The sequence below is a fragment of the Aphidius gifuensis genome, linkage group LG6, assembly GCF_014905175.1.
Source record: "Aphidius gifuensis isolate YNYX2018 linkage group LG6, ASM1490517v1, whole genome shotgun sequence".
Lineage (NCBI taxonomy): Eukaryota > Metazoa > Arthropoda > Insecta > Hymenoptera > Braconidae > Aphidius > Aphidius gifuensis.
Window position 1 is genome coordinate 7,100,708 of NC_057793.1, and position 227,465 is coordinate 7,328,172.

At 23.0% G+C, this 227,465-nt stretch overlaps 32 protein-coding genes across 49 annotated transcripts; 20 read left to right on the top strand and 12 right to left on the bottom strand.

The window, feature by feature from the left end:
* The first annotated feature begins 7,590 nt into the window (after positions 1-7,590).
* On the top strand, positions 7,591-8,833 carry LOC122859204 (co-chaperone protein daf-41). Its single transcript, XM_044162626.1, has 3 exons — positions 7,591-7,608; positions 7,750-8,143; positions 8,232-8,833. Coding segments are annotated over exons 1-3 (546 nt in total). The 5' UTR covers positions 7,591-7,606; the 3' UTR covers positions 8,382-8,833.
* Positions 8,834-8,974: 141 nt separating this feature from the next.
* On the bottom strand, positions 8,975-10,440 carry LOC122859208 (INO80 complex subunit C). 2 transcript variants are annotated; one of them, XM_044162631.1, is made up of 4 exons: positions 9,651-9,754; positions 9,407-9,593; positions 9,267-9,334; positions 8,975-9,147 (listed from the first exon to the last, which is right to left on the bottom strand). In XM_044162631.1, exons 2-4 carry the CDS (start codon positions 9,582-9,584, stop codon positions 9,016-9,018), a joined length of 378 nt encoding a protein of 125 aa, XP_044018566.1. In that variant the 5' UTR covers positions 9,585-9,593; positions 9,651-9,754; the 3' UTR covers positions 8,975-9,015. The 2 variants fall into 2 exon arrangements, with proteins under 2 accessions (XP_044018566.1, XP_044018565.1); XM_044162630.1 differs by lacking the exon at positions 9,651-9,754 and adding an exon at positions 10,376-10,440 and having other exon boundaries at positions 8,976-9,147.
* A 121-nt stretch (positions 10,441-10,561) lies between these two features.
* On the bottom strand, positions 10,562-16,354 carry LOC122859164 (tyrosine kinase receptor Cad96Ca). Of its 2 annotated transcripts, none has more exons than XM_044162564.1 (7): positions 15,414-16,354; positions 12,936-13,186; positions 12,732-12,844; positions 12,236-12,656; positions 11,992-12,171; positions 11,580-11,930; positions 10,562-11,481 (listed from the first exon to the last, which is right to left on the bottom strand). In XM_044162564.1, the coding sequence occupies exons 1-7, from the start codon at positions 15,466-15,468 to the stop codon at positions 10,939-10,941; spliced, it is 1,914 nt and encodes a 637-aa protein (XP_044018499.1). In that variant the 5' UTR covers positions 15,469-16,354; the 3' UTR covers positions 10,562-10,938. The 2 variants fall into 2 exon arrangements, with proteins under 2 accessions (XP_044018499.1, XP_044018500.1); XM_044162565.1 differs by lacking the exon at positions 15,414-16,354 and adding an exon at positions 13,290-13,320 and having other exon boundaries at positions 10,564-11,481.
* A 586-nt stretch (positions 16,355-16,940) lies between these two features.
* Positions 16,941-17,600, top strand: LOC122859211 (probable DNA-directed RNA polymerases I and III subunit RPAC2). The gene is made up of 3 exons (XM_044162634.1): positions 16,941-16,995; positions 17,178-17,278; positions 17,358-17,600. Exons 1-3 carry the CDS (start codon positions 16,978-16,980, stop codon positions 17,578-17,580), a joined length of 342 nt encoding a protein of 113 aa, XP_044018569.1. The 5' UTR covers positions 16,941-16,977; the 3' UTR covers positions 17,581-17,600.
* A 578-nt stretch (positions 17,601-18,178) lies between these two features.
* On the bottom strand, positions 18,179-19,604 carry LOC122859194 (40S ribosomal protein S2). The gene is made up of 3 exons (XM_044162612.1): positions 19,490-19,604; positions 18,832-19,189; positions 18,179-18,722 (listed from the first exon to the last, which is right to left on the bottom strand). Exons 2-3 carry the CDS (start codon positions 19,186-19,188, stop codon positions 18,225-18,227), a joined length of 855 nt encoding a protein of 284 aa, XP_044018547.1. The 5' UTR covers position 19,189; positions 19,490-19,604; the 3' UTR covers positions 18,179-18,224.
* A 23,545-nt stretch (positions 19,605-43,149) lies between these two features.
* LOC122859178 (elongation factor 1-alpha) lies at positions 43,150-45,788 on the top strand. The gene is made up of 5 exons (XM_044162591.1): positions 43,150-43,270; positions 43,804-44,631; positions 44,724-44,929; positions 45,002-45,289; positions 45,374-45,788. Exons 2-5 carry the CDS (start codon positions 43,809-43,811, stop codon positions 45,440-45,442), a joined length of 1,386 nt encoding a protein of 461 aa, XP_044018526.1. The 5' UTR covers positions 43,150-43,270; positions 43,804-43,808; the 3' UTR covers positions 45,443-45,788.
* Positions 45,535-64,425, bottom strand: LOC122859185 (transcription factor cwo). 3 transcript variants are annotated; one of them, XM_044162602.1, is made up of 5 exons: positions 64,282-64,425; positions 52,289-52,424; positions 48,025-48,208; positions 47,362-47,598; positions 45,535-47,300 (listed from the first exon to the last, which is right to left on the bottom strand). In XM_044162602.1, exons 2-5 carry the CDS (start codon positions 52,385-52,387, stop codon positions 46,711-46,713), a joined length of 1,110 nt encoding a protein of 369 aa, XP_044018537.1. In that variant the 5' UTR covers positions 52,388-52,424; positions 64,282-64,425; the 3' UTR covers positions 45,535-46,710. The 3 variants fall into 3 exon arrangements, with proteins under 3 accessions (XP_044018537.1, XP_044018534.1, XP_044018536.1); XM_044162599.1 differs by lacking the exon at positions 64,282-64,425 and adding an exon at positions 59,262-60,009; XM_044162601.1 differs by lacking the exons at positions 52,289-52,424; positions 64,282-64,425 and adding an exon at positions 48,625-49,195.
* A 366-nt stretch (positions 64,426-64,791) lies between these two features.
* Positions 64,792-69,094, bottom strand: LOC122859154 (calcium homeostasis endoplasmic reticulum protein). Its single transcript, XM_044162551.1, has 7 exons — positions 68,921-69,094; positions 68,429-68,599; positions 67,770-68,361; positions 67,614-67,685; positions 67,136-67,532; positions 66,116-66,549; positions 64,792-66,052 (listed from the first exon to the last, which is right to left on the bottom strand). Exons 1-7 carry the CDS (start codon positions 68,937-68,939, stop codon positions 65,338-65,340), a joined length of 2,400 nt encoding a protein of 799 aa, XP_044018486.1. The 5' UTR covers positions 68,940-69,094; the 3' UTR covers positions 64,792-65,337.
* Positions 69,095-77,399: 8,305 nt separating this feature from the next.
* On the top strand, positions 77,400-82,664 carry LOC122859193 (eukaryotic translation initiation factor 3 subunit G-like). 2 transcript variants are annotated; one of them, XM_044162611.1, is made up of 3 exons: positions 77,400-77,505; positions 77,918-78,829; positions 82,554-82,664. In XM_044162611.1, exon 2 carries the CDS (start codon positions 77,921-77,923, stop codon positions 78,785-78,787), a length of 867 nt encoding a protein of 288 aa, XP_044018546.1. In that variant the 5' UTR covers positions 77,400-77,505; positions 77,918-77,920; the 3' UTR covers positions 78,788-78,829; positions 82,554-82,664. The 2 variants fall into 2 exon arrangements, with proteins under 2 accessions (XP_044018546.1, XP_044018545.1); XM_044162610.1 differs by lacking the exon at positions 82,554-82,664 and having other exon boundaries at positions 77,918-79,428.
* On the bottom strand, positions 79,406-90,167 carry LOC122859156 (neprilysin-2-like). 2 transcript variants are annotated; one of them, XM_044162554.1, is made up of 7 exons: positions 89,757-90,167; positions 82,571-82,722; positions 81,769-81,867; positions 80,267-81,688; positions 80,077-80,163; positions 79,828-79,991; positions 79,406-79,761 (listed from the first exon to the last, which is right to left on the bottom strand). In XM_044162554.1, the coding sequence occupies exons 1-7, from the start codon at positions 89,786-89,788 to the stop codon at positions 79,423-79,425; spliced, it is 2,295 nt and encodes a 764-aa protein (XP_044018489.1). In that variant the 5' UTR covers positions 89,789-90,167; the 3' UTR covers positions 79,406-79,422. The 2 variants fall into 2 exon arrangements, with proteins under 2 accessions (XP_044018489.1, XP_044018488.1); XM_044162553.1 differs by having other exon boundaries at positions 81,769-81,900; positions 89,757-90,082.
* Positions 90,168-98,334: 8,167 nt separating this feature from the next.
* LOC122859200 (nucleolar protein dao-5) lies at positions 98,335-101,477 on the top strand. Its single transcript, XM_044162623.1, has 5 exons — positions 98,335-98,520; positions 100,604-100,787; positions 100,864-101,015; positions 101,080-101,199; positions 101,265-101,477. The coding sequence occupies exons 1-5, from the start codon at positions 98,501-98,503 to the stop codon at positions 101,416-101,418; spliced, it is 630 nt and encodes a 209-aa protein (XP_044018558.1). The 5' UTR covers positions 98,335-98,500; the 3' UTR covers positions 101,419-101,477.
* An 8,648-nt stretch (positions 101,478-110,125) lies between these two features.
* Positions 110,126-117,494, top strand: LOC122859150 (flocculation protein FLO11-like). Of its 2 annotated transcripts, XM_044162545.1 has the most exons (9): positions 110,126-110,492; positions 113,765-113,886; positions 114,002-114,317; positions 114,395-114,581; positions 114,666-114,988; positions 115,061-115,373; positions 115,466-116,045; positions 116,253-116,635; positions 116,823-117,494. In XM_044162545.1, the coding sequence occupies exons 1-9, from the start codon at positions 110,470-110,472 to the stop codon at positions 117,192-117,194; spliced, it is 2,619 nt and encodes an 872-aa protein (XP_044018480.1). In that variant the 5' UTR covers positions 110,126-110,469; the 3' UTR covers positions 117,195-117,494. The 2 variants fall into 2 exon arrangements, with proteins under 2 accessions (XP_044018480.1, XP_044018479.1); XM_044162544.1 differs by having other exon boundaries at positions 115,466-116,635.
* Positions 117,495-120,846: 3,352 nt separating this feature from the next.
* On the top strand, positions 120,847-125,465 carry LOC122859151 (autophagy-related protein 9A). 2 transcript variants are annotated; one of them, XM_044162548.1, is made up of 5 exons: positions 120,847-121,079; positions 122,159-122,484; positions 122,555-123,018; positions 123,083-124,662; positions 124,731-125,465. In XM_044162548.1, exons 2-5 carry the CDS (start codon positions 122,159-122,161, stop codon positions 124,881-124,883), a joined length of 2,523 nt encoding a protein of 840 aa, XP_044018483.1. In that variant the 5' UTR covers positions 120,847-121,079; the 3' UTR covers positions 124,884-125,465. The 2 variants fall into 2 exon arrangements, with proteins under 2 accessions (XP_044018483.1, XP_044018482.1); XM_044162547.1 differs by lacking the exon at positions 120,847-121,079 and adding an exon at positions 121,576-121,803.
* Positions 125,466-125,553: 88 nt separating this feature from the next.
* Positions 125,554-126,353, top strand: LOC122859207. Its single transcript, XM_044162629.1, has 3 exons — positions 125,554-125,759; positions 125,927-126,043; positions 126,147-126,353. The coding sequence occupies exons 1-3, from the start codon at positions 125,667-125,669 to the stop codon at positions 126,333-126,335; spliced, it is 399 nt and encodes a 132-aa protein (XP_044018564.1). The 5' UTR covers positions 125,554-125,666; the 3' UTR covers positions 126,336-126,353.
* Positions 126,354-127,370: 1,017 nt separating this feature from the next.
* Positions 127,371-140,297, bottom strand: LOC122859168 (sodium-independent sulfate anion transporter-like). Of its 3 annotated transcripts, none has more exons than XM_044162571.1 (11): positions 139,795-140,297; positions 135,928-136,106; positions 131,742-131,937; positions 130,845-131,047; positions 130,593-130,740; positions 130,322-130,495; positions 130,069-130,230; positions 129,480-129,620; positions 128,374-128,519; positions 127,823-127,984; positions 127,371-127,554 (listed from the first exon to the last, which is right to left on the bottom strand). In XM_044162571.1, the coding sequence occupies exons 1-11, from the start codon at positions 139,859-139,861 to the stop codon at positions 127,414-127,416; spliced, it is 1,719 nt and encodes a 572-aa protein (XP_044018506.1). In that variant the 5' UTR covers positions 139,862-140,297; the 3' UTR covers positions 127,371-127,413. The 3 variants fall into 3 exon arrangements, with proteins under 3 accessions (XP_044018506.1, XP_044018505.1, XP_044018507.1); XM_044162570.1 differs by having other exon boundaries at positions 130,827-131,047; XM_044162572.1 differs by lacking the exon at positions 130,593-130,740 and having other exon boundaries at positions 130,922-131,047.
* On the top strand, positions 137,703-159,407 carry LOC122859179 (trissin receptor-like). Its single transcript, XM_044162593.1, has 3 exons — positions 137,703-138,947; positions 146,072-146,265; positions 158,162-159,407. The coding sequence occupies exons 1-3, from the start codon at positions 138,862-138,864 to the stop codon at positions 159,262-159,264; spliced, it is 1,383 nt and encodes a 460-aa protein (XP_044018528.1). The 5' UTR covers positions 137,703-138,861; the 3' UTR covers positions 159,265-159,407.
* Positions 159,408-165,163: 5,756 nt separating this feature from the next.
* LOC122859173 (hydroxypyruvate reductase) lies at positions 165,164-168,539 on the top strand. The gene is made up of 6 exons (XM_044162585.1): positions 165,164-165,285; positions 165,815-165,958; positions 166,482-166,633; positions 166,857-167,209; positions 167,292-167,510; positions 167,576-168,539. The coding sequence occupies exons 2-6, from the start codon at positions 165,824-165,826 to the stop codon at positions 168,250-168,252; spliced, it is 1,536 nt and encodes a 511-aa protein (XP_044018520.1). The 5' UTR covers positions 165,164-165,285; positions 165,815-165,823; the 3' UTR covers positions 168,253-168,539.
* LOC122859209 (transcription elongation factor SPT4-A) lies at positions 168,264-169,593 on the bottom strand. Of its 2 annotated transcripts, XM_044162633.1 has the most exons (5): positions 169,495-169,593; positions 169,312-169,384; positions 169,130-169,236; positions 169,005-169,060; positions 168,702-168,923 (listed from the first exon to the last, which is right to left on the bottom strand). In XM_044162633.1, the coding sequence occupies exons 2-5, from the start codon at positions 169,372-169,374 to the stop codon at positions 168,805-168,807; spliced, it is 345 nt and encodes a 114-aa protein (XP_044018568.1). In that variant the 5' UTR covers positions 169,375-169,384; positions 169,495-169,593; the 3' UTR covers positions 168,702-168,804. The 2 variants fall into 2 exon arrangements, with proteins under 2 accessions (XP_044018567.1, XP_044018568.1); XM_044162632.1 differs by having other exon boundaries at positions 168,264-168,923; positions 169,312-169,502.
* LOC122859198 (protein rogdi) lies at positions 169,543-171,820 on the top strand. Of its 2 annotated transcripts, none has more exons than XM_044162619.1 (6): positions 169,543-169,775; positions 170,109-170,180; positions 170,243-170,377; positions 170,453-170,731; positions 170,824-171,033; positions 171,099-171,820. In XM_044162619.1, the coding sequence occupies exons 1-6, from the start codon at positions 169,740-169,742 to the stop codon at positions 171,141-171,143; spliced, it is 777 nt and encodes a 258-aa protein (XP_044018554.1). In that variant the 5' UTR covers positions 169,543-169,739; the 3' UTR covers positions 171,144-171,820. The 2 variants fall into 2 exon arrangements, with proteins under 2 accessions (XP_044018554.1, XP_044018555.1); XM_044162620.1 differs by having other exon boundaries at positions 169,749-169,941.
* Positions 171,821-172,869: 1,049 nt separating this feature from the next.
* On the bottom strand, positions 172,870-179,893 carry LOC122859214. The gene is given in 14 exon segments (XM_044162638.1): positions 172,870-173,769; positions 173,842-174,260; positions 174,669-174,890; positions 174,981-175,361; positions 175,429-175,496; positions 175,580-175,706; positions 175,932-176,116; positions 176,191-176,340; positions 176,408-177,137; positions 177,210-177,400; positions 177,403-177,495; positions 177,646-177,699; positions 178,725-178,834; positions 179,770-179,893. Coding segments are annotated over 13 exon segments (2,991 nt in total). The 5' UTR covers positions 178,825-178,834; positions 179,770-179,893; the 3' UTR covers positions 172,870-173,498.
* A 2,463-nt stretch (positions 179,894-182,356) lies between these two features.
* LOC122859153 (zinc finger protein 37-like) lies at positions 182,357-186,901 on the top strand. The gene is made up of 3 exons (XM_044162550.1): positions 182,357-182,826; positions 183,793-183,936; positions 184,018-186,901. The coding sequence occupies exons 1-3, from the start codon at positions 182,689-182,691 to the stop codon at positions 186,136-186,138; spliced, it is 2,403 nt and encodes an 800-aa protein (XP_044018485.1). The 5' UTR covers positions 182,357-182,688; the 3' UTR covers positions 186,139-186,901.
* A 1,009-nt stretch (positions 186,902-187,910) lies between these two features.
* LOC122859736 (zinc finger protein 492-like) lies at positions 187,911-189,426 on the top strand. Its single transcript, XM_044163418.1, has 5 exons — positions 187,911-188,052; positions 188,245-188,418; positions 188,476-188,656; positions 188,735-188,802; positions 189,407-189,426. The coding sequence occupies exons 1-5, from the start codon at positions 187,911-187,913 to the stop codon at positions 189,424-189,426; spliced, it is 585 nt and encodes a 194-aa protein (XP_044019353.1).
* Positions 189,427-189,536: 110 nt separating this feature from the next.
* Positions 189,537-190,874, top strand: LOC122859190 (sulfotransferase 1E1-like). The gene is made up of 4 exons (XM_044162607.1): positions 189,537-189,946; positions 190,022-190,217; positions 190,279-190,405; positions 190,469-190,874. The coding sequence occupies exons 1-4, from the start codon at positions 189,642-189,644 to the stop codon at positions 190,864-190,866; spliced, it is 1,026 nt and encodes a 341-aa protein (XP_044018542.1). The 5' UTR covers positions 189,537-189,641; the 3' UTR covers positions 190,867-190,874.
* On the bottom strand, positions 190,817-192,311 carry LOC122859189 (GTPase Era, mitochondrial). The gene is made up of 3 exons (XM_044162606.1): positions 191,944-192,311; positions 191,442-191,876; positions 190,817-191,373 (listed from the first exon to the last, which is right to left on the bottom strand). The coding sequence occupies exons 1-3, from the start codon at positions 192,202-192,204 to the stop codon at positions 191,005-191,007; spliced, it is 1,065 nt and encodes a 354-aa protein (XP_044018541.1). The 5' UTR covers positions 192,205-192,311; the 3' UTR covers positions 190,817-191,004.
* A 167-nt stretch (positions 192,312-192,478) lies between these two features.
* On the top strand, positions 192,479-196,157 carry LOC122859737. The gene is made up of 10 exons (XM_044163419.1): positions 192,479-192,582; positions 192,647-192,795; positions 192,878-193,057; positions 193,129-193,439; positions 194,370-194,425; positions 194,486-194,717; positions 194,902-195,047; positions 195,116-195,190; positions 195,394-195,513; positions 196,137-196,157. The coding sequence occupies exons 1-10, from the start codon at positions 192,487-192,489 to the stop codon at positions 196,155-196,157; spliced, it is 1,386 nt and encodes a 461-aa protein (XP_044019354.1). The 5' UTR covers positions 192,479-192,486.
* Positions 196,158-196,817: 660 nt separating this feature from the next.
* Positions 196,818-201,512, top strand: LOC122859166 (ubiquitin-like modifier-activating enzyme 1). The gene is made up of 2 exons (XM_044162568.1): positions 196,818-197,601; positions 197,711-201,512. Exon 2 carries the CDS (start codon positions 198,897-198,899, stop codon positions 200,724-200,726), a length of 1,830 nt encoding a protein of 609 aa, XP_044018503.1. The 5' UTR covers positions 196,818-197,601; positions 197,711-198,896; the 3' UTR covers positions 200,727-201,512.
* Positions 201,513-202,466: 954 nt separating this feature from the next.
* On the top strand, positions 202,467-205,895 carry LOC122859148 (DNA ligase 1-like). 3 transcript variants are annotated; one of them, XM_044162542.1, is made up of 5 exons: positions 202,467-202,563; positions 202,646-202,699; positions 202,859-202,942; positions 203,014-203,227; positions 203,295-205,895. In XM_044162542.1, exons 1-5 carry the CDS (start codon positions 202,544-202,546, stop codon positions 205,860-205,862), a joined length of 2,940 nt encoding a protein of 979 aa, XP_044018477.1. In that variant the 5' UTR covers positions 202,467-202,543; the 3' UTR covers positions 205,863-205,895. The 3 variants fall into 3 exon arrangements, with proteins under 3 accessions (XP_044018477.1, XP_044018478.1, XP_044018476.1); XM_044162543.1 differs by having other exon boundaries at positions 202,862-202,942; XM_044162541.1 differs by lacking the exon at positions 202,467-202,563 and having other exon boundaries at positions 202,646-202,942.
* Positions 205,896-206,656: 761 nt separating this feature from the next.
* Positions 206,657-209,269, top strand: LOC122859738 (DNA ligase 1). Its single transcript, XM_044163421.1, has 3 exons — positions 206,657-206,862; positions 206,933-207,143; positions 207,211-209,269. Exons 1-3 carry the CDS (start codon positions 206,657-206,659, stop codon positions 209,242-209,244), a joined length of 2,451 nt encoding a protein of 816 aa, XP_044019356.1. The 3' UTR covers positions 209,245-209,269.
* Positions 209,270-209,542: 273 nt separating this feature from the next.
* LOC122859172 (protein spinster) lies at positions 209,543-214,489 on the top strand. Of its 4 annotated transcripts, none has more exons than XM_044162584.1 (6): positions 209,543-210,181; positions 210,446-210,642; positions 210,740-211,519; positions 211,609-211,707; positions 211,788-211,977; positions 212,276-212,871. In XM_044162584.1, exons 1-6 carry the CDS (start codon positions 209,962-209,964, stop codon positions 212,323-212,325), a joined length of 1,536 nt encoding a protein of 511 aa, XP_044018519.1. In that variant the 5' UTR covers positions 209,543-209,961; the 3' UTR covers positions 212,326-212,871. The 4 variants fall into 4 exon arrangements, with proteins under 4 accessions (XP_044018519.1, XP_044018516.1, XP_044018518.1 ...); XM_044162583.1 differs by having other exon boundaries at positions 209,544-210,181; positions 212,817-212,871; XM_044162582.1 differs by lacking the exon at positions 212,276-212,871 and adding an exon at positions 213,651-214,489 and having other exon boundaries at positions 209,545-210,181.
* LOC122859155 (ankyrin repeat and zinc finger domain-containing protein 1-like) lies at positions 214,387-217,206 on the bottom strand. The gene is made up of 4 exons (XM_044162552.1): positions 216,953-217,206; positions 216,568-216,774; positions 214,632-216,490; positions 214,387-214,560 (listed from the first exon to the last, which is right to left on the bottom strand). The coding sequence occupies exons 1-4, from the start codon at positions 217,050-217,052 to the stop codon at positions 214,387-214,389; spliced, it is 2,340 nt and encodes a 779-aa protein (XP_044018487.1). The 5' UTR covers positions 217,053-217,206.
* Positions 217,207-217,884: 678 nt separating this feature from the next.
* On the top strand, positions 217,885-221,454 carry LOC122859152 (nuclear cap-binding protein subunit 1). Its single transcript, XM_044162549.1, has 2 exons — positions 217,885-218,116; positions 218,223-221,454. The coding sequence occupies exons 1-2, from the start codon at positions 218,077-218,079 to the stop codon at positions 220,619-220,621; spliced, it is 2,439 nt and encodes an 812-aa protein (XP_044018484.1). The 5' UTR covers positions 217,885-218,076; the 3' UTR covers positions 220,622-221,454.
* Positions 221,455-221,877: 423 nt separating this feature from the next.
* Positions 221,878-223,299, bottom strand: LOC122859739. Its single transcript, XM_044163422.1, has 6 exons — positions 223,234-223,299; positions 222,986-223,113; positions 222,804-222,917; positions 222,461-222,726; positions 222,237-222,378; positions 221,878-222,172 (listed from the first exon to the last, which is right to left on the bottom strand). The coding sequence occupies exons 1-6, from the start codon at positions 223,297-223,299 to the stop codon at positions 221,878-221,880; spliced, it is 1,011 nt and encodes a 336-aa protein (XP_044019357.1).
* Positions 223,300-227,465: the final 4,166 nt, after the last annotated feature.

A 227,465-nucleotide genomic window follows, 5' to 3' on the forward strand; every position in this document is an offset into this window, starting at 1 on the left:
TAACAGCACATGGTTATTGTGGAATAATGCGAGTTGTCAATGAATCTTGTCCAAACCTCGTAAAACTTCGGTTGAGATTTAAGTATGATGAACCTACATTTAATGCATTTTCACGTTTATCTAAATTAAAAATATTAAAAATTATATTTCAGCATGTTAATGAATATATATCTGATAGATTAATTAATTCATTGAAAAGCCTTGCTGGTACATTAACCGAACTGACTCTTTCAAATTGGAACGAAGAAGATTTATATGAAAGCTTGAGAATTCCAAATTCATTTATTGAGGTACGTTAAACTTTATATTTATCAGAAAAAAAAAAAAAAAAAAATGAAAAATATTCTTTTTATTTTTGAGATAATGTATACTAATAAATAATTTTTTTTTTTTGCAGATTATTCCTGAATTAAAAGCTCTGAAATCAATTGAAACTGCTGGTATACTAATTGAGACTGACTTATACATGCAGCTGAAAAATTTGGGAATAATAGTCATCAGTCACGATCGTCGGTGGCTTAACAATAATATTTACAACTTTTTTCTGTATAAAAAAGTTACTACGCTAAATTTACGGAGTTACCAAGTTACAGATGATTGTTTATATACTATAGCCAATTGTTTTAATCAATTAAAATTTCTTACGATATCTTGTAAACGGATAACCGATGCTGGTATGGTAACTATTTCAAAGATGAGTAATTTAACGCATCTTCATCTTCGCGGCCCTAGTCAAGTCACTGATTCTTCAATCAAATTACTCAAAAATTTAACATTTTTACATTTACCATACAGCAATAAAATTACTGATGTTTCAATTGCGAAGGTTTTTGAAAATTCACCAGAGATGAAAATGTTTTACTTTTTAGGATCAGCTATAAATTCAGAATTGTTAAAAAAACCAGCAGAAATAGCAACTAAGCAAAAAAAAATATTAAGAGTAGCTCTTTTACATTCACCTGGTATAAAACAATATGAATCGCAATACTTACATCTAGTTCTATTGAATTCATCAAAAAAAGTAGTGTATTGGACGATAAACTTTAAGGATAAATGAAAATTAATTTTAAAATTATAAAAAAAAAAATAAGGTAAAGTTATTATTGAGATATTATTATTGTATTAAAAGTGTAATTTATAATTTAAAATTTAGACCAAGTAATTTAGTAATTATTTATTTAAAAGAAAAAAAAAGATTTCAACTATTTTTTATTAAATTAACTAGAAGCAATAATTATAAATTAAAATCTGAGAAATTTTTTATAATAACAATTAATGTATCAATTTAAAAATTATAAAAATATAAAAATAAAAAAAGCAAAATTTTTATAAATGAATAAAAATTGTCAATTGAATAAATAATCAACCCTGTTTATTATTATTTTATTTTTTTTTAATTCACCGTTCAACCTGTCTGGTATCAAATGACGTACGAGCGTGTCTAGATGATGATGATGATGATGGTGTTGATGCCAACGAGGGTATAATAAAAAAAAAAAAAAACCAGATACGATGAACCAGATTTAAACAACCGTAACTGTCGTATGTCCTTTGAATTTATAAACTTTTTATTATCTGTCCACCCGATAATCAGATTAAAAAAAATTGAATTAATATTGCTCATTCAAATATTACTTTGATATATATATTTTAATTTTAATTATAAACAGTAATTATTTTATCAATAAATACCAATCGATTAATCAAAAAAAAAAATATGTAAAATTATAATTGACAATAATTAAAAATTAACTCAACATTTAAATGATAATTATAAAAATATAAAAATATATATTAATTACACAACCAATATACATTTAATTTAACGGTTAAAATTAAAAATAATAAAATGATTTTTCATTCAAAAGAATAAATTAATTAAGCATAAATTATTATTTTTATTTTTTTCAATTTAATATTTTAAACAATAACAACAGTATTAATACCGTTAATTTTACAATATCATCATCACTTGTGTTATTTGTTTTTCCAAGAATAATAAATAATATATTATTACCTATATGCTTTTTTTTTTTTTAAATTTCAATTTTACACTGCTCTTGTTACTCCAAATGATGAAAATTAAAAAGAAAAAAAAGTCTACCTACATGCAAAAAAATGGATTTAGTCCAGTGAAATAATAAGATGCATGAAAAAAAATTTAAATTAAAAAGAAAAAAAAATTGATACAAGTTGTATATATCTGACGTAAGACTTTCGCCCCCTCGGGGATTAAAACAAGGTGTTCCTTTGAATAATAAAACCGACACGCAACAAAACCCAAAAACAAAAAAAAAAAATTAAAAAAAAAAAAAAGTTAAATTACATTTCAATGGATATTATTTATTATTCACATCGATATTTTATATATCGAATAATAATGAATGTGTATCAGTGTTTTTTTACTATTAAAGAAAGTGAAAATATTTACAATTTCCTATTAATGTATTCTTTCTTTTGAATAGAACAAGCTGCGATTGAAAATAATTATATGCACGTGGGCGTTTTTGATGTGTATCTTGTTATTTATTCAAAATTGTTATATGTATTTGTGTCCAGTTGTGTATTAACGGACACACAACACAAACATTGGTTTATATAAAAATCATATAATAAGATGCATTTCTATGACATAAGACTTTCACCCACCCAGGTGATTATGATGACAGACATAAAATTAAAATAAAATTGAAAAATAAAAAGTAATATAATCAAGTAGTCAAGAGGTTTTTTTTTTTTTTTTTTCTCGTGTATGTATTATAATATATATGTCTATTTGAGATATATATCTTTTTGATAAATTATAGTAATGTCTAAAACTGCCCATCAGTCTTGAACTCTTATTTAATAAATAAATATATATATATATTTAAAATTATATAATCAAATAAAATACGTTTGAACTTTTGCAAGGGAATCTGCCGTTGGGCATTACACCACGGATATTGAATATAATCGTGAGAATATTATTTATAACAAAATCAATAGTAAAAATAATAATTTAACAATTTACTATTACACCAATATTTTTTTAAGTTAAAAAAATTAAATTTAAAAAGGCGGAAGTACCTGTTGATAATGCAGGACAAATGTGTCTTCATGGATTTAAATTTTTTTATTTTTTTTCTAATTTAAAAGTTTAAAAAATCATATGGCCAATAGACATACGCCTATTTACTGTTAATCATGCTTATAATATACCTTTATATTTTCAACACATGGGACATACGCCTTTTTTACTATTAATAAATTTTAAGTCAATGAAAAAAATTTTCAGAGGGATATACAAGTCATTTGCCAAAAAATTTTTGGAGCAACGTTTATTTACCTTTTAAAAAAACAAAATAAATAAAAAAAAAAAATTTCAAAAATGACAATTACGCTTCTTTACATTTAATACAATAATATAAATTATAAAAAATATTAATAAATAATTTATTATTTAAATAAACAAATTAAAATGTAAAAAAATATTTTTTAGTTTTTTTTTTTTTAATTTTTTTTTATGATAAAAACAAGTGTCATGTTATTAACAATAAAATAAATTATTAAAATATATTTTTTTTTCTTTAAATTCATTTTAGATATGTGTTGCATAAAAAAAAAAAAAAAAAAATTACGAAAATGGTACTTGTGCTTGCTAGCGTTAACTGATACCAATTTTATTAATTTTAAATGAAATAAAAAGTATCATAGATGAAAATAAAAAAAAATAAAAAAATACATAGTATAGTAGTACCTTACATTTGTTCATTATGTAAATTGATATTTAAATAATAAAAAAAATCAAGTGTATATATAACGCGAGCATCAGGTGGATATAAAAGAGGTGGTAAATAACGGTTCTTACGAAAAACCACAAGTGCTACTTTTCTTTCTCGGTTGTTGTTGTTGCTGTTGTTGTTGTTTTATTTATTTTATATATTTATTTATTCATTTTTCTATGAGTTGTGGTTAAACATAAATAAGTATAAAGATAGTAGTATTTATTTAACTTATGTATTTATTTATTGTAATACTTGGCATTCACCTCTCACGTAAGCTTCGAGGGATGCACGAAATATCATGGAAATTATATTTTCTGTTAGACATACTAATTCATCTGTTAATACATATTCAATATATTTATTAGTATAATATGTTGCACACTTTTATCTTTAATTATTCATTACTAGATAAAAAATATATTATATAAATTATCAATTTTATTTACTCAAAGTAACATCGTTTATTTATTTTTCATTTTGTTTTTTTTATTTAAATAAAAATTAAAAACAATTTTCATCTTTCCGTAAGTTAAAAAATTTATAAAATAATTATATTTACCCACGTACTTAACTTCCCACGTAAATTGTCAAAAAAGGGAACGTTTGTCTATTATGTACAGCCTTGTAACAAATCATCATTTACAATTGTTTATCAACAATATTACACCGCAGCTAATTAACATCAAAAAAATTCCAAAATAAATATAAATAATTTTACAATTATGTCTTAATTATATTTATCATTTTTATATATTTTTAATTTTAAAAAATAACAAACTAATCTTTCAAAAAAAATTTCTCATTTACAATGTTTAATATTTTTTTTTTGCGTGTCTAATTTAGACAATAAAAATTTAAATAAAAAAAATTCAATATTGTATTATCAATTTGCGTGCCAAGATAATATCAATTTAAAAAAAAACATCAAATTATTTGCAACATGACCTCAAAAAAAGAAAATCTCTATCAAAAAAAATTATGAAATTATAATAGATTAATAGAAAATTAATTATTATCCGGTAATTAAAATTTAAAAAAAAAAAATTTGATATAAAAATAAAGATATGGAAAAAATATTTGTTGATAATCTGATGATATTTTTTTTTTTTATTGTAATTCATAGATATCTTTTAGTGATATCATTGAGGCTATATTTGATAAGTTATCTTACAGGTTTATTTTGTCTCAAAGTTACCTATGAATATATATTTTTTTTCAACTAGATATGTACACAAAAAAATACAACGTATATTAAAATATACGTACCAATATGTACACAACCGGCTCGAAAAAAATTTATCCATAATTATTATTATTAATATATATAAAAATGATGAAAAATAAAAAACAAAGCAATGTCATCTGTTGATACAGACCTTTTTATAATAATTATTATTATTTTTAAATAAATATTCAATAGTAAGTAAAACCGTGACATTCTGACTCATGGCTGCTGCACAATTATCATTGTATTCATCATCGTCACGCCTATTTTTTTTTTTTTCTTTATGATACACAATCTATTTAAATATCTATACACATGAACCTTCCAATTTCACTCGGGTATACCACATTTTTATCCATTTAATTTCAAAATTTTCATCAGAAAAAAAACGTGGGTATTTAAATTTAAAAAAGAAAATTAGAGGAAAAATAGAAACGAGGATTTTACTGTTGTAAATTATTATAATTCTACAAAATATTAATATACTTGAAATAAAAAAAATTCAATTGATGCACAAAATACAATAAAAACATAAAACTTTCATGAAAAAAAAAAAATGAAAAAAATGGTAAATAAATAGAGAAATTTTTATATAAAAAAATGATAATAATGATGAGTACTTACAGCAAATTTGTCCTTGTAGAAAAGTGAACTAGTCGACATGACGTTAAATGAACCACTCATTAACACAAATTATAAAAATTAATTAAAAACGACCCGGTATCATTGCAAGTTTAAAAATATTATTATTAAATTTTTTTGTAGTCACTAAATGTCTTGATATTTAAACACTGATTATTCGTTGATAATTATAAAATGAGGTAAAAAAAAAAAAAATTAAACACTTCCACATGTGTCATCCAACAGTCTCTTATCTATTTTTTTTTTTTTTTAATATTCCATCACTTAATTTCCAAATTAAACAAAAAAAAATAAAAAAAAAAAACAAAAATTCTTTTTCTAATTTATAAATTAAAAATAACAATGTTAAGAATAATAATAATATATTTTTTTAATTTATAAAATGTTTATTTCGTGTAAATTTGTTACGGTTAAATTTTATTATCACCTGAATTCAACCTGTTGGAGAAAGAGACTGGTGTAGCTGTCTGCATGTCCAGTTAGTTCGTAGCGGCCACAAAACAGAAACATGGTAATGGTAAAACCCCACCATTAACACATTCATTTCAAAAATAAATAATAATAATAAATATATATATATAAAAAAATTGAAAATAAATTTTTAAAAAACAGTCTCCTTCAACAAGCAACCAAAGCCATCACACCATGTCAAACCGACTCGCTTTTGCTGTTCATCTCATTTACTCGTGTTGATCGGTAGTAACTCTCTCATCAGTATTATGTACTTAACGTTTTGATGTCTCGATTGACCTACAATTTACAATTCAATATGTATCGTTAAGCAAATATTGTCACGGTTAATTTTTTATATTTTATTTTTAATTAATTATTTACTTTATGAGTTTCCTAATTTTGCAACAACATTTTCAGCTTTTTCAACAGAGTTTCTAACTGTCCCTCAGAGTTCCTAATTTTTCTAATCATTGATTAGGAAATTTCATCAAATTAATTACTCAATTATGTATTAAAATTAATTAACATCAAAAAAATTTTAAATAATTTTCCAGGCTGTGTTATTTTAAAACCACGTACAAATAAAATAATATTCTAAAAAAATAAAAATTTTAAATGACTAAATCCAGTTTTTAAATTAAAATTTTGTTGTAAAAAAAATTTATTGTACCCAGTTTATCCTGGTGAACTAATCCTCTAGTGGAAAATTATATTATTTTTCAAAAATTAATAAAATTAATTTATACAGTAGTTAATATATTGATTTAAAAAATAAAATTTTGTTTTATGACAGTTTAAATATTTCCCGCGGAAAAAGTCGATTGTCGATTCATCAAAATATTTACAATCGATATATTTATATCGAATTAAAATGTTTCAGATATATTTATAATATTATATATGTTTGATCTTATTTATTAATTAGAATTAATTAATTATAATAATTATTATTTTTTATTTATTAATATTGTTGTTAAAAAAACGTGTTGAGCTACCGAATTATACAACGCCATGTTGAATTTTTGTATATTGATTACAGAATTTTCTAGAAAACCGGCGTCTATTTAACTTTTTATTAATAATTTATTTATAACAATTAATCATTCACAATATTATAAAATTTATTTATTTAGCTTTTTTATTATTTTTTTTTATAATTATCAACTATTTTTGCTCCTAAAAAAATTAACAAAAAAAAAAAAAAAGGCGGAGAATGATGAGACATTTTGTAACGCGAGATGCTCCAATAATGCTTTAAAATAATTTTAATTTTTTTTATAAAATCAATAATTAAATACTCATTGAATAATAGCTAATATAAAAAAAAAAAAAATTTATTCTACTAATTTTTCAATGATTAAAAATGAATTTTTTTTCTTGATTTATTTTCACTACTTCCTGTTAAATGACTAGCATTTTTTTAACATTATTCATTTGTCTAATTTTTTAACCTCAAATCACTTTAATAATTTGACCGCGTGCCTTTTTTCTCACTAAATAACGTAGTTATTATTAAAAAATGTATGTAAAAAAAAAATAAAATGAGTACATGCTAACCAATCTGACAAAATGAAAAAATAATAATTTTAAATGTTTGTTATTGACAAAATATAAAATGAAGATGATTAATTAATATTTGTTAATTTTTTTGTTAATTATTAGGGTTATTCCACCACCAGTAATATGGGCTCAACGTCCAAATTTATTGTACGTTACAGTCTGTCTTGAAGATTGTAAAAATCCAACAATTGACATTCAACCAGACAAATTACATTTCAAAGGTGTTGGTGGTACAGAATCAAAAGAACATGAAGTAACAATTAATTTTTATAAAGATATTGATGTTGAAAAAACAACTAAAAATACTAAAGGAAGAACATTTGAATTTGTACTTATGAAAAAAGAAGAAGGACCATACTGGCCAAGACTTACAAAAGAAAATACAAAATATCATTGGTTAAAAATTGATTTTAGCAAATGGAAGGATGAAGATGACAGTGAAGATGAAGATGCAGCACCAGGAGGACCAGGTGAACCAAAAGGCGACATGAGCCAGGTAAATTAAATTATATTTTAATTATTATCATCATAAATATTATGTTTTTTAAAATAATTTTTATTAACTCATTAATTATTTATTCAAGATGATGCAGCAAATGCTCGGTGGTATGGGAGGTATGGGAGGTATGGGAGGAATGGGAGGACAAAAACCAAACTTTGATGATTTTGATGGTTTGGACGATGATGCTGATAATGCTGACAGTGATGATGAAGATATTCCTCAGCTTGAGTGAAATTAATAATTAGTTCAAGTTAATTAAAATCATTTTAAAAAGTTCAGTTCCCAGCAACGAGAAAAATAAAAAAAAAAACAAGAGCCCATTTAAACACAAAACAACAACAACAACAACAACAAATATATTTCCAACATTTTTTCAATTAGTTGTGTAAATGATTTGTGTGATTATTAAATTCTAGGTCTTGATGATTTGTTTTTACAAAAAAAAATTATAACTCAACGTACAAAAGCAACAAAAGAACAAAAAACATTATGTAATTTTTTTTTTTTTTTTTTTTTACTTAAACAATCTAATAGGCCTATGTTTAATAAAAATAATAATTAGCGTATAAATGTGACTTGTGTGAAAGTGGCTTCTAATCCATATACCAATAACAAATTTTAAAAAAAAGTTATTTTCTTTTTTTTGTATTTTGTTTTTTCCTTAATTTCCACTCTCATTGCTAGCCTTAGTTCATATCTGAATGATTTATAATAAATTATGATTATTGTGTTTTTATAATATTGATAAAACTGAATAATATAAAATATTAAGAAACAAAAAAAATAATATTTGAGTTTTAATTTTAATATATTTATTATTTAATTTACAATTTAATAGTTAATTTATTATTTTTAGTCTTTTTTTTTTATCCAACAATACTTGATGCACCACGAAGTGCAAGATAACCAGCAGTTATGTCCATTGGTAGACTTCTTACTGTTGAAAATTCTTCAGCAATTGCATAGTATAATTTCGATTGTGGATCTGTATAACGTGCCTATCAAAACAATCAACAAAATTAATTAATTAATCGAAAATTTGTGCTACAACATGTAAGCTGGTTAATTTATTAAAATATAAAATTTGAAGAATTATTATTTAATGATAATTACTTACTGGTAGACCAGATATATCTGAATATTTTTTAGCTGGTTTAAAACTTGGTGGAGCATTTATTGAACTGTCTGAAATATTTAAAAATAAATTTATTTAAATTTGTTGAATTGAAATTATGAGAAATGATAATTTAATCTTACAGTGAACATGATCAGATGGCCAAGGTAATGATTTTTCATGTGTCAAAACTTGCTTCAATGATTTCCAGGTACGTTTTTTACCAGATGATGTTATTGGTCTAAATTTTTCTTGAAATTGTATATTTTTAAATGTTGGTGGTGCTTTTTTTGGAGCTTCAATTTGTTCATCTGCTACCATTTTATTTATCTGAAATAATAATTATTATTAATTTTAATATTGAATTTAAAATTTTAAATAATATACCAATTAAAATTAATATTCTTTCTTGATCACACTGGAGAATGTAACTCAGTGTGTTAATGAATGTTGAATTTTTATGTTTTATCAAAAATTTTGTCCATTTATTTATAATTAAAAGTGCAATTATATCATGAGAATGTTTTGAATTAATTAAATAAAATTTTGCATTATTTTTTATATATTTCATTATCAAATTGGCAATGTCATTGTGATAATAAACATGTGATTTTTCACTGGGATTTATCAAGCTCATCATTGCATGTTGACAAAGTAAATGAGTTTGTTTTTTTCTACATGATGGAATAAATTCATCACTGATAAACAAATCAATACAAATATTATCAGTAAAAAATTCAATATTTTTAGCATTAAATTTGAGATACATGTCATTTAGTTTATTTTCTTTTTGAAGACTTTCAATTATGCTTGATGATTTTTTAATTTTATTTACTGGCTGTTTACTTCTACAACAAGTCAATAAATTATTTTCTTTTTTTATTATTTCACCATAATTAAGGCTAAATTGATTGATAATTTTATCATCCATTGATGAATTACTTGTAAAATATTTAATAAACTTTTTCATAATAAACTCGTTATTGCTTTTTGATAAATTAAACATTATAATTGGTAAATCTAAAATTATTAAAAATAAAAATATAAACAAGGTCATAAAAAATGACAAATCATAAATAAAAATCATTAAACATTATTAAAAAATTATTTACCTGTTGTTTAATTAAAATTTGAGTTATTATTTACATTGAATTAATTAAAAAAAACACACCAAACGTCAAAATTGTTGTTTATTTTTTTTTGTCTCGACACTAGCGCAGCAATGGAATCCACAAGAACTACATAAAATAAATAAATAAATAAAAAAAACTGAAAAAAACTATTAGACAAAAATGAAATCAAAAACAATATTTATTTATATAATTAAATACAAGTGACAATAAATGTTGATAAATTAATAAATACAATAAACATGTATCTAAAAAAAAAATCATAAAAAATAAAAAATTGCATGACTTTGCACAAAAAGAGTATTACAGTAATAATAATAATAGTAATAACAATAATAATATTATTATATTAATTTAATAATAATAAAAAAAGCTTAAAAATAATATATCGGCAGGTAACATTTTATAATACACAAAAACATCATCAGTTTCTCATAGAAAAAAAAAACAAAACAAAAATTACTATCAACAATCACACAGTTTATAAAAAAAAAAAATTAAATTATAAATAAAAAAATTAATATTAATAATAACAACAAAAAATATTACAATTTTTCACCACTTAAATTAAGAACATTGTAGTATGAATGATCAGGAAATCTATCAAGTTCAATATAATCAGTTTCATCAAGTAGTAAACCTTCTGTGAGACCAACAAGTTCACCAAATAATGGACGACAATTTGGATCTTTATCCCAACAATAATACATAATATTATATAATTCTCTTTTACAATGTTCTGGTCTATCTAAACGATATCCTTCTTTAATTTTTTTCATAACTTCAGCAGCAGCCATACCAGGATATGGTGTTGATCCAAGTGTTACTATTTCCCATATTAATACACCAAAACTCCATATATCTGATTTAACTGAAAATATATTATCATATAAACTTTCTGGTGCCATCCATCTTATTGGTAAACGTCCCTCTGATTTTCTTTCATATATTGCATTTGCAGCAATATCACGTGCAAAACCAAAATCAGCAACTTTACAACCACGATCATTGTCAATTAATATATTTCTTGCTGCTAAATCACGATGGATTATTCCTTTTGATGCTAAATATTCCATTCCTTTTGATATCTATAAATTAATATTAATATATTTTTAAATAAGCAATTTATAATGAGTTGAAAAACAACAAAAACATTAGTGTTAAATTGAATGATTTATCAACTTGCCTGATAAACAAAACCAGTTAAATCTCTTGATGTTAAACCAGGACCACCACGATTTCTTTCTTCTCTTGATTCACGCAAAAAACTTTGTAGTTTACCACCACTGACATACTCCAAAATAACAAACATTGGCTCACGTTCAGTACAACAACCAATTAATCTAACAACATTTGGATGTGGCTCTAATGTTTTCATGACTTTTAATTCTTGTGCTAAATCAATACGTTCACGTTCAGTTGCATTTTCTTTTAGCGTTTTAACAGCAACAATTGATGTACCTTTTTTATCATCAATATCAATTGCTTCACTTTTCCATACTTGTCCAAAACAACCTTCACCAAGTATTCCAAGTACCTATTTAATCATTTTCATTAATTAATTACATTTAATCAAATTAAAAATATAATTTACTTACTTTTAATCTGTGACGTGGAAATTCCCATTTATCATCAATTTTTTGACGTATTTCTGATAATTGATTTTCTCTTTTCCAGTCTTTGTATTTATTATTTTTGGCTTTTGGATTTTGCCAACTTTTTAATATTAATGATGGATCATCTGATATATATGATACTCTAACATTAGCTTGTTTTTTCTATAACATAAATATTTTTTATTAATAATTATTACTTGAATATATTTTTTGTATATTTAATTACCGTGCTTTTTTTTGTCTTTTGTGATATACAAAATTTATTTTTCAACATCCACCAAGCTGTACCAAGTATCAATATCAAAGCAAACACAGCAAATATTGGTACCAAAGTTATGACAATTTCTTGTGATGGTGGTGATTGATTTGACGATACACTTGCTCCATTATTTATTTCATTATTTTCAATGTTATTTATTGTTATTTTTGTTGGTGGTATTGTTGATGCTGTTGATGCAACATCATCAATATTAATATCTTTATTTAATTTTTTTTCTGGACGTAGTATTGTTGGTTTATCAATATTATCATTTGATATACTGCTTGGTGGTATTTGAGGTGGTCTTGGATAATTTGATATCGCTGGTAATGAAAGTATTGGAGGTCTTATTCTTCCACCTGATCCATGTTGACTTGGAAACGGTGATCTTTATTTGAAATAAAAATATATATATAAATTATTTTTGTTGTTTTTCTTCTTTTTTTTTTTTTGATATTTTTACCTGGTGTGTCCTCCACTTGGTGATGATTTATTTTCAATGTTAACATATACTTCTGTTTTGGCTGTCAATTGACCATCTGATACAGTAACCCATAAAAATAAATTTTCTCCTCCCTAAAAAGACAAAACAATTAGCTCTTATTATCCCAGTAAAACAACAACAACAATCAAATAAATAAATATAAAAATTGTACGAGTTATTTACCCTTCCTTTTAATGTTTCATTAAGAAATATTGTTCCAGTTTTATTATCAATTGTAAATGGTAATGGTGGTTGTGGACTATCATCACCATTGTATTTATGACCAAGTGGTTCAAGTCCATATATTAAATCATCTTGTTCAGCATCATGTGCACGTACTCTTGTTACAATACTTCCAACTGGTTCAGTATCAGGCAAAACCCAATTACGATCAAGTGTAACAACTGGTGGTGTGTTGTCACTGTACTGACCATCTAGAAAAAAAACCAAAACAAAATGATAATTAATTGTCAAATGATAAACATAGTGTTTATTTTATTCTAAGAATATTTTTTTTATATTGGCAATTGATGATACTGGTGTTATTAGTCATATCAATGGGGCTGTGGTTATTTTTCATGTCCAAGAATCGTGGTGAAAGTGGGACGATGAAAGTGCGACCAATACAAACTCAGGTATGGCCATCATTGCCTAGACGTCTCGACCCAACTTTTTCATTTATTTTTCACAATTATTATTATTTCAAATAATAATAATTAAACAATAAAAAAAAAAAAAAAAACATAAATCAAATTAAATTTACATCAAGTTTTCAAGGCGTACAACATTTTTTTTTTCTTTTTATTTTTAAATTTATATTTCATTTAAAAATAATTGTTTAATGTAAGTATAGCTAAAAGAAAAAAATACTTAAAAAATTTTCAATATATATTTCTCTTGTGGTAAATTGTATATTTAAAAAAAAAAAATTGGAAACTTGCATGACGTCAATTGAAAAAAGGCGGATGATTTTAAACTCAAAGAAGAGGAAGGAATGAATTTAATAAAAAAATGTATTTATTTTTTAAATAATGTATATTCATGTGCTCAAGGTCGACGGGAAGGTATATTTTCAAGACGATATACTGTAGATTGATAAAAAAAATATATAATAATAAATGAAAAAGAAACTGTGAGTCTGTGAAGGAAATATATACACGCCAAGGCAAACCAAATCAGAAAAAAACTTTCACTTTGACTCCCTTCTTTTCTCTCTCTCTCTCCCTTCACTTTGAATATATATTTTTTATTCATTTTAAATCCTTTATTTTTAATTTTTTTTATTTATTTATTTTATTATTATTTTTTTTTTGCCTCCTTCACTTTCTGTTGCTTGTTATTTAAAAGAACTTGATATCTCAATTTTTTTTTTTTTTCTGATTTTTTTCTGAGCAATATCAAATATTTTCTATAAGAAATTTTATCTTGGTTGATATTTTTTTTATTAAATATATAAAACAAGTGGATTTAAAATTCTTTATTTTATTTATTACCGTTTTTAAATGTTTTGTTTATTATTCCATACTGGTGTATCACATTGAATAAAATAAATGAAAAATTTATAAACAATTTCCACGAAAATGTCTTTGACGAGTAGCAAAAAGAAGATGGAATAAAAAAATAAAAAAATAAATAAGAAATAAGCGTGAGATCGACGTGAATTTATGTTGTGACTTCTTGTTGGGTGTCTGGTGACCCGATTATATCTTTTAGTACATCCATAAGTTTTATACTCTGTGTTTGTTTGTTATTCTGATATGTATGTCTCTTTACAATCGCGATTTAAGTTTACCTTGCTTGCGGCTGATGAGTGGCATGTTGCGTTAAAACGTTTAATTTTTTATTGTTATTATTTATTGACATTATATCCGGATGCATTCTTCATTCTTCTTCATTGAAAAAAAAAAAATACCAGATTCCATGGATCAATATATATATCAAATGAACGAGCGAAAAAAAAGAGCTCCTTTCAAACTTTGAAACCTTCGTATCTTAATTACTTTTTTGTACGTTATTTAAACAACGAAAGAAAGAAATAATTGAATTAAAAAAGACAACATAAGTACCTGTTGATAATGCAAAACAAATGTGTCTTCATGGATTTAAATTTTTTTATTTTTTTTCTAATTTAAAAGTTTAAAAAATCATATGGCCAATGGACATACGCCTATTTACTGTTAATCATGCTTATAATACACCTTTATATTTTCAACACATGGGACATACGCCTTTTTTACTATTAATAAATTTTAAGTCAATGAAAAAAATTTTCAGAGGGATATACAAGTCATTTGCCAAAAAATTTTTGGAGCAACGTTTATTTACCTTTTAAAAAAACAAAATAAATAAAAAAAAAAAATTTCAAAAATGACAATTACGCTTCTTTACATTTAATACAATAATATAAATTATAAAAAATATTAATAAATAATTTAATATTTAAATAAACAAATTAAAATGTAAAAAAATATTTTTTAGTTTTTTTTTTTTAATTTTTTTTATGATAAAAACAAGTGTCATGTTATTAATAATAAAATAAATTATTAAAATATATTTTTTTTTCTTTAAATTCATTTTAGATATATGTTGCATAAAAAAAAAAAATTACGAAAATGGTACTTGTGCTTGTTTAGATAAATAATTGTGAAAAAAAATACTTACACACACCGAGGACTAGAAGTGTCGCTGCTGCGACGACAATCCATCCTACGTACATTGCACTACATTTGCCAATCGGCACGTGGAATTTTTTTTTTTTTTTAAATAATTTTTTATTATATTTTAAATAATAATAATAAATCACTATACACCCACATATGCACTTAATATTATTTTATAGACACCACAAACAATTTAAGAAAAAGAAAAAATAGAAATTTTTATTTTTTTTATTTATAAAAAATAGAAAATTTATAAATTAATTTTTCATGTATTTAAATCAAGTCTGATTAATGTTATTCATTTTAAAAAATATTATTATATTTTATATTATTCATTAACACAGTCCGTTGAATCAAGTGAAAGCTCAAAGTGTACCGAATGCCAAAGACCTGAACGTCTTTCTTTTTGTACAGTATTTTTTTATGTTTTAATTTTTCAATTTAAAATATAAAATTTATTAATTAAACAATTAATAAATATTCTAAATTTAATAAAATTTAAATAAACTTGTATTTTATCCATGACAATTATTTAAATAAATTACATAATTAAAAAATTATCAAAATATTGATTTAATCATTAAATAATATTTTTAAAAAATTATAAATATTTATAATTTTAAATTCATTGATAAATTTTAATATTATCATTTTGTTAATTAATTTTTTTTTAAAACAATAAAGCTTGCATTGAAATCACTCATACGAAACAATTCAGTTATAAATTTTTTTATTTTAAAAATAATTTTAAGCTCCACTTGTTTTTTAGAACATTTTTTTCAAAAATTATTTATCATTGTTTGTTTTTGATATTATTTAAACAATTTTTTAATTTTTATTTTACACTATTTGTTTATTATTATAAATGTTATTTTTATTGTTTTTTTTTTTTAGTTTGAAAAACTTTAGTGAAACGAACTAGGCAACGGTCTTGGAACGACTGGTGCAGACCTGCTAAAACAACCATGGCGGCCGTGTCTGACCAGTCGACATTCACTTTCGGTTAACCCGTTATGTTTTATGTTATATTTTTTTTATTAATAATTTTTATAAAGTATTTTGTTATTTTTAAAATCAAAATATATATTCCCTAACAATATTTGTCTTTTATTTTTATTTACAATTTAAAGTGGATAAATTAACAAAATTATTGACTTTTGATTTTTTTATTTAAAAGATTTTTAATATTTCAAAAAAAAATTTACAAATATCAAAATTTACTATTATAAATTATAGTTTTTTATTCAATTTATATATTTAAACTAAAATCAATTTTATTCATTCGACCGAATACGTAGTTTTTATTTTTTTTGAATTTATAATTTGAATTTGGCGGTCAATGCAGCCATTTTTATGGTTGATAATAACGAGATCTACTTTGTCGTTATTAATTTTCCACGTGAGAGATTATATATTCTAACCACAAGGCTGCACAAGGCACAAAAAATAAATAAATAAATAACAATTGTTGACTGTTGTTTTTATTTGTTGATTGAATCCACGAAGCACCAAATAATTGTTTAATTTTTAGCGAGTTTAATTGTTGATAAATATTATTATTTAAAATGGGACGTCTTGCCGAGGTAAATATTGTGTTTTAATAATTAAAAAAAACATTGTTTTGTTGTTAAAATTAATATTTATGTTGGAGCTAATTTATTTGTTGTTAAAAATATTTAAATACTATTTAACATTTGCTATAAATAATTTTGTTAAAACACAAAATACTTGTTGTTTGTTTAATAAATTAATAAAATAATTTTAGATTGCAGGTGATGAATCATCAAATGACAAATCAAGAACATTTGTATTCCAAGAAGAAGGTCATACACTAGGAAATGCACTACGTTCAGTCATTGCACAATAGTAAATTAATTGTCTTAATAAAATTAATTATCAATTTAACATAAAATGATATTAATAATATTCATTTTGCTTTTTTCAGTCCACATGTTAATTTTTGTGGTTACACAGTTCCACATCCAGCTGAAGCTAAAATGCATTTTAGAATACAAATGAGTAAAGGACGTGCAATTGATGCATTAAGAAATGGTCTTGAAGATCTTGAAAAACTTTGTGATCATACAACTGAAAAATTTACACAAGCATGGCAAGAATTTGAAAAAAATCCAGTTATTGATGTAATTAAAAAACCAGAAATACCATAAATTTAATTGGCTAAAAATCATGAAGCATTTATTATTTGTAATTAAATATATGTATTTTACTAATTAAAAAAAAAATTAAAATTTAATTACTGTTTTCTTGTTATAATTAATTCTTTTTCATGCTGCTCCTCACAGGGTTCATGAAGAGTAGTGATATCCAACTATATTTAATTAAAAAAAAAAATAAATTTTAATTTCTAAAACCTGCTGTTACTCTCCCTGTCTCTGGTACCTATCGTAAAATGTTTATTATCTATCAACAATATGAATTTATTATTTCAATGATATTCTAATAGTTTCTTCTTTTTATTTTTTACCAAGTTAAAAGTTTCTAATTAAAAAAATGTGTTGAAAATAGAACAAAAAAAGAAACAACAAATGAGAAAAAAGACCACAACTCAAATGACTCTGGATGACAGTTGTGTTGATAATAAAAAAAAACATTAAACAAGGCAAATACTCGTCATTAAAATCTGTAAATTGAAATACTTCAAGTTTAATAAATATGCATGGTATTTGTATTATTAAATCAACTACTAAGTAAGGATATCAATTGGAACAACAAAAAGGTTTAAATAATAAAAATATTGTTTATGAGGAATCAATGAAGTTTATGATTTATTAATATAAATTCATTGATACATTTAGATAGCTTCAGTGGTTCTTTGTCCACCAGCAACTGGACGATGATTTTTTGATAACCAATCAGCATGTTCTTGATATGGTGTTTCAGACAATGGCATATCTTTCCATAAATCTGGTGTCAAGTATGCATAAGTTTTGGCAATAGCAGCATATGTTGCTTTGGCAAAATTACCAAGTGTACATGTTGAACCACGTGCTGATGTATAACAATCCTCAATACCAGCCATTTGTAAAAGTTTTTTAGGTACTGGTGCTGAGACAATACCAGTTCCTCTTGGTGCTGGAATAAGACGTACTTGGACTGAACCACATTTGCCAGTAACCTTGCATGGTACTGTATGTGGTTTACCAATTTTGTTACCCCAGTAACCACGACGTACTGGAACAACTGATAATTTTGCCAAAATAATGGCACCACGAATGGCTGTTGCAACTTCTTTGGAGCATTTAACACCAAGACCAATGTGACCATTGCTATCACCAATTGCAACGAATGCCTAGACAAAAATAATAAATAATATTGATTAATTATATCATCAACAACAACAACAACAGCTTGTTATTGTTTACTTTTATTTGTGATAAACAAATGACTATGATAATTACCTTGAAACGGGTACGTTGACCAGCACGGGTTTGTTTCTGGACGGGCATAATTTTAAGAACTTCATCCTTTAAAGCTGGTCCAATAAATTGATCGATGATTTCAAACTCTTTGATTGGAAGAGAGAACAGATAAATGTCCTCGAGTGTACGGATTTTACCATCACGAACAAGACGTCCAAGTTTGGTAACTGGAATCCATTCTTTTTGATCTTCCTTGCCACGACCACGACCGCGACCACGTCCACGGCCACGACCACCGCGTCCACCACGTCCTCCACGATCACCACCTGCACCCCCACGGGAACCAAAACCTCCACGGAAACCTCCGGTAGTAGCGGCTGGAGCTGCGTCCGCCATTCTGTTTATTACATGAAAAATTAAAATACAAAATTAATTATTTGTTTTAATTAATATTTAAAGTTGATGCAATTGTTATTTATTTTTGGACTAATTATTTATTTTAATGCAAGATTCAAGGAGTCGGTTTTATAACCTCACTTTTAAATGCACGTGGCAATTTTTTTGATAATAATTAATATTTTATAATAAATAATGTAAATTTGAGTTAATTAATTTTAAAATAAATAATTTGATTTAATTTTAATAAGAAATGTTAAAGTTATTTATTTTATTTTTTATTGAAAATATAAAAACTTACGCTTGTTATTTTATTGACTGAAGTGGTTACAAACAGTCACAAAATTAGAATGAGAAAGAATTTTGGAAGAAATGGTAGAGCTTCTATTTTTTTTTTACCCCCCCCCTGCCTCTCCTTCCTCTAAAGAGAATTTACAGATGTAGACATCTTTTTCTTTACGGATGCCGTACGCAAGATGTCAGTATGTGTAAATTTTAATTTTAAATTTGAATTTTGCGAAATTATTATTTTTTTATTTTGATGCGGTGAATACTTGTTTAAAAATTTAATAAGATTTGATTATTTACTTTCTATATTTGCTTAATAAACTATTTAATTATTACAAATGAAATATCCTAAATTGACAAAAAAATTCGAGTATCTATTTTATTTTTGAATGTATTTATATTAAAAAAAATATCATTTTTAATTTGTAAATAGTGAGTTGATGAGTTGTGATGGTGTTGATGTATCAATGTGAAATAAAATAATACCGCAACTTTAGATGCGGTGAATACATAAAAATAAAATTATTAATTAAGTTTGTTTTATAAACTAATTTCAATTATTATTATTGTTTTGAACATTTTTGATTCTACCTTCTTTGTCTTGTATTAGAAAAAAATAACCCTTGCCCAAACATTCACTTGGATAATTGTAAAATCACTTTCAAAATAAAATTTCACACGATGATAAGTAAGAATTAATAAAATGACTAAATTAAAAATATTTTTAAAAATATTTTCATTGTCTATGATACATCCAACACCATGAAAATAAAAAAATAAATAATTCCACGTGTAAATTGATAAAAATAAAAATCACAACATTATTTTTAAAATTGCTGAATTCAATTTATAAAAAATAAACTAATTAAAATAATTAATTTTTAATTCACTACTGTGTTTGAAAAATAAAAAAAAAAATACTTGATGTTTTGATAGTTATTATTTTTTTTTTCCTGTCAATTATTTGGTGACATGAATGACAACGCACGTGCTCGTAACTTGGCAACTGTATGACATAACAAAAAAAAAATTCTATTAATCGTATTTTTGAAAATGAATAATAAATATTAAACAAAATATATTTTTCAACACTTGTAACAACACACAAAAAAATAATGATCTAAATTTCATTCATGACACAAATAATTATCAAATAAAAAATAGTCAGTCTCTGTTCAATAACTTTTATTTTCGATAAATTATAAATTACATACAGTAAAGAACAATTAACCATGTTAAAAAGTGTCGGTTCATTTTTTTTTTTTACAAATTTATTTGGTTCAAGTTCTTATGAAATAATTAATCATAAAATTAGCTCATCAATAATGCGAATAATTATTGTTATAATTGTACAAATTATTAGTATCTCTCTTTCTGCAATAGTTGTTTCTTCCAATTTTCAATATTCCATCAGTATAAAGTTTCAAATGTTTCTCATCAGCAGATCAATTCTAAGCTACTTGTCAATTATCACTGATATAATTATAACAATTTTTTGGAGATATAGATTATCATCAGCATTGAATTATATTTTAATGTATGACTTGTCAACGAAATTTAATGAAAAAAAGTTTTTAAAATCATCATTACAGTGGTGTAGATTTTTTATAATTGTTTCATTAATTTGGTGGTGTATTATTGGATATGTTAATTCATTGACAATTAAAAATCATCCAGTAATGTCAGTGTTTAGTCATACATTGTTGTATGGTGGTTCATCAATGCAAATATTAAAATTTTCTGTGTTAATATTTTTACTGTATCGACGGTTTGATCATTTGTGCAGTATTATTATTCGAAAAGGTATAAAAACAATTAATTTAAAAGTTTAATAAATTACATTAAATGTTAATAATTTACTTTTAATAAAATTAATTGGTAAATAAAGCTTGAATTAATTCATATTTGATTTTTCAAATTAAAAAGAAAATATAAAAAAAATTTTTAAAATTCATAAATAAATTGTTCAATGTATAAATTAATAATTAAATTTAATTTCTTTTAATTTTTTAAATGTTATAATGACCCCTGTATACAGCATGGTAATTATTAAATTTATTATCAATTTTTTTACCTTTTTTTTTTTCCAAATGAATAATTTTAAAAAAAATTTTAAATTAATTTTAAAAGCTTCCAACTGAAAATGAATTTAAAAAAAAATTTAAACTAATTAGTTGAATTAATTAGATGATTAATTTCTTCTTTTAATTTTAATAATATTTTTATTTATTTATATTTGCTTTACATTGATTTTTAAATTATAAAATAAAAAATAAAAAATTGATAATTTTAAAAATTTTAATTTCTAGATAAATCATTTGAAAAAAATATCAAAGTAATTAGTAAATCTGTAAATTCCATAAGTTTGGAAAATGTTTGGAGAATGCATTATAATTTATCAATGGCTGTTGAAAAAATAAATGACATTTGGAGTTATCAATTATTAATATGGATATTTTCATTATCATTAAATACAGCATCAAGATTTTATGTTATTTTTAATCCACAGGAAAAAAATAAATTCGTATTAATACGTGATGGAATGTGTGCTATTGGATTTTTAATGAATCTTACGATTTTAATTGCCTCGTGTCATTTATTGAGTCAACGTGTATGTTTATTATAAATTTAATAATTTTAAAAAAATACTCAAATCACTCGAAATAATTTAATTACATTTATTTTATTTTTACAAAAGGCAAATCAAATTGCTGAATTAATATTTTCAACAGATTCAATCGTTGATAAGAAATATATTATAAACAAGGTATTTTTATTTATTAATGCATTGTATTTATGGAATTTCATATTTTTTATTATTATTTAATTTTAGAACATTGGGACACAGTCATATTTTTTAGCTAAAAAAATACGATTAACTGCTGCTGGTGGTTTTGTTTACATGGAGCTTCCACTTTTATTTTCTGTAAGTAAAAGCTTATTTTTTTTTCTCATTTTAAATTTATATTTATTGATAAAAATAAAATTGATTGTAGATTATAGGGGCGATATCAACATACCTAGTTATTCTCTTTAAGGATTGATAGAATCAAGTCAAACTAGAAAAAATAAATAAATAAAATATGTTATGATTAAAAAGAATATATTATTTTTGTATAAAATCAGCTGGAATTTTTGTAAATTAATTAGCTTTGGAAAAAAAAAAAGAAAATTTATTTAAATTGATTTAATATAAAAATCCTTTATCCAATACATCCTATCAATATGTCTAAAATACATTGTAAAGATAGCGTGGCAAGAGAATAAATTTTTTGCGTGAAACTATTATTTATAAAATTGTTTTGAGCAATGAAATTTAAATAATAAATAAAAAAGTAAGTTTATCATATATATTTATTTATTTGTCTTTCTACTCCGGACAATGTATGTCTCAAAAAGCAAAATACATTGTACGAAAATTCTCTTTAAGACATACATTATATATATATATTTTTTTTTAATTCTGTATATGTAGATTTTTTTAAAAAATCATTAAATTGTCAATAATAAAAAATTTGATAAATAAAATACTTATTATCTTTTTTTTTTAATTTTAAAATTAGTTGTCAGTATCAATAATATTTTCCGAATCATACACCTTTTTTTTTTCTTTTGATGAATCGAATAAAATCAGATGTAAATATTCCGATGCATATTGTTTTATATCAGGTATATATAAAACGCCTAGCTCTAATTTTATTTTTCGATTCGTTGCTATTTCTGCAGCTTTTTTGATAAATTCAGAAGTTACAGCTAATTCCTTCAGGTAAAACCAATCCATCTCTGGTGAATTTTCAATAATTTTAATGAATGTATCCTCAGCAGTAATTTTATTGCGGTGATGTAACCTTATAATTTCCAAATTTTTTAGCAATTTAATTGACGAGTCAGTGATGTGATTAAGATCGCGAAGACAAAGACATTTTAAATTATCCATCTTTGAAACAGCTACTATACCAGCATCGGTTACTCGTTCACACCTTGTCTTTAACAGTCTTAGTTTCTTCAGACAATTGGCTATAGTATATAAACAATCATCTGTAACTTGGTAAAAAAAAAAATCAATCTGTGTAACATTTTTACACTGATCTAAGTTGGAAATACTCTCGTTAAAGGTCTGAATATCGTGACTAATGATTAATATTCCAAGATATTCTAGATCCATGTTTAATTCAGGATCAATTTGTACACCAGCAGTTTCAATTGATTTCAAAGCTTTTAGTTTAGAAATCACCTACAAAAAACGAAGTTATTTATGAGTATATGTCAAGAATAAAAAGAATATTTTACATTTTATTTTTTTTGTAATAGGTATATATAAAGTATAACTTACACGAGTGAATGTTTTTGGAAGTCTACATTTGTTCAACAAAAAATTTTCGTTCCAATTTGACAAAGTCAGTTCAGTTAATGTACCAGCAAGGCTTCTCAATGACTTAATTAAAGTAACAGGTATATATCCGTTATTATGAATATTTTGAAATATAATTTTTAATACTTTCAGTTTAGATAGACGTGAAAATGCATTAACTAATAATTTATGTTCAATGGACTGGAATCTCAACCGAAGTTTTACAAGCTTTGGACATGATTTATTAATAATTGACACTATATTACAGTTACCATTGGCTGTCAAATCTAATTCTGTTAAATAACGACCATATTTATCAAGCTGCGATCTCAAAAAACTTAATTGTTCATCGATTGTTGTATATTTGTATGAGTAAGTTGGATACTCATTATTTTCCCAATGAGGTAGTTCAAGTTTTTTTACATTCAGCCAAGAATAATCAAGGGCTTTTTTCCAGTTCTTGCAAACCAAAGCAATTTTTGGTCTTTCAAATGCTGGCAGATGCATGAATATTTCAGCCAGGCAATCATCATTAAAAAAGTCAATCGTCGTATTGTTGGCGTCATCATCATAATGCTGATAGTATTTCTAAAAAAAATAATCAATTTTTATAATTCAATATTTAATCTACAAGCATGGTGACTACACTTATTTTGTATACAAACCTTATTATCCTTTTCGTGGAAAGCACGTGTTGATATTAGACTTGTAACCTTAGAATTTTTCACACACGTTTTTTTCCACTTGCGTAATTTTTTACATTTCCGTAATCTCTTGTAATGACTCATTATATTTGCTTTAATTAAAATAAGGTACTTACTATATGACTAAGTTACGGTTTATTTTTTTTTTATTGTAAATATTATTTATCTTGACAAGTATCAAGATTTCTAAGCTGTTTTTACCAAACATATGTATCAACGATCACGTTTTAGATTAATATTTTCTATTAGAATAAAAATTATATATTCGTCGTGAGATGTCAGTATCTGTAAATTTTAATTTTAGATTCGATTTATTTTAAATTTCTTAAATTTTTAAATTTTGCGAAATTATATATTTTTTTTTTTTTATTGATGCGGTGAATACTTAATTAAAAACTTAACAAGATTTTTTAACCATTTATTAAATTATACATAAAAATAAAATTATTAATTAAATTTGTTTTATAAATTAATCTCAATTATTATCATTGTTTTTAGCATTTTTAATTTTACCTTCTTTGTCGTTTAACTTATTGCATGTAATGCTTCATATGGTGGTCAGACCATCTGAGAAATTAATTTTTTTTACAGGAATATCCGAATTTAGTGCCGTGGCCTCCGCGATGAGGGACATGATTTTAATAATAATTTTAATAATTCCCCTCTATTTTGTCCCCTTTCTTCTTCCGACTTGCATAAAATTGAAAGCGAAACAGAAACTTTATTCAAAAATTTGTCATTGCGCTTTCAATTCAAGCAAGTCAAAAAAAGAAAGGGAAAAAAACAAGACAAGATCAGATTTCGTATTATTGATAAAGTACGCTTACAGACAACATAAAGAATAAATCACTAGATGCACCATTAATCAGTGTTAGTGATAACTCAACTGACAAAAGTACTTTTTTGCTTATTTATTTATTTATTTATTTATTAATATAATGCCCTTAACATTACATTAATTACAAAAAGAATTAAATTCTTATTCTTAACTACAAAAAGAATTAAATTCTTGAAACCATGAAACTATAGTCTGGTCAAAATTAGATTACTAAAAAACTTAAATTATAGTAAATGTAGCTCAACAATTTCTTCATATATGATGATAGGATGATAAATGTTCTAGAATAATATTTTTACAATTTATTAAACATGGCCTGTGATAAGTAAATACTACCCTGGTAGAAATAATTCTCCGACTTTTCTCCACCTTTTTACAAAAATGACCCATGGTTGAAGAAATGGTGGAGAAATTTCTCCAACCTGTAATTTACTCCAACTTTTTTCCGCCATTTCTCCAACCTACACATTACTCTAACTTTTTTTACCGTATCTCCGACTTTGGATTGGATATCGAAAAAAAATATTGTTCTCTTATAATAAACTTTTATTGCAGACATAATAGAAAAATAAAAAAATAGTTTAAAATTCAAAATATTGATGCATTTTTTTATCATTTATTGATTGCTTTGCATGTAGAATTAATTATCCAGAAATTAAATAAATAATAAAATTAGAAATTAATATTGCAAGTAAAAAGATAGTTTGATTTTTTTTTTTGTTCTTACAAATGTATATAATTTTAATTTTAATAAAAATACATATTTATTGTTGAATTTTTTACAAAATAAAATAACGCAAGTGGATATACAAAAAAATTTTTTTTTTAAGATTGTCAACACAATATAAAAAAAAAAAACTATTCAATAAATTATTATCAATATTTTATTATATGCGCAGAGACATTAAATTTTACGTTGAGATAGGTTTTTCCTGATCGGTGAGTCACGTTGTATTTATGTTCTTATCAGAAATTTAAAAATAAAAAATAAAATAAAATTAAAAAATTATGTTTACTTGAGTAAGTAAAATATAAAACAGGATTTTATGTTTTTAAATTTTTTAGTTTATAGAAATTGAACCAATCAGTTTAAAAACCACCTCTCCTTACTTTTGTTCAGTCAAACTTCCATTGTCATATGCCACGTTAATTTTAGTGGTCAGTCATTGAGAAATATTTTAATAAACCATTATGTTATCGTAACTTTATTTGACTAATGTAGTAAAATTGTTAGTTGAAAAATTATATTTAAAAAAAGTATTATCATTGGTGCGATTTAAAAAAGTAATATGGAGAATTTAATTAAATTATCATCAAGTAGTCAAAAACAATGGAAATTAAAAAAAACATTTTGGTGTGCTCATTTTTTCTTTGTTGTTATAATTATCATCTCAGCAAAAATATGTAAGTATTAGATATATTTTTTAAAATGATTTTCTTAAAATTATTGTACTAAATATTTTATGATATATTTTTTTGTTCAGGTGAATCAACATCCAACCAATTATCAAGTAGTTGTGGGAATGACTCTGATTGTGGAAAAAATGCCTATTGCAATTTTCGTGTATGCTCATGTAAACAGGTAATAAAAATACGATTAATAATTAATTCGTTACTAAAAAATATATACCATGACAATGACTGTTCTTTTTATATTTTTTCTTAATAATTAATAATTATATAGGGATTTATGATTGACGATGAATTTCAATGTCAACCAGATTATTTTGATTATTTTTTGTTGTTCACCAATTGGAATGAATCATACACAACATCGTATGTTAATTTAACAACACATAAAAATATATCAAAGAATAAAATTCAAAGTTCATTGACTTTATTGAACACATCAAATTATAAAGATAAATATACAACGATTATAGCCCACACGTCTGATTGTCGTAGTAATTTTATTTATATTTTACGAGAATCGTCTGATACTGATGGTGATTATATCTTATCTATTTTTTTTTTTTTTTAAATAAATGTAAAATAATTAAACATGAATATTTTTTTAGATTTTACAAAAGTTGTTGATTTAATACACTATGACAATAATAAATATGAAAAAATTAACAGAACTTTTCATACGTTTGATAATGCAACATCAATTGCTTATGATTGGATGAATAATAATTTATACTGGGCAGAAAAAATAGATGATTTATATTCAATCAAAAGACGTGGTCCTCATATAGAAAATACAGAGTCAATTAATATTCCTGATAGTGAAAAATTGTTTGTTGGAAAATTAAATATTTATTCAAAACGAGGGTAAATTGTTTTTTTATTATCAATAAAATTAATAGAAAATTTTTCTTTTTAATTTCTATAAATTAGTGCATTAATTGATATTTTTATAGAATGATTTTTTGGATTGGTACGAAGGATATTTGGTATGCTCATACAACTTCTAATAGCATGGCAAATTTATTTATTGAAACAAAAAGCAACAATGATTTAATTACCGATTTAACAATTGATACATCACTTGACAGATTGTGCTGGTTTTCTTATAATCAAATTGCAGCAATATCAAATATATGTATGTATTATTATTGTTATTATTATTATGAAATAAATATTCCAATTATATGTATATTAATTAATTTTATCAAGATTGTACTTCAATAATCAACTGGCTGCTATCAAATACGTTTAAAACTATAACAATTGCTAAAAATTTAAAAGATGCTCAAGGTCTTGCAGTTTTTAATAATGTATTTTATTGGATTGCAAGTAATCACTCAAATTTGTAAGTGGTTTTTTTATTTTAAATAATTATTGTTCTTTCATTTATCCACTTATCAATTTATAACTTTGTCTTTTTTTGTTTTTAGTAAGTCAATTTATTCGAAAATTGGACATAAAAATCCAGTTGAATTTAAAATGGAAATTCATGGTCAAGAATTGGCAATTGTTCTTTCACATTGTCCTGTTTATGATGTGAGTTTAATAATTAATAAATTATTTATCTATGAAAATTAAAAATACAAAAATTCTAATAATTATTTTTTTAATTTTAGCCAAATCAAAGTGATAATCATTTATTATATTTCACCGAGAGTGAATTATTTGAATTTTCCCAAAATAAGACAGATATATCAAAATTAAAAATTGAGGGTATAAAAAATGAAAATCATAATATTGCGTTTAGTAGTAATTGTGCAAATAAAAATATTTACATTCTTCAAAAATCTAAAAAAAATGGTAAACAATAATCTTCATATATATAATCATGCAAGTAATTTTTTTAAATAAATTAACAAAATAATTATCAACAGGTATTAAAAGAATACTCAATGTAATAACTTATGCCGGTCATACATTTAAATTAATTGATCAAATAACTGATACTTTTGATTATGCTGAATCAATAGCATACGATTGGATCACAGAAAATATATATTGGGTAGAGCTACGTAATCAAAGGTATGGAATTAAAGCTACAGGACCACATTATAGGTATTCGGAATATGTTGCTTTACCTGAGGAACAACCACCTATCAAACATATTTATATTCATCCAAGAATTAAGTAAGAATTTTATTTATACTGGCAATAAATAAATTTTCATGATATTTCTAGTATAATTTCAATTGTAATTTTTTTATTTTGCAGAATGATTTTTTGGAAAGCTTCTAATAAAATTTGGTATGTATCTATTGACGAAAAAACTGATGATGAGAGACGTATTTTTTATGAAGGACCAGAAACAAAAAATATGTCTGATATGGCTGTTGATTTGGCTCTCGATAGATTGTGTTGGTTTTCTCGTCAATCTGAAAAACTTGACGCTAATAATCATACTTTCAATTCGACAACTCTCTGTATGTATATTTACATATTAATATATATTTTTTTTGTTTGAAAATATAATTTATCATTGTCCAATAACTTGTGAGGATATTAATTTTAAATTTTTTTAGATTGTGTCAATATTGACGGTCCTCGAAACATCATTGTTATTGATGAAAATTTAAATGATGCTCGTAATCTTGTCGTTTATAATGATACATATTATTGGATAGCAAAAATTGACGAAAAATTGTAAGTAATTATAAATTTGGAAAAAAAAAACAACATTTTCTTTACACTAAAATGTGTCTTGTATTAATTTTTTTTATTTTAGAAAATCATTTTTTTTCAAGAATGGCAAAAATGAATCTATCAAAATTATGTCAAATTTAACACACTATGGTAAAGAATCAATTTTTTTTACCTCAAATTGTCCACTACCACAGGTACATTTATTTTTTTTTTTTTTCAAATAACAAATATATTCATAAAAAAATCTAACATTTAATTAAAAAAATTGAATTTTAGACATCAAATGCAGCCAAAAAAATATCGAAATTTTGTTTAAAAAATTTAGATTGTCGACATAACGAATATTGCGATTCATCAATATGTAAATGTCATTTGGTAAGACAATAAAAACTTAAATTTTATCCGTAAAAAAAAACTATTTAAAAAATGCCATAAAATTTTTATGTATTTACAGGACTTTGAGGCTGATGAACATGGCACCTGTAAATTAAAAAAACAATATCAATTATACGTAACACGAAATAAATTCTACATAATGCCATCTGATTTTTCAAATAATAAAAGTCCATTAGAAGTTCAAATAGAACATTCAAACGTTACAAATTTTATATCTCAAGATTCCGCCGAGTATATGAATGTGGCAGCTGCCAATGATTGTAAAAATAAAACTATTTATGTGCTTCGAGAATATGCACACAAGTCTGGTAATTATTTAATTAATTAATTTTCTTATATGTGCAATATAAAAAATAATTTAAATTGTTCCTTCAACCCCCAGATAAAGTGACTATTTAATAAAAATATTTTGCTTTCAGTTCCTAAAAAAATACTTGATGTAATGCGCTATGATGATGATAATAATAAATTTCAAATAATCAATCAAACTGTTGATGTATTTGACAATGCACTATTAATAGTATTCGATTGGCTAACAGAAAATTTATATTGGTCAGAGGAAACTGTTATCTCTGATGAATTACAGTATTCTATAAAAGTTGTGGGTCCAAAATATAGCCAACCAAAGCATATTCTTTCAATAAATGGTTTTTTGTCATTTGTCAATCTTCACATTCATCCAGTACACAGGTAAATTAAAAATTAATTAATTTATTTGTAATTTAATCATCTCATTTAAATATAAATAATTAATTTATTGAAAAATAAATAATTTATAAATTATTTTTATTTGAAACAAATTATTGATTATTAATTTGTTTATTTTTATTTTTTTTTAGGAAAATTTTTTGGTCTAGTTTTAATGGTCTTTGGTTATATTCAATTACTAAAAATACGACATCTGTATTTTATCAAGGACCAGAAACTCAAAATATTGTTGATTCAGCTATTGATATTCATCATGACAAATTGTGCTGGCTTTCAAGACAAATGATACCATCTGCTTTGTACACTATTTGTATGTATAAAGCTTTTTTTTTTTAATTTTAAAATTTTTTTTTAACAGAAAATGTAAAATTTTCGTTGTGTTTTTATTACCTAGATTGTGCACCTATCAAATTTTCTCGATCAATTCTTTCGGAAGATGTTGTAATTATTACTCAAAGCACGAAAGATATTGAATATATTGCTGTTATTAATGATTCATATTATTGGACTTCATTTGTCGACAAAAATTTGTGAGTTGTTTTATGAAATTATTTTTTATTCTTGTGCAACGTTTTATGTACAATGACTTTATTTTTAAAATTATAAAATTTTTATTTTAATAAACTATGGTATTTATATTTTTTTTTTGATGAATAATTGACACATTTTTTTCATTCTAGGGCATCTATAAATTTTAAAAATGGCAAACAGGAAAAAATTTTCATCAATGGATATGATAAAGGTTTTTTTTCAACAATTTATCCCTCACAATGTCCTACTTGAAAAGTTCAGGCATCAATTTGTTTTAAAATGTAATATTATATTTTTTAAAAAATTGACTTGTAAATTTTCTATCAAGAAAAATATTAATAATTATAGAAAAAAAATAAAAATTGAATTTGGAAAATTTACTTATTATCAGTATTTTGTTTATCGTTATCAATGAAAGACATTAATATTTTTTTTTTCTTGGTTTTTTTATTTTAAACCAGATATTATAAAAATATGACATTTATGTTGTTATCAGTGTCATGAAAATATAAATAAAATAAAAAAATTAATGTTTAATTGCGTTAGTTATACAAAAAAGCATTGGTTGTTTTTTAAGTTTTAATTTTATTTCATTCAATGGAATTTAAAAATAAATTTTCAAGGATATCTTTATACTTTTAAAAAAACATACGTGTAAATATATTTTTTTTAGATAATAAAAATAATCTTCGAGCAACTGCATATTACAATAAGGTACAATTAATTATTAAATAATTAATTTGAAAAACAAAATATTCTTATTTAATAAAAAAACATTGATTTTTATTTAATATAATTAATTAAATTTTTTAAGGTTTTGTATAAAAATTAATTTAATTAATATTAATTATTATATACGACGCAAACGTCGATGATTGTAAGGAAAATTTTTTTTCATACCTTTCTCTTGTTTTCTTTACAATTATCGATGTTTGCCGATATTAATTGAATGACTTCAGTACCGTGGCCTCCGCTTCCAAATAACGAATGACAAAAAAATAGAGAGGGGTTTTTAGAATTATTATTTATTAGTGAAATAATTTTAATAATCCCCTTATAATTTTTCCCCTTTCTCCTTTCGACTTGCGTGAAATTGAAAGCGAAACAGAAACTTTATGCAACAATTTGTCATTGCGCTTTCAATTCAGTATTCACGCAAGTCAAAAAAAGAAAGGGAAAAAAAATAAAGTATTAAAAAACAAAGTAAGGGTACTTCTAATTACCAACTTCCCAAGATGAAAGCCTTGTTTCCGTAAATCACCAGATTGAACTTGCCTATCTTGTTATAATAATGAGTATAGTCTATTGCGGTGCAGGATTTAACTCAAACAATGTGGTTGGATACGAGAGAGAGTAGGGTTACAATATGCAAAATCCTATTAGCAAATGTTCTGATTTGGGAAAGAATGTGTCCTGATAAGTCCTCATAATGTCCTTTCCATATAACATCTCCTGATTTGAGAAAAATGTCCTGATTTGGTGAGGCTTTTTTTTCTCAATTAATCTAATATATCTCCGGTGAAAATATTTCTCCGCGATTATTTCGAATTTCTCCTCGGTAACTCCGAATTTTCTTCGAAATCACTGACGAGGAATTAAAATTTTTTCGGCCGTTTCTCCAAAAGAGTCGGGTGAATTTCTCCTCGTCAAGAATATTCGGAGTAAATTTATATTTATTAATAATTTATAATATAATTAATTGTAGATTATAGGGGCGATATCAGCATACTTAGTTATTTTCTTCAAACATTAACATAATAAAATAAATTTCTAAATTTTGTTTTGATTATTTTTGTATAAAAACAATTGAAATGTTAATAAATTAATTGAATAAAAAATTTAATAAATACAATAGAACGAAAAAAAATATTATTGGTATTGCACTTTGCAGGTATAACAAAAAAATAATAATAAAAAATTGTAAAATTGTATAATAGAAAAAATTATAAAATAGTTTAAAAATATTTATGAATTTATTATCATTTATTCTTCAGTTAAATATTTTTTTTTGATTTTTTTAATTTTAAATCAGGTATTTCCCCGATAAAAAAATGACTCGTTGTTCATATTGTTATCAGTGTCATAAAAATAGAAATGAAATAAAAAAATAAATGTTGACTTGCGTTCGTTATACAAAAAAGCATTCGTTGTTTTTTCAAGTTTTTATTTTATTTCATCCAATAATATTTGGACACGCATTTTGTTCAGTAAAATTTGTGCCTTGTGACACGACAGTTTCAGTTATCAGTCTGGTATATTTCTATTGAAACTTATTCCAGAATACATTAAATTATTTGTGGTAATATTTTCAGTCGAGGTAAAACATTTTTTTATTTATTATCAGAAAATATATATTTTAAAATCATATTAAAAACCAGTAAACTTCTAAATATAATGCTGCGTCAGACACTTAATTTTATTTATTGATAAAATTATGTAATCGTAACTTTATTTGGCTATCGTAAATTTTAACAATTATTTAGATAGATAAATAAATATTAATAAAACTGTAAAATTTATATTTGATCATTAATATGAAAATTTTCATTTGTCCAATTCAAAAGATAAATTAACATGACGAATTTAATTGAATTGTCATCGAGTAGCCGAAAACAATGGAAATTAAGAAAATCATTTTGGTGTGCTCATTTTTTTCTTGCTGTTATAATTATCATCTCAGCAAAAATATGTAAGTATTTGATATATTTTTTAAAATGATTTTCTTAAAATTATTGTACTAAATATTTCATGGTATATATTTTTTTTATTCAGGTGAATCAACATCCAACCCTTTATCAAATAATTGTGTAAATGACTCTGATTGTGGAAGCAATACCTATTGCAACTCTCATGTATGCTCATGTAAACAGGTAAAAAAAATATGATTAATAATTAATTCGTTACACTCATTAATATATTTCATGACAATGACTGTTCTTTTTATATTTTTTCTTTATAATTAATAATTATATAGGGTTTTACGATTGACGATGAATTTCAATGTCAACCAGATTATTTTGATTATTTTTTGTTGTTTACAAATTGGAATGAATCATACACAACATCGTATGTTAATTTAACAACACATAAAAATATATCAAAAAATAAAATTCAAAGTCCATTGACCTTATTGAACACATCAAATTATAATGATAAATATACAACAATTATAGCCCACACGACTGATTGCCGTAGTAATTTTATTTATATTTTACGAGAATCGTCTGATATGGATGGTGATTATATCTTATCTATTTTTTTTTTTTTTTTTAAATAAATGTAAAATAATTAAACATGAATTTTTTTTAAGATTTTACAAAAGTTGTTGATTTAATACACTATGACAATAATAAATATGAAAAAATTACGAGAGTTTTTGATACGTTTGATAATGCAACATCAATTGCTTACGATTGGACGACTAATAATTTATACTGGGCAGAAAAAATAAACGATTTGTATTCAATCAAAAGACGTGGACCTCATATAGAAAATATAGAGTCAATTAATATTCCTGATAGTGAAAAATTGTTTGTTGGAAAATTAAATATTTATTCAAAACGAGGGTAAATTGTTTTTTTATTATCAATAAAATTAATAGAAAATTTTTCTTTTTCATTTCTATAAATTAGTGCGTTAATTGATATTTTTATAGAATTATTTTTTGGATTGGTACGAAGGATATTTGGTATGCTCATACAACTTCTAATAGCATGGCAAATTTATTTGTTGAAACAAAAAGCAACAATGATTTAATTATCGATTTAACAATTGATTCAGCTCTTGACAGATTATGCTGGATTTCCAACAATCAAATTACGAAAATATCAAATTTATGTACGTATAATTATAACTGTTATTATGGATTGAATTTATAATTTTATAATTGCTTTAAATTTTTAAGATTGCACAGAAATAAATAATTGGCAACCATCAAGTACATTGAAAATTATAACGATTGCTAAAAATTTAAATGATGCTCATGGTCTTGCAGTTTTTAATAATGTATTTTATTGGATTGCAAGTAATTCCTCAAATCAGTAAGTTGTTTTTTTATTGTATTTTTTTTTTTTCTTTTTATTCTTATTTGTACAAGTTTTAAAATTTTATTTAAAAATAAAATAACGAGAACTTTATTCTACTAAATAATTTTCATTTTAAATATTTACATATAGATTTTTATTTTTTTATTCATCTAATTTTTTTCTTTTTCAGTGAAAGTATTTATTTAAAAAACAGAAACAAAAATACAGTTTCAATAAAACTAAAAGTTCATGGTTACGAATTGGCAATTGTTCCTTCACATTGCCCAATTTCAGATGTGAGTCAACTCAATCAATTTAATAATTTTTTTATAAACAACAATTATAAAAAATAAAATTTGATAAATATTTTTAATTTCAGTCAAAATATAACAACGATAATTTATTACATCTCACTGATGGTGAATTATTTGAACTTGCACAAGATAAAACAGATATGTTGAAATTAAAAATTCAAGGTTTAACAAATAAAAATCACAATATAGAATTCAGTAGTAATTGTGCAAATAAAATAATTTATATTCTTCAAAAATCTAAAAAAAATGGTAAACAATACTCTTTATATAATCATGAAAATAATTTTTCTAAATAATAATTAACAAAATAATTATCTATACAGATGATAAAAGAATACTCAATGTAATAACTTATGCTGGACATACATTTAAATTAATTGATCAAATAACAGATACTTTTAATTATGCTGAATCAATAGCATACGATTGGATCACAGAAAATATATATTGGGTAGAGCTACGTAATCAAAGATATGCAATTAAAGTTACAGGACCACATTATATGTTTTCTAAATATGTTGTTTTCCCTGACGAACAACTTTCTGTCAAAAAAATTTATATTCATCCAAGATTTAAGTAAGAATTTAATTTATACTGGCAATTAATAAATTTTCATGATATTTCTTGTATAATTTCAATTGTAATTTTTTTATTTTGTAGAATGATTTTTTGGAAAGCTTCTAATAAAATTTGGTATGTATCTATTGACGAAAAAATTGATGATGAGAGACGTATTTTTTATGAAGGACCAGAAACAAAAAATATGTCTGATATGGCTGTTGATTTGGCTCTCGATAGATTGTGTTGGTTTTCTCGTCAATCTGAAAAACTTGACGCTAATAATCATACTTTCAATTCGACAACTCTCTGTATGTATATTTACATATTAATATATATTTTTTTTGTTTGAAAATATAATTTATCATTGTCCAATAACTTGTGAGGATATTAATTTTAAATTTTTTTTAGATTGTGTCACTATTGATGGCCCTCGAAACATCATTGTTATTGATGAAAATTTAAATGACGCTCGTAATCTTGTCGTTTATAATGATACATATTATTGGATAGCGAAAATTGACGAAAAATTGTAAGTAATTCAATTGAAAAAAAATAAAAGAAAAATAATATTCTCTGTATTTTGAAAACATTTAATGATTAAATATTTTTTTATTTTAGTAAAACAATTTTTTTCAAGAATGGCAATGAAGAAACTGTCAAATTAGAGTTAAAGAATAATATAAATTACGGTAAAGAATTAATATTTTTCTTTCCAAGCTGTCCATCATCACAGGTACATTTATATTTTCCAAATCATCAAGAATTTATATTTTTAATTTTTAAATTTTACTATTCCAGATATCAGATTTTTGTCTTAAAAATTCTGACTGCAGACGTAACGAGTATTGTGATTCATCAGTATGTAAATGTCCTCCGGTAAGAAAACCAAATTTCCACATAAAAAAAATCATAAAAATCATTCTAAAAAAATAATAAATAATATAGATAAATTTTTAAATACCAACAGAACTATGAAACAGATGAAAATAATAATTGTATATTAAAAAATGAATTTAATTTTTTTTTATACGTAACAACAAATAAATTTTATTCATTGCCATTGTTAAATTTTTCAACCAATCAAAACTCATCAGAAGTAACATTTAAAAATTCAATCAACTCAAATTTTATATCCCATGATGATGATAAATATTTCAACATTGCATTAACAAGTGATTGTACAAATGGAAATATTTATTTACTTCGTGAAAACGTATATAAATCAGGTAAAAAAAATTTTCAAAATGAATTTTTTTATTTTTTAAATTATAATTAACATTTACAAATTACAAATTACATTTTTTGTCTCTTGTGCTTAATTAATTTAAATAATAATTCTATTTATATTTTTTAGTACCAAAAAAAATACTCAGTGTAATGCATTTTAACGACAATAGTTTTGAAATAATTAATCAAACTGTCAATATATTTGACAATGCAACGTCAATAGCATTTGATTGGATGACAGAATGTTTATATTGGTCAGAAAAAATTCAACATTATAATGAAACTAATTATTTCATCAAAGTTATTGGACCAAATTATAAAAAGCCAAAATTTATTATAACATCTGATCAAATATCGTCAATTGTTAAAATTCATATTCATCCTAAAAGAAGGTAAAATAATCAATAATAAATTTATAAAATAATAATTTACATTTTTATTTAACTAATTTCCTTTTGTTTTTTCTATTAGTGAAATTTTTTGGACTGGTTTTGATGATATATGGTCTTCTTCTACCTCAATTAATAGTACTGCATATTTATTTTTAAAAAACAAAGAAACTAAAAATATACTTGATTCAATAATTGATTTTGATAATGATAGATTTTGCTGGCTTTCTTATAAAATTATTAAATATCCAGATGCTTTATATTCTGTTTGTAAGTGTTTTCTATTCATTATTTTTATAATATAAATTAATTATTTTTTGATTTATTAGATTGCGCTCCATTTAATGTTCCTCGACCAATTGATTTTGAGGATGTTGCAATTATTACTCAAATCAATAAAAGTATTCAAAATATTGCTGTATTTAATAACTCATATTATTGGACTATTCTTGATGATAAAAATTCGTGAGTAAAAATAATTTTTTTTTATTAATTATAAATTTTACATAAAATTTTTTGAAATTAGGAATTTTGTTTTTTGTTAATAATAATAATTATTAATTAATATATCAATATTATTAATCATGATATTTTATTATAATTAATAATATTGATATATTAATTATTATTTATTTATGACTCATTATGACTAATTAATTATTTTTTTTTTTTTATTTATAGAGTGTCAGTGAATTCTACAAATAATCAGCGTAAAAATATTTTTGTAAACAAAAATGATCAAGGTGTTTTATTAACAATTTATCCTCAACGTTGTCCTGCTTCAGATGCACGTTTATATGATAATGAATAAATAATTTTTTTTTTTTTACAACAATATTACATTTAAATAATTTAAGTAAATGCAGGGGTCTCTTTTCGATGCAGAGGGTTTCATTTCGATACAGAGAGATTCTTTTCGATTCAGAGATTTATAATTTGGTAACGCTATTGGCACCGAATACGGGGAATTTACGGAGATATTTTTACATATTATGGGAAAACTTATACGGTAAACATAGCCACAATTGTGTGTGCAAGACTGATTACATGTCCCCGTATTTCCCGTAAATTTCCCCGTATCGGTGCCAATAACGATTTCGTCTATATATGATTGCCTGTTTATTTCTCCACTTGCCTCTAAAAATTATACAGAAAATAAAAATAATAAAATTGCTATTATTTATGTAAAAAATTTATTGATGATTATATTTATAAAATTAATAAATAAATTGAACTAATAAATAATTTTGTTTTAATTTTATTTAAAAAAACTTTTCTACTAATTTAATTAAATATTTATTGCTTGAAAAAGAATAATATACATTTTTTTAAATAAATAAAAATAAAAAAAAAAATATTTATATGACCTTGATGAATTTCCTCGTGCCAATGTTTTTATAGTTTAAAAAAAAAAACATAAATAAATTTAAAAATTTTATCAAATGTAATAAAAAAAATAAATAAATAAATTTTCTTATCATACATTATTTTGCTACTTATAATATTTTTTTTCTACTTCACTTGAGTAAACGTTTCCAACGAAAAACTTTAAACAAGTATTAAAAATAAAATAAAAAATCAAAATGATAAAAAAAATTGGAATTTTAAAATTATTATTATTATTAATAATATTTTCAGTGAATTTTTCAAAAGTAAATCTTTCTGATAGTGCAGAAATTTCGTCAGCTGAAATGCCAGAAAATATTGAAGAAGAAATTATTACTGATAATAATAATGATGATGTTGATGATCCGGAAAAAGATGAGCAAGAAGAAGCTACTGAAAAAACATCAAGCAATATTGACAAAATTATCCATAAAGTTGGTGAAATTGCTTTGAAAGTTCTGAGTCATCCAGATATTAAAAAGTTAATTAAATCAGGAGTTGATATTGCAAGTCAATATATACCACCACCAATTGGTCCACTTCTAGCTCTGGTAACAGATGAATTTTTCGATTCTGTGCTGCCAACATTGAATCCAACAAACGACAAGCCACCATCAAATGGCATTGATGAAAATAAAAATAAAAACCTGGATGAAATGGAAACATACATGGACAAACAAGCAGATAAAATAATTTCAGAAATAACCCACGTTGTTGATGCTCACAACATGTTTAAAAAATTTCGTCTCGATAGAAAAAAAATTGACTCGTATTATAATTTATATTACAAAAATTATTTACATAAAAATATTCGTCCTTCAGAAAGTATCATGAATGAATTAACATCTGAAACAAGTGAATTTAGAAAAATATTATCTGAATTTACAAGAAATTTTATTACAACTCAGGATGACATGATAGCCGAGGCTTATATTGAAAAAAATATATTTGAAAATATTATTGATGAATATAAAATACGAGTAAGTTAATTATTTTTTTTTTAATTTAAATATCATTTATTAATAATTGTTTTTCTTTCAAGGTAAACAATAAAATTGATTGTGGTTTGAGAACAAGACAGTCATTAATTTATAAAATATTCATCAGCACAACAACAAGTGTTGCAAATGGATATGCTTTAGTTGTCGCTGCTTATATGAAAAATTATTCTGACAAAATTCATAAACAAGGCTGTAATTTTAATTTAAATTAACAAAGAAAATTATCAGCACAATTGATTTTTCTTAATTAAAAAAAGTAACTAGAGTTTTTTATTTTTGTTTATACAGATGATGAGAGAGTCATGGGTTTTGCTATTGATGCCATCAATGAGTATAAATATTTTTTGTATGAAATATCTAAACATGCTAAGACAGCAATGGAAAAAGGATCTACACAAATTCGACCTTGTGATCCTGGTTTAAATCATGTTCGAAGTAAATAATATAATGCTGTTTTTTTTGTATTTTTATTTATTTATTTATATATTTTAATTACAGATGAAACGTGGGAGAGATTTGATCGAATAATTCAAATGTACATTGGAACAACTTGCAATTATTCAGCGCGAAATTATTTAAAAATAAATTATCGAGGAAAAACTTATACTTTTAAAAAAGATAAATGTAAAAGTTTTTTTTTAGATAATGAAAATGATCTTCGAGCAACTGCATATTACAATGAGGTACAATAAATTATTAAATAATTAATTTTATTTAATAAAAAAAACATTGATTTTTAATTAAATGTTTAATTGTTTTGTAGAAGAATCATGAACGACTTGTTAATTATGTTGAAATAAAACATCCAAATAAAAAAATTAGTAGTACTATAAAAATTAAATATTTTGGAAATTCAAGTCGTGGAGATGAGCATTCAATGAAAATTGAGCAAACAGGAGTTGATTGTAATTCATGTAGTGATAATAATCATCAATGTTCACGTAGTGCACCTGTTGTCTGTCCAATTACACCAACTCAAAATAAATTTCAATACATCAGTTTACAAAGTGTTGAAGCTTCTGAAAATTGGTATAAATTATATTTAATTTATTTCATTATTGAAAATATATTTTTTTCAATTATCATATTTATTTTTAAATAAAAAAAAATATTTTTATTTTAGTTTTATTATTGGTGTTCGTTGGAGAATGATAAAAAAAATTCTTTATTTACAAATTAAAGAAGGAAAATATGAAAATAATAAAATTATTAAAGATAGTGTTAAATGGGTTCCAATTGTTCAAGATCGTTCAATGACGAGTACTGTAAAAATTGGAACAAAGACAATTTTTAGTTTGGAAGATGCTGTGTTACCCATTGGATATGGTCTCAAAGGTTTTAAAAAATTTTTATCTATAAATTATTTTATAACAATAATGACATCGGCTTTAATAATAGGAAAAAAATTATTTTATTTAGCTTTAACTTTTGTAAATAACGAAACAATTGGATTAAAAATTTGGGGAATTCCATTGATACCTGGAGACAACAACACTGAAGAAATTGAAATAACAAAATTATCAAATGATGGGTAAATTAAATTTCGAAAAAAATAAATCTAAAGTAGCATATTATTTATGGAATGAATTTAAATATTTTTTAATTATATTGTGTAGAGAAAAAATAGAGATGAATGAACCAGATCAATCAGAGTATTCACCAGAAAATTTTCTGATAAGTGAACCAGGTCAACAAATACAACTTCAACAAACTGATGAGATAAAAGATGCTGCTCAAACAACTGTACCATATTTAGATATTCAAGATGTTGAATCCAATCCATCACAACCACTTGCAGGTGTTGGAATTTATTACAAAGGAAATCATGGTTTTGGTGGTTTTATTGGTATTCGAATATTTGTTATTGATATGAGTGATAAATTAAATCTGGATAAACTTCAAGATGGTTTCAGCAAACTAGATTTAATATTCGATCAGTTAAAAAATAATAAAACTTTAATTGATTATATTAATTCGATTGAAGAAAAAATTTCAGATGTTACTGCGTTATCAGATGAATAAGAGCTGTTGAAAATAACAATGTTATTTATTTTTAATAAAAAAATTATGGTTTTTATTGAAGAGTAAATATTACAAGTTGAAAAAAAAAAATATATATATATTTTGTCAGTCAATATTATTGATATAATAATCGAAATATTACTATCAAAAATTTCGACAAAAAAAAAACCGTTTAAATTATAAAATTAATTAAACTCAAATATTGAAAATAAATTAAATGAAAAATAAATTTTCTGTGGTATTTATTTTACATTATTTAAATAAATAAATTGCAGAATAGTAAATATTGTGTAACCAGGGCGCAATGTGAGTGATTCTCGCCGGCACGAGAGAGAATCACTCACATGATGCCCGTGTAACACATACTATTTTTTGGCTGAGAGGGTGGGTAACACCCGTTTGTCGACAAGAATTTGTAGGGCGACAATCACATACTTTGCGCCACAAATTCGAGGTGACAAACGGGTAATGACCGCCCGCTTGGCCAAAAAGTATTTTGTAAATATAAATTAATACATATGTTATATATAAATATTAGAAAATGTTTTGTAAATAAGTTTCTTTATGGCAATGGAGAATAAAAGAAAATCGCGAAATCCAGGCAAAGATCTAAATATCCTCAAAGAGGAGAATCACTAACCAGTAACTTGTCTATCTTGTAATAATTAGTAGCCTATTGTAGTGAAGGATTTAACTCAAACAATGCACTTAAATATGAAAAAGAGAAGGGTTACAATATATGCAAAATCCTATCCCGAAATGTCTTGATTTTAGAAAAATGTTTTAATTTGGGTAAGGTTTTTTTTTTCTCAATTAATCTATAATATCTCTGGTGGAAATATTTCTCCGCGATTATTGCGAATTTTTCCCCGGTAGCTCAGCCATTTCTCCAAAAGGCTTGGGTGAAGAAATGTTCGGAAAAATTTTTCCTCGTCAAGAATATTTTTCTCCACCTTTCTCCACGTTAGTTTTTTTTAGAAAAAAAGTTCGGAGTAAATTTATATTTATTAATAAAAATATAATTAATTGCGGAGATTATAGGGATGATATCAACATTCAGTTGTATTCTCTTCAAAGATTGACAGAATAAAAACAAATTAGAAAAAAAATAAATTAATAAAATAGGTTTTGATAAATTGCGCAATCGCGAAATCCAGGCAAAGATCTTGCGCGGTAAATACACTCGAGGAGAACCATCACTACGTATATTTTCATTGCGATCTTGACGAGTGATCAAAGTATATTAAAAATACGTGACCTCAACAAGATAACAAGGGACAACGACCATTAGGCAAGTAACACAATAATTTAACCCTTATTTAATTTTTTAAATATTTTAATTACCAAGATGTATACGAAAAAATTCATATAGCAAATTAAAAAAATATTTAACGTCAAGAAAATACTTTCCTCCATTGAGGCAAGCTTGGATTGGCAAAAAAAAAAAATAATACTCAACCCATACGATATATTGATTACGCCGGTTTCGTTTTCTATCAGCCGGGCGTTAGAAATTTTTTTTTTATTTTTATTTCTATCCTCAATTGAGCTTTTATAAATACAATTTTTTTATTTTTACAATTGTTCATTATAAAATCAATAATAATTAATAAATAAAATTAAAAAAAAAACAAAATTATATTTTTAATTAAAAATAGCAATTAATTGTAAAATAAAAATTTACTCAGGTGGAAAAAAAAAAAGAAAAACTATTCATCTAAATTTATGAGAAAAAAAAAATCTAAAAATAAATAGCATATAGCTTAGATTAAAAATAAATCAATAAAATTTTTTTAACAATTAATATACATTTTTTTTTTTAAGGTAAAATGGGAAAAGAAAAAATTCATATAAACATTGTGGTAATTGGCCATGTTGATTCTGGCAAATCAACAACAACCGGTCATTTAATTTACAAATGTGGTGGTATTGATAAACGTACTATTGAAAAATTTGAAAAAGAAGCACAAGAAATGGGCAAAGGTTCATTTAAATATGCCTGGGTATTGGATAAATTAAAAGCTGAACGTGAACGTGGTATCACCATCGATATTGCTTTATGGAAATTTGAAACATCAAGATATTATGTTACAATAATTGATGCACCAGGACATCGTGATTTTATTAAAAATATGATAACTGGTACATCACAAGCTGATTGTGCTGTATTAATTGTTGCTGCTGGTACTGGTGAATTTGAAGCTGGTATATCAAAAAATGGACAAACACGTGAACATGCTCTACTTGCATTTACACTTGGTGTTAAACAATTAATTGTTGGTGTTAATAAAATGGATTCAACTGAGCCACCATATTCAGAGACACGTTTTGAAGAAATTAAAAAAGAAGTATCATCATATATTAAAAAAATTGGTTATAATCCAGCAGCTGTTGGTTTTGTACCAATATCTGGATGGAATGGTGATAATATGCTTGAAGTATCATCAAAAATGCCATGGTTTAAAGGATGGAAAGTTGAAAGAAAAGATGGTAATGCTGATGGTAAAACATTGATTGAAGCACTTGATGCTATTTTACCACCATCACGTCCAACTGATAAAGCATTACGTTTACCACTTCAAGATGTTTATAAAATTGGTGGTATTGGTACTGTTCCAGTTGGTAGAGTTGAAACTGGTATTTTAAAACCAGGTAATAATTTTATTTTTTCAACTTTTGATAAATCTTTTTTTATCCTTTAATATTATATTTAAATTTTTATTTATTTTTTATTTAAAAACAAGGAATGGTTGTAACATTTGCTCCAACATCATTGACAACTGAAGTTAAATCAGTTGAAATGCATCATGAAGCATTGACAGAAGCTGTACCAGGTGATAATGTTGGATTTAATGTTAAAAATATATCTGTTAAAGAATTACGTCGTGGATATGTTGCTGGTGATTCAAAAAATTCACCACCACGTGGAGCAGCTGATTTTACTGCTCAAGTAATAATTTTTATTTACAATAAATATATTGATTGTTTTTAATAATATTGTTTTTTAAATTTTCATTGATAGGTCATTGTTTTGAATCATCCAGGACAAATAAGTAATGGTTATTCACCAGTTCTTGATTGTCACACTGCTCATATTGCATGTAAATTTGCTGAAATAAAAGAAAAATGTGATCGTCGAACTGGTAAAACAACTGAGGAAAATCCAAAAAGTATTAAAAGTGGTGATGCTGCTATTGTTATACTTCAGCCAACAAAGCCAATGTGTGTTGAAGCATTTCAAGAATTTCCACCACTTGGTAGATTTGCTGTTCGTGATATGCGTCAGACTGTTGCTGTTGGTGTCATAAAGGTAAATTATAAAATTTTGATAATATTACGAATTAAATAAAGGCAAATTTATTGATCAATAATTGGTAATCACTTTTTGTTGCAGAGTGTCAATTTTAAGGATACACAAGGAAAGGTTACAAAAGCTGCTGAGAAAGCACAAAAGAAAAAGTAACCATCAAGCTTCCTCGGAAGCTCATTGCAATATTATATTAATTATTTAATATTAAATATAACATTGTCATTATTATTATTAACAAAAATAAGTAAAAAATCAAGGACAAAAACTGATTTTATAACACTTAATACATATACATTAAATATACCATGCTCATTAATGACCCCTTTAAATTATCCAATCGTACTTAATCCACGTATTTATCCAAATTTACAAATACTATTTACTTATGCATCTCATACACCGCACATATGCTAGGGCACAATAATATAAACATTAAAATTGAGTCAAAAAATACAAAAAAAAAAAAATGAAAAAATATTTCATTTCAAGCCAGGAAAAACAGATATTCAAGTAAAAATAAAAAAAGAAAAATTAAATTACATAAAGACTTTAATCTTGTAAAAAGATTTAAAAAAAAAAAAAATATACAAACATGAAAAAATTAGACTGAAAATGAATGAGGTCATAAACTTGTCATCACTGTGATTCCTTGGAACTAAATATTGACTATGTAACTTTAAAATTGTACCCCTCTGTGATTTTAAGAAAAAAAAAAAATAAAATCCATTCCTAGTTGCTTTTAATATTTGACATATATTATTAATAAATAAATATAAAAAAAAAACATACTCATGCACGTGTAAACAAAAAGAAAACACAATTGAATTATTTATTTAACCCAAATTTGAATTAATTAAATTAATTAATAGTAAATATATAATTTATTTTTATAATTTATTTTATATACAATTATTTATTTAATAATTAATTGTTAATGAAATAATGTAATGTAGGTCTCGATCAGTCTTAAATTGCTGAGGGCCTTTCTTTTTTTTTTATTATAATTAATTTATCTTCAATTTTAAATGATCGAAATTTTCGAAATTTCGAATTTCTATCATGTAAATTTTGCATATTTACAGGAAAAAAAAAAAGTAATTAGTAGAAAAAAATATTAGCTAGACAAATAGTGTCTATTTAAAAAATAATATTTAAATCACATACAGCAATACTGCTGTTTGAAAAATAAATAAATAAATAATAATTAATATTTTCATCGATTAAAATAATATTTAATACTAATTATAAAAATTTAAATTCAACAAATTAGATAATTTTAATATTTTAAAATATAATAATATTGATATTGATTAAAAAATATGTTTTTTAATATTTTAAAAATTGTAAATGCTTGCAATATGATTATCGATGTTATTTATTATTTATTTATTTATTTAAAATTAATAATAAATTTTGTAAAATTAAATATGATCATGACCGTTTGTATTGTGATGCTGCTGTGACCAAATATTTGAAGGTGTTTGATTAAAATTAACAGATATTGTAACAGGATGAAGTACAGTATCATTATTAGTATCAGATATGAAATCCAAATGTGGTCTTAATAATGATGATTCAATTGTTAATGGTATATAAAATGATCCAGCATCATGTAATGCAAATATTGGTATGCCATGTTGTTTTTCTGATACAGGTGATGGACTTGATTTAATTCTTTCAGCTGTAAATCTTTGTTTGATTGAACTTTTAAATTTATAATTTGTTGGTCTTGTTATATTATTGATTGATGATGATGATGATGATGATGATGATAATAATTTTGGACTATTTGATGGTAAACTATGATTACTATCATCACTGATAATTGTTGGTGGTTGTATTATTGTACGTGAACGTTCTGGATCATCAAATGAACTAACACCTGAACTTGAACCATGATCAGATTGTGTTGTTGGTTGACAAATATTTTGTATACTTGTATGATTATAATTTGTAACATTTGATATATTTGTTGTTGATAATTCTGGATGTGAAAAACCAAGTCGATCATCTAGAAAATAATTAATTAATCAATAAAAAATTATACAGATATTATGTAGCTTTAAACTTACTTGTTGCTAATATTTTTTCACAATGTTGTCGCAAATGATTCATCAATTGAAGACATAGAGAATCACGTGCATAAAAACCTTCAACGTCAACGAGAAACTGAGTTGTTTCACTTAGACATTCTTGAAAACCAAGACGATAATGTTCACTTGATATTGATGATGTTGTTGGTGGTGAATGTGGTACACTGTCAATACTGTCATCAGTATGTTGATGAACTTGTTGACTTTGTTTTGTATCTTGAAATAAAATTATTTAAATTAATAATTTAATAAAAATAAAAAGTCAATATTTTATTTAAAAAATTATTACAATTCAATCAATAAATGGACAATTATATATTCAATATATTTATTAAAAATAATTTTAATTTTAATTATATAAATTTCCTATTTTAAAAATAATTATTTTGATAACAAAGCGGTCATTCATTACCAAAAATAAAAATACAAACAAAAGATAAATTATTTTAGTAAATTGTTATGAATTTATATCAAATCGAAACGGAAATATAATAACTCAATTTTAAAATACCAAAAGTACTAAAAATACCGCAGGTTTATTGTCAAACAAATAATAAAAAATAAAAAATAATCTATATAAATTTTTTTATGATAAAAAACAATATGAAAAATAAATTTTTTTTTTTTTGTATAAAAAATTACCTTGATGAATTCCTTGAAGATGTTTCATATGCCGTATAGCCATTTCGATAATCTCAGTTTTTTCAACTCTCCCACGGCCTTTTTTTAAATATTCTGCTGGTATTAATCTACTGAGGTCAGCAAGACAATTATTCATACGATCTCGTCTTCGTTTTTCAATGATTCGATGAGACATTGGATCTTGCTAAAACCAGAAAATTTTTGTTTTAAGCACATTGTGTTGATTAAAATCAATTAAACATACAATAATAATTAAAAATATTGCATGTGACATGAAATTGTTGATAATTAGCATTATATAAAAGAGGAATATTTTTTTAAATATAATTTTCATAAAACAATGTCATTGTTTTATAATTTAAACAAAAAATAATTGAATGAAATATTAAAACTTGAAGAAATCTTGTTTTATTTATTGAAGATTTAACCCTGGCAATTTACGACAGCTTATTAAATAAGTAAATAAATAAATAAATAAATAAATAAATAAATAAATAAATAAATAAATAAATAAATAAATAAATAAATAAACAAATAAATACAAACGTAAATAAATTAATAGATAAATAAATTACAAAAGAAAAAAAAAAATTAAATCACCTCTTTATTTAAACAACGCGAACGTTTACGCGATGGTGGGGATTGTGGTGCCTCATCATGATAATACTGATGATGCATATTTAAAATATTTTCCATACTATGAGTGACCATGGCCAAAAAAAAAAATTATTAAACTATTTAAAAAAATCAATCGAACAATCACAATTTCGAATAGAAAAAAAAAAAGCAATCACAATAACTCAACAAGTAAACGACATATGTAATTAGTTAAAAAAAATATATGTAATATCAATATGAAATAACAAAATAATTAATTATTAGCTTGTATAATTTTTGCACGATGTTACACAGCTAAGAACGTTTAAACAACTGTGGGAGGTGCTCAACTTAGTTCGACTACTTATCATTTATTTGTGGGCCATTGCAAAGTCGCCCTCTTGATCATCACCACACTTATTATCAACACATACACATGTACATAAATAAAATACAGCATATAAATAAAATATATATTTATAAAAAAAAAAAACATTATAAAACTGTCATTCGTCTCACGCATTATTATATTACGAGTAACACGTGAGATATTTTTATATCGCGTGTAAAACTCGTGTGAACCATCAAGCTTAAAAATCACTAAAGCTATTTTATTATTTAACAAAATCATTTTATTTTTTTTTTATATAATAATATGCTGCTAAAATTACAGTTAACTATTTTTTATTTAATTTATTTATAGCCAAAAATAAATAGGAATTTTTAGGAATAGCCTGGTGATTTTAGACTGCCGCAATGTTGAATAAATTTAATTTAAAAATTACTGCGAGGTCAGTTGGATAAGAGAAAAAAAAAAAAACGAGATCTGTAAAGAGTCGGATAAAGTCAGAAAATATATACACATGACCTCTTGAATGTTATTATTTAAATATGAATTATTTATAAATATTTTATCTAGACTATTCTATGATATTGTTTGAAATTTTATAAATTTTATAAATAAAATTTGATAAATAATATATGTTGGATGTTTTTCGAATAAATTATCATCATATTTATTGAATAATAAATTAATTAAAAAATTTATATTTTAGGAAAAAATCTGTATGTAAAATGGGGTTATTTAGATATGTAAATAAAACTGGATAAAACCAGTGAAATTTGAACTCTGTGCTCGGCAAATAAATGTTGTTATTATGTGGTCCAGTTAATCTCTACGCGTGACTGATAATATGGTCCCCAGTGTATGTTATTTATTTATATTTTTTTTTTTTTCAAAATGATAACCGGGATTTACTGGATTCACAGCCATCGAGACAAATTATTTTTTTATTTTACTCTCGCGTCTCTCTCTCTCATGCAGTTCTTAATTTTTTTAAAGTATTTAATTTTATATTTCATTTTAAATAATAACAATTATTTAAATGTAAAAATAAAATTAATCAGGTTACTCGGGGATTATTATTTTATTTTCAAAAGATTTAGTTTTTTTTTTTTTTTATTATTTCGATTTTATTTTTTAATCCGTATCACGTGCAACGTTAAAGATTCAAATTTTTTCGATTAATTTTTTTTTTTTAAATGTGGAAAAAATTGTCACGCGATTGAGAATTATAAAAAAAAAAAAAAATATGTTAACAACTTTGTTTGAGATAAGTTAAATGTCGGATTAATAATGTTTACTTGATTTTTTTTTTTTTTTAAATTTACTAATGGAATTTTTTTTTTTTGTTGTAAATTTATTAAAGTTGATATGGATTTTTTAAAAAAAATAGATAGATGGAATAGGATGATTTATTGTATTTTTTTTTGGATCATGATGGGGACAATACAATAATGATGATAATGATTATTAAATTGTCACGTGCGAGGACATATAACCACATGAAGTTTCACGCGATTTCTTGAATGACGTGTACTGCAAGGCTGAATTTATAATTTTATTTTTTCAAAGTTTATTTATTAATACTGATTATTATTTATTTTATTTTTTTTTTTTGATTTGTTAATTTGTTATTCAAGGAAAAAAATAAGTAAACACGAGGTTTTTCGTTTCTCAATTCGATAAGAAAAAAATTCTTTTTTTTTTTTTTCTAAAATGTTAATACAAACGATGATTGAATTAAAAAAAAAATTATTTATATAAAGTAAATAAACATAAATGTGTGTTGAATTTATAACAAAGTTGTAAAAAAAAAATATTTATAATAATTAACAATAATAACAGTAATAATAAAAAATAAATTTTTTTTTTTTTTTTCAATAATTCAATAAATCCTTGATTAAAAAAAAAATAAATCATTAAATTATTGATAAATTAATTTGAGCTGATTGTCTATAGATCAGCTTAATTACCTATCAATTGTTAACATTGTTTTTCAAATTGAATAAACAATTATCAAGATTTAAAATATTGAATTTTGTGAATTTTTCCTTTTCAGTTTTTAAAAAAAATTTGGTTCAAGCATACATTTTCCTTGATTTATTTAATTTTTATTAAAAAATAAAAAAGAATTAACTTATAAAAATTTATATAAATATTTGTAATAAATTTAAAAAAAAATTATTATCACAAATACAATTGATTGAGGAAGAAATTCAACGTCCGATATAAATTTTTCTTCTTTTTTTTTTTTTGAGGCCACCACCAAGGGAGTTTAATCAGATAACAAATAAAAGACTATTTATTAAATGATCGTGGCTATCTTATCAATTGATTGAGCAAACTTTTATATACAATTTTTCATATATATCTTTTGAAATCGCAAAATCAACTACTGAAGAAGAAAAAAAAAAAATGATACAGTAAATAAAACACTCAATTTATATTGACAAACCAGAAAGTTCTTTGAATTTTATTATTGTAAATTATTATTCGTTAATATTTTTATAGATATTAAAAGTCATAAAAATAAATTCAATTTAGGTCAAGTAAGGATATACAAAATATTACGAAATTCACGACGATTTGGCAAAGTTTTTTAAAAAAAAAAAAAAAGTTGACCGGATGTCCGTGTCACGGTTATATTGCTACACAATTTTTTTTTTTATTTTCATTTCTCATTTATGTATTCAAATGACATTAAATAATATTTAAAATTCAACTCGTTTTATTTTTTTTTTTATATGTAATTTATATATCAGACAAAAAAATTGAAAAAAAAAAAAAATAGAATAACATTGTCTACAAGATACTGTGACGCAGTTTTTTTTTTTTTATTAAATTTTTTATCTTTCAGACATGGGTGCTTAAATGACGATGATAAAAAGTGTATATATCAATTTATCATTTTTTTTTTATCCAGATTATATAATTACAGCCTTTTAATTAAATTTATATTTTTTTTTTTTGCACTTGTGCACTTGGATTTAATTGTTTTTAATTTTTTAACTTTTAAATATGAAAAAAACATGTATTTTAATTTTAAAGTTGAATCAATTTTTTTATTTACAGTCTGATTAAAGATTAAATCAAAAAAAATCAACAAGTTTTTTATTATCTTGTTTTTTTCATTTTATTTTTTTTAGATCAAGTATTGTCAAATTCATCAGCCTACATGAGATCTAAATACCAGACACACCTCTATTTAAAAAAAAAAATATTTCTCAATTTTTAAAATAATAATTTTCATATAAATTTAATATTTAACTTTAGAATATAAATTAATTTGTTTATAAAATATATTAATAATATTTATATACTCACTCTTGAGACTTTTTTCTTGGCATAAACTTCATCATCTTCAGATGCAGTTGTAAAGTTGAGATTACTCTCAACGGTACAGTAACCAGTACCAAGTCCCATTCGATAAATATCATCTTTGCATGATCTTCCATCAAGACTGAAATAAAAATAAATATTCATATAAAAATATACACCATTGCATTAGCCAGTAAAATAAGAAAATTTAAATGTCAAAAAAATCCAATAAACATACGTCAATTTAAAACATAAAAACACATATTTTTATTATTTTTTTTTTATGATAAAAATAAGTATTTTACAGTTAACAATAAAATAAAACTATTAAGTTAATCTTTTAATTTTTTTAATTAAAAAATAGTCAAGAAAATTATTGTGAGACAAAAAAAAAAAAAGGGTGAAAGTGTCACGTCTCAGTGACGAAAGAGACACAGTCAGTAACCCCGACAAATTTAGTTATAGATTCAACTTATTAAAAATTAATAAATAAAGTTTAATATAGCACAAGAATAGAGTATATTTATTGACCCTATACGAGCTTATATGTCTCATAAAAATTTTAAATTTAAGACTAGTTTAGCTCGTGGCCTCGACTATCATTATCCCTTTTGTCTGAAAAAAAAAATCTAAATGAATATTAAAGTGCTCTAAATAAATTTTCTATTCAGAGCATCGAAATACCTGATATTTCTAAAAATAATATAGTACAAAAGATTATAAAAAATCGATCATCATAAACCCTCATAATTTTATTTTTAAAAAAAATTAAATTATGAACATAAAAATTTCAAAATAAATTGACAAAAATTTTAAAATAATTTAGAGATAAAATTAAACAAAGCTGATATATAAAGAGTAATTAAAAAAAAATTGCTTTACCAGAAATTAAAGCTATTAAAATTTTTTTATTTTTTTTCGCATAACGTCACAGTGTATGTACATTATCTTATATTTCTCTGGCGCCTAATGTATTAAAATTTTATTTAAATAATGATAAAAATAATAATATGAATTATTAACGTAATTTAATAGAAACTATTTTTATTTTATTATTCAAGTTGATGATAATTCTAGACAAGTGCCAGTTGTTCATGACAAGGGATGAATAATTGAGGGATGTTTTAAATATAATTATTTATTTATTTATGTAAACAGCAAGTGTATATATCTATGAATATTTAAATATAAAAAATACATAAAACAATTTAAAATTCATATAATCAATAGGATAAAATTACAGGAAAATTTTACAGATTATTTTAAGGACTTTTTTTTTCAAATAGAAATACACTGTTAATTTTAAAATTAAATTTTTGAATTTAAATTCTGCAAAGTAGTGTAAAAAGATAATATTGTTATCAATTTTTAAAAATAGTAAATGTACATAAATCATAGTGAATATTTATGTTATTTTAAATTCACACGTGTTTGACATTTTAACTGTTATAATATCACATTTTAATTTAAACTACGTTAATGTATTGATTTATCAAAAGGCCATAGTGTCAATTAATACATTTTTTATAAATAAATAAATTACAGAATAGCAATTATATTATTATTAAATTATTACATATTATATATTTCAAATTACAATATTCATTGTTATTTTGTTATTTATTTTTTTAATTTAAAATTATGCTGACAAAGTCACGTTGTTTGCCACGCTTTTTCGATATACTTTCATAATTTTTTTATCATTTATTTAAACATATATTTTTCAGATATATCATTATTCACTGTCGACTAAAAAGGAAATTTATTTATTTAATTTTTATCGTCCTTGATTTATTAAAATTCATATCGATTACGAAATTAAATAAAAAATTTTTAATTTATTTAAATTTTAATTTGAAAGTGTGTTAATAATTTATAATGAAAATTTTGTTTTAAAAAATATTGTTAGTAATTTACAGCACACTTGATGACAAGTCTTTTCTTTTGTCAAAAAAAACATTTATACAATTATATAATATTTATAAACAATTAAATGTATAAATGAATAATTGAAATTTAAAAATTCGTCGCACAAATAATGCGCTAAACAATATATATTATCAAAATAAAAATAAAATAAATTTTGAATAAATACACGTTAATGTACACGTGAATTGATCGTGTGGATTTTCATTTTTTTTTTTTTTTTGTTATTTAATTATCACTCATTACAGTGTGTGTGTGTGTGTCACAACACGTGGATAATAATTTTTTTTTTGTTATTTAATTTTTTTTCTTCCCAGTGAGTGGCACATCTCGTGTCATAAATAATATCAGTACGGTCTTGTACCATGACCTGCACAATCGTCATTTTCCTCTGTTGCAAAATGCATTTGTAATTAAAAAAAAAAAACAACATTTAATTAAAAGGAAAAAAAATATAAATATGTATTTAAATTTTTTTCTTTATTTTTTTTTTTAATTTTTCTATTTCGCGTGGTTATAATTTGAATATTATTATTGATCTTGCTTTGAAAGTGAATGGAGAGTATAAAAGGTGGGATTTATAAAAAATAGATGAAAAAAAAAAAAATAAATAAATAAATGGACAAGTGGATTGTTGTTTAAGTGGGCAGTGGAAGGTCGTTGAAGGACGCCTCTCTCATTGCTGATTATTTATTTTACGACTTGATAGTTTATTATTATTTTTTCAACATGAAAAATTGATATTTAAAATTGTTAATTTTCTTTATTTATATAAAACAATATTTCTATTATAAAATTGTAAAATTAATCATAGAAAAATAATAAATAATTTAAAAATGAAATAAATTCTTCTTTTTAAATTAAATATATATTTAAAGTGTTTTTTTTTTGCTATTGTTTTTATTTATCAATTACAAATTGTTTAATTTTAATTGAGTGTTTTTTTTGCAAGATTGATTAATGAAAATTGGAAAATTCTTTTTTTTTGGTTGAAAAATTAATATGAGATTAATTTTCGATATGCCCTTGCTAATTGATGACCTACTGACCCAAACAAATAAATTGCGTGCAACACGATCATTGCGTCATTATTAAAATATTTTTAAATTGAACGAAATTCGTAACATTTTCGATATTTGAATTTTTAATTTCATTAACTCAACAAGTTGATTAAAAAAACATGAAAATAATCAATAAAACAATTTAATTAAGTATTTTGAATTAATTAAAATTTTATCTTGATAATAAAAAATTATCAATAATATCATTTTGTCGCTTTAAATTTATTTAACAATATAAATTTTATATAATTTTTTTTTTAAAATACTAAATAATTTTTTATTATTATTTTTTTTTGTTTTTTAAAGAAACTGTTATAACTCATGTGGCTAAAAATAAATTGCAAAATAAATATAATATTCGGGTCGAATTCTAAACTCGTCGTTGATGTCAAAAAAAATAAATATAAATTGTAAAAAGTTTTATTGCAAAAATAACAAAAAACTACTTGTAAAAAAATACATTTATTAATTTAAATATTTTCACGATAATTATATTATTTAACAAATAAAAAATAAACAATAAAATTTTATTTAACTTTAAAAACTTGACTATTATTTATTTATTTATTTTTTCAAATTACATTTACGTGACAAATTTCAACTGATATATAATTATCTTTTCTTATCATTCATCAACTAAATACAACTGTTATTTTATTTTTATCCATCTTAAAAAATACCCAGACACAAAAAAAATTAAACAAACCCTGGTGGAAATATTACTCCGGCATTTCTCCGTTTTTGGCCCATTTCCGGAGAAATTACTCCGGCATGAGGTTGATGGCGGAGAAATTATTCCGGCATAAAAGTAGTGGCAGATTAATTTTTCCGACATTAATCTCATGCCGGAGTAATTTCTCCGGAAATGGGCCAAAAACGGAGTAATGCCGAAGAAAGCCGGAGTAATGGCGGAGAAATATTTCTACCAGGGAAATTATAAAAATACACACAAACAAAATGCTCAATATATTTCAATAAATATTAAATCAAATTAAATACAAGTAATACTATTTTTTCAATGACTAAACCAAGATATCATTAATCATAAATATCGAAAATTTTTATCACGTCATCTAAACATAAGCCTCTAAAAGTCGTCAACATATATTTTATGTTTATGAATTTTTAAAACAGAAAAAAAAAAAATATAAAAAAATATCTACAAAACTCGTTTTGTCTCATGCAATAATTTCCAATGTTATTTTTTCCTATCATCTGACTTGTAAGGATAATAAAAATAATCGATAAGTAATAAAACGAAAATATATATTTGCAAAAAAAAAAAAATAAATAAAATAACAACGGTATAGTATAAATGGAAAATAACGTTTGGGTCAGTGTCCTCAAATGTCCTCATGGATATTTTAAATATTTTCAATAAATATAAATATCAATTATGTACATTGATCACGTAACAACAATCGGCAATAATCGCTGTAAATACAATAGATAATATATAAATAAAAAAAAAAGTTATATATATTTTTATACTTGAACTAAAACCAGAGGCAACTTTACTAAAATTAATTATAAAAATAAAATAGCATTGTGTTATTCTGTAAATAGATATAAATCAATTTAAAAAAAAAAATATATAAATAAATAAATGAAATATAAATAAAGAATACCGAGTAATAATTAATAATTACAAGAATAGAATAAATAAAAATGAAAGAGATTGAGACAAGTGGTGTATTAACAAAAGTTATCAAAAGTTTATTTCCATTAGGTGTGTGTGATAACGATGGAAAGTTACATTTTAAAAAATTTATATCTCTAAAAAACGAGTAAAGTATATTTCGATGTAAAAGTGATATTATTTTGTTTAAATAATAAATAATAAATTCGTGTTGGAGTTAGAGAGAGAGAGAAGTGCAAAATACATAAAAAAAAAAATAAAATATATGTCAAATAGATTAATTTTATTTGTTTATTTATGTTTTTTTATTTGTTTTTTTATTTTTTACAATATGACACATAATTATGTGTGTATTTTTTTCTAAGCTATTTTAAATTGCATGTTTATTCAAGGACGTTTATACGTGTGCTGAAAGGACCAATGAGATGATAATTTACATAATGTCGATTGCTGTTGTTTAAATTACATTGATGTTTATTTGATGCGTTATATTAATAGAAAAATTGAACAAAAAAATGATAAATTCTTTGGCGATTATTATCTCATGACGTATTTGAAATATGTGACATTTTTTTTTTTTTTATTTTCTTTCTCTACTTGCGTCATCAATTTGGATGATTCTAGATTTAGCGCGTCAGTCGCGATTCTCCTTCAACTCGTGACTTTCTTTGCCGGGGCGTTGTCACCTGAGTGATATATTTTTTTTTTTTTTTTTTTTTCATATATTTATTCAATTAGATATGAAAAAAAATAAATGAAAATTATATACCGAGTATTTTATTAAGTATTATTTCTATGAATTTTATTTTGTAATATTTAAAATGTTTTTTTTTTTTTTTAAATTATTTAAACAATTAATTATTTATCTATTTTAATTTTTAGATAAATTTTTAAATACTAATATTAATTGAGAAAGAAAATTGTGATTAAAATTTTATCACTTTTATTTGTAGAAATTTAAATTGTAATATTTAAAAAAAAAAATTTCAAAAAATTAATAATTTTTTTTTTTTCATTAAATATTTAAAATATAATATTGTTAAATTATTTTTCATATTAGTTATTATTTAAAACAAATTAATTCACATGAAAATTGAGTAATTTCGAAAAAAAAAAAAAATTTAATTATTATTTTTTAATTTTTGTTTTGAGGAATTAAATATGAGGAAAAAAAAATTTTTTTTAACATTGAATTATTAATGACAAATTGTGATAATGTTGACAGCACTCGAGGTGATTATAGTCAACGAGGTCATAAATGTTTGTGCGATTTTATATTCAATTTTATTAACAGCATTTTTTTTTTTTCAGAAAAATATAGAATCATGATCCACTTTTTTTTCAACAAAATATTATTTATCATCTCTGATATTGTGTCTATATTTATGTACCCTTCTATGACCTCAAAATAATATTTAAACTTGTCACCCACAAAATTCGTTTTATCAAAAAAAAAAAAAAAAAAAAAAAGTAAATATAAATTTAATTTATACGTAAAACAATCATATCTACATCAACCTGACTAAATAAGTCAATAAATCTTTATCATTTTTCATGATTATCTTTCAAAATTTTATCTGCCAATGAACTATTAATACGTGCGTATGAAATAATATACCTTTTAGATTTTCAATAACTTTAAATAATATTATTTCATTTTAAATAAATCGTTTATCGTATTTTTTTTTTATTATTATTTAAATATAAAGTGACTCATACTTGGACAATTTTTTTCGTCGATTTAAAAATTATATTTTTTATTTTCGTTAAAAGCATATGAATTTTTATCATTAATTTTTCGCAGATATTTATCCTTCGATTTTGATATCTTATCGACAGGTGTCCCTGAATAATAATTATTAATTTTAACTTTTTATTTATCCCCAAGATTACATTGAGTATTATTAAAAATATAAACTTGCAAAAAAAAATTATACACAGTTTATAAATTTGTATTTTTTAAAAATATTTTGTTATAATTTATTTACAACGAATATACGTGTGTTTAATGATATTTTATATCGCATCACTTGGCATGTCGAAGGACGATTTTCGCCGAAAGCTAAGATGCCAAGTGAGTCCGGTGACCTCGAGGGAATTTTATCCCCGCTTTATTTAAACATGTTGAGAAGAAACAGGACCGTTGTCGACGTTGTTTAAAAAAAAAAAAAATTATTTTTTTTTTTAAATAATCATTTAATCTCGATGTCCTCGGTAAAACGGCGGATATTTTCTTTGATGCATGCATGTTATACACGCAAAATGATTTTAAAAAATTTTTTAAAATTCATCATCCAAATGACGATGTAAAAATATACAATAAAATTAATTTTAAAAAAATAAATACACTTACTTTTCGTACTTGACCTGCATTGAATGTGTCGAATTTTCATCCCAAAAATTTTCCATGATTTAAATGCACAAAATATCAAACATTCGCGTTGAATTTAAAAAATTTAAAAAAAACCTCTTTTACACTAAAATAATTAACTTAATAAATTGTTAAATATTTCACTTAATGTTTTTTTTTTTTTTTATCGTTTAATTACACTTGAATTATAATTATCTTTTTATTTTTTTTTACACACACACACTTGTTGAAAAAAAAAATAATTTAAAAAAAGAGAACAAAAGTCTAAAAAGTATGACGATAAGGACGTTGACTTGTTCTCTATTTAACGTTATTATTATGCAAAATAAAAAAATAAAATTTAAAAAAAAAAGTAATTAAATTATTGATAAATTATTTATAATGAAAAATAAATATTTAACACTTTCACAATAATTGTTTATAAATTTATTTCCCTCTTCTTGTTTATTTGGGCTCGAATGAAAAGAAACAAATTTATTTATATCGTATTTTTTTATATTTATTTATAACTTGTTGTTATTATTATTATTTTATTTATATATTTTTTTTGATATATTTATAATACACATGTATTTCACGTTGTTCAGCAGGTTGCAGTATTGTGAATGTGCTCAAATGTGTTCCCGTAGCGGTTCAATCCTCGCGATTGTGTACGCGACAATATTGAATGTCTCATTGTAGAAGGGGAATCAAGACACTGCAGGTGCGGATCATTGGAAATACACCCCCACACTTGACATTCATTCATCAATATTTCATTCAAATTACTATTATTCTTCCAATAAGATTAACAACTTTTTTAACAATAATTTGATTTTTTTAAAAATCAATAAAATTAGTTTTTTTTTGGTCAAAAAATTCAATGAAAAATATTTTTTTTTCAGTTGATTTATATAATTTATGATAAATTAATTAATCGACATTTAAAATTATTATATTTTCATAATAATAATACCTGAAATATTTAAAAATATTAAATATAAATAAATAATATATGAAAAATGAAAAAAAAAAAAAACAAAATTAATTATAATTTAAAAAATTAATTTTTTTTTTTTTTGTTATAATAAGCTCTACTTATCACTTATTATTCTAAATAGCATATGATTATTATTTCATGCACTTAAATTAATAATACTAATAATACTTGGTCATATTTTTATTTTAAATTTTTTATACCTGTTTATCTATGTCATTATTTTTATCAAATTTAAAAGAAAATTATTTTCTAAAATAACACGTTGATAATTTTCAGTATTTAAAAAAATTATAAAACAAAATTTTTTTTGTAAATATAATATTTAAGTAATGAAATTTAAAAATTGTATTGTTATTAATTTGATGAAATAATAATTATATTAATTAGACAACATTATAAGATTAATTTTTGAGATAAAATTTTAATCTTTTCAATAACAATTTGATGATACTTAAGTATATATTTAAAAAAAAAAATATATTTGTTTGATTTATTTTTCAATATTCAATATTTCAATTTGAAAAAAAAAATTAACAATTATGTTAATGAAAGAAAATTGAGTGTCTGAATTTTGTAAAGAAAATTTTAATTTTAACTAGTTCAAGTTGAGACGTTACTGGATGATTATTTAAAATAAAAATAAAAAAAAAATTAGGGTGGGTGGCATATTTAAACCACGCTATTTGACACGTGCGCATGACGTCATTTTTATACAGTCACGCGATCACCGTGTGCTTGATATCACGTGTTCTGTCACGCGCTTAGACTCTTTTACAAAAAAGAGCACAAACTTTAATTTCAAGTTTCCATATATACCTTTTACATTGAATATTTATTTATTTATTTTTAAAATATTATAAACATTAATACTAAATACTCAATGTAATTATAAATTAAAACAGATATTAATTAAATATATTTAAAAAATTATTACCAATATATTTTTCATGAAATTTAAAATAACAAATAAGACACATTATTTTTTTTTTCAATAAAGTCTCAATTGAACATTTGTAAAAATACATAAAACTTGTGTTAAATAAACACAGACATTGGAGCTTTAAATAAAATGCCTTTTTCCTTTTTTTTTTTTTGTCTGACATGGTAGTAAAAATAAAGTTTCAAAGAACTATATTCTATTTTAGTTTAAAATAAAATATTTTTTTTTTGATCTTTATTATAAATTAAAAATAAAACTAATTATTATCATATTTAAAAAGTTTTTTAAATTATATTAATAGATATTTATAAATTTATTTAAATATTTTTTTTTGAAAAATTAATTGCTCAAGCGTCGTTGACTTCCTCGAGGTATTTTTAGTCAGTTCATATTATTTTGTCATGCTATTTTTACGAATAAATTATTTAAATAAATATAGACAAAGAAAAAAAAAAAATTAATTTTCTTTATAAATGAGCATTGTAAAGAATGGATTTAATCGATGAACAAAATAATAATGAAAAAAAATATAAAAAAATGACTATTGTTTGTCGAACAATTAACCTTATTTTTTTAATTTTTTTATTATTGTTATTATATGGTATATATTATTTTTTTATTTTAATTTTTTGTGGCTCTCTTATCGACAATGCGTCATTCTTACAACACACTTGGTCAAATGTATATAAGTTGTCCTTGCTCGGACGTGATCCTCGTTATGGTTGTAATGAAATATATTTTTTTTTTTTTTTACTTGGCAATTTTAATACAAACTAGGATGGCATAGCCTTGGACAAATTGAAAACATTCACTTGTAATTATGTTACTTCACCTAACGTTTATTTTATATAATTTTTTTTCATTCGTAGAGAGAGTTTAGAATATAAACTCATTTTTTTTTTTTTTTAAATTGAACGAAAAAAAATTTTAAATATATTATTTTAATGAAAAAAAAATTATTTATATTTTTTTTTTTGATAATAATATTTAAAAGATTGTATTTGCTTTTTTTTTTTATAAATATCATGATTTATTTTTCATTAAAAAAAATTATAAACAAACAAAAAAGAAAATATTGATTTTTACGAGAAAATTTTTGTTTTAATTTTTTTTATAATTTACGTAATTTTTAATGAAAAAATTTATGTATATTTGAATAAAATAATAATCAATAAAACAAGTACTTTTTTTGAATGTTAATATAGTATTTTTTTTTTTATGTATTTCATATCAAAGTATTATTTGAAAAATTAAAATTCTATGTACGGTTAAAGACATTTGCTATTACATGACAAATACGAGGAAAAATAAATATAAAAATTATAAAACAGGTTAAATAAAAAAATACTTATGTGATTGCGATTAGTATAGTGGTCGTTTTATTTATTTGTACGCGTGTATAAAAAAAACACGTGTTTAAAAATGATAAAAAGCATGATAGAGCGCGTGACTTGACGGACGAGGCGTGCCCTTCTCCGTATCACGTGGAATGCAATGCGGCTATATAAACTATCACTCTGTCGACACAACTATAAAAATATTACGATAAAATTATTCACACCAAAAATTGATAAACCCTATTATTTTAATCATTTGTTTATTTATTACTAAAATCATCACGAATAAAGAAGGCAAATTCAATTTTTTTTTGTTTTTTTTTTTCATTTGGAATTTTGATATTTTTAAAAAGTGAAAAATTAAATTTTAAAAAACTTTCGGTATACTTTTTTTAATTATAAATCATCTATAATATATAGATATATTATTAATTAACAAATTTATGAATAAAATAACTGTCAGGAAAATTTTTACAAAATTAAAATCGAACAATTGTAAAATTAATTTTTTTTCACTATTAAAATTGATGAAATTAAAAAAATATATATAAATAATTTAAAATGAAAATTACTTGCTTAATTTAATGTTGAATTATTCAATTTTATAAATTAAATAATATTATTTTTTTGTTATACATTTTGTATATCAGTAAAATTATTAAAAAAATATTTTTTTATTAAAACGAATAAATGTGAGGAAATAAAAAAATTCTCAATAAATAATCTCAATAATGTGATAAAAAAAATTATCTAAATAAACAACCACATGTAATATTATTTGAATAATATAAAAATATTGAAAATTTTAAATAAATGAATCATCGATTTGAACACTGCGCAATGATATGTCAATAAAAATTTATCAACAATTTCAAATATCTACAAGTTTAAGTCGACCAACTGGTTTTATATCCATTTTTAATTATAAAGAAAAATAATAATAAACTAAAGTAAATAAATAGAGCTAAATAGTTGAAACAACTTAAAATTTCAAATCGAAATTTTTTATTTTTAAACTAGCATTAAATGACTCGTTTCGAAATGCAAATATTACAAGATTTTATTTTTTATTTATTTTTTTTTTTCTTAGTTCAATAATCAAGGCTGAAATAAATTTATCTAGATTTTTTTTTTGTCAAATGAACAATTGTTTAAACTGTACAAACAACTTGAAAAAAAAAACTGTAAATTTTTGTTGTTTTTAATAAATTTCTTTCGTTTAAAAAAAAAAACGATTAAAATGATAATTTTAAATAAAATAATTTTATTATTATTAAAATATTTATTAATAAAAATTTTATTAAACTTTTTCTTTTAATTTTACAATTTGCAGAGTTTAAACATTGTTATTGAGTATTTAAAACTGGTTTTATGCCAGTTCAAGTCAGTTTTATTATCATTTTACACTTAGGGGGTTCAAAAAAGCAAACACATGATTACCATTTGTCGTATCACGCGACGTATTAAACAACATTTTTAAGCTCTACTAAAGAGTCCAATGGTTCATTTAAATTTGTTATTTCCTTTATATTAAATATATAAATAAATAAGCTAATTTATTTACGAATAATTCATCTTTTTCATATCGTAGAATAATTAATTTAAACTAACACTTGGTTATTTTATTTCTCAACAAGTCTAGATACCTAAATTTAATTAACAAATTAATATTGTTGTTAATTAAATCTGTAAAATTTATTTAGCAGCGATTTTATTTATGCGAAATATATATATATATAAACTTACCAATGATGAAATTATGATGCATAAATTGTCGTTTAATTTTCAAGTTAATTTAAAAATTATTTTCGCAGATTTATGCTAATCTGCAGTTGATTCAAGGAGACTAGATAATTAGTAACTAGTCTTCTTGATTTGATGAAAATTATAATTAATTTGATGATTGTCTTTTTAAGGATGTCGATGATTAATAGAATTATAATAATATAATTATTTTTTGCTCCAAAGAACTCACTCGAATTAACTAAAAAAGAAAATATATGTAAATTAATTTTACATCGTATTGAATTTAATCGATAATTAAATTGTAACTCACTCTAGATATTGCAGAAAATATTTTTAGTATGATGAATTTTAAATAATATAACCAGAAAAAAATAAAATTAACTTGATGATTTTGTTTTTAGCTGAAATAAAAATTATTAATCGAAAGAATATCTTATTAATGTTAAAAAGAAAAAAAATCTTTAAATTATTTCAACAATTCCATCAGTTCCAGCTGAGAAAATAAATAAATTTGCTTTTTTTTTTTTTACGAACAATATTATTTCGATTTGTACAGTTTGTTCATAATTTTTTTTTAAATCTTTCAACACATTGTAAAAAGATTAACGTAACATTGACAATTGATTTATAAAAATGGAAAAAAAAAAAGAAAAAAAAAATATATATATATTTATGATGAAAATTGACTTATATTACACAATGTTCTGATTTCCTCAGAATAAATTAAAATAAAAAACAAAAAAAAAAATCTTAATAACTGATCAAAATATTTAAGTTTCATTTTTAAAGTAAAAAAAAAACCATTTGGCAATTTTATCTTAACAATTAAAAGAAAAAAAAAATGATAATTTTAATGTGAGATAAAAACTTTCATACATTCATCCACAACGAACATAGAAAAAAGAAAAAAAAACATTTGAAAAAATAGATTCACCATAATTACATTCATCGAGATTGACTTTTCATATAAAAAAAAAGAAACAAGGAATGCAAAATGACAATTAAAAAAAAAAAGAAAAAAAAAAACAATAATAATATTAATAAAATATAAATAATTTATTCTCGATCTCCTCGTTCTTCAGCTCTTTCTTCAGCTCTCGCTTTCATTCTCGTGATGAATGCTTGTCCCTTACTTTTACGAAAATTTTCATATGGATCATTAAGATTAATACCAACACCTTTGTACTGATCATTTCTATCTCTAATTTCACCACCAGATATTGGTGCTTCAATACCTTGTTCATTAGCACCAAGACCAGCACCAGCCCATCCCATTTTTTTTAATAATTGATGTCCTTTATTACTTTCATCTAAACTTGTATCAGATAAACCTTTACTATATGTTGAACCAAGAAAACTTGGTGGTGTTGGACTTCTATCTGTTCTATCATTACGTTTATCTGGACTTTTATCTTTATTACTATTTCTACGACGTTTATTACGATTATTATTAGTATTATTATTATTGCTATTACTATTACTATTACTATTATTATGTTGACTATTACTACGACTATTACGACGATGATTTGTTGATGCTATTGGTGATTTTGATTTACTACGTCCACGTGAACGTGAACGTGATCTACTACGTGATTTACTTTTATAACGTTTTTTAGGTGGACTAGGTGATTTTGATCTTGGTCGTAATATTGGTGATGGTGAACGTGTTTTTTCACGTATACCAGATAATATATCATCTTCTTTTCTTTTACGTGCACTATTTTTAGCTTTATAATACTCGTATAAACCCAATTTTTCCCATCCATCACTGTAATAATAATTAATTATCAATATTTATTTATAATTATATTCTATTATTATTATTATATACCTGTCTCTTGGTGAATCATGATTTGGTGCTGCATAAAATGCTTCAACAGCAGCAACTAAACGTTCACTTGGTGGTGCTGGTGGTGGTAATCTAATAGCATCAGGATCAAGTGATCTATATTCAGCATCTTCAAGTTTAATAAGTGGTACCATTAAACCAGCTGGTAATTCAAAATAAGGCATACTTGGCATCAAATCCTCAACAGATGGTTCATGTATTACAAGTGGAGGTGGTCCAAAACCAGGTGGTGGTTTTGAAAAATCAGGCAATGGTACTGTTGTAAATGGGGGTGGTTCAGTTTGTGTTACTCCCCCCCAACCAGGTGGAGGTTGACTAAAATTTAAATCACCTCCAATTGGTGGAGGTGGACCACTTAGTGGAGGTGGACCACTTAGTGGTGATGGCAATGACATATTTTGTTGATTTTGTTGTACCTAAAAATAAAGTTCTTTTTTATATTCTATTTTTTATTATTTTTTATCAATTTATTTATTTATTTTTTTTTCATTTTCTTTCAATAACCAACCTGTAAATTTTTTATGCAATGATTAAATTAAAATTATGAAAAACAACATGCAGCATTGTGATGCCATAAAATAAAAAAAAAATATAAATTATAATTTGCCTTAGAGTGTGTGTGTGTGGCTTAGTAAAGGTATGTTAGTTAATTTTTTTTATTTTTTTTTTTTTATTGTTTCATCAATTTTAAAACAAAACCATTGTTTATATGTATTTATTATGTTTTTTTATTGAATGAACAATTGTTAATAATGTGCTTTGAAAAAAAAAAAAAAAATGAAAAATATTGAAAAACCAAAAGAAAAAATAATATTTAATGAAAAGAAGAATTAAAAAATAAAATAATAATATGAAAAGCACAAAATATAATGTTTTTTTTTTTTACAAACAAAAATGAAAAAAAATAATTAATAATAATAATAATAGCAATGAATGATACGTTATTTATAACGTTAACTTTTTTTTATATGTTTTTGCTTTTTTTTTTTAGTAGTATCTCACCATTTGGGGTGGTGGTGGTGGTGTCTTCAACTGTTGTTCAATAGAAATTTTTTGTTGTTCAATAGTTGCAATTTGACGTGTTGCATGATCAACAAATGCCTGATGTTGTGCTTGATAATTATCATATGTTTTTTTAGTTGACAATGTTATTGGTGTTATTGCATTTGTAAATTGTGCAACTAAATTTGCCTGATAATCTGACCATGTTGCACTTGGATTTTTGAGTTTTTCAATAATATTTTGATCGTAAAAATAATTTTTTTCTTCCCATAAATTTAATAATTTTGTTAGCTTTTCAAGTACTCTACCAGATGCAGCAAGTGAAGCATTACAAAACATTGGTACAACAACTTTTTCCATTGTTTTACGTATATCTTCCATTGATCCTTTGCGTACACTTGAATTAACAAGATAAAAAAGTTATTTTAAATACTATTTAATATTGAATAATCTAATGTAAAATAATTATTAAACTTACCAAGTGGCCAAGACATCATTGAGCAAATAAACAATATGTAATTTATGACCAATATCAGTGGTCTGAATGACTCTGAAAACAAAAATTTCCAAATAAATAAATTAACATAAAATAAAGACAAATTAAATGATTAATTTAATAAAATAATTTTTTTACTTTTGAAGTAAATAATCAGCAATAACTTGGTTGCTAGCTTTACTTGTACTAAAATCAATAATCCATTTTTTTGCAGCATTTATACTGTCTTTGGTACAACTATCAATAGCTGGTTTTAAAACAACATCAAATTTTTCAAGATCAGTATTTGTTGTTTGTGCTGATGTTTTTAATGCTTCATCTTGAGCTAATTTAACAGCCTCTTCAACACGATGTTGTTGTTCTGACATTAATGCAGCATGTTGAGCAGCTAAATTTTGTTCAGATTGTGTAACTTGTTCTTGTAGTATTTTTTGTTGTGCTTCAAGACTTGATAATTCATTTTGTAGCCATGCTGTTGGTGGTGGTCCATTAACAACACCTGGTTGTGGTGGTGGTGGACCACTTCTAACACCACCAATGACATTTGGCACTGAATTAACAATCATTGATCCAGGCATACCAGCAATAGCTCCATTATTTTGAATATTTAAAGTATTAAGCTGTTGTATTGAACCTGGAACTGGTTGTTGTGGTGATGGTGGTGGTGGCTGTGAAACGTTTAAACGTGGATCTACATTTTGTGGTTGATTTATTCCTTTTTGTTTTAAAACTGTAAATTACATTTAAACAATTAATACATTTTGTTATTCATTTATTTTTTTATTTTATTAACTTACTTGCTTGTTCTGTAGTTACTTTATACTGATAATAATTAAAGTGTTCTCCACCAAACAAAAAACCAAATTTTGGATTATCTTGTTGTTTGGTTTTTGTCATTTGTTCAAAATCTGGACCATTTCTTGCGACAAATTGTGCAAGTTTGTCAATTATTTTGCGCAATTCAATGTCTAAAATATAAAAAATAAATTAACAATTGATTCTTACAGATAATAAAATATATAAAATTATAAATATTTGTCATTGTGTGATAATAAAACTTTAGCATTTTGACATAACCTAATTATTAAAAATTAATAAAAATAAAAATCCAACAAAATTATACTTTATCATACATTAAAAATAATAATGATAAATTCGATATTTATTATTTAATTTAAATAATTATAAAATTATAAATAATTATACGTAAACAATAATATTACTAATTTTTTTTTTAATAAAAATTTGGCAGTTTTATCGAGACCGGTTTTTTTTCCATTGTTTTTTACCTGCTGGTGCTTGATCCATTTTGTATTGTAAATAACTCAACAATTAGTTATTAAATTTAATATTTAATTAATGATTGTATTCAAAAATATGATGCTATGATAAATTAGCAATTATAATAAACATTTTTTACTTTTTGCAATTTAGAAAATCATAACGCTGTGATGGACACCATTTTTTTTTAACGCTCGTTTACAAATTTTTACTAGAGGAGAGAGACACACGATTGCACACGATTGTTTACATGTCGGTAAATTAGATTTTTTGTTAAATAAAAAAAATTATAATTTATAAATTAAAAGATAAATTTATAAACTATAATAAACTATAGGTAAATAATATAAGAATAATTATTATTACAAAATTAGTTGATTGTTTAAGTGCTTTATTCAATTAAAATTTAATTAATTTAAAAAATAAAATTAAAAAAAAAAAAACATGGCTGACTTTGAGTATCCTGTCATTGTGCAAATGTGTTGTCACTTTGTTCACACCGGTTCACACAATCACATGCAAATTGCAATCACTTGGGCAGCGTTCGATACAGTTCGATACAGTTCGATAGCTGGCCGAGGCCAAAAATCCGGCCAATTTTTTATCATGGTTTATTTTATATGTTCGTAGTGTCAGCACTGCTACATTATAATTTCAAATTGTTCAGCAATGTTAAATAAATAAGACCGTCTTATATTTACTCCAAATGAACTTGAAGTATAAGTAGAACATTTAAAAAAAAAATAATATCTATTATTCAAAAAATCATCAAGGAAAAAGGTCCAGAATCAAATATTAATACGTCATATGTTGTATAATCTAATTGGAAAAACCGGAATAAATAAATGATAAATCATGTCAGCTATGAAAAAAACAAACTCATTAATTTCTCTTATCAAATAAAATGTTCTATTCAATTTTTTTTTTTGCCTAAAATAGATAAAAACAAATTTTAGTTAATGATTTATTATATATGTATTCAAAGGTTTACTCAAGTAATTGTGTAAAAAAAAAATATACCTATATGATCCAAATCCGGTTTTAAATATTATTAAATTACAAATAAATTATTAATTATTTTCCGCGTGTCTTTTCCCAGCCACCCAAGAGGTAAGACATTGACTCGTTTTTTTTTTATTAGTGGTTTCTCCAGTAGACCTAATCCACTTTAATTAAACGCTTTTCGCACGGTATCTAGAATTATTTCGATTAACGGTTTTAAATGTTTCGATTGCGCTCGCATAGCAGCAAATACTGATCAGTCGACGCAAATTTAAAATAAAAAAACGAAAAAAAAAATATAAACAATGACGGCTTATTCACTATGCCACTATCACTCGCTGTGATAGGGCATTTCAAGTTTAATTTAATTTAATTCACTATGCCACTATCACTCGCTGTGATAGGACATTTCAAGTTTAATTTAATTTAATTCACTATGCCACTATCACTTGCTGTGATAGGACATTTCAAAATTAATTCCATTTAAGTCACTATGCCATTATCACTCACTGTGATAAGACATTTCTATAGGCTTGATTTCTGTATGCCATCAGTTTACTATGCAATCTTGAATAAGTGATCCTCTTGTATTCGAAATATAATTCTCAAGGAACAGCAGATGACGTAGTCTTGAAAATTCTGAAACAAATAAAATCTTCAAAATATTAAAATCATGTCAAACATAAAAAACTTGAAACAATTGAAATCCTGAAAAACAAAATCCTGAAATATTAGTAATACATTAATTGGAAAAGTGCGTAAAATATCAAATAAAAAAACCTTACATATTAACATACATCGGGATTGGAAAAGGGTGATAATTTATCTATTATAAATTATCACGATAGATAATAATAAATCCTAATCACCCCCGTCTACTCTGTTTGAGGAAGACAGGGTCAATTCATTTTGACTTTTATACTAACGACATTTAATTTGGCATAAAAATTAAATATAATTATTTTAAAAAATCAGTCAAAATAAATTTACACAACAAATCAAATAATATATAGTTTGGAACGACAAGAAGCTTCAAAAAAATATAGCATACATTTTTTTGTAACTTCAAGGATATTAAAGCACTTTTCTGGGATAGGTTAATAATTACAACTAGTCGGTCTCGATCTAGAGGAACTTACCTTATTACAGCAACCAGCAAAATTCTCAAAGGTAGTCCAGGTAGTCTCCAATAATCCAATTAAATTCTCTCAGCTAAGCCATGTAGAAATCGTCAAGATAGACCCGAATAATCCATTAAAATTCCTCTCAGCTAAGCCATGTAAAAATCGTCAAGGTGGATCCCAATAATCCAATAAAATTTGTCTCAGCAAAGCCATGTAGAAAACGTCAAGATAGTCTCCAACAATTCAATAAAATTTTCTCAGCAAAGCCATGTAGAAAATGTCAAGGTATATTCCAATAATCCAATGAAATTCGGTTAATTTTCTCAGCAAATAGCCAAGTAGAGGCGTCAATCCGCATACATAATAAACTAATTCATTTTGTTAAATCCCGGAAAAAAAAATATGTGCACAGTTTTCCCAACATTGCCCAGGATGCATCAGAAGGAGCACCTGCATAATTTACATGCACTATAATAAAATATATGATCACATGTATAATTTTGTGACGCGAATAGAGTACAGTTTTCCCGACATTACCCAGGATACATCACAAGGAGCACCTGCATAATTAACATGTACTTTTTATAATAAAAACATCGTGTCATCATATGTTTTTCAATAAATAAATTCTCCCCTATGAATACGAATTTTCTTATCATTTTAAAACTAGTCACGAAATAGAGTACAGTTTCCCCGAAATCACCCAGGATACTCACATGGAGCACCTGCATAATTAACATGTACTTTTAATTGTTTATCATATTTTCAAGTTCGAGACGCAAATAGAGTACAGTGTTCCCGAGATTACCCAGAATACTCACATAGAGCACCTGCATAACTAACATGTACTTTTAATCGTTATTATCATATGTTCAAGTTTTTTTTTCTAATAAATTTCCCACAAACACGCAATCTACATGCAATTTACATATTATGCAAATACTATTTTCAAATTTTTAAAATTAAACATTTTTTCTAAAAACCCGCACTAGCTATACCCAAAAATTCAAAGCCATTATTAAGTAAACCCATAAATATTATACATATAGTTTAGCTAACATCGAACATTTTTCAAAACTCTAAAACGAAAAAATAATAAAAAAACCCCCATGATATTTCACGAAAAAGATGCGAATAAGCAGTGAAGCAATGCCTTCTATACGCAGTTGCGGCGCAACCCTTGCTTGGCTTGGGCAGATTACTTAACGAAACAAATCATTGGATCTAAGATACGCTACGTATGTTTACGTTAGAGATCAACTTACCAGTTAATTAGAAATGAGCATGGATGACACCCACCGCCAACCAGAACCAATAAATGACTTAAGAAAAATTTAGCTGGGCTTGAGAGTATAATAACTTCGAAAAGTTATCGTCGTCAATCTGCCAGGATCTGACAGCCAGCTAAATTTTAATTAATCAAGCTAAGATTGGGGCAGAATTTCTCGATTAAACTCACCGTACCCTGGACCGGTAAGGACTTAAGAAAAATTTAGCCGAGAATCATAGAATAATAGAATTCTGTTTATTTGATTACTCATACCAGTCTGCGATTGGTATGTCAGGTAAATATTTTCAAATAAATCACTTAGCTAAGAGTAAGGGCAAGAAAAACCTTGAAATAAATGCCATTCATTCCTCATGACTAAAGTCTCACAACAAATTTTTTTTAATTTGCGACTGACACAATCAACTTGGTTTAATAAGTACACAATTGCTTCAGCAGTCTCGCGTTCCGACCAGAGGCCACAGATAATCATATTGACACAACGTAGCAGCTGCATGCTAATGAATATCGCATAGTTTTCTATGAATTCGAGAAATAGTTCAGCTGAGTTTGGGTGCAAGTTGACTTCAGAAGTCCAGTGATCTGTCTGAGTAACTGCCGCCATCCTGCCCGGTGAATACTTCAAGTATATCATTTATCACAAAATAGGGGTAGACTAAAGACTCAAGAAAAATTTAGCTGGGCTTGAGAGCTAACTGCAAGAGTTGTTGTCGTCAAACTACCAGGATCTGGTAGCCAGCTAAATTTTCGCGAAAAATATCAAAAAGACTAATTACAAATGTATCGATTTCAGTAAAACTATATATATATAAATTTATCTATTATTGAATTGAAAAATTCCCCGTACAAAAATCGATTGATTAATATTTTTTATTCTGTGACACAGAGTACCGTTTTCCCGATATTACCCAGGCTACTCACATGGAGCATCTGCATAATTAACATGTACTTTTAATTGTTTATCATATTTTCAAGTTCGAGACGCAAATAGAGTACAGTTTTCCCAATATTACCCAGGTTACTCACATAGAGCACCTGCATAATTAACAAATTTCTTTCATCGCTTATCATATGTTTAAGTTTTCTTGAAAAATAAATTCCCCCTACAAATACGTATTGGTTGATATACTTTCAATTTTGTGACGATATAGAGTACAGTGTTCCCGAGACTACCCAGGATACTCACATAGAGCACCTGCATAATTAACATGTACTTTTAATTGTTTATCATATTTTCAAGTTCGAGACGCAAATAGAGTACAGTTTTCCCAATATTACCCAGGTTACTCACATAGAGCACCTGCATAATTAACAAATTTCTTTCATCGCTTATCATATGTTCAAGTTTTTTTTTCAAATAAATTCCCCCTACAAACACGCATCGACGGATATTTCTGATTTTGTAACGCAAATACAGTGTATAGTACAGTGTTCCCGAGATTATTTGTATCATATGTTAACGTTTTCTTAAAAAATAAATTCTTCCTACAAATACGTATTGGTTGATATATTTTTCATTTTGTGATGCATATAGAGTACAGTGTTCCCGACATTACCCAGGATACCCACATGGAGCACCTGCATAATTAACCTGTACTATTTCAATTAAATTTATTTTAGTTTCATCAGAAAATCGTTTCCCCCAAAACGCACGTACTAGTTGATATTTTCAAAATATATGACGCAAATAAATTATAACGCTTTATGTAATTCAATTTGTATCCAAAAAAAAATATTTAACAGACTTCTTGGCATTAACCAGGATGCACCACGTGGAGGTCATGTCTGTCCTAGCATCCCATGATCCCCACGTACACTCTGAAATGATTTTATAAAACTAAAAACTCTATTTCGTCCCGTATGCAACCCCCAATCCAACCCCAAATAATTCAAGTCAAAAGATAATTTATACCTAAGAATCTAATGAACTACCATAAAATATTGTAAAATTAATTTATCAAATTGATTACTCGAGAAACAGAATTTAAAGATATATTTCATATATATATTATGAATTTATTTTATTTTTCAATTATCTGCGTATTACATATTAATATCTCAAATTTTTAAAGCAAGTAGTAATAACGTAATATTACTGGAAAGTCATATTTGATGAAAATTCAATATTTATATTAAGATAAAATTAATTACAAGATTCATAAAATAAATGCAAGCTCTAAGAGATGTTTTAATAAAACCATTATGCAATGAATTTTTTTACCCGATAAAATTTAATTTATATTCTTATTTAATTATATCTATTTAACTAGAAAAAAATCGCGCCCAAAATTATATTGTCAATTTAAATATAAAATGTAAAATAAAAATGTTTTATTGGAAAAGTGCTCTAAAGTCAAACGAAAAAAAACTTACATACTAATACATCGCAATACAAGAAAAAAGAGTGATAATTTATCTAGTATAAATAATCACGATAGATAATAATAAAATCCTAATCACCCCCGTCTACTCTGTTTGAGGAAGACAGGGTCGACCCATTTTGACTTTGTTTAAAAATTGAATTTCATTAATGAAGAAAAAAAAAATAGTCAAAATGAATCTAAACAAAAAAATAAATGATAGTATGGAACGACAAGAAGCTTTAAAAAATATAACAATTTTTTTAAAACTTCAAGGACATTTAAAGCACTTTTCCGGGATGGGTTAATAATTTCAACTAGTCGATCTCGATCTAGAGGAACTTACCTTATAACTGCAAACTGCAAAATCCTGTAGAAGTTGTCCAGGTAGATTCCAATAGTCCAATAAAATCCTTCCATCAAATAGCCATATTCTTTAGAAGTTGTCTATAGGTAGATTTCAATAATCCAACAAAATTCTTTCATCAAAGCCTGTATGTGGAAGTTGTCCAGGTTATCTTCAATATAATTTAAAAAAAAGAAACAAGCACTATTAAAACTTGCACAAATTTTTTTTTTTTCTATATTAAAAAACACTACATGTGCACGGAGAATGTTCACTTGTTAATTTAAAATAATTTTAATTAAACTTCTAAATGAATTTACCGGACGAAAAAATTAAATCAAAAAAAATTTTCCAAGGAAAAGCCACGGGCTGCACGTGTTTCGAAAATTTCTAACCAAATTTATTTTAAAGTACCAAAAAAACTTGAACGCACTCCGCAGAGAATGAAGACGGACTGAAATAATTTATCTAGGAAGACGAGAGGTCACTGCGATTTTCTATGACTCATCGTCTACATCTGTTAACTACGAGAGAAATTCGGAAAAACACGTGTTGAACAGCACGATGACGAAATAGAAGAAACATATGTTCGGAGAAAATTCTAACGGCTTTTTCAATGAAAATCTATATTTATTTAAAACTTTAAAATATTTTTTGAAAAACTAATTAAAAAAATCACGACAAAAAAAAAAAAATATTATTTTAAAATCTTAATGAAAAAAAAAAATATTATTTTAAAATCTTAATGAAAAAAAAAAATATTATTTTAAAATCTAAATGAAAAAAAAAAATAGAAATATTTTTATAATAATTATTTTAAAAATCACGACACGAGAAAAAATGTACTATTTAAAAATTACATGTAAGAAAAAAAAATTGGAAATAATTCTATAATAATTATTGTAAAAACCCCGACAAGAAAAAAAAAAAATTTAATTTAACCTCACTTGCACGTTTTTTTTTTACAATTAAAAACTACGAGATAGTCTGCACAAATAAATTTACCTGTATAATTTTTTTCATCCAACAATCGAGCAATTTATTTATTCGACGAAACACTTGCACTTTTTTTTTTTAACCGTAAAACACGAGGCTGCCCGTGCAATAATATCAAATACTTTGATTAAAAATTTTAAAATTATTTAACTTTATCGAAAGACTCACTTAAATTAATTTACTACGAAAAAACCACGAACAATAAGCAAGGTTATATTAAAATACCGAAAAAACTGAAGTGAACTCCGCAAAGAATGAAGACGAACTAAAAAAAATTTATCTAGAAAGACGAGAGGTCACTGCGATTTTCTATGACTCATCGTCTACGAGAGAAATTTGTGAAACATGTGTTGAACATCACGATGACGAAATAAAAGAAACATATGCTCGGGAAAAAATTCTAACGGCTTTTTCAATGAAAATCAATAATTATTTAAAGCTTTAAAATATTTTTTAAAAAACTAATTGAAAAATTCACGACAAAAAAAAAAATATGTTATTTTAAAATCTAAATGAAAAAAAAAAATGGAAATAATTTTGTAATAATTATTGTGAAAACCCCGACAAGAAAAAAAAAAAATTAATTTAACCTTACTTGCACGTTTTTTTTTACAATTAAAAACCACGAGATAGTCTGCACAAATAAATTTACCTGTATAATTTTTTTCTTCCAACAATCGAGCAAATTATTTATTCGACGAAATACTTGCACTTTTTTTTTTTTAATAGAAAAACACGAGGCTGCACGTGCAATAATTCTAAATACTTTGATTAAAACTTTATAAATTATTTAACTTTATCAAAAAACTCACTTAAAATAATTTACTACTATTAATTTTATTTTCTAATAATGCACGTGCAGCTACTTCAACGACTTCTAACCAAATTTTATAAATTATTTTCTAGCTCGTAATTTTGCTGTTGACTCCGCCGCAGCCAAAGACTAACTAAACTTGTCTAGGCCCAGAGATCGCTTCGTTCGATGACTGATGAGTCATCTCTTATCAACAAGCAACGTTTGTTAACTCAACATACTGCCCATATGGAAAAAGAAAAAAATCAATAAATGAAAAAAAAAAAAAAAACAACCTTAAAAAAAATTTTCTAATATATTTTTTCCTTATTTTATTTTTAAAACTAAAATTATTAAAATTATTAAATCATTAAGAACAATTTTTAATCATTAAAAAAAAATTATTTTCCTATTATTCTATCAAATATATACATCGTATATATATATATTTTTAAATTCAAACCACGAGCGGATGTTAGACTAGAAAAAAAAAACCCTAGTTTTGAGCGCCAATAAACTTTGCATTCCTAGGGAGCGTTCGATAGCTGGCCGAGGCCAAAAATTGGCCAGCTATCGAACTGTATCGAACGCTCCCTTGCACACACTTGCACACTTGTCTGCTTGTCTTGTCTGTGCAAAGCATTAAGCAGTGCTGAGCAGCGCAAGCCGCCAGCAGCCGCAAGGGTACGTACCAATTATTATTATTTTTTATTATTCCATATTTGTTGATTTTTGTTTTGACTTTTCAACTACTTTCAAGTGGATTTTTATATCAAAAAAGGATAGTAATTTCTTGCTAATTATTAACAACAATTATTTAATAACAAAAAAAATAAAATTGTTTAATTTTTATTATTAACTTGTCAAAGTCAATTACCACGTTTTTTTTTTTTTTTTTACAAACTGAATTATAGTATAATTATTTATAATTATTATTTTGTAATAATGTCAGTGTTGAAATTGTTAAATAATTTTTATCTATTTTTTTTTTATGGAAAAACATAAACAATAATAAATAAGGAAATATTAAAAACTTGATTAAAATAAAATGATTGACAACGTAACCTCAATTATTAATTTTTTTTTATAATTTCAGACAATGCCAGCGGCATACGAAGTTAAAAGCAGCTGGGCTGATGATGGTGATGAGGAAACCTTACCATCACCAACAGAGGTTTATGAAAATGGTTTTAAAATATTAACTGAATATAAATTTAATGATGATAATAAAAAAATTAAAGTTGTCCGTACATATAAAGTTGAAAAGCGAGTTGTATCAAAAACAATAGCTATGCGTAAAAATTGGCCAAAATTTGGTGATTCAGCCAAGGACAGACCAGGACCAAATCCAGCAACAACAATTATTGCTGAAGATGTTTACATGCAATTTATATCAAGCAAAGAAGAAGACAATAAAATTGAAGATGAAGGTGGCTTAGATAAATTGAAAAATATTGATAAAGCAATTGTTAAATGTCGTAATTGTAATGGCGATCATTGGACCTCAAAATGTCCATACAAAGATACAGTACTTGCTGGTGGTAAAGTGCCAGATGATAAAAAACCACCAAGTGGACCTGGTGGTGTATCAGCAACAACAACAACTGATAGTGATGGTAAAGTACAAGGTGGTAAATATGTACCACCAAGTTTACGTGATGGTGGTAGTAAACGTGGTGATTCAATGTCAATGCAACGACGTGATGATACAACAGCCATTCGTATATCAAATCTATCAGAGAGCACCATTGAAACTGACTTGGAAGAACTTGTTAAACCATTTGGCCATATCCAAAAACTTTACCTTGCCAAGGATCGTTCAACCGACAGATGCAAAGGCTTTGCATATGTACATTTCAAATCACGTTCTGATGCCAGCCGAGCAATTGCTCATCTTAATGGTTATGGATATGATCATTTAATTTTAAGTGTTGACTGGTCAAAGCCTCCGACACAACAAAGCTAAATAACTTCCAATGAATCCTTTGAAATAAAATTTGGTGAAAAGGTAATTTTAATTGTCTTGTGGATCCCATTTTTTAAATCAATTTTTTTTTTTTTTTTTTTTCATATCATTAAAATTATATTTAAATAAACAATTTTTTTTATAACATGTGCAAATGTAGATATTTATTAAGGTAAAATAATAAACATTTCGTACATAAATTATTAATTCCAGGATTATTTATTTTAATTATTTTTCTTTATTTTTTATAAGTACTTAAAAATGATAACTCTACATAACATCTTAAATAATTTTATTCATCAAATTCTTACAATTACGATTATTTATTATTATTATTATTATAAACAATTTAATATCTAAGATGATAAATGAGTCAGAAAAAAATGACAAAAATTTTTTGATATTAGTCAATCAACACATTTTCTTACAAATATATTTTTTAATGTCATTGTCGAATAATGACAAACTTTTTTTTTTTTTTTTATTGTATATACAAATATTTAAAAAAAAAAATATTCTTTTTCTCGTCAAATAAATTGCGCTTAACTTAATAATATTTTTTAAAAAAATCAATAATAAAATACAACAACAGGTATAATTTATTGTTTTTTTGAAAAAAAAAAATAAAAATAAAATTACCACACAGCACATTTTTTAACTGGATTCATTCTTGAACCAGATGGACATTGAAAATCTTCAGCAAATTCTTCCATATTTGATAAAGGTCCAAGAATTCTAAATTCACCAGGACTATGAAATCCAGTTGTTATACGAACTTTAAGTGCTTCTGGTCTGTATGTCGAGCACCATGTGTTAGCAGCACTTATCCAAAACATTTGTCTTGGTGTATAATCAAGACCAGGAAGTTTTTTTTCTGGACCATTTTTATCAGTCCAGCTACGATATGCCCAGTATGCTTCTTTAATACCACCATTATCAGCAATATTTTCACCCTGGGTATTGATTCCATTCAACTGACGAAAGAAAAAATAAATATTTAATTAAAAAAATAGCATTAATAACAACAATAATCAACCAACCTTGAGTCCAACTTCCGGAACAGTATAATTTCCATATTGATTAATAATACATGTAGCTTTATCAAGATATTTTTCTTTAGTTGTTGGTGCCCACCAATCAACAAGATTACCTTCTTTATCAAATTGTCTACCTTGATCATCAAAACCATGTGTAATTTCATGACCTATTAATTAACATAACAATAGTACATTAATGATTAATATTTATTTATTTAGAAATTGTTTTTTTTAAATTATTATCAATCAAACCTATGACAAATCCAATGGCACCATAATTCATATAACGTGGACGATCATTACTGAAAAATGCACCTTGAAGTATACCTGCTGGGAATTCTAAAAATAAAAATAAAAATGATAAATGATTAATAATTTGTTGGATAATAAAACGACAAAAATAAATTGATAATATGTAATTTAATATAAATTGATGTCTTACGTATGCTATTTTCAATTGATGAATAAAATGCATTAACAACTGCTGGTCTACCATGACTAATCCAGTCAGTTTTATTAACTGGTTTTCTTAATTTACTAAATGAATATTCAGTACCAAATAATGTTAAATTTAATACACTTTGTAAATAATTATCATCAGTTAATTCAATATCATTATAAAAATCTTCAAGTTTTTTATCATCAAGTAATTCATCTGGATATGCAATATGTGTTGACATTGATGCTGCTTTATCAAGTGCACTTTTACGTGTTTCATCATCCATCCAATCAACTTTTTCAAGTATTTTATTAAATTGTATACGTATATCATTGACCATTTCTTCAGCATTTTTTTTAGCTTCTTCTTTAAAATATTTACGTACATACATTGCACCAACACTTAATGATAAACCACCAGATACAATATCAACACATTCTTTCCATCTTGATTCACGTTCTGTTCTACCACTTACTGCTGTTGAATATGCTAATTGTCGTTTTCTAACATCTTCATTTAAATAACTAACAGATGCTGCTGCTGCTCTCCACATAACATAATTTGCTTGTACACGTTTTGGTATTGTATCAATTAATTTACCCAAATTATCAATATAACTTGGTACATTTACAATTGATAATTCATTTTCATCAATTGTTATACTTGATGGTAATAATTTACTAAAATATTCAAGCCAATTTATAAATGGATAATTATTATTTAAATCTTTAATTGTCATTGGATTATAAAGTAATGTTGCATTTCTACGTTGTTCATTTGGTAATGATATATTTGCTAATTTCATTTCAAATTCTAGAGATTCCCTAAGTTCTTGTTTAGCTAATTCTTTATCAGCACCAAGTATTTCAGCAATATCAATCATATAATTATAATATGCTTTTACAATTTTATCATCAAAACCTTTTGATAAATATTCACGTGATAAACCAAGTGATGCTTGATCCAAATCAATAACTCTTTTTGTACTATTTTTTAAATCAAAACCAATACTAAAATCCAAAAAATAATCAACAGAATATCCCATATCACGAAATTTATATATTGTATCACGCCAATCAAAATTATTTTCATTCCAGTTATCACCATCAAGAACTGGCCAACCACCAAGTTTTTCTAATATTTTTAATAATGGCTCAATACCTTGTTTTTCAATTTCACTTTTATTCATACATGATTTATATAAATTTTTAGCTAATTTAAATGGTTTTGGTTCATCTTTATAAGTTGGTTCTTCAATACTTATACGTAATTGTTCTTGTACTTTATCACTTATAACACTGAATGTATTAACACTTACTTTATCATCTGGAATAATTGTTGTTTTTATAAATTTACCACAAGCAAAACCATAAAAATCATCACAAGGTTCAATATTTTCATCCATATTACTCAGTACTTTTGAAGCTGTAAATTAATAACAAATAAAATTAATTAATTTCAGCTTTATATTTAAATTTTTTAAATAGGATTATTGATAATATTACCAGCATGAACACAGCCTGTTGTATAACATACATCTGAATCTGGTGCTTTGATAACAGTTGGTGTTGATTTTTTCATAAGTTGTCCATTAAGTGCTTCAGCTGTTGATGGTAATATCTCATTTTTTAATGGTACTACTCTCGTATTTTTATGAACACGTGTGCAAGTACAAAAAAAATGATAACCCATTGTATTAGATATGACAAATGACATGACAATGTATATTATACAAACAACCTCAATGATTTTGTAATATGTTAAATTTTTTATTTTCATTTAGATGATTTTTAAATTTTAATTGATTATTTATACATGAACGTCATTGGGGTTAATATATTATGAACAAGTGAAGGTGAATTTAATGAATATATTAATTTGTAATTAATTTATATAAATTAAGAATTGTTTTTTTTTATTTTTAAATATAATGAGGTCGTGATTGATTGATTATTTTTTTATTTGTAATGATTTTTAAAATTGATAAAAGAAAAAAAAACAAATACATATTGTGATCCTCAAATAGATCAAATAGATCAAATAGATCAATTTGAATATTAAGGTAAAAAAAAAAATTAAATTGTGGAGGCATTGATTGATTTTTTAATTTAAAATTCAAATCTTTAAATTTCATGGAATTATTTTATGACGTTTTATTATTATTTTATGCAGAAATTTTTATGTTCATTGACGTATTTGTTCTGTTTTTTTTTTTTTTTAAATTTAAAAGTTATTTTATTATATTAGCTTGTGAATATTTAAATAAATTATTTAATAAAATTTTTTTTAGTGTCTTGGTTTTTATACCTGATGCTGTTGAGGCATCATCACATGATTTTCCATTTGATAAGACAACTGCAATTCCAATTGCCAGGGCGATGCATAAAAGTCCACCAGAAACAGCTATAACTGTTAATCCACGTTCCAATGCTGATCTGCGTTTCCACCATGTCGGATTTCTTCAAGAAAAAAAAATATAATTTTTTATTTTCGACAATTAAATATATTCTAAAATAAATAAAATAAATAAAATGAAAAAATGTAAAATAAATGGTTTTTAACGTTTTTTTAAATATGAATTTTAAAAATTATTAAATTATTAAAATATTATCAAGATTTATTTATTTATAAGCTCATTTATTTATAAATTTATTTTCATGTTTTTAGCTATCTTATACGTCAAGTTTTATCATGAAAAAAAATTATATTTATATTTAGTTAAACTCTTGTTTTTCAAGTTTGTTAATTTTTTTTTAAATATTAATATAAACATTAAGCACAAAATAAAAATAATAACAATAATTTAATCTTGAAAATTATAGCTATAAATATTTCGTTACAAAATTTTATAACTAAAATTAATATTTGAAAATTATGAAAAATCCAATTTTTATTTTTTCATTTTTATTACAAAATTTTAATACTTTTTTTATTATTATTTTTAATATGTGACTTGGTTCTGGTGACCCAGACAGATATTTTTTTTCATTTTTATCTATTTTTTTTCTCAGATTATTCCATTAATTTTTTATCAACCTCCAATTTATTTGACAATAATTTTTTTAATATTTTTTTTTTCTTTATTATTGGTTTGTTAAGTATTTTTTTTTGCTGATAATATATTTTTTTTTTACGCCGAATGAATCTTAGTTATTTTAATGATTTTTTACTATTTTTTATTTTTTCAATCGTGTGAAATTATTATTGCGTACTTGTCGAGACTCGAGATTCATGCATGCGTTCAATTGCAGTTTTTCTAGTTGGAATGATATTACCTAACTTCCTTCAATCAATCGTGATACAAGTGTACTCAAAACATGTCATTTTGTGAAAGGATTTAGTGAAAACCATACACCCCACTGTTACATGAATGAAAAATAGAAAAAAAAAATTAAAATCAACGACAATTTATTTATAGAAAAATAATTATTTTTATATACACTGTATATAAAAATATTTTCTCATTTATTTATTCAATAGAATTAAATAATAAAATCAATCAAAATTACAACATAACAAGTGTGAGAATTGAACCAAAGTTAAATAATTTTTTTTTTACATATATTTCTTTGTTTAATTACGCATTTAATGCACATTTACATACAAATAAGAAAAGAATTCCAGACTATTTAACGTGGGATAAATTTGCAATATATTATGTTTTTATAATTATTTTTTTTTTTTTTTTTGCAATAATAAATATCCAAGTTTAATAAAATGTAGAACGTTGGGTTAATGACAATGAACCATGATAAATGTTCTATTTTTTCTCTGTTGATTATTATTTTTTTTTTTTCATTTACCATACTCGAATATAATCATATTTTCACTATTTTTTTTATCTATATTTATGAGAATTACATTGCTTGTCCTTGAAAGTGAAATCTAGATTTCTTTATCTCACGGTTGTATCTTGCTAGTAATTATACATAGATTTTTTTCTTTCAGTAAAAATAAATTACAAATGAAAAAATTAAATATTATCATGGTTTGCTGATTTTATTGATTACATTATTAAATATCCTGAACGATAGATATTTTACTATGAAAAAAATAAATTATGTATTTATCAAGTATAAATAGTATTGTTTCAATTTTTAAATTTTATTTTTTGAGTTTTCGATTATTTTTAAATTTGCCAAAAACCATCGATGTTGAAAAAAAATATTTCCGAGTTGAAATTTCATGAATTTATGCTTCTAGTATTTAAACTACGCGAGAATATAAGTGTTCTAAAATTTTTAAAATTTAATTTCAATTATTTTTATTTTTTTTTCGATTTTATAATTTGACATGACTTAAGTAATTACAGCTACACTCCGGCGTCTTCGGTGCGGCTTATGTTTGTCAAAAAAAATATTTCTAAACAAAAATTCATAATATAAATAAAATTGAGGATGTTTCGTTTTAAATATTCTCAAATTTTCATAATTTTCCAGCTTTGCATTCATTGTCAAATAAATAAATAAAAAACAATTTAAAAACTAAAAAAAAAAAAAATATCAACTCTCAACTCTATACATAGAATAAATATAAATAAAACAAATCAATCACGATATTTCATCGATTAAAAATTCAATTTCAATAATAAAATTGATTTTACAAAAAATAATAAAAAAACAAAATCAATATTCAATAAATAAAAAAGCTGCTTATCAATAAATACAGGATAATGTGACCGAGAAATTTTTCTTTAAAACATTTAATAACAATATCAATCCCTCCTCCCCCCCACCCCCTATTATTTATATACCCTCCTAAATAATAAATAATAATAATAATAATTTTATTTTTATAGTTTTTTTATTAAGTTTTGTATATATTATTTTATTGGATGAGTATATATGAATGCTGTTGTAATTTTTTTTTTAACGATCGGTGACTTGTGCCAGTTAAATGAGTAAATAGTTAAATGACTCTTCTGATGCATAAATATTATTGTATATTATTATGTGCGTGGTATGTACCTTGTTGCTTTGCTGATTCTACCGAGAAGGAGCGTTGTGATGCTGTGGTTATTATAATAATGGCGCAAGCCAACAACATGGGAGTATCGACCTCATGTAACCCCGCTATTTTAATAATATTAAAAAAAAAAAAAAAACAATTTATTTATATAAATCATTGTCTCAAATAATTCATTAAAAAAAAAATTTTTAATATTATTATAACAATCATTATTGCGTATTTAAATTGTCGAAAAATTTTTCTTAAATTTTTCATTTTTTTTTTTTATTGTTAATATTCGGTATTATATTATTTTTTTTTTGGATTTTTTTTTTGTTCGTGTCTCTGCAGACTGGTGTTAATTTTATAAAGAAGAATAAATGAAAAAAAATTAAAAATAATTGTCCAAAAAAAGGGCTTCAATGCGGGTAGATGATTAATTTTTATTTGAAAAAAAAAAAAAATTTTTTTTTGTCTTGATAACGAATGTGAAAGTAGAGATGAAATTATTATTATTTTATTCTTGTATTGAGAAGGGGTCAATGTCAAACTAGATATTTTTTTTTGAAAGTTGTATTGTTATTTTCTATATACGTCTTGATTATTTATTTGTATAAAAAAAAAAATTTTATTTTGTAATATTTAAATGATTAATGAATATTATCAGGATTCAATAATATTACGTGACTAAACATTTTAATAGTTAATTTATTTATTCAACTAGCATTATTATTTTTGACTTGAAATTAAATTTATTTATTTATAAAATTTTACATTGATGGATATTGAATTTTGTAAATTAATTTGATAAATTTTACATGATGGTTGAAATAATATTAATTAAATTAATAATTGTTAATTAGATTAAATTTAATTTCAAAGCAATCAGGAAATTATTTTGAAATAAAAAGTTGAATGAAAAATTGTTTGAAAATTTTAATCGTTGAACGGAAATTATGTGGTCAACTCATCAGTATAAATTGAATTATCATAGTCGAATAACTAATCAAATTGATAATTTCTCATAAACCTTGATATTAAAAAATTATTCTGTAAAAAAAATCTTTAAAATGAACATGCACTTGAAAAATTAGAGATAATTTTTAATTTTTCAATTACACACACGTGTGGGCGTTTAATTATCTATAAATATTTTATATAAATTTTATTATCAAGAAAAACGTTGAAACGTTTTATTTTACAAAATTAAATTCCATCAATTTTAAGAAATATTACGCTCATTTTCCGTCCAATTATCAAATTGTGTCGCATTATATAAAGTCACGAGGTTGAGAAATAAAAAAAATTCCATCTTAAAAATGTGGCTGTTATCAATCCAAGGTAAATAACAAAAAAAAAAAATATATAATTTAATTTTCCATAAATATTTCTTACAGAAAGTTAAAATAAATATTTTTTTAACTTATCAATTAGATTATCACGAAGAAAAATATTTCCCAAATATTTGATGATATTTTTTTTCACGATATTTATTCTTTTGATGGAAATTAGGACAATTGATTTCACCCGGAAGCTGACTGTCTCCATGTTCAATCATGCTAAAAGCGTGTCACGACCTCCACAAGAAAAACAATAATATTATTTATTTTTTCATCTTGACAAATTCTTCCATGGATTAAATTAAACTGGAGTGAAAAAAATTTAATTTAATTTTGTGAAATTATATAAATTTAAGATAAATAAAATTATTAAATTATTGCATCTATTGTTTATACAATAAAAATAAATAATTTTAAAATAATATATAATGTTTTTATTTTTATTTTCATAAATTATTTATTTATTATTTTAATATATGTAATTGGTTAAAATATTACTTAAACAATCATCATACCATTGTGTCTTTAAAAACTTTCACATTATTATTTTTCTCTTAATTAAATACCTATTTAAATAAATAATTAGGCCGAATAAATATATATTTTTTTTTTTATTTAAATTTTTCTACATAGTGCATTTTTGTCAAACAAATAAATATATTAAATATGTTTTTTCATAAAAATTGACATAATATCTACAGCACAAACTTATCAGTAATAATAAAAAAAAAAATATTCATAAAAATAAAAAAAAATTCTTTCGATAATATTTTAAAAAAATATCAACTTTTATTGGTTTTTTTTTTTGAGAAATTTAAATATTTTATTTTCATATCGAGAATTCTTGATATGTATAATTTAGTTTTGGGCTGATGTCATTGACCCTTAATACTATTTTATTCATCATCAAATAAAATGTATGAACACTGAATTTGTGTAGCAATTTATGTCCAACCTCATTGCACCGGAAAAAAATTTTTTTAAAAATTCATAAATAATAATAAAAGAATTAAAAAACAACAACAAAATAGCACTAATTGCGTTGAATAATTTAAATTTTTATAAAAAAATTAAACTGTTTATTTGTTTATCTATTTATTAATAAAAAAAATAATTAATTCAACAATTATTTACCTAAATCATCATCCAATATTAATAAATTTTCTAAAAAACTTTTAAGACCATTTCAATTATCGTTAGTTTATTTATTTAAAATATTGATTTAAAATATATTTATTTGTTTATTTATATACATATTTATATTTTTAAGCAAATATTATTCTGGATAAATTTTCTTGATAAATATAAACTGCCCTACTAGTCTCGTTTTGTCACAAATTTACGATCGATATCATATTATTTGAGATAAAACTTATCGAAAAACCAGCCACGATTTTTTATCACAAGTGCATCCATCAGTAGTATCTATTTTACCATTAACGGTATCATCAAAATATTCATCATAAAATTTCATTATCTATGTCTATTTAATTTTTTAACTATTAAAAAAATTTTTATTATTCAATTTTTCATAATAAAAATTTAACCGATATATTGATTTAAAAAAAAAAATAAATTCTCTGTTTAGAATTTGTAGTTAATAAATTAATATATATTTTTAATTATAATTAATTGTTTTTTTTTTTAATTTCGCAATAAGAATTTCGCTCTTTAAATATTAAATCAGTGTAAACAAGAGACAAAGAAATTTTTTTTTCAAGGGCACGTAGGTCGGGAGACAACTGTATTATTATGCGGGATTTTTTTTTTTTTTACTTAAGCCTTTTATTATGTTTACCCATGATGCTCAAAAAGAGAATGAAATTTATATATATATTTTTTTTTTTCTATCAATTCCAATGACAAAACAAAGTGCAATTTATTAAAATTAAAGTTTTACATTATTTATTCCAGTGAGTGTGGAATGAATTGTTCATAATGAAAAACTTTTTTTTTTTTTTTGTATTATGTTTATTGTTATTTATTAATTTTTTTTTTTTTCATTTATGATTGCGTTGAGAGCAAGGTATATATAACAAGAAAAAAAACATGACAGTATAAAAAGAAAGAAATCGAAAAAAAAAAAAAAAAAATGATTATTGTTGGGTATAACTTTCACTTTGATATTTAATTTCACTCCGAATGTGTCATGAAGGTGTTATTTGCATAAATATATTTATTAAATAAATAATATTTAAGCTGAAAAATAATTATTGCAAGTTCAAAGATCGTGATTGGAAGGGTCTTGTTTATAAAAACTTTCCTTGATGTTATTTTTTTTTTTCATTTAATCTAGTTAATTTAATCATTTCTCGTTGGAGGGACTAAATCATTTATCAGGAAATTAAGTTGTCTATTTTTCCGGCTTAATTTTATCTATGTATTTATTTTATTTCATTGGGGAAAAAAAAAATATATTATTATTTTTATTTATTCTAAAGCATCATTCAAGTCACGATCTTATTGATTAGCAATAACTTCATAAATGTGCATAGATGTACAATCTGAAAAATAAAATAAATACTCGTGTGTCTAATCAAGGTCATGGATTATAATATTTACCATTTGAATATTAGAAATTATTTATTACATTTTTTATATCCTGGAAATATATATTTTATTGCTTTTTTTGTAGTTGAAAAACAAAATTTTTATTTACGTTATTTTGTATTATCGAAAATTTTTGAGATAAGAAAATTTAAATGGAATTTTAAATAGACAATGTTGAGGATAAATTAGTGAATAAATTAATAAATAAAAAAATTTTCCTATGAACAAATAAGTACAGATAGAAAAAATAATATTTTTAGGAAAATCAAAAAATTTTTATTAACGAAATTTTGATTGTTTATTTACGAAATAATCAATCAATATTAAATTATCAAATATTATAGAAATTAACAAAATTTTCCTATGTTTTTATTGCAAAGATAAGAAAAATAATAAATAAATAAAAATTGTAAACAAAGTTGAATAAAATCTTTCGAAAAATTTGAAAATTTACATGAAAAATTTAAATTTGAAAGTATTTAAATAAATATCAGGTCCGAATAAATGAAAAAATTAATAAATAAAAATGTAAAAAAAAAGAAACAAATTAAATAATAATTTTGATTTGACAAAAATTTATTTTTTTTTCTATTTAAAAACATAAAAAAAAAATAGTACAAATTTTTTTTTTTTTTTTGTATTTTTAATAAACTTACGTGATAACTGTCTGTTTCATACTGTTAGTCATCCTGTTTAGTTTAATATAATTTTTTTTAAACTACCCCTTTACCGGCACATAACACAACACTTTTTTTTATAAACAAAAAAAAAAAAAAAAACCCAAAAAAAAAATGATAAAAACAATTAAATCTCAAAACAAAATTTAAATTGATAATGAAAAATTATTTATCAATCTTTTGTGATAATTTTATCAAGTATATATTGATGATAATTGAAATTTATTTGAATGAAAATAAATAGATAATTCGGCGGGCTAAGGATGAACTGGATTGGAGCGTAACTGCCGGACTGAACAAGCGCGCGCACTTCACCGCTGTATTTAAACGACCTCTCCCTCTCTTCGATTAAACAAAGTGTCTCACTTGCTCTCTCAATAATTTGCTACTACGTTTGTTTGTGTCCACTCACTGTTTATATCACTACTTGCCTTATTTTTTTTTAACTATTTTATTTTCAATAAGATTTTTTTTTTTTTTTTTCATTTTACAATAAAAAAAATAAATTTTATTAAAGTTATAAATGTTTTTATTGTTAAATATTTTGACATAAATAATATAGAGGTAATAAAATAGATAAATTAACGTTAAAACAATGTTGACCGATTAAAATATATCCTTGACCTTGTAAAGTTAAAAATTTATCGAGAAAAAAATTATATTATTTAAATTTTTTTAATACAATTTTGTCTTTTTTTTTTTTTTTTTTTGCAGATAGTGTTATTTATTTTGATTGATTTTATCTATTTTTTTTTAACATGTACTTAAAAGCGCATGTGAAAAAGATTTATTTGCATGATAGAAAATAATATTATCTTATTGCACGTGACACATAAAACATGTGTCTATTTTTTATTATAAATTTTTTTTAAATGATAGATAATGATTGAATAATTTGTGTCTTTTAATTCAATTATTTTATTTAATGAATCAATTAGTTTTTATCCTTAAAATCAAGGTTAACGAATTATTGTTATTTTTAGAACTTTTATTATATTTTTGTAATTATTAAAAATTGTTAAATCATTGTTATTTAATTCACTTGTCATTCTTATTTTTTAGATGAAATTACAGTTATCAAAATTTCCATTTAAAAAATATAATAAAATTATATCATTGTAGAATAAAAATTGAATAATATAAAAAGAAAAATTTCTATGTAAAATAAAAAAACCTGATGGGTTTGGATTTATGATTTCCAATGAGTCATGTAAATCATTTAAATAAATAAGATTTTTTGACAATCATTAAAAAAATATATTCATGAAAAATTATAAACAAATTTAATGAAAAACTTGAAAATTCAGAAAAAAAATTGACTTAAAGTATATGTTTTATTGGTCGATATAAAACCTCGAGTATTTAATTATTGTGAGAATATTTTGATACAACAAATTTATCAGCAAAAAAAATATTTAAAAGTGGAAAAAACCCTGATTATCCCTGACTTCCTCTTTGGTTTGAGGTTTCCTGTCGTTTTATCGATACGAATTTTCGAAATTTATATCCTCGGTCAAGAAAAAAATTCCGTAAGACAATCTCCAGAGAAACTAGATAACTTCTTCAATTATTATTTTATTTTATTTATTTGTAAATTATTTAGACACGAGTCTAGCATTATCTAACTTTTTTTAATTTTATTTTTAGTGATATAAAATAATTATTTGGATTAAAAATAATTATTCACGTGTACAAGAAATTCTCCTTCTCATCAAGTTATAAATACAAGGACTCGTCATTCACACGATACATTGAAAATAATAACCCTCATCAAGAATAATAATTAAAAAAAAAAATAATATTTATATATTATGTTATTTTAAAATGAATTTTTTTAATGCTTTATTATTTTTAATTCTATACAAATATAAGTATATAAAAATATATAAATAACTATTTCAAAATTCGCATTGATAAATTATGATTAATGTAAAATGTCAATTATTGTTTATGAATAGTAACAATTATCTTAATTAATATTGATTGATAGACCATGACAATAACTTAGTGTCAGTCAATAATCTCTCACGTGTTATCAATCATCAGTCTCATGTTAATTTATATTTATCATGAGGAAAATAAAATAGCATTATTATTCAACTTTAATATACTCAAATAATATATTAACAATTATTTAAACTGACTAAATAAATAATTATACGTCTATTGTACTATTTATCATTTCACCTTATTTTTATACTATATAATTTTACATTTTTACATTTTTATTTTTATACAAACATTTCCTTATTTATTCCAGCTTTACTTTTCCTTTGAAAAAAATATTTTTATTAACTATTTAATAATCAACTAAATTACTAGGTAAATACAAAAATTTAATGGAAATAGAAAAAAAACAAAAAGAAAATCTATTAATTTAATTAAAATTAAATTTTATAATAATTCATTTTTAATTGTTGAAAAAAACAAAAATACAACAAAATAAATAAAATAATCATAATATAAATAGAAAAATAATTTTTTCATTTCAATTATTAATATCATTAAAAAATAAAAGAAACAACAAGTTAATTAATGTGCTCTTAATAAATAAATTTTTTTTGTTTTTTAATTATTTTTTTTTTTTGATATTACACTTGCACCTGAAATAAAATCCAATGACCTAAATAAATAAATAATATACATAGTAGTCAATAACAGTTAAACAACAAGTTTAATATTATAAAAATATATGCTTATTTATTTAAAAAAAATAACTGATAATATATTATTTATACATATTTATTTTATTAAAAGTTGCATTATATATATAGTAATAATTGTTGTTTGAACCGTTATAATCTGACACCATGTAAAATGAATTGGCCAAGATGAATTCAAATATACATATCGGTGTCAGATATAAATTATATTTTATTCATTTAAATAACATCCACCTTTAATAATAAATAATTTACAATATTTTTTATTATAAACTATTTAAAATTAAGTATATATTCAATAACAAATATTTTATTGGAGTAATTTTTTTTTATTATATATAAATTTTTATACATGATTTTTACAAAATTTTATTTGCCTGGTTGAATATAAATTGATTCGTTAATTCAACATAAAAACACCCTTTGAATATACCGTTATTTTAATGTTCATGTAACCAAGAAAATTTGTAAAATTAATTCGCTGAATAAAGAAAAAAAAAATATTTTTTATAACATTTTTTTATCAACGGGAGGGTGTAAGATCTTTTGCACGATTAATTGTGGAATTTAATAAAAAAAAAAAATGATTTTTAAATTTATAAATATTTAAAAAAAAACAATAAAAAGACAAAATTATTAATTGACGAATTAAAGGTCATTTTATAAAATAATTATATTCAATTAATAATTGATAAAAACAGAATGTCGATTTTTTAGTTTGAATTTTTAAACAGATTAATGATAAAAAAAAGCAAATTTTGTTATTCAGATATTTTTTATTAAAAACCTGTTTAATATTACTGATATTTATATGAAAAAAAAAATGGCTTTTTTTCATAATTATATAATTTTTTTTTGTTCAATTTTTGTATACGACAATTAATCATAAATTTAATATTATTTTAATTTTATTAATTTTTTGATGTATTATTTCAAGTTTTATTTTTTTTTATTATTTTGATATTTTTTGTTTTGTAAATTTATAAATATAACGGATTTACCGTTTATTTCAAATGGGTTAATTTTATTCCAACTTTGTCGTTGTTTTTTTTATCATTTTATTTACAATAATTATTACAAGTTGAGACAAGTAAACTAGTTTGAATTTTTTCTATGATTTTCAAACGACTTTATTAGTTTTATTGATGAAAATAAATTGAACAATATTTAATAAAAATTATAATTATAATTTTTTAAAAATCTTTTCATTCAAATTTTTTTGAAAATAAACCGGTTCATACTGTTTCTCTATTTTTCATCATAGTCTTAGGTAAAATAGTAAAAAATTTATAAGAAAATATTTGTAATTTAGTTTCAGTAAAATTTAAAACAAAAATAATTATTTGATTAATTTTTTTAATTGAACAAAGATGTTTAAAGTTTAAATACAATAACATAAAATAATTGTCACATTTAAATTTGTATTTTAATATTTATTTTGTTTATATATTTTTTGTTTTCAAAGCCTTCTTTGACATAAAACATTTACCTTGAAATAAACACGCAACATGAATTTCAACAAAATTCAGTATATTGTAACTCTGTTGTCGAGGTCATTGAACAATAAATATAATGATTTAAAACATTGTTAATTTTCAAAGAAATGAATAATATATAAATAATTGATATAATGGGTTCAAATAAAATATTTGCAAAAACTAAAAAATAAAATAAAATTATTTATTTAAATTAAATTAATTAAACAATTTATGTTAATTTAAAATATGAAATACAGTTTTTTAAATAGATATTATTTTCAAATAAAAATTACATAAAGTCAGATTGATTCAGATTTTATACAAACTCGATGACTGGAAAACCGTTATGGGAGTGGCTGATCACATCGAGTAAGCTCAGCATGTTTATATGTATTATATGCGTATATAAAATAACAATCTATCAAATTAAATTTTAAGTCAATGTTTCTGTTAAAACGTTAACCCCTGTTATAAAAATATATCATCATTTTTTTTGTGCTCTTTATCACATTACAAGGGCTCAATTGGAATTCCAATTTCCAGTAAAATAAAAAAATAAAAATCAATATGAAAATAGAAAATAATAAACTAATTATAAACAAAAAATAAAATTAAAATAATATTAAATAAAGCAATAATTATTATTCTTTAAATACACCTAAATTTTTAATTATTTATAAATTTTTTTAAATGCAAAAAATATTAAAAATATTGATGAAAAAAAAAATATATTTATATTTAATTTTTTTTTAATTTTTTATTTATTGTTTCTTCATGGTTTTTTAAATATTATTAATTTCAATGTATATATTTATAATAATAATAGTTGATAATTCTTTAAACAGGAAATAAAATGAAGAAATTATTAATTCTAGGCATTATCTTGGAATACTTTTTGAAAACACTTGCATGTATTTACATTTTGCAATTTTTATTTTTTATTTAATTTAATGTTTATTCTTGTAAGAATGCATCTTTTTTTTTTTTTTCTCTGTTTAACATTGTCAAACGTGACATATCAATTGTTGTGTGGAATAACAATTATGATAGAATTCGATAGTTTTATCAGCAACACAATGCTTCAAGTATTTTTATTGTGAAAAATTTTTTTTTTTTTTTAAATTATACATGAATATTTGATATAAGTTTAAATGTTTTTCAAAATTTTAATATTTATTGTGACTTGTTAACACGCGTTATAAAAATATTTGAATGAGTATTAAATATTAATATATTTTATTTATGTTGAAATTAATTTTCTATCAGCTGTTGGATTGAAAGATTTTATTTTATTTTTTTTGGTGATTAAGGGAGTAGGGGGTGGATTTTAATTGGTTTTAATTTTTTTAACTGTTATTGAGTTGAGCTATTTATCCTCGTAATTTTTACTTTTAATAAATTGTCTATAGGATCTAAGCTAGTTTAGAAAAAAAAATGGGAATTTTTGAAACCGTTGAACAGAGGTAGGGGGTGGATTTTAGTCGTTTTTTTTTTTTTTTTGACCACGATGGAGTAGAGCTATCCTTGTTATTTTTTTTTTATTAAATTGTCTAAGATGTAAGCTAGTTTAGAAAAAAAAATGAAAATTTTTGAAATGGTCAAAGGGGGATAGGGGGTGGATTTTAAATGTTTTCATTTTTTTGACCACGATGGAGTTGAGCTATCCTCGTAATTTTTCTTTTATTTAATTGTCTAGGATCTAAGGTAGTTCAGAAAAAAAAAATGAGAATTGGTTAGAAAAAAGTCAGAATAAATTTTAGGTGGAGAAAGGTTGGAGAAATTTGTCCGCACATTTCTCCAACCATGGGTAATTACTAATTTTCGGAAGAATGTAGAAAAAAGTAGAGAAAAGGCGGAGAAAAATTTTCACCAGGGTTTTTATTATCATCAAATGTCATAGCTTTTCAATGATGAATACAATGACGAGCAGGACTCAAGTGCGCTGGCTTTTCCAGCTAGTGGCTTTGTGATGATATTTATTTTTTCAGCTTTTTTTGAATAATCTTTTACTACAGGTGTGAAATTTTCTGGTGAACGTTTTTTTTTCTCGTTAAATTTAATATTTTCAGTCTTATCAACTAGATTATCTGGAGACATTCAGTGATAAATCATCATCATCATGTTCATCAGCTATTGATGTATCGTCTGTTGAATATCTGGTAATTTGGAAATTCTGCTTAATTATAAATATTAAATCGTATCAACTGTCGGTAGTTCATTCACTGTTGATAAAATATATTTTTTTATTTTCAATTTCATTAAAAAATTTGCATATTTATGAATTTATTCATTACAAGAATTATTTATAAAAATTAAAACGGAAATATTATTCAAGATAGTTGCTCCTTTTTTTTTTTTTTCATTTTGGTTTTTAATTTTAAAATTTTATTGAATATACTAGAAAAACGACACAAATTATTGGCATAATAAAATCCTGAAAAATATTTTTTTTTTCAACAAAAAATAATTAAATAATCCGATAATAATCGTCACGATTTTTTTGAATTTTCGTAATTTGACTGATATTTTTTCACTCAAATGAAACGGAACAGAAAATTATTTGAAAATTCAACAGAAAGATTGGAGGATTATCATATGTATTTAATTATTTTAAATTTTCGAAAAATTAAAAATTTTTTGAATTATAAATTTAACATTTTTATAAAAAAAATACATCATTATAATTAATTGCTCAGGTAGAGCTGGATTATACATATTTCATAAAAAATAATGTTAATATAATTTAAAATCAAGAAATTAAAACCACATTCCAATCAAACTGAGCCCGTTTTTTTTATTTTCAATCCTAATATAATCGTCTCGTAATACAAACATTAATTTTGTGGACCAACATTAATTTTGATAAATTTCAACGATTAGTTTCTTACAACTTTAGTTTCAATATTTCTAAACACATTTATATATCTACATAATTTTTTTTTTTTTTTTCTAGGTTTTTTTAATACACGTTTCACAATAAAAATCCAATGAAACATCTCGCAAAATACCAACAGTTGACGATTCTCAAAAGGTCAAAAGTAAATAATATAATCGATTGATAAACAATTATTTTCACATTGAGAAAAAAATTTGTACTAATTACAAAACAATTGTTATAATGTATTAAAAAATTTTATAATAAAATTTATTATTTTGTGAGTTTTTAGCTGTTTATGAATTAAATTTTTATAATATATAATTTTTAATTTCACAAGACTGAAAATTTATGATAATTTAAATATAAAAAATTTCAATTTATCAATAATTTTGTATTTATGAAATAAAGTGAAAATAAACTGAAAAATAATACAATTTAAATTAAAATATTTATTGTAAATCAAAGTCAATTTAATAAATAAAATTTTAAAATTAGTTTTTAGAAAAATTTGATATTTAAAAATGAATTTGAAATTTTTCCTTTTCTTTTTTTTTGTCAACCCACACACACATTCCTATTTTTTAAAAACTTTTTCCTCTTTACAAAATAATAATATAATGTAAAAAAAAAAAAACAAAAAGAAATGCAATTTATTAATATCAGGTTTTGTTTCTTTATCACCAAATTTAGAGAGCTGGTTCCTGTTAAAATACAAGCATGCAAGTGAACCTTGAAGGTCATCAACTGAATCGCACCAAAAGCTTAAAAATTCTTTAAAAAATTCAATTATCCCTTTTTTTTCTTATCTTTTTTTGGCAAATAACAGCACACTTACACACAAGACTTATGCAAATTTAAAAATAATCATAAATTATTTTTAAATTACAACAATAAAAATACAACAAATAACATTTTATTTTTGCAAATAAAAAATATTGGTTTTTTTTTTTTTTTTTCAAACAACAAATCTCTTTTACATTTCTGCATAATTAAAAATAAATAAATATATAAATAAAAAGATTACGATATACATATTTTTAGATATATCAATACGTTATCTTATACTTTCACTGAAAAAATTTTTTGTCACAAAATTGCACAAACATTTGATATTCAATTGTTTGAAAAATTAAATTTAAAAAAACGAGAAAAAAAATTATGGAAAAAATCATTTAAAAAAAAAACTAAAAACAATAGCTGAATAAATTTTATAATTTTTAAATAAAGCTCATTGCTCTTCAACAAAAAAAAAAAAAATAAAAATTCCATGAAAGATTAATTAAAAAAAAAATAACAATTAAGCAAGTAGTTTTTTTCGTTTTTTTTTTTCTGTGTTTCGATTATTATTTTTTTCTTTTGATTCACTTGCGTTTTAAATTGAAAAAAAAAATTTATCAACGGACCAAAAAATGTTTATCACAAGTCCCATTTGAGGATGTGTTAAAAAAAAAAAAAAATTAGCATATATGTATTAGTTTGTACAGGATATCATGAGTGAGTGTGAGAAATATTATATTTAAAGAAGGGGAAACTTGTATCGACACTCGAAAGTACACAGCCTCCGCGTTTACAGTGGTGGTATGAAATTGAGTTTCTTTCTCCTTTATTTATTCAACTGCCACCATCAAAAGTTTAAACAACAGTCGTATCAAATTAAAACATTCGATTTGTCATAACTGTACGAGCAGAGATCAAGGGAGCATCATGAGATCGACGCTCTTAATGTGAGTCGAATTCAAATAACAAAATAAAATTACTTAACATAAATTAAATAACATAAAAATATACAAATTAAATAGCTTAATAATTAAATAAATTAATAACCAAATTAATCAATGAATTAAATAAATATTTCATTTATATTTTTACAAATTAAAACTTTTATTACAAATTTTATTTATTAATCATAAAAATGAAAAATTTTCTTGTAATGAAATTTAATTGATTACAAAATAAAATTACAGTTGTAAATGATTTTTTTAATATTTAATATACTTGATGAGTTATTAGATAATTTTTTTAAAAAAAGGGGCGATGTCGTGAGTGAACGGTTTGAGAGTGAAAACATATGGTCAATAAATGTATATAGCAAATTGGAAAGTGGTTTTAGTTGAAAAATCACGCGTCTCATGTCTGTCCAGTTAAACGAGATATCAGAGTATTTGCAAATTTAATTTTTATTGCGAAAAAAATTTTATTAAATATACTATTTGGTGGTTTATAAAAATTAGATATTTTTTTCAAAATTCAAAACGAAAAAAAAAAACGAAATTTAGCGGAAATTTGTTGAAGAGAAAAATTATTTAAACCGGCTTTTTATTATAAAATATATTTCATTGATTTTTGTGAAAATGTAATGTATTTAAAATTAATATAAGAGGAAAATGAAATTTAATAATTGCAATTTTTTTGCTTTTTTTATTCACATATTAATAGCCTGTTTTTTTTTTTGTAATTATTATAGCTTTTTGTATGATTTTTCCTGTAGTTATTCACACGTGTTTAAATGGATATTTAATTTTTTTTTGATTGTTATTATATTGCAGAAAAATTGTTGCTAAAAATGTAAAATTATTTTAGATATTTTATATTTATAATTTACTTTGAAATTAGATAAAATAAGATTAGATAAATTGTTTGAATATTTTATTTATATTTATTGATAATTTTTTATTTAAAATTAGAAATTTAATAAATTTATGTTTTTATTATTCATTAACCGGAAATGCAAATTATAAATAACTAATATATTATCAATTGATAAATTTTTCATATTAGATTGTGAGATATTTCACCTTGAAATAGAAATTATAATAATTATAAATAAAAAACAATGTTTATTTGAATAAAATAATGAAAAATAACGAGTTATTTTGAAGGAGACAATAAAACCGTTAGATCACGTCATTAAACAGTTACTTCACCATGATAATAATATCAAAAAAATACATTTTCTTTTTACCATAAATTATAAAATAACAAATAGAAAAAAATTTCATTCAATTTTTCATTGTGACACTGAATTAACAGCTGACAAATTTTTATTAAAAAAAAAAAAAGTTTTTTCTTTTTTTTTTTACACTTATTATTAATCTAAACAAAAATACTTTTGTTTTTAATTTTTTTTTATATTAATTTACATTAAATTAACTAGTCGTTTATCGTTTTTATATATTTTTTTATTTTTTAACTTTCACTGACCACCGGAAATAATTCAAACGTTTTTTATTAATTTTTTTTTTTTATCAAACCATCGAAATTAAATCATACACAACAAAATAATAAATTCATGTGGGCTAAATATATATTTATAATTTAATATTAACAAATTCAAAAAAACATTTACAATTTAAATATATAAATAATAAATTTTTTTTTTTTGATATTTGTAATATTTATGTAATCGAAAGAAAGTGACACATCATAATATATAAAAAATATAAAAGTAAAATGAACAAATAATTTAATAAACATATAAATAATGTTTATTAATATTTTGTAATATTTTTTAAATACATTATACTATTATAATTTATAAATAATATTTATCAATAATAACAGTTTATATTTTATAATAAAAAAAAAAGGTCTGAGTTAATAAATATTAAAAAAAAAAAAAAACCAACAAATCAGTGAAAGTGCAAGTAATACATAATCCATGAATGTCACGGGTCAAAAATAAATTTTCATCATTTAAAATTAGTTTATGAATAGATGAATTAATCAAAAAAAAAAAAAAATTATTTATTAATTTATTTATAGGTATCTCTAATAAAATAATTGAATAAATAAAATTTAATTTTTTAGTTTTTTGGCACTGTGTTTGATATCTGTCTGCCATTGTGCAGATGATCAGTATGATTATGATGATGAACCAGCAGCAGCACCAACAACACCAGCACCAACAAAACCATCAAGTAGATTAGGAAGTCTTTTATCATCAAGAGCAAGATCACCAGTTGCCAGAAAACCATCAGCAGCAGCTCCAGTGGTAAATGAAAAACAAAAATAAAACAAAATAAAGCCAATAAATTAAATCATTATTAATTTAATTTTTATGATAATAGACAACATCAACAACACCAAAACCAACTGAAGAACCAGTTGAAGAAGTAGTTAATGAAGGTGATGAAGTGTATGATGAAAATCAAGAATCTGAAACACCAACAACAACAACAGAAGCTGCTAAAAAATTACGTGGTGGTATACGACCATTCAGGTAATGCTAATTAAACAATATATAAAAAATTATAAATAAATAAATTATTTAATTAATTTTATAGATCAAATGAGGATCTACTAGCTGCATTAAAAAGACGACGTGCACAAGCAAATTCAATTGCACGTGAAACAACAACAACGACAACACAATCATCAGCTGATTCATCAACATCAAAATCAAAGTAATTTTAATTATAATTTAATTATTTATTTATTTATTTAATTGTATTTTTTTTGTTTCAATTAGATCATTAGGTGGACGAAATAAAAATGAATCTGTTACAAAACCAACTCGTAACAGATTTGGCACACCTGGAAGAGGTAAAATTGCTCAAGAAGAAGTTCAAGAAACACAACAAGACGAAGTTCAATTAAAAAATAAACCATATCGTAGAGGTTGATAATATTTAACTTTCAATAAATAAATAAAAAAAAAAAACGTATATTAAATAATAAATAATTGAGTTTAGAAATGTTTTTTTTTTTTTCAATTTTTTATCATCATCATCATTAAGACTTGATTTTTTAAATAACTTATCATATCAAAAATAAATTAATAAATAATCAGACGTTCTAAATGCAATATATTACATAATTATAAATTTTTTAAATACATTTTTTTAATTTAATCGCAATGATATTTAATATTGAGTTTAGATTTTTAAATATTATTTTTTAAAAAAATGTAAATGTCCAATGAATGATGAGGATGTCTGTAAATATTTTCGGATCAGATTCCGTTCATTTCAATGTAATAAATGTAAATTAGTAATAGTGAAAAAAAAAAGAGAAAAGTTTTTTAAAAATTAAAATTATCAAAGTTTATTAATTTATTTAGAAAATTCATTTTATTTTTTTAAATTGATAATTGACATTTTGGTAAAGTGCAAAGGTGATCTATTTGATCTTAGTGTGTTACCTCATTTTATTATTCATTTCTATTGTTATTTTTTTTGTCTGATGTTACATGATCATCGTGGGATAACTGAGAATTAATCACCGAATGAATTGGCACATTTTTATTGACATTAAAATACGTTAAAGGTCTAATGATCAAACAGAAATTGAAGTTCAATAAAAATAAAAATTTATATACAAAGTTAAAAAGAAGAAATAAAAAATTTTAAAAAAATTAGATAAAAATAATTTAACAAAAGGTCTGGTAAATATAAAATTTAAAATGTAAAGATTTTATTTTTTTTATATTTACAATAGATCGTGCAATTGAGCTAACATATTTCGTGATTTAATTTTATTGCGAAAGTTTTAGATTCGTAAATAAAATGCCACAAATTTACATCGACAATGTTTTATAATAATTTTTTTTATTTTATTTTTTGAACTGTCTTTTTTTGAATACGTGACTTTTGATCGTGACCAATTGTAACTGGGCATGCACTTCTAAAAATTTGTGACATGAATTTAAAAATATATAAACCTTTTTTTTTATTCATACAAATGTAAAAAAAAAATACCGGATTATTATATTTTTCTGGTTTTTTAGATCAACTATAAGTCATCGATCTGAGGTAATTGACATTTCGCTATGAAAATTTTAATCGATTAAATTATTATCTATTAATGACGAGACATTTTTTATTTCTTTTATTTTTTATCAACAGAAAGAATTAGGTACTTTTTTTTACTCATAAAAGCTCATTAAATTTTCGTTGTTTAAAAATCTAAAAACATTTTTGATCAGTGCTTTAGTTAGATAAAAAAATTACCATCTTAAAACTTTTATAAAAAAAAAAAAAGTATATTATTCATCCACTGAAATATTATGTAGATTGAATAATAAAAATATAAAAATAAAATATTGTAAATGTAGAGCTTTCAGTGCTCTTTCGAAATACATCATTTTTTTTTACCAAAAAATTGTCTCAAGTTTTTGTAAAACGCTAACTTTATAAAGAAAAAAAATCAGGTTTTTTTAGTTTAAAAAATTAATCAATATTTAATTAAAATCAATCAATTCATTAGTAATAAATAAAAAAATTTTTGCACCCTTTTATTAAAATAAAAATAAATGTTTTATCTACCCTCAAATTTCATGGCTAATTTTTGAGATAAATATTTTGATTGTATGAATTCTAGACAGATGAAAGTGATATAAAAATAAAAAAAAAAAAAAAAAGCTATGGACCAGTGATAAATTTAAGGATGAGTGGCAAAAAAAAAAAAAAAAAATAGTAACTTCCCCCTGAAAGTGAGAGGAGTAAGACCTCGACGGCCTTGAATGCCCTGGGAGCAACATTTCACTTACAAAGAACCGTCTCGAGTTCGGATAACTGAGGAGGATGTCACGGTCGGTCGAAATGTTATATCGAAAGTAGAAAATGAAAAATAAAAAATATAATGTAATATATAAATAAGTCAAAAAAAAAATTTTTTTAAATAAAAAATAAATGATACAAAATGGTGTTTGGCATTCTTGGACTTTCGTTTTGTCAGATAATTTTTCCTTGTGTCTACTCTCACCATATTGGACTTCAAGTTCACGACATTACCAAAACTGGAAGCACAGATCCAAACAACATCCCGGAAATTATTAAAATATATTTATAAAATTTATAATTAATTAAAGCTTTTAAAAAGATTATATATTTTATAAATTGTTATTTACTCTTTGAATAAAAATTAATAAAAATTTTTCGTTTTTTTTTTTATTTTGCTTTTTTTTAAATGTCTCTAGGTGATTTTTTTTTTTATTAATTTTTTTCTGGATATATATTTCTTGTGAGTATCCGGTCATCCTTGACTGTATCAACATTCCATCATGATTTTTCTATTTGTAATACAAGCACGTGACGTGTAACGGTACTCAACATAAAATTGACTATCCATGTCTGATGATACATTTATCTAAACTACTTAATCAGAATTTATTCTGTACGGTATATAATAATCATATAAAATAATACAATTTTAATAAATTGAATATAGATCAATTAGATGATCTATTATTTACTTATCTAATGTCAAATTGAATTGTATTTAAATTAAAAAAAAAAAACAAATACAGGTTACTTGAAAAATTTAAAATATTGGATTTTATAAAATTTGTTTATTCGAAATTTATTCGATTGGAAATTTATTGAAAAAAAATATTTTAAAATTATCGATTAGTATTATCAATAATAATATTATAACTACTACTCGAGATACAGCTGATGGAACGGACGTATATTTTTCTTGTTGCTCATTTATTTATTTAACAAAAAACGCAAAGCTAGAAAATTATGAAAAATTGTAAATATATAGAGCAACATGTGCACCTCCTGAATATTATCTAATTTTTAAATTTCCAATCGAAATGTTGGTTGACGAGTAATGAAATCAACGAGTAAGTCAATCCCTTTTGGTACAAACATATTTTTCTTATTTTTTATTTATTTATTTGACAGCAAACGCATAACTAGAAAATTATAAAAATTTTCCAATATATAAAATATATAAATCCTCTGAATATTATTCATTTTTTAAATTTCCAACCGAGACGTTTGTTGTTAAATAAATAAATACCAAATATATAATTCATAAATAGTAAAAATTTAAAAGTTCAAAAATTTGAAAATCAAAATTTTTTCAATAAAATATTTGATGGAAATTAATTTTTCTAATTAACAATTAATTATACGATTAACTATTTGTTTATTAAATTTTAAAAGAATTGAAATTACTAAAATTAATAAAAATTTATCAAATTCACAGTATCAAATAAATTTATTTGCAAATTACAATAAATTCCATAAAAAATAAAAAACTAAAAAATTCATTAATTCTTTTTTCAATTAAATATCAAACAGATACATCATGAAATATTAATTACAAAAATTGACAACATATATTTGCAAAAATTAATTTAAAATAATAAAATAAAAAACGACATGTATATATTTTTTTAAAATTACATAATAAATATTTAAACACGTGTCAACATTATCAGAATAAAGTCGAAATAAAAAATCATCACTACAAGTTTCTCTGACCTTTTCTCTAATGTCAGCATATAACATCCTTCTTCATTCCGAAGATGGTCACGAAAATTACAATAAAAAATTCCTTTCAAATTTTTTTTCTTTCTTTTCAATTTGAAATAATATTTTTAAATCATACATTAATCTTAATAATATTTTTCATTTAACCTATATATTAATTATAATTATTAATTTCAATATTTGTAATAATCAAAAAAGTATATAGTCACATGTACAAGAAAAAATAAAAATAAAATACAAATTTACATTGCAAAAGAAGGAAATAATTATATACATGAAAAATATCTAGAACTGCACGGTCTAAATGAGATCAAAATAATATCTATCTACAATGCTATATTTACACGTAATGTTGCAGAAATAATATCGTGGGTAAATACATAGTGAATATTTAAAAAAAAAAAAAAAATTTGTTTATTATTTTTTATGATAATTTCATAAGATATGTCATGATATTTTTCTTCTGCTTATTTTAAATTATCATAAATAAAATTCATTGTACATTTAGTAATTCTATATTTATTTAATAAAAATAAAAAAGCATTTTTATCTAGCTTTATATATTGTCATGATTTATTCACACCTATTTGATATTTTTATTTTTTATTTATGTATGTACAATTTATTGAAGGCGTACAAATATTACGTTAAATGTATATCACGTCGCAGAGGAGTCCTGGACTTTCTCTCAGGGCGGAGATCCTTATACTTCGCTTTCCCTGATATCTATATATAAGTTGGAAACAACTCTTGTTTTTGTTGATTTGTTGTATGCACATTTATAACGTTCAAACAGTTTACCAAAAATATTACAACAATCACTCTCAAAGTCTCAATTAATTAAACAAAAATTAAAAAATTCAAACTTTATTTAATCTAAATAATTTTTTATTAAATTAGATCTTTCAAAAATTATTTTTTATAATTTATTTTCTTCTATTTTTAATAATTATTTTCTCTTTTTGATTTATTTATTTATTTTATTTTATTAATGGTCAATGTTAAGGTTACATAAATGTCGGTCAAGTTGATTGTACATCCGGTTCTTAATTTGTAAATTTGTTTTAAATAATAATAAAATTATTAATAATTAATAATTATCGCATATAGTTTTTTAATTATTTAATAATATATATAATTATAAATAAATTAAATAAATATATAGTTTTTTCAATTTTTTTTAACAAAAAAAAACCAAGAAATAATGTTGATTTAATATTATAATATTTTTTAAATTTATTATTTATAACTTGCGATATAAATGAACTGATTTTAATGATCTAAATGATTTCGATAGACATTATGTACTCACGAATGCACAAGAATTTAGATTTATGCGAGAGGGATGAGGCAAGTTTTCTGAAAGTGACATATCCAGTACACATTTGATGGGAATCTTCCTTTCACTTTTCCTCCTATGGAAATTACGTATTATTATCATTATTTGTATATGTATATTCATTTTTTTTTTTTTTTTCGAACATATTTGCCCCTGGGGGTTAAACGCCAATAATATTAATACATACAAATTTTAAAAATTATATATTTTAAAAGCCATGTATTAAAAAATTAAATTATAATAAGACTAAAAGTATATGTCAAGGTCTTTTGCTATTTTATCGCCAATATTGCATCTATTATTAAATGGCTTTTTAATTTTTCTAAATTTTTTAAACTTTCACATTTTTTTAAATTTTATATTATCTTTATTTTTTGGCATTAGAAATTTTTAAATAGTATCGAGACTAAATCCTATCGTGTCGAAATTAAATAATTTTATAAAACAACTAAAAATATATTGTGAACAAAAATTTGCCAGTTGAATTATTCCAAATAATAAAATATCCTGGTTAATATAATTTTTAAAATAAATAAAAAAACATGCTATAGCTTGTGTCAGTAAATGAAAAAAAACCATGAGATATTTTGAAATGAAAATTAATCATTATAAAAATAATCCAAGCATAGTAAAATATAAACAAAATAATGATAATGACTATTTAAAATGTTGAAAATATTATGATAAATAAATAAATATTTCATTTAATAATTTATTTAATTTTTTTTTAATTTACTTTTATCATATATCTTGGATAAATTTAAAATTAATTAATTAAAAAATTTATTTATTTGTCATTGTATTGTAATGACTTGATGTTATTATTATTTTTAATTTAATTTTTTTTAATATTAACATTTCAAATATTCTCCAAAATGTTTTATATTATTTATTAATTTTTTTTTTTCCAGATTTATCATTATAAATTATTAATTTATTTCTTAACTTGCCAGTAGATATATTTTTTTGTTGTATGATATTTTGAGAAAAATATTCAATTATATAATCGTCGAAATATTTATATACAAAACTTGATCCAATATTATTTTGTCAGAGAAAGTATATATTTTTTTTTAATTTTTACCCAATAAAAAATTGAGAAAAAAAAAAAATTGTTTATTGGCGCCATGGTCAAGAGGCGCCACAGTGAATTCAATGATTATTGGTATCTCTCAACAGATGAATATTACAAGTTGAAAAAATACCTGAAAATAAACATCCAATTGGAGAAAGTAAAATATTAATTCGTTGCTAACACATCATGTAGTTCTTAGCAAGGCGTAAATTATCGCCTGGCGAATTACACTTTGTGTAGGAGGTACATTGGAATTCATGGTATTCTTTAAAATAAAAATACTGCACTTTTAACTTGTATAATATCTTGCAATGTTCTATTGCTTAATGTATTATATTTTTGTATTATTATTGTTCATATTTTTTTATTATTTTTATTTTTTTTCTCTTAAATAAATTTAATAGTCATAGCAAAAAAAAAAATAGTAATATTTACACTACATAATTAACATCATGTAATGATAATTTTAATTATACTGCACGTAATTTTTTTTTTTTTTTCCTTTTAAGTGTTTAAAATTTTTTTCATTTTTTATGAAAAATAAAAATTTCACTTACGTGTTTAGTATTATTTTTTTTTTTTTTCTATCTTAACATTTTGTCGTATATTTGTTTTTTTTATTTATTTATTTAATTTATTTTTTGAAAGTACAGAAAATTAAAATTTACACGTTTTATCATTTAAATTCAACGTACAAACTAACGATTGTCATCCGCGAAAGTGCAAGCAAGGTCTTTTTATACATTTTATATATAAAAAAAATAAAATAAAATATAATTTTATCAAATTTATATGTTATTGTTAAATTGAATACATTATTGTTTTTTTTTTTAAATGTCATTTAGTGTAATTGAATTTTAACAAGATAAGAAAAATAAATATTTAAGTTACTTTGTGATTAAAGCTTATTTTTAAATATTAAATTTAAAAAATTGAATAACTGCATTCCAAAAGTCCAGGGTTTGTCGCGAAGAAAACAGGAGCGGCCTGATCAATTATCACAACAGCATTGTGTTCACCTTCCAGTCAACAAACTGAATCAATTTAAAAATATATCTCAATTTTACAGCAATAATTTTTTTATTCATTTATTTTTTTACTGTTGAAAAATAATTATATTATTTTATTATAATTACAATTTTATTTATCAATTATACTAATCTCTACAAAAAAAATGTCATTTGGAAAATAAAAATTATATTTAACCTTTTATATAAAAAAAAAAAAAAAAAACAATTCTAAATTCAAAGAAAAAATTATAGTTAATATAAAATTAAATAATAATTATTAATTGTTATTTAACAATAAAAATAATTTAAAAAACTAATAAATTTATAATTTTTTTTTCTATTCTAAAATTTGTTTTCATCGAAAAAAATTCTTGACTTATTTTTTTTTCTATGAAAGATATTATTTTCGAAGATTCTATTTATTGTAAAATTAATTTTTAAAAACTGTTAATTAGATTTATTATTTAATGGATCCTTTGAATTGTAAATATATATTTTTTTCAAGTCAAACAGTCAATGGCCTTCAGTACCACAAAAGCTCATCACCGGATATGAATGAGCTGTCAAATGAATATTAATTAAAAAAAATTATGTATTCTTTAAAATTGATGGTAAGAATTTAAAAATACCTAGGTCATGTGGAGGATGCACTTGGAGTGGGCATCATGCAAGTGGGCTTCTTTTTTTTTTCTAAAAAAAAAATTACCATATTTACCATAACTTAAATAATTTTAATTATTCATTTTTAATTTACAAATAGTATTTTAGAATTTTAGAAAATAAAATAAGAGATTTAATTTTTTTTATTTTAATTTTTTTTTCTTATGATTATATACGCTTGCTATGAAAAACAATATTACTGTAATTTTATGTTTAAATAAATATAAATATACAGTGTGATAAATAAAAAACATTATTATTATCTCGTTATCTTTATTTATTATTTTATATAGACAACAAAGCTATGTTAAAGTTTGCAAGGTCAATTGGCCAGAAAAACTGGTCTCAAAAATTTATTTAAAAAATTTCAAAAAAAATATTAAAAACTGGTTGTTTATTAGTCACCAAAAATACCAATGAAATATTCATTATAATTATCATAAATTTATTTTTAAAAAATTCAAAAATAGTCAAAATAAATTGCTAATTTTTTCATAAATTTTATAATTTATTTTTTTTTAGTTTTGTTCATCAGTAAAGCATGAAATTTTTATCAAAAAAAAAATATAATAATACGTACTTTGTTGATTTTTTTTTGTATTTTTATTGCAAAAAAAAAAAATTGGATCGAGGTTAAAATTCCTCAAAGTAATGATTTGTAATTTTTTTAATTTTATCAAATTAACTTCAGGTAAGTCTTCAGGTACTTCTTGAAGATATTTTTCTTCGTCCTTCTGTTTAAATGATTGTTGATAATTGTTCTGGGCTACTTTTTTATTTTCTCAAATTACTTGGCTTTTTATTAGTTTTAACAAGAAAAAAAAAAAAGACTATAAAACACGTGAATTGGTTTGATGATTCTCAATATGTTATTTTATTTTTATTATATATATTTTTTTCGAATGTCTTGTGTCCACTTTTTACAGGATACATATATATCTGGTGGGGTTTGATGTCTCGTTTCTTTGATGTTTGTGGTGGGTGGTGTATAAGTAGAGGTCTGCAATCGCCTGCGTTCTCATACCCTCACCACGTCCTTCAGCAGCTTCTTACTTTTACTTTTTAAATTTAAAAAAAAAAAATAAATAATCTTGATAATATAAACAGAATCGTATTTTATTAATTTCTTATTTATAACGTATAATACAAGTTCGTCAATTTAACAAACCGGTAACAATTTTACCGGGAAAATTTAAATTTAATTTTTCATCAAAGTGTTTTTGTGTAATTGACAATGAACACAGTGAACAAGTGATTAATATTAATTTTATTATTATATAAACAATTATTATTGATGAATATATCATCATAACTTGTCAAAAAAAATATATATTGTTTTTTTTTTTTAAACTGTGATCAGTGCAGATATGTGGCTCAAAAGCGCACTACTGTGAGTACAAAAATAAAAATAAAATTTGAGTTTAAAATTTAAAAATTTAATTGATAATTTTTATTTAATAATTAATATATTGAAAAATATTGAAAATTTTATTTTTCATTAATTTAAAAATCATCAAATCATTGAATCTTTTTCAAACTGAATTTGAACTATCGAAAAAACGAAAAAAAAAAAAAATCTTTCAAATGAATTATCAATTGTCACGTGTAAATTTATTTATTTATTTTTTTAATTTTATAATTTAATTATTATTAGTGATGTTGAATTATTTAATTTATGTTTATCTTTTTTTTCTAAAATTTTATTTGTCGACACCGCTCCTTAATGCCGCTCCTCTTTATAATCTAATGTTTCATAGCTTTTCTGTGTCTACACATTCAACTTTTATACTTTCGCTAATTTTCATTAAATTACAACTTAATTTTAATATCATCATTTATTATCCCCTCTATTATTGCATACTCGTTTTTTTCATTTTTAAATTTTCTCGTATATATAAATGATGTAAAGAAAGTGTGCTAGAAAAAAAAAAAAAAAGGAAATTGATTTTTCTTCTGAATGTCTGGTATGAAAGTTAACGCGTGAATGATTTTTAACGCCTTCAAGATGTTGACTACTGTGCGTTTTTAATAGAAGGTCAATGAAAAAATTAAATAAATCAATTATTATTTATTTATAAATATATATCATTCGTTTATCATTCAATTTGTCTAATATTTTTCATAATTAAATAACAACTACACATTGAAAAATAACAATTCAAATTTTATTTCAAAAAAAAATTATAAATGATCATAATTCAATAGATATAAACAAATAAAAATTTATTTTTTTTCTTTATATTGTATTTAACTATTTTAAATTTGACAAATAAATTTTTTGTGATTTTTTTTTTAAATAAAAAGACAAATGTTGTAAACAAGTTTTGAGATCGATTATTACAGGTCCACTGGTTTCACCTTTCATTTTCAATTGACGTCATGTAAGAGCAAAAAAGCTTGGTCCAAAATTTAGTATAAAAAAAATACATAAATAATAATAACATTTAAAATATCAAAAATAAAAAATTTTTATTTTATTTATATTATAAATAACAAGGGTCAATTGATTCTCCTTTCTTTTTGGTAATTTTTTTTTTTGATTAAATTTAGATTTAAAAAAAAAAAAATATGATCTTCTAGTTAATATATATCTGAGGAATGTTTCGATATATCTTGCGCAATATTAACGTTGATTTTTCGAAAGTATAATTTTGCCTGAAGCCAAAAAAAAAAAAAAAAAAAAATCATACATAATTTCATCTTGAAAAATCCAGGGGCAATCCCATAAGTTACTTCATCAATTTATTTTAATTTTTTACAATTAAATTATCTGAAGAAAGCGAATAACTTTTGTATATTTTATTTTTTATCAATACAATTTATTGAAATGTATATAAATATTTTTTATCATTTATTTTTTTAATTCATTATATTGAAATATAATATTTTTTTTTATTTGCTTTTTTTTAAAAGTTGGTTTTGGTTGACGGTTCTTGTGGTATTATGCTGCACTTATATAAGCAAAACTATCGAAAGACACACTCGTGCCACTAGAATTTTTACCAGCTATATTTTTATTATAAATTATATTCTTGTATGAAAGTCATACAGCTTTCTCCGCATATGGTTTTATCATGATAAAATATAAATACCTCATCAGTGTATATTATTATACATAAATATTATTAATTTTTTTTTTTTTTAAATATTAAATTAATGATTAAAATATATGCATGACATACCGGAAATTGTGTATTTATATTTTTAAATAAACATAAATTAGTAAATAAAAATAAATTTATTAATTTTTGAATATTGCAATTTCGAAATGATTATTTTCGAATAAAAGTATTTTAAAAATATATAAATGGATTGAAAAAAAATTATGCTAGTCATTAATAATATGCAATATACCTATATAAAAAAAAAAAAAAAAAGTATAAATATTTTTCATTTATTTAATAAACAAATAAATAAATTTAATTATTGTGCAAAATTTTAATGCAAAAAAAAATATTTTAAGTTTAAATACACATTGATGTTATAAGGTTAAAAAAAATGTTAATAATATAAATTTTGAAGAAAAAGAAAATTGATTAATCATGATTAATGCAAAAAAAAATTGTGAAAATTATAGATACAATATAATTGTAGATCTACTGACATACATTGTGGGAAAATTTTAAAGAAATTTATCAACAAGATCAAGGCTGATAATTAAAATTGTTTACTACATTAAAAATTTTATAAAGTGATTGAAATTACATTCGAATAATACTAGATTATTATATAAATTTCTATAAATTAAAATTTAAAAAAATGGTTTATTTTTTTTTACGATAAATAAAATATTTTTTTTATCAGTTGAAAATTTATTTCTAAAAAAATTTTCTTTGTAAAGAGTAAACCATTTTTTTGGTTTAAAATTTTTATAAAACATCTTCAGGTATTTTTTCATAAATCAATAGATAAAAAAAAAAATTGAATTTAAATTTATATTTTTGAACCGGAAGTGTTAGATCAGAATACCAGATCTCATGTAAATAATAAAAGAAAGTAAACGAAAGGCCAAGTGTCAGGTTCACATGTTGATAGATGAATGTATTAATATTTTCAAAAAAAAATATAAATAAATTTTCCTGATCAACTTCCGGTTGTCAGTAGTAATAACGATTAAACACTAAGATACATATTATTTATTGTATAAATAAAGAGTAATTATTTTAAATGGAAAAGCAAAAAAATATTCACCAAGTTGATCAGCCTTGGCCGAAAATTGCGACCTCGTCTCAGTCATTAATTTAAACCAGTTTGTTCTTTCGATTTTTCTTCTCAATTGTAAACATGTTATTTATATTTTTTTTTTTCTTTATTTATTTTCCCTCGTGGTCCAAATACCTCTGGAATAAATTCTCTTGGGTGAAATATTTCGAAACACAGGAAAAATTATTCTTTAAAAAGTCGAAAAAGAAAAAAAATTATACAAAAAAATATACAACTAATTGGAGTTGAATGAAGACAAATTGGGAAAACTTTTATATAATTTTTAGTTTGAAAATTTATGAATCAATTGAGTGTGTATTTTTTTAAATAAAAAAAAATACATAAATACACTTTCACCAATAACATCATTTAGCTTTGCATAATTCAGCAAAAAATGAACAAATAAACATAAAAAAATACAATTAATATTTAATATTTAATATTTTTTTTTCTTTTTAGGTTTTGCGCTATTGCATTTGCATTAGCTAAAGATGAGAAGATAATAAATCAGTCAAAACTCGGTCATGAATATGTGAATATCCGGTCGACAAGTGAAAAGCCTCGGGCAGTTGCAATTCAAGGTAAAAATAAAAGAAAAAAAAAAAATTCTTTTTTACTTTATACTTGTAATATAAATATAAAATTTATTTTTATTTAACTCAATGTTATTTTATTTTTTATTATATTCCATACTAGACTTTGTAACATCTCATAAAATACCAGAAGGAATTGAAACACCCCACGATGATGATTCTGATGAATCAATTGAACCAAAAAAATTACAAAGAATCGAAAAATTCGAAAAAAAAATAAATGATTTATCAAATGTAGAACAGAGCTTGGATGACTATTCACATAAATTAAATAAACACATTAAAAGACAAGCTCAAGTTGAATTGGAAAATTTTAGTGATGCTGGTGTTATTAAAGAAGAAGGTATTAGAAAAATAGACGCATACAGAGCTCAAGAAAATCGTGAAAAAGTTGATGTTATTCCTGGTGTACAAGTTAGGTAAATAAAAAAATAAAATGTAAATAATTAATCTGTATTTATAATACATATAATTAATTTATTATTATATTTTCAAGTTCTGAATATGCAACAACAATGCATCCAATATTAACAACTGAGCGTCAATTATCAAGTTCATTTGATTTTGTTCCTGTTAATATTATTCGTGAAGATACCAAAGATTCATGGACACCATATGCTAATAAAAATTTTGATGATAGTGATGTTAGTTTAATACCAGCTGGATCAAATACTCGTACACAGGTAAATTTAAAAAAAAATAATTTCTTTTTTGTTTTCATGGATCAAAATAAGTACAAATTTTTTTATCTAAAAAATAATTTATAGATAAAAAAAGGTCCAAATGGAAAAGATTATGAGTATGAATATGTGTATTATTATTATGATGAGGAGGATGTACCAAAAACTGGAGGATCTGTTAATAATCAAGAGGGATTAAGAACAACATCATCATCATCATCATCAAAACGTGGTCATAAAGATGACAGTAGAAGTAAATACAGTTCAGTTGAAAGATCAACAACTGCTGAACCAGTTAATAATGAAATTATTACAAATAAACATGGTAATAGAGGTAGACATCTTGATGAAACAACTGAAGATGAAAATAGTGAAGATAGATTGCCTAATAGTACTCGTTTTCCAGCTAGGTAATTCATTTATATTATATTTGTTAAATTAATATTTAAATTAATGATTAAATTTATTTCTAAAAACAATAGATCAAGATCAAATCATAATACAGGAACAACTGAACCAACAAGACCACGTGGTAATCGTCCAAGAGCTGGTCTTGATTTAGTTGATTCAAGTAGTTTTAGAACACATCAAGAAGGTCCAGAATTTCCTCAAAGTCTTCCAAAAGGACCAGTTAGATTTCTTGGTGTTACACCAAATGAAAATAATGAAGAAAAAACAAGTAAAACACGTGGTCGTCCATTAAAAAATCAAGAACCTGCACCAGTTATTGAAGCTGTTGATGATATGATAATAATGCCAGCCTTGAAAAAAGGCCATCCAACTGATGAATCATCTGTAATTATTTATTTATATATTTATATGTTTAAAAATGAAAATATTATTGAAATAAAAAAAATTATTTCTCTTTTTTTTTTTTTGTTATTTAGAGTGAAGTTGAATCAAATCGAGGTCAACCAATAAGATCAAGAATAGAAGGTGAATTAACAACATCAATTTCTCCACTTTCAAATAAAAATAATGATGAAAAACAAATATCAACTCAATCAACAAATAATTATGAAACATCATCTGATTTAACAACTGAAGAAATACCAACAACTGAATATCCATCAGCAATGGATAAAGTTGCACTTGATTTATATGCATTTTTACAACAAGGACAAAGTAATCTTGTTGATTCAGTTACAAATATTGATGATACAAATGAAAGTACAACAAATAATGAAAATGAATCAACAACAAATTTATCAACAATAATACCAGACAGTGGTAATCCAACGACAATTGAATCAACAAGTACAAATGAGGTGCCAACTATTCCACCATCAACAACGACAACAACAACAACAACAACTACATCAACAACTACAACAACAGCTGCTACTGTAGCTGGTTTACCTGGACGTGGAAAATTCCGTCGTCCAACACCAGCAAGTGTCAGTGGTGGTACAAGAAATAGATTTAAAAATCCAGTGTCAACAACATCATCAAGTGTTACAGAATCATCATCATCAGAAACAACTCAAAAAACAAGAAATCGTTTTGGTTCACCATCAAATAATTTTAAACGTCCAAAACCAAAACCCGTACAAGAAGAAGAAATACAAAAAGATAATTCAGTCTCAGTTAATGTTGAAAAACCAAGTAGAAATAGATTCCGTGGTAATGGATCACCAACAAAAACAGCAACAACAACAACAACACTAGCAACACCATCATCAACATCATCATCATCATCTGGTGTTTCACGTCCTTCATTTAATAAATTAAATATTAATAGACGACGTGGAAGACCAACAACAGCTGCAACATCAACATCAGATGATACACAAGATTCTGATAATCAAAATGGATCAACTGAAACATCTTTACAACATGAAACTACAGCAACAACAACAAAATCATCAGTTAGACCTAAAATTGGAGGAATTGGAGCAAGACCATCAAGACCACCTAGTGGAAAAATAAATATTAGAAGACCTGGACAATTAACAACAACATCAACAACAACAGCACCAATTACAGCTTCATCTGATGCTACTGAGGGTTCTGTTGAAGAACCTGCTGGTGAAGGTACTGAAGAAGAAACTCATGAGGTAAAATATTTATATATTATTCAAAAATGACTGTTGAAAATTTTATCATAAATTATTTACTTTCACCCATTAATAATTCAAATGATTTGTCATCAATGGAAAATAATTTAAGCTTGACATTATATTTTCTCTTTATATTTAAATGTTTTATGTATATTTATGATGATGATGACATTTTGTTTTACAGGCACCAGCTGAAACAAGTCCACCAACACGTTCAACAACACAAAATCCATTGAATAAGTTACGAAATAAAAATCGTATTCAAGTACAACCAAAAACAACAACACGTTCATCAGTAACATCATCACCACGTAGATCACCACTATTACCAAGACGTAAAGTATCAACAGAAGCACCAGTATCTGAATCAACAAATGAAGAATTATCAACAGATGTTAATGAAATTGTTACTGAAAATGTACAAATTACTGAATCACCATTATCAGAAACAAGTAGTGCTGCAAGTAATAAACATGAAGAAGCCAGAGGATTAAATAGTCTTCTAGCTCCAAGACGTAGGATACCACCAAGACGTCAGCTCATTGCACAAAATTAATTTTAAAAACAATAATATCAAAAACAATTTCGTTTTTTTTTTTATAGAAATTTTAATTATATTTTGTTTTTTATTTAATTGCTGGGTCTTTTACGAATTTATGCAGTAAGCTAGTCTTTCGTAAAAAAATGACATTTATTGACAAAAAAAAAAAAAAATGGAAAAATATTAATAATACTAGGATGTTTGTCATTTTTTACTCACACAAATTGACCCTCGATCATCGAGTCTAAATTCAATTAAAAATTAAATTAGTTTTTTATTATTTTATAAGAACGTGTGAAAAAAAATCTCAATCCGTTTTTCAACATCTAAATAATTTACAATTTATTGTTAAACGGATTTTGAAATTTAACTGTGTGATGATTTTTTTAAATACAGTGATTATTATATGATATTTAATATGATAATAATTATACTTCAATTTTTTTTTTTTTTTTTGTTAAATTTTATTTAATTATTTTACAATATAAATTGTCTAAGTTTTTTTTTATAATTTTATCATAGAAAGTATTTGACAAATCATGTAAATATACTGATTAAATAATTAATCAAATAATTGATTATCTTTAATTAAGATTTTTTTTTTTTTTTAAATCATATTACAAAAAAAATAAATAAATAGATAGTTAAACTATGTAATGTATAAAATAATAAATAAAAAAATTTCTTTTACAAAAAAATTATTGTGGTTACTGTTTAATTAATTTAATTAACGATGAAATTAAAATTAATACATTTTATTTGAAGAAAAATTAGGTATCTAATGATGTGTGGAAAAAAAATTTTTATTTTAATTAGTATAATATTTGATTTAGATATTTAAACAAAAAAAAAAATAATTTAATGTTTTAATTTTGATGCTTAATTAATTATTAATAGTATTTTTTTCGTTAAAATTTATTGATTTTTTATTTATTAAATTATAAATAGATCCACTGTCCCTGGAGGAAAAAAATTATTTACACAATTATTATTATTCTGCCTATAAATAACCACAAAAAAAAAATATTACCCAATATTTAAATTAATTATTTATTTAAGATATTAATTAGACGACATGTGTCTTTATTGAAATGAATTTTAATTTTTAATTTCACGATAAGAAAAAATAAAGAAAGACACTAAATTGTCGCCGTGGATTTTAATTTTTATTAATTATTTTTAAAACATAATTGAACGTGAAAGAGTGCTAAACATAAAATATTTCAATTAAAAATAAAAATTAATTACCTAAAATGAAAATGAAATTATTATTTTTAATTTTATCGTATTTTGGATTACTTAAATTATCATTAACAATTAATTTTTTAAATCGTATCAATTCTTGCGATGATGATGGCCCATATTGCTCGAGTAAGTCCAACGAAAAATAACAATCATAATTAATTAAATTAAATAATTTAATTAACGCTAATTAATTATAATGATAATGGAATTTTATTTTATTTATTATTTCAGCATTTCGACAGTTTCTTCCTGATGAATCAACTCCAATTGTTGAAGTACTTTGCATTGTTGATTACGATACTTACACGTGAATATAAAAACTTTTTTTTTCTCCCTATATTTTATTTGGCATATTAAAAATTGAATATATTTTTTATACAAGGATGCATGAATCGAGTAAATCTGATGTAAAAAATTATTTCAAGACTTTTTGGAAAACTGTGGATCATTATTTCAAGCCAATAAAAATTCGTATAAGTCTTGTCAATGTCATAATTTCAGACGTGAGTCCACGCAATTCAATGAACCTCTCAAATTATCTGATTGAATATTTAAATAAATTTTTTAGACACCACTGGACATGCCATATTTAGAAAAACATCGTCTGTATCAAAATGAAAATTTCAACAGTGGACTTGCCATTGATACTTACAATGTTTTGAATGACGCTAAAGAATTTATTTATTTGAATTTTAATACTTCAAAAATACCAGCTCATGATGTTGCTATTATCATTACCCAGTAAGTTGATAAAAAATATAAATAAACAAAGCTACTAATTGACAATAATTTTATTATTAAAATTATAATATTTTTATTTTTTTCATACTGATCAAAATAGATCAAAATTATGCTCAAAAATTGACGCGAGTGGCGAAGTTTGCACATCTTATCAGGCAAATTGTATGAAAAAAATTATTTACATTATTTTTATTAAATTATAAACAAAATAATTTCATGGAAATTTTTAAAACAGATACAAGGGCTGAAAAAAAAATATGTGCTATGGATGATAGAAAAAAAATATCTCATTCATTGGCTATTGTCAGAGATGAAGGAGTTACATACAAGGGAGTCAAAAGAGCAGTCAATGCAATTGGCAGTTTGTAAGTTATTTATTTTTAATAATTTTTTATCTATAAAAAAATATTAACTTAAATTATATTTGATAATTTTATTTATATTAATTAAATTTTATAGATTGGGTGGAATGAATAATTTCGATTGTGAAAATTTTGATGATTTGGATGATAAATTTATGAGTCCAGTTGTCGATGATGATAATCCAAATATATTCGGTTGGTCAAATTGTAGTATCACATTGATAAATGAATTTTTAAATTCTCCATTGAGAAAAGCATCGTGTTTATATGTTGACGTTAAAAGTTCAACAATAAATATAGAAAATGAAAAATTACCTGGTCAAAAAATTAGTTTGTCTGATTATTGTGACAAGTTGTATAAATCAGCTGTTCCTGTCAACGTAAATATACTAATGATACTTTATTTATATTATTTATTTGATTTATTATAAATTATTGAATAGGATATATATTGGTTTTTTTTTTTTAGATTAATTTTAATGTGTGTACTGAATTAATTTGCAAATATAAAATCTCGCTTAATGACGAGCATCGAAATATTACTGGACCTGCTCTTGAGGGTTCATGGTGCAACACAGGCAAGGTAAAAAAATAAAAAACAATTAAATACGTTATTAATATACACATATTAATTTATTTTTTATTCTAAAATAATTTGTTTTATTTTTTTTTTCATTTTTAGAGATGCTTGTATGGAAAATGCGTTGAGTCGTTTGAATGAGAGAAAATTCATATAATAATTTTTAATTTATTTATTTATTAAAAAAAAAAAATATATAATATTAATAATTAAACAGTGTAATAAATAAATATTTGATTATCATAAAATTATGCTTTTTGTATTTTAATAATAACAAAATATTATTATCCTACAAATTTTAAAATTTATCTCAATTTATTTTTTTACAATTTCATATTTTCAGGTCGTATTTGTTATAAATAAAATATTTCTATATGAAAAGTTCATGAATTTATGTTTAAAGTATTTAAACAACATCTCAATATAGTCATTTTATTAATTAATTAATTAATTAATTTATTATTTATTTATTTATTCATTTATTTTCATTTAAAAATTTTAAAATTTAATTTTAATTATTTACACACGAATTAGCATATTAAATTCCCGTAGATTCTCGAAAAAAAACTTGAAAATAAATTTTAATCACACACAAAAGATAAATCTCTTTTTCAAAAATAAATATTTTAAATTTTTTTTATCAACCCTACCTGCGACATTACCAATCGAGCACAGTAGTTCAATCTAAACAGCGCTAGTATCGTTCCCCACACACAAAGGAACGTCAAAAAAAAAAAAAAATGAAAATAGACGAGGAAAATGGTGAGACGCACTAAACAACCTCGATTTTTTTAGTTAAAAAAAAAATAAAAAAATAATAATTTAATGTCTAAATTTGTAGTGATTAATACCATGTATCCCAGTCAATATCCGAATGACTGTTTAATAGTGTCAATAAATAATTTATAATACCAACTTGTCAACAAACATAAACAACAAAAATATAAATAAATAAAAATAATTAAAATCAAGGTAAGTTTTTCATATATATATTCTGTATATACATTGTTTATGGAGATCAGCTGTATTGCCAAACATTAAAGTCACCTTTTTCTTTTCAATCGACCCTCATATCAAAAATACTTAGTACAAATACATTTTTTTTTTTTTTTTCTTATTATTTATTTTTCAAGGTTATATACTAAATAAATAAATGCATAAATAATAAAATTATAAAATATAATTATTACTTAAAATATATTTATTATTTTCATTAAAATTTGACAAAGAAAAATCATTTATTTTTTTATTTTAAATAACTGATGAGTCCAAAATGAGTATGCAAGTTATGAGTCAATGTAAATTATAAAAATAGAATATTGTTGTTGTGTGTGACATTTAGATGATTCAAATGATTAAACTAATTTCATATAAAAAAATAAAAATATTAAATTGCACTTTATTTTTTAAACAATTAAAATTGGCTATCAATAGACATCATTGTTCCTTTTTCATTTTCTCAGGTAATCAAGAATATTTAAAATAATCATCATTTTTCCTTCATTTTCCAAACAAATGACAATGCATTTTAAAAAAAAAACCACACATTGGAGTTGAGTTTTTAAAAAATTAATCAGTCAGCTTGTTGAAATAAAATTTGATGAATGATAAATGAATTTTTTTTGAGTATGATATTGAAAGAATGATACGTGAAACTGTCATTACCTGCTTGGAGCCAAACCGGAGAGCTAAAACGGTAAGGCTCCATAAAATCATTCACTCTTTGCATGTATTTTTTTAATTTTAAATTTTATAAATTCAATAATTTTGTTTTATGATTATTGCATGACGTCAATTTATAGTACAATTAACCTGCGTAAATTATGACGCATTTGATAATAATTAACAAAAGAAAAAAAACATCATTTTAATATTAAAATTATCATCATGAATGAAATAAATTTTTCAGATTATTAATCTTAAATTTTAATAAGCTAAACACAATTTAGTATAAAGCTTTTTCATTATTTGCATGATGATAAAACAAAAAAACAAAAAATAAATATATATTTTTGTTATTTATCAATAATTAATTGTTATTTTTTATCAAGATGACAACTGTACTTGATGGCAGCTATCAACAGCTTGATCCATTTTCTGATGGTGAAGATGGTGATGTTGGTGGTGGTGATGATGACAATGAAGAAACACCTCATGAATCTGGTGTTATGATACATGTTGTACCTGAAGGTGGAAAAGCTAAATGGAATCATATTGAAGATCTTGATTCATTTTTTACAAGAATGTATCATTATCATCAAAAACATGGTTTTATTTGTATGATGTTACAAGAATTTTTAGAACTTGGACAATTTATATTTGTCGTTATATTTTCAACTTTTTTATTTCATTTTGTTGATTATCCAGTTTTATTTAAGTAAGTTGCACAATTTTATATTAATAATATTTTTAATTTTTTATATTAATTATTAATTGTATTTTTTTAGAGATAAGATTCCAGATAATACACATAAAACATCAATGCACGATGCAATATTATCAACAAGTGATGCAATGTCAACAATGGGAATATTTACATGGACATGTATTCTGATTGCAATAATATTTTGGATTCTTCGATTGGTCAAAGTTCTATATCATTTAACTCAATTTTGGGATATTAAAATGTTTTTTAATGTTGCATTAAAAATTGATGATAATGATCTTGATAATTTAACATGGCATGAGATACAAAAAAAAGTTAGAGAAGTACAAAAAGAACAAGAAATGTGTATACATAAAAGAGAATTAACTGAACTTGATATTTATCATAGAATATTAAGATTTAAAAATTATATGGTTGCTATGATTAATAAATCATTATTACCAGTACGTTTACAAGTACCAATTATTGGTGATGTTATATTCATGACGAGAGGATTAAAATACAACATGGAGCTGCTATTATTTTGTAAGTTTTATTCATTAAAATTTTAACATCAATAACATTAAAATATATATTTAAATAATTTTAGGGGGACCATGGTCACCATTTGAAAATAATTGGCATTTGAAAGAAGATTATAAAAAGTTAAATAAACGTCAAGAATTAGCACGTGCATTATCAAAACATATATTATGGGTTGGAATTGCAAATTTAATATTATGCCCATTGATATTATTATGGCAAATATTATATTCATTTTTTCATTATGGTGAAATAATAAAAAGAGAACCAGGTACACTTGGAACAAGAATGTGGTCATTATATGGACGTTTATATTTACGTCATTTTAATGAACTTGATCATGAATTAAATGCTCGTTTAAATCGTGCATATCGTCCAGCATCAAAATACATGAGTATATTTACATCACCAGTTATGACTGTGCTAGCTAAAAATATTGCATTTATTGCTGGTAGTATACTTGCTGTATTATTAATATTAACTGTTTATGATGAAGATGTATTAACAGTTGAGCATGTATTAACAACAATAACAATATTAGGTGCAATTGTTGCTGGTTCACGTGCATTTATACCAGATGAAAATTTAGTATGGTGTCCAGAAACATTATTAACAGCTGTATTAGCACATACACATTATCGTCCAGATAGCTGGAAAGGTTATGCACATACACAATCAACACGTTTACAAGTATCACAATTATTTCAATATCGTGCTGTACATTTAATTGAAGAATTATTATCACCATTATTAACACCATATATATTATGTTATTTAATGCGTCAACGTTCACTTGATATTGTTGATTTTTATCGTAATTTTACAATTGAAGTTACTGGTGTTGGTGATGTATGTAGTTTTGCACAAATGGATGTTAGAAAACATGGTAATTCAATGTGGCAAACATTACCAATAACACCAATTGATGAACATGATGAAGGTTTTAATAATCAATATAATAATGATACACAACAACAACAACAACAACAACGACAACGTTTAAATATACCAATATCAAAACAATATGCACAAGCTGAAGATGGTAAAACTGAATTATCATTATTACATTTTACATTAACAAATCCAGAATGGAAACCACCAAGTCATGCTGAAAATTTTGTAACTGCATTACGTGAAAGAGCTAAAAAAGAAGTTACAATTGTAACTGGTGATATGAATCCATTGTTAACTAGTTTAAATAGTTTATCTGGTCTTGGTCCAGAGTATAATGATATTGTTGCTAATATTATTAGAAGTACTGTTGTTAATAATGTTAGTGTACCAAGTATGAGTCAAGTATTTGGACATAATACTGGTATGTCTAGTGTTGGTGAACAACAGCATCAACATCAACATCAACAACAACATCAACAACAACACCAACAACAACGACAAGGATCAACTAGTATGCGATCAGATATATTAACAAGTGTTGTTAGAAAAGGAATGAGTAAAGCTGAGGGTCCATTGTATAATGAAAGAGGTTTATTATATGGTTTACAACAGGGTATTTCAAATCAATCACTTGGTGCATCTGTATTTGGATCTGGACAAGAATTAACTGCTGATTTATCAGTACCAATTGAATTGACTGCTGCTGATATGTCATTATCTACTTTGTACCTGCATGAACTTCATCATAGACAAGTTAGTTTTTAATATATATTTATAATTTATAGTTTATTTATTTATTTAATTTTGTTTTTTGTTTATAGGTAAGACGAAGAGGCTATCATGAAATGGCAACTCAAAGTATATGGCAACGTAGTCCAGTTCAAGAATTAGAAACACTTCCAGAAGTACGACAAGAACGTGCACCATTATTACGTCATCAAGATTCATCAATAAGATCAACACGTGATTCCTAGCATAAATATAAAACAAATGTTTAGCTATTTAATTTAATTATTTTTATTTATAGACAAGATAAAATTCAATACAATTTTTTTTTTTTTTTTTTTCAAATAAAATTAAACAATTAGATATTAATCTAAAATTAATTTGTGTGATAATTTATTTTTTCATAAACTCAATTTTTTTTTTTAATTGATTAATTTGACTTTTTTCTTTTTACATACATCAAAGTAAGACAGTTTTAATTATTTAATATAAAGAAAATTAAAGGTTAAAGACTCTAGTCATATCTTTGTTTAACAAAGATTGATTATTTATTTAAAAAAATAATAAAAAATAATTTTCATCTGTCAGACAAATAAAAAATTCACGAAAAAAATAAAAATATATATATCATGTAAATAATTAATTATAATTAATCAATTGTAAGGTTGTCAATATAAAAAAAATTATTAGTTTTATTCTTCAATAATTAACTGATTTTAATTTGGCTAATTTTTTCATGTAATATATTATTAAATCATCATTTTGGACAAATTATCAAAATTAATTAAATGTAATTAGAAAAATAAATAATTTTCATAAAAATAATACACGTGGCTGCCTATTCCTAATTTACATATTTTTTTTTTTTTTTTTTCTTTTTGCCGTTGGTTAAACTGAATGCACTCACAGATGTAAACAAAAGACCATGCAGGTGAATATAACACATAAGCATTCACCTCCACGCAAGGCACAGGTCCTTAAAAATTTTAGCAACATAAAAATAAAGGTTATTTGCATTTTGACTGTGAAAAATGGGCAAGTATAATCTCCGTTGCAACCGAGTAGTTAGTGAAAAATTGTTACAAAAAGATTTTATATACGACTCAACTATATTACCAAAAAAGGTAAATATCTTGATAATAATTAAACAAAATTAAATAAATAAAATGAAAAAAAATCATGTTAAATTAATTAACAATAATTAAATATTAATTATAAAATTATTTTGTTTAATAAAAATTATATATTTTATTATTTTATAATAATTATTTTATTTTATTTGTTGAAATAGAATACAGAAAAACAACCACGTGCTTCAACAACACGAGTACCTCGGCCACATGGCTCAGTTTGTTCGCCAAATGATTGTGTAGTTTCATTGGAAAAAGAAGAAGATGACATTGAAATTGTAAGTTATAAACAAATAAAAATAATAATAAATAAATGAAAAAATTTATCAATAATGTCATGTATTAAATATTAATAAATTTTGTTAAACTTTTTTGTTGCAGCCACGTGAAACACGAGTTTTACATTTCAAGTGCAACTTTTGCAATGAGCCAATTGCAACAAGGATGTCACTATCAACTCATGTTAAATCACATTGTCGTGAATACTGCAGAATATGTTTTTGGGTTGTTCAAGATGATGAAAGTATTGATGAACACAAAAACAAACAACACAATACAGATTTAAAATAATTCATGATATATACTCAATAATAGTATGTACTACTAATAGTTTTATTGACAATAACAACAAAAATAAAATATATTTTTAATTTCAATTAATAATAATAATCAATTAATAACAATGATATTTTTCTTTTTAATATTGACTTTACAATTTTTTTTCTTTTATTTGTCTATTCTGTAAAAATTCAGGGCTAAATATGTAACTGTTTGTTTTTTTTTTTTTTAACCAATTAAATAAATTAAATTAAATTGAATAAAAAATTGCATTTTTTAATTTATTAATATTGTTTTATATTTTTTTTAATTAATAACTAATATGATGGAAATATTTCTCTGCTTTTATCACTTTTTGTTTCGATTGAGTCAAGTGAGTGTCCTGATGCAATATATAACCAGCCGCACGCTCGAAGCCCAAGAAAACACGACGTTGCTCTGGGTGAAAAATCAAACATGGAAAGTTAAAAAAAAATAAAAATACCATCATTTTTAGAATTAAAAGATACATATATTTCTTTAAATAAATTTTTTGTTATGATTAAAACAACGAGTTAAAAATTGAAAAAGAAATTAATTTTTTTAAAAAAAATACTTTTTTTTCAATATATAACTTGAGATAACTTTCTTAAAAATAAATAAATCAACTTGAAAATTTGACTGTAGCTCTATAATAATCTTGCGATGCCAACAGCATTATTGAAAAAATTATTTATTGATATTGTTTAATTTTTTTTATTTATTGTTTTATGTCGACGGAAAAATTCAATTTGTCTAACTTAAACGAAAAAAGAGTCGGAGAAATTTGAAAATTGAGTAACTTGTCAGTGACAATATTGTGTAGCAGTATATCAAGAAGTTTTATACAAATTTTCAGATATTTTTATTAATTATTCTGCAAATGATGGTTTTTTTTATTTTCAATTTTTCACCCAGAGCAACGTCGTGTTTTCTTGGGCTTCGAGCGTGCGGCCGGTTATTGCATCCGGACCCTCAATTGTGGAGAAATATTTCTAGCAGAGTATAATAAGATGGTTTTTTTTTACAAGTATCCAACTCTAATTGTAATAAATAATTAAAAAATTTTTATCTAAAAATTAATTTGTTGATTGAATGATGATTTAATTTCAGGTGCAATTGTGTTAAAAACATGTGTCACATTATTTTTAGAATTTATAAATATAAATTGTAAATTTCGTAGTTTTAAATCATTAGCAAGTAAATTCATATTCTGAAATTAAAAATAAATCAATTTAGTTTTATAGAATTTTTTTTTATTTTAAAAAAAAATATGTAATCAGGTTTTTACAAAAGTGTTGAAAATTTTTTGAGGAAAAAATAGCAATTTTGTTCATCCAGAACGAAGCGATAAGGAAGTTTCGAATGAATTCACGAAAAAAACTTTTAAAACTTTAGTGGTATAAGAGGAAAAAGTAAAAAAAGGTTTTTCATAAGATTTAGTTGTAGAGAGAAAAAAAAAAAAAAAAAATAGAGCTTACCTTGACTACTGTGACGTCGATGCGTTTTAAATTCTTACAGTCAAGAATCACATTACCAGTACTATCTTCCGAAAGCTTCATTATATTTGCACGAAGTTTTTCAGCTGCTGGATAAGTAACTGTTTCCTCTGGGGTAACGTAAACAACAGTTTTTTCATTGATCTGTTGAAATAAAGTTGTGAGAAAAATAAAATAAATATAAATAATATAAAAAAGTAAATAAAAAATTCAAACAATGTAATGAAAATCTTTGAAATATATTTTGCAATTGGGCATAAATGGATTATCCCAAAACTTTTTTGCGAGGTTCATAAAATCCAACGTGTCGGTATAAATCCCAAAAATAAAAAAAAAAAGAGTGTAAGAAAAAAAAAAGAAAGAAAGGAAAAAAAAAAAAACCATCACTTGTAAAATACAAATCACAAGAAAGACTGATTGTTTGTATTCCCTGGGGAAATAGGCTTTTGGTATGAGATTATTTTTTTTTTTTTTTTCATTTTACAAATTTATAAATATATAACTATATATTTAATTTGTGAAATTTTCCTTACCTTTTCAATAGATATTTTGATTGATGGTTTGACTGTGAATGACAGTAGTATTATGAGGTTCATTATTATCCCAAAAACTATTCCTTTTTCAAGGCCAGCAAAAATGCAAGTGACAAGTGTCATTAGCATTATGAAAAAATCTATTTCTATAAATAAATTGATTAATAATTAATATTAATATTATAAAACAACTAAACATCATGGTAAAAATATATTGTAATCAAAAATTTGCCAGTTAAATTATTCCAAAAAATAAAATATCCTGGTTAATATAATATTTTTAAAATAACCCTGGTAGAAATAATCCCTGCGAATTTTCTCCGAATTTCTCCAAATTTTCTCCGAATTTCTCTAAATTTCTCGGATTTTCTCCAGAATTTCTTTGTATTCTCTCTAGATTTATTTCCGATTTTGTGTCTTTCTCCGATTTCTCTTTTCTTTCTCGTATTTCTCTCCAAGTATCAAATTGATACTTTCAATTTTTCCGGAAATAACATATAAAATATAAACAAAATAATGAAAATTATTTATAAAATTGTAGAAAATATTAATGAAAATATATTTAATGAAATATTATGATAAATAAATATTTCATTTAATAATTTATTTAATTTTTTTTAAATTTACTTTTATCATATATCTTGGATAAATTTAAAATCAATTAATTAAAAAATTTATTTATTTGTCGTTGTATTGTAATGACTTGATGTTATTATTATTTTTAATTTTATTTTTTTTTAATATTAACATTTCAAATATTCTCCAAAATGTTTATATTATTTTTTAATTTTTTTTTTTCCAAATTTATTATTAATATAATATTTCTCTTTATATTCTCCACCAGATGCTGATTTGTGTTCTGGAAAGGATTAAGTTTGAAAGGCGGGCAGTCAAAAATGAATAATATCCTGTGGCTCAATCATATACGACAGCCGAATTAAGTCCTACTGTTTTTTCCATCAAGATTATTGTATTTCTTTCAGCAATTTTATGGCTATTCAATTTGCCTTTCTTGGAATAATTTTACTGTAAAATTTTTGTTCAACATACTGGAATGCCGACCATGATGTTTGCAATAATTTTATAAATTAAATAAAAATAGTTACTTTTTGCAGTCCAAAAAAGCTTAAAAATTTGAAAATCCAACATGTAGTACATTGCCGATATAATCAAACCAGCTAAAGTTGCTTTTGGAATAAATTGAAATGTTTGAGTGAGAAATCCAGCAGCGAGCAAAACAAGACCACCTGTCGATTTAATTAAATTTATATATATGATATTAAAACATTGTTTTGATGATGCCATTTTCACACAAATCGTTCGTTTTATATACAAAGTTTTATCATATATATTATTTATTTTTTCATATATATTTATATTCTCTTTGATCTTTTGAAAATCATTTTTTTTTTGCATTCAAAAAATCATTTCAATTAATTTTAATTAAAAAAAACTATATTGTATATTTATTTTTTAATTAAAAAATATTATTTAATTAAAAAATAAAAGTTATATTTAAATTATATATCAATTAATTTTGTTTTATTTAAATTACAATTGAAAAAGAAATTATTGATCGAAAAATTCCACCCACACATTGTCTATTGTGAGTTTATTGTACTCACAATTCAAGTAAAATTTATATCTTTATATTATTGTGTATTTTATATACATATATACAAAAGATTCACTTGCCAGTAAAAATTCCTCCAAGGGGTGTCCTAACACCAGACGAATGATTTACAGCGGTTCTTGTAAAAGATCCCGTGACCGGCATTGAACTGACAAATGAGCCAAAGACATTGCAAATCCCCAGTGCCAACATTTCTTGGGTGGCATCGAGACTCTTACCACTTGCTAAAAAAAAAAAATATAACAAATTACAAAAACTATATTTAAATTTAAATAAGCTATTTTAAATTACGTGAAATTAATTAATAAAAATTACCAAATGCTTTTGCAATTGCCATGTGTTCAATTGTCGAAATAACAGGAATTGTAAATAATGTTATACCCATATTTTGTATCATATCTGTAAAACCATATGTTATACTTTGATTTTTTGAATCATTCATTGAAAATGGTGGAAATGAAATATGTGGTAGTCCTTCATCCATTGAACCTTAAAGTAACATTCAGACAAAAATATTATTGATTATTTTGAATTTTGTCTAGACTTAAACAAAAAAAAAATTGTATATTATTTTTTTATAATTTACTGGCTGTAAGTGTGAATGGTTTAAGGCCATTTATGTTTAAAATATAAGCCAACAAAATGCCAAATATCACAACCAACGAATTACGTGCTAATGTTAATATCCATCCAGCTTTTTGTAACACTGTGCCATTTATTTTATTTGGTATATTCTAAAAAAATAAAAATATTAAAATTTATGTTTATTAATTGTTTCAATTTTATAATAATAAATTGTTTTGTTTGGTTTTTTTTTTACTTTTAATAAAATTAGTACAATAATTGTAAATGTTCCAAGTAATACATCCCACTTGTTAATATTTTCAATATTTTTAAAAATAGATTTAAATGTACCAACTAAATCTTCACTTTTACCACTTATACCAAGTAATGATTTTAATTGTGATGTTGCAATATTTATTGATGCTGCTGTTGTAAATCCAGTTATAACTGGTAATGATATAAAATCAAGTAAAAAACCTGTAATTTAAATAATTATATTTTATAAAAATTTTTGAAAAAAATTTAATTAATAAACTATAATAAATAATTAAATAAAAAGTTGAAATAATATTTATAAAATAAAATAAATTGTTCAGCAAATTATTGGTATTATTTATACAATTTAAATTAAAATAGAAAAATATATTTTTTTATTTTCAAAAAATAATGTGAGATACAAAAAAGAGGGCTTTTGTTTTAGTGAATAATATTCCAATTAAATTTATTAAGCTTTACTTGAAAAAAAATTTGTTAGATATTTGGTTAAAGTAGAAACAATATTATAATTTTTTTAACAATTGATAATTAATTTATAAAATGGTTTAAATTTTCAGCCTCATCGTTAAGACATTTTCTAATCTTTTATCAAGTTTTAAACTTGTTATTAGAATTAGCCGAGGGATTAGTAAACTACTCTGCCAAGAAAATGTTTAAAATTTAAAATATAAGACAATAAATTTGATAATAACTTGGAGTAATTCCTCTGTAAGCTTTATTAGACTAAAAAAAAAATTATCCAACATAAATTTTTGATATTTAATGATTTTTTAATAATAGAAAAAAATATATAAATTAAATTGTTATAAAAAAATGGATAATAAAGTTTTTAATAAATTTTTATGATATCTTAAATAAAGAGTTATAATAATATTTTTATTTTAAATAAAATTACCCAAATGAAATATTCCAAAAAGTCCAATAATGCATCCTTTGAGGAAACAAATTAACACAGCCATTTCTGGACCATATTTTGAAACAAGTGGTTCAACCATTAATGACATTATTGCTGTTGGACCAATTGTTATATTTTTACATGATCCAAAAAATATGTAAATAAAACTACTCATAAATGACGAGTACAATCCATACTATAAAAAAAAAAATAATAAATTAAAAAATAAAAAATTCTCCAATTCTTAAATTAAAGAAGACTTTGCAAATATTTGTGTTAATTTAAAAAAAAAATTTATGATATTTTATTAAAGTAAATAGTTGGAAAGATTGAATATTAATAGTTTCGATATTTGAGAAAAAAATTATCTACTTTATTGTTATTTAATTAAAGTAAAAAAAAATATTTTTGGATGATATTTTCGAGCATTGATTGAATGGAGATGATTAAAATATGTATAATAATTGTGTTGGTTTATTGATGCTTGAAATTACTGAGTTGAGCTGAGTTAAATTGTATTTTATCTGCGGAGCCGCATGTTTGTCAACAGTTGGTTTGACATCACTATATATGTAAATAAATTCAACACTGGCTTAGTTAATGCACTATTTTATAAATTGATGTTATTCTGTTGTCTTCAATATACACAGACACCCAGTAACTTCTTGAATAATACCAGTTTAAAATTATAAAATTAATTTTAAATTAAAAAAGCTCATCATTACTCAACTTGTCCTTCAAATATTGATTACATTTTTTCTTTTTTTGTCCTTACTTTTAAAAACATTTATTTATTAGAATTATACAAAAATATATTTGAATTTTTTTTACTCACAAATACATTTTGAAATTTGAATTGTGTAATTTTTATTTTTTCCGAGATATAGCCGATGAAACGGACACGTATTTTTCTAGTTTTTCATTTATTTATTCAAACGAAAAGCTGGAAAATTATGAAAAATTGAGAATATCTAGAACAAAACCCCTTGAATATTATCCATATTATGTTTTTTGACTACATTTTGTGTAGCCCCTCAATTTTCGCAATATAATTTCTTTTTTTTATATAAAATTAATGGAATAAAGTTTCAAATAAAATTATATTATCATTTATTTTCCAAGACACATACAAGTTTGAATCGAAAAGAAAAAAAAATCAATTCTCGTTGAAGGTCAACGAAATTTACGATTCATTAATTTTGTCATCGAAAAATTTTTCGATTTAAATATTTTCTTTTTTTTTTTTTTTTATATAAAAAAATTTCAGGAGTTTATAAAAAAGGAATAATATTGTTGACAACAATACTTTGAATGAAAATGTAAATAGTGCTTTCACAAACCACTCAATTTTTCCCACGTAAAATCTACAATTGTAAATTTACAGGCATTTATATATTGTTTTTTTTTTCTTTTACTTTTTAATGTGTTTGTGGTGATCGTTAAAGCTTCTACTCACACAGATAATTTCCAATTTTTCAATGGTTATCCAACGAACAATAAAATACGAGAATTTATTGGAAAAGTTGTTTTTTTTTTTTCTTCAAATAAGTTCTTGAGCTAGAATAAATCAATTGTCAAATAAAACAACGAATATTATTTTGGTTTTATTGTTGTATTGAGTATAATTGTCATCGAAAGCTTTTGTTATTTTATATAATGATAAATAGAAAATAAAATAGCTGTTATGTAATTTTAATTGGACAATATTTTAATACAAGACTTGGTAACAAAAAAAAATTTGAATTGTTATAAAAATAAAATATGTAATTTAATTTGCGTTTTAAAATGTAAAGTATAAATTATTCAAAAATCAAGCTGTAAATTTTTCAAGGCCCACTCATAAATGCATTATATATTTATTCATTTTTAATTGTCTCTTGCAAATATAATTCGGTTAGGAAAAAAAAAAAAAAAAACATATCTTCTGCATAAAGCTCTGCTTTTCATCACCACGAATGGATTAATAAATTTGAAAAATCAAATGACAAAAGTCTAAAGATAGTAAAAATAATTTGATTTGCAATGAAATATAGAAATCAAATTTTCAGAATTATTCAAAAATCATGCTATGAATTTTATTACATATTTTTTTTTTCCTTTGCATATATAATCTCTATCTTCTAAATAAAGCTCTGCTATTTTTTGTTTTATTAGTTTGAATGTCAACAAATTTTTATTGAAAAAAAAAAAGAAAAAAAAAAACAATTAATTCATAATTTAAAAATACAAGCACATTGGCGCGCTACGCGCGCCTGTATCTATACCTTCTGAAAGGTTTATTGTTCATTGGATTTATGAACACAAGTATTATCATAAAAAAAAAAAAGAATAAACAAATTGACGAAAAATTTTTTTAATTTATTTATTTACACATAAATCACACATAATTCACACGTAATTTTTAGTCTAATAACATCAAGATTGAATGTTTACTGAAAAAAGTTGTGATAATTAATATGTCAATTTTTAAAAAATGTAAAGTAATATTTAAAAAAATTTCTTTCAAATTTATTTTTCTTCACACATAAAACACATAATTCACACAAAATTTTAGCCTAATTGCATCGAGATCCGATGATTATTGAGAAAGAAGTTAGCTTAATATTTGAATTTTAAAAAATGTAAAATATTTAAAAATTTTTCAAATTTATTTCACAATATAAAAACACATAATTCGCACAAAATTTTAAGCCCAATTGCATCGAGATCCAATGATCATACAAAAAGTTGTGCTAGCTTAATATGTCAATTTTTTAAAAAAATGTAAATAATAAAAAAAAAAATTTTCTTTTAAATTTATTTCTTTACACATAAAAAACACATAATTCGCACAAAATTTCAAGCCCAATTGCATCGAGATCCGATGATTATTGAGAAAGTTGTGCTAGCTTAATATTTGAATTTTAAAAAAAAAATATAAAATATTTAAAAAATAAAAAAAAAATTTTCTTTCAAATTTATTTCTTTACACATAAAAAACACATAATTCGCACAAAATTTTAAGCCTAATTGCATCGAGATCCGATGATTATTAAAGAAGTTGTGCTAGCTTAATACGCCAATTTTTAAAAAAAATATAAAAAATATTAAAAAAAATTTTCTTTTAAATTTATTTCTTTACACATAAAAAACACATAATTCGCACAAAATTTCAAGCCCAATTGCATCGAGATCCGATGATTATTGAGAAAGTTGTGCTAGCTTAATATGTCAATTTTAAAAAAAAATATAAAAAATATTTAAAAAAATTTTTTTTCAAATTTATTTCTTCACACATAAAAAACACATAATTCGCACAAAATTTTAAGCCCAATTGCATCGAGATCCGATAATCATACAAAAAGTTGTGCTAGCTTAATATGTCAATTTTTTAAAAAAATGTAAATAATAAAAAAAAAAATTTTCTTTCAAATCTATTTCTTTACACATAAAAAACACATAATTCGCGCAAAATTATGAGCCCAAGTGCATTGAGATCCGATGATTATTGAGAAAGTTGTGCTAAGTTGTGCTCTAGCTTAATATGTCAATTTTAAAAAAAAATATCAAAAAAAATTTTGTTTACTCGCTCTTTTTTTTTTGTTTTTTCGTTGCTAACGAAATAAATAAAAAAATAATAGAAAAAGGCAAACAGAAAGAAATTCGTATGAGAGCAAGTGAGAAAAAAACAATGACCAATCAAATGTCCGGAAGACCGATGATGTTTGTCCTTTTTATATTACGACGATATATTGTACCAAGTGAATTTTAATTTTTTTAAATTGATATTCTTAAACTTGATTTAATCGATAAAACAAAATAGACAATTATCATCAATTTCATTATGTTTCAAATTGTCAAAGTTTAACTAAAACTTTTTAAGGTCAATTTTAATCAGTTCATACTACAATAGACACAACTTTCTTCATTTGAAATTGAAATTTAAAAATTTCAAGACTAAAAAGTAATAATTAAAATGTATAACAATTGTGAATATTAATTTTATAATATTTATTAATAAATAATAAATAATATGTAATCAAATTTTATAAATGAAATTCAACGAAGAAATCAATTTTCATTAAAATAATTTAGTATAATATTCCAAACAGTTACTTTGTAAATAACAATATGAATATTCATGACAATATTAGCATAAAAAGTTTTAATAAGTAGAGTATATGTAATTGAGAATGATTATACTTACTGATGGTTTCAAACCAGCAACTACACCGTAAGCGATACCTTGTGGTACTGCAGTTAGTCCAACTGTTATTCCAGCAAGAACATCTTGAAATAGCCACGACACATGATAACCAGGAAGCCACGTCAAAATTGGTAGACGTCTTTTAACATAAGATTGAATTTTACTCTTGTTATTGTTTGCTAGAAAATTAATCAAAATAATTTAAAAAATAATTATTAATTTTAAATTATATGGTATTACTAATTATGAATTCATCTAGATTTTATAAATTGTGTAAATAAAAGTTTTTCATCTCTAATTTCATAAAAATATATATATTTTTTTTTTTTACATTTTCTTTATATAGTTTTTATTTTTTATTTTCAATATTGGAAAACTTTATGAGTGAAAAATGAAACTAATATTAATAATGAAGAGACGATAAAACTTTAAAGAGAAATAAAAAAAAAAAACTGCTTTCATTATATACTCGAAACTTTTGTTGTAAATGAATTAGTTCTTTAGTAAAATATATATATTTTAATTACAAAAGAAATTACTTGATCGATCATACTTTCAATGGAAAAGTAAAATATTAAAATTATTAATTTTGAATATTAATTTTATAGCTATATATTCGTTGATAATTTAATATTCAATTTAAAAAAACAATAAAGCTAACAACATGATAAATAATTTTAGCCTTTATTTTATTGACAATCATTGTATATTTTTAGCTTCAATAATGTATCAAATTGTTGAGAATTATCATGAAGGACATTACAATTAAAAAACAGTAATTGTCGTTAAATAAAATATATAATAATTATATTTCGACAAGTTGTTTACAACATATCAATCAAAAAAAATTTATAAAATTAAAAAAAATCAATAAAAATTCATAAAAGATAATAAATTTTACCGGAAATAAATAAAATAATATTTCAATATTATCAAGTAGTCATTCAAGACATATTTTTATAATTTTTTTTTATTTATTTACACTCATCAAGAATAAATACATCATGAAAATAGACATCATATTGTTGAGATGAAAAAAAAACGAAAATATATTTTAATTAATTTATACCTCAAACGTCTTTTTTGCATAGACTAAATCAATTTTTTTTTTTTAATTTTATAAAAATATATATTTGACATTATTTCAAGTCACATAAAATTAGAAAATATAATTTTTTTAGAAAATTTACAAACAAAACTAGACAAGAGAAAAAAAAAAAAATTATTTTTCAACTCAATTTAAAATTAAACAGTTTTTAAGATAAAAAATAATAATTAAAATAACAAAAGGTGTATATAAAATTGCAAACATAATGTATCAAGAGTGTTGAAAAATTTTAATAAATTTATAAATAATAAAAAGTCTTGTAAAAAACTATTGAAAACTAAATTCTTAATATGTTATTTTTAAATATGTCCTGGTTGGCTCTTAACCACTCAACTGCATGATGATGATGATGCACGTATCAAATATATGTGTTGAATAAAAATAAAAAAAAGTATAAAAATAAAAAAATCCAACAGTTTGAATAAAAATATATGTAACTAGATTAAAAAAAAAATATAAAAAAAAAGTGTTTTTCATTGTCATATATAAATACAACATCTGTGTCTTTTTAGTAAAACTAAACTGGAGGACTATTTTATTTGATATTATGTATATATTGAAAATAGAGGGAGAAACGCTTGCGCAATGTAGATGAAAAGAAATAAAAAAAAAAAAAATTTATTTCTTATGTTCTCGAAATAGAGTATGTAACTCGCGCGTTTTACCTCAGTGCTGCTTCAAACACCGAGCTTGGCGCGATTTAAATCAAATTTGGCAATGTCATTCCTTGACATTCGATAAATAAAAGTACAATAATATTATTTAATTAAATTCATTATTTTTAACTCAATAAAATTATGAAAAAATAGCAAAAAAAACAATCATTTCAATTTAAATTTTTTTATTTTCATTTTATTAGAAATCAAAGAAAAAAAATTATAATGATGATTAGTTTTAATGAATTTCATGAATAAAAACCTTACTTAAATATTAAAATATTACCTGAAATATTTTCATACAATTATAATGTATAGAAAAAAGAAAAAAAATTTGTGAAAAAAAAAAAAATATATGATGAATTGTGCTTGATAACACAAGAGAGCAACAAACTGTCTTAGAATTTTAATAGTTTTTTTTTTTTTTTTTAATTTAAAATTTGAATAAAATACACAAGTGTGTTTTACAAATGTTTTTTTTATTTTTTTAATTTTTTTAATTGTTACGTCTGTAAAGTGCGTGCGATATAGTGAATGCAGACGCGTCAATTTTTGAACAAGTGCCAAATTTAAGTGAGACAGTTTTTTTTACAAAATACATCACTTTGTGGTTTCGTAATATATATGCAATTTTTATTAATTTATATTTTTGTTTTTTTCACACTTTAAATGATAATTTATATTGTTAATAACAATAACACAATGATCTTATTGATTTAACAAATTTATTTTCCAATTATTATAAAATACTTGAGAATCAATTTAAATTTACATGCTTAAATTGAATGATAACTTGTTGGTGACATTGTCTAAATTAAACTAATATTCAAACGATATAAAATGTCTATTTATTAATATATATATAAAAATATTTTAAATAGCAACTAAAAATCAAATTTAACTCTTAATAATATAATAATTTATTGGTGATATTTCTAATACGATAAACATGAATTTCTATTTTAAACATCAGTTACAATAATAATAAAAAAATATGAAAAAAAAAGCTCGAGTTAAATAACTATAAATAAAAAAATTGCCAATTGAAGTAAAAGTAAAACAACAAGATTATAAATAATATTCAAAAGAATAAAAAAAAATTATAAATGACAAAAAAAAAAAAACAAATAATAATAATTAGATATTTAGAAAATTAAATACAAGTGAAAAATGACAGTGAATTTAGTTGATTTTTTGAGCTTTAAAAAATTGCCAATGGATGGATTGTCACAAGGTGATGATAAATTCAATGTCAGGTAAGATAAGTTAGCATGATAATGCAAAGTAACAACTTTTTATTCACCATCTAATTTTATTTTTATTATTATTTATTATATAATAATTATTTATATTATTATGATATTAATTTTGGTTTTTTATTTATTTATTTTTTTGTGTATTTTAATACAAACAGGGTGATTATAGACAAGCTTTGACTTGGTTTGATATATTAAGCTTAAATTCGTAACATTATTAAAAAAATATAATGACATTAAAAATTGATTATTATCATGGAAAATAATATTGATTATAGGAAAATAAATAAATAAAAAAAAAATAAAGCTCTTTTTATAGTAGAAAAAAAAATGGATATTTTACTAATGATCTATTTAATTATTACTAATCCAACTTGAAACAAAAATAATTGATCATTTGTACAAAGAATATTGTACAATATCCAAAAAGAAATTTAAAATAAAAAAAGCAATTTTATTATCTATTAATTATCATTTTTTAATATTTTTTTAATACCTTTTTCCTCAACAAAAATAATTTCTATTTTTTTTTAAATAATAATAATACAAACTGCTGGTTTATATTTTTTAAATTTTTTATTTTTAAAATGACCATTTTCTTTCAGTGGACAATGATGAGATAAAATTTCATCAAATATATTTTTAAATTTTTTATCAAGACTATTAACTGGTCATTATAATTATGAGAATTTTATTTTTCATTTTTCTATTGACTTACTCATCTATTTATTTATTTATACATAAACTTTTTACCAATAAATAATAAAATAGAAAATAAAAAAAAAAAAAAGAATTAAATTTTTTTTTTAATTTTTAAATAAAAATTCAATTAAATAATAAATAATACCTGTTTCAACATTTAAATTTGATTGTTCTTCTAATTGATGATCAGGTGTTTCCATATTGCTCGTCATAATTTTTTTAAATTTTGTTTTTTATAATTAACTAGATTAAAAAAAATTTTTTTTCTACATAAAATTTATGTTAATAGCCAAATAATAACAATGTTTGTTGTCACTCTGTACACTGATTTAATTTTTTTTTTTTTATTTTTTATCAATCAAAATACATCCACGTTGATGACTGTAATCAATTTTTATTTTTTATTTGTTCAGAGATATGTATAAAAGCCACATAAAACAAATTGCATTGTAACTCAATAATTCTTTTTATTTTATTTATTTTTTTTTTTCAATTGTATCAATGATATAATTGACACAAATTATTATTATTATTTAAATAATTTTATTGTTACAAGTGGTAATAAAAATAAAACTATTTATACTTGTTGGTTTTTTTTCTTTCACAATTTCTTTTCGTTCACTTCCGATGACTTTCGTCAACTGTCGGTCCAAAGATGAATGCTTTTATGCCACAATCATCATTATTAAATTGGTGGGGATTGTGGAGACTCAGACTTGTTATCTCTCGATATATAAATATAATAATAAAATTAAATAAAAAAAAAAAAACTTGCTGGGATTCGAAAGTTATCAATCAGCTGAGTTTGTGATGCAATTTTTTTATTTCGAAGGGATGTTCTTACATATAGTTTTATTGATTTTGGTTTTTTTTTTTTTTATTTTTTTCATCTATCGGTTTTGGTTTTTTTTTTTTCATTGTTTTATCACTCTGAAAATGCATTTTATATATTTTTTTTTTCTTTACACATTTTGTCACTCTATTGTGAAAAAGTTGTTGAAAAAAAAAATTATAATTCTTGATAGAAAAAAAATTACACTATGTTATTTTATATTGAAACTGAATGCAAAAAATTTTCTATATTTTTTTAAATATTATACTAAAATAAAATTTTCAGTATTTAGATATTGATTTTTGACAATTTTTTATGTATTTTTAGCATGAAAATTTATTGTATTAGTATAAAAAAATTTGAATTATTTTATTGATATTTACATTAACAACATGAACATATTTTTTTGTTGCTCTTTATAGTATAAATTTTCCAGCATTTAAAAAAGTTTTTATTCAAATATTTAAAATATCAAAAACACTTGTATATAGGCTAACCTTTATCAAAGTTTTTAGAAAAATTTGAACAACAAACTATGAGTTTCACAATGATCCTTCAAAAATAAACTTTTATATTCGTTTATAATATGAAAAAAAGTAAAAAAAGCAATGTAGATATTTGTTTTTAAAAAATCTCTGATGGATTTCATTACATATTTTTTACTGCAGTAAATCCAACTGTTATTCCAGCAAGAAAATCAAATGACTTTTATTAAAAGTCTAAAGATAGTAAAAATACTTTGATTTGCAATGAAATATAGAAATCAAATTATCAGAATTATTCAAAAATCATAATGTGAATATCATTCCTTTGCATAATATGTAATTTGATTGGTAAAAAAAAAAATATGTATCTTCTAAATAAAGCTCTGCTTTTCATCACCACAAATGAATTAATAAATTTGAAAAATCCAATCATAAAGGTCTAAAGATAGTAAAAATAATTTGATTTGCAATGAAATATAGAAATCAAATTTTCAGAATTATTCAAAAATCATGCTGTGAATTTCATTACATATTTTTTTTTCCTTTGCATATATAATTTGATTGTTAAAAAAAAAAAAATCTCTATCTTCTAAATAAAGCTCTGCTATTTTTTGTTTTATTAGTTTAAATGTCAACAAATTTTTATTGAAAAAAAAAAAACAATTAATTCATTATTTAAAAATATATATTGTACCAAGTGAATTTTAATTTTTTTAAATTGATATTCTTAAACTTGATTTAATCGATACAACAAAATAGACAATTATCATCAATTTCATTATGTTTCAAATTGTCAAAGTTTAACTAAAACTTTTTAAGGTCAATTTTAATCAGTTCATACTACAATAGACACAACTTTCTTCATTAGAAATTTCAAGACAAAAAAATAATTATTAAAATGTATAACAATTGTGAATATTAATTTTATAATATTTATTAATAAATAATAAATAATATGTAATCAAATTTTATAAATGAAATTCAACGAAACAATCAATTTTCATTAAAATAATATCCCAAACAATAATGTTACTTTGTGACTAACATTATTATTATTCAATAAAAAAACAAATTGTCTTAAAAGAAAAAAAAACTCTACAATGTTTTTGCTCTATTAGTTTAAATGTAAACAGATATTAAAAATTTAGCTTCCAATTAAAAATAAACTTTCAAAAAAAATCCATATACCATACCAAGTAAATTTTCAAAGTATATTGTTATAAAAAAAATCATTAAAGTAATTTCAATTATCCATGTAATCATTAACCAAATTGAATTGATTCACTGAATCATGTATACACAACTACGACATTGCATTTGATTGTTACTACACGTTTATTTACCCATACATATATATATAAAAGACAAACAATGAAAAGTTCTTATCTCAAAAGTTGCATTTCCAAATGTTTGTTTTAAGTATATCACAGCATGCAAACTCAGTAATCAGTATCCAGGAAATGTGGCCAAGTGTCATTTACATTTCAAGATAAATTCACTTACAAAAAAATGATAAATAAATTTAAAAAAAAAACAAAAACAAAATAGTAGTAAAATAATAATAATAATAATACAGAATAAAACTTTTCAATTTATTGGATCACATGTGTTGAATACATTTTGATAAAATCAAACGTCACGTGTTAAAATTCGTAATAAATTTTAAACTAGTTTTAATTTTCAAAATAAAAGTTAAATTTTATATATTTTAATTAGTTATTGTATTTTTCCTTTTTAAATTTTATATTTAAAAAGTTTTGTAAATTTATAATTGAGATATTTGTTTATATATTTATTTATTCTTTTTGTTTTAAATAATGCTGTAATTTTGTTCTATTCAACTACTAATAATTTACATTTTACCGCATTATACTACATCTGCAACAAATTTATACATATATATTTACGATAAACCTTTTTCAACATAATTTATACATACTCTTGATTTTCCAAAACATCTAAAAATTTATAAAGAAATTTTTACAATAAACTAAATTTATATCTAAATAAATTTTTAATATTTAAAAAAATATTTTTAGTAGTTTTAAAAATTTTATTTGAATGTAGATTAATTTTGTTTTACATATAAATATATTTTTATTTTGTTTGTTTCATGTTGTTCTTCAAGGATAGTGCATTTTTCATTTTATTAAATTCTTTTTTTTTTATACTCAACAAACAACTGAGTGTATTCAAAAAGTTTTGGATTATTCAATTTTCATTTGAATACTATCTATTGGCTTACAATGTCGACAATCAATATTACTTTGTCTAACATAAATAATAAATTTTATTGACAGAGAGTATCACTTGACAATGAATAAAGCCAGCTCATATAATACCTACCCACAATCGTAAATATATTAAATAACTGATTTTAAAGTTTAAAAATATATATGTCAGAGCTTTTTTTTTTTCTTCAATTATTTTCTAATTTTTTTCAAGTTGTTTGAACAAAAAAATTAAACTCAAAAGAGCGTAAGCATCTGCAGATAATGGACAACAAACTTCATGGAATTACTTTTTTTTATTTTTTATTTTTCTTCTAATTTAAAAGTTTAAAAAATCATATGGCCAATGGACATACGCCTATTTACTGTTAATCATGCTTATAATATACCTCTATATTTTCAACACATGGGACATACGCCTTTTTTACTATTAATAAATTTTAAGTCAATGAAAAAAATTTTCAGAGGGATATACAAGTCATTTGCCAAAAAATTTTTGGAGCAACGTTTATTTACCTTTTAAAAAAACAAAATAAATAAAAAAAAAAAATTTCAAAAATGACAATTACGCTTTTTTACATTTAATACAATAATATAAATTATAAAAAATATTAATAAATAATTTATTATTTAAATAAACAAATTAAAATGTAAAAAAATATTTTTTAGTTTTTTTTTTTTTAATTTTTTTTTTGTGATAAAAACAAGTGTCATGTTATCAACTCGTAAATAAATTATTAAAATAATTTTTTTATCACATTCTATATAAATTTTTAAACATTAAAAAATTTAAGAAATTTATAATAATGTTATTAATAGACAATTTATATTTAAAATAACAAAATAAAAATTGCGAAAAATTGTATAGATTATCCAAAATTTTATTTATTTTATTTCCACTACTTATTGAGTTTATACATCAAGAAAATAACATAATAATTTTAAGATACATATAAATATTAAACTCACATATAATCTAGTTATAAGGCTATTTTTTTTTTTCTTGAAAAAGTACGTGTAATAATGATATCATCACTGTGATCATTGTCACGCAGCTGAGCTCCTTGGAAACACGTAACTTATTATATTTTCTCCCTTTGTCTATTTGAAAAAAAAAAAAAAACAAAAACCCCCTCAAGGCATTACAGAGACATCAGACAACCCCAATAGAGACATTTTCTTATTTATATAAAAATATAATACTTATATGGTGTATTTATACACTCTTGCTATTCAATCTCATATATAAATTTGTTTTTTTTTTATCTCGTTATGTCTGGATTCGACCTTGTTTAACCAGTTTTTCTTTTTTCTTTTCACCTTTTATGATTTTACCCTCTTGTTTTATTGTTCCTTTTATTTTTTTGGTTATCTACAGATGACTGGATTGTCTTTGATTACCACCTTCTCAAGCCTCAAAAAATATGGTTTTTCAAATAACAGTTACTTTGAGTATCAACAACCAAAACTTGTCTTTATTTCGTTCACCATCTACAGCAAGTATATTTTTTTTCGAAAGAATTTCTTTTTTTTTATTTTATTTTCGGTTGAATTGATGGTTCAATGAGACCCAGAGGAATTTATGGAATACAGTGAATAAGATTGAATGTTTTATATTATGTTTTTTCTTATTTTTTTAAATGCTTTTTATTTTGTCTCTTCAACTAGTAAATTTACATTTTATTTTTCCAACATATATCGTAAACTTGACACCTTAAATTTGTATAATTACTCTAAACTTTTTATTGTCGTATAGATATTTTTTAATTTTTATTCAACTTAGAAATATTTAAAATTATAAAAAATTTAATAAATATTTCTCTGTTTTATTTTTAAATATAAATTTTTCTTTTTAAATATTTTAATTGTTAAAATTTTAATTTCGTTTTGGCTATTGGCAGTATTAAATAATTTAAATTAATTAATTTTTTTTTTTTCTTCAACTTTTTTTATATGATAATATTGCGATGAAAAATTTATAATATATTTTCTAAAATATTTGTTGATTATTATCGTGAAAAATGACAATGCCCACAAGGCTTTATTCTAAATTTTTTTTTTTATTTGCGAATATTGTATGAGTATCTTGGGAATTTCATTTATTTTAAAATGTCAAAAAAAATATTTCGTCTTTTTGCGACAAGGGTAGATCTAATAATGTAATCTCACTTTTGCTTATTGTCTTCAGTCTACCCTGATATATATGTATCTATAAATTTTATTTAAAAAAAAAAAAAATGCAAATTGATTTAAGCAAATAAATTCAAATATAACTGAAAAAGTAAATTTTAAATTTTTCATATAAAATTTAAATAACACATGTATTCAAAATTATAAAAAATTAAAAAGCATTGAATTTTTATTTCTATTTTTTTTTATTCACGAATATTTCATAATTTTCTATAACCATAAATATAAAAAAATTAAAAAAAAATATTCTCCACGTGTGTTTGTCAATGGCACACCTTTTCAATTATCCCCATGAATTTTTTGATAAATGTTTTATTGACATTTTTAACCAATCATATCATAATTAAATACCAAAAAAAAAAAGACAAATGTTTTTTCAACCTCGTAAATATTTTCTATCAAAGCCTTTTATTATTTTAACATATATATTTTTTTCATTCATTTTTTATTCAATGTTGAAGAAAAAAAAATTATTGTGAGTGCAGATTTCGAAAGAAAACTTGGAGTTTTCACTCTGATGATAAAATAAAAAAAAAAAAAATATAGAAATTATTTTTTCTTTGTGTTTTACAGCCTTAAGGATTTATTCAGACAACAATAAACTTTGTATATTCTTTTATAAAACATTTTTATTATTATTATTAATATACATATTTATTTGTTGAAATTTTTTTTTTTTTTTAGAATGCTCCAGGAAGTAGAAACGTGGAACGTTCATCCGTTGAATATTTCAACGACCATAATGCCAAATGACAACGTAACAATGAATCAGACATTTCGAAATAGTTCAAATAATGAAGAATATATATTTGATCGTATTGATGTCAGGATAATATTTATTACACTGTATTCAATTGTATTTTTCTTCTGTTTTTTTGGTAAGTTTTTTCAAATAAATATTATGCTTATTCGTTTTTTTTTTTCAATTTAAATTAACTCGAAGAATATTTGAAGATTGTTGTTTTAAAAATTCGTAATATCGTTATTTAAATAATACCAAAAATTTGTTTATAATTTTTTGTTATCTTTTTTAATTTTAACAAGTGAAAAATTATTTTTATATTGCATCAAAAAAATTTTAAAACTACACATTATTTTTCGGTGTGCAATATATCAATATACTTTTGTCTTTTTTTTTTTTTTTTTCATGAGCTTTTAATAATACCAATACCCCATGAATATTAAATAAAAATCAATAGATGAAAAGCTCAATTAAGAAGCACACATTTGGATTCTATATTGAATTGTTCGATTCAATATAAAATATTGGTAAATTGAATGTGCACCGCATTCTTCTCATGAACGAGAAGAATAATGTTTCATATGAAAAATGCATTTCACGTATCTTTTGTCTAAGTGTATTTACGAGTACAATAAAAAAAAAAAAAAAAAAAACAATACTAAAAATAATGAAAATAATACATTTTTTATTGTATCTATTTTTCAAACAAAAAAAACACTTTAACTTATAGACAATTTAACAGACACGATTGCAATGTGTTTTTATTTTTGAACTGAATATTCACTTTTTTTATATTTAATTTATCAAAGTGTCATGTTTGTTAAATCATATTTTCAAAATTCACCTTATAAAGGTCTAAAAAAAAATATAAAATAAACAGAGTGGAAAATAGGTTACACTTTTCAAACGTATTATCCTCTTTTGTAAATTATTTTTATTATCTCATTAAACTTTGTTTTTTGAATAAACATTATATGTATAATTTTTTTTTCATAAACTCTTTGTTGCTAATTAAAAAAATATAATATATTTTCAAGAGAAAGAATAAACAAAGGTTAAGTAACAATAAAAGGGGTTAAATATTGAAAAAAAAATATATATTTTTTTAATTATATTTTAAATTTATTTGGTGAATATTAGATTGATAAATTTAATAAATTTAAAAAATAAAAATAATAAAAAACAATGATGTTGAGCTAAAATATAACTTGGCAAAATACACTCAATTTAATTGAAATATCTTGAAATAAAATATTATAAAATTGGGGGAAAAATCAGCAGTAAAATATATTACAAAAATTTATTTAAAAAATTTGACAAGATTTAACCTTCATCAGTCACTAAATTTGAATTTAAAAAAATTAATACAAAGTTTAAATTTATTATATTGTAAATAATCAATAGAAAATTCAGGTTGTTATTTTTTTTTTCAGCCTAATTAAAGGGTGGATAGACAATTTTATTTTTGATAATTATTACGAGAGACAACATAAATACCACACACAAAAGATTGAGATAATAAAATTCATGAAAGGGTCTATTTAATGTGTTGCTAAATAAAAAAAAAAATATATAAAAATCAATTAACCATGAGTAATTTGTTTTTATTATTGTTTAAAAAACTCAAATTAATTTTTTTTTTCTTCTTTTATTCGGTATGAGTAAATGGATTAATGTTTGAACATTAAAATTAATTTTTTTTACCTTTTTTTTTTTTATATTCAACTGGAAAAATTAAATAATATACAGCTTGGTTTTTCTTATTTATTTTAGTATAATTATTAATAATTATTAGTTAAATGTTTTTAAAAAATACAATGGTAATTTTATATTTTTAATTTTATTATTTAAAAAAATTATAGCTACTAATGTTATATAAAATAAAAAAAATTAAATTTAAAATTTTATAATTATATTATTTATTTAATTGATTGTTTTATTATTTATTTATTTTTTTTTTATAAATACTGACTCAGTAAAAACGTCTAGTTATAAATACAAATAATATATTTTTTTTTCTAGTTATTTTAATTACAATCCCTGTAAAAATAAATAAGAAAAATAACATGATATTAGTGAAAAAATATATATATAAACTTTTTGGTTGTACGTTTACCCATTATCATGTTTTTTTTTTCTTTATTTGGAAACGTTATTGGGCAATATGTAACCGTAATATGTAATTTAAAAATACTTGTAGGTTGTTGTTATTTTTTTATTTTTACAAATGTTAAATTTTGTTATCACATCATTTACTCAAAGCACGATTGTGGCTATAATACGTGCTGAGCTTTTTTAAGGATCAACCTTTATACTTAACTGTGGTTGAATTTCAACAGTTAATAAATAAAGGCACAGGACCTTGATAAAACAAAAGAAACAATAAATATTCCAAACGAAATAAAATAAATAATCATTTGAAATAAATATTTCAATATTAAACAACAAATAAATATTCCAAAAAAAAAAAGAAAAACATTAAAAAATTATTAAATGTGATGGAAAATTCGGTTTTCATATTTTCACAGTTGAGATGACACTTGAATGTTTCATATAATTATCACGTAAATCGTCTATTCATCATAGACAAAAAAAAAATAAATAAAAAAACTAAAAAGTAAACGAAAATATCATTTATTTTTTAATATAAAAATAAAAAAAGAAATGGCTTATATTGACATATTCAAACTGCTTATGACGATCAAGGGGCTATATCCCATAAAAAACTCGATAACGAATTCATACTCGTCAAAATATATTTTCCCTAAGCAAAAAAAAAAAAAAAACATATATATCCAAATGATGCCAGATTTACTCAAGCATTATTTCAGCATAAAACCACACTCTCAACCTCAGCTGTTACCAATTTTTTATAAATTGTTATTTCATTTTTTTTTTATCATAAATTTTATAGATAAACAAACTTTTATTTAATAAATTTGTCAAAGTTTCTTACTTTAAAAATATTTTATTTTTAAATTTTATTTTTATTTATTTTTAAATTTATTATTTATACATTTATTTTTTTATTTTTTTTTCATCTTATCAAATTCTTTAAGCTCGTATTTTATTTATCTTTATTTTCAACTAAATAAAAAAATATTTTTAATATTTTTTTTTCAAAGAAAATCGAGTATGTATGATTTTTTTCCCCTGTTTATTTTTTTTTTTTACTAAAAATATTTATACTGTATCGTATAAAGATGATTATATTTTTTATTTTTTCAAATGGAATAATTTTTTTTTTATTCGACTGTTTATACGTTAATATTTATCTATCATTTTTCATGAGGGTCACGTCTGATCCTCACCATGATAATTTAATGTTGGATTAAAATCTCAAATGATAATTCAAGTTTTGATCTTGTTGTCATTTTTTTTACATAATTTTTTGAATAATAATGTTAATTTTACACCATAACATTTAATTTCAGAAGATTTTGGAAGATTATAATTAAATAAAAAGGAATAGCATTGATTGCTCTTGGCATAAAGCAAATAACACAAGTATGATTAATGCAAGTTGGACATAATTGTTACTTCTATGCAATTAGATGAGTAAAGCACATTCTGGAGTTACATATTAAGTGTACATTGTAAAGGACACAGTGTAGAATATTAATTAGATATGTGCTTTCTCTGAGATCTCATATATATTCAGTGAATTTTCGATTAAATTCAAATGTATTATTCAAATAATAATTTTAAAATAATTCAAATAATTATTTACTTTATAAATTTAATTAAATTTTTTTTTTCTTCATTGGTTTTATTTATAATTGGATGATGAATATTTAAATAATATAGTTGGCTTATATTTTATTCTTCTATTTAGTTCATTTAATTGTTTATATTTTATTCAATTAAAAGACAATGAAATAAAAAAGAAAATAATGTTTGTTATTTTTTTTAATTATTTCATTTATTTTTTAGTTGAAATATTAGTTTAAATTATTTTTTTTCAATTATGCAAGTGTCTAATGTGAATGCAACAACCCATATGTATTTTAAAATCAGTAGTAAAAATATTTTCTACAGTCAAAGATTGACAGTTAAAAATTCAAATAGTATATATAAAAAATTTTATTTTCAAGTGTCAATAAATATTCAAATACAAAAATTATTTCAAACTTTTAAAATACTATGCAATATATATAAAACAATCTCTTTTTTATTTGAAAATTTTATTATCCCTATGAAATGAAAATAAAATACAAAATTTCAATCTCAATTCAAAAATTTTTTTAAACTTAAATAATATCTTTTATATATTTAAATTATATTCATTCAAAAAATACTTATCGAGTTAAACTTAAACAATTTTATTTATAAATATATTAATAATAAAAAAAACACAGTTGTAAAAATCATTGGAGGAAAAAAAAATTTAGATAAATTGTATTTTTTTATTTTTTGTTAAATTTAGCAGATCTTGGTAATAATTTATATCCCCTTTTAACAGAAAAAAAAGGCATAAAAAATGGAATAAAAAAAAAAAAATCCAGCTTTATTGTGAGCCTAGTAGAGGGTAAATTGCACACACTGCTTAACTAATAGCTCTCAGGGGATTTTACGTACTTAGCACTTCCTGAAAATCGATAGGAAATATTTTCTAGTGGATTAAAAAAATATTTATACTAATGTGCTATTATCGATAATATTATCTACAACAATATATTAATAATAAAAATAATTCAAATTAATTATTTTAATATATTAAATTTGGATTTTTTTAATTATTACTTTTCGTTTTTTTAATAATTGTATCGATAGAAAAACTTGATCATTTTTTTTTATATATAAAAAGTATAGAAATTAATAAGGTAAATTTTTTTTTTCATTTTTTTTTATCAATTAAAATGATTAAATTCATCAAAGAAATTATAGACTGATTTATATTGAAAAAAAAAAAAAGAAAAATAATAATTTTTTCCTGTGAATTATAAATTTATCATTTATAGAAAAATTCTTTTGTTTCTTATTTGTGTAAGCAGCTTTTATGTGGTGAAAAAAAAAAATATCTTTTTATGACTGTCGTCAAAAAGAATGATAAAGACATACTTTACCCAAGAGCTCAACTCTTTATAGACCATAATGGGCCATTTTCTTGACTAACCAGATAAAGATATATATCAGTGTTAAATGAATCATCATCATTTTACGATAATAAAATCTCCATTTAAATTTAACAAGTGTAAAAAAAATTAATATATCAAAATAACAAGATAACAAACATGTTATGTAGGTGAATTATTTTTAAAAAAATTTCTATGTTAAAAAATACAGGATAAATATTAATAAACAAAAGAGTAAATAATCATTCAGTGTATCATTTATTCACTGTCGTGCACACACTTGTTTTACACGACAAGTTTTTGAATTGGAAATTTATACAAGGGAGAGCGATATTTTATATTAAAAAAAATAAAAGAAATGTCACGAATCAAATAGGATATTTATATTAAAAATATTCTTGTCATAAAATAAATAGAAAAAAAATATTTTATAAAAATAAACTAAAGCTTATCGATTGATTGAAAAAAAATTTATAAAAGTTTTAATATATTGATTGAAAAATATAATATTAATTTTATTGAATAAAAAAATAAGGGAAATACTAAAAGAGAAGGGAAAAAACAATTAAATTTTAAGGGTGACAAATAACAATGTTCAACTTTCTGACAAGGAATTTTTTTTTTTACTTTCATATTTTATATTTTATTGTATACTTGATTAAATTTTCATAATAATTTCATTCAGTAAGCTGTAACCAATCGGAAAGTACTTTAAAAATTTTTCTTTCTTTAATAATACAGCAATATTTGAAAAGGAAAAATGAATAACATACGAAAGACAAGGATATATATTTTATTTTTTCATATTATTCTTGAAAAAGTTTAATCGTCTCTCTTGGTAAAAAAACATTTTAGTAACTTATTTGTCAAACTTTTAAGAACTTTTTATATCATTATTTTATTTCTAATAAACTTGAATTTATATAAATGTATATATATTTTTTTTTAACTTTAAATCGTGCTGAATTTTTACGTAAATTGAAATAACATTAAAAATATATGTGTATTTTTTTTTTGTAATTTAAAATGTATTCTTTTTTTTTTTTTGATTTATTGATTTAAAAAAATAAATGAAAAGTTTTTTTAATGAGACGTTGAGTATATCTATATAGTAACTTGTAACTCGTTAAAGTTTATTGGATGAAAATAATCAAGTAGATTTGACTGATATAACGAGTAATAAGATGCAATTTAAAATAAAATAAAAAATTAAATTGTGATAACGTTTATTATTTTGTATCAAGTATCCTTTTAAATTTGCATCTATAATTTTATTTTTTGTTATTTTAAACTTGTTATGTATAATAATATTGATAATAATAACTGTACTATAAGCGTTTGACCTACCGTATTTATTTACTCAACAACCAACGTTTCAGTTGAAAATTCATAATATGGATAATATTCAGAGGGTTTTGTTTTATATATTCACAAATTTTCATAATTTTCCAGCTTTACGTTTGCTGTCAAATAATTAAAATGGAAAATTCAATAATATGGGGCGTTCTCTTTTCAGCTTTACGTTTGCTGTCAAATAATTAAATGAAAAACAAAAAAAATATGCGTCCGTTCAATTGGCTTTATTTGCATGTGTCCTAGATTGTGACGTCATAATTTGATGGTTTGACTTGGAAATATTTCTATGATGTAATTCAGATGCAGTATTGTTGATAAAAGCATTTTTAATTTTTGGAAAAATTATTAATCAGAATATTTAACTTGGCGTTGATTGGACCAATGAATTTCTGTTCAGGATGATATTTAAATGATGCGACATTTAGTCGAGATGCCTTTTAAACATTTGTTGATTGAGTTTAAAGCAAACTAATCACAAATAGCAAAATGTATATTCCAATGCTTTGTTATCTATTGATCTATTTCATATGGTTTCATTGTACAAATTCCACAACTTTGATTGCAGTTAATTCAACGAAATTACAATACTATTATTTTGTCATTCCATGATAAATTATTTCAATTATTCGTGTTAAAAAGGTTTTTTAATTTTTTTTTTAAATAAATTTCAAGAGGTACTATTTATTAGCTAACTATCCATCAATAAAATTTATTTTATAACAAGCCATATAATTAATTATTAAATTTTAAAAAATGTCGTGAAGAATTTATTTTTAATTATATATCAAAAAAATCATTTAATATAAACTTTTTTAAAAATTTTTCATTTAATTTTATTCATATAATTTATGGAAAAAGTTTTTTAAAAAATTATAATATATTAATTTAATTTTAATACTTTAAATTAATTTTTTATTATTCATCTGCATTTTTATGATAATTTAACTCTGAATTTGAATTTAAAAATGAAAATTTTACGGGGCAAGACAAAAAAAATATAATCGACCAATTGTACATTGGTTTTATTCAATATTATATTTCAATAGTAAAAATTGAAAATTGACTCTAATATACATTGAAATGAAAAATAAAATAAAATGGATTCTATCGAAATGTTAGTGAGTTTGAAGAATAAACCATACGTTTATTGAATTTTTAAATCGAATCAACTGAAAGCAATAAAAAAAATTCAAAGTTCAAATTTTCAAAGAATATTAAAGATATTTTTACAATGTTACCATCAAAATTTTTTTTTCTCTATAAAATTTAATAACTTTTTTTTCGTTTTTTCTTAAACTTCCATATAAAAATATATTATATTATTTAATCTCGTTTATTTTTAATAGGTATTTCACTATTAATTTGTATTAAAATACAAAATATAAAAATAAAATAACACTGATTAAATTAAAACCCAATAAAAACTAAATAAAAATCTATTTATTTATTTATCTGTTTATTTAAAGTAACTTTAAATTTTTTTTTTTATTAAGATTTTTAATCATTGGTGAGTCTTTGATCCTTTCAAGAATTCACAAAGACAATGAGAAAGTGCTTGATTGTAAATTCAATACCTTCATTGACCATCAATTAACAATTGGACTTAATCAACGGTCATTGTTCAATCTATAATTAAGATAATTTCATGATGATATTATTTATTAACTCAAATATTTATCTCTTCATTCAAATAGATTTTTATTATCTCAAAAAAAGAAAAAACTAGATCATGATGATAATAAACTGGAAACAGTGTTTCTTTTTTTTTTTTTTTTTGTAGGATATTTATTATAATTTTTTTTCCCTCAGGTCTTGGCTCTACATTTTTTTTCATATAAAAAATACATTTAAAAAAATGACAACAAACAAAAATATAAATAAATGTAAAAGAAAAAATAGTATAATAAAAAAAGAAAATAAACATAAATCATTAAAATCTAAAAAAAGAGTTTTAATAATTTTTTTAAATTGAAAAAAGAAAAATAATATTATTAATTAATTTTTAAACTTAAAGTTAATTAATTTATTAACTTTATTTAAAAATTTATTTACGTATAAATATTAAATTTATCCTTGATATTTTTTTTCTTATAAAAATGTCAAATGAAAAGTTTGAATAATAAAAAGAAAAAAAAAAAAAAAAAATGAGTAATGGTATAATGAAATAAAAAAATTTATAAAGTTACTTTTTTTTTTTTTTCATTTTTAAAATAAGAGAATAATTGAGAAAACCTCAATATGGTAAATCAAGAAAGATTCTTTTGCAACAAATTAAAAGTTAACTTGAAGCGTAGCTGGTGACTGGAGACAGTTGGATTAGTTTTATTTAATTCAACCAATTGTGAATAACTTTTAACTGTATAATCATCTACCAATTTCTACTCTCAATTATTTTCAAATTTATTTTCAAAAAAACTTGCTTATATTCATTGAGATTATCAATTTAGAATTTTAAATTTTCAATAGGAAAATAATAATAATTTTCATTTTCCTCAACAAATAAATATTTAAAATATTTTTTTTATTTAAATATTCAAAGGCTTTTAACAATGAAAATTTATTTACGATTGTTTTTTATATAATGTTGCATGCGTGAAGTACATAAAATCTGGTCTTGAAATATTTTTTAATATTTTTATATTGTCCTTAAAATGTATACATTAAATTTCAAATAATTCTTTATTTCATTTTAAAAATATAAAATGCATTTGTTAATAATAATAAAATATATATAGTTTTTAAAGTTTATTTTTTCACATTAAATTTTTATTTTTTTTCTTATACGCATTTACATGTTTTTTTTTCAATATTTTATTTTTATAAATTTAAATTTTTATTTATTTCCTGTTAAATGGAATTTACATTGTTATTAATATTATTTTTTTTTTTTTAAATATATAATATGTTATTTATTTGAATTTTTTTTATTACATTTACGTATTTTTAATTCAACTTTTGCAATATGTTTATGAAATTTTTTCCAATCAACTGCAGGTTTAGATTTATTATCTAAATATTTATCAATGTATTTATATAATTTCTCCGTTAATTTTTTCGGAAAATTTAGCCATTTAAATAGTAAACGAAATTTATCAATAATAACACTGTGAATATTATTATTCGATTTAATATCATCAACAATAGAAATCCAGTTTATAGAGTTTTTAAAATTTACTCGTTGTTTTGTATCAGCTCCGTATTTCCACTCAATAAGACGATCAATTTCATTATATTTATCACCATTGATAATAAAATCACGGCATATATTAAGTAGCTGTATATTCGCCAAAAAAAATTGTCTTTTCTCTTGAGTTTTCATAATTTTTTCAGCAATATTATACAAAAAATTGTATTGTTTTAATTCATAAAAATTATTAGCCAAAATTTGACATTCTTGGATAATTTCTTCTCGAATTGTTGTTGGTTCGATTGCCTTGACATTCCAATTTGTCATGATCATCAAGACAGTTCGAATTTTAAATTTTACATCAAAAGATAATGACCAGCATGCTGTTATTAATCCTCCAGTAAAATTTTTTTTATAATCAAACCAGAAATCTCCAAGCATCCATAAACTTGCCAGTTTATAATTTCCAAATTCATTATACTCATCATCAATTTTTTCCAATATCTTTTTTAATATATTTTCACAATCAGTACAACTTATTACATTCAAATTATCTTCATTTTCATTTGGTGTATTTGATACAACTAAACTTGTTTTAAATACTTCAAGAAATAAATATTGCCATGGCCAAGAATCAATTAAATGTTCCAGTGAAAAATCACGATTATTTTTAAAATATTCAACTCTTTTTTCTTCACTCAATTGTTGCATTAAAAATACAAAATTATCATCTGATATTTGTAAATCACCTTGACCTTGAAGCAATAAAAAATCGACAATATAATTATCTTTTTCCGTTTGTTCCAAATTTAATTGTAAAAGAAAATATCTTAATTTTTCAACATTTTTAGTTAAAAAAAATCTCTTGTTATTCCGTAAAAGACTTTGTATCGTTACAATGTGAGAGTTTGAATTTGACCGTTGCAATTTTAAATATGTATTTATCCAGTAAAATATTATTGTCGCATCAAATCCATCGATAGAATAAAAATTTCTTTGATGTTCTTGTACAGAAGTTACTAGGTTTCTCACCTCTGTTTTATCCAAAGATAAAAATATTTTCCATATTTCCTCAACAGTTTTGGCATCACAACATAAACAAGCTTGGAAAAATATAAATTTATGATCAATATTTTGAGATGATATCCTTTTTTTATTGATACTTTCCGTAACAGCTTTCAAGGTATTTATTTTATCAATTTTTTTATCATCTGTCCATTTAATATTGTCAACGTAATCATCAAATAATGGATGTCGTCTATTAGTTTTTCCCAATGAATAACGAATTTTCCATAAATAATTAAGTAGTTCATTTCCAATTAGTCGAGTAATATACAACAAATCATCCTTGATAGTAAAAGGCAACTCTAAGCTTTCAATTGCTTGAAATATATTACTCATTAATTTTTTTTCTTCTACTATTGGTGGTTGAAAATTTTCGAAAAATTCTGTCGAAAATTGGGTGTTTTTAATTTTTAATTTCATTGCTTGACTTTCCCATAAAATTAACGCCGTTTTAAATAGAGATATTTGTTGAAGTGTTGGATTAAATACAAAGTTCGATCTATAAAATTTATTAAAGCACAAATTATTTTTTTGAAAATATAAATTTAAATTTAAATTATGTACTCACACAACTTCAGGAGGATTACGTTTCTGACGATTTTTAACAACACCTCCAGATTCTTCTGAATAACTCTGTACATTATCAATAATTATTATTGAAAAAACAATAATAATGACAATTATTTTCATCTTCATTTTTAAATTTTCCATATGTAGTCTGTTCTTCCAAAAGAACATTACAATACTGAACTAAAAAAAAATTTTTATCAATATAAGAAAAAATGTATATAAAAATATAACAATAAAATTTAAAATATATTTTTTTATTTTTCAAATGTATTGAAATATTTGAAGGCTAAATAAATAATATATAAATTTATATTAGTTTTCATTATTGCATTGTGCATTTATACATAAAATTTATATTTAAAAAAAAAATATTTTTTATAATATTTACATAACGTTTAATATAATATTTTTATTTTTGCATTTTTTAAATTTATTAAACTATACAAATAATGACCAGTATTTATACTCAAATATAATTTTAAATAATTTTTTTTCCTTTTAAATAATTACAAAAAAAAACACAAAAAAAAATATAAAAAAGATTAAAAGCTCAACATTAATACCGAGTTTTTTATAAATAATTCCCCCGACAATTATTTATTTTAATTATACACACTTGATGGTTTAATTTCTTAGCTTTTTTTTAACCCCCATCAAGTCATCAATTATCCCCTCAACCCCATCATTTAATATTCTTTTAAAATTCCATTTAAAAAAAAATCCGTAGCAATAAAATCTTACACACTATTAAATTTTCTCAACAAAAAAAATATTCTAATTAATTTAAAAAAAAAATAATAACAATACCAAGCTAATAAATAAATTTTTTCTGTTTACAGGTAATTTAATAGTCATCCTAGTGGTAATCTACTCAAAACGTATGAGAGGAGTGACAAATTTTTTTTTAGCAAATTTAGCTGTTGCTGATCTTTGTGTTGGTATATTTTGTGTATATCAAACATTAACAAATTACATAATGAATAGCTGGTTACTTGGTAGTTTTTTTTGTAAATTATATATGTTTGTACATGCTCTATCATACACAGCAAGTATTATGATACTAGTATTAGTTTGTATTGAACGTTATCTTGCAATAGTACATCCAATAAAATGTCGTTCAATATTAACACGTGGAAGACTACGTATAATTGTCATGATTGTATGGATATTTGCAGCAGTATATGCATCACCACGTTTTATATATGTTGATACAATACATCATGAATTAAATAGTGGTAGTATTGATATAATATGTATACCAAATATTAAAAAAAATAATAAAAATATATTTGATGCTGTTAATTTAATAATACTATATTTATTACCATTACTACTAATGACAATATTATATACACGTATTGCAATTGGTCTATGGAAAAGTAGTTCAGCATTTTGTACAAATGGTATTATTAATAAAAATAATAATAGTCATAATAATAATAATAATAAATCAAATAATAATAGTCATAGAATAAATCATGTTAATTCATCAAGTAAAAATATATTACGTGCAAGACGTGGTGTTATTAAAATGTTAGTTGCTGTTGTATTTATATTTGCAATATGTAATTTACCACAACAAATACGTATATTTTGGTTACACTGGGATCCAAGTTATAATTTTAGTTCAAATTTTAGTACAATATTAACTGTATCAACATTTTTAATATCATATATGAATTCATGTTTAAATCCATTATTATATGCATTTTTATCACGTAATTTTCGTCGTGCTATGAAAGAATTATTTACAATTGATAAACGTAATCCAGGAAGATTTAGAATGGGTTATATTACTGGTGATGTATTGAGATTTGATAATGGACGTAATCATACAATTATACCACATAGTTCAGTTGTTAGATTAAGCTCAGCACATGATAGTCCAGTTACAACACAAACTATTACACGACAAAATACATTTATTAAAAGTAATACTTGAATTATTATACATATTTATTATATTATATTATATTTGTGTGTGTGTAATATTTATATCAATTTATTGTCAAATGACATTTTAATTTTGGTAATATGAAAAAATTAATAAAAAATAGTTAATAAAGTATTTATTTATTTGTTGAATTAATATGTCATTATTTATTTGAATTTATAAATGAAAAATATATTTATTATCAATCAATATGTATTGAATAATTTTGTATATTTTTTTATTTACTTTTATTTTTCAGATTTAAATTGATTTCCTCAGGCAAATTAAATTGATAATTTTATTTAATATCTTTTTATTATATTTACACTGAAATGAAAATTAATTTTATATTTATTATTGGGGAAATTATATTTGTACAACTTGGATTTTTAAATTTTTTTTCGAGCTTGCAAGCTCAATGTGTATAATTTTTTATATATCTCTATTTAATTTTTAAATTTTGGTGGTTTATTTTTAGCATACAATCGTTAAATGATCATTAAAAAAATGATAAATATATATTTATTACAGTCAAACACGATATGATAGTATATCAAACAATGAAAATATTTAAAATTAAATTTATAAAATGATATTTTGTGTCTGAATAATAATACGAGCTGATTATTAAATACAAATTAAATTTAATTAAAAATACTGATGTCAACACGTTGGCCTACTTAAAATTAAAAAATAATATTTTAAAATAAATTAAAAATATTATTCAACACTTTGTAGAATTTTAAAACAAATTAAATATGAAAAAATAATTGTAAAATTTCATTTTATTCATCCTCATAATTTTAATTATCCTTGGTCATTGTTTTTTTTTTTTATTTTTTTCTTTTCTTTTTGTCCATAGATAAAAATAATAACTTGATATTAATTTCATTTTGGTATTATTATTATTCTTTTTTTTTGTTTCCTTATCAATTATCACCCTTAATATAATTCTGGCAAACTGTTATTACAGCTTTTTCTGTCTCATCATAATGCCTCAAAAAAAAAATTAATGATCTGTTATTATTTTTTTTTCTTTCATATTCATTTGATATCCAAGGGTTGATGTTTTATGCTAGTCACATTTATATTTATTTATTTTATTTTTCTGTTTATCAATAGTCATGAATTAATTATTATTAAACTATTTAACTATGAACCAGATATTTATTGTTTATTTTAAAATATGAAAAATATATTTGTAAAAATTTTTAAACTATTCAAGTTATTCTATTTTTTTGTTGGGTTAAAAAATAAAATTATAATTTTTTTATTAAGCGTGAATGATGTGTCTACATGAATAGTATTGAGAAAAAAAATAAAATTGATACTTTGAATATATTATATCGATTTTATAGATCAGAAATTTATGCTAAGCTTTTTATTCAAACAGCGAGTATTCACTCAAATGCGCGCTCACTATCAATAAGTACAATAAAATTTAAATTTTAAAAAATATATATTATTTATTAGACCACTAGAAAGATTGAAATAATCCAATGGTTTTCCATATGTCACTGTATAAATATTAATAACTAACTTGATACTAAAAAATACGATAAAAAAAAAAAAAAAATGAAATAAAAAAAATTGATACATTTTGAAGATGTTTATTTATATTTTATTTTTTGAAAATGAATTCAAACAAGTTCAAAAAACGATGAAAATATATATGAGATATTTGGCTTGATAATATTTATAGTACTAGTAAAATAAAAGCTGAGATTTTCAGGGTTTACAAACAAACCGTCAGGAAAAATAAAAAATAAAAGAATTGCCTGGAAAATTCATGCTCTTGTATAACAATTCCACTCAATGCTTGTTGGATCGTAGTATCTCGTTGAGACGATAAAAATAAATCAAACAATGATAATATATCGAAATAGGGATGATCAAAAATTTAAGGGAATATATTTCTTTCTTTTTCTCTCTCGAAAAAAAAGTACAGGCTTCTTTAAAAATCTATTGTATTTCGAATATCATTATAAAAATAAACATAAAAATTTTTATTGTACAGATGAAAAATATATATAGACTTAACAATAAATAAAATGAATAATAATATTTATTTTTTCTCATCAAGTTTATTCGAATAATATGATGATAAAAATATTCAAAAATATTTTGATACGATAAAATTTCAATGCTTTTTTCATAAATAATTAAAAAACTAAAGTTTATAATAAGAATATAAATTTTAATATAATAAAATATTGTTAACGCTATTATTATTAATTAAAAAAAACATGTATATTATTATATGAAAAGGTAAAAAAGATATAATACATCGAAATAACATGGAAAATAATTAAAATTTTACGAATACAATATAATATGTTTGTGTGGGTGTGTATATAAAATTATTGTTAATTAAATATATGATATTTTAACAAAGAGAATATTATTAATAAATTTCTATTCATTTTATTATAAAAAAAAAGTCGACAAAGATGGCTAAAAAATATAAAGTGTAAAATGAATATTGAATATTCAAATTAACGAGATATATAGTTAAGACTGAAATATGCCAGTAAAAGTAATTAATTGGAAAAAACAAGTAAATAAATAAAAAAGAAAAAAACTTTAGTTATTAAATTTACATTATGAAAATTTTAATTAAAATATTTAATATATTTTTTTTTTTTATTTCTTATAAATTAAAGCATAAATTACACTATTAAAAAGAAATTTTTTTTAAAAATATTAATTATATCAAATATTATTGTTAATAATTTATTCAAAAAAATATAAAATAAAAAACATTAAATTAAAATATATAAATGAGTAATTTTTTTTTGGACAGATTAAATTTCATATTTAATTTATTTTTATAATATTATTTTTCATAATAAATTTAAAATATAAATAAATTATTATCATAAAAAAAATAATTTTCTCAGTATTTTGTCATGATAATACTTTTTATTTTTTTTTCAATAAAAATATACGAGTAAAAACTTTAAACCTAAAAGTCATAGAAAAAAAAAATTAATTTCCGGAAATTTAAAATTAAATTTTTCTTCTTCATAATGCATAATTCTTGTTAGCTGATTATTTATAATTTTTTATTATTATTTTCTTCTTTTACTTTATTCGTTGATAATTTTTTGGTTTTATTTTTTTTTTGTGCATCGACAAAATCGATTGTATGTCAATCGTGAAAATGTACAACCCTTTCATGCATATTTTTCACGTCTATTTCAAAGCAATTGAAAAGCTCTAAATTCACGTTTTTATAATGGGTTTTTTATTTTTTCAATTATTTTTATTTTCAAGTAAACGAATTTTTTTATTTTACTATTTTTTTTGTTTATTTTAGAATAGATAAAATTCATTTGGGCTCTTTTTCTCTAATAACAATTGAGTTGAAATTTCTAATCTTTATAATTATAATAAATTTAGTTTATACAAACTAATACTTTCGATTTAACTACAATTAAATAAATCACCAGTATGAATATAATTATTTACATAAACTTTGCGCAGTATTATAAAATTAGCACGTTATTATTTTCATATTACCAGTTTATATATTTATTTATTTTATTTATCAAAGATAAATTTATTATACAAACTTTGATTATCCATTAGAATAATATTATAGTTAATTAATCATTCAAATGGACTTAAATCCACTCAAAAATACCGGATGCTGATAATGGAAATATTAAATTAACATAAGTACACAAAAAGTACCCCGGAACTATTTTTTCTTCTCCTTTTTTTTTATCGTAATTTTATTATTATTACTTTAAACAATTTAGAATATTATTTTTTTATTTTTATAAATTTTTAACTGTGAGATTAATTTTTCAGCTTAGTCATTCTTGATTTATACAAACAGCTCGTAATTATCATCATTGTTTTTTTTTTTTCCTCATTTTAAGTAAGACAATGATTAAGCTGTATCAATGTCTGTCTGATATATATATTTTTTCTTTTTTTTAATATTAAAATTGTGTTATAATTTTATTGTTATATCTGTAATATTTTACTTTGTTTTAAACTTATCAATTTTTAATTTTTTTAATTTTATTAAAATTCTTTTTTTTTTTCTTTCTTTTTCTATCTAATTTTTAATATGGTTATTATTTTTTCTTCTTGTCAAGTGGGGTCTTGAGATTGTCGTTTAAAAACCAGTTAACTCTGGTATTTTATTTTTTTTTTTTTTATACCACCAGCCAGCTTTTTGCCCCGTGGTATGATAACCCTGGTTTACGAAATTTTCTTATGTTTTGATTAAACGAATGAAAACATTTTATACTTACTCGGAATTTAATTTAATTTTTTTTTTTTTTTTATTTCCTTCTTGTTTTTTCTATTCACTACATGAAAATGAGATTAAACATTTTTTTTTTTAATAAAAAAAATACATATTTTTGATACCGCAAAAAAAAAACCAACATAAAAACATTTTTTGTTTTTTTTCTTTATTAAAAATTTAGTACAGCTTTTATAATTAAAGATTAAATATATTTTTAAATTTTATTTACACAATCAACTGGTGGTCATTGGAAATTTCATTTAAAGATAACAATTTTAATTATTTAAAAAAAAACAAAAATAATCTTTAAAGCTCAAAAAATCAAATATAAAATAAACAAGATTGATAAAAATGATAAAATAAAAAAAGAAGGGATAATCTTTGTGTAAGATTGAGGTTTTCTATACAATCTATACAAAAAAAAACATCAATTTTGATAAAACATTTCTTATCTCAATCACAAAGCAATATACAAACTGATAGTATTTTTTTTTTCGGCTATTGATCTACAATATCTCCCCAAATGCCAATCAAAAAAAAAAAAAGAAAAAATAAGGAAATTGTCTCGTCAGTTTTTCCCTTTTTTTTTTTATTTTTCTAATATATATTTCTGGCAAATTTACCAACATCAAAACGAGTAAAATTATGATATCCTGAAGGAATAAAAAAAAAATAAAATCAAAAAGTAAAAGAAATAATAATTTTGGATTTATCAAAACTTTATATTGCATCATAAAAAGTTTTCCTACATGACAAGATAAATACATCATCATCGTTGCTGGGGATTAAAAAAAAAAGCACAAATACGTGTTGTAATATTTTATCAAATTATTGATAAATAAATAATATTATTTGAAAGACATTTGACGTTGTTAATAATAAATTAACAATTACGTTAACAATATATGGTTTGTAAAATTAAAAAAGTTGTCTTATCACTTGGCATACTTGAACGATGAAATAAAATAATATCATCACCAATAACAAATAATTATAAATAAAAACAATTTATTGACAAGAAAATTATGAAATTTATAATAATAATAATAATTGTTATTGACGTTATTTTATGAATAGACCCCCAGCAAAATTTGCATCATTTTAGATATCCAAGATGACCTCTGATAAAAAATTTAATAAAAAAATATTTATACTTGTATTATGTAATTAAATATTTTACAATTGAATTATATTAATAATTATTAATAAATGAAACAAAAAAGTTACTTAAAAAAATTTTTTTTCAATTATTATTACTAATTATTAATAAATATATTTTTTTTGTTTTTTAAAAATTTTTTTTCTTTTTTTAATAAAATTTAATAACTGTATTTAATTATTTAAAAAATTTATAATTAAATTATCTCAAGGATATTGTAATTTGATTATAAAATGACGTGATTGAATTAATATTTTTAAAAGATAAATAATTAAATTTGTATAAATATTTTTTAATAAAAAAGAAAAATTTTTTTTTGTAATTTATTTTTTAAATAAAAAACAGTTTGTTATTTAAATTATTTATTATAAATAATAATATTATTATTAATAAATGAGTAATGTAAAAAAAAAAAAAAATATTTATAAATATATTTATTAACTGTATTATCGACACAGTGGGAGTGTTGACACGTCATGGTCCTATAAGAATTGAAACTGGCTGTGGAATCATCAGTTACTCCAAAGCGTTTGTCAAACTCATCTCAAAGTAACAAATAACAATACTTAAAAATTATTAAATATTAAATATATTGTCAAATTAATAAGTAAGTAATTATCTAACTATAAAATTATTACCTATTAAATTATTAAATTAATTAACAAAACATTAATAACAATTTAAAAAATTGTCAACATTAAAAAAATTAATTAACTATTCTTCTAAAGCTTCTATGTAAAAAAAAAAAATACACAAATATTGTAAAATCAAACAATTAGTTATAAAAAATATTTTCATATTGTTAGATCGTAAAAATTAATCAAATTTTAATTAAGAAAAAATTGATCAAATTAATATTTTGAATCCAATATAAGACAGACAAAAACAATTATTACATCGGATTTTTTTAATGTTGTTTGTTTGTATTGAATTATCATAAAATAATTGAAATTTTAATTATAATCTGAATAATAATTTGAATAATTATTTTTATTAATTTTAATATTTTATAAAATTTGTTTATTTACAAAAAAAATAAATAAAAAATAAAATTCGAGACGAAAAAATAATATATAACAGTTGTAATAATAAAACAAATATTTATTATTATTAATTTGTTTTTGTTTGTTTAACAGATAAATAAAATGTCAATTAATTTGAGAAGTGTATTGATAAGTGATCCAGTTGATGAATCATGTGGTGCATTGCTTGCAAGTTATGGCGTACCAGTTACAACAAAATACAAGCTACCAAAAGATGAATTGATCCAAGAAATTCAGGTAATTAATATAATAAAACATCAATTATATTTAATTTAAAAAAATATTTTTTTATTTATTCAATTATAACACTGTGTGTGTGGGTGACACAATGCGGGAGTCATATTCAGACAATCTAATTATAAAAAAAGACACTACCAGACAACTCAACAGCACAAACTGTAGAGTTAAAAAAAATTAGAAAAAAAAAATAATATCTCATGCAATTCAAACGACTCATATTATCAATTTAATTTTTTTTAAATTTGTTTTTATTATTTTTATTTAATTATTCAAGATTTATAAATTCCAGTTACAACCGGTTATAATGTTAGCATGGGTCGTCGTACCAGTTTACATTTTATTTTTATTTTTTTTTTATCAATAAATATAGCTTATATCTATTTTTAAATTTAACAAAATAATTTATTAACGTACTGTTGTTGTTGTTGTAGCCAAACTATTGATGAAAAATTGATTGATTTAATTAAATGATAGTAGCTATTGTCATGTTTAATAATAATTTAATTTTCAATTGTTTTAGAAACATGACGGTCTTATTGTACGATCAGAAACAAAAGTCACTGCTGAAATACTTGCTGCAGCTTCAAATTTACGTGTTGTTGGACGAGCTGGTACTGGTGTTGATAACATCGACCTTGATGCTGCAACACGCAAAGGAATTGTCGTTTTAAAGTATGTATATATTTATTTAATTATTTAAAAAAAGAAAACACAATATTATTTATATAAAAATATTGTTTATTATTTGTTTTGTTTATAACTGTTGTTTAACTTTTTAAATGGCTTTATTTTTGTTTTTTTTTATCATTAATATTTCTTTCAATTTGTTATCAATTTATTATCATTTGCTTTTGATTGATTTATTTATTTATTTATTTATTTATTTATTTTTTAGTACTCCAGGTGGTAACAGTATAAGTGCATGTGAATTAACATGTGCATTAATATCATCACTTGCAAGAAATGTTTCACAAGCAGCAGCATCAATGAAAGAAGGAAGATGGGATAGAAAATTATATTCTGGTTTTGAATTATCAGATAAAACATTAGCTGTACTTGGTTTTGGAAGAATTGGACGTGAAGTTGCACATAGAATGCAATCATTTGGAATGAAAATAGTATGTTTTGATCCAGTATTGAGTCAAGAAGCAGCAGCAAGTGTTGGTGCTCTTAAATTAAATCTTGATGAAATTTGGCCAATTGCTGATTACATAACTGTTCATACACCACTTATTCCACAAACACGTAGTAAGTGACCTCATTAATTTTAAACTCTTTTTAATTTTCTTTAAAACTTGAATTTTTAATTGTTTTTTTTTCATCATCACAGATCTTATTAATGCAACAACTCTTTCTAAATGTAAAAAAGGAGTTAAAATAATAAATGTTGCACGTGGTGGAATTGTTGATGAAGAAGCACTTTTAAATTCAATTAAATCTGGACATTGTGGTGGTGCTGCACTTGATGTATTTATGGAAGAACCACCTAAAAATAAAATAACATTAGAACTTATTCAACATCCAAGTGTCATTGCTACACCTCATCTTGGTAAATATAACTTTATTAATTTAAAAATATTAATTATATATAACAACTTTATTTTATTTTTAAAGGTGCATCAACTGCTGAAGCACAACAACGTGTTGCTGTTGAAATTGCTGAACAATTTTTAGCAATATCTGGTAAAACAGATAAATACAGTGTCACTGGAATAGTTAATGCACCAATATTATCAGCAGCAATGTCTGGTGATAATGGACCATGGATTGAATTATCAAAAAAACTTGGTAAATTAGCAGCACGTTTTGTTAAAAAAAATATAAATGCTAAAATTGAAAGTCACATTGTTGGTGATGAATTGAAAAATAAAAAATTCATTCATACTGCTGTACTTGTTGGTGTATTAAGTGGACAAACTAAAAATGGTTTAAATCTTGTTAATGCATCAACACTTGCTAAAGATATTGGCATTGATATTAAAGAATTATATGTCAATGGTGATAATAATTATGTTGTTGTTAAAATTGGACAATATGAAATACGTGGAACAGTACGTAACAATGAAAGTTATTTATTATCAATTGATGATAATGTATTTAATAATGGAATTGTACTGAGAGATTTTATATCAATTTATCATGGAAATGGACCACAAGATCTTGCAACAATTGTCAATGAATTTACAGCTAAAAATATTAATATTAATAGTTTCAATGCCAGTGGTAATTGGCTTGCAATTGAAACAAATCAAGATGTTGATATTATTATTCCTGGTATCACAAGTTATTAAAAAATATTTTACTTTTTTTTTTTTTTTCCTTTCTATAATTTACATTATTGTTTTTTTATTTTTTTCAATCGTTTATTAATTTAGCGTTGCGATATATCTTTTTGTTTTATATAATTAATTTCAGTATTTCACAATCATTTTTCATTTCCAATAACATCAGTTAAATTTTATATTTTCACTATTATTTTAATGGCTAATATTAAAGTACTGATTGACAATCAAATTTGGATAATAATTTATGTAATTTTGTATCACTGATTAATAAAAATACGTTGATTAATAAAATAGTTTTTTATATTTTTTATTAAACCAAAAATTCAATGATTATTTATTTATTGTTATAATGTTTTGCTCAATGATTAATGTTATAAAAAATCTCAATTGTCTAAGTTGTAATTGAGAAAAAAAAATTCATTAATTCATAAAAAATAAACAGTCAATTATTTATTAAATATTTTAATTTATTTTTATAATAGGTATTATTATTAATTTCATACTTTATCGTGTTTTTTAAAAGCCAAATGTTTAAATGTTGATGATTTTGTTTACTTATTAACGTTGACTAGTGTCTCTTGATCTGTAAACAAATCCTCGTTTTTTTATTTCTCTTATTTCACTTTGACGAAGTCTTCCTGACACTGATATTGCATAAATACCTTTTTTTAATGTACCTAAATATCAATAAATAATTTAATAATATTAACAACAAGAATAATATACCTAATATAATTTAATTTTAATAATTATTTTACTTATTCTTTGCCACTTGGCAACCCAACTATCTTCAGGGCTCATAACTGCAATCATTCTGAAAATATTAACATCAATATAAATAGTAAATATTAATGATAAACAATGATGATAAACAATAATTTACCCATCAAAATTTGAACTTGTACATTCAGTAACGTTTTCTCTATTATTTTTCATATGTAAAAATCCATCACAATTGTCACAACCATCTATTTCAAATTGATCAACAGTCTGAAAAACATTAATATTATTATTTGTTTATAAATATTAATTTTAAAAGAGGTTATGTTTTATTCTTTTCATTACCTTTATCAAAGAACAATTTAAACATGCTCTGAGTCCTTTTAAATCTTTTGGAAGAGTTTCCATATTTATTGTTCTATTATTAAAATTAAACAATTAATAATTTCAAACTTGTTTATTACTCTTTTTGTTTTGTTTATTGATATATTTTTTTTCCAAGACTTGCGCCAGAAAATATACACTTACGATTAATCGAACCTTCGACTAAAAATCGACTTTTTTTTTTTTAATTGTATTATTGTTATTACTGTCACTATGATTGTTGTTATTAAATTTTTGTAACTGGTAATCGACGGTTTTTAATTTTTTTTAATTGATAATAATAATTGTTGGAGTGGTGGAGGATGGCAATTGGCAATATATAAATTAAAAAAAAAAAGAGAATAAAAAAGAGAGAGAGAGAGAAAACTGTCAACAATAATATTTACAAAATGGCTGACAGTGAAAAGGAGGAGGCACACAATCTCGTAAGCAATTTGACTTTGACGAGTTTTATCTAATCAAAGTGACCTTGTTAAACGTCATAGACAGTGTATTATATAGTTGTTAATATAACTCACTCTATTTGGGGTGAATTATTATTGTAATTAATTTATAAATGTAACAATGATACAAGAATTTCATGATCACGAGGTTATGTATCAAGTGCCCATCCCCTCTTTAAAATATATTTTTTCATAACAAAATTTTTGACAGAATCTAAAAATAACATATTTTTACTTATCAATTGTTTTTTTTTTTTTCTTTTCATTTAATTGATTAATTAATTGTTTTAATTTTTTAAATTTTTTTTTCAACAGCAAAAAGAATTTGAATGGGTTCTTCATGATGAAGTGCATTCTTCGCTTGTACAACTTCGAGGTCTCTTGATGGTAATTAATAAATTGAATAATAATAATTCTAAAATAAAAATAATCATAATTTAATATTGTAGGAATGTGCACAAGCATTTCCATCACCATTATTTGGAAGTGAGCAACAATACAAGACAGATAAATTTGTCTTTTCAGGACATCATGATCAAGTTAAATGTATAACAACATTAACTGGTGATAGTATAACAACTGCTGTAAGTATAAATAAAAAATAAATTAATACCTAAAATTAATAAATAATTATATACCTATTAAATTGTATTTATCAGGAAGTTACATTTAAAATTCAACGACAACCAAATGCAATAATGAAAACAAGTATACAAACAGATCATCCATGGAAATTACAACAAATACAAGATGCTGCAAATCATTTACAACAAGCAATAGCACATATTGATAATGTTGATCCACATTATTGTTTTAAAACATCTGATGAAATAATGCATATACTTGGTAATATACTTGGTTGTCTTCAACGTAGTCGTACTAGTCTAATTGTACCAAAAAAAAAAGCCATTGATGATCTTATTAAAAGTCGTAATATGGTAATTTATTTTCCAATATTTTTTATATATATATATAATAGGTATATTTTTTGTTGTTGATAATGATATTTAATGTTTATTGTTTAATATAGAAATCATTGAATCCAAATTTACCAGAAAATCTTGCAATAAGCTTTTATATACAAAGTTATAAATTGGTATTAGCTGTTTATCAGCTTGAAAGTACTCATGGAAGTGTTAAATATGATTCACAACAAGCTGAATGTAGTATTCCATGGTTAAATGATGCATTGGTACTTTTAACTGTTTCTTTGCAATTATGTCAAAGGCTAAAAGACAAGGTAATATTATATTTTAAATTAAAAAATTATAATAATAAATGATAATCATTATTTTTCAATTTCAGATCTGTGTTTTTTCTCAGTATAAAGATTTTACTGTTGGTTTTTAAATGTTTTATTTAACAAAAATTAATAAAAATTATTATTTTTTTTCTTATAATTCTAGCAGAATTTTAAGATTTTTTTTTTGAAAAAAATTAAATCAATTATTTGTAGATTTGAGAGAAATAGTGTAACCAAAAAAAAAAAAATTTAATTACAATTTTTTTTTTCTCACTTATGGTATTTTAGAATAATATGAATATTTATTTGCCTGAATAATGGGCTTTAATGCGATAAATTATTTTAGATAATAATTATATAATTATAAAGCTGTTTTTTAGATAAATTATTTTCGAAATTTGAATAAAATCCGACAGTAAAAAAATTGTAATTATTACAATTGTCTTTGTGCGGATACGTTTTATTCATGTCAATTTTTTTTGTTAGTAAAAATATGTATCATTAGCTATTACAATATATTAACACGTGTTATTATTATAACAATTGCTGGTAATTATCAGCTTCGTATACTTGACCTATACTTTATAATGACCCCTCTAAAAAAGAAAAAAAAATTATTAAAATTAATTCTTTCCTCTCACTTACTTGCGAGCAAAGTTATAAGTTATTATCTTTACTCTGAAAAGGGTCAACTTCCTAGTTGGAATTTTACATAACTGGGTGTTTTTTTTTATTTAAGCACTTGCAGATATATCTTATCTTTTTGAGGAAATAATACTAATAATAATCATGAAAATAATAATGATAAATGTTATGGATAATATAATGTTTTTGTTAGTGATAATAATTTGAGTCAATACACTGAAGCGTTCGTTATAATAAATTATTCAATTGTTCGTTTAATATGTTTATTTAATTTATTAAATTGTAAAACCTTAAAAATCCTCGTAAAATTAATTAATAAATTAAAAAATAGATAATCAATATTTGTTTTTATTTTTTTTTTTTTCGCAGAAAAAAAAATAATTGAATTAAAAACGATCGTGCATTTCAAGAAATCAAAATTAACCGACCCCAAAAACTGAATATGAAAAAATATGAAAATTTCAACAAATCCAATAAAAAAGAGGGGTGTAACGATTAGCTAATTTGAACGAATTTTTTTTACTAAATAACCAGAAATTTAAATAAAAATTTGTCAAACAAATAAATTGATATCTCATGTTAAAAAGACTGGTTAGTTGTAATAAGTAATTGCAATAGCTATCAATACTAATAAATAATTATTAAAATATAAATAACAAGGTTTGAAAAATAATAAAATGCTCGTTCATTGGAACGTGGATTAATTTATATTCATTCACAACATATATATATTTATTAATATATTATACATTTAACATTTGGTATAGACTTATATGCATATATATTTAATTTTCATTTTTTTTATATAATTTTTGTTTTTAAATATGTATAATATATATATAATTTTTTTTTTTGGGTTTTTTAAATTTTCATTTTCTTTTTTTTTTAGCATATAGATACGTCTTTCCTCGTCGTTAAATTAATTACACAAAAATATATAATCTATGAGATAAAATTTCGATGCCAAAGACACACTTAAACTCAATATATTTTTGATCCATTTTCTTTTTTTTTTTTTTAATTTTCTTTTGGCAAATATTTATGAAAATAATAATAATTGAGGTATATTTTATTTTTAATCAAGTTCATTTTATTTAGATAGCCATTTATTATTGATTAATATTTTTTTTTATTATCAGGGCTGTGAAAAATTAGATAATATCATCAATTAAATAAGTTACAGTTTTTTTTGTTTTTTTTTTTGGTTTTTTTTATTGAAGAATAAAAAAAAAATTAATTATACTAAGATTTAATGGAAATCTTGTGAGAGGCTGGTACCACAAGATTATCTTCATTAAATCTTAGTTTTTTATTTAAATGATAATTATTAAAAAATTATAAATAAATAAAAATTACTTTCATGTACCATTATTTGTCGCTCAAAGTTTTTTTTTTTTTTTTTTTTTATTTACCAGACGAGGAATTATTTTGTTAATAATATTTATCAAAAGATCGAACTGTTTTTTTATTTTTATATTTTAATAATTTTCATATCAATTTAATATTTAAAATTCATCCAGCTTTTATCCACTGTTAAATATTTCATGTCTCAATTCATAAAAAAAAAAAAATTAAACCATTGGCCTTGAAATTATAAAAAAATAACTAAACAAATTAATAATTATTTATCTAGGCCGTATACAAATATATATTCCAGTCTTTATAAATAAAGAAAATTCCCTGATTTTATTTATTTAAAAAACCACAAAATTGACAAGTGTTTTTAATAGATAAAAAAAAGAAAAAAGACGATAATGAGATATTTATTCGAGTTGATATTTTGTTGATTAATTGTTATGGATATATAAACAATATATTTATTTATCAGAATTTGAAGAGATCGATGTTTGTGAAAGTGGTGGATTTTTATCATTAATTTGTGTTGGAAGGGCTTTTAATATTGCATGTACTTCTTCAGCAACAGCAACAAGAACAAATTCAAATTGTTTTTTTGTTGATACCATATCTGGTCGTTGATCTCTGATATGCTCAAGTGCAGCTGCAATATCAATTTCTTTTGCTCCTTTAATCATTCTATTGAGTACCATGTCAATCAAGCAATATGTACCAGTTCGTCCAGCTCCATCACTTTATCAAAAACAACAAAAACAACAGTTAATAAAACGAGAAAATAAGAATGAAAATAAAAATATTAATTACCTGCAATGAACAACAATTGGACAAGATCTTCCACGATAACTTTTATTAACTTTTCTTCGAAATTCTAATAGTGCTTTTGTTGATGATGGTATACCATTATCAGGCCATGATAGAAAATGAAATTGTGTTACTGTTCTTGTTTCACCAGTACGTAAATTTTTAAGATAAAATGAACGTACTAAATAATCATCACACCATATATGCTCAGATACTAAATGTACTTCATAAATATGATATAATTCAGAACCTTCTTCTGGCCAATAACGATGACACATTGCTTTTCCTTCTTCAGTTAAACGTGTTAACATGACAATAACAACACTTCCTTGTTCCCAAACAAGTTGCCAAAAATCAGCTGATGTTTGAGGCAATGGACCTTGTGTTGCAATGTAAGCTGGATTTCTTGGATCATGATCAGTCTGTTGATATTGAAAATTTACATTATTTATTTACTTAATTTAATAATTTTCATTGTGCAAAGCTTTGGGATTATTTGAAATATTTAAAAAAAAATTATCAGCTAAAGCTATGTGTAACATTTGTCGGCTACGATTTTTTTTTTTTTTCTTTCAACAAAACTTACCGGGATCTATAAAATAATTCAAGCGGCATCCAGAGATGAATTTATTTCATTGAATTTATTTATTTAATAAACTACAATTTAACTTTATTAATTTTTTTTATAAATATTATCTTTTAAAATTAAATTTAAAGTTTAAAACTTGTTTTTTATTTTTGTCAAATTAACTGTTAAAGTTCAGAAAGGGCTTTATCAATTTATTTATTTATTTATTTATTTATTGGTTAATGATTTAATTTAAACTTACAATTGTGGAGGCATTAATGTAGTCTGAATTATTTTCATTTGAAAGATCATTGAGAACAACACGTGAATGATCATAAGTTGGTGCTGAACCAGGACGATTACGTTCTGCATTTGTTTTATCAGTTGCAATTGATATTGATGATGGTTCTGATTCATATGCACATACTGCTGCCCATTCTTGATCAAGACGATCTTTATTTTTCAAATGATCCTCCATGTATGACTTGAATAAAATTTTATAATATACAAAATTGGCACATGATGAAAAGCAGAATAGAATTATGTTAAGTTTAAAAATATGAAAATTAATTACCAAAACAATACGACCAGTTGATATATCCATATTAGCAAGAGCAGCTGCTTCTTCACCACCCCATGATGATGTACTTGAACGATTTGATGATTCACTTTCTCTTGATAAACTAACAATTCTTGGTGATTCAATTTTTTCTGTTGGTTGTTTTGCTTGCATTCTTGCACGACATAACTCTTGATAATCTTTTGATGCTTCTGGATCTGGTGTTGATAGACTTGCTAATTTAGCTCTTATTCTTGCATATTTTCTAGCTAAAAATAATATTATAACTGCTGCTGTTGCAACCGCAGCACTACCAGCTGCAACTAATATTCCTAATAAATTTTGATTTATTGGATCATTTGAAGGCATTATTTCCCACATTGCTGGTAATTTTATCTACAAATTACATAAAAAATTATAATAAAATTATAATCAAGTTTTTATTATTATCAATATTATTTACCTTGTCACCAATACCAGCACGAATTGGATTCACATGAATAGTTTTTTCCAGCTCATTTCTCAATTTATCTACAAAAAAAAAAAAAAAAAAAGGCAAATGATTTACATTAAAAAACATATTTAAATTTTTTAAAAATAATAATTCAACTTACACAAATGAGTCACAACATCTGTTGCATTCATATTTAATGAATTTTCATTGACCTTGAATGTAACTTCAGCATTACCAACTCGAACATCAGACAAATCCCAGAGATCAAATCCAATTATTTTTCCAACCTTTTAATTATAATTGAAATAAGAAAAATAAAATCTATAAATACTTGAACTCCCACATAAAATGAAACAAGTCACTAACAATAAATAAATTAACAAAACAAATTGATAAAAATGAGTTTTCAAACTGTATACCTTCATGCAAACACATTTAAATTTATAAAGTTTAAAATAGATATAATTTTTAATGTCATAGTTCATTGTGAATAAAAGGTTTTATATTTATACCTGTTTAACAATGTCTTCACCATCTTTCCAATTATGAATTGGTTTGTCAAATTGAAGATAAACATAATCCATATCAACTCTATTTCTGTATGTTTCTGATGGACTCAATAATGTTATATCTCTTCCTGCAATCATTTCTTTTTTAACAAGTCTATCATGTTTTTTATCACCATCATCATCACCAGCTGCATCATAAAAAAAACATCATTAATTATCATCCAAATCTATAATCTTATTTTAATTTCTATTATTTACGTACAAATTTCAGTTGGTATATTAAATGCATAATTATTTTGTGGAAATAATGGTCCTGGTTTTTTAACATCAAGTCGCTCTGGTCTTTTAAAACCTGATATACCTTGGCTATTAAAAAATTCTTGAAGTCCATCCCAGCCTGGATCATCAGTGTCTAAAAATATATTTAATTTGCAAATTATTTTTTAAATTTATTAGCTTAATAATATGTTTATTTTTACCAGTTGATAAATCTTCAGATGAATCAAATCTATCACCCTCCATTCCTTCACCATGATATCCTGGATAATAACCTCCATTATCACCACCACCACGACCATTATCATTATCATCTTCTTCATCTTCATCATCATCATTCCATAATAATTCAAATTTACCTTTACCTTTACGTAATTTATTTTCTTTAACTAAATCAAATAATGTTTTTTCACCATATGAATTATTTGTTTTACCAAATTTCCAATTATCATTTGAATTTTTAGATTTTTCTTTTTGTAAATTATGTAAATCTATATATCTACTTAAATCATCACCAATACTTATTTCTGTATTTTCAATTCTTGGCTCTCTTCTTAATCTAAACATTGTATTATCATTTTTTTTTTTTTTAATATTTAAATTTTTCATGTCATCAGTAATACGTTGATATTTTTTTGTTAAATCAATTAATTCATCATCATATTTATCGTCAATTATTAATTTATCATCATCATCATTGTCATCATAATAATAGCCATGTTTGTCATTTAATAAATTATCTTTATCATTTTTATTAAAATTCAGCGTTGGATGACGTGTTGGTTTTTTATTTTCATCAATATAAGGAAGAAATATTTCTTCATTTTTACTATCATCATTTGTTTCTGGTGGATAATACATTTCATTTGCAAAATCACCATAGCCATGTCCTCTTGATGGTGAAAATTTAACAACAGCAAGTGGTGAAATTTCCTTTTAAACAAAATAAATTAATTTTATAAAAGATAATTATTTATTTATTTTTTTTTTGATGATATTTTTTACCTCATTTGTATCATCATCATCGTCATCATCATTTTCTATGTCAATAAAATCAGCTGTTTCACTATTAACAGTATTTTTAAAATCAAGACAAAATTTTTCATCATGTTTTAGCTGAAATTTAATACTGTTTAATGCATTTTGCATGACACACTGTGTATAAGGATGTAACCAATTAATTATTTCATCTACAATATTCTATAAATGACGCAAATCATGTCTAAATCATAACGATAAGTATCATCATCAATTGCATTAAAAAGCCTTATACATTTTCCAAATGCTGCATCTAAAATTTTTATAAAACCATAATTAAAATAACAAGTAACAAAAACCAGTTTAAAAAAAAATTTATTCATGTACTAAAATAATTATTTTCTTTATTTTTTTATCATATTATTTAAATATTAATCAGTGATTATTGTTATTATCATCTTACCATCCCAGCAGGTTTCGTCGGTAGACTTGCATACATTTGGATCAAATAGGCAGCCTTAGAAAGATAAAAAAAAAAAAAAAACACAAGTAAATTGATAATAATGATTTGAAATTTTAAAAAATATATAAATAAATTAACAGGTGGATTATAAAGGTGAACGTATTGTTGACCTCATTTACATTTAAATATTAAATTATTTTTATATATGTGTGTTTATAAAACAAGGTATTTACATCACGATTCGATCGGTTTCCCTCATGCTAAATTCAGACGTCATCAGAATGTAAAAAAATAAATAAAAAAATTAACGTGACAGTAGTTAAACCCAGTATTATGTCAGACAAACTTTTTTATAACTTTTTTTTTTTTTTTTTCTTTAATAATCTTTATTTGTTATATAAAAAAAATTTAATAAAATTTCTTTTCATAATATTAATGAGACATTTTGTGTTAATTAAAACACATTTTTAATCAAGTATTAATTAACATAAAGATTATTAAAAAAAAAAAATTTAATTTCCGAGATTTAATTTTTGTCATTTTAGATTTTCATTTCCCCAGGGGATTTAATTTATTTTTTTTTTTATTCTATTTTCATATCAAGGGTATTATAAAAAATTAATAACATTGACATTTATTAATTTTTATTATTAAAATTTAATATTTATTTTATTTTTTAAATTTTTTTTATTTTAAATTTATCTGAATGAAATTTACGTGGGTTGAACAGCTCAATAACGTTATAAACCAACCCTCTATTTTCCCTCTTGAAAACCTCTTCCACCCCTTAAATTCTCCTCTCGGAATATCCCTCTCAGTTTTTACTTCGTGCTTGTTTTTTTTTTTTTTTTTATTTAGCATTGACGCAAGTTTTACTTGAGCCGATTGTATCACGTCTTTTTTTTTTCCCAACTTTGATGGAATTTCTTGAATTATTTAGGGGATGATAACAATAAATTTAAAATTTAATTAAATTTATCTGATGGATTTATAAATGAATAAAATGTGACTATTGTTTGGGATAAACAATAAATATAAAAGAGAGAGAATAATATTTATTTTTTTTTATGTAAACTTACCAACTTCTCCTTCACCCTGGATCGTTGGTACGTGGAGGAGAACCAGCACCAGGAAAAGTGCCAGGAAACTGCCTCCCATCCACCACCTTTTGCGACCCATTAAAAAATTTCTTAAAAAAAAAACAAAAATACAAATAAATTTATAATCATCTTTCATTGTTATTTTATAATACATTTAAAATATTTTATTTATCAATTTTTATTAGCTTTATATTTTCTTTTTTTTATGGCTGATTGATAGATACAACGTGGAAATTTTTTATTGGAAAAATAAATGTTATAAATTGAATTTCTCTTGGGAAATATATTTCTTTTTTTTTTAATAAATAAAATATTATATACTTGTTTTTTATTTATTTATATCGAGTATTGTTTATTAATTTTTTTATTATATATTTTATCTTGATATTTTCATTGTTGTTATTGAATATACTGTGACTGAAATTGTGAAAATCAATATTCTCCGTGGCAACATTTGTTCTCTCATCATTACATATATTTCCGACATCTACAATAAATTCTCTACTCAATTTTCATAAAAACCATTAATAATATTAATTAAATAATCATTAAAAATTTAATTTTTTATTAAAAATTCAAGATGTATATTTTAAATTCTAAAAAATGTAAAACTTGATAAATAATACCTATTATAATTGAAAATATATTTTAATTAAATAATAATAATAATATTAAATTAATAAAAATTAATTAAATTACAAATAAAATATATAATTTTCATTATTATTTATTGAATATATTTTTATAATTTTCAAGGTGATAAATTATTTATATAAAAATTAATCAAAGTACATGGTAAATGCCACCGGTGAAGCATCAGGTTGTAGTCACGCTAAATCACATCCCCTCAACCACCCCCCTCATAAACTCCACCCATTGAAAATAAGAAAAAAATATATATTAAAAATAACACAAGAAAAAAGAAAAAAAAAATTATTAAATTCTATTAATAAATTAATATTAATATTTATATAAATAAAAAAAATTTTTTTTTTGTTTTTTTCTTCGATTAAATAAAACTCACCCTTTTCTCAATGGCGCATATCCTTATTCTCAATTTAACAATGATATTTTAAGATCACACAAAAATAAAAAAAAACTTGATTATAAATTTTATAATAAATTGTTTATTTTATTTTATTTTATTTTTTTTTGTTAATTAAAAATATAATTTAAATAATTATATTTTAAATATTTTAGAAAATTATTAAATTACATTATTTAATAATTAATATTGACATTAATATTTGGACTAAATATATTTATCATTAATTTTATAAATTTATTTGTTAAAATTTTTTTATTATTTTTTTTTAAATGGTATTTATTTCAAGTGCTGTAGTCGCGACGAGGCAATGCCAACGACTGGATTGATAATGTGTAGTGGGGGATTGATAACAGAATATGTACATTTTAAAAGAAAAAATAGAAAAAAAAATATTAGTGGGGGTTGTGCTTCAATCGATTTTTCCTAGGGGAAATTTTCTAGTAGGGATGATATTGGTTTTTGGTAGGGGGGTTAAAACGGCATAGAAGGACACAAAAAAGGACAAACTTACGCCCACATTTTGCCCTTCTCTATCATTATTATTATTATTTTTTTTTTTTATCTATATTTTTTTTTATTTTCACTGGATTTTTCTTCCTTAATCTGAAATAATGACGAGTCGATAATTGATTTAATTTTTGTTATTTTGACTCTCAAGGGTAGTAATTTGGGGATGATTTTTTTCTTTTTTTTTTTTTTGTTCATCATCAGAGTATAATTAGAGAGAAAAACAAAGTCATTAATGTTTTTATAAATAAACATTTATCATATTTATTAATTGGAAAAGAAAGAGAAATTTTGTTTCAAATTTTTTAGTATTATTTTAATTAAAAAATAATTTAAATTAGAGCCAACTGTAAATTGACCTTTAATTGAAATTTAATATATTTCATGATTAAACAAATAAATATACCTGTTTTAATTTTTTTAAATTTTTTTCAAGACCTTTTTCAGGTAGAAAATAAAAAAAACCGTTAGTATATAGCTTCATATAATTTCCATACATAGAAATGTGCATTGAAATTCAAATTTAGCATCCGGATTCAAAGGAAATATATAAAGAAGACCCACCGGTATATCCTCGGTTGTTATATAAATTATTTAATTTTTATGTTCTCAATAATAATAAAATATTTTATATAAAAATAATCCTCGTTACCTGCAGCTACCTGGAATTAATAGAAAAAATAATATACTGCTGTTCCTTTTTTTTCCAGCTAAAATATTTTTCTAATGCCAGTTATTTTTAGTGTTACATTGGCATTTCGACAGTAAGCTTGTATGTAAAAAAATTTTAGAATTATTATTTTTAGTTGAGTTTAATAAATTATTAAAGTTTTTATTATGTGTGGAATATTTTGTTTAATAATATGCATTCAGTGAAATTTAAATACGAAAAAATTAATTGTAAGTTATTAAAAAGCAACATGTGGAGTCAGTGGAAATTCAAAGTTATGAAAGGCTTGAATTTTGATAGCAAACTTTTAAAATTACATCAACAATTAATTAACAATTATTATATTTAATAATAAGCTTCTATATTTTCATACAAATTTTTACTTTATTATATAAAATTGGGGTGAATTAAAAGTTGCTAAAATAATCTTGATATTATTAGTGCACAAAAATCCAAATTTAGTCAAGAAAAAAATAATTAGAATTTTTTTAAATATTTGAGGGGTTATCAGGGAATGATTTTTCTACAACAAAAAGACAAAGGTCAATCAGCACGAGTTACAACAAATTACAAATTAAATTTGCTCATTTTTTTTTCTTCAATAAAATTCATATAGGTATACCTGTTTATTTTTTGCAAATAACAATTAATTATATTTATTTATTAATTAAATTTTACAGGATTTTAAAGTTTTTTTTTGACATAAAAATTAAAATAAACATCGATTATTATTATTAAAATTAGTACTCGCTTGAATATCAAAATCATTGAAACATAATATATTTTATATTTAAAGAAATCAAAGTTTGGAAAAAAAAATTTTCAAGATATTTGTTGATATATTCTATAAATCATAAATTAATTTCAAAAAGTTATTAATTATTAATGAAATGATTTTAAAAATATATTATAATAAAAAGTTTATCCAATTTTATTATTAAAGTACAATGTTCAATTGACTCTTCAAGTATGCTATTAAAATTTAAAGTTTTGAGAATTTTTTTTTTGGGTAAGATCATAAAGATGACCTCTTTACTTGATAAATATGATTTTAAATTTTATTTTAAAATAGCTGATGAGTATAAACAAGTAGAAAAAATCATTATTTAATCTCTTGACAATCCGGCATCGTTAAATTTTTTTATACCTACTTAAACTTTTGTAAGTGAAAATATAAAAAAAAAAAAAATTCAAACAGAGTGTATCCAATTTTTAATTATTTATTAATAATTTAACTAATGACTTTTAATGACTTTTAATTACACTCAAATGTTTTTCAAAAATTATACTTATAAATATAATTCAAAAAACATTTAATTGCCGGCAATAAAAAGCTCTACATTATCAACAATATCAGCCATATTGTTTTTGTTTTTTTTTTTTCACATTATTATTGTTGCTTACACACATGCATTATCACATTATCATTTTATAAACGCGCAACAGTCAACGAGTTATTTCCAAAGATACACTTTACATTTTTTTTTTTTATTTTTTTTTATTTTGTTTTATTATATTTATGATTTCGTATATATTATTTTCACTGCAAAAAAAATTATAATATTTGACAATCAAAGAAAATCATAGTTCAATCCTTTTTTTTCTCAATTAAAATGATTAAATTAAAAATTTAATATTTACATAATTACAGTTTCAATTTAAATATATGTCAGTTTGTTAATTAATAATTGAAATATACCTATACCTATATTAAAAAAATGGAGGTGAAAATTGACAATGAAGCGCAAGTCTGTAGACTTTGTGGACAATTTGAGAGTATCTACATTGATGTTTTTGGTGATGAAGGATCAAAGAGACTTCTTGGTCTTAAAATTCAATCAAAAATAAATATTTTGGTGAGTTTATTTATATATTTATTAACAATAATTGCTTCAGCCACAAAAGACAATGTTTTTTTTATTTTTTTTTGTTTTATTTTCTTGGCTTTTTCATGAGAGACAAAGGGAAATAGGGGTTAGGAAAATGGCGGATGCCAACGGACGCTCAACTTTTTTTTGCTCATATTTTTTTTTTTTTGTATATCTATATGTCGTCGCATGGCGTCAATGATGCTTTTCACAATATGACCACCATTTATTGTATTTTATTTTTCATTTTATTGTCTTATAAAAATCATTATAACACCTTTTTTTTCCATCATTAAAATGACGAAATTGTGACAGTTATTGATCATCTGTTGTTTCAATTTATTCATCATCATAAAATGAAGAAAAACAAAATAGAGTATTTTTTTTTCAATTTTTATGGGGGGATTGTTTACCGGTGTTTTCAACACCTGTTGATGTATCCTTTCATTCATTCATTGATTCATTTACTTTCAAACTGTTTGTTTACTTTTTTTTCCTCAGCTACTGCTTTATTTAATTAACAATAAACAATTAATTTTATAATAATAATTGGTTATATAAATAAAAGTATTTTTAAGCTTTAAAATATAATTTAAAAAATTAACAACAATAAAATAACACTAGTATTAATAATAATTGTTAAAAAAAAAAAACAATTGTTTTTTATATTCTGGATTTTTTAAAAATAAATCCAAATGTTGATGGTGTTAACACAGATGAACCAGGTGTTTTAATTATCTTTATTATTAACCACATAAAAAAACAAAAAATAGCTAAAATTTTAAAACTAACAAATAGTGTATCTGAAGTAGTAAAAAAAAATAAATAATTAAAATTAAAGGAGAAGTAATTTACATTATTTATTAATAAAAAAAAAATAATAATAATAATAATTAATATTAGCTTGTTTATTTAAATAATGGCAATGATGGAAAATAATTTTTTAAATCACAGATTGATGAAACGGATCCTTTGCCAAAGACGATCTGCGTACAGTGTCTTGGAAAACTCGAATTTGTATGTGACTTTCAAGAGGAGTGTCTACGTACTCAACGTTTATTACGTAATCGTTATGATCTTCCACCACTGCCAGATATTGTAAGTTTATAAATTCAATAATATATAAATATATAAATTAAAAACAATCTGGTTCATCATTGTTGTTTATGTTGTAAACAGGAAAATGATATTAAATTGGAAATACAAACATCATCAACTCAATCATCACCCAGTACATCAACAAACAACAATAACAACAACACCACCAACAATAACAACAATAACAACAATAATAATAATAATGAAAATAAAAATCATAATTCAACAGCTGATATTGAAAATGTTGATCCATCAATTGAAGATACAACAATTGTACAAACAAATACTGAAACAATACGTCCAAAACGTATTATTAAAACTCCAACTAGAAATAAATGTCAAATAAAAGATAACAATAATAATAAAGATAATAAAGATAAAAATATATTAACAATTGAAACACCAGAGTTAACAAAAAGATGGCTAAGAAGTCGTAATACAACTGACACATCAACACCAAAATTAAAACAACAACAACAAAAAACATCATCATCATCATCATCTGCAAAAAAAATAAAACTACAAACAAATGAATCAACACCATCAACATCAAATACAAATAATGTATCAATTGTAACACGTTTACGTAGTTCAAGTCAAAATCAACAACAAAAACTAAATATATCATTAAATAATAATAATAAAAAATCAAATAAATCACAAGATGATAAAGAAAAACGTACATTACAAATTCCAACATCAGCATTAGATAAAGTTATAACAGCAGTATCAACATCAACAGACGTCAAAGTATCAGTTAAAGAAACAACAAAAAATAATAAAAATAATAGCAGCAATAATAATAATAATAATAATAATGAAGATATTAGTTTTACACTTGAATTAAAAAAAAAAGAAAAAATAAATGATACATCATTGACAGTATTGGCAAAAGTATTTCCTGATCAAAATTCATCACTTGTTGATTCTGAAATAATTGATTTACTTGATGATAATTCACATATAAATAAGCTAATAAATACAGTACAATCAAAAACAAAAACAACAACAACAACAACAACAACATCATGTAAAAATAGAAAAAATATATCATCATCAATTGATGATGATTCAGTTGATGATTTAGAATTACGTTTAGCACAAATAACTGAAGGTATTGGTTTTGATAATGATGGTAATTTATCACGTAATCCAGAAGAATTATATCGTATTGATGGTGAAGAAATACGTGTTGATGATAATGTTGATATAATAACAACAGCTGATGGACCAACTGGTTATTCATGTAAGCTATGTAAAAAATTATATGAAAGACGTGATAAATGTACAGTGCATGTTAAAACACATTTAGGAATAAAACAATATGCATGTACATTATGTACAGCAAAATTTGTATGTAAATCAGATGTTATGAAACATATTAGATGTTCACATACAAATCCACGTCCAATGCAATGTCCAAAATGTCCAAAACGTTTTAGATCAAAATTTGATTTAACTGAACATGATAATATACATAAAGGTATTAAACCATATAGATGTAATGATTGTGGACAAAGTTATCATCATAAAGTATCATTACAAATGCATGTTAAATCACATTTACCACCCCAAAATTTAGCATGTGAATATTGTGGTAAAGTATTTCCATTTCGTACAAGATTATTATCACATATTGCAAGTGTACATTTAAAAAATCGTCGTAATTTTCGTTGTAGATTTTGTTATAATTTATATTCAAGTTTAAATGTATTAAATGATCATATTAAAACACGTCATGCAACAACATATACATGTGATATATGTTCAAAAACATTTAAAGTATCATCAAAATATAAAGCACATGTATTACAACATACTAATCCAAAACCATATGCATGTAAAATATGTAATAATCGTTATGCATCAAAAGCATTTTTAAATGAACATTTATTAAAACATGAAGGTTTAAGAAAACATGTTTGTCAAAAATGTGGTGCTAGTTTTGCACAAGCAAGTCATCTTGCTGCACATAGACATGTACATGGTGAAAAAACTCATATATGTCCAGAGTGTGGAAGAAAATTTAATCGTCGTGATAATATGAAAGTACATAGAAAACGTCATGCTGCTGAAACTGGAAGAATTGTTGATGGTTATAAGAGTATTATTGATGATGACGATGATGATGATGATGGTGGATATGATGATGATGATGATGTTGATGCTGATGCTGATGCTGATGAGGCTAGTGACAAATAACATATATTAGTTTATTTAAAAAAAAAAAAATTATATATGCTCAACATTTAATAAACATTTTGCCTTTGACAGAGTGTCTTCCAACGTTTTTTTTTTTTTTTTTTTTATATAAATTTATATACTTCTTGTAATATAAGTTAACATGTGGCCTAAATAATCATACAAATTTTTTGAAAAGATGATGATAATAATAATGACAATATTACTGTAAATTTTGATTATTATTATTTTCAATTTGATTTAGATTATTTAGTAATAAATAAATGATACCCAGATGATATTTATAAACACAATGATAATAAAAATGATATAGATATTTTTAAGTTAATATTGTTAAAATATAATATTGCGATGATGATAATGTGCCTTTTTTGCAGAGAAATTTATTAATAATGTAAATGTAAGTTTTTTTTTTTTTTTTTAAATTTATATAAATTAATTTTTTTTTTTTTTTTTTTTTTTTTTTTGTATAAAAGTTGTCTTGAGACTGACGACATTATTCATTGAGCAATAATTTCATTCACTTTGTAATTATTCATTTATTGTTTACCATTGTAAATTTAAGAATAAAATATAATAATTTTAAGATTGAAAAAAAAAAAAATTATTCACAATTTAAAAAAGAAAAAAATTATAAAATTGTTATGATTACTGAGAAGAAATTTCTGATGTGGAATGTTATAAGACTTTTTTGAAAAATGCTCATTTATTAATTCCATTTGTTTATATATTAATAAAAACATCATATTTTTTGAGCAAATTATATACTGATTGTTTCTTTATTTCATTTAATTTAATTGGGTGATAAATAAGGTATGAAAAATAATATATATATTTCCCTTTGTCTCAATGATAATTATGTTTGAAAATATAAATTGATTAATTTAATTAATTAATTGTTTTTATTGTTTTTTATTTTTATTTTAATGTTTAGATTAAAAAAGATGATGGATTACCACATACAATATGTATTCGATGTGTTGGTACATTGGAATTTCTTGTGGATTTTTATAAAAATTGTCAGGAAACTCAAAAACTTTTTCAGGTAAAATTAATTAATATAATTTTCAATTTAAGCAATATTTTTTTATAAATATTATCTAAATTTTTAGGGTAAACAGAAAATTACTGATGTTGATTTAGAGACTGTAGAAATTGAAAAAAACTCTGACAAAGAAAATGATTCATCAACAGTACCAGTCTTTAAAAAAAAATCTAAAAATGTTCTTAGTGAAATATCATCTGAAAATATTACATCAAATCTTGAAGCTTATCAGCCTTTATTTTTAAATTCAAAATTATATAAAAATAACAAACCATCAAATAAAAATCAAGAAATATCATCAAAAAATAATGAAAATGATAATAATATATTTGAAAAAATAATAAAAATAAAACAAGAATTAAATAATGATGAAAATTATTCAACAAATTCAAATGGTAAAAATGAAAAGCCAATTGATACACCTGAATCTGAAAATTTGAATATTAAAAATGAATTAAAAACAAATACATCATCATCATTAACAGGCATTAATAATAAAGAAAATAATAAAATAAAAACTGTTGATGACAAGACAGAATTACCAGTTAATTATTATGAAAATTTAAATATATCAAAGGTTCGTAAAAATAGTTTGTATGGAAAAATATCAGATTTAATAAGTAAAGAAGATAAAGAAAAAATTGAAGAATATTACAACATAGATATGTCAGCTGTTGATGAAAAAAAAGTATTAGAAAGAATTGAAATAATTGATCGTAAAAAATTTATGTGTAAAATATGTGATACAATATATCCACGAATGGATAAATGTCAAGTACATATCTGGGGACATTTTGATATGAAACCATATAAATGTAATAAATGTAATTTTAATACATTAACTGTTACAAATATACGTAGTCATATACGTAAATGTCATTTAAAAATAAAACCATTCAACTGTTTATTTTGTAATAAAAAATATGCTACATCTGTTTTACTTGATGAACATTTAAATACTCATACTGGTGTTAAACCATTTAAATGTAATTATTGTAATTATAAAAGTTCAAGTAGACAAGTATTAAATTATCACAATGAAACACATAAAAAAATTAAAGATGTAACATGTGATATTTGTAAACGTAAATTTTATTCAAAAGGTAGATTAAGAGTACATATTTTAACACATAATAAAGATAAAAATTTAATATGTAAATATTGTTCACAACATTTTACAACAATTGAAGCTGTTAGCAAACATTATGATAGTGTACATTCACATGATTATACATGTTCATATTGTGAAAAAAAAAGTAAATCTAAAAAAGCACTTAATAATCATTTAAAAGTACATTTTGATGCACAATATAAATGTCATTTATGTACAAATGTTTATAAAAGTAGTCATATATTAAAAGAACATATATTAAAACATCAAGGAATTAGAAAATACAAATGTGATGTTTGTGATAAATCATTTGCACAACAATCACATTTAGCTGCTCATAAAGCTGTTCACAGTGATAAGAGGTATGTTTTTTTATTATTATCAGTTATCAGTTAACACAAATTATTAATAAATTATTTATTTTTAAATTTTATTTGTAGATTTATTTGTCCAGGATGTGAAAAAGCATTCAATCGTCAGGACAACATGAAATCACATACTAAAAAATGTGAATTATTTTTATCAAATCCTGATTTAAAAAATATTTTTAATCGTTCAAAATCATCAAAGTTAAATATTGTAAATAATGATATTAATTATTCAACATTTTCGTCTTTAAATGAAAATAATTTTATCAATGATAATCAAGCTATTGATAAAATACAAAATGAAAAATTAACTTTTTCTTCTGATAAAGCTGTCATTTCTGAAAGTGTCATCAGCATCAAGGCGTTTTAAATATCATTAAATTTAATCAATTAATTGATCAATCAACTACCTCAAATTTACTATTTTCTTAGTAAATTATTTAATTTTTTTTTTTTAGTTTTAATTATTGTTTCAATGAACCAAGGAGCTATTTCTTCCATAAGTGCCTTGAAAAATGAAGGAAAATATACATTTCCATATTTTTTATAACAATAATTTATAATTTTTTTTATAAATAATTTATCAAGACTGATAAAAGTGTGTCATATATTTTTTTTACATATTTATAATGGAAAAGTTCCTATGAATAATTACAAAAATAAAAATAAAAACAAATAATAATAATAACAACGTTGTTTGCAAATTTATTTATAAATTGTTTTTCATTTATTTAAGTGTTATAGTACGTAGTGAAATTTATTAGTTTTAGATGTTTTTTAAATATCGTAAATGATGAAGAAAAAAAACGAAAACTGTTAGCAAAGAGAAAGAATAAAATTTAGGTCATTATGATTCATTAAAAAACAAAACTTTCACTCATTTTAATAACTAACGATTCACAAGTATTTCGACTTTCTCGCTGAACAGTCAACGTTCACAGTTATCATTTTAAAAATAAAATATTAAAAGTAATTTAAAATGGATTTATCACCAAAAGTTAAATTACTTGATGCTAAAAAAACAAGAGAAATGTTAAAAGTATTTAAGGGTGAACGAACTGGTTGGGTTAAAGTTGGTGATAAAGAATGGTTTTTTCCATACAAATATTTGGAGCAAGGTAAAAATTTTTATAATTTTAAAGCAAGATCTGATGATACTTGGGTATTATCATATCCAAGATCAGGTACAACATGGACACAAGAACTTGTTTGGCTTATTGCTAATAATTTAGATTTTGATACTGCTGGAAATGTATTACTTGCTGAAAGATTTCCATTTCTAGAGTTGGTATTATTTATAAAAAAAAATATCAACATCAAAAATATATAGATAAATTAACAAGATTATTATTTAAATAGATTCAGCATGTTCAATCATCCAGAATTAACTGACGAATTTTTAAAACTCAATGAAAACGATGAGGATAAAAAAAATCTCATTAGAAAAATTGCTGAACCTGGATATGAAGTATTGGAAAATATTTCATCACCAAGATTTATTAAATCACATTTTCCATTTAGTCTTTTGCCTGGAATTTTAAATGTTGGCTGCAAGGTACCAAAAATTATTTAATAAAAATTAAATATTGTTTTTAATTTTTTTTTCTATCAAACAGATTGTATATGTTGCAAGAAATCCAAAAGATGTTGCTGTGTCTTGGTACCATTTAAACAGAAGCATCAAGACCCAAGGTTACCAAGGAAATTTTGAAGAATTTTGGAATTATTTTCAAGATAATTTGAGTAAGACAAATTACACATGATTAAAATTATTTGAAAATTAATTTTTGTTGTTGTATTTTTCAGCACCTTGGAGTCCTTACTGGGAACATTTAAAAGAAGCATGGTCAAAAAGACATAATCCAAATATGTTATTTATGTTTTACGAAGAAATGCAAGATGATTTTCCATCAACAATAAGAAAAGTATCAAATTTTTTGGGTAAAAATTATACAAATGATCAAATAAATAAATTAACAAGCTATTTAAATATCAATAATTTTCGTAATAATCAAATGGTTAATTCATCTGAGCTTCGTGATTGTGGTATTATTGAACCAGATTCATTTGTTAGAAATGGAAAAAGTGGCACATGGATTAAAACATTTAGCGATGAACTTGAAAAACAAGCTGATAAATGGATTGAAAAAAATCTTTGTGATACTGATTTATATTTTCCTCTTTTAAATAATAATAATTTATAAATTTCACATTAAATTTCACATTAAATTTCACATTAAACATTGTATTTATTTACAGATAAAAAAAAAGAAAAAATTACAAATAAAATTATGTTAAACACTAGAATAAAAAACAAAAAGTAATTGTTTTTTTTTTTTAAATTAGCAAAGTTCATTTTTATCTGAAAATTTAATAGCAATTTTTAGTCTAACTGTTGTTTTAAATACTTGGCTTAATTCTTGTTCAGCTTGTATAGCAACAATTTTAACACGTGCACCATGTTTACCCATGACAATTTTAGATATTCTATCAGTTGGACATTTTACTGCTACAACAATTGACATACTACCATCTGGAAGTGTGCCAAAATGTTCAATACCAACACCAACTGAATAAGGTAACTCTTCAGGTAATGCATCCATAAATTTTGAACGTACAATTTCAGTTGCTATTTTTTCTGGTGGTGAATCTGTTATTGTTTCTGGATCATATTCCCAATCACGACTTTCAGACATATCCAAAAGATAATTCTAGAAAATAAACAAATGTTAATTAAATTATTTGGTTGTTCTTATGTGGTTTAAAATAAATTACTTACTCGTATATCAATAACACCATCATCTTTTAATGCAGATACCATAAAAACATCAGAAAAATTTGGCCAATTATCTGCACCAGTTAGTACATCAACAAGTTCAAGTAATTTTTTTTTACTTTTTAATTTATCAATTTTATTTAATATTAATATTGAACGTAAATTTGGTGGTAGCTTTTTTAAACAAACCATTATTCTTTCATCAATTTTACTTGATTTAAATGGATGTGATGCATCTTGTACAATACCAACAATATCACAATTTGATAATGATTTATCAATGTCACATTTAAATGTCGGGTTAAGTTTAAATTTTTTAAAATCATGATTTGTCACAAGACCTGGTGTATCTACAAATATTAATTGTGTATCATCCTCAATATAAATAGCATCTAATTTTTTTTTTGTTGTATGAACTTTTGATGACATTCCACAAACCTAAAATTTTTTATTTAAAATGTTGTTATTGAATTATTCAAGTAGATGTATTTTATGATATACTTACTGGACGACCAACAAGACGATTTATTAATGTACTTTTTCCAACATTTGGCAAACCAAGAATTGCAATTCTCAATGATTTATCAGTGTCTCTTCGTATTTGTTTATGCTCCCAATTTTGTTCAACAATGATGTCATTGGTATTTGACAATGCATGGATATTTTGATTGACATTGTCTGTTATTGTTGGATTAATATTTAATGAATAATATCTAGAAAATCTTGTTTTTATACGAAATATATTTCTTCCAATTGTCATAATCATTTTGCTTTTTTTTTATTTGATTGTTAATGATTTATTTCAGTTGGGTTATGTTTTTTATATTGTTTTTTTTATAATCGGCACACACGTTTGATAATGCAAGACCACTGGTTTATTATGATTATCAAAATGGCAGAGATTGATGCAGGTGTTACTTTACATCTGTTGATAAGTTAGGACTTTGGAAATTCAGTAGAATTTTAGCTCCCATTTTCCCCTTTCAAGCTGAATTACATATTTATTTGATTTATTTTCATTTTTTATTCCATTCCGAGAATCCCGAGAATGATGAACAACAACAACAAGAACAATCAAAACATGAACATCATAAATCTTCAAGAAGTAAAAAAAAATTTATTATCTGGTGAATTAGTCCGTCAGGTAAATAAATTAACAATATATTTTATTATTTACCAAGACATAATCAATTTTAATAATGTTAAAGATAATTGCCGTTGAAGAAATTAAAAATACTCTAGACTTATCAAATGATCAAATAAGTCGAAGCAAATTGATTGATGACTTGATGAAATTTGACATCACCAGGATACTGTACACAGAAACTTTGGCAACTTCATCAAATGATCTCATGATGTAATTGCTTTGTTACTTTTTATCTACAATTTTTTATGTTGATTTTTCATATATTAATTTACATTTTTTTCCACAATTTTAGATCAATATTAAATCTTGCTCCAGATTTGTCAGAGAGTAAATATTTTTTTAGCAAAGAATTTGTCCAAGAGACAGTGGACATGTTACTGAAAATTGGTTTAATGATAAATCAATCAAAAAGTGGCAAAAATGAAAAACAATTAAGAGCATTAAATAGAGCACTCAACACAATTTTATCTGGGTAAAAAATAAATATATATTTTAATTTATTTATTTTATAATAATTATGGTTTAAATAAATTATAATTTTAGAGCTGAAGCTTCGAGACAACAGTTACCAAAAATATGTGACATAATACGTTTGACAAAATACATAAATGAATTAAATCTTGTTGATCATGGATTTACAATATCAGCAACAAAATTAACATGTATTGTTTTAAATTATGGTAACACAATTAAGGATAAAGCTGAATTTACAGAAATTGTAAAATTATTTGAAAAAATAACAAATGCATTAATGGAAATAATTGATGTACAAAAAGAATTACCAAATGATACAATTTATCAACGTGCTATTGAATTATTATTAATAATATTTTATAAATCAGCAAAAATATGTCGTTCATTTAAATTATCTGAATATTCAGAATATTTATTAAATATAATGTCAACAATATCAACAATAATCATGAAAAATATATCATTTTATATTAAAACATTAGAAATAACAACAAATATATCTAAAAAAATATTAGAAAATTATATTAATTGTCTTTGTCAAATTTATAAATTTGAATTTGATGGAATTGCTGAATTTTCAGAGGATTTAGCAACACAAGGATATTTAAAACATTTTGTTAAATTTATACCATTATCAAAAAATGAATTTAAATATAAAATTGGATATTTATTATCAAGATTATTAATTGAATTATCAATTAAACATTTATCTGCTGATAAATGGATTGGTGGTATTGATGAATTTAAAAAATTTATTAATCAATCAATCACATCATCTGATGATTTAACATCACGTGATACATTGATGCTTCTTATATTTTTTCACAAAAGTGCAACTGGAGAGTGAGTTTGTTTAAAGCATAATTAATTGTTTGATATTTATTAATTTGTTTATTTATTTTGTCAAATAGAAACAGTGTTGAATTTGATTTGAGTGATACTATTGACATGATTGATCATTTTGACAAGCAGCCTGTTGTCCAGCCAACATTGTTAAAAGCCATCTGGATGCTGTTTGCTGTAAGAATTAAATTTTATTTTGTTATTTTTAATTGTTTAAATAATTAACTTGATGATGATAATGTTGTTGTTGGTTTTTTTTCAGGAATTATCATTTGTCAGTACAACTGATGAAGTAAGAAATTTAAAAACAAATTCATCGTTATTAAAGTTAATTAAAATGACAAATAAATATGGAATTGAAAATTGTTATTATCATAATTCGACAATTATCTATTTTGTTCTTATAAATAATCAATTTACAATTGATTTTAAAATGAAAATTATTGAACTTTGGCTTAAATTTGAAGACATATCAGCATTGTCTGTTCATGTTTGTCGAGATAAAATTCTTCACATTCTATTGGTTAGTAAAATAAATAATTATAAATTAAAAAATGTTAATTATAATTTTTTTTTGGTACAGAATATCATTGAGGTTCATCCAGACAAATTAATTGTTGATAAATCATTCAAAGAAATTAAAGAATTACTTCAGCTTGAATCGAGAAAAGAAAAAACACGTGAAATTATTTGGCACAAGTTGTCAAATGTCCTGATGAGTTATACAAAAGAAAATGAAAATAATATTAAAACATATTTAAAGCTAGTCAATGATTTACCATATAAAAAATTTTCAAAAGAATTATTATTTCGTTGTTCAATTAGTTTACATAATATTTTCAAAAATCATGATCTTGAAATTGAAACAAAAATACTTGTTATCAAGCAATTATGTGAAATGTTAAAACAGGCATTAAAAATTCAAGATTCAAGAGGTAAAAAAAAACAAAATTTTATTTGTTTAAAAAATAAATAATAAATGATTTTTTATTGTTTCAGTTGTTGGAATATTTGTGGATAATAAAAAAACAATTCAACAACTTTTTCATCAAGCTAATTTATTGGATAATGATGATAAATTATCAAACGTTTGTTTTGAATGTCTCAAACAAATATTTCTCAATCAAATTGTTTTTGATGAAGAGGTAAAATATATTTATCAACATGTTCATTGAATTTTCATTTGTTAAATTTGTTTTTCTTTTTCTTTCAGTGCAATGATCCAGTTATTTTTCCATTGATGGATATATTTTATTCACTTCGTAATAATTCAACAGCAAATTCTGCAGTTTGGTTTTTGTGTTTTATTTTACAGGAGCATTCAATATGTCCTGTTGTTAAAATGCAACAATTTAAAAATCAAACTGAAGCTAAGAAAATTATTTCAAAATTAATTTATCCAGCTATTGTTACTGTTCTTGAAAGGGTAAATTATAAAATTAATTTAACAGCAAAATTTATATGAATAAAAGAATGATTTTTAATTTTTAGATGCCATCGTATTGCTGGACAAATATTTTCAATTGTTTATCAGAAATATTGGAATTTTTAAAACGCAAGGAATACATAAATACACTAAAATCATGTCTTGATTATTCAGGAAATTACAATGTAATTAATTCAGCGATAATGGCAAAATATTATCAAAATGATTTTTTTATATTTACTGAAAAATTAATTAGTAATTGTGTTGAACAAATGACACCGATGATTGAATTTATCATTGATAATAAAATGAGAAATTTATATAGAAAAAATAATGAAAATTCAAATTCATGGAGCATTGGATTACCATTTAGCAAAATGATTGTTGAATTAAAAAAATATATTGATGAACTTTTATTGGCTGAATTGATTGACAATAAAATTGTCAATGATATTTTAAAAATTGTAAGTAATTAGGTTTATTTATTAAATTATTATTAATTTATTTATTGATGGTTTTTATTTTTAGGAGCTGTTATTTGATTAATTAATTTAATCATAAATTAAATATGATTAAATGATTAATATTATTAAATTATAAATTGTTTATTTTTTATGTTGAATTTTAAATTGTTTATTTATGTTGAGTTTCAAATTTAATATTCATTTAATAAGAAATTATGAAAAAGTATAGCTAAATTGTAATATAATTTAATTGGTAATTTAGATTTAAAAAAAAAAAATTATTATTTCATCATGTTTTAAATTAAATTGTTATAAATTTTAAAAAAATTATTGTTTTTAAAAAGTTAAAAAGTATGACTGGATAATTAAACAAGTTTTAATTAAAAATTAATTTGTATATTTATAAAAAGTCAAGTAATAATAAGTAATTTTGTTAAAAGTTTGATAATTGAATTAAAAAAAAAATATATTAAAATTGTTTTCTCTCCGAGAGAAAATATTATTAAAAATAAAGTTTGTATTTTCTTTTGTTCTTTTTAATTCTGCTAGTTTTATCTTTCGAATAATTTCGATTTTTTTCTAAACTACAACGAAATATAATTACCCTGAAAATTTAACAACTTCATTTTAATTATTTTTATTTTTCACTGCAGATCAGCTTTGTTAAAAACAATATTTCTAAACAAAAATTTCATGATATTATGCTTCTAATATTTAAACAACATCTAAATCTAATTGTCCTAAAAGTTTTAATATTTAATTTCAATTATTTTTAATTTTTTTTCAATTCTATAATTTTTTTTTCGAAATTCTGTAAATTTTTCCAAACGTAATCATTGTTAAAAAAATATTTCTATATAGAAATCACATCAATTAATATTAATTATTATAATTATTAAAATAATATATATTATTATTTAAATAATTCCCGCAATTCCACCATGTTAATTGAAAAGATAACATTTTTATCGACGTGTATCCAGTCATCTATAAATAAATAAATAAAAAAAATAAAAATAGTTCTGTTTTTTTTTTTTCGTGTGTTTTCCATTCAATCCCTCCAACAAAATATAAAAAATATCCCGTGAACAAAGTCTCATTATCTCAAGAGTCATCGTTCCGTTCAGTTTCATTTTGTGTTACTCTAAAAATAAAAAAAAAATTAAAACTAAAATATTACATCAAAGACAATAAAATCAGTGAAAATTAATCATCACTAAATACTCCAAACCACTCCCATTCTTCAAATTACAAAAAAAAAAAAAAAAACAATAAACAATTAAAAACAATTCAAGTGCATTGAGTGTATAAAATATCAAATTAAACAATTAAAAAACAAAAATAAAAAAAAAACATTAATAGCAATATTATTTTCATTATTGAGAAAAAAAAAAAAAAATTGTGAGCAAAGTGCGTGTTGTCAAGCGGATATTAAACAAACAAAATAATAATAATAATAATATTAAAAATAATATCAAAATTTGTGTGTAAAATTTGACAAATCATCAAAATTATTTTTAAAAAAATTTGGCAAACAGCCCGCCTTTCCTCACCCCCCAAAAAATCCCCAACATCTGTAGAAAAAAAAAAAGAGAAAAAAAAAAGAAAACATCTCGAAATTTCTATCCCTAAAATTTTAGTACACCCGTGGTTTTAGCAAAATTTAACGGGAACCCGTCAAATTTATTGTCGTCCGAACGTGTCTAATCGTGTTTGTGCATCATCCTAAAATTTATTAAATTAAAAATAAATCATTTGGATATTTAAAAATTCCTTAAAAAAAAAAAGTACAAAATAATTAAAAATCAGGTAATTGTAACCTTTAATTAAAAAGAAAATTAATTAATAAATTTTCTATTTGATAATAAATAAAGTTGATAATAAAAATAATAATAATAATGATTATATTCAATTTCAGATTGACAAGTTGAGGAAGAAAAAAAAAATACAAGACCCTGACAGTCAGGTGAAAGTTTGTGATAGAGTTAATAAAAATAAAGAATAAAAAAGTTTAAAAACGGATTTCGTAAAGTCCGATGTCTAGTGCTGAAGTTGTTGATAGTTCCGTTGACCCCCCAGCAAAGAAGCGACGCATTGCTGCTACACCGGGAGTCGCCGAGGAATCGGTAAATAATATTGAAATGGCTAAAAATGGATCATCATCATCAAAAAGTGGAAGTGAAATTGATGAAGGACTTTATTCACGTCAACTTTATGTACTTGGACATGAAGCAATGCGACGTATGGCAACATCAAATGTTTTAATATCTGGTCTTGGTGGTCTTGGTGTTGAAATTGCTAAAAATGTTATACTTGGTGGTGTTAAATCAGTAACATTACATGACAATAAATTAACTAAAATAAGTGATTTAAATTCACAATTTTATTTGAGTGATAATGATATTGGTAAAAATCGTGCAACAAGTTGTTGTCAAAAATTATCTGAATTAAATAATTATGTACCAACTCGTATTTATGATGGTGAATTAGATGAAGAAGCATTAAAAAAATATGAAATAATTGTATTAACTGAAACAACACTGGATGAACAATTAAGAATATCTGATATTATTAGAAAATATAATAAAGCATTAATAATTGCTGATACATGTGGTTTATATTCACAAGTATTTTGTGATTTTGGTAATGATTTTCATGTTGTTGATACAAATGGTGAACCACCAGTAACAGCAATGATTGCAAGTATATCAAATGATAATGTTGGTGTTGTAACATGTCTTGATGATACAAGACACGGTATGGAAGATGGTGATTTTGTAACATTTACTGAAATTCAAGGTATGATTGAATTAAATAATTGTGAACCACGTCAAATAAAAGTACTTGGTCCATATACATTTTCAATTGGTGATACAACATCATTTTCTGAATATCAAAGAGGTGGTATTGTAACACAAGTTAAAATGCCAAAATCAATAAAAAATTGAATCAATGAATTTATTAGGAGGTAAATTTGATAATCCACAACAATTACATATTGGCACATAATATATTTGAAACACCACGTTCATGGAATCAAAATGATGCTGATGAATTTATTACTAAAGGGGTTTGATATTGAAAAAATAAGATGACATGCTGCAATGCGGTACACAAGAAGTTATGAAAGCATGTTCTGGCTGGCGATGCAATTGGTTTACCAATTGAGGAGGCTGATTGGCACGGTTCACGGCGGTGCTGGTGCAATTGGTTGTGAATTATTAAAAAATTTTGCAATGCTTGGTATTGGTGCAAATGATGGTTGTATAACAGTAACAGATATGGATTTAATTGAAAAATCAAATTTAAATCGTCAATTTTTATTTAGACCAACAGATGTACAAAAAGCTAAATCATCAACAGCAGCACGTGTTATTAAAGAAATGAATCCAATGATGAATGTTGTATCACATGAAAATCGTGTTGGTCCAGATACTGAAAAAGTATATAATGATGATTTTTTTAATAATCTTGATGGTGTTGCAAATGCATTAGATAATGTTGATGCACGTATTTATATGGATCGTCGTTGTGTTTATTATCGTAAGCCATTATTAGAATCAGGTACACTTGGTACAAAAGGTAATACACAAATTGTTGTACCACATTTAACTGAATCATATAGTTCATCACAAGATCCACCAGAAAAATCAATACCAATATGTACATTAAAAAATTTTCCAAATGCAATTGAACATACATTACAATGGGCACGTGATAATTTTGAAGGTTTATTTCGTCAATCAGCTGAAAATGCTGCTCAATATATTGCTGATTCACAATTTATTGATAGAACACTTAAATTACCTGGTGTACAACCACTTGAAGTATTAGAATCAGTTAAAACAGCACTTGTTGATGATAGACCAAATACATTTAATGATTGTATTAAATGGGCACGTTATCATTGGCAAGAACAATATAATAATCAAATACGTCAATTATTATTTAATTTTCCACAAGATCAAATAACATCAAGTGGTCAACCATTTTGGTCAGGACCAAAACGTTGTCCAGTACCTCTACAATTTGATATTAATAATCAGCTACATATTGATTATATTGTTGCTGCTGCTAATTTAAAAGCTAAAATTTATGGTATTGATATTAATCGTAATTATGATGATATTAAAAATATTGTATCTAAAATACAAGTACCAGTATTTGAGCCAAAATCTGGTGTTAAAATTGCTGAAAATGATGCACAAGTACAATCATCAAATGGTAGTGGTAATGTTGATCATGATAGATTAATACAATTACAACAAGAATTACCAAAACCAAATGAGCTTAATGGTCTTAAAATATATCCACAAGATTTTGAAAAAGATGATGATAGTAATTTTCATATTGATTTTATTGTTGCTGCATCAAATTTACGTGCTGCAAATTATAATATACCAGCTGCTGATCGTCATAAAAGTAAACTTATTGCTGGTAAAATAATACCAGCAATTGCAACAACAACATCTGTTGTTGCTGGTCTTGTTTGTTTTGAATTATTAAAATTAGCACGTGGTTTTACTGATTTAACATTATATAAAAATGGTTTTGTTAATCTTGCATTACCATTTTTTGGTTTTTCTGAGCCAATATCAGCACCAAAGCTTAAATATTACGATACTGAATGGACACTATGGGATAGATTTGAGGTCAAAGGTGAAATGACATTGAGAGAATTTTTGGATTATTTTAAAAATGAACATAAATTAGAAGTAACAATGTTGTCACAGGGTGTTTGTATGTTGTATTCATTTTTCATGGCTAAAGCCAAGTGTCAAGAACGTATGGGTCTACCAATGTCTGAAGTTGTTAAAAAAGTATCAAAGAAAAAACTTGAACCACATGTACGTGCACTTGTTTTTGAACTTTGCTGCAATGATGAAGATGGTAATGATGTTGAAGTACCATATGTCAGATATACTTTACCATAAATTAATCATCATTTGAATTATCATTATCATTATATTATTTTCAAATCAATATTAATATTTTTTTTTTTTTTTCTATATTTACTATTACTATTAGTAATAATTCAAGAGCAAATTTTGTAGTCTTTTTATTTTATTTTCTTTAACATTCATTTGTTCAAAATAATTTGTTGACTGTTTTTTTTTTTTCCTTTTTCTTTTATAATAATAATTAAAAATAATTATATCAAGAAAAAAACTTGGCTGCTCCCATTGTTCATAGAGTCAACTGTAAATTAAAAAAAAAATAATAATAAAACTGTCTTTTTTCTATTTTTTTTTTGTTTTGTTTTGCAAAATAAAAAATTAATAATTAAAAAATAAAAAAAAATGTATGTGTAGTTTAAACGAATATAGTTATAATTAAAATCAATAACAACATTTAAAAATTTAAAATAATTATAAGAAATAATTGAAAAGAAAAATAAAGAAAAATAGTCTTTTTCTACTGTGTTTTTTCACATATATAAAAAAAAATAAAACTAAACTCATCCACCGATTTTTAAAATAGATAAAACATGCTTTTATTTATAAATAATTATAATTTCCAAACAACAGCGACTTTGATAATAAAAAATAATTGAAAAAAAAAAAAATATAAAAAATTCATCGAGAAGAAAAAAATGATAAAAAATAATTTCAATTGTCTATTAAAAATTAATAAACAATAGTCGTAATAATATCAATAATAATTAATCATTGATTTAAAAATTTCGATTGTTAAGTCAACAAATTCTTGCATTTAACTTTGTAAAAAAAAAACAATAAAAAAGAGTGTCTGATAATGCTTTTTTGATAAATAAAAATATAAAAATAATAATAGTCAATGGATAAGCAAATTTGTTTAAACATTTGTAGATGTTTTTATAGATGAAAAAAAAAAAAAAAAAAAAAACATATTTTGTTTATTCTAGATGACTTTAGTATGGATATTTATTGTTTATTATTTTTTTTCTGAAAATATACACGATACATAAATGTGTTTGGATTGCAAGTGATAAAAAAATATATAAAATGTAAAAAAAAAATAATTATTTATTATTGTTGTGTTTTTAATTATTGTTCCTTGTTGATTTAAAATTTTTTTTTTTACTTAGTTAGTGTTTTTTTTTACAGTTGTTTTAAGATGACCATGAATTTTAAATCTAAGATTTATGTCTGGTCATTGAAGAGTCCATGTAGGTGCATGTAAAATTTATTTTGAAAAACTGCAAATTTGATAATCAAGAATTTCCTAATTAACAAATGAAGATTCTTCTTGAAAAATTGTTTTTAATTAATTTGGAATGCGACAGCTGTGAGAAGTATAAATAATTTTAAGATAAAATTAAATGAAAAATTTAATAATTAATTAACAATTGGATAGATAAATAATAAAATAATTATTATTGTTTTGATAGATTGTTGTTTAACATTAAATTGTTTAACAATAATTGTAGAAAAAAAAAAAATTATCGCTGAAGTTATTTTTTTATAATTTTTTTTTTGTCAAATAATTGATAATTAATTTTTTTTAAGTGATCAATTCAAGTCATTGTTTATTTATTTATACAAATAAATAAAATATAAATTAATTACAATTTGATTATGCAAAAAAAAAAATTTTTCTCAGCGACAATAAATTTTATCGACGCCAATTGTTACAATAAAAACTTGCCTTAATTTTTCCCGCGCAATAAGTGAAAATGTTATGATCATTGATCAGTTGTGATTGTTGTGGTTAGAAAATCCATAATATTTTACATTGTTTTACATTTTACAATTACAGAAACAGAATTAAAATGGCTCAACGTTCAATAACGTAAGTTAATTTATAATAATAACAAATAATTAAACAAATAAATGATAATAATATTGTAATTTTTATTTGTTTCAAATTAAAGTTCATTTTTTAAAAAAATTGAGCCATCAGAAAATAAGGATAACAATACATCAAGGTATGTTGTTTAAAATTGACAAAATTAAATAAATAAAATATTAAAATTATTCTACAACATTGGACGTATGTTCAATTTAAATTCAAATGCTATTTTTTTACATGATGAATCAACACGTTTTATAACTGCTCATGTTTGTAATTGGTATGTTAATGTCAGTAGTAAAGCCAAAGTCAGTGATGTTGTTGATGATGCTGTTGAAGGAAAAAGAAAGAGAGATAATAAAACCGACAACAGTCCCAGGTAAATAATTTATTAACTTGTTATTATAATTATTTAAAATATTTATTATTAATTATTTATACTCCAAACAGTTCTCCACCAACGAAAAAAAATAATATCGTTAAAAAAACTAAATCAACAGTAAAAAAATTAGACTCTAATAAGAAAAAACCTAAGCCAGAAACGAGTATAATCAAAAATTTAAATAAATCTAAATTTTTTGAGGATAAAAAAGATGAAGTTGTTGTTAAAAAATCAACTAAAAAAAGAGCTAGAATTATTGAGCCATCATCTAGTGATGAAGAAGTAAGTTTAATTAATTTTTTTTTTAATCTTGACATGACAATTTTATGACATTTTAATAATTTTTTAGACTCAAGTTACTCCAGAAAAAGATGAGGCAACAGATGAATCAACTTCTAACAATGGAAAATTAACAATATCATCAGACTCAGAATCAGATTGTGAAGAAAAATCAAATAAAAAAGAAAAATCATTATCACCAGCTAAAAAAACAACAGCAGATTCAGAAGAATCTTCACCAGATGATGATAAAAAAAATACAGAAAAAGAAGATAATAATGATAAATTATCACCAACAAAAAAATCTAAGAAAAATTCTGTAAAAAATGATGACAAAAAATCATCTCCATCATCATCAAAAAAACCAGTTAAAAATATGAGTTCATTTTTTGGTAAAAAACAAGATAAAACAGAAAAATCAAATAAAAAAGAAAAATCATTATCACCAGATAAAAAAACAACAGCAAAATCAGAAGAACCTTCAACAAATGATGATGAAAAAAATACAGAAAAAGAAGATGATAATGATAAATCATCACCAAAAAAAAATTCTGTAAAAGATGAAGAAAAGAAATCATCTCCAACATCATCAAAAAAACCAGCTAAAAATATGAGTGCATTTTTCGGTAAAAAACAAGATAAAACAGAAGCACAACAAGAAATAAAATATGATCCAAGTGCTAAAAAATATCATCCAATTGATGATGCATGTTGGAAAAAAAATGAAAAAGTACCATACATTGCATTAACAAAAACATTTGAATTAATTGAAGACACAAGTTCACGTTTAAAAATGATTGATATACTTGCAAATTATTATCGTTCAGTAATAGTACTAAGTCCAGATGATTTATTACCAAGTATTTATTTATGTTTAAATAGTTTAGCACCATCATATGAAGGTATAGAACTTGGTCTTGCTGATACAACATTAATGAAAGCAATTGCTCAATGTACTGGTCGTACAATGTCACAAATAAAATCTGATATTCATAAAATTGGTGATATTGGTAGTGTTGCTGAAAATTCACGTTCAAATCAACGTATTATGGTACAACCATCACCATTAATGGTCAGTCATGTATTTACAAAGCTACGTGAAATTGCAAATTTATCTGGTAGTTCATCAGTTGAAAAAAAAGTTAATAAAATACAATCACTATTTGTAGCATGTCGTGAAAGTGAAGCAAAATTTTTAATACGTTCATTAGCTGGTAAGCTACGTATTGGTCTTGCTGAACAATCAGTACTATCAGCATTATCAATGGCATGTACATTAACACCACCAAATCAAAGTAATTATCCACCAGAAATAATTGATGCCAGTAAAAATTTAACAGCTGATAAATTTAAAGAAAAATATGATAAAATATCATTAATTATTAAAACAACATACTGTGAATGTCCAAATTATAATTTAATAATACCAGTTATATTTAATGATGGTGTTTATGAATTACCAAATAAATGTAAGCTACGTCCAGGTGTACCATTAAAACCAATGCTTGCACATCCAACAAAAGGTGTACAAGAAGTATTAAAACGTTTTGATGGTTTGAAATTTACATGTGAATGGAAATATGATGGTGAAAGAGCACAAATACATGTTGATGATGATGGTAATATAACAATATATTCACGTAATCAAGAAAATAATACATCAAAATATCCTGATATTATAAAACGTTTAACAAATATATTAAATCGTGATAAAATTAAAAGTTGTATTCTAGATTGTGAAAGTGTTGCTTGGGATAATGATAAAAAACAAATATTACCATTCCAAATATTGAGTACAAGAAAACGTAAAAATGCAAATGAATCAGATATTAAAGTACAAGTATGTGTATTTATGTTTGATTTATTATATTTAAATGGTGAATCACTTGTACAAGAGCCATTTTCAAAAAGACGTGATTTATTAAAAAATCATTTTGAAGAAATTGAAGGTGAATGGAAATTTGCAACATGTCTTGACACAACAAAAATTGAAGAAGTACAAGAATTTTTAGAAGAAAGTATCAAGGGTAATTGTGAAGGTTTAATGATTAAAACACTTGATGAAGATGCAACATATGAAATTGCAAAAAGATCAAGAAATTGGTTGAAGCTAAAAAAAGATTATTTGGAAGGTATTGGTGATACAATTGATGTTGTTGTTATTGGTGGTTATATTGGTAAAGGTAAAAGAACTGGTACATATGGTGGTTTTTTGTTGGCATGTTATGATTCAACAAATGAAGAATATCAAAGTATTTGTAAAATTGGTACTGGTTTTTCTGAGGATGATTTAACAAAACATACGGAATTTTTAAAAGATCATATTGTTAAAACTGGTAAATCATATTATCGTGTTGATTCATCATTAGAGCCAGATCATTGGTTTGAACCAGTACAAGTTTGGGAAATTAAATGTGCTGATTTATCATTGTCACCAGTTCATACTGCTGCTGTTGGTATTGTTGATTCATCAAAAGGTATATCATTAAGATTTCCAAGATTCATTAAAATTCGTGATGATAAAAATCCTGAAGATGCAACATCAGCCCAACAAATTGCTGATATGTATAATAATCAAGAACAAATTATTAATCAACAAGCTAACAATTCTGCTAATGTTGATGAAGATGATTATTAATTTTTAGTTTTATTTTTTCTTAATTTTTTATTTTCAAATGATCCAATATTTGCGATGAATAAATTATAATTAATTTTTTTAAATTATAATAAATAGTAATTTATTTATATGCCTCCATCTTTTTTTTTTTATACTTTTTTTTTTTTACAAGTGAAATTTTTCTATAAGAATTTTAATTAAATTTTACTTTGATTAATTCATTTTTTTTTTCTTTTGACAATTTATACAGGCACACACGTGCACGCACAGGTGCAGATAAATATTTTTATTTACTTATAATGATAATTATTATTATTATTTTTATATATGCGATATTATTTCAATAGTGTGAGCGAATTGTGATGACTCTCTGTGTCTGTGTGACTGGTTGCTTGCGAGTGTAAGTAGTGAGTTTGTTGTTGAAAAAAAAATAAAAACAAAAGTGCGTGATCAGGTGTACAATATCTCGTGGTGCATCGTGGTGGTGGCACAAATTATGCATACACGTTTTATATCAACGATAACTATTATATACCTACAATATTTAACAGTTGTTAATTAGACTTTATTTATAAACATGTTAAAATTTTTCATCACATTGAATAAACAAGTTAATACAAAAAAAATAACAAATATCTTGTTTTAGTCAAGCACGTGAGTGTATTTCTAATCACAAGTTGTAAATTAGATATTTTGTATTTAAGATAATTTATTTTCAAATATTAAATAGTAATTAATATAATAAAATAAAAATTAATCGGAGTACGTCAGTGACAACATATTCACAAAAACTGACAAAATTAAAAATATATAAAATGTTAAAATTACTCTGCAACATTGGACGTATGTCCAATTTAAATTCGAATGCTATTTTTTTACATGATAAATCAACACGTTTTGTAACTGCTCATGTTTGTAATTGGTATGTTAATGCCAGTAGTAAAGCCAAAGTCAGTGATGTTGTTGATGATGCTGTTAAAGGAAAAAGAAAGAAAGATAATAAAACCGACAAAAATCCAAGGTAAATAATTTATTAACTTGTTATTATAATTATTTAAATATTTATTATTAATTATTTATACTTTTAACAGTTCTCCAACAATGGAAAAACAAAATATCGTTAAAAAAACTAAATCAACAGTAAAAAAATTGGACTCTGATAAGAAAAAACCTAAACCAGAAACAAGTATAATCAAAAATTTAAATAAATCTAAATTTTTGGAGGATAAAAATAATGAAGGTGTTGTTAAAAAATCAACTAAAAAAAAAGCTACAATTATTGAGCAATCTTCTAGTGATGAAGTAAGTTTGATTAATTTTTTTTTCAATCTTTATATGACAATTTCATGACATTTTAATAATTTTTTAGACGAAAGCTGCTCCAGGAAAAGATGGTAAAAAACAAGATAAAACAGCAGTTCTACAAGAAATAGAATACGATCCAAGTGCAGAAAAATATCATCCAATTAATGATGCATGTTGGAAAAAAAATGAAAAAGTACCATACATTGCATTGACAAAAACATTTGATTTAATTGAAAATACAAGTTCACGTTCAAAAATATCTGATATACTTGCAAATTATTATCGTTCAGTAATAGTACTAAGTCCAGATGATTTATTACCAAGTATTTATTTATGTTTAAATAGTTTAGCACCATCATATGAAGGCATAAAACTTGGTATTGCTGATAAAACATTAATAAAAGCACTTGCCCAATGTACTGGTCGTACTGTGTCACAAATACAATCTGATATTCAAAAACTTGGTGATATTGGTAATGTTGCTGAAAATTCAAGTTCAAATCAACGTTTTAAGATGCAACCTTCACCACTAATGGTCAGCCATGTATTTACAAAGCTACGTGAAATTGCAAATTTATCGGGTAGCTCATCAGTTGAAAAAAAGATTAACATAATACAATCACTATTTGTAGCATGTCGTGAAAGTGAAGCAAAGTTTTTAATACGTTCAGTAGCTGGCAAATTACGTATTGGTCTTGCTGAATCATCAGTACTGTCAGCATTATCAATGGCATGTACATTAACACCACCAAATCAAAGTAATTATCCACCAGAAATAATTGATTCAAGTAAAAATTTAACAGCTGATGAATTTAAAGATAAATATGATAAAATATCATCAATTATTAAAACAACATACTGTGAATGTCCAAATTATAATTTAATAATACCCGTTGTATTTAATGATGGTGTTTATGAATTACCAAATAAATGTAAACTACGTCCAGGTGTACCATTAAAACCAATGCTTGCAAATCCAACAAAAGGTGTACAAGAAGTATTAAAACGTTTTGATGGGCTAAAATTTACATGTGAATGGAAATATGATGGTGAAAGAGCACAAATACATGTTGATGATGATGGTAATGTAACAATATATTCACGAAATCAAGAAAATAATACATCAAAATATCCTGATATTGTAAAACGTTTAACAAATGGATTGAATCGTGATAAAATTAAAAGTTGTATTCTAGATTGTGAAAGTGTTGCTTGGGATAATGATAAAAAACAAATATTACCATTTCAAATATTGAGTAAAAGAAGACGTAAAAATGCAAATGAATCAGATATCAAAGTACAAGTATGTGTATTTATGTTTGATTTATTATATTTAAATGGTGAATCACTTGTACAAGAGCCATTTTCAAAAAGACGTGCTCTATTAAAAAATCATTTTCAAGAAATCGAAGGTGAATTGAAATTTGCAACATGTCTTGATACAACTAAAATGGAAGAGGTACAAGAATTTTTAGAAGAAAGTGTCAAGGGTAATTGTGAGGGTTTAATGATTAAAACACTTGATGAAGATGCAACATATGAAATTGCAAAAAGATCAAGAAATTGGTTAAAGCTAAAAAAAGATTATTTAGAAGGTGTTGGTGATACAATTGATGTTGTTGTTATTGGTGGTTATATTGGTAAAGGCAAAAGAACTGGTACATATGGTGGTTTTTTGTTAGCATGTTATGATTCATCAAGTAAAGAATATCAAAGTATTTGTAGAATTGGTACTGGTTTTACCGAGGATGATTTAACAAAACATACGGAATTTTTAAAAGGTCATATTGTTAAAACAGCTAAATCATATTATCGTGTTGATTCATCATTAGAACCAGATCATTGGTTTGAACCAGTACAAGTATGGGAAATTAAATGTGCTGATTTATCATTATCACCAGTTCACACTGCTGCTGTTGGTATTGTTGATTCATTAAAAGGTATATCATTGAGATTTCCAAGATTTATTAAAATTCGTGATGATAAAAATCCTGAAGATGCAACATCAGCCCAACAAATTGCTGATATGTATAATAATCAAAAACAAATTATTAATCAACAAGCTAATAATTCTACTAATGTTGATAAAGATGATTAATAATTTATAGGTAGTTTTATTTTTTATATTTTTCTTATATTTAAGTGATCCAGTATTTCTGATAAATAAATAATTATTAATTTTTCAAAATAATAATAAATAGTTATTTATTTATATGCCTCCATCTTTTTTTTTTTTTTTTAACAAGTGACATCTTTCAATAAGAATTTTAATTATTTTATTTCGATTAATTTTTTTTTTGTTTTTGACAATTTACACACACACACACACGTGCATATAAACTATGTATTTAATTATAATTATTATTATTATTCTTATATATGTGATATATTGTTTTAATAGTGTAAGTGAATTGTGATGACGGTGATGACTCGTTGCAACTCTGTGTGACTGTGTGACTGGTGCTGTTGGTTGCTTCTGGTTCGTTGAAAAAAGTGGCGTGATCAGGTGTACAATATTTCGTGGTGACACAAATCAACGATGAAGTCGACAATAACACGTTATATACATTATACACGTTTTATAATTATCATAAATATTATATACAATATTTAACAGTTGTTATTTAAATTTTATTTATAAACATTTTAAATTTTTTTCATTGATAAACAAGTTAATAGAAAAAAAATAACAAATATCTCGTTTGAGTCAAGCACGTTAGTGTATTTCTAATCACAAGGTGTTAATTAGATATTTTTAAAAATTAAAATAATTTATTTTTAAATATTAATTAGTAATTAATATAATAAATTAAAAATGGATCGGAGTACGTCAGTGACAACGTATTCACAACAACATTTAGTTGTTAATGAAGAAATAAATAATTCTGGTAGTTCAGATGTTAAACAATCTAATTCAAGTATTAATAATAATAATAATAATAGTAATACTAAAATTAGTAAAAAAGAATGGATTACAGTATTGATACTTTGTTTTATAAATCTTATTAATTATATGGATAGAATGACTATTGCTGGTAAGTATCAAAGTTCAATAAATATTTTATAACTGACTGAAAAAAAATGAAATAATAATGTAAAGTTCAAGAGTTTTTTTTACAATATTAACTCAACTTTTTTTTTTTCTTGGAAATTTTTTTTTTGTTGAAAATAAATGATAAAGTTTAATAAGCTAGCTTTTTTTTCTGTTTGATAAATGTCTTATCAGTAGGAAAAAAAAGACAAATGACTAATTTCAATGACATTTTTTTAATGTATATTTCTTATTTGTTAAATTATAGGAATATTAGACGAAATACAAACTCATTTTAAAGTTGAAAATGATACAGTTGGATTATTACAAACAGCATTTATCGTAAGTTACATGATATTTGCACCATTATTTGGTTATCTTGGTGATCGTTATAATCGTAAAATAATCATGAGTGTTGGTATATTTCTTTGGTCTTTAACAACACTTCTTGGCTCTTACCAAAATGTAAGTTATAAAAAAAAAAACTAAGATAAGAAAAATAATAATATTATCATCATGATGAATTAAAATTAATAATAAATTATTATCAATTAAATTACAGAATTTCTATTGGTTTTTATTCTATAGAATGTGTGTGGGTATTGGTGAAGCAAGTTATTCAACAATAGCACCAACAATAATAAGTGATTTATTTATAAAAGATACTCGATCAAAAATGTTGGCATTATTTTATTTTGCAATACCAGTTGGTAGTGGTCTTGGATATATAACTGGTAGTAAAATGTTAAAATTAACTGGACAATGGCAATGGGCATTACGTTTAACACCACCACTTGGTATATTAACAATATTATTAATATATTTATTTGTACGTGATCCACCAAAAGGTGAAAAAGAAGGTGGTTCACATGTTACAACAACATCATGGTCAAATGATATTAAAGCACTTATTAATAATCCAAGTTTTATGTTATCAACTGGTGGTTTTACATGTGTATCATTTGTAACTGGTGCATTATCATTTTGGGCACCAAAATATTTACAACTTGGTATTGATTTACAAAATAATGGTATTAATAATCAATTAGATAATAATATTAATAATGAAAATGATAATAGTGCAACATTTTCATTTGGTGTTATTGCAATGACTGCTGGTATTATTGGTGTACCATTGGGTTCATATATGGCACAAAAATTAAGACTAAGATGGCAACAAGCTGATCCATTAATTTGTGCATTTGGTTTATTTATAAGTGCACCATTTGTATTTTTAGCTCTTATAAGTGCTAATGGTAGTACGTATGTTTGTTATGTACTTATATTTTTTGGACAACTTTTATTAAATCTCAATTGGTCAATTGTTGCTGATATATTATTGGTAATTGGTTTTGTTTTTTTTTTTAAAATATTTTTTTATATCTAATTGGTGTTATTTAATTGTCTTGATTTATATTTTTTTTATTTTAGTATATTGTTATTCCAACGAGAAGGTCAACTGCTGAGGCATTTCAAATACTCGTTGCTCATGCATTGGGTGATGCTGGTAGCCCATATCTCATTGGTGTGGTTAGTCATCAATTTAATATAATTTAATTTTAATAAATTGATAATTTAATTTATTATATTCTGTTTTTTTTTATGTCTAGGTTTCCAATGCTATCACACCAATGGTCAGAGAATTATCAATAAATACAAATGATAAATTTATTGAATTTCGTTCAATTCAATATGCATTATTTTTAACAATATTCATTGAAATTATTGGAAGCTTATTTTTCTTTATAACTGCATTACATATTGAAAAGGATAAATCAGTTGTTGATTTGACAATTGCTGGTGAGTCTAGTAATAGTAATATCCAGAAAACCAACAAACATGTAAACACAATACAAATCACTGGTAAATCGTGAAACAAGAAAACAAACAAACAAACAAACAATCACATGAGCACAGAAAAAAATAATATCCAAAATGTCATACAGTAATATTGTAGAAAAATATTTGAATCTTTAGCATGACAGTAGAGAATTTCTAAAAGAAAATTTGTTAATTTTTAGATACGTTAATTATTAGTTGGATTAAAATTTATAACAGTTATTAGATACTAATATTTTTTTTGTTTTTTTTTGCACAGTGCATGCATTAGTGACAAGTTTGGAATTAAAACAACAAAATTTGAGGTAGTTGGTGGATCCATGTTGATCATTAACAAGTTAAGCGCCAAGATATTAAATTAATCATTGATAAAATCAAGTAATTTATTTTTTTTTTCATTTAAAATAATATACTTTGTTGATTAATTTATAGTTAACAGTATTTTTTTTAATAGATTTTTTTCCTTTTTTTAATAAGAAATGGAAGAAACGAAAAAATTTTGTTGGCGCTTAATGAGTTAGAAAGAATTTTACATAGAAAATTATATATATTTATTTGAAAAATGAATTGTAGAAAAATGGGGCTTGTGGAAAATAATTAAATTGTTAATATTAAAATAATAAAAAAATTACTTATGCAATTAATAATAATGCAATATATTTTTACACATGCACTTAACATAATAATTAATTTTATTTTACGCTTTCAATGCAGCATGTATTGAGCCTCAACTTTTCCTTTTGTTTTTATTTTTTTTTTTGCTTTTTTCAGTATAAAATTTAAAATCATATTTCTTGCAGAAAATTTTCTAGAAACTAAGAATAATGGGCAAGCAGAGTCAACGCGTTTATAGAACCGCCAATGATCTCGTCTAATAGTATGGTATTTTATCATTTACAAAATGTTTTTTTTTTTTTTTTCTCATTTATCTTAAAAAAAATGTCAGTTGTTCTGTTGAAAATTTGATATTTATTTTTATTTTTTTTTTTTGTTATTCATATTGACATATTATAAAAATTCAAATAATATTTATTTAATTATTAAAATTAATGATAGATCAACTGACTAACAAATTTATTTTTTATAATAAAAAACGAAAAAAAATGGGTAAAATTTTCTAATTTAAAAATTACATACTTAATTTTTCTTTTTTAAAATAATCAATTAATTTCTATGCTTTCTTGCAATTATGCTTAATAATTATCAGCAATTAACAAAAATTAATAATACATAATTTTATTAACTGAAGCTAATAATAATAGCTACTTTTTTATTAACAAAAAAAAATGATTTTTTATATTTTTTTCGATTCATTTTAATTAATTTCTGGTTTCAAATTTATTATTGCATGATATAATGGTGATGAAATTTTTCATTTAAAAATTTTAATGCATCAAAATTTTGGAAATTTTGTTTTTCTGGTGATTCAGATACTTTTGCATCATTTCATTTTGAAATAAATCTATACAGGCTCCAGTATCGACAAGGAGTCGAGACAAAACTACCTATAAATTAAAAAACCAAAAATATATTTCAGCTCGTCGATTCATTAATTTTATTAATCTATATTTATGTTTTCTTGTATAGATTTTTAATTTATCTATATTTCAATTGAATTTTAAAAATTGTTTCAGATTCAACAGCTGTTGATTCGTCGCTGTTAAACAACGAAGAAACAAACAGATAATTTAAAGTGCAGCAATCAAATATTGCGACTGATAAATTCATATTTTATTTAAAAAAAAAATTATTAATATTTAATACTTGTTCCTAAGATTTTTCATAGTCAATTTTTTCCTCTAATCAATCTTCCTTATTATCATATTTTTTCTTCTTTCCATTTTTCATCAATCATTTTATTTATTTTAGCAATTTGTTATTAAAAATTAACTGCACTTTGCGTTTTAAGATTATAAATTTCACAAATTTATTTCTTATAATCACAAAAAAGGCTGTGCAAAAAGTATGTAACTAGGTATTTTTTTTTTCCTTTGACTTATTTTTTATTATTTTTCAAAAATATTGAAAAAAACGATAGCAATAATATTTTTGTTATCTGATAATTATTTATAAAAACAAATTAAAAAAAAACAACATATATATATATATATTAATATAAAAATAAAAAAACTATATAATTTTGTTTATTATTTTTTTTTTATACAATAATGATTGATGAATAATAAAAAAAAATTAATTATTAAATATCTTTTATTGTATTTTAATTATTAATTATTTATACAATATTTTTGTGTGATATCTACATTAAAAAAAAAATGAAAAGAAATATGTTTGATTACATATTGTAAAAGCATAACTGTTGTAAATTAATTTTTCATAAATTATATTTATATAAAAAAATCTTCAATATCAAAGAATAAATTTATTATGTAAACGATGTTCTTTTAAGCATGGCATTGAACAAAAACGATTTGAATTATATTCAAATGGTACAACACCAGTCATATCAGATGCACATTGAAAACAACGTGTTAAAACAATTCCACCTTGTTTTCTAATTCTTTGCTCAGCAGCTAATGCTCTCTATAAAAAATAAATAAATAAATTGTTTATTAATATATTGAAATGATAAAAATAAATGACAAAAATTTTACCTTTTCTCGATCAGATAAATTAAGAAATCTTTGTTTTGAATCTTCCTCTAATTTTTTTAATTCAAATTCTTTTTTTTTTGCTTTTTCACGATCACGTTTAGCTTTACGTTGTTGTTTTTTACGTTCAATTTCTTGTTGTGCTATTTCTTCAGTTAATGGAGCTGGTATTTGTGATTTACCATAATCAAATTTATCTGGATTAACAGCCATAAATCTTCTAAATGTATTACGTGTTTCTTTATTTGTTGATGCTGCATATGCTGTCTGACATTTTTTATTTCTTAAACATGGATTTAAACCCATTTCTAATAATAACCATAATATTTCAGAATTATTATCAATTGCAGCTAAATGTAACATTGTATTACCATCATCATCACATTCATTTAACAGCTTTACAATATCAAACATATTTATCAATACTATTTGTTCATTATTATTATCATTTTTACGTGTTTCAATTATTAATTCATCCCATGTTTCTGTTAATTCTTTACAATTACCAATTTTACAAGCATTCCATAATTTTAATTTTGATTTTATAAGCAATTCATTAACTGGTTCATTTATTTTTTTAGGCTTTTTTTTTATTTGACGACGTGTACGTTTTTGTTTAGCAATTTTTTTTGGTGATATATTTTCAAATTCTTGTAGCTCATTGATTAAATTAATATTATAGCTTTCTTCAACAATTGAATTATCAATTTTTACATCATCAACATTATCCTCGTCATCATTATCATCAATTATTGAATTTATATCTGATTCAGATGACATTGCAAGTCTTGCTATTATATCTGGTAATGGTCTAATTGGACTTTTTCTTGCTTTAGCACGATCAATATTTGAACGTGGACTTTTTAAACGATCTGGTGTCAATTGATTTGATGATGATGATGATGATTTACCTTTATTACATATATCAAATGTACAATTATTATTATTATCATTATTAATAATTTTTTTATCTGTTATTTCATCAAGTAAATCAATTTTTTGTATTTTTTTTCTAGCTGGTTGTCTTGGTGATATTGGAAATGAATTTGTAAATTCAGCAGCTGAACCATATATTTCAACAGATGTTAATATATCATAAACACGTTTAACTTCATTAAATGTTGCTCGTCTTGTTGGAAATGGTAATGGTCTTAGACGTGTATCATTTTTATCAATTGGTGGATTTTTACCACCAAATAATACAGTTCTATTTTGTGGTCCAACAGCACGATATAATATTAATGATGAGCTTTCAATATGTTGTGTCCATAATTCAATGATATCTTGTACATGTTGTATTAATTGTATTTCATTGTATCTACGTAAACTAGCACCAGCACTTTTGGCATATCCAGCACCACGATTATCTCTTTGTGATTGTGATGAGCCTTGTTTTGCTCGTACAGTATATGTATGAAATGTTTTATGTACAATAACATTACCATCTTTAAATACAGCTGCTGCAAAATGTCCACCACCTAACATTATTATTGTCCATATATGATTTTTACCACTTGCCAGTGCTTGTGTTATCATATCATCATTTATTTCTGGTATATCTTTTTTACTATGAAGTAAACATCTGTATATACTAAATATATCACCATCATCATTTTCAAAAAATACTTTTGAATGACGACTTGCTGTTAATGACAATGCATCTAATTTTTTTTTTTCATTTATTAAATCATCATTTTCATTATCTGAGCTATCAGAATTATCAGTAATAATACGTGTTTTTTTTTCATTTTTTTTCAATTTTATTGAATTATTATTATTACTTGATGTTTCATTTTGTTGTCCATTTTCATTATCATTATTTTCAACTTCAGACTCACTACCTGATAAACTTGATACATCATCTGTAAATTAAATTGATAATAATATTGATGATAATTTGTTGTGTATATATAAGCAAATTGTAATTTATATTTTTTACCTTTATCAGCTAATACAGCAAATTCATCTTCAGTTATTGATTTAAAATCACGTAAACGTTGCTTTAGATTGTAACGATGCCAATCTAATTTATAGTGTAAACGTTGTTGTATTTGATCATCAAATATTGTATTGCAAAATGAACAACTTAGAGAATCTGATACAGTTAAATCATCAAGTTGATTTGATGTTGTTTCAGTATCTGAATCTAAATGGAAATTAATTAATTATATTGATTCAATTTAATTACAAATTATGATGAAATATTTTTTTAAATAAATATTATCAATGACTCATGTTGATAAATAATATTGATAATTTTATTTTTATATATAGAAATGAAAGTTGTATAAAATAGTGTTTTTTTTTTTATTATTTTAAATTACCATTTGATGATCTTGTTCTCATGCATTTTGCAACTTTAATTCCTTTCGTTATTTTATCAAAATCTCTTTGATTGTACAATTTAAATACTCGATGATCCATTGAAATATATTTTTTTTATTTTATCAATAAACAATAACTTGACAGCTCCAAATAAAATGATAAATAAACTTGTTAAATAAACACGACAAGATAATAAATATAATTAAAAATATAAAATTGATTTTTTAAAAGGTAAAGTTGTCTAAACGTCAACACTAATTAACAATAAAAAAAAAAGGATGATTATTTATATTTGGCAGTGTCAATTAACAATTGGCAGTGATTATTAATTTTTTTTTTTTTTTTTAATAAAAAAAAGAACAATTACTTTGGATTGAACTTATGAAATTTTTTTTTTTTTTGTTCAATCCTCCAGGAAGGTTATTAACAAAAATTGTGTAATTTTCCTTGTTTTTTTTTTTTTTTTTATTATTATTTTATTTTGCGAGAAATAAAACAATAAAAAATAAAAAAAATGGTTTCCGCCATTATGGTATCAGTAGGTAAAGTAGAAAAAAAATTAAAAAATGATTGATATAATGTTTATAATTTTATATATTTTTAAACAATATTTAAATTATTTTTGCAAACTAAAACTACTTTTTTTTTTTTTTTTTATTAAATTGTATTATGTAAATTTAATTAAATATTATCATTTTTTTTTTTATATCAACTTTTAAGGTTGGCAAAACTGTTGAAGATTTTTTTTTTTTTATATAAAACATTATTTAATTGAATAGGTATAAACAATTGGAATTTTAATTAATTAATTTTACAAATTGTTTATCTATTTTTTGTATGTATATTTTTTTTATCTCAAAACTTCCAAATCCAATTGATGAATTTATTTTATTTTGTTTCGTTGGCGACAATGATAATCTGACTTTACAATAAAAAAAAAAAATTAAAAAATGGAGTAAATATAGAGTCTCTCTTGTTAATGCGCGTACACGTATAAATTTAATAATTTCCATAATAAATAATTGTTTTAAATAAAAAACGAAACAACTGCCGGTTAATAAAAGTTCATATATTTGTGTGTTGACTAATTATTAGTTGAATAAATAAAAAATAAATAACAAAAATGAGTAGAAGACGTGCACATGAAGACGATGATGGATACGGTAATAAAATCATCATGTTTTATTTATTAATCATTATTTACAACAAACTTTTAGGTTATATATTTTAATTAACAAAAATCAACATAATAATTGTTATTATTTGCAGAACGAACATATAAAAAACGTCGTCGTGTATCGGAAAATCAAGAAATTGAGGATCGTCTTGAATCATTGATTCTCAGAGTTGGTGAAAAATCAACATCATCATTGGAAAGTAATTTGGAGGGTCTTGCATCAGTTCTTGAAGCTGATTTAGGTGTATTTCGTACAAAAATACTTCGTATATTGACTGATTGTACAATTAAAATGCCTGAAAAATGTACAATATACACGACTCTTGTTGGTTTATTGAATGCTAAAAATTTTAATTTTGGTGGTGAATTTGTGAGTTATATGGTTAAAAATTTTAAAGAATCATTAAAATCTTGTAAATGGGATAATGCAAGATATTTTTTAAGATTTTTAGCTGATTTAGTTAATTGTCATGTTATATCATGTGGTTCATTGATGACATTATTTACAAATATGCTTGATACTGGAAGTGAAGATAATGTACCACAAGTTAGAAAAGATTGGTATGTTTATGCTGTATTATCAACTCTACCATGGGTTGGTCGTGAATTATATGAAAAAAAAGAAACAGAACTTGATCATTTAATGTTGACAATTGAAATATTTTTAAAAAAACGTTCTAAAAAACATCAACCAGCATTACGTGTATGGTCAAATGATACACCACATCCACAAGAAGAATATCTTGATTGTTTATGGGCACAAGTACGTAAATTACGTCAAGATAATTGGGCTGAAAATCATATACCAAGACCATATTTAGCATTTGATTCAATATTATGTGAAGCATTACAACATGATTTATCACCACTAGAACCACCACCACATCATGATTCATATTTATATCCATTACCAACAGTTGTATTTCGTATGTTTGATTATACTGATTGTCCAGCTGAAGGTACATTATTACCAGGTAGTCATGCTATTGAAAGATATTTAATTGAAGAACATCTTAAACAAATAATTAATAATCATTTTTTTGAAAGAAAAGAATGTGCTGGATATTTATTAAATTTTCCATATAAATCAAAAATACCACTTGATTATTGTATTGTTGAAGTTATATTTGGTGAATTATTTAATTTACCAATACCAAAACATTTAGAAATATGTTATGGTTCAATATTAATTGAATTATGTAAATTACAACCATCAACAATGCCACAAGTATTGGCACAAGCAACTGAAATATTATTTCGTAGAATTGATTCAATGGCTGCAGCATCATTTGATAGATTTACATGGTGGTTTGCATATCATTTATCAAATTTTCAATTTAGATGGTCATGGGAAGATTGGGATTCATGTTTACAAAGAGAATATGAACATCCAAGACCAAAATTTATAAGAGAAGTATTAGCTAAAGCATTAAGATTATCATATCATCAAAGAATACGTGATATGATGCCAGTAACATATGCTGAATTAATACCACCAATACCAGAACCAATATATAAATATACTGCTGATGGTGCTGCTAGTTTACCTGGTACTGCTGCTGCACATGAACTTGTTGTATCAATTAGAAGAAAATGTACACCAGAAGAAGTACTTAATGTACTTAATACATTACCTGGACAAGGTGATAATGATGAAATTAATAATTTTAATCCATTAAAAATTGATGTATTTGTACAAACATTACTTAATCTTGGATCAAAAAGTTTTAGTCATAGTTTTGCTGCTATTGGAAAATTTCATTATGTATTTAAAGTACTTGCTGAAACTGAAGAAGCACAAATTTGTATTTTACGTAATATGTTTTCATTGTGGAAAAATCATTATCAAATGATGGTTGTATTAACTGATAAATTATTAAAAACTGGTATTATTGAATGTAGTGCTATTGCTAATTGGATATTTTCAAAAGAAATGCTACCAGAATTTACAAAGCTATATATATGGGAAATATTACATTTAACAATACGTAAAAAAAATCAACATGTTATTAAATTAACAAATGAACTAGCTGAAGCTAGAGAAAAAATGAGACGTGATGATAATCATTCTGGTTCATCATCTGATGACAATGATACTACTGGCGGTGGTGGTGGTGGAGGTGGTGGAGCTGGTGGTGATGGTGATGGTAGTAGCAAAGATAAAAATGGTGAAGGAACATCTGAAGATGCTGTTGAAAGAATGGAAGAAAAATTAGAAGCAGCACAAGCTGATCAAAAAAATTTATTTCTCATTATATTTCAAAGATTTATCATGATTTTATCAGAACATTTAGTACGATCGGATACTGATGGTATTGATTATAATACACACTGGTACAGATGGACAATTGGAAGACTTCAACAAGTATTTTTATCTCATCATGAACAAGTTATGAAATATTCATCAACACTGGAAACATTATTATTTACACCAGATTTAGATCCACATATTCTTGATATTTTTCATCAATTTGTATCATTGAGAGCTTAATTTAAAAATATTATTCAAAACATGCAGTGAGTAAGTTAAATTTTCAAATGTAACAATTTGTTTGGTTTTTTCTTTTTTATTATTGACAGGTTGATATTTATTGTGAAAAAAAAAAAAAGCATTTATTGCTTTGTCTATGATGATGAAAATGATAATAAAATTTACACATTTTTGTGTATTAATTGTAAATTGTATTGTTTAATTATTTAAGGTGTCATTGATAGGTGTTGTAAAGTTACAATTTTTTCTAAATGGCTCATTGACATTTGCAACAATTGCTGGTGTTTTTAAATATCCATTTATAAATTTTTCGGTATATAGAGTCTGGTGTCTTCCTTTGTAGAGAGGATACTTTTCTTGTTTCTGTTAAAATAAAAATAAACATTTTTTTTTTGCTTTCAAATAATGCACTTGTATTGATTGATTTTTATTGTAAAAATAATTTATATTTACTTGAAATAATATTGTGGTGTTTTCAATATCTGGTTCAAATTTATCATCACAAAATGAATGGAAATATTCTGATGGTTTTGATGGAAATATAGGTGCTGGTGTATTAATTTCATTTGAAATAATTTCCATTGCTTGTTTTATTAATTTTTTTTTAATAAAAATACGACGTTTTCCTTCTGTTTATATTTTAATAATGAAATTTAATAAAACATTTTTTTTTCTCCAATAATATATTTTAATTAAATTAAACTTACCATTATTTTTATTAAATTTAAATTTAATTAACTCATAATCTTTTCCAATTCCTTGAATTTCGAAATCACATTTATTCATTGTTTAGTATTTAATGAAAAACAATAAAAAAAAATATTTAAAAAATATAAATTTTGTATTTTATTTTTTAATCTAGACAAGTAAAGTATATAGATAATAAAAATTTAACAATCGAAAATAATGTTTCTATAGTTACCAACCAATATCATTGGTATTATTAATTTTTTTTTTTTTTTCTTTAAACTTTGTATTGTAGATAGTTGGGCATAGAAAATTATTATGTATTATTATTGTTATTATTATTTTTTATTTTTCAAATGTATATATATATTATTTTCAGTTTTTTAATTTTTCATTTTAAATTATAATGTACATAACAGGAAAAAATAAATTACATATATTGAATTTTAAATTATTCTTTATTTATTTATAAGAGCAAAAATAAAAAGTAATATAAGAGATTTTATTTTGAAACTATAATAATTTTTTAAAAATTTATTATTATTATTAGTATTTTTTCATGGAAAAAATCATGTTTCTAGATTAAGTTCGCTCATATATTTATCATAAATAACTGAATAAGCAGTTATACCGAAAAATCCACCATTTTCACGATTTGATGAACGATGATGCAAACCTATACCACTCAATGCTGTAGGAACTTTTGATCCAACGTAAGAAGCATCAAATAATGGTAAAGTTGTTTGTCCTGCATCAGTTTTACTATCACTCATTGATAATGTATAGAACTTATCAGTTTGTGAGTCAATGACTGTCTTTTCATTTGTCTTTACTGGATTTAATTCACCGTAATCGCTTGTAACTCTGTTAAAAATTTTAAATAAATTTATTAAATTTATAAAAAAAAAATTAATTTGAATACACTTACGTGTGATTACCATCTGGATAATGCCATTTTTCAGTATCTTTTATTAATTTGCCACTTTTCCAATCATACTCTGTTGAATGTACTTGAATTTGTATTCTGTTAGGAAATTTTCCTTCTACATTTTCTATTCCAAATTTTATACCTATGATTAATTTTTAAAAAAAAAAAACAGATAATTCATTATGTTTATTTTTTTTTTCAATTTATTATATCAAAAATTATACCTGTTACAACACGTCCATATTCAATAGTCATTTCATCCATATTAATTGCGTTTTTTTTTGGGTCCCATAAAACATAATCAGTGTTTTGTTTTAATTTTCCTTGACCTCCATTATCAAGTGATTCTTGTACATCATTGACAATGCTAGGTAATCTAACCCATTCATCAGTAAAGGCTTGAACAATATAATTTGGTCCAATCACTCCCTCTGCTACTTGAATATTGAAAATGTTATCTTTGATAATCATTCTTGCACCCGTAACAACCCTTTTATATGAAATAAATTTTTATAATATTAAATTTGGTTTTTTTAAGGCATAATATATTTTTAAAATATATATTACTTATTTTTTGCAATAGAACTCATAGCTGGTAATAGACTTATTGTATTAACAGCAAGTTTAGATTTAGGAGAAACATCATCACACTGACACCAGCAAAATGGACATCTCGTGAAACTTGCATATAGGTAATAAAAATAAATTTTATAATTAATATTTATACAGCTATAATAATTTATATTTACCTCTCTCTTTCATATTCTTTACGGATATACAGTCCATCGCTACAACCAGTACCCTTATCACCATATGTATTATCAGCATCTGAATAATATGCATCTTTGACCCATTTATAACGTCTTGCATCATTTTTCTGTATATCAAAAAATAAAAAATCAAATAATACAAAATAGCAAAATAATTGAAATACTATAATTATCAGAAAAAAATTATATTACCAGCATACAATATTCTGCGGTCCATATAGTTTTACAGCTATGAATTCTTCCATAACAATTACGTGGTGTTGTACAAGATTCAAAATTTTCTGGTACTCCATTTTTATCCCATGGTGTATATGTGTCAATTTGAAGATAACAAATTTCGTTAGTAGTACCATTGGCTAAATCAACATCTTCACAAGAAGGACATTTGTCGCGTCCTAACCAACGTGAATACATTAATATGTTCTGATACAATCCAGCCATTTCTAAATATGTAACACCTGTAATTATTATAAATATTATATTTTATGTGTACAAACCAAAATTACAGTGATGAATTCAAATAAGTATATATATTTATAAAAATTTTACCTCGTTCATGTTTTTTGTCTCCATATGGATCACAATTACGATAATTTATTGGAATTTGAGCAAGACTTGATGTAAATTTATTTGCATATTCAGTTATTCTTTTTTTAGATTCAGCAATAATATTTTTCAATTTTTTTTTATTTCCACTACCTGATTTTATCAATTCTTGAACACCATAACTATCTATCATTGTTGTCGTAGCCAATAAATCAGTTAATATACATGCTATATAAAAATTGTAGAATTTGTCTTGTAGCGATCCCTTATCGTCACATCTTTCTTCAGGAAGCTAAATTATAACAAAATAGTAAATAAATAATTATGTTATATTATTTAAATTTTTAAAAATAAATTTTTTTTATTACTCACATTGTCAATCTCTTCTATTATTCTGTCTAATAAATTTGGGCCAGCACGTGATTTTAAAATATGCTCATGAAGATTATTTAATTTTTTTGGAATAACTTTATCAATATTTTTATTCACATATGTTTTTATTGATTTTTCAGTGTCTGTTTTCTCGTCGAATTCTCTATATTGTTGAAAATTATGATGAATCTTAAAAATATCGATTATCATTTTTGAAGTTTTATTTGTTGGAAAATCTGGAAGTGTTCTTCTCAAATACGAAAAAAAGTCGCTCTGTCTTTCAGCAAGTAGATATTCGGTAGTTGATATTCTTTGATAGATATCTCTGTTTTTTGCAAATATTCTTTTAAAATAATACTTTAACATTGTTGGTTTTTCTATTTTTTTATTACTTGATATTTTTTTGACAGCTTTTTCAATATCATTTTGATATTTATCAAGAAATTTAACAATTTGATCAACCGTTACTACTTCATCAGCTGCAAGTACTTTATTACTTTGATATATGGTAAAAACCATCAGAAAAAGAAATATTATTTTAATCATTATTTATTATTATGATTTTTTTTTAAATAAAAAATTTCTTTTGTTCTTTATAGATGACAACAGACAATTGGTTATTTTTTTTTTTTATAAAACCGATAGAATATTTTGTGGATATTTATACCAAGTAAATGTTCCAATATAGTTGCAATACATACATTAAAAAAAAAAAAAAAAAAAAAAAAAAAATTAATAGCTGATAACTGGATATTGCAACCACCTTGAAAATTTTTTCGAAAAACAAAACGTTTAAATTTTTTTATATCCTTGGGTAATAATAAATTATCTTCACAAACTAATTTGCCTTTCAACTTTGTATTGAAATATACCAATATATTTTTTTTTTTGTCATTATTATTTATGAAAAATATTTGTCTGTTTATATGTATGTGATGCTTAGAAAAAAAAAATGAATAAATAACAATATATTTTGTTTTTTTTACTTAAAAATTATTTATATAAAAAATAAACATAATAATTTTCTCACATTTTATTTATAAAAGTCACACAACTTATTATGTGGCTTCATGTACACATATTGTAATGCTAAAATTAGAATATATATAGGTAAATACTGCAGATAGCTTCAAATGAAAATGTCAATATAGTTTATTATATTATATATTTTGTTTATTTATTTCTTTTTATTTTTTGTTTTATCTAAGATCACTTAGTGTGTTCCTAGATATACAATCATTATTATACATATAATTATTAATTTAAATATGTAATTTATTTTTTTTTTGAAATTATTGAAAATTTTAAAAATTCATTGTTATTATTTTTTTTTATCTTAAGGAAAAATTATGCATCTGGATAAAGTTCGTTCATATATTGATCATAATTAACTGAATAAGCAGTTAAACCGAAAAATCCAGCATTTTTACGATTTGATGAACGATGATGCAAACCTATACCACTCAATGCTGCAGGAACTTTTGCTCCAACGAAAGAAGCATCAAATAATGGTAAAGTTGTTTGTCCTGCATCAGTTTTACTATCACTTTGTTTGAATATATAAAACTCATTAGTTTTGGAGTCAATGGTTGTCTCTTTGTTTGACTGTAATGGACTCAATTGATTTACTGGGCTTGTAACACTATTGAAAATTTTAAATCAATATATTATTTATATAATATGAATTTATTAAATTTATGAAAAAAAAATTAACTTAAATAAACTTACTTATGTTCACCATCTGGATAATGCCATTTTTCAGTATCTTTCAATAATTTACCACTTTTCCAATCATACTCTGTTGAATGTACTTGAATTTGTATTCTCTCGGGATGTTTTCCTTCTTCTTTTTTCATTCCAAATTTAACACCTAAAAAAAAAACATATAATGGATTTTTTTTTTTCAAATAAATTACATCAAAAATTATACCTGTTACAACACGTCCATATTCAATAGTTATTTCATCCATATTAATTGCGTTTTTGTCATAGTCACATAAAACATAATCAGTGTCTTGTTTTAATTTTCCTGTACCTCCATTAGCAAGTGATTCTTGTATATCATCTTTCATATCCGGTAATCTAACCCATTCATCACTAAAGGATTGAACAATATAATTTGGTTCAATTACTCCCTCTGCTACTTGAATATGAAGAATGTTATCTTTCATAATTATTCTTGCACCCGTAACAACCCTTTAATATAAAATAAATTTTTATAATATTAAATTTGGTCTTTTTCTTTTTTTTTTAAGGCATAATATATTTTTAAAATATATATATTACTTATTTTTTGCAATTCGACTCATAGCTGGTAATAGACTTATTTTATTAACAGCAAGTTTAGATTGAGGAGAAACATCATCACACACACACCAGCAATATGAACATTTAGAAAACTTCGCGTAGCTAATAAAAAATATTTGATAATTTATGTTATTATTATACTATGTATAATAATTTATATTTACCTTTCATATTCATATTCTCTATAGTCATACTCTCCATCGCTACAACCAGAATTAATATCACCATACGAATATTTATCTGGATCATATTTATCTCTGATCCATTTATAACGTCTTACATCATTTTTCTATATATAAATAAATAAAAAATCAAACAATACAAAATAATTAAATAATCAGAGAAAAATTATATTACCAGCATACAAAATTCTGGAGTCCACATAGTGACACAGCCATGAATTCTACCATAACAATTACGTGGTGTTGTACAAGATTTAAAATTTTCTGGTACTCCATTTTCATCCCATGGTGTTGTTTCGTCAAGTTTAATATGACAGAGTCTGTTATTAGTACCATTCTTTATATAAACATTTTCACACGTAACACATGAAGTTTCACTTCCTAAATAACGTGAAAACATTAATATGTTCTGATACAATCCAGCCATTTCTATATATGTAACACCTGTAATTTATTATAAATATAAGTATATACAAATTAAAGCTTCATTAATGGATTCAAATATATTTATAATAATTTTACCTCGTTCATGTATTTCGTCTCCAGATGGATCACAATTACGATAATTTATTGGAATTTGACCAATAGACAATGTGAATTCCTTCGAATATTCAGTTATTCTTTTTTTAGATTCAGCAATGATATTTTTCAATTTTTTTTTATTTCCACTACCTGATTTTATCAATTCTTGAACACCATAACTATCTATCATTGTTGTCGTAGCCAATAAATCCGTTAATATACATGCTATATAAAAATTGTAGAATTTGTCTTGTAGCGATCCCTTATCGTCACAACTTTCTTCAGGAATCTAAATTATAACAAAATAGTAAATAAATAATTATGTTATATTATTTAAATTTTTAAAAATAAATTTTTTTTATTACTCACATTGTCAATCTCTTCTATTATTCTGTCTAATAAATTTGGGCCAGCACGTGACTTTAAAATATGGTCAAAAAGATTACTTAATTTTTTCGGAATAACTTTATCAATATTTTTATTCACATATGTTTTTATTGATTTTTCAGTGTCTGTTTTCTCGTCAAATT

Coding starts and splice junctions, on each gene's coding strand:
- LOC122859204 (XM_044162626.1), top strand. Junction 8,144..8,231: donor CAAAAGGCGACATGAGCCAG/GTAAATTAAATT, acceptor TATTTATTCAAG/ATGATGCAGCAAATGCTCGG.
- LOC122859208 (XM_044162631.1), bottom strand. CDS start 9,584: ATGGTAGCAGATGAACAAATTGAAGCTCCAAAAAAAGCACCACCAACA. Junction 9,335..9,406: donor GCCATCTGATCATGTTCACT/GTAAGATTAAAT, acceptor TAAATATTTCAG/ACAGTTCAATAAATGCTCCA. Junction 9,148..9,266: donor CAGATATATCTGGTCTACCA/GTAAGTAATTAT, acceptor TTGTTTTGATAG/GCACGTTATACAGATCCACA.
- LOC122859164 (XM_044162564.1), bottom strand. CDS start 15,468: ATGTACGTAGGATGGATTGTCGTCGCAGCAGCGACACTTCTAGTCCTC. Junction 12,172..12,235: donor AAAAGACAAAAAAAAGCACG/GTAATTAAATAT, acceptor TTTATGTTATAG/AAAAAACAAGCTAATGTTAG. Junction 11,931..11,991: donor TTCCACGTCACAGATTAAAA/GTAAGTAAATTA, acceptor ATGATTAAATAG/GTACTTGGAATACTTGGTGA.
- LOC122859211 (XM_044162634.1), top strand. Junction 17,279..17,357: donor CGTTCAGTCATTGCACAATA/GTAAATTAATTG, acceptor TGCTTTTTTCAG/TCCACATGTTAATTTTTGTG.
- LOC122859194 (XM_044162612.1), bottom strand. CDS start 19,188: ATGGCGGACGCAGCTCCAGCCGCTACTACCGGAGGTTTCCGTGGAGGT. Junction 18,723..18,831: donor GTCAACGTACCCGTTTCAAG/GTAATTATCATA, acceptor ATTTTTGTCTAG/GCATTCGTTGCAATTGGTGA.
- LOC122859178 (XM_044162591.1), top strand. CDS start 43,809: ATGGGAAAAGAAAAAATTCATATAAACATTGTGGTAATTGGCCATGTT. Junction 44,632..44,723: donor AACTGGTATTTTAAAACCAG/GTAATAATTTTA, acceptor TTTAAAAACAAG/GAATGGTTGTAACATTTGCT. Junction 45,290..45,373: donor TTGCTGTTGGTGTCATAAAG/GTAAATTATAAA, acceptor TTTTTGTTGCAG/AGTGTCAATTTTAAGGATAC.
- LOC122859185 (XM_044162599.1), bottom strand. CDS start 59,317: ATGGAAAATTTTTGGGATGAAAATTCGACACATTCAATGCAGGTCAAG. Junction 47,599..48,024: donor TCTTCAAGGAATTCATCAAG/GTAATTTTTTAT, acceptor TTTTATTTCAAG/ATACAAAACAAAGTCAACAA. Junction 47,301..47,361: donor TGAAAAAATATTAGCAACAA/GTAAGTTTAAAG, acceptor ATTATTTTCTAG/ATGATCGACTTGGTTTTTCA.
- LOC122859154 (XM_044162551.1), bottom strand. Junction 68,362..68,428: donor AGTAACTACAGAACAAGCAA/GTAAGTTAATAA, acceptor TGTAATTTACAG/TTTTAAAACAAAAAGGAATA. Junction 66,053..66,115: donor CATGATTCACCAAGAGACAG/GTATATAATAAT, acceptor TTATTATTACAG/TGATGGATGGGAAAAATTGG.
- LOC122859193 (XM_044162611.1), top strand. CDS start 77,921: ATGCCAGCGGCATACGAAGTTAAAAGCAGCTGGGCTGATGATGGTGAT.
- LOC122859156 (XM_044162553.1), bottom strand. CDS start 89,788: ATGACTAACAGTATGAAACAGACAGTTATCAC. Junction 81,689..81,768: donor AACAGGCTGTGTTCATGCTG/GTAATATTATCA, acceptor ATTAATTTACAG/CTTCAAAAGTACTGAGTAAT. Junction 80,164..80,266: donor ATCAATTGAAAATAGCATAC/GTAAGACATCAA, acceptor TTTTATTTTTAG/AATTCCCAGCAGGTATACTT.
- LOC122859200 (XM_044162623.1), top strand. CDS start 98,501: ATGAGATCGACGCTCTTAAT. Junction 100,788..100,863: donor CATCAGCAGCAGCTCCAGTG/GTAAATGAAAAA, acceptor TTATGATAATAG/ACAACATCAACAACACCAAA. Junction 101,200..101,264: donor TCATCAACATCAAAATCAAA/GTAATTTTAATT, acceptor TGTTTCAATTAG/ATCATTAGGTGGACGAAATA.
- LOC122859150 (XM_044162544.1), top strand. CDS start 110,470: ATGTGGCTCAAAAGCGCACTACT. Junction 113,887..114,001: donor TCGGGCAGTTGCAATTCAAG/GTAAAAATAAAA, acceptor ATTCCATACTAG/ACTTTGTAACATCTCATAAA. Junction 114,582..114,665: donor GATCAAATACTCGTACACAG/GTAAATTTAAAA, acceptor AATAATTTATAG/ATAAAAAAAGGTCCAAATGG.
- LOC122859151 (XM_044162547.1), top strand. CDS start 121,750: ATGATACGTGAAACTGTCATTACCTGCTTGGAGCCAAACCGGAGAGCT. Junction 123,019..123,082: donor CATGGAGCTGCTATTATTTT/GTAAGTTTTATT, acceptor AAATAATTTTAG/GGGGACCATGGTCACCATTT. Junction 124,663..124,730: donor ATGAACTTCATCATAGACAA/GTTAGTTTTTAA, acceptor TTTTGTTTATAG/GTAAGACGAAGAGGCTATCA.
- LOC122859207 (XM_044162629.1), top strand. CDS start 125,667: ATGGGCAAGTATAATCTCCGTTGCAACCGAGTAGTTAGTGAAAAATTG. Junction 125,760..125,926: donor CAACTATATTACCAAAAAAG/GTAAATATCTTG, acceptor TTGTTGAAATAG/AATACAGAAAAACAACCACG. Junction 126,044..126,146: donor AAGAAGATGACATTGAAATT/GTAAGTTATAAA, acceptor TTTTTGTTGCAG/CCACGTGAAACACGAGTTTT.
- LOC122859179 (XM_044162593.1), top strand. CDS start 138,862: ATGACAGTGAATTTAGTTGATTTTTTGAGCTTTAAAAAATTGCCAATG. Junction 138,948..146,071: donor GATGATAAATTCAATGTCAG/GTAAGATAAGTT, acceptor TTTTTTTTTTAG/AATGCTCCAGGAAGTAGAAA. Junction 146,266..158,161: donor ATTTTTCTTCTGTTTTTTTG/GTAAGTTTTTTC, acceptor TTCTGTTTACAG/GTAATTTAATAGTCATCCTA.
- LOC122859168 (XM_044162570.1), bottom strand. CDS start 139,861: ATGACGAGCAATATGGAAACACCTGATCATCAATTAGAAGAACAATCA. Junction 130,496..130,592: donor ACCATTCACACTTACAGCCA/GTAAATTATAAA, acceptor TGTTACTTTAAG/GTTCAATGGATGAAGGACTA. Junction 127,555..127,822: donor TCGACGTCACAGTAGTCAAG/GTAAGCTCTATT, acceptor TTTTAATTTCAG/AATATGAATTTACTTGCTAA.
- LOC122859173 (XM_044162585.1), top strand. CDS start 165,824: ATGTCAATTAATTTGAGAAGTGTATTGATAAGTGATCCAGTTGATGAA. Junction 165,959..166,481: donor AATTGATCCAAGAAATTCAG/GTAATTAATATA, acceptor CAATTGTTTTAG/AAACATGACGGTCTTATTGT. Junction 167,511..167,575: donor CATTGCTACACCTCATCTTG/GTAAATATAACT, acceptor TTATTTTTAAAG/GTGCATCAACTGCTGAAGCA.
- LOC122859209 (XM_044162632.1), bottom strand. CDS start 169,374: ATGGAAACTCTTCCAAAAGATTTAAAAGGACTCAGAGCATGTTTAAAT. Junction 169,237..169,311: donor TAAATTGTTCTTTGATAAAG/GTAATGAAAAGA, acceptor AATGTTTTTCAG/ACTGTTGATCAATTTGAAAT. Junction 169,061..169,129: donor ACAAGTTCAAATTTTGATGG/GTAAATTATTGT, acceptor TAATATTTTCAG/AATGATTGCAGTTATGAGCC.
- LOC122859198 (XM_044162619.1), top strand. CDS start 169,740: ATGGCTGACAGTGAAAAGGAGGAGGCACACAATCTC. Junction 170,378..170,452: donor GTGATAGTATAACAACTGCT/GTAAGTATAAAT, acceptor TGTATTTATCAG/GAAGTTACATTTAAAATTCA. Junction 171,034..171,098: donor GTCAAAGGCTAAAAGACAAG/GTAATATTATAT, acceptor TTTCAATTTCAG/ATCTGTGTTTTTTCTCAGTA.
- LOC122859153 (XM_044162550.1), top strand. CDS start 182,689: ATGGAGGTGAAAATTGACAATGAAGCGCAAGTCTGTAGACTTTGTGGA. Junction 182,827..183,792: donor AATCAAAAATAAATATTTTG/GTGAGTTTATTT, acceptor TTTAAATCACAG/ATTGATGAAACGGATCCTTT. Junction 183,937..184,017: donor TTCCACCACTGCCAGATATT/GTAAGTTTATAA, acceptor TGTTGTAAACAG/GAAAATGATATTAAATTGGA.
- LOC122859736 (XM_044163418.1), top strand. CDS start 187,911: ATGTGTAAAATATGTGATACAATATATCCACGAATGGATAAATGTCAA. Junction 188,419..188,475: donor ACATTCACATGATTATACAT/GTTCATATTGTG, acceptor ATCATTTAAAAG/TACATTTTGATGCACAATAT. Junction 188,657..188,734: donor GCTGTTCACAGTGATAAGAG/GTATGTTTTTTT, acceptor TTTTATTTGTAG/ATTTATTTGTCCAGGATGTG.
- LOC122859190 (XM_044162607.1), top strand. CDS start 189,642: ATGGATTTATCACCAAAAGTTAAATTACTTGATGCTAAAAAAACAAGA. Junction 189,947..190,021: donor GAAAGATTTCCATTTCTAGA/GTTGGTATTATT, acceptor TTATTTAAATAG/ATTCAGCATGTTCAATCATC. Junction 190,218..190,278: donor TTTTAAATGTTGGCTGCAAG/GTACCAAAAATT, acceptor TCTATCAAACAG/ATTGTATATGTTGCAAGAAA.
- LOC122859189 (XM_044162606.1), bottom strand. CDS start 192,204: ATGATTATGACAATTGGAAGAAATATATTTCGTATAAAAACAAGATTT. Junction 191,877..191,943: donor ATCGTCTTGTTGGTCGTCCA/GTAAGTATATCA, acceptor AAAAAATTTTAG/GTTTGTGGAATGTCATCAAA. Junction 191,374..191,441: donor ATGGTGTTATTGATATACGA/GTAAGTAATTTA, acceptor TTTATTTTCTAG/AATTATCTTTTGGATATGTC.
- LOC122859737 (XM_044163419.1), top strand. CDS start 192,487: ATGATGAACAACAACAACAAGAACAATCAAAACATGAACATCATAAAT. Junction 194,426..194,485: donor AAATTCTTCACATTCTATTG/GTTAGTAAAATA, acceptor TTTTTGGTACAG/AATATCATTGAGGTTCATCC. Junction 195,514..196,136: donor ATTATTCAGGAAATTACAAT/GTAATTAATTCA, acceptor GTTTTTAAAAAG/TTAAAAAGTATGACTGGATA.
- LOC122859166 (XM_044162568.1), top strand. CDS start 198,897: ATGCGGTACACAAGAAGTTATGAAAGCATGTTCTGGCTGGCGATGCAA.
- LOC122859148 (XM_044162541.1), top strand. CDS start 202,767: ATGTTCAATTTAAATTCAAATGCTATTTTTTTACATGATGAATCAACA. Junction 202,943..203,013: donor AAAACCGACAACAGTCCCAG/GTAAATAATTTA, acceptor TACTCCAAACAG/TTCTCCACCAACGAAAAAAA. Junction 203,228..203,294: donor CATCATCTAGTGATGAAGAA/GTAAGTTTAATT, acceptor ATAATTTTTTAG/ACTCAAGTTACTCCAGAAAA.
- LOC122859738 (XM_044163421.1), top strand. CDS start 206,657: ATGTTAAAATTACTCTGCAACATTGGACGTATGTCCAATTTAAATTCG. Junction 206,863..206,932: donor AAAACCGACAAAAATCCAAG/GTAAATAATTTA, acceptor TACTTTTAACAG/TTCTCCAACAATGGAAAAAC. Junction 207,144..207,210: donor AGCAATCTTCTAGTGATGAA/GTAAGTTTGATT, acceptor ATAATTTTTTAG/ACGAAAGCTGCTCCAGGAAA.
- LOC122859172 (XM_044162581.1), top strand. CDS start 209,962: ATGGATCGGAGTACGTCAGTGACAACGTATTCACAACAACATTTAGTT. Junction 210,643..210,739: donor TTCTTGGCTCTTACCAAAAT/GTAAGTTATAAA, acceptor ATTAAATTACAG/AATTTCTATTGGTTTTTATT. Junction 211,520..211,608: donor TTGTTGCTGATATATTATTG/GTAATTGGTTTT, acceptor TTTTTATTTTAG/TATATTGTTATTCCAACGAG.
- LOC122859155 (XM_044162552.1), bottom strand. CDS start 217,052: ATGGATCATCGAGTATTTAAATTGTACAATCAAAGAGATTTTGATAAA. Junction 216,775..216,952: donor GAGAACAAGATCATCAAATG/GTAATTTAAAAT, acceptor ATTTCCATTTAG/ATTCAGATACTGAAACAACA. Junction 216,491..216,567: donor TGCTGTATTAGCTGATAAAG/GTAAAAAATATA, acceptor TTTAATTTACAG/ATGATGTATCAAGTTTATCA.
- LOC122859152 (XM_044162549.1), top strand. CDS start 218,077: ATGAGTAGAAGACGTGCACATGAAGACGATGATGGATACG. Junction 218,117..218,222: donor TGAAGACGATGATGGATACG/GTAATAAAATCA, acceptor TATTATTTGCAG/AACGAACATATAAAAAACGT.
- LOC122859739 (XM_044163422.1), bottom strand. CDS start 223,299: ATGGAGTACCAGAAAATTTTGAATCTTGTACAACACCACGTAATTGTT. Junction 222,379..222,460: donor ATATGGACGTGTTGTAACAG/GTATAATTTTTG, acceptor AATTAATCATAG/GTATAAAATTTGGAATAGAA. Junction 222,173..222,236: donor TATCCAGATGGTAATCACAC/GTAAGTGTATTC, acceptor AATTTTTAACAG/AGTTACAAGCGATTACGGTG.